This window comes from Cataglyphis hispanica, chromosome 8 (assembly GCF_021464435.1).
Source record: "Cataglyphis hispanica isolate Lineage 1 chromosome 8, ULB_Chis1_1.0, whole genome shotgun sequence".
Taxonomy (NCBI): Eukaryota; Metazoa; Arthropoda; class Insecta; order Hymenoptera; family Formicidae; genus Cataglyphis; species Cataglyphis hispanica.
This window is the reverse complement of record NC_065961.1, coordinates 1,935,986-2,160,925: the sequence shown is the minus strand read 5'-3', so window position 1 is coordinate 2,160,925 and position 224,940 is coordinate 1,935,986. Positions and strand designations below refer to the sequence as shown.

The 224,940-nt window shown below is 32.9% G+C and overlaps 3 protein-coding genes across 8 annotated transcripts; 1 reads left to right on the top strand and 2 right to left on the bottom strand.

The window, feature by feature from the left end:
• The first annotated feature begins 7,550 nt into the window (after nt 1–7,550).
• LOC126851402 (alkaline phosphatase-like) lies at nt 7,551–159,163 on the top strand. The gene is made up of 9 exons (XM_050595338.1): nt 7,551–7,680; nt 27,741–27,988; nt 114,212–114,386; nt 120,074–120,252; nt 121,684–121,891; nt 122,716–122,856; nt 133,958–134,152; nt 151,132–151,253; nt 157,770–159,163. Exons 1-9 carry the CDS (start codon nt 7,584–7,586, stop codon nt 158,187–158,189), a joined length of 1,785 nt encoding a protein of 594 aa, XP_050451295.1. The 5' UTR covers nt 7,551–7,583; the 3' UTR covers nt 158,190–159,163.
• On the bottom strand, nt 80,220–122,549 carry LOC126851426 (caspase-1-like). Its single transcript, XM_050595393.1, has 6 exons — nt 122,532–122,549; nt 111,535–111,708; nt 107,198–107,454; nt 92,441–92,616; nt 88,419–88,539; nt 80,220–81,473 (listed from the first exon to the last, which is right to left on the bottom strand). Exons 2-6 carry the CDS (start codon nt 111,645–111,647, stop codon nt 81,166–81,168), a joined length of 975 nt encoding a protein of 324 aa, XP_050451350.1. The 5' UTR covers nt 111,648–111,708; nt 122,532–122,549; the 3' UTR covers nt 80,220–81,165.
• Nucleotides 159,164–183,281: 24,118 nt separating the features above from the next.
• On the bottom strand, nt 183,282–224,647 carry LOC126851383 (calcium-transporting ATPase sarcoplasmic/endoplasmic reticulum type). Of its 6 annotated transcripts, none has more exons than XM_050595301.1 (14): nt 224,363–224,647; nt 215,946–216,137; nt 202,762–202,779; nt 198,438–198,520; nt 197,217–197,603; nt 196,518–197,005; nt 195,433–196,438; nt 195,046–195,266; nt 194,836–194,971; nt 194,601–194,753; nt 194,331–194,464; nt 194,129–194,246; nt 193,888–194,005; nt 183,282–187,050 (listed from the first exon to the last, which is right to left on the bottom strand). In XM_050595301.1, the coding sequence occupies exons 2-14, from the start codon at nt 216,061–216,063 to the stop codon at nt 187,025–187,027; spliced, it is 3,006 nt and encodes a 1,001-aa protein (XP_050451258.1). In that variant the 5' UTR covers nt 216,064–216,137; nt 224,363–224,647; the 3' UTR covers nt 183,282–187,024. The 6 variants fall into 6 exon arrangements, with proteins under 6 accessions (XP_050451258.1, XP_050451257.1, XP_050451253.1 ...); XM_050595300.1 differs by having other exon boundaries at nt 183,282–186,168; XM_050595296.1 differs by lacking the exon at nt 183,282–187,050 and having other exon boundaries at nt 188,695–194,005.
• Between the last annotated feature and the right edge of the window lie 293 nt (nt 224,648–224,940).

Below are 224,940 nucleotides of genomic sequence, written 5' to 3'. Positions count from 1 at the left end.
ATTATACTTGTTACATATTGATTTTATTTTTGTATATTATTTTATCTAAATTCTTTCATATAATTAACTACTACAGTTTGATTGGAGAAAGAAAATAATTGCAAATTTACATTGATTAAAAACTTATGCATAACAATGCAATTTATCACAATATTCGAGAGATTTCGTATCTCAAATTATTTTTTAGGATGGTTTCATCTGAATTTCAGATCAAATAGTGGTATTAAAAAATTCCGTGAATGATAGAATATGATAGGATAGGATAGGATGTGACGGTTGCCATTGATTATAAAAAATATCTCGCAGATTTTTTTCCATTTCATTGTTCCTTCTCAAATTCAGATGAAATTTGTCTCGATAGGCAGCTGTCGCTCGATAAGGGAATAATGCTTATTACGATTAATACTCTCTTTCAAAGTCTATTCAATTAAATCGAGTCAAATTAATAGAATCTGCAATTTAAATATAAAATAATATATAAAAATTATTTAACAATTCTATGCAATTACTGTACAAATATATTTGTTTAAATCAATCATAATTTGAAAAAATTACATTTATTTATGTAGAGAACAATTTATATAAAACATGCAAAATATATAATATATATTTGATATTCTTGATTTATCGACATTGATATTCATACTTGCTGACATATCACACTTTATATTCCATTTTGATATATCGCTCTTTAATATCATAGAAGCGTGGCGCGCGCATGCGCGCTTTTGGAGTGTCATGTTGAAACTTCACTCGCATCACGTTAAAGTGCAATCATTCGTATATTTGTCACGATTTTTTGTTTGTAGCAAATTGATTTCCGTGTGTAATAATAGGACAATCAAATGAATAATAGGGTGAATTAAGCAAGGAATAATGAAAATGTACGAGGGTTATTAATGTATGTAATTTATCTGCATATTTATATGCGTCGACTTTTCTCATGACGTTATTTTGTCCATCGCATTATTATTTCTATGCCGGGCGATTTAACTCGTATCATGAAAGATATCGTAACATGATCGACACATTAATATTTGTATCGCATTTTATCAAGTCATTAAAATCACATTATTACGCATGTATACTTTTCGATGAGCACATGTGCGCGCGCATCCACTTGGTGCGCGAGAATACGCTCGTCGCGCCAGGCGCCATGTTGGAATTTCATTCGTTTCGCGCGTCGCATTGTAACGCGATCGTTCCGATATTTCTCGCGATTTTTATTTATCCAGAGAGATCCGCGAGTATAATAAATAGTGTCATATCGAGCGAGAGACATGCGACGTCGAGTATTATTATCGTGCGCGATAGTAGGTGTTGATTGAGACTTAATAATCGTATTTTAGTCCGTTTCCGCGTTGAAATGCAGTCATTCGTATTCATCGTAATTTTTGTTTGCAGCAGACTGATTTCCGTATAGCAATGGACAGCCCAACGCAGATAATGGGCCGAATCAGATGAAGAATAATAAAGGATCAATGAGAATGTACGTGCGTTATTAATGTAAGTAAATTATCTGCAACTGTGCGCGTCGATTTTTCTCATGATTTTTTTCTATTTTGTGCATCACATCATTTTTTCTATGTCGTTCGATTTAGATCGTATTATAAGAAAGATGCCGTAACATGATTGACATGCGTATTGATATTCGTATCGCGATTTTATTCAGCTATCAAAATTGCAATGCACGCATGTACTTTTCGATGTATATGTGTGCATCTTCCTATGTGCGCGCATGCGCTTGTCGGTACGCGGGAAAGCGCTCACCGCGCCGCGCGCCTTGCGCCATGTTGAATATTCATTCGTTTCGCGCGTCGCATTGTAACGCAATCGACGCAATGGTTCCGGTATTTCTTACGGTTTTTATTCGTTCAGAGTGATTGGCGAGTATAATAAATCATGTCATATTTAACAAGGGGCAAGCAACATCGAGATTATTATTATCGTGTGCGATAGCAGGTGCTAATCAAGGCTTAATATTTATATTTTTGTACAGCGTCGTATTTTAGCCCGTTTGCGACGCGTGGAAGTGAAAATGCAGTCGTTTATATTCATCGCAATTTTTATTTACAGTAAACTGATTGCCGTGTGAATTAAAGGGACAGCCAAACAGATAATGGACTGAATCAGACGAGGAACAATGAAGTACCAAATATACCGAGTGTTATTAATGTAAGTAATTTATCTGCATCATTCTCTCTCTCTCTCTCTGTGTGCGCGCGCGTATATGTATATGTGTGTGCGACTTTTGTCATGATGTTATTTTATGCATTTGAAATTGTTTTGTACTTTTCACGTTCCTATCAATATTGTGAACTGACGTTGATAATATTATTTTAATCGAGGAATAATCATTTCTCATCGTATTATTAATATATATGTATAATATATATGTATATACATGTATAATATTATATATATATATATATATATATATATATATATATATAATCAAATTTTAATAAGATAATGAGCAGATAACTTGGATTTTATAATCTATTCATAAATTTTTTTATTTATAAATTTTTTTACAAAATTATTTTCAAATATTTATGATTTTTGAGATACTTGCTATGATGTGATAAAAATATTTCAAATAAGGCCTTGTCTATTTTGAACGAGAAACAAGTTTTTTTATTGCAATTGATTTTATAAAAAAAAAAAAAAATAAAATTTTTACGCGATTCTAATTCATCTTTGTTTCTTAGATTTTTATCTTGGATTATTATAACGTACATTTTATACAAGAACATTGCCCTAGTAGACTTATTTTTTTTTATTTTTTCATGGAGCAAATCATTATTGTTTTTCAAATCAAATGCAATAAAGGTTCAAACTATAACAAAATAAAAAAGGAAATAATTTATTATTTGAATAAAAAAATAAAAAATCACGAACGTATCTCAATTTACAATGGATATCGGATTGCAAACGCAGTTGCGGCATGTTTTTTTTTTATATTTTATGTTTTTTTCCACCACAATGCGCTTCGGTAGTAACTATGTGTGGTGAACAGGCCGACCGAATTAGTGGTCGAGCTCTTGTGAAAGGTAGTTCCTCGTTTGAGAGGTGAGAGAAAAGAGGATAATTAAATGTCTATCGGAAATTCGTCGGTACGGCCAACGGTCTAACTATCGAAAGATGATTGAACTATTCGGTTTATTCGTTCTCTCTTTCCCGCTCTTTTGCTTGCCGTTCAGAGTCACAGGTGTCTGGAAACGGCAGATCTATTCTATCATCGCGTGGCCGAAGTGCTTCTCCGAGTATTCCGAGACTCATCGTCTCGTGTACTTAATTAATCACGTGGCGTCACTGATATCCAACGTTAAATTCCGCTCGCCGCTTCGCTATGCTTTTTTTAAACGCGTCCAGCGCAAAATGCAAATCTGTTCTTGACTTTGTCATCGGCATGCGCTGTTGGCCGTACTTATCAAGATTCTTCCGGAAAAAAAAGTGATAGCTTTTATAATTAAATTTTGCGGAGAGATAATATTTACTTATATCTTCTTGTGGAACTGAAGCATGTGTATAAATTACAATATCTTAAACAAGCAATTCATATTTAGGTAACACTGTGTCAAATAATGAATATATAATAATTTTCCGGAATTATTAATTTGTTTTTTAAAATGACAGATAAAAAAAAAGAGTTATTTTTTAAATATTTTTTGTCTTTGTGTTTTGAAATACAGATTCAAGAAATGTAATAAATACTTAAATATTAAGCTCTATTATTCTATTCTTAAAATATATTTTAAAATTTACAAAATTGAAATATTTTTATAATTTTTGCGTGAAACAAAAAAAAATATAGTAAATTTTTCTTGTATAAGAGAAATATTGTATAAGAGAAAATATTATTTTAGTAACAATTCGCAAGAAATATTGATATCATAAAAATATTTTAGTATAGTGAGAGTTTAATTATTATGTGTAATGACATTGATTCTCCATTCGTGCATCATTTATCTAAAATATCAGAATAGTCAAGATTTTTCTACGTCGATAAGGTTGAACTGTGGCGAATAGTCGACGAGGAAAAATCGTGACATCCCAAGGGATAGTAAGTTCCTTCCAATCTTTCGAGAGATCTAAGACCAGCGGTCCCAACATCGAAAGGTTTGCGAAAAGTTCTATATCTCATCTTTAGTATTGGCAAGCGACGTTTCGCAAGTAGAGGATGACGCAGTCGGGACGCGCATTGCTCAGATTTTCTTCATTCGTATACAAAATTTCCCGAGAGATTTTTCTTTTCAGATATAAAATCCTTGAGTTTTAAACATTAAAAATTCTAGCTTTTAATACTTAAAATATGGTTGGTTTTTTTATTTCGAATGAAACTAAAAAGACAAAACGATGAAATTCTGTTTAATTAATTCTTAGTTAATTGTGTTGAATTCTCGTAATGTATTAATTATTGCATCAAATCATTGTGCATGTATATGTTGAGTTACATTATAATTGCTAAATTGAAAATAATAATCTGGTTTTTAAGTTAATTTCACCGTAATAAACAATTAATTCTGCAATTAAATTACTGACAAAAAAATATTGTAATATCTTATATAAGAAATTTTTGTACTGCATTTAAAATGACACGATTATTATAATTCCACGGAATTAATTAAGAATTAAATAAAAAAAATGTTTCTGATAGTTATAAAATGTAACACAAAGCGAGAGATTGTGATATAAAAATTATGAATTTTATACAACATATATGTATATATATATTTTATACAATATATATATATATATATATATATATATATATATATGTGTATGTGTATGTGTGTGTGTGTGATGTGTGTGTGTGTGTGTGTGTGTGTGTGTGTGTGTGTGTGTGTGTGTGTGTAATATGGACGAGAGGATAAAATTCGAGGGTAATAAAAGCTTTTCAGTTGGGAAAAATTTTGATTACTTTTTTGTAATTTAATCATCCATTTATAATTGATAATCGGAGAGAAAATATATATCGTGAGCAATTTCGTTGCATCATCATTAGAATTATTTGACTGAATTCATATCGATTATTGAACTTTTATTTAATTTTGCATACTCTCTACGATATCATGATGGAAAATGGAGAGTTTACTTTGGAATCTTTCCAATTCCTTCGAAAAACAATTTCCAAAGTTACTATCTTGGAATGCTTGATAGATATACAGAGTGTCCCAAGTGCCATTACTGTGTTCATTAGATATTGGAGATTAAATGAAGAAAAATGACACTTTTCGCAATGTTGGATTAATAATTTTGAAATTATAAACGATTGAGACTTAGAAGAATTCGGCAAATATATATAATGTTTTTAAAAAATAAATATATAATAAAAGCTTACAATTTATTTAATTTTGAAAAAGCTTTAAGAATCTTAAATTTTTGATGCGTCTATATTTAATTTTGAAGATTGATTAAAATTATCTTAATATATATTTGTGAGAAAAATATATATATTAGAATGATAGAACGTACGCTCTATCAAGAGAATTTTTCTATATTTTGGATTATTTAAAAATAAGTCTCAACAAGGATTAGCTCAATATTTATTAGCTTAATATATCTCGGAATATCGCTAACATGAGCTATCATCTTTAAACTACTACCTTCTTGCTTTTTTTTCTCGAAAAGAAATAGACAAGAGTTTTTTCGCATCGTGATGATGACGGTCGCAGTCGGATGGCCAGGCAGCGGGTGGTGATCACTCGGGCTCGCACGGCTGGTGTCGTCGGCGCTCGGTCGTCGCGCCGAAAGCGACGAGGAACGGCGGGCCCATCGGTACGCTCGCGCCACTGCGCCCGCGTCCGCCCGTCCGTACGCGCGCCAGTATTCCTGCCGGTCCTGCGTTACGTCGGATTCACTCATCCTCATTCCGCTCCTCGTAGAGATCGGACGCGGTTGCGCATGGGACGAGTATCTACGTGCAACAATGACAAATAGGCATCGTGATGAGTGTTATCGCGGCTGCGACGAGAAGCGGAAGGTGGTAGTGATCCGCATCGGATGCAATAACGATATCTCGTGAACGGTGCGATATCCGATTTGTGTTGATCCAAGTAGATGATGACAATCTTCGAATCTCTCGATATTGGAAAAAAAGACGATTATACACTTTTGCGATAGGTCTCGTTGTGATTGAACAGCGAAGAAAATTAAAAAAAAAAAGATTTAAAAAAATGTGCACGGTTCGAGGGAAGAGTGAATGCAAAACGTAAAGGAGATCTTTTCGTGCCGTTCTCGAAAGATTCGGAGTGCTTTGCAATAAGACACAAAGTGTTGCGAAAGTTCTCGTGATATACTTCGTTTAATGATGAATCATAATTCGCTTCATAGAGCAGCGTGATTACCTCATCGTTTGCGTGTTCTTTATGGTACACGTGCATTCACGTTCGTTAGGCACAATGAAGAATTGTCGGCGGCTTTGAAGTTCTCGAGCCGTAAGCTTCCTGCCGGGATAACGAATTTTTGGTAAACGGTCGCCCTTCTTTCGCTTTGAGGGAGTTCTGCTTAGATGAAGGTACAACAAAGTCGATGATTTATGGTGGAAAAAAGATCGGACAACTCTTCGAGGATGCAAAAAGAACGGAAATTAGATATGCTCCACTCGTGTACAATCATGTAATCACTATTGAATCCGTGGCACGTTAGTTGAAAGAATGTTAGCGAAATCAAAACGCACTTATTTAACTTTCTCAACGTCAGCGCGTATAATGAGACATGAAGTTTTGTTTATCTGCATCGATTATTTTTTATAAGAAGCAAAATATTATCATAATCAGAGGCTAAACTCTTTTCTTCTAAGTCTTTTTTATTTTCGAGTCAGTGAATATATACTGTTTGCATTATATTTCTACAAAACAGAAAGAAAATTATTTGATTAATCAAATATTACGCTATAAATATAATCTTTATTTTCAAAAAACTTGAAGTGATTATCGAAATGAACGTATGTAAACAATTAAAGAAATCTGTATTGAATTTTGCTATATATTTAGGTGTCAAATCAATCTTGTCAATAATTCGTGACATATTGATGGGATTGGGTAACAACCGATTGGCGTGTCTATCCGCACCATGTCCGGTTCGCCGATTGATCGTGCATCATCCTCACAGCAACGAGCGATCGCATCGAGTCGTCGCGATTCCGCCGAGATAATTTCTCACCGCGTGATAATTCACGTCGACGCGCCGGAAGTGTTCGCCAGGTCGGCGCTTCTTGTTCCTTCCTTCGATGTGTGCCGTTCGCTGTATCGGGTAGACAACCGGAAGAGCGGCGCTAATCTCCGGTAACCGGCGTTGCACGGGAATAGAGGACGTAAGATACATGGCGAGTTTCGGGACGCGGTCCGAGGAGAGTGACGGCAACGAAATGACGAGTGAGACGCGACGGTGAAATACTGGACGCAACTTAAGGAGGATAGTACACAGTGAGATAAGGGTACTCGTGATACGCCGTTCCACACGAATTGATAATCTTTACGGTGAATTCGATTCGAGAAGGACCACATGTAAAGGGGTATGAGGAAGGAGAGTACGGAGGATAGCACGTAGCGCGAACGGCCCGTTCTCGTTTTGGAGAGATGCGGCGCTATCCATTGCATATCAACGTAGCCCTCACCGTCGTTCTATCGGCGATTTGTGCAACCGTCGTCGTCGTCGTGCGTGCCGGAAAACAAGGTAACGATCATCGATATTCCTTATTCCGTAACATCGGATTGTATTGTACTCGCGATTGTAACGGTAACATTATAAAAGTACAATAAAGCATATAGTACACAGACAAAATGAGTAAAGCATGCGAAAAAATGGGAGAGAAAATTGAAAAATTGATTACATTTGGTCTTTTCTTTCTGTAGCAAAAGGAAGCATGAGTATCTTTTTTTTGTTTATATATTATTCTGCGAAAATACTTCTTTTTAAATGGTTAAGAGAAAGAAAGAGAGAGAGCATAATTTTATTCACCAAATATTCAGTAATAATTATTATACAATTTATACTTTTATAAGCTTCGTGCATTTTTATTTAAACTCTTTCATGCACTTTTTTGCATATATGTATATAGTTTTATTTATATATCTTTAATAATTACGATATATTGAGATACCATTTTTATTGTATAATTTTATATATAAAAGGAGATTACAATATTAAGAAAAAAGAAGGAAATAAAAATGTTTAGATACGATAAATTAAATGTTTGGCTACAGAAAGCTTTTAAACTGAAAAATACGAGCATATAAATAAATCTTCGAATGTGAATCGTAGTCTCTGATCAGATATATCACAGCTTGAATTTCATTATTATTATGCAATGGAATAGTAGGTTCATATCACGATCAGGAAAACAATTTCGCCAGCGGAAGGTATCTTTCAACAGAAAACGTCTTTTCATGGTCTGCAGGTGAATACAGTTCCGCGATTCTTGGCAGACACAATGGACGCGTATTGTATGTATCGCCGATTCGTTATCCTTACATTTCCGATTGAGATGGTTTTTGGTATGCTTGCCAGATCGTGCAGAATTTTTCTCCCCTTGCACGGAACCTTCGTAATGACTCAGTCCGCGGTGGAACGTGGAAGTAGACGATAGCCAAACTGTCACATAAATATCTTATTGTGCGAGTTTTGCTATTTTAAAAACTGATATCGATATTTTGAACCTTATATACACGGGGGGCATTGAATAATTCAAATGAAGCATAATAAAGATGAGAAAAAAAACGACCACAATTTTTTTTTTTTTTGGATAAATTTTGATAAATTTGACTGCTACAGAAAGAAATAGAGAGTAATAAACCGCGCTTATAATGATATCACACAGTCAGTCAATATATATTAAATACAATAAATAATTATTACAATAGGTAATCCTAAATTCACGTTGAAGCCATTGTTGCTGGACTGACACAATATTCCATCCTTCATAGGATGTAATAAACGCAAACAAAGATACTCTATTAGATCGAACGAGTAATTGCAATAATTCTAATAAATGTTTCAATTAAAAGTCTATATGATTAGATTTGTTTTGATATCTACACAAATTTAACTAATAATGTAACTGTCGGAACTGTAATGTTGTTTTATCATATTTACATAATAATTAGCAGAACAATATCACATTTATCTCTATTCATTATATTTAATTGTTTAAATTATTTTCCAACACAATAAAAGAGTTGTCTAAATTATAGATGTTAAAAACTAATCATAATAATAAAAATGAGTATAATTAAAAAAATATGGATTATTAAAATTGAAGACTTTAAATTTAAAGTTTAATAAATTTTAATAAATTTTAATAAATTACTTTAATAAATTATTTTAAGTAGAAATTTTTCTTTCTTGTTAATAATTGTGGAGAGGCATATAATTAAAGAAATATAATTAGCTAAATAGTGTATATTTGTTTTTTTGCAAGAAACAGTTTTTGCCATTAATTAAGATTAATTAACGTATAATAAAAAATATAATGATAAAAATATAATATAGATATACTAATTCAGAAAATATATTTAAATTTATATACAAAGAATGACCATTGCTATAGTAATTGCAAAAGTAATATGCAAAAACGTTCTTACATGTGTTCAAATACCATTTTGCTTATTAATCAGTGATAACATCCCGTTAGACTGCTCTGTCAATTAATTGTTGCAACTGTAGATTTAATGAACGTCAGTTCGTCATCTTCGCATCCTATGCCATCGTTTAGACGATCCAGCTTAGCTTAGCATATAATTTATGCATTCTGTGCTATATAATACGCTTGCAACTTGTGATTGAGCTTACGTCTAATTGCCGTTAATAATACAACTAAGTACGCATAATTTGTTGCTTGATGTAATTGGATAAATAATTTATATTTTATTGTTTATTTGTTGAGATTATTTTGTTCACAAGTATAAAATTTTGACAGTGCACAAAGATACAAACGAGAATTGAAATTCAATAGTAACAAACACTTTTTACTTTGAAATTATTTTAAAAAATTTTATACAGACTTATAATAAGTATTGTAACTATTGTATTATGACTATAGACTTGGCGCGAGATAGAAAAAGTTTGCCGGATTAAAATTAAATGAAAAGTTTGCGTATTTGTTCGGACAGAATTATTCATGAGCATAAAATGAAGCACCAATATGGTTCATTAATAGCAAAAGATTAAAATTTTCGGATATGTGTTTCTATAGATGTGTACAGAGAAGAAAAGAAGAAAAGTATTGTTATACAAGATATGTGTTTAAATTTTGTAAATATTCTTAAGCCCGGCATCTTGCACGACGGCAGCCAAGTTTGATATCTAATAACAGTTTTCTTCGGGGATTCCCGAGTTTCTAGTGCAGCCAAAAGTTTTCACGTATCGGGAGCACTTAATAAGTTGGATGATAGCACCGGAGATACCTGATTTGCAATTTAATACTCGGTCAATATGCAGCAATATACAATGCACACACATCAAAAATTTTTATTAATAAAATAGTACCGCAAAATTTTAAAGTAATATTATTATTATGGACAATCACGCATTATATGCATAATGCATTGTGAAATTCCCAACAAAAATAATTTGTTTATACAGATTTATTGAATAATTTTAATCAATTACTGCCTGTTATTTTTAACAGAATGATATATGTGTACAAAATATATATATCAAATCGAGAAGATTATTATTTGTTTTGATTTAAAAAAATTATCAATAACTTTTAATTTATGGACGAATAAACTAAAAACTTGTGCGAAATAATATTCCATATATTATATAATTTACAATTATTATTTCTGCCTGCAGAAATTTTCTAAATATGTTTTTTTTTTGTTTGTCATCATATTTGAATATATGTCGAGTTGTGTGCTATTTATTCCTCAGTAATGATAGGCATTGATATAGTCATATTTCAGATTAAAAACAAAGAGCGCGAGTTTATTGAACTTGATAAGTCAATGATTTATACTAACGCTACATTAATGTACCAACAATGCATTGTTTGAGCGGAGTACATTGTGTGTGAGCTTCTATTTTCCCATTCAATGCCACAATAAATAAAAGCAAACATTTCCACTTAGCTTGAGTGCTATGGCAAACGTTTAATTACGTGCAATTGCAGGGGTTAGCTGCGAAAACACATTATTTGACTTTTTCGCTATAATATATATATGTATATTATACAAATTAGAAACATTAATTGTTTTTTAAAAACTGTAAGAGATATATTTTTATCAAATCGAATTTAGGTGTAAATTTTTCTTTATTACAAATATATAAAAAAAAGATTTAAACTAACATTTATTTAATATTGTATCTTTTCTTATAAAAATAGATGGAAAATTGATGTTAAATTGATTTATTTTTTATAATTTTATTACGTCAATTTACGTGTAATTAGCATGTGATAGCAGCAAGTAAAGATAATGGGAAAAGCAATAATATTTTTATATATAGTTATTTATTTCAAGTTGTCACAATTATTGCTATAACTCTCGTGACAAAACGAGTTTGTCATCGTAGCAGATGTCGCGTCTGCTTTTATTAAATGGAATGCAATTAACTTTTTAACAATGACATGGTTTCGTACGACATACATTTATGTGACACTTTACCTTTCATGTGTAGACATCATGAAAGTACATATGCATATATGTGCATATAGTGTGATAATTTCGTTTTATTATGAGTGGCGCGTACACGAGGGCTTATTAAATAGCGTTCTTTGTTAAAAAAAAATGCCACGCGGTCGTGTCACATGTTGCGTTTCTCAAGTTTCAGATATAAAAATACGCCGGTATATAAATTTGCATCGTATTTTAAACATAATTCTTAGAAAATGTACATTGATTAGACTTTAAAATGAGCTTGCTTTAATCTTATTTTAAAATGCGTAAAAAATATTTTATATAAAATTAATTTATATAAAAACGAGATAGAAACAGTGCATAATATTATGTATGATTTTGTAAATAATTTGTGAACTTTAGTATTTAAAGTGAGATCCCTGTGCATTACTTTTTAAATACTGAACTTTAAATTGAGTTCTTTCTCTTTGACATAAAAAGAATTTAATTATTTGCTAACATTCATTCTTTAATTTACTCCTAATTTATGATCTTAAATAAATTTGCATTTACTAATCGTCAAATAGCTTTACAAAAATTGTTTAACAATCTATAATTTTGAAAGAACAATCTTTCAGTAAGTTTTTGAAATATTTTGCATAAGAAGCACGTGAAGATAACTATATAATAGATTATTTCAGGTATTTTCGAAAACAAAATACACAACACACACACACATAATTAGTATTCGTCTTTTTTCTACCTTTTATTCAAATTTTAATACCTTTTGTATATACCAAATTTTCTTTTCTTTTATTAATACTACTAAACTTCTTGATATGTTTTATGTTCGCTTAATCTCGTGAACTTGTGCGTTGTCGAGATTGCAATCGCAATCTACGCAGTTACGCTAGTAATAATAATGTCTGTAATCGTGGCAGCTGGCGAACATAGTTGCGCTACGTAAAATGTTGCGTTACATCGGCTATGCGTGGCATGCATACGATTTGTGCATTAGTTGCACGCGCAGGTTGGGTGGATGTACCAAGTTGCAAGATCTCCTTAATAACCTGCAGTTGATTATAATATCATGCAAGAGTGTATAAGGTATGGATCTCATAGCTCCCTTGCAGATTTATAACATGTATTTTGTGTAATATAATATTAGTTTGTAAATTTATAGTTTACGCTCTTTAGATTCAAATGCAAATGTTTAAATATTAGATAATATTCGCAATTTATACTACTGTTTTTATATTAAATTTTAAGCGTGAATTTCTACGTAATTAAAATTTCTCTATTAATACTGGTTTTAAAGATTTCCTCTTGGATTAAAATTCTATTCAAAGGTATGAAAAGTTGATTTAGAATAAAGTCGATTATGAGATTTTGACTACTTGCGGTTCTCCAATTTAACTGGCTAAAATATTTTAATATTTCAACGTAACATTGCGGTAATGAGAGCGGCCGCAAAATTTTTGCGAAGCAAAAGTCCATTTATGCATATAATATAAAATGTTTAGACGAACGAAAATTTAAAATTAATTAATCATCATAAAGTACATCTTTGAAAAGAGATGGATTTGCGAAAAATGTCTTTTAATATTTTAGATATGCGGAAATTCTGACAGCATATTTTTTCTAATTGCAACTCGTGAATTCCTTTATCTTTATACGTCTCTCCTCTTCCGTTATTGGCAGTGCGGAAATCTCAGTTAAATATATCTTTATATTTTTCATAATTTTTACTTTTCTTTCTCACACATTCATGATATATGTAACTATTGTTCGGATCAAAAAGATATTATTACCAATAATAAGGGGTGATGTCTCAGTCGCTTTCTGTCGATGAGAAGCTCAAGTTCTATCCAAGAAATTCCTAGTATAGTTGTAGGATTTGAGGAACGTCGCAGCACACAATACCCGTACGGGATAATTACACGGGGATGTCAGCCATTCGCGTAATCGTGCATCACATGCGTCTGCTCCATCCTCTGCCGACGTTCGTATTATCGGTGGAAATGTCTGTAGATTCGCTAACAAATTGACTTATCCATTAGATGCATAATGCATCGTATTCAATGTATCGTCAGTATGCGAACTCCGATACTTCATGACGTTTCTCTCGCGAAGTATTCCGCAAAATCATATCCGTGGTATATTCATTGTGAAGAAACGATAAAAAAAAATAATCTTGAATCGATCTACCTCTACATTTCAATGCTCTATCACGCATGTTTGCTATCTGTGTCACTTCGTTTACACAGATGGTATAATTTGCGTTTTGTACCATCTCTATGTATCGTATACATTATATCTCTGTGCGGTGAGTGCACTTAATTGATACGTATCAGAATCGGCGGACGCTTCGAGCAAGTTGAATACTAACTAGTTTTGAATTACGTAACGGCTTGCTCGAAGTGTGTGGCCATTTGAGCTTATATTAGTTCACCAGACGCTCGACGTCAGTGATAGACAATGTAAGTGGAAAGCGCCGTTTCGTACGGGGTTGTACCGTTAAACACGATCAGCCATAACGGCTGTCGTATCCATGCGGCGTATCGCTGCATGACTGCAGACGCTTAAATCTAGCCCGTCCTTTGCGCCCGTAATCCTGGATATCCAAATCATTCTGGAAACGATATCGCAACTCACGATCATAAAGGCTCAATCCTTAATAAGGTAGAGTCGCTCAAAGTTTATTACCATGTGAATTTTGTTTTTTTATCTCTCTTTTGTTTGTACAAAAAAAAAAAAAAATAGTTAAAGATTCTTTATTTGCCAGCTATGTCGAATTTGTATACCTCATCAATTAAAATTTAATATCATAGATATTTTTGAAATTACACAATGAAGAAAAAAAAGTTTTACACGATAAATCTATTAAAATTAATACGAATATTGAATTTGCAAGAATCTTGTTGTATAGAAAAATGCAAATCATGAATCAATAAGTCAATAAGAAAAGAATTATTGATATTTTTTAATATTGGAAGGAAAATTGAAGTGCAAAAAATCTTTATTGGAAATAAAGTATTAGAATATCGATATTGCCATTTATTATGGATAATAAACTAAATTTTAATTACTTTGTGCGTTCCTTTGTGATCTGGAGTTCCTCAACAAAATAGGTTGGTTATTACTAATTACAATGGTTATTAATTATTACTAATTACAATGGTATTTAACGTTTAATTTTAATTATCACATTGCTTTACATACGAGGGATCATAGCTGTTCGTTAGGCGTAATCATCAATTTGTCTATATATTGTACAAACGCGATGCTAATGGAGCGATATGACGGTCGATATGATGGTCTATTTTCGTAGCGCATTCAAGTGACCATATAAAAGCGTATATCCTAGATCGAATGGAACACTAATAAAGGTTTGAGTATAAATGCGTGATTAAAAGAATCTCTCTTTGAACGATGAAATTTTTTTAGTCAGTAATTTTTTTTCTCTTTGAAATATTCTGAAAAATAAATTTTTATTGCAGAGGCATTACATGTATATTTTTCAGATACGCGTTTTTACATTTTCATTTTAATTTTTTATTTTCTAAATGACACGAAAATATATGCTCGTACTTTTACGAAAGAAGAAATAATACAAGAGTGCAGAAATGTCATCTAAAAAGAAAGAACTATTGTCACGTGCGCAATTTATGGGCACCTGTCCCCGGTACATTATCCATCATGTCCGGGGCTTAGTGGTGGCTGGGCGCTATCCGCGCTTTTATGCATCCGACAAATGGAGTATAACACCGTACGGTCGGTAAATCAAAGAGAAATTACAATTGGAATTTTATATCGCACACACGAGTAACGAATATGAATTATTTCTTGAAAATAACTACGTGATTTTGAAAAAGGTGCGTTGCCATGGAAAGCATAAACGGTCGTTCCCGTGCGTTAAATATTAAAATAATAATTTACATTGGGGCGCGCGTGACCAAGTGAAATTTTGTAATGTCATCCGAAAAATGCGAGTTTTTCGTTTGCGCGCAATGCAACGCGTTGTTTCGTGTATTGCGTATAATAATTGGATCGATTTTGGAAAAATGATTTATTTTTTTGATGACGTACTAACGGATATTTTTTTTGCATGAACTGTTGTTAGGAGAAGCACTGTATATTTTTCAATAAAGATAACAATAAGATAGAAATACTACATAACAACATAATTGTTTTATTTTTAACATAATATTTACAACTCTTTTCTAGAAGACCGCTATTTACGTGGAGCTATTCGTGTCGAATTTAGATTTAACACGCTGTAGGCTCTAAATCCTAAAAGTTACATATAAATCCGGTGCAACACGCGACAATCTCGTGTAATATATTCGGTCACGTTCGGAGTTTAGCGGACCTTTTCCACCACTGTACAGCTTATCAGACTTGGCGGTTTATACGTTAGTATTGGTACCAGGATGAAAAGACGTGCCACGGTAAGACACGGAAGTAATGTTACGTAAATCGTCCTGTTGGATGGAATAAGTTCCACTTATCTTACGTCGCTTAAAGTTTCCTTTAGAGTGCTTTTGTAACACACATTAAAATTCGAGTTCCGCGATTATACAGAATCTTTTGACGTTGTCTTCCGCAACTTGAAAAATTATAATGTTGTTGCGTGATAATTTCTCAAATAAGAAGCTCCGATAAGTGAAAATATACTAATATAATATATAAAATATAAATATATATATATATATATATATATATATATATATATATTTACTTTATTGTTGTCATATATAATTTAATTAATCTTTCGAAAATATACGAAAGATATACTTATATCTTTTTGTACTATTTTTTAAAATTGCTACAATATTAAAATGTTACATTTATAATGTAAAATTTTCTCCAGGTATAACATTTTTTTCTCAAAATATGTTTTGTATATTTTGCAGTGAGAGATGAAAAACGTGGATTTAGAAAGTTTTTAGCGCTTTTAAGCTACGTTTTTTTTATTAAAAATTATGCGACTTTTTATAAGCCTATGTATTTTTTTGAATTTTCGATATAATAAATATAGGTAGGTGCGCAGTTAAATCGACTATTATATTATAAACCATATCTTATGGTCGGTATTTTTCCGTCACAATGGGGTCTTTCTTTATTTCGCCGCAGGGAAGGGCAGCAAAGCGCGAAAAGCGTGAGATTATTCTCATGACGCCGACCATAGGTCCACGTTTTTACTTTATGATTGCACGCGGCATTTTCCGGAACGGCTTATCGGGTGTCGTAAAGTGCTAAAAAAATAGCGAGAAAGGAAATAATGAAGATGCTAATGGTCGTGTTTATACAAAGAGAAATATTTTATATAGAATATAATGCGTGTGCGCATTTTTTTAATAATTTTTTTACGCGTATTTCGCGCTGCTATCTTGGTAAAATTAACAATGCAACACGCGTTTATTTAGCTAATATAGAGTTGATTAAAAAAAAAGAATTATTGAATTCTGTATACTTTATGCAGCCTATATTTTAGATGATGTTATTTTGAACGTGAGAACGTCGAAAAACGTGATGAAAATTCGAAAGGTGAGATTTTATGCAATATGATAAACAAATGTCTAAAGAATATAGAAATTCACACATTCTATTTAAATAGATTGAATTCCTTTCCACATTTTGCGTTCCTGATTTCTCTAAAGCTTTGCATGACGCATTTGTGATAGTAATCAATAATCGAATTTCTAGTTTGAGTGGCATCCCAATGGAACTAAATAAACTCGGTTACATTCTCGTTGATATGATCGCCAGAAAAGGTTGGAAAACTGACGGAATTTTGCTCAGTTATTTCGAATTGTAATCTCAATTATCTCACCTTAATCAATTAAATTTGTATAATTGGAAAATTATAAATATTATTCAAATTTTGTTATTCACTAATTATTGAATTCGCGAAATTCATTACAGAGATTTCCGTATCTTACGTGTTTAAATCATGTTTTGAATTGATCATCTCTCTCATATGGCTCGTAATACGAGAAATAACTCCATTTGTATGCGCTGTAATTCTATTGCTACCAATAAATTATATCACCTACCGTTATGGCTTTGCTGGCAAATATTGGATTATTTTCCTCGGCTAATTTTATTTTATGTTTGTATAGTAGCTTTGTGTGGCGATTAGTTGTTTAATAACGCAGTTATAACACAAGTATCGTCAAATGTCTAAATGAATTACGTTATAAATAAATAGCTTAGCTAAAGCATTCGACTCTCTCTTTTTTCTTCTTTCTTGTTCTCACATTTCTTGTATGTAAATAAATTAAGATATACGTCGAATATCTTAGATAGCTATACAGACTTTTTGAAATTTTGATATACATACAATTCTCTAAAAGTCACATATACATTAAATTATTAAATCCTGAAGAAAAATAAAACTTTATGTTTATGCTATTTTATGATATAATAATGTATCTGATAATTTTTAAAATTAAAAATTCAGATTATCCGACAATTCAAGAAATTTAAATTAGAAATAATGGATTCAGAAAATAAGAAGTAACGAACAAATGTGATTGAATGTACGAAACGCGAGTATATTATGTACATAGAGATGTACAGTTTGAAACGGAATTGTTCATTTCAAGCTTCATTGATTCGTTCCTCTATATGTTGCATACAGTTGGCAGTTTAAATAGATTTGGTAAATTTTGGTCGATTTTCTAATTTTACTATTTGTTTTTTCATTTCGATAGATTCAAATAGTTATGATTATCAGTTGATTTCTTCTATGCATATAGATCGCTCGATTGCTGGAGTACGATTTTGGTTCCGCTTAATTTTCTTTGTTTCTTTTCTTTTCTCATTCCTGCGCTATTTCCTATTTTAATCTTTTCTTTTTTCTTTTATTGTTTTCCTCCTTGCTTTCTTTATTCCCGAATTCTTCTGTTGGATTTTTCTATATATTTCTCGCTCTATGTCAGAGCAGCCGTAATGTCGTTACAACCTTCATAAAACTTTGCGGCCGTGTGAAGTTTCTACAAAGTTCGAAATTTATTCGCACTAGTTTTATCGGCATCGCGCGAAAGATCGGCAATCGTAAACGTTATAGCGCGATAGCCGCCATTCGATTCTACGATATTACAAGGAAATGAATCTTTCGGGCGGATCAACGCCATCCAATTCGAAATACTGATACGACTTTAATATCAGCGTGCTCGGATTAAACGCGTCGCGAGATAGACTTTGATAGGACAAAATATTGTAAAAAACGGAGTTTTAAATATATGATCTATCGCGCTCTAAATTTTTCGAAGCAGCTGTGAAACAGGTAGGATAAGTAAAAACGAGCAGCTTCCATTCAAGAAATATAATACAATTTTTACAATTTCATTCTATAAAAAATTCTATTGTCCGAAATGGGAGAAATATATACCAGGTATGTTAATATGAAACCGGAATTTTTGTATAGAAAATACACGTTAAATCTATTCGAATTATAACTATATTTTATGATCATGAGCTTACGTTTATTTTTATTTACGCTGATGATTATTTGCGTACTGAGAATACTCGCGTCAGTAACATGCTGCATAAAAGATACCATACCTCGAGTAAGCCGAAAAACTTTATTGTCGCACTTTTATTCTGTTCTGTGATAGTCGTTCTACGATCACGTAAATATTTTCTCGCGTATATTACAAATCCGGATGAAGTGCGTGAATATTTCACGGAATGAAATGGACGGATTTAAATAATAACTGCATCTGTTGGTCGTAATCGCTAGATCTATGGATAAATCGCATTGATGTTTGTTTTTGCTTTGGATTGGATAAGTCCTCTGAAATTTACTACCAAATATATCATAAAAAAAAGAAGTAACCAAACATAATATTATCAATGCATAAATAATATTACAGCTTGACTGTTAAATAATAATTTATTTGTAAGGATTAATGGTAATTTTTTTTTATTTAACACAAAATTTTTATAAAAATGTGCATTTTTGGCGAGAAATTCTTCTTCTCTTGTTTTTTTTTACTATATTTATGAATATTATTGAAAAGCTTATAAATCAAATTTTACACACACACATATACATAATGTTTTATTTTTTATTTAGCTTGAAATAATAAACCTTATTTTACAGAATTTCAAATAATAATTACAGAGATATTTAATCTCGAATATTAAAAAGTTGCGAAGAGTGAGGCGGGATGCGATCAAACTTTTATTAAAGGAGAGAGAGAGAGAGAAAGTTGGTTTCACACAAATTACTTAAAGAATCTATCGATGCAGGAGTGCGGAGAACTTGAGAAAAGATCTTTCTCGTAAAGATGGTTAATGACTCCATCGACTTAATGTCAAATAATAATGCCCCATAAAGATGTCCCGTTATAAAAACTTTATCCAACAAACTTTGTTTGCAGAACGAAAAAAAAATGACTTGTTTATTCTAATACGATAAGTATGATATAAAAATATGTTTCCGTGAGCATAAAATGTTTTCAAGAATCATATCTATAGCGCTTATATAATTACCATTTATATTCTACTGCGAGTGTGCTCACGCGATATATTCCAAAAGCATATAACTTTACGAAAAGTATGGTCTTTTAACCGAAGCAATTAACCTGCCATAGATAGCGGAGCAATCAATGCGCAAACTAATTTCTCACGCAGTGCGCGAAATCCTTCGGGGTCGATATTTTTATTGCGAGCCTTTGACGTGCGATACCTTCGCAAAATTGATTTTGCTACATAGTGGCAACTCGATCCAGTTCGAATTTACTATATAACGGCGCGAGACTCGCAGCTGCCCAACTCGATTGTATTTGGAGTTTATTCGGCGAATGCGTTCTAAGCGGAAAATGGTAATGGCTCGTTAAAAGTGAGCAGACCGAATGTACGTGCCCGCGATCTTAAAAGCGCGAAACTGGTCAACCGGCGCAGCTCTGCATTGTAAATGGCAATCGCGTGCGATGCTGCATCTGACGGGAGGCGAAACCGTCGATCCCCTTTGGGGGACGTAGTGAGAAAATCTGCGTGGTTACCCGCAACTTTTCCCTTAGTTGTGCAGACATCTGCATCGCAGATGCGGCCGGTTAAAAGCTCTCCGCAGCTTTCTGCTGCCGCCACAGAGGCGTTGATTATAATAAAGCTCGTCGATCGATTATAAATATTTAATATTTATCGCGTCTCTCGATCGTTTATAGGCAATTACTTTGGCCACGAATTTGTTAAATTAGAGAACATATATTTTTTAGAGATTTATATATATATATATATATATTTTATTTTTTAAATTTAATTTCAAGAGTCATATTTTTAAAAATAGCACATTATTTTACATAAAATGAATGATCAAATCTTTTAATATAAGAATTTATATAAAGAAAAGAATAGTTTACTTTTATTAAAAATCAAGTAAATTTAATTTTTACTATTTCTGTTTTATATTTGATTTTCATTCTTTATATACATATGTAAATAAAAATGAATGTATCTATATCTCAATTTTCTTGAAACATTAAAATATTCTAACTACATTTAATCTCTCTGGCATTATTATTATATAACGTGAAGTAAATTATCCGTAAATTAGGTAGCTTACATAGCGATTTATAAAATCAAATATATATATATGCGTAAAGTGCTGTGGGAAAATTTTTGCATCGATATTTTACAAAATAAAATATATGAATGATTTTTTATGATTTTTTTATCAAAAGCTTCAAGACATATTTATTTCTATTCACTGTAACTCAACATGCGATATAATGGTGAAAATAGGAACGTTGATGTATATTTTGCTTGCCGAGTGATATTTGTAGCTATTGGCTGGGCGATGCAAACCCTTCGCACTCGAGTTTTCAAGATGAAAAGTTTGAATGCTATATCGGTGCTATGCAGGACACTCGCATAATTCTAAATCGCGCAGGAGTTGTAATTCCCCCGGAGACGCCCTCGGGATATTTATTTCTTAAATATTTCTGACCACGTTTCTCGGAAATTCAATCGATATTTCATATTTTTGTCGCTGCATCCGTATATCTGCTTGCATAATAATCATCGTACATTGTGTGTACGTGTATTTATTTCCTCATATACGCATGTGTATGAATCGTTAATGTGTATGAATAGTTAATTCCTGCTGCAAACGAGAAGTTATAATTGAATAATTAATAGATACGATATATACAACAGAGAGAGAGAGAGAGAGAGAGAGAGAGAGAATAACATTTGGTTAACCGCCTGCATTGCATTATTCTCTACCTTTATTATACAATAATATCACGAGCAGTGATCTGAGCAAGCGATAATTACGGTATTCTCGATTACACACGCTGAGTAAATTATACGAAGATCTGTCATTTTCTCGCCGATAATTTTTCCCTTGATTACGAATTTGCGGGATTGAATCGCACGTTTCTTGCATGTAAAACGCCACCGTATAAACTTCTGTTACAATTGTTTGCCTTGCACGTATACGGATCGATTTTGCGTTACTCTTGTAAACGTGACTTCCGCGCTTCAAATTCATGAAATAAAACGAAGCTGAGTGCGCCGCGATAATCCTGAGGGGGGCAATAAAGTTCTTTCGTTTAAGTTGTATACTATACCCAGAGAGAACCTTCCGACAGAAACGCAGCAACAATGGTAAATTAAAGATGCAATCTGCGATTGCGTCCAAGACGTAGAGTACGAGTGTAATAGTTTGTCACGGCGAAAAATCAATGAGAAATGCTTCTCGTGCTCATCCGACATCATCGTTTACGATTGTACGGGTACATCTACTCACGGAATAAATCTCACGTTGCACGATTATTTAATATATATAGTCATTTCCAATCCACTGTTTAACAAAAAAAAAGAAGAAGCAAAACATTCGCGAGCTATGTTTCTTCAATTTTCATGACTTTGTCATATATCTTTTCGCAAAAAAAAGAAATACATATTTCCTTTTTTTGTTATTATTTGCGCAGATTTAGGAAAAATACGTCGAAGCTAATCTGACTTTTGCTTCTATCATAATCATCAGAAATATGAAAAATTATTTGAAATAAGAATATAGTTAAGTATTAGAAGATTATTTTTACTTGCTTTTGTTTGTAGAAGATGAAAAATTGTTATATATTTTACAAGATTCAAGTAATTGTTAAAGAAAGCTGCACTTGCTCATAATACTATTTTCATAATATGTAAACTGTTCCCATCGGGATTAAAGTAGAATGCGTGCCAGAAGCTATTTGAAATGAAACTCGTGCAACTTAAAGTCTCTCGGGGATCTTAGCCCGGCTTGTATTATTAATTGCGAGAAGGGCCAATAAGCTATAAATACTTATGCTTTTGCAATTTATATATGCCTCGAGGTCGAGAATTAATTCGACTCTGAGTTCAAAGTCCATTTTACAATTCCTGACGTATACTTAGTGAAATTACGTATGTATTATTTTAGAAACGATATGAAACGATTACGAAAGAAAAATTTGCGGGTTTATTTAGTATATATCGCATATTTTCTGCGAATTATTGTATTAAAAATTGTGTTTTTACTCTCTCTCTCTCTCTCTCTCTCTCTCTCTTCTAAATGAAATAAAATATATTTTAATTGTAACGTAAATACAATTTTAAATATTCTGACTTATTACATGCCAAATAAATTATCAAAACACGATTACATCCCAAAACGATTAAATTTAATTTTGTTGGATACATAAAATAAATTCGTGTTTCTGTAAAAACATTTTTTCTTTACATTATTTTATGTGCGCTGAACATTAATTTGCATAACTTTCACGTAAAATTTAGGATAAATGTCATCAAAAAATGTGAAGTTACTTGATTTTACTTTTTCTTATTTTTACGACGGAATTTTTGCGCGCTATAATATTTAAAGAGAAAAAGCGACTTTTTATTAATAAAAGCATTATCTCGTTCGACAAAAATTATAATTTGATCTCTTTTACATACTTAACACATTTTTGTACTTTTCCTTCCCGTCAAACGAACATTGTGCCGCTTCCATCATAGAATTTTGCTATTCAAAGACTGAAAAGACTTTAATCTTGAATGCTAATTGCAATTAAAAAAACCATATGCAAATCACTAGGCCTTTCTCAGAGTCTTCAAAGGAGTTTGAAGCAGCAGCACCAGCAGCAAGCAATATATACTCGCGGCAACTTTCGTTTGATCATGGAGGCTACGCTGTGACTGCCGATGAAATCCACATTTTTTCTCTTTGCATTTTTTTTGACACGCAACTTATTCTTTATTTTATGTCAAAATTTTAGTCATTTTTATCATAGATGCCCTTCATATCCTTCTTAGTGATAAGAATTTAGATTATAGAGAAAATACGAAAAAAAACTTTTCTAAGAATATCTAGCAAAGTTTGTCCTTTGACTGGAATGTTCTACTTTAAATTTTCATTGGTCGATTGTAGAGTGAGAGAAAAATCATTTTTTATAAAATTGATTAAGCATTATGGGTTGTCATAAGAGTTGTTGGTTTTTTTAAATTTTTCTTAGAAATGTTATGATAAATTACCAATAATTAAGAAAAATTAAAAAATTTTAATTCTTATATTTTATTTTGAAAAATATTGGATCTAGAGGAGAATTTTTGCTTCAAAATTTATTCCTTTTGTAAAATTTAAAAAAGAGTTTTAGTTTCATTATTTATTATTTATTATAGTTAAAATTTCGTAACTTTCTTGTATTATGTTTCTCAAGGAGTCCGTGATTATTGAAATCTTTATTAAAGTCTTTTATATCTGATTTGTAAGAGATTCTCTCGTGGGATAAGTATGTCGCTTTTCTTAAAGTTCTTCGGGATTCTCAGTTTTTTAACAATTCTCTTTCATTTCTTTATCTTTCTTTCATTTTTTTATTCTTCTTATTGTCAGTGCTATTCCCGACTTTGCTAAATATCTTCTATACTATCGTATGCACTTAACAATCGTATGCACTTATATTTCGTGTAAGAGAACACTAGTGTAATCCATGTGCGGTGAATTCTTAAGCTGAAATTTTACTGCAGTTTTTGTAGGGGCGCCATCATTTAACATCTCCAGTAAAGGTTCCACTGTGAGAAATAAAACATCGTCGCCTCGGAACTTTGTTAGATCTCGTGCACACACTCACACACACACACACACACACACACACACAGAATGAATAATACAATATTACGTTGATAATAATTAATAGAAAAGAGAGAGAGAGAGATTAAAAGATTATTTAATAGAATAATTATAATATATAATTTCTCTCCAAAAATTATCTAAATAAAACCACCAAATAAATGCAAATACACGCACTCTATTAATCAAAAATAATACACAAATAAAAAATAATACATCTAAGATTATTTTGTCGTTATTCGATGCCTAAGAAATATGATGTTAGATATACATATTTTAATACAAGAAATGTATGCACGAATAAAAGAAATAATTATCGCTTGAACAGAAATTTATAATTCCCATCTTTTCTATCGTTTTGATTTCTACGTAACAACGAATAAAAATAATTTTGTGAGTTATTCATTTTTCTAAATAGATGCCAATTTAATACGATTATGAATCTTTAATAGCGAAATTAATTAAGCGTGCGATTCATAATGTTGATTATTTGTAGAGTATGATCGCATTAGGTACGGTACAATGGCGCGGTTCGTGCTTCGCTTTATTCACCGTTAGAATAATATTATTTCGCACACGGAACATATTATTAATCAAACTTTGTGATGGAGTTAAAAATTCACGAGCTACTTCTGTGTCGTTCGTTTTGAAATATGCAAACGCAAGCTCGTCACGTTCAGAATGCATAGAAATGTTGTGCTATTCCTGTGCTGCCGAGCGAATCCTGACTACGTTTTCCGTCCGACACGCAGCGCGAGTCTCTCGAAACCTCTTCTCGCAGAAAACCCATCAGACTTTCGCGGGTTTAACGATTCGTAAGAATCAGTGGAAGTGCGAGTCGACGGATAAAACGTGCGCGAATTGTGCGCCTCGTGCATATATTTTCGCGCTCTGCCGGGAACATTTAAATTTTCCACGAATTCGATCGAATAGTAAGTGCGGAGAATTTTTATTTCTTCGTGTACTCTGGTTTGAGTTTCGGATGAGTTAGCTCAACACGAAAGTCTACAAAAACGCCATTTTCTCATGTTTCTTCGACAGGAAAGACAGACAGATAAATGCACAGAAAGATAGAGGATAGGTTTCACTAGAAATAGAAGATGGGTTTCACACTCAGAATCTTCGATCGTTCTTGGGATTGCACGAAAAAATATAGGTAGACACCCTGTAAATCGCTCGTGTAAAAACATCGTCGAGGATGATTTTATCACGTATGATTTATCAGTTATTCGAGCCAGAAAAAGAGATTCTTTTATCAGGCATCTAATTTTAGTCTATGCTTTTTCCGAAAATTTATTATTGCATTAACTTATGATCCTTTATAGATCGTCACGTTGAGATGCTTCAACTTATCCATTATCGAGTCGTAACAGAGAGTAAGAGCGGCAGAGAATCGGAGAAACCGCAACCGCACGAAACAGGGTTTCGTTCGCTGCGGTTCGTTGAAACAGCCGTTTCTCTCTGAACCTATTGCTTCCGGCAATATCGCCATTGAGCTTGGAACGAAATCGTTCGGCCTTAAAACTTTCTTGACACGCGATCCTACTTTAGACTCCCGCATACATTCCAGCTCGTTTTATCCTTTTGCTATAAATTGGTTGCACGCATCTGGCTGGGTTTTTGAAATCCCTTGTTGAATTTTATTAATTGCGTATATTTTATCCTTCTATCAACTAATTGTAAGATATTCGTGTAATGAATGTACTAGTGATAGTAAAACATTTGTTGAGCATCTAATAATTTAAGGAAACAGAATTATTTCCTTATTATTGCTTTTTTATTTTAAGAGATCAGTTTTTCTTCCATTTTCTTTTTTTTTATAAAAAGAGATACGATAATTAGTATGAAAATAAAATATATTACTCGTTATTTCCTGATGGAACTATTGAGAAGTAAGCAATTAGGATCATTTGCTCGGTATTAAAATGAAAGATTTAGTATATAAGTTTTCACTGATTGGAAAGGAAAAACGATAAGAAAGAAAATAAAAGAAATAAATCTTTTTTGTGTTATTATATACTTTCCATTTATTATTCATTCCAATGTGATAAAAATAAATGCGGTGTCTATCTAAAATCAACTTTATAATATTATATACTTATTAAATTTTATCTTTGATATGATCAGAAGATGTTTTCGAATAGATACACGAGATACATAATTGATATTTTAAGTGAACATATCAATCAATTTGTTTTCCATTATATGATCGTATTTTTTTTTTTTTAAAGTATCTAAATCGATTTTTTTCTCGATATATTCTGCATTAAGGAAGAGTTAATACTTTATTCACTATTTACTATGACAAAATTAATTTTCTAGTCTTTCTAACTAAAATACTTCAGTTATGGGTAAGTTATTTCTACAACTTAGTTTTGATCTATACATTTCTATACATTTTTAATGAAACTAATATGTCTATCATTTTTGGCATGAAAAATTCTACATATTTTTTAAATAAAATCAATTAAGGTATCTTTCTATCATATATTTTGCACTTTAAAATTGTTATATAAAGCATCAAAGAGATTTCTTCTTTTTCGGGATTAGCGGTTTACATTTAATAAAAAACCAAAAAAAAAAATTTTAATGAAAAAATTTTAATGCAAAAAATTAACGATAATATAGGTGTCTTCGTTTCGTTAGTGCTGGTTGAGATTTAAAAAATAAAAGTTGACTTAAGTTAGAACTTTTTAAAACAGCAGCAACATTATATCTCTCTCTTTCTCTTTTCTCTTCAAGCTTACGATGAACGTTTTACTTCACTATTGTATCAATGTTGATATAATACGACTATATCATATATTATATATGATCGAGAGTCTTAATATCATCTGTATGTGGTCAACTTATATTGAACAGTCAAATCTATCTGTAACATTTAAGAAACTTGTGCCTTTTTCATATAGTTTTATAACTCGACAATATCATTATGCGAAAGAGTGGCACAAATTACACGTCACAAAGTCTCTCTGTCATTGCAATCGTGTCGAAATAATGTTTTTAATATATTGTTTTTAATATAATATTTTTGATTATACATCATAATAACAAAGCTATTTTGTTTGCAGAAAGAGAAGTCTGGTATGAAGCGGCGACGCGGGCGATCGAGGCACGGATTAGGACGGCAGCGAGTTCCAGCGTGAGCGGCACGACACCACCGACCGGGGTAGCTCGCGGCGTCGTCCTTTTCGTCGGCGACGGCATGGGGATGAGCACCCTGACCGCGGCGAGGATTCTTTCAGGTCAGCGTCGCGGGAATCCGGGCGAGGAGACGCAGCTCGCGTGGGATAGTTTTCCGGCGGTGGCATTGGCGCGGGTAAGTACCAACGAAAAAGTACAGATTTTTTTCCCTCTTTCTTTTGGAGAGAGAAAAAGACGCGGCACGTAAAATCGACGTTTCACGTGCATCAAATTCGCAGTAAATTTGAGTCGGCTCGCAAATCTGTCAGATTTCTGCATGTAAGATCGACGTTTTATGGATACTCCAAGTTCGCGATAAATTTGGAATTGACATATGTCGTGGAACAAGGAAAAAACTGTTTAGCGTTTTGTAAAATGAGTCTAACTCAGTAAAGCCTGGATTTTCAATATTTCATATTTTACAAACAACAGTTTAACGTTTTTGCCCTGTTGCAGAACAGATATTATACGATTATTTAATACAATAGTATAATAAAAGAACGATTATATCTTAAATATTAATTTTCTTTGACGATCAAAATCTTTATTTGAAATCAAAGCTTCATTGTTATTATATTTTTATTTGATTTTTGTTTGTTTGAAAATTTGATTGCGGATAAACAATGACAGATATTATTTCTAATTTAACTTTAATATTTGATGTTTTGTCGTATGTATAATCTGCTTTGTAGACTCAAAAAACTATGTAGAATGAGAGATATTATTTTTCAGAATATTATTTTTTACAAAAAATAATAGATAATTACGTGTATAAAATTAAAATTTTATTAAAATTCACAAGTCCACATGAAATAAAATAAAGAATGAGAGTTTATTATCTGCTCGCATTGAATGGAATCAAACTTGGATCAATAGTTTTTAATTAAGAAGCTTTTGCTGTCTTGACGTTTTTCTTGATTAGGCGTGCAGCTCTTTTTTATAGTCGGAAATAATTATGGTACTTATACGACACTCTATACGATATTCGTATGCGAATTATATCGCTGAAAACTATTATGCAAACGTGTCTTTTTTCTGATCACGACGCAGATAACATCGAGAAAATCGCTGATACTCGTTTATAATAAGCGGTGCGCGAGAAGGAAAAATCCAATGTGCTGAATTCACTTCGTTAAGGTAGCAATAGGATATTTGCATGTAAATTTAATCAAAACGCGCGTATGTACACACATTTCTACGTGGCATTACAGATTGCGTATTCGTATTTTAATTAAGCTTACGGTCAAACGCTCGCGTTTGTTTTTTTTTGTTTGCAGGTCCTGCTTTGCACATTACAAAGTAAAATATTAAATAAATGTTGTTAATTGGTGCTTTCAACGTAAAATCTATTAATTCTGTTACATCAACGATCTCACTCAAATTCGATTTTTTTTCGATTGATTCTCATCCCATAGCGTTTATTACGCTTCTTGTTGTTAATTCTCTTACGAATTTCTCTTTATTTTCTCCGGAAAGCATGGCGGAAGAAGAAGAACTTTTGTCAAAGACCCTTTGGGATCGAGGGAACCGTCTTTATATTGCTTGGAAATTTACTTATTATGGCATCCTTCGTCATCGTAACAAAATTGAAGGTTTACAACTTTCTCTGTCAATTTTCATAATTCTAATTAGTTTGATAAAGTGAAGATTGCCCGGGAAAGACAAAGAGTAAATATTCAGATATTTTCTTTGATCTTACAAGTGACAAAGAGAAACATATAAAAAAAAGAGTCACTGTATTTTTGTATATTATTATTCTTATTTATTATTGTGGATTTTTGTAACAATAATAAATAAAACTGAGATCTTGATAGGTATTAAAAATAGTTAATTTTGTAGGATTTTATATAATAGATATAGTGTGTGTGTGCTTCTATCTAATTTCTTGATTATATAAAACATTTATTTCTCTAAACACAAGACAGACATTTATTTTAATGTATTTTATTATGTTATGACTATAGTTTATAGTAATGTATTAAAGAAGCTTTATTGTAATCAAATAAGTTGTGGATGTATGTATGTTAGAGGACTTTTCGAAAAAAAATTTACCAATTATATTGTTAATAAAATATTGCTGTAAAGTCTATTATAAAAGTTGCGAATAAGTTCTTTTGAGGGCTAAAAGACTTAACAACATAATCTTTATTGCAACAAAATTCTTCCAACATGTCATATTTGATAGCTATAACATAATAATATGCATTAAAATATTTCATTTTTTAAGTTTAATTAAAAATTTCTAAAAATTAGCTGACTGCTGATGGGAGCATTTTGATAGTCGGAATCGTATTTAGCGTAAAAAAATTACAGGAAATTGTTATTTTCTTTTATTAATCTGTGTTATTATAGTATTAAAAAAATTATTTCTATTAAAAATATTTAACAATCTCGCAGTAAAATATTACAGCCGGGAGATAAAGGTACATTTTTATACTTGAAATTATATGTACCGATACAGAAGCAATCCGCTGTCAAGACTCGTTTTCTGTAAGGGGATTCAAAACATCTATCACGGATGATATTGGTGTTTGCGCACGAATTTACGTACCATCGTATGTATATGTATATATATATATATATATATATATATATATATATATATATGTGTGTATGTATTATCCCTCGCGCGTCCATTTATTCCCCGTGCATCGTTCTGTTTTCCATCTACCGCATTTCAGACACGATTCTTTCATACTTTCGAACCTGCCGTACCTTTCATTCTTCCTCCGAGAACGAGGAAGATGCGTCTCGAAGCTATTGAGAATATGAAGTACAAAACTTTTCGAGTAAAATCTCCGTGGATTTCGTGCACTCGCTCTGCACTGATTACAGACTTGCTTATTATCCGTTTGATATAATCTCGATTTTTATTTTCTCAAGTTGAAACTCGGAGAAGTCAATGTAAGCGTTTGAATCCGTAAGATCTTCAGAATAAAGGCTCGCTATAATGACGTTTGGATGTCGCCGAAACTTTTCCCTTATTATTTAACTCGGTCGCCTCTCTTTCTCTTTTTGTGATCAATTTATAAAAAATAGAAAGAAAAAAAAAATATACTGCAAACAATATATAAACTTTTGACGATCTCTTCAAACTTATGTTATTTTGACGGTAATTTAATTTACAAAGATATCGATTATTTTACCGCCGCATTATCTTTTAGAAGCCTAAATATTATTTTTGCGAATTGAAGGGAACAATTTGCGTGGTTCCATAATACGCGCGCACGCGAATCATTTTCTTTTCCTCATAATTTTTCTTGCCTTTTGTCAAGTGGTATTACAGTTTCCCGTTCCTCTCAACCGCTTTCTCCAATGCTCTTCCCCCCTATATGACACACACCTGAGAAAGGTTGTTGGTTGGGAACAAAGTTCCCTGAGTAGTCCCTTGAGAACTTTCTCATGAGACTAGACCGGCGGACCGGCGTTGATAAGGGACTTGTTTATTTTCGTGTGGACATAAAGCAGGACAGCGTGTATATATATATATATATATACATATTTACATAATGCGATTTGTACTTTGTTGTTGTTAATAAACCGCTGCATATATATATATGTATATATATATATATATATATATATATATATATATATATATATATGCAGCGGTTTATTAACAAAAACAAAGTACAAGTCGCATTATGTAAATATGGATTTTAGGAAGCCATATTTAGTTTGTTTGAAGGAGTTTATTTACCGTTAAACTATTGAGTATAAACTTACGTATAACATATAATATGAGATTTGTTTTATTCTAATAAATAAAATATTCTAATTTAATAGGAATTAGAAGGCAACTGTTTTTCGTTTTGATAATAAATTTTTGATCTTCTGAATGTTCATAACGTGTATATCGTGTTCAAAAAATTGTCTTCAATTTTAAGCGGGCGTCAAGCGATTATTAAATTACACGACACTTGTACGATTAGATATAGACTTCAACGATCGCGTGCTTATTATCGCAAATATAATGATTTATTCTCGAAACATTTAGCATGTGACATTTATCAGGATAATAATTAATTGTGGGTTACGCAGGCGCGGATGACTAATAGTTAAGCTGCCTCGACGTATCGAATCGACATCAATCATTCATGTATTTGCTGCCTTTAAAATCCTTGCAAAATATAAATTGTTATCCCGCTATTTTGAAAGCAAAGCTTATTGTTAGATTGCTGCGGATAGAACATTAACAGGCATGTGAATTATTTAAATTGCTATAGCATAAAGTATTTGAAATATTCTATAAAGATTTTTGTTGATATACTTTGATTAAGTTGTTCTTTCCTGATTAAGTATTATCAGGTCTCATTAAATGTTTGATATTTCTTTTTTTACACCTAGTGTGAAAGAAGTACAAAGAATCGAGCACTGACAATGAGATAAAAAGCGAAAGCTTTAAAATGGCGAGCTTCCCTCTCCAGTGTACAAACATAAAAATAATTCTACTCTCAAAATACTCGTTGACACGTTTTTCATCGCAAATTGCGTCAATTTAATCAAGGCACGGTCCGCTAAATATCGGACAAATTGCGCGAAATTTACAATCATGCATTTCATTTTGCATCGCTTTTACCATAAAGTTTGCCCCTGACATATTTTCAAATAATACATTTAAGAGGGAACTGTTTCAAACAATATTAAAACGCAGAAGTATATATTTTTGAGAGAAATGCGGATAATTTATTTAAGATTCATAAATATGTTTTAAATTCAATTTTGATATATAGAGGCATAAAGTGTACATGAAATAAATGTGTACATGAATAAATAGGTATATGAGTAAAAAATGCTAAGTATTATTAGCTTTTAAGACTTCAATCATTTTTTATGACAGAAGTTGGAGATTTATTCACGCAGTAATAGCATCTCCATAGTTTGACGCTGGGAATATTTTAAGGGAACATCTTTAATTTTGAATTCAAATATATTGCGGCTCTTGCTTCCATCAATGCGATTACAATTGTTAAACTTAAAGTCTAAGATAAAAAGGAACAATTATTCATGGAATTATCAATTCGTACGAAAAAGCTACGGAAAATAGCTAATCAAATATTAAGAGCGCCTTTTAGTTCCGAATTTAGCACGCTCTAATTTTTCACATTTTATACATATACAACAAGAAGATGATTATTTATAATATTAAATGTAACATTTAAATACATATTTAACTCGGATAATTGATATCTCCGAAATTTACGACATACCCTCTTTTCGACTCAGATTTTCTACTTTGGAACATTATTCAGGCGAGGTTAATCTCGACGTAAGTAAAAACACAATAAATCTGGCAAAAGAGTTGACGCTTCCGACGCGATGGAGCATAGCGCCGAGATTTTCTCTCTTCCTGTCTATGTGTATGCATAACACGTTTCGTGCATATTGCGATTCTGCGAGATGTTTCCATCCAGCAGTCGCGATCTCCCCGAACGGCCGAAAAGCGAAAATACATTGTAACAAACGACTCGTTTCCGGTGACCGAGGCGGGCACGTATCGTAAACAAATGAAGGGTCGGGGACAAACTAATGAAACTTGCAAATCGATCACGTAGCAGAGGCCAACGAGAAATTCGCAGTTTGATGGCATCGCGGCTTCGATCAGCGTTTTGTGAAACAATAATCCGGCTCGTCGAAACAAATTAGTTGTAATATTTCACGCGAAGAAAATACAATTAAACACGACAGCTCTCTGAATTTACGTCTCAAACAGATGAAATGCATTCGCGCGAGCGTTACGTTTCATATTGATAATATTATATTAATGCGATATATAATCAAATTGCGGTAAAACGCAATTTACAGATGTCTAATATAAGCTTGCGTTTGTACAGTTTGTTAACAACGAGAACTTTCGCTTATCGAAGGTTTTAATGATTCATATGATTTTCTTGTTATCGAAGCAAATAAAATTAGCGTGTAAAAGAAAAATAATTTTATATTCTTGCAACATTTTTTTGGCAACTTTTCATAAAAGTTTATAACTTTTAATTGTAAATATCTATTTATATTCTTTCACGCACTTATATATTTCTCATTTTTTATTTATTCTTTTAGAGAACTGGACACAACGATTCCTTTAACAATGCAAATGTTTGAAACGATATTTTTATGCAACATTAATCCTCATGAAATACCATGGAAGTTCTTTTTCTCCCTTGACATGAAGCTAACATTTGTATTACTTGCTTCAATGAATATTTATTTACGCACAGCCGCGCATTGAATAAATAAAACTTTATTTCATAACATTTTTTGACACGTGACAATATGTACATAGCTCTCTTTAATTATTTAAATTCTTGATAACATATTATATTTATTACTCTCTTAAATTCTTTTTATTTTATCTGTAAATTAAAATTAAAACTCACCTTATTTTATCAATTGAATCATTTATTATTTCTTTATTAGATGTCAGTTGAATATTACGTCAGACATAGTACTTGTATTGAAATAAATAGAATAACAGATAGCTGCAATATCACTCTCATAAATCATGCAGGAATGTGTTTCACGCATATTCCGCTTAAGATAGATTTATATTTATAGCTTTTGTGATCTTAACGCATGTAAACTAGATTGAATAGAATATTTGAATAATCGAAAATGTATGGATGGTGTATACGTAGTAATAATTGATGTTGGCGAAATCACATCGAAAAAATATAAACATTATTTCAGCTTTATATTAATTTTCATAGTTTTATGATAAAAACACATAACTATCTAAAAAGTACTCATATTTATTTAATTTTTCTGAAAACAAGGAATTTCGAGTTTCCTTTTTACTTTATTTAATTGCCGCTTATCTTGCGTATGTGCCGAGGACGTCTATTTGCGAAGAAATTGGATTTAAGAGGCACGCGTTTCATAATCTTTTTTTTTTTTTTTTTTGACTATGCGCTCGGCTATGCTCGGAAAATCGCATCTTTCGGAAGTTGTTTGAAAATGTCCTTTATTGAAGTTCTTCTGTTTGCATTTTCATGTTTGATCGTTGCTACTTTTATGGATTTGCTATCTACTTGCATATCTTTAAAGCTTTGCCTCTGCTAAGCATTTCATATTTTTGCATGAGTAGTTTTAGGGTAAGCGTAAAGCCAGATAATAGAAATTGCAAATTTCTTGGTAAACCTCTTAAGAAAAAAAGAATAATTACACACACATATATATATATATATAGAAATTTTATCAGCTAACAATTTTTAAGCAGATTTAGATTATTAAGACCAACAATAAAACCAGAAGTAATTAAATGCATTAACATATGATTTGATATTTACTCGACATTTTAGAGCATTTGATAACATCTTTCAAAGCCACTACATATACGCTTGTAGGATGCCATCCTTCCTTCCTTACCTGAATTCATTGTCTTATAATAATAATTCTCTTCAACGGAATATTATCAAGGAATATTATTAAGGCATTATTCCCGCTAATGACATATTATATCGCGATATATGACAATAATGTGCTTTCAAATATAATAGCTATAACGTAATGGAGGAAATTGCCAGTTTTTAGCTTAAAAGCTAAATATGCAATGAACTAAATCCAGAAAAAAAAAATAAATAAATTACCAAAATAAAATCACGTATTTGTTTCATTATTATAGTATTAAAAAAGAAAACTAATAAAAATAAAAAATTAGTAAACACCAGTATTAATTAATAATTATAATTTTGGTAAGAGAGTAAATTTATAAAAAGATGGATAACAATAACACACTGATATCATTAATATCGATTTCTTAAAGTAGATAAAATAAAATAGGAATATCTGTTAAACGGCGGACTAGTAGTATAAATATTATTTTCATCAGACGTCGATATCACGTCAACGCTGCAAAAAATGATTCGACTCTTTCTTATTTGTTATTCTAATATTAATTTTGTATTAATACGTCTATGTCTTTCTCTCCAGTATAATAAAATATTTTGTCTAATTCGCGTATATATTATATTTGAAACTTTTATTAATTTTTACACGCTTGTTTGGCTATAACTTTATTATAAATAAAAAAATACATCCATTTGCCGCATATATATATATATATATATATATATATATATATATATATATATATTGTAAGATATTTTGTTTAATGAAAAAAATCAATCTTTGCTATAAAATCGGAATTATTTCTTCCCTTCTATTGTACCATTACATTCCATTCTATCGCGCGACTAGCGTACTATCAATTAAAGTACGCGGACGCGATTTGCATATGCACGTGTTATCGTTACGTTAGTGGATGTAAACTTCGGATTGCCGAGCAGCCGGTATTTCCTGCGACGAAAATTTTGCATCAGATTTTGCCTCTATTTCAGCGGTTAATACGATAGATTTCCGAAGGATCGGCTAATTGTATGCATCAAATTAGTAAGCGTGTTAATGAAGATAAGATAATGGAGACGAGAAGGGATAATGAGAAAAGAAAGATGAAATGCCAAGAGAAAATGCCAGAAGAAAATATTAAGGATCAGTGATTTTGAAAATGCGGCATCGTAGGCGACAAAATGAGCGAAAAAGTTTTCTGCAACTTACATTCGAACTGATGACTTTTTGTCAATAAAAGTAGATCATAGTTTGTAACAGACTTAGAGAACATGTCAGAAGCTATATTGGGAAAGGAACGAGTTGAAAAGTCAGTAACCGAACTTCAGTCAATTGAAGTTGTAACTGTCAAAACAGCGGCAAATTATAAAAAAAAATATATCGCACTTGTGTAAAATATTTTACGTAACGAAAATCTTTTGAATCAATCGTACAATCTCTCATACATTTTGTAATTTTTTTTATTGAATTACGATAGTTTTATTTAAAAAAATTATTGGCTCAGTCAATGAAAAAATAACTTTGAAAGTGAGTATTATTTTATTCTTTTAAATCAACATATCATATAAAATTACATATATATATATATATATTTCTGATTTAAAAAATCTTTTGTTATTATGAATATCAATCGTTTTAACTTTCCATTAATTCTGTACATCGTAAGATATCAAACATGAAACAGTAATAAATATATAAAATGTGAATACGCGCATAAAATGATTTAGAAATTAATATTTGCATAAAAAAATATTGGTAATAATATATTTTTATAAAAAAATGAATCTAAAAAAATATCAAATTTAGGAATATCAAAATGAGAGAAATTTTAATTTAGCTCGCAGCTTATGTTACGATTGCATGGTATTTTATTGTATCAGGAAGATCGATTTTCTCATTTCACATATATTTTATAGCGAAGGAGTCGGTGTGTACATATCGACTTTAATACGTCGACACTCATAAAACAGTACGCTTCTGCTTTGTATTCATGAATTCATCACCTAGGCTGATTTCTGCCGTCAAAGTTTCTATCGGTCCCCGCGGCGGATATTAAAATGATAACGACCCGACTAATGCGGGAATAGGAAAATTTACGGTTAACCATTTCATCCGTTTCTCGGTTCTGTTTAATGAACCCGTGGCTTTAAACGATCCGCGTCACGTGCTGTCGCGCGGTTTAAGAATGGAATATGAATCCGTAATAACAAATCAAAAAGAATATAAAAATAAAAAACTTTCTTTCTTTTTCTCTCACATTCTTCCAAATTTTTTGATATTGATATAGGAGCATCAGTTACGCTTGTAAAGCAAAAGTAGCGCATTTAGCAATCTTAATTCAATTTTGAAATAAAAAACGCATCAAAAGTTAAGCCTCTCAAATCTGCATATATAAGAGATTTTTTAATCTCATAAAAAATCTTGAAAAAGAAGAATATCAATTTTGTTTTTTATTTCATATCTTTTTTTCAACAAGTGTCATTTAGTTAAAATATGGCAACATTATGGTATCAATAATTTTATCAAATATTATAATGAATATAATTATAATGAATAAATATATTTTATTTTCTATATTGAGAACTTTTCTCTTCCAGAAATTATTACAAATTTTACGAGTTTTATTATTACATTTATGCTAATAAAATGATGATTGATTATGCGTTAATTATCAGTCACTGCATTCGAATTTATGTATTTTTGATATATATATATATATATGTAAATTAAATTAATAACTTTGTCACATAAAATAGCAATTTAATGTGAATGACAGATTGCCGAATTTATTATTCTTTTTTGCAAAGTTTAATATTGATCGTGATTTAAACATTACAGAGAGCTGTCAACTGCAATATTTCTATTTTTCATTACAATATTCTCAATATCTGCGGTAAATTTAACGGCTTGCTGGAATTAGATGTGCAAGATGCATCTCATTGCAATACTTTTCAGATTATCGCGCCGGTTTTAGCACGCTCAGCGTTGGTAATACTCGCGTTAACCCACGCTCATTAAATGAAGCATTAACGACGATAATTAACTTCATTTGTTATGTTAAGCTTCGATAAGTCTACCGATGCACCGACCAGTCGCGTACACACGATTTTTCGAAACTAAATCGCTGCAATTAGTGTATGTATATGCATAAGGATTAAAAATATTCGTTGAAAAGCTCAATTATGCAAAAAGATTTTTAAGTGTAAAAATTCTAACACAGATGTTATATTATATTAATATAAGAGAAATAATGGTTAATATATATACACAAACTTTAACATTAGAGAAATTTCAGCATAAAAAGTTTTTTTATTTTATATTATTTCTATCTTTATAAAATATTTAAAATTTAATAATATATATATAAAATTAAAAAAATTGGTTTCTTACTGTAAAATGTAAAGATTTTTTATAACATAAATTATATATATTTTTTACTTAGTTTAAAAAAAATAGATTTAGTGTTCATAGAAACAGAGATCCATACATATTTAATTTTTTCAGAATTATTTAAAGATATTTTAAGCCTGAAATTTTTTATGCCAATTTAATAGCTCGTTTAATAGCATACATTAGCGAGGCGCAATAAATATTCTTATCTCTTTAGAGGCGTAAATCCTTTGTTAACTCCCGCTAGGTACTAGAGTCTTCTAAACGGGACAATAGATTGTCTTGGAAATCCCACTGCGACCTATCATGGCTCACCGACGAGATCAATCTTTCTTTCTTAAAACCTTTGAACCTCGATCGATCGATTGATAACATAAGACGATGCATCGCATCGCATTAAAGTGGAATTTTGCATGTGGAATATAATGTTCCAAAACGTAATTCTCGTTTGAATAATTATTTTTATTACTTTAATATTTGAATTTGGCAAAAATAACAATGCCCTGTTTTTATTAAATTTTAATTAAAAATCGGGGAAGCGTTTTTTAAATATTAAAGTGTTAAATAGAAAAGTTTTTTATTTTGATATACCGAATTCACCACATTAATTTAAACACGCAGATTTGAAATATTACATAATAGTAATCTGTTACTATGTGAACTAAATTTTGCTGCGTTGAAATTAAAAGCGACGTAAGAGAAGTCAGTCTCTGCGCTGAGAGAATAATTAACATATACGAACTCTATAAGATTATCAAAGAGGGAGAGAGAGAGAGAGAGAGAGAAAAGCGTAAGTAGATTAGTCGGCGAAAAGCCCAGACAGTTTCACTTACGGATTCAATAGCCGTGTAATCCACGCTTCGGGACAAGAAGACTGATGTGAATAGCTCCCTAGTGGCAAGGATGAACTGTACATCGAAGATGGAAAGCGAGAGAGAGAGAGAGAGAGAGAGAGAGAGAGAGAGAGAGAGAGAGAGAGAGAGAGAGAGTGCGTGAGTGTGTACGTATGTGTATGTACGTATGTGTGTATAGAGGAAGACAAAGATAATTTCGCTTAATGACTAATCGCGCTCTTTGACCAAATTTCTCTTCTTGTCCGTAAGCACAAACTAATAGCGTTCGCTCGTCTGAAAACCATTTCTGCATTTAAATCAGGAACGTTCCTGTGAACGTTTTCCGAGAGCCATGCATTTCTCATCGACATTGGCCATCGGACAGATATTAGTTTCGGTGAATTACACGAAATGTAAGCCTTTCAACAATTACGGATCTCTTATAATTTCAAACAAATATAATGTCTAATTGAAATTAATTCCATTTATATGTTCTTTTTTTTTTTTTTTTTTTTTTTTTTTTTTTTTAGAGAATAAACATAGTTTCTTATCTTGATATAACTGAATAATTGTACTTATCCAATCAAAACGCTATTATTAAAATGCTATTGCAAGAGACAGAAAATAAATATAAGAATATGATGGAAATATAATCGATATTACAAATGCGACGGTGATTACAGGATGATTGTTAATTAGAATCATTAATCAATGTTAATACGTGATATGATTTGGTAATGTGATGAATTATGTCGTGCTCGACCGATATTACTCTCTGCCTGATGAGATGTTACGCGAAGGAATTGCAAGCATTTCCCAACTGGGAATAGGGAAATTTCGGGAATTGAGGGCAATTCTATCAACTACGTCGCGATTGTCATATGCCGAATTAATCTTTGATATAGAAATTGCTTGGATGATTATTGATATTATATTTTGAAGAGTTTTTTTATCTTTAATTTAAAATGTGCAAATATGTAAATTCTTTTTTTACGCTTTATAAATTGGCAAGAAAATTGTAACGGGTAAGTCTATTTTTTCTCGTGCATCGTTTTATGATCAGAGATGTGGTCAGAGATAAGACCAAAAATGCAATCAAAAATCGTTTTTTTTTCCTTTGCGGTATAGTTAGTATCATTTTATGATATAATTAATATCATTTTTCCCGTTACTGTTTTTGATAGTGTTACATGAGGGTATATTTGATAAGATTGTATTTTCTGAAACATTTAATGCGAAATTTTTAGATTTGAGCTTTTAAACATAAGAATCATAAGTAAAATTATGCTTGTAAATCTCATTTTTCCTACAAGATAAATTTTTTCTAAAATTGTATTGTAAATAGAGTGTTTTTTTTTTTTATTTTATGATATATGAATATTTGAATATGATATAAAGGATATTACTTTCTCATTTTAAACGCGTTCAATAATTTATTATCATCAATCCTAATTTTAATAATAGCAATTTGATGACACAAATGTGTAAAAGTGATTTCACGATGTTCTACTCGACGTTACTCATCTGAAGTTAATGCCTACATCATTAAGTGCATGGTATCAAAATGGAAATACGTATAACAATGACGTGCGGTTATATCCGAACAGAATATAATTATGCGGAAACATTCTGCCATTTGTTTTCCAAATAACGCTTTCGCTGTTTTCCTGGTGAAATACGGTCGTTGAAATTGTAATTAATAGACGGCGTGGTGCGCGTATATAACCGCGACGATATACAAAGCGGCGAGTCCCGGAGGGGTACACGTGAGAGAACACCTGGCAGAGATCCAGGATAATGTTTGGTACAATTTCTCGACACCGTTCCATCATTTCGAGCATTGCGAGATCGACACTCAAATAAGACGACGAGGTCGACGACGACAAAAAATTCTTCGCTGTGCGGTGAAAATTTTTTTCTCTTATGTATACAGAAATTTCTTCAAAGAATACTAAAATAGCTAGCGTCTTGTATCGTCTTCTCTCCCATCTTCTGTCTCCATCTTAATAAATTTTCAATTATTTTTCTCTTAGGAAGAATTATGCATTAATTGCAATATTTTATTTGCACACATTTTGTAAATATTTAAACTATTAACCAGATATCTTTTTTAAATTCAAATTTTTCTAGAAAGAAAATTTTATTAAATAAAGTCAATTTTTTTAAATAACTTTTTTTTCTGCGATTTGATTGATACCTTATTTTCGAATTTCGTGATTTCCAATTATCGGTCGCGATGCTTTGCCACAAGGGAAACGGGAATCTCCCATTATCTAATGGCTGCACGACTCGTAAATAACGTTCGTCTGGTCATTCTGGACGAAAGTAATATTTCCGATATCGTAGCTTATACGATTTTCCCTAACCGGCGATATTGGCTGAAAATTTACGAATTATCGAATCGCCTTTGACCGACGTTTTTCTGTAGCGGTTTAAAACGAAAGCAGCAAATTTATCGGCGAAATATCCCTTGCGCAAACCGCTTTCTCTTGCCGCGTAAATTTTTATTCGTGAATTATCTATTAACGCAACTGCCGACTATTATTTTTCGAATTTTTTGCGAGAGATTTGCGAAAATAATGCAGAGAATGTCTAAAAAATATTATATAAGTGCGTTATTTGTCGTACGCTTAAAAAGAAAAATGCGTATCCGTAATAAGCATGGAATAAATAGTCCTAGAATGGATAAAATATGCGTAACGTGAGTGTTTTATGAACGATTATTATATTTTCAAAATATATAATATATGTAGCAACATTCACGGAGAAAATTTTACAGTACAAATGAAGAATATATTCTCTTTTATGATATTTATTGTAAAGCTAGAATATAACGACATTTAAAAAAATTTATTATTATAAAAATTGTAAATTATGCATTTATTTTATTATTTGTTAAAAATCATATATTTGTTTGCGCATCAAAACATTTGAATAATTAATCTTTTATAAAATATAATACATATATAATATTATTAAATAAAAGAAAAACATGATTTTTCTTATATATTAGTATGTTTCACGATTATAGAAATTATATTAAATTTTTACTATAATATTTTCTCCGTATGTATTTGTGAATTGTTATTTATGAAACAACGTCAAAAAATTGCCTCGATAGTACCTGCAACTTACACAAATCAAGATTGCATTACTATTATATAACAAAATACATACTAAAAATGCTGTCCTGCCCTAAATGCTTGCATAAAATAGATTAAATGCTAATGAAGCTAATAGATAAATAAATAAAAGATTCTTTTAATGTTCTGAGAAAATTATGCCGACGAGAATGACGCTAACGCTTTTTTTTGCAAATACTTCCGGAAAAAAAGAATTTTTTTTTCTACGAAAAAAAAGAGAAATATGAATGTAGAAATTCAAGAATCACGCGAGAGGAGTATGTTTTTTCCGTGTATGTGTGAAGAGAAAACAGACATTCTCTACCAGATTTTAAAAACTTTAAAATATTCCACCAAAAATGCAATTTTACATTTTCGGGATTGGTACACAAGAGAGACGTATTTTTCTCGAAGCGAGACGTGTTCGACCGCTACCGTTAACGCGTGGCAGTAACTGCGGATGCTTTTGCTCTTGCATCTCTTTCGCCCCGTCTGTCTCTCTGTGTGTGGTCGAGCTTTGGCATTTCGACGTAACTCGAGCGCGCGGAATAATCGGAATAGTTTCCGAGTGTGTGCGGTCCTCGGAAACACGCGAACAAGCGCTCAATTCCATTGGCCTCTTCCCGAAGCAACGATGCTTTCGTCTACTTAGCAGCTGCATGTGCAAACGCAGCGTATAGCGTCTGCAATTCGCGTAGTAACGTCCAATTTCGGCATACGCGATTGATATTATTCGCCCTCCGGTGCTGACCTGCAAATTTCCAAAGTATGGCTCGAGATTGAGCCTTGGAACATTCTTGGGATAATTACATAAATATAGCGATCTCAGGAATTACCACATCTCGAATAACGGAATTAAAAACTCAATATTTCGAATCAAATATGATTTTCGGCCTTATAATCCCGACCGAATTCGATTACGTTACCGAAATATAATAATTAAGATTTAATGTTAGTAGTCAGATGTACGTGAGCTCATAACATCAGTTTATTGATAATTACGTTTCTATTAATGCTCTTGAAAATATAATAGATATACATATACACCGTTGAGTATTCATTTGTTGATTTATGCTATCAGCTGCGAATTAGTGTGGCGGATGAATGGTGTCGGGTAGCCAGTCTCGTACGTAAATTTGGCTAGAACTTGCACATGACTGACTAATTGAGATTAAACGCGGTAATAATGCCGATATAAATCTTTGCCTTGCCCCCCTCTGATACTCGTATTCGCTCCAATTACGCAGGGAGTTTCAGGTACTACGTAATCTCCTATGACAGACTTGCTGATAAATTTTCGAGTGATTTCTCTCCCCTTACGAAGAATTTTATGAATAGCTTTTTTTTGTACTTTTCATCTCTTGATCTTACCAAATTCTCAAGAGTTAGAATGATTAAATAAAGAATGATATACGTGATGATTTGTTTTGTCTATTTCAAGATAAACACAATATTTTTGTTTTAATTTGATTTCAATGCGCAAAGAGAAGGAAAACGATATTTGCCACGCGGTATAATTGCCTTTTGGCGCACTTGTTCTATGTCTTTATCGATTCTAATTGAATATACAAATATAATCCTCAAATAAATCATGAAAAACTTCAAAAATGACATGGTAATGGACAAGAATTTTCTTTTAAAAAATTATTAAAAAAATTTTTTTTCTCGGGTCTGAACCAAAACGGGAACATAAGAATCCAGCGGAAAATTCAATTTCGGATTTCATGATGATATCTATCTTTCGGTAAAACGTGCAACGCTTATACTTTTGTTCGTATGTCTTCTGATGTACTTGCGGTGTCATGCTCGTTACAATGATGTTCGAAGAAATGCGTTAGCAAGTGGCTACGTGCCGGTACTACTGCGAGCTGTTCTTCTCGGTCGAACAAGTTTTTCACTTCGCGTGCTCGAATGCTTTCGATTTCCCTCTCTCTTTCTCTTCTTCTTTCTCTCTTTGGGATCTCTTTTCGATATCCGCTTCGCGGTTTCCTGTCGCGAAATCTTCCTCTGAAGTTCGACGCGAAAGCAAACTTGGCTTTTACCCCGCATAATATACATTATTATTGTCAGGCCAACGAGGCTGATATTTTTATATTCGTCTTTAAAGTTGTCCTATAAATACCATATCGAAGTCTTATATTTCCGTAAAGAGCAGATTTTTATTCTAAGAGCGCCTAAGATTTACTCATGCTGAAAATAATTATTCTATTTGCGTCTATCCAACATAAAAATCAAGCTTCTGATGACAACAAAGGAAAATTTGTGCAACATTGAATATATGAATATTTAATTAGCTCTCTCAAGATTTATTTTTTTTTCTAAATTTAATTAGAAAATTTTTAGCTTCTTTTCAACTTTTTAATGCTCGATATGCTGAATCATTTACAAAGGTATAAATTAAAATCGCATTGAAAAAAAATATTTTGTTATATACTTTGACAGCACCAAAATTTGCGCTGTATTTTTTGTTATCAATAATTTGCAACTCAATAATTAATATATATCAACTTGTTTTTCCAGAAAAAAAAAGTTTTAAAAATTTCCCGATAATTCTAAAGAAACCTTGTGTATAATATATATAATCTGGATAATATATTGCCTCGAGGCTCAAATAAAATTCCTTATCGTATATATTATACGATAAAGAGCGCATGCGGTTGTTTGCTTTCATATATTAGGATTTAATTCTTTCACATCACGAATTAACGAATTAATATATGAAACTGTTAATTATACTAATATGTCTATCAGCAAATTTATCGAAATGATATATCTAAATGTTTAACTGTTTTTTTTTTAACTTTATTTAACTTTATTTATAACGCAATATTATGAGAGTTTATTCTTCAACTGCGATATTGTAAATTTTAATGTTTAATATCTGAACGGTCAAGCTTTTTAAATTAATTTATTCGGAATAAAGTCCAACAAATATTATTTCGTGAGAGTTTATCTTCAGCCGCGACGTTGTAATTTTCAGTATTTAATATCTGTATTTAACATCGAGTCTTCAGCTGATGTATTTGGAATAAAGTCTAATAAAAATCAATTAAAAAGCCCATTGAAAAGATTTTACAATTAATTTACGTTTAAAATTTAATTACTCAAAATTGTTTGTGTGATGTTTGATGTCACATAATTTTAACTTATAAACTTTCAAGTAGCCTTCAAATTTAAAACAGTGTAAAATCTATAGAAATTTGAGTTATTTAACAACGTTAATTACAAATAATTAAATTAGTGGAATATATTGGAACAATGCCTCTTTCGGTGGATGCATCAATATTTGAGTTACACCGCATTCCGTAACGTGGATGTAGACCGCGTATACCGCGTGTCATCAAACGAAATTGCAATAAAGTATTTCGATAGAGAGTGAGGGATCGCAAATTGCTACCGTACTCGTAAATCAAATTTCACTGAAAGGCATTTTACGGGATGCTGGGTATTGGAACTTTTGATTATCTCCCGTAAAGACTAATCGACATAAAAGGCTTTTGTACCTCGTTCGTGTGATTTATTCGCGAGATGATACATACCTTGCCGAGAATTAAACTGACATCAGAGTCACGCAACTTATAGCCGATAAATCTCTCTTTAAGTACAATACATCCACATGTATGCGAATGTCGACGTAGATATGCATATTATATTGACTCGTAAAGCGTGCATATGATGTTTTCGATTACCTTATGGCTATAGTTTCATTGCGCATTTCAGGTCGGATAGTTTAGGAATATTTCTACACGCGCACGTGTGCTGGAGATCTCTACGCTTTTATAATTTAATAATATTTTGAAAAAACCTGGGAGCTAAAAAAACCGGTAACTTTTTAGAGGCAATTTATATAAAATCCGGTTGTGCAATGTTGTGAAGAATTTTAAAGGCAATTCTACAAAAATTGCATACATGTGGAAGAACTGAACTTTATATGCAAAAATAAATTCTATTTATTCGTATGACAATAATTTTATTTCAATTTACAATTATGCATATATCGGAAAAGAAATACATATATTATTTCAGCATATTCCATGAAAAGGAAAAATACTAAATGGAATCGTGTGAATTCTCACGAGTAATATTAATCGAATACGTACTTATATTAATATAATTATATTTTAGTAGTTTTTTTTTTTGTAAAATATGATACGTCGTGAAAAGGTACTTATATATTGTATATATATATATAAATTAGGAGTGACGATTACACAAAGATTCTTTACTTATATTTTACGAGCAATCTTTTACCCGATGTAATCGCGAGTAACTTAATCGTGGGGCGGTTAAACTCTGCGGTAAATGTGTAACAACGTTTATTATATACATACGCAGAGCTCGGAAATGGTGACAGTGCGGTAACGCGCGTATAAATTCTTAAGCATGCAATAAGGCAACGCGTTTTTTTGCGACGCAAAAATTGCGAGTGGTATACTAAATGTTACTTCTGGACCGCGGCAATTGGGCACATGAAAAAAATGGCTAAAATTATCAAAGAAGAAGATCTAAAATCCCCTAAAATTTATCACAAAGGAGTTTTTGAGGTGTATTTTTGGGGTGTTTAAAAAAAAGAGGGATTTTCACATGATTTTAACTCTTTTTTGATAAATTATAGTGGACTTTAGATCTTTTCTTTGGTTCTATTCTAGCCATTTTTTTGTGCTCAATTTTCGGTGGCCTATAATTATTGGAGTATTTTCTGGGGTGGTCGAAATAGAGAGATTTTTTTGCATGATTTTAACTCCTTTTTGATAAATTTTAGTGGATTTTAAATCTTTTCTTTGATAATTTTAGCCATTTTTTTCATGTGTCCAATTGCCGTGGTCCAGAAGTTCAACATTTCGTATACTACTATTGCGTTTAAGTGGGCGAAAAACCACCGCTCTAAAGCCCGACCTAAAGCTATGACATCCGGTGTTGTTGGATCGTAAATTGTGTCGGGAACCGTCAACGGCTACAAATTGCAAGTCGTATTTTGCCCTCTCTTTCTCTTTCTTACCTCCGGAAAATTGTACGTTGCTCCGCGCTCGTGTGTCTTTCATGTATCACTCGAGCGGACAAGAGGAACATGAGATGATATGCGTTTTTTTTTTTTTTTTCTTTACTAACAGCACGCGCCGCGAAAATTATTCAAAAAGTCGGCGACCTCGTTATTACGATGTCGATGCCGCCGTGAGATGAGCGGTGCTAAAGCACGTTCTTTCCTCGGAAAAACTGAAGAAAAGTACGTTACCAAGAGACTCACGATGAAAGTGTAAATCGCTCTTGTCGCTGATATCTCGAGTTTTGCGCACGTGCATGAACCTCTTTGGGCGAAACAGCTGCTTGTCGCGTATTTCTGTCGAGCGTTATCCTACTTTTGTTACTTTATTTTGGTACTTTAAAGACATCGCTTATGGTAGAAGAACAAAACAGATACAAGAGTGTCGTAAAATCGTGATAGCGCATATTGCATGATATCGTGTATGTGTGTATATGCGCGGAGGATTATATTTTTTAATAGAAAGTTTTGATCGATCAATTAAAAGCTAGAATTTGTGCTCTAAATTTATATCTGGGCGGGTTATGTTATAAAGCGAGAAGCTTTATTTCATTTCAAGACTTTATTCTTTTAGTGGAATTGTATTCAATTTCCGAAGTATTGATTATGAATATGACAGTTGAGTTTAAATCAGCTAAAGCATCTCTATAGTTCTGATATTTTTCTGCATACATTTCCAAAAATCTCTAAAAGTTTTAAAAGAAATCACAAGAATTATTAACGTGAATGTTAAATCGTAAACTTGTTCGAGGCTTTATCAGAGAACATAATGCGATAAGGCGAGGGAATTTTATTATCCAACGTTCTTCATGCAAGCTTTAAGAGGCTTTTACTTTATCAGAATCACAATTTTAATGACTTTGAATCAAGAAGAGGTCTTAAATTAACGTTTTGGAGAGAATGGAGGAGAAATCAGGATTGATCAAAGCAAGATGAAACCTGCTGGCGCGAATGAATACGGTAAACTGAGTATGCGGTTCCTCGGGAGTCTCTAATAACGGATATGTCAACGGCTCGCTCGATAGCTCGAGATTCGAGTTTATAACGGCCCGGGGTTACGACAGTATATGTTTCGAGGGTATGTCTGTGACGATATTAGATGAACTTCGATTAAGTACGACCTTCGGTGCCATATCGTCATCTCTTCTTCTCCATCCCGACTCGTAATGCATTAAATGACACCTTTGGTGCATGAACGGGTGTACTGATTCATGACTGCAACAATTGCAGCCGACGTGTTTCCCGTCAAACATAAATCGTCCGTGTGAACGTGGGTGTTATGTGCGTAAATTATGCAGGGACGAAAAGAACTCGATGGAATGTGTTTTCATTTTCATCAAATATTTGCGACATCAATGTGCTATGTGTGTTATGTAACGCTAACATCAAATAGAAGCTGTGCATCGAACATGTTTAGATCTGTGCGAATTGGAATATGATTTAAAGTGTAACTCGAACTTGTTTAAAAGGTTTTCCGCTATTTCAAACGGAAATACATCTGCCGTTTCGTTTTTTCAAATTGAAGAATTCCATATAAAACAAATATATATATATATATATATATATATATATATATCTCCGTAAAATTTACTTTAAATATGAAATTAGATTTAAAATTGTTTTTTATATATTTATTCTTGCGTTGATTTTTTTTTATTAATAGATTATTACGCTTATTACATCAATTGTAACTATCAATTGCAATCATCAGCATTTAATAATAAAATATATGTCGCGATTGACATTTATCTTATCTGATTTTAAGTAATTATTATTGACTTCTTGAAACGTTAAATATGTTGTATGAACAGATAATTAATTCTAAAAGTTCATCATTACAAACTTTGGAAATTGATCAGAGATATCTTGTAGATATTCATTGATTATAATTTAGATATTCAGAGATTAAATAGAAAAGATAAAGAGAGAAAGAGAGAGAGAGAAAGAAACAGAATACAGCGGAAAGAGTATTTCATTTACATTTTCTGTTAACCGAGAAATCGGATAAAGAATACTACAAGAGTTTGCGAGCCGCTTGGCGATTCCTTTCAATTTATGAATCGATCTCGAGACGACTTTATGTATCGTATCACATCCTGCGGTTTCATGACCGAGAATTTAATAAAGCGCTTCCTCGTTTGATAACTTGCTGCAATCACATTTTTAAAGTTATTTGCGTTATCATGTCAACTCTGTTGCTCTTCTGTTCGTATCGCTAGTCTATCGATGACTGCATTAAATTTAATGTCGAGATAGCGGGATAAAATTTTCACAATTTTACATTTACAACTTTTTCAAACACTAATAATGTTTTTATTAGACATTTTATATTACACGCGAATTTTACGATCCATTTTTACATTTCAGCATGAAAATATAGATTTCTAAAATTCCGAAAAGAGTAAATAACAAGGAAATTTTAAAAAGTTAACAAAATATCTCTTGTTAGAATGTTTCATTAAATTAATTGTCTGCTGGGAAACAGAAGATCTCGCATGATTGAAACATTCATCGAATATGTGTAGTATATATTTTAATGATAAAATATTGACCAATATGTCAAAACAGATTTGCAAAATTTAATAAATTGCACAATCTTTTGGTTATTTTATTTTGTGAATATTATATGGAACTAAATATTTAGCGATTTTTTTTTCAAATCTCGCAACGTATAAATTCAGATTAGAAAAGAATCTTTTGTGCCCAAACTCGTATATATACGTTTTTTGTATGGCTGTCTTTCTCCACGCACTATTGCCTGTAAAAAAGAATACCATACGACTACATTTCTATGAAACGGAACTTGAAAAGGCAGAATAGTTTGGTAGCTATCAGGGTAAATATCGAAAGGCAGTATTGAAACGAAACTGTTTGATGCATAGCTTGTGAAAAACTTATTTACAAGGAGTGCAATTCACTTTTACGAGGATCAGAGAAAAATTTAATGTACCGTATATATTTGCATTGTTATATAGTATTATGTTTATATATATATATATATATATATATATATATATATAAACATAATACATATACACTCACAAACGAAGCATTAATTAATATAGAATAAAATTTACGCTCTATTAATTTTCTACTAATTAACAATATCAATGAATTCGACGAGTGTTAAATTTTAATTACGCAATCGAACAAAATGTTTTTAAAATACGGTCGACCACGAGTGCTGCTAAATTGCAAGAAATCCGTTAACAAATTTTTTTATTAATTAAAATTATACTAATGAAATAGCGTATTTATTATTCATATTTTGGTATCTAATTATACTTTGTAAATTTAGTGGATAATTTATTTCCCGTAGCTATAAGCGAAATGAAATCGCATTTACGTTCTCGTGTAAAATAATCAGTATATTGGAGGGAGCCACGAGGCATAAGAATGTATTTCAAATTTTTAGTTATTAATGATAAAATCTTTCATAAAATCTTTCAATATAATATAATACGTATATTCTCATATTTCTTAAATTTAAGCAATTCAGAAATTTCCCTTTGACTGGATTGAACTTTTAAAATTTTTTTATTTTACTTTTATTGGTTACTTTTTGCCATACAAATAAAGAAGATGTTCATCGGCATAAAGGAATTGGAGATGTAGCAGTTTAATTCCCGCTTGCGTAGTTAAGGTTACTTGACGTTCGTCCACGTCGATTCATCGGGCAAGCTGTCGTGTTCCTTTGAATAGGAACTTTATTCAGGCACAACGAGACTCTATTCGCGATCAGTCATGGCATTACGACGCCAGGGTCAGATTATTCAGCTTAGCTAGCTATACGTACCTATATAGAGAAGCATCCCGTCTTCGTTCGGTAAGTCTCCGGTGAGCTCTAGATCTTAATAGGACAGAAAACGTTAAATTGCTCCGCTATAAAGAAGATTTCGAGGGCAGTCTCTTCGCGCGGGATTCTTTCTCTCGAGGGTCATCATGATGGATAAAGTTAAAAGAACGCTGGGAATCCGCTTAATGATGTTTTACGACTTTTTAACGATCGCGAAGCCGACGGAATATTTAACAGATTATAACTCCTACGACGAGCCTTCTTTTCGCGGCTAGTATGCAAAAGAGAGAGCCCAAGCGACAATAACATTAGCAGATATAAAAATATTCTCGGAAGTTGAAGATGCGACCGAGTAAGAAATATGAATGTGGAAAAGAATATTCTCGACGCGTCCGCGAATACGTTTCGCGGAAATATTCTCGCGGAATTGTATAATAACTGAATAAGGGAAAACCTGGACGGGACGCTCCAGCATTTCTCTCTCAGTTCTAGAAAAATGGAAAATTTTTTTATAAAAGTGTGAAAGAATGGTCCGCTAATTGAGTTTTGTTTAACGAATTTTTTTTTTTCCGAATCGCCAACGTATTTCGCTGACATAATGAGGATCGTATACATATTAAAGAAGAAATGGATAAAGCGATGGTGAGTTAAATAACTCATCGTCAGTGAAATTGGTTTTCATGGGACAATTTAAAATGTTATTTTTTGGAGGACAAATTCCTATCTTTTTTTCAGAACGAATCAAGGAAAATTAGAAATTTATTTAAGTTATCTCGTTGTTTCATGATATTTTTACAGCTGACCATATGATGACAATGTTATGATAATGACTGGTATATGAGTAGAAATAAATTGAAACTTACATTTTTTGAAAGCATAAAAAAGAGAATTTGACTATGTGCTATAAATTTCATTAATACATATTGGAAATATCAACTAGCTACTTATCTATATAGCTCTTATTTATATAATTAGCCGATATTTGAAAATTTGTATCATTATCATATTTTAATAGCTTTTAGAAGCTCAAATGTCTTGATAATGCAAACTAAAATTCTGTTAAAGCAATGTTCGACAAACCAAACTGATCCACAAATAACTATTATTTGCATTTCTAAAGACAATTGTTGATGTTTAAAAGAATGCGAGATATTGCGTATAATTAAATTCTATTATTTAATATTTGAAAGAATTTCTTTGGCAAATTGCTTTTTTGAGCAGCATCGCTTATATAATCGATTGATGATATTTGTCGGCAAGCAAATATATTATAAAACGCGAGTGAATTAAAATGTTATTTTAATAATAAATTGGTATTGGTCAACTTTGAAATTGGTCAACTGGAAATAAAGTTATATCAATCATGTTTACATTGTTGTCAATTATGATGAGTAATAATTAATCTACACATTTATATGCACGAGTTTGATTTTGTGGACGTGTTAACGATAGATAATTCAATGTACACATCATCCAACGATGTATCTCCCTTTCAGCGGTGCGAACGACGAATCGTGCTTAAACACTCGTCTCATTATCGTACGCGCTTGAAACCGTAATCGTACGGTAATAATAGCCGGAAGGCTGACGTGTCACTTTATACGATGCTCCTTGTTAACGTCCGGTCTACACTGTTGTTGATTTTGTCTCAGTGCGGTTTATCTCTTGCTCGCTGTGTAATTAAGCCGCGTTGACGTTATCGACGATTAGTAGTATATATGTATATAGCAGTTTATTTCATGGCTTCAAAAAGAATTTTATTATATAAACATTCATTTTTTGACATTTTTTTAAATAGTAAATATGATAGTGAAATATGATTTTATAAATATTTCTATATAAAATGTTATACGTACATAATATTATTGAATAAAAATATCGCATCATTTCTTTTATATATTAATACGTTTCACGATTACAAAAATTATGTTGTAATTTTTGTTGCCATTCCCTGAATCTTTTCCTTTTCTACGTGTAAAATCACGATTGCCGCATTAATCTCTCGAGCAGTTTACATTACACGCAATAATGTAATGGTGTAATAAGAGACTGAATAAATTAATGAATAATGTTATTATTCAACGGGCTACCAAGTTTTTATGCGAACGAATTTTTACGAAACCATTAAATTAAGCTTCTTTTCCGTTTTCGTTCAGCTTAACTGTGCTGCAATGCACTCGATTTATTTTCTGTTGTATTTACATGCTCATCACTGTACACGGGCAAAAATTTTATACATTACAAATTACATGAAAAATCCTTTTCACAATATTTATTGTAAAGATTATTGTAAAGATGGAATATAACGACATCAAGATTTTTATTATTATTAAAATTTTATACATTTGTTCTAATATTTGTTAACGATTATGGATTTATTCGTGGATCAAAATATTTGAATAAACTATTTAAAATATTTCTATATAAAATGTTATACGTACATAATATTATTGAATAAAAATATCGCATCATTTCTTTTATATATTAATACGTTTCACGATTACAAAAATTATGTTGTAATTTTTTTTCTTTCTATTTGTTAGTATATAAAAAAGAAATAGTTTTAGTCAAAATAACAGTACTGAAAAAATTACAAAAAATGGACTGTTTTTTTCCCGATAAATTTGCATTACACGCATACCGTAAAAATTCTTCAATTCGTACACAATTTTTTACATGCCTAGATTTTTTCTATATACCTAAGATATTTCAACATTACGTTCAATTATATTCAGCTTATTCGGCTACAAGCAAGGATATAAAGTATATGTGTATAAATAATTTATTCATGTAGTATAATAAGACATAAGCATATAATAACAGTCACATTATTATATTGTATAATGAAGCGATAATTATAACGAAATCAAGCGAGATTGCCTCTCGCATATTATGATCCATATTGTATGCATTTATTTATGAACATTAATATGTAAAACAATACTCGTCTGCAATAGTATATTTTTTCTTGTTCAATTAATTATTCCGCAGTAGTACATTTTTTCTTGTTCAATTAATTATTCCGGTTTCGCATTCCACGCTTCTGGCATTTATTTCTCTTCCTTTTTCGCCGAAAGCGAATAGTACAAAGAGGAGAGAGAAATTTCAAATGAAATCGAGAGACGCAGAAAATGTGTCGTTCAACAGTGGCACAAAAACTTCTCTCCTCAGACTTGTCTCGTGACGTATGTGCAGTTTATATGTGCAGTTTTTGTAAAGAGAGAAGCAATACACAAGCTTTGTATTATTTGTCTTTTATACTTTACCGATTGTATTTGTTAATTGTTACAATTAATAGAAAGCCGTCGGCGATATAATTAAACATTATAGGTCCTTAATAATAATTTTTACTTCAGCGTGACAAATGTTCCTTATAAATTATAGACTAAGAAAAGAAATTCTAGATATCTAATTTTTGTCCTAAAACATTTGGCGATATTTCATCGGGACGGAAATGAGATCAATGCACAGTACATAGATACAAATTTAATATAGCACATTTATATATGTATATATAATGCACGTGATAAATTGTCTCTAAAAAGATCGTTTAAGCGCGGCACGTTTCGCAATACGTATAACCGATGTTTCGTTTTAATATAAACGATATATACATAGAATTTCTAGTATCATTGAGACATATAACGAAGTAGATGGGAATTTATTGATAAAGCCAGAAAATAATTCCCAACCTACGTGTCTATATCGTTCTAAACCATTAACGATTCCGCGCTTTATTGAGCCAATATAGAATTAGTTAAATTGCGACTACAACGTAGCATTAATTTTAGATTTTGCTAACTAACGAAATGCGGATAAAACGGATTACGCTATTACGTGCTAATGCAACACGTGGTGTGCGTTAATATATATAATCCGACATAATGTTATTAACGCAATTAATATTTACCTGATTTTATCATATTCCCACATGTATCGGAACAAAATTATGTATTACTATAATGTACTATGTTACTCTATAATGTATGTGGAACGAAAATGAATATTATTCAAATGGAAATTAATACTGCTCATTTTCATGATAGTTGAAAGATTAACATCTTTTGTCGAAATCTGTATGTGATGGATAGCAATCAGCGCTATTTAATTATTCAAGAAGCATTAAATAAACGCCATGAATAACTTTCATATTTATTTTAATAATAAATAATTGTATCCCGCTTTTCCCGGGATTATGATTTTTCATTTATCGTATCGTATTCGATTTATCATATCGTGTTTCTTTCTGCGCAATATAGCAAAGGTATATACGAGGAAGAAAAAGAGAGAATAACTTCCCGTATGTAATTTTCGCCATCCCTTATCGTTTTTCCAACTGCCTTATCCAGTTCGTGGGAGAGCTTTTCTCGCGAGGCGTGCAACACGGAATCAACGCAACGGCGATAAATTTCACTGCAAACGTGCGCGAGCGCAACGAACCGGCCAGCGGAGATTCCGTATACACCGGAAGTGCACAAGTAGGCTTGTTGGGTCGCGAACATCGGAAGTGGACCGATTCGCGCGCACAGATGTTTGCGCGAGACGGCTATTGTCGCGTCGTCCTCCTCGCGTTTCCCCATTCGCATGTTCAAGTTTGCGCAATCCGGTATGCTCGCTTTCGCCCTCCGAATTGCCTTCCCGTGTTGCTCCCGAAATTAGAGCGCGGCGACTCCGCACCCTGTATATAACTTAGAGAGTTACAGTATTCGTAACAAGTATAGTTAGCGGGCACCGGCCCTTTCATCGCGTCTTGCCGAGAGAATGCGTGTAATTATTTCCAGAGGCATAATTTTGATAATTTAGCGTTTTCTTCTCTCTCTTTCTCTATTCTCCCTTTTCTGTCCTCCCTTCGATAAACTTGGAGATTCGGAGCTGTTTTTGCACGCGGTCGATTAACGATACTTGGCAAGCGGCAAAGTTGGATAATTCTCGGCAAAGCTGTACTGTAGAAACGTGTCCCAAATTCTTTATGAATTTTCTGTGATTACGTAATTATTCTTTTAATTATATATATAGCTCTAGTCTGCATAATAGTTCTTCTTTCGATAATTATTTTGATACATTTTTTAGCTTTGAATAATATTGATTAATGATTTTTAATTTTTTTTTTTTTATTAGCGAAGATGACTAGTTTTTCTTTTAATTTTATTGAAAGGCAAGATAATTTTTAAGAGCATTTTTCGACATGTGAGAGTCTGTGTCTATAATACTTCAGTTTATAAAACATTAAAATAATAATTATTTAATTCAGAATTACTATTTTTACATTAGAATATATCGCAATGTCTCTAAATTATCTTAAGTCTGTTTTTTTTTATAAATAACATGAATTTTTGTAGATTTTTTGAGGGAAATAAAAATGTTATTTTTTTTAATTACAAATTTTTTCAAATACAAATATTAATACATTCAAACGAGATTTCTGAATTATATTATATTGTAAAGAAACATCTGATGATGATCTTTCATTTAATCGATGGTCTTTCAATAAACCGATTCAGTTTTTTAAGCTTTGCTACGATAGTTATGGCCGCTTGCATCTGGAATCCTAAATTAGAATCATTTACGATCCGCAATTTCTAGAATACGTGTTCCAGCAGCATAAACCGGTATGCATTACCATAATCGCGCGCGCGCGCACTTAAAGGAACAAACGGGAATAACGTTTCGCGATCACGAAGGCAAATGCGGTCGCGGCGATGCAACTCGTTCGTATCCGCCAAAGCGAATTTCAAGAAAGGTACGGGACGTCGTTCATCACATTCAGTGCTTTCCTTCCTTTTATCGAGATAGCTGCGACTCCCGTTCCCTCCCTTCTTTCTGCACGGTCGAGACCAGGAGAATCAACGATGAGGCTGTCTTTGTCTCTCTAATCCAATTCGTGGCGCTCTTTCGAGCAGCTGCGCGATGAATCAAGATTTTCTTGAATATTATCAAGAATATCCAATGGTCCCGCCATCTTATCGAGACAAACTTTTAACGTGGAAGAGGAGGTTCTTTTTAACTAAAAAAGAATTTTCTTTCGTAAACACGCGCGAGTATATCGAGTATATGAGTATATCCGCGTTAATTAATACCCATTCGATATTTACTTATAAGTATTTCGAGTACAGGCGATGTTTGACGCTTTTGTGCGAAATTAAATTACTTGAAAATGAGCTGGATTTCGCGAGATATTTGCGAGGTAGCGCATTAATTTCATTAATTACGCAACCGGAGATATGTTCCGAGTTTCGAATTTGAATCTTTGTTCCTTCCAGCGTTGAATTAAAGTGAATTTCGACACAGTTCATGTATTTCAATGAAGCTTGCCTTGTTTTAATGTTATATATATATATATATATGTATATTGGTCTCTCTCTCTCTCTCTCTCTCTCTATTTACATATACATTTTCTCCTCTTTTTTCGATTAACATACATAAATTCTATTTGAAAAATAATTTTATGCTTACATTACTGTAGTCGTATCCGAAACTCATTGATAGAATGTAATTTTGTTTGAATTAATTATACAGATTCAACTTTGAAAATTGAAGTTTCCACGAATTAGAGGATGTAATCAAATGATTTAATGCGATTGAAAAGGCGCCTGTAAACACACTATGCTGCGCGAATTATATTAAGACGTGAAATAATTCCATGTTGAGGGGAACCCACACTCTTACGTAGTTAAGTGGTTACAAAGGCTTCAAGGAAGCGGTGCAAAGTTAATTGTTTTTGCGGAAGTGAGGTGCAAGCAGCAGGTTTCCCGCGACATGCGAGCTTCCACGCGAAAGTTTCATCGTTGCATATAGTATTCTTTATGTGCAACAACCAAAAAGACGATTCAGTCGACGTTGCTTGTGTATCTGCGCCGTGAAGTTTTATACAGGACACTGCATAAAATTATTTTCGACGAATAATAGCATAACATTAATCAAATTGTTATTCGACTGTACAAGTAAATTAGTTTCCGATGTATTAATTAGCTCTATATGAAGGGAATGTGTTTAATTAATGCAAGAATATTTAAAAATAAGGGCAAAAATGCATACTAATTATAATATTGATATTTTTTTATCTTTTTCTTTCTCTTTAAATTACATAATTTTTTATTTTCTTTATTGATATAATTGGAAATTTGTAATTTATATTTTTATATTGTATTATATTTTTATATTGTATTATACTATATTTTATATCCAGATTTTTATGTAAATATTTTTGCATTTATATTAAATCTCTGATTGATAATACATGCTCATATTTAATATTTTTAATATTACATTAAGATTTTTACAGATTTCGATTGAATATGATTAAAATAATTTTCCATGAAAAAAATCCTGTTAAAGATTTCTACACGATATATCGTACATGTAATCTATAAATATCTAATTTAATAATAATAATTTTCCCTCTCCCTTTTTCGATAGGGAAATTCAGAAACTTATAGCATTATTAGAGAAGCAAAATGATATTCTCTTTAAAGGAATTTAAATCCACTGTTAATAACGTTATTGTTTTAATCTAAGTACATGTTGCTTCGCCGCACATGCATATAAGTGATAGATTCGTGCGCGCGCAAATGTATATATGTATATATCTTCACCAAAAAAAAAAAAAATAATAATAATATCAACGCTAGAAGATGAAGCACGATAATGAGATCTGATGTTATATGCTGCGAAACATAATCGCATGAATATTTTTAATGCAATATTAATCAGATTTATCGGAAACTGGTTTAACGTCTATCCAAGCTAGTATCAAGTAAAATATTGGTTCGAGATATGCATTAGAGACGCGTCTTTGTTATGTAAATTTTGTTTAATAATATATTTGACGCGACATTAAGACTTGCACATTTTTATTTTATGCAAGTATAATATTTTTTATGCACGATGTCAGTTTCGTATCTTCATTACTGATGCGATGAAGTATTTGTACATTGTCAAGCTAGATATATACAAACTTTTAGAGCAATGTTACGGCGAATGCGGAATTCTTGGTTTATTTTTAGTTACAGCAATTGTTGCAGTTTAGTTTTTTGTGTGTTACATAAGCAACGCTTATTTACACGACGAGAAATAAACTGTAAAATAAATATCAGACTATTATAACATGCATGCATTGCATTATACTTTTCCTTATCTCTCTAATGAAATCTAGAGATGAATCGACTCTTTTATATAAAATTCTAATGAACAGGTATTTCTCATTTTATATACCGCAGCAATGATATTTGTTAGTAATCAGAGAATTTTATATAAAGCGACAAAAATAGAAAAAATATTTTCTTTTTATAATTAGCAATTAAATTGAAAGTTTTATGTTCTTAAGAGTAATTTTATTGCGATGCTAGATTCTTGCATTATATATAAAATTTACGTAAACAAATTGTGGAGAACAGAGATTTTCTTTTTATCATTTGTTTTTACAAGGAGAAAGATAAAATTGATGATACACGCGTAATCTCGAAAGTATCTTTTGTGTAACTTCAGATTCGTCGAGCAATAATGCTCTTATTAACATAAGAGGTTTTTTTCATATTTCGGCCGAGTGCGGATTAATCGAGTAATGTGTTTCTTCAGGATAAGCACAAGAAAGACAAAAGTTTTAGTAAGCTTCTCTCTGCCGACGTTAAAGTGACGCTTTAATCTGCATAAACAAGTTATAAAAACTAGCTTTTTGGATTGTTTGTCTTGCATTTCTTATAAAACAAGCCGATGTTTATTCGCCAGATTGTTTATTTACAGTGATAAATCTTATTTCGGTATATATTTTGCTCTTTTCTGAGCAATAAAATATGTTTTTATTATTAGATAATTCAAACGCGTGAAACATACATATATATTTCTATTAATATACGCGTATTTATAATGGAATGTGTTTATTTTTTATCTTTATTTTTATTTTAATTAAAAATAGAATATCAAGTTTGTTTTCATTAAAATAATTGCTGTATTATCGATAAATTAATTCTTTTAGAGAACATTTCAAGCAATTTATAAAAATAATTTGCTGTATGTGTGAATTGATAGATATATTTTTAATAACGATATGTATAATATAATAACGATATGTATAATAACGAATAAATGTGAATAAAAATTGAAATAATATTGACGATAAGTATAAATGTGTGTATTTGTGTTTTATAATATTTGTCGAGTACTTTTTGCGTATCTATGTACTAAGCAACGCTTTAGTACGCGTATCTTTATATCGCATATCAGCGTGTTTTATTAAGGTGTTCTTTCTTCTCACGAGTTTAAGATGAGCTCATCTTTTGTCATATTTGATGGTTTCTTTTCTTTCTTTTCACTGAACGATACGACATGATTACCCACTTATAGCTTCAACGTTCTCATCGCCTAATGTGTTTCGACATTAGTAGTTTAATAATAACAGAGCAGTTTACTTCAACACGTTGGCATTAAGATCTACTAAGCAGGTTTCCAGCATTTGCAAAGGGCATGGTATAAATATACGATAATTAACGATAATATTAAAACAAATTTACGATTGCGTAATGTTACCAAGTTTTACGGTAGAGTTATGAATGTTATGTTTATGTTAGATTACGAATATAATGTAAAGGCGGATTTTATTTCTAATGGAAAACAATTTGCGTTTAAGTCTTGTAAATTTGAAACTGATGTGTGTGACTAAAGTCTTGCTAAATATATTCGATTATTACATATTCACATTTATAAATAATCATTATCTCGTGTTATTAATTATTTAATTTTATTGACTTCCTTTTTAATCGCCTCATTACCTATGTATTATTTAACTACATTTTTAATTAGTGCAAGTTGCATTTGTATTAAATAAATTAATCGAAGGATTTATATTATATACAATCAATTAGGAAAGAATAAGTTAACAAAATTGATATAATTGTGTATATATGAAAACGTTACATTGCTTTTCTCTTCAAAGGTAAAAATTTTGGAATATTTTATATTATTTTTTCGTTCTAGAAATTTATATATTATAATAGAATTTTGCATTCCCGATGTAAATACGCATAGGAACATGCACTCTTTACGCTCGTCGGAGCACAAAATTTCTCTGGAGAATCATTTTTTTTCAGCTAGAATAAGCGCAAGTACTTTATAAAAATGATCTGTCAAGTTTTATTTTATTCTTCACATATACGATATTTTTTAATTATTGTTATCGGAATACTAACATTTTTTTTTCAAAATCGATTTTTTTTCACAAATATTTTTTAATTTTTTGTAACGTAAATTGTCTGGAAAAAGCCATTTTTTTATATGCGATTTTTTGGTCATAATAATTTAATTTTTGTTTGACTAATTGTTGTGAATTTTAGACAAGTTTTTTTATCACGTATTACAGAATATTATCATCAATTTTTTTTGTGTGATCACACTTATTTATTACCGCGCTTAGATGTTTAATTAATGTTTAACAACGGAAGTAATCTCAATATTTTTTGAATTACGATAATACTGAATAACTTTAAACTTTGTGTTTATAAGCAGAACAAACATAAGTGATGGAGAAGAGAGGAGGGGGAAGGGGCGAAAGGGTTAATTCGACGGAACAGCAGAAGTTTTGGGAAGAACGTATCGCGCGCAAAAGACATCAAAAACTTTCCGTGGCGCGTGACGGAAAGCGACCCACACGAGTTTGTAACAAAAGTTTGCCGCCAAGGTACCCAAATGGAAATTATATCCGCAGTGATAGTCGTATCGATCGGCGTTTGTGGTGGGAACTAAGCCGAAATAATTCGGTTAAAATGGGATTAAGGATGTCTTAAAGGAATCCTCGAACTGGACTTTGTCCAATCCTTTGCAATTCTTTGGTAATTAGTGCCAGTCAGTCAGAGCAAATGTCTTTTTGTCTGGCAGTTAGCGAGATAGAGAACGAAAAAAGATAATTATTCCATGATAATACGATCTCATGTTTTTATACACGATATTTATATTTCGCATTTACGTGAGGAGTTTTTTTTTATTTAATAATGAGTGTTTTTATTAAATAATATAGGAAATTTTATTTATACCTAAGAAGGAGATCTTTTGTTATTTCCATTCAAAATTTCTCTCTCTTTTGTTTTGTAATATTATTTTATAAAATATTAATTGTGTGAATTTTTTATTTGTTTTTGCTTCTTTGAAGAAAGAAAAAATTGATTCAATCTAGATGATAATAAAAGCATATTTGATTTTATTGAATCATTATTTAATAAATTATCGTTTATGAGAAAGATATATATATATATATAAACGCAACAATAATTTGATACAAGGCAATCATCTAAATATACATACGTTTATAATATAGCTACGAATAATTTCTCCGGTTCCATTATTTGTAATTAATACGTTTATTGATTACAATTTCAAAATATGAATATAATTATTAATAATATTTTTAGTGCAATTATGTAATTATTAAAAAGCCTTTATTTATAGAAATACTATATATACATATAATCACATTTATATACACATACATATTTGAAAAAAGCAAAATATCGAAATTTCTCATTATTTTATTGCGTGGCTCGATTAAAAAAAATTTGTCATTTTTAACGATCTTCAAAATATAGAAATGAATGTATGATCCTTCGCGCGTTAGATGACATGATAATCAGAGTTTGATATACTCCATCATCCATAAACGGAAAATTGTATTTTTCGTTATAACGATAGATTCGAAGAACGTGCCGATCTTTCACAACGTTTCATTTCATACTGTTATAGATAAATCGCAACAAAGTTTCTCGACGTGCGAATTATTTCAGACGGAAAACAATGTTTCTTAAATTCACTGATGCTAATCTTCCTGCGGTCGTTGTAGACGGGTAATAACCTTTCTTAAGCTAGATAATCTTTGTAATAAGTTCCTGGTTTCTTGCTAGTATCTGCTACAATTAGAAAAGGAAGTAATTCAGGGGATACTTTTGTTTAGCGATAGAGAAGTTAAATTTTTTTCTATTGAGCAAAAAAATATTAAACAATAATGTACTTGACTTTAGTTCCAGCAACTTGTGAATTTCATCGATATCCAATCACTTGATTGCGTAAATTGAAGTATAAAAATTTAAGCATAAAAATTTAAATTAATGGATTTTTTGTAATTAGTCTGAATATACATTGTCATTTAATATCTTTTTGTCGCTGTTTATCATGCATTACAATCCTCGCATTTGTTGTTTCCATCAAATACAGAATCTGATATATTATATTATTGAAATATTATATTCTTTTTAATATTGATATTCATATAAAACATTTTGGACATTTTTGTTCATATTTTCATGACACACTTTTAAGATTAAATTGGATTATCTGATTCTGATTTTGTATGAAAAAAATATTGAATTCAGCATTTTTTCAAATAAAAATAAAACTCGAAAACAGAGACGGATATATTTAGCGTTAAGTATAGCGTGAAAATAATGTATTCTCTTTCGGTGCAATAAAAAGAGCAATTTTTTACGCGAACTCGCATAGGTAAAATTAAATTTACGTCGGTATTACGAAGTCTCATCATTCCATCGTAATGTCAGTGCTCGAAAAGTGAGAAAGGAACAGGCAATAGCACGAGTAAAATTACGAAAACTCTAAAAGTTGGTCGAGAAACCAAACAGCGTTGAACTCGAGGAAAGCCTCGCCCCGATAAAATAACGGAAATGTCCTCTCTTTCCTTTCTCTACCTTCTTCCCTTTCTCGCTTTTTTTTCTCACCCTCTGTGTCACCTCTTGCATTTCCGTTTTACGAGAGACCGTTTTTCTTCATTCATGTTTTCTCTCTATCATCCCGTCGAATTCTCTTACCCCTGTCGCTCCATCTCTGTCTCGTCGGTCCGATATCGAGAGAGAATTTTAGAACTAAACGCAAACACTTCGATTTTCGACGAGACGACGGGAGACAAAGAAAACTCGTTGACTCACACTGATGTCGACAACCCCGCGACCGGAGCGAATCTACACACGTCGATATTGACCAACTTTTCGCTCGCCGCGCGGCGGCGGTTTCGGCTTCCTTCCCTCGCGCCTCGCGCATTGGAACGGATTTATGCGGGAACGACGACGGTTTTCCCTGGGTCGGCTGGATTATTTCGGGATCTCATTGAAATACGGTACGTTCGTTGCGGAAAAATTTGCGGTGCGAATTTGCGCGATCGTCCGATCGTCTAGCGATGTAGTTGCCTTTTAAATGCACGGGCGATTTTTAATTTTTCAATTATCTCGTGAGGTTTCGCACAAGTAATTTTTTTTTATGTCGTTTTGATTAAAATTTATCTGTTGATTTATTTGATTAAAAGCTTCTGTTTGAATTATATAACATATATTGACTTTTATAAATTCCCACATTTTTTATTTATAATAAAGAATTAACGAATATGGAAAAAATTTTTTTCTCGAATATATACATTTATTAAAAAAATTAAAATGTCAATAAGTAACAGAATCTTGTTTAACTTTGAATAGATGTTTCCAATGTTTGTCTATCGAGATATATTGATTCTCTTTTCATACATTACTTATTCATATATTAATATTTATGTGTAGAACATATACTATTACAACTGTTGGAATATGGTTTTATCTTGGTTTTAAAAAGTCAAATTTTCTGGTTCGAGAGAATCTTGTCTGTATCGCAAATTCCGTTTTTTTCATACATTTGATGTTTTTACCGGAGCCGCCATCAGTTTCCACGATTTACCCTTCATCAATCTCGGCGCTACACACAACGGACCTGAGTTGCAGATATGGTGATCTCGACATTGCTGCGCGCGCGAATGCGGGACGCGATCCAAGAATCGCGGCCGCGTGTCTCACATACGTGACTTCTTCCGTTCTGCTAAGCATCAGCAGATACACGGGAACAAGTTGAAAGCCGGGAAACTTCGGATATGAGGAGTTTCGCAGGCTGGGATTTCCGAGCGATACGTTGCTACGTGTGAAAATGTGTCATGTCTGATTTTCGCGAATGTACCGACCTCGATGATGCTCTTTAGGCGTATATTTTGATAAATACCGGGTACAGTGACATCCATGCGCGATGTCTAACGGAAAGGTTGCGCTTTTTCACTTTTACGGGCGAAGGCAACATATGCACCTGCCGTCAAATTAAAATTCTTTCCTGAATCCCTGTTCTATGAGAAATGAGTGAATCGAAAAAAAATTGATAGATTGAGAGAGATAGAGAAAGCAAAGTTCTAATCTTCTAATCTTTGATATCATAGATGATGTTAAAATCTATTTTTTTTTTATTTTCTTTTATTTCTCTACGTTCACCTTAATACGTTCTTTTAATGGAACGGAATAATTTTGGTTTTCCACAGTAAATATTTTTTCCTCTGCAAGAGAATTAGGAAAATTCGCAATGAATTATAATGTCAGAATTGAGGAAATTCAGACAAACGATTTTCATGCAACCTTACGTATAAATGACTTTTATTGAAATAAAATTCCTCTATTGCGATAAAACAAGCTTCTACAGTTTATATATCCACATATCAAATAAAAAAATTTATATTTTTCTAGATTTGTGAAACGTTTCACGACTGCATATCTGCGAAATTCGTGCCAACAGCAGAATTTATGATATATTTTAAATGTTTACTGTGTTAGATTTAACACAATTTTGTTTGCGAAAAACTATTTGTATGAATGTGTGAAATCACAGATTTAGTCTGCACGAATTTTCCCTCGCTTCTGACTGTTGTAATCCAAGATCACTGAAACTGGAACAGTCATCTCTTAATACGACATATGAAGCGTTGAAACATGTACCATTTTAAAATCTTACACAAAAATATATTCTAAAAAATATATATATAATAATAATAATATAATAAGGAGACTAATTAGTGTGTCGTATTGAACTTGTTTGATGGATTGATTTTGAACGCGATGAAAATGTCACATATTAGGTGTCATTGTAAATTTTTTAAATTATTATATATTAATTCAGTGTCGCTATAGTATTTGCAATATTTGCAATTTTATTCCCGCAAAATTAACTTGTTGGCAAGGCAATCAAAAGTTGCTTATAAAGTTTTTGTGGTGGCGGAACGGACACGATTGAGCGTTCAACCCAGTCAAAAAGAAGTCGCTAATACCGAGGAACAAAAGGAAGTTAAATGAGGATGGGATCACTCCGAGAGTAGCACCATTGAGGTTCTTATGGAAACTGCAGTGCCATTTAGGCGGGGTGGAGAAAATCGTTTCTTGGATAAGGATGTGGACACAAGATAAATAAAGGAGGTCACGTAAAATGGGGAAAATCTCGGGGAAGAATAGATACATCGAGAGAAAAAAGAGAAAGAACTCATTACACAAAACTGTCCCAGCATCGTCGTAAAAATATCATATGTTGATTGTAAAACACGAGTGACAAGGATTTTTTTTTAAGCAGCGTTACGATGAATTACAAAGCTGATTTTTTTCCAACGAGAAATATTGCGTGATATAAATAAAATACTATTAAAAGTTAAATTTTAAAGCTAATTGAACTAACAGAGAGCGATATGTCGTATTATTAATATTTTTATAAAGAAAATTCAAACTTCTATTTAGTATTATATGTTATCGAAAATCCGCTTTTAATCCTTCGAAAAAACCAATTTAATTATTGTACATTTTAATACCCCTGTGGAACGCAATTTGCTACTTGTTATAACAACAATATTATACGCGATGGTATAAATTCGCAAAATTTCGCGAAAATTTTTTATCAACTTCAGTTCTAATTTGCAGTGGCATGTTATACATTCCACGTTATTCAGAATGTTCCCATTTACGATATTCGTCAGTTATTGATGGCGTATGCAAGACTCGTGTTACATGTCCGTCATTTGCTGGCTCTCTAGATTACATTGGAATATTGTAGCTCCTATTGAGCAAAACCAAATAACATATTACATTTCATTTATCAAATATGGGAAACACACAATACCGCGATAAATGAAATTTTTTTCTTCAATAACGGTGTCTAAATAATTCTCTTGATGCATTTGTTGCAATTATATTTTTTTTTTTTACATCCTTCTTTTTTCATTTTTCTAGAATTTATAAAAGCATTTTCTCTTAGACATATAATGCAAATAAATAAGTAATTTTACTCAAGTAAATAATAAAAAAGAAGTTTTAGAATTTTTTTTACTATAATTACAATTGTTAAAATGATATTACAAAACAATAAGTTATCAATGCTGCATCAAAATCTGAAATCAAATCTGAATCAAATTATTAAGATTATCATTAACGATTCTATTTTCGCGCAAATTTCTCTACATTTATAATCCTGATGTATGTGTTATTATTTCAATTAAGAGTCCTTCTCTTTCGTAGGGGCTCACTCAAGGTCGATTGATGTGTTTATCGGATATATGTTTAGTATATTCGTGTTCTAGAGATTATATTTGCGTGGCAACGTCACGCTTTAAAGCAACATCCGCCACCGCAAGCTCGACTGTTTTGAAGCTGCTAATCCGGCCGCGCCGCTGGATGCCGACAATGCACTGAAACTGAAGTATAAATCGTGTATTTATATCCAGCGCTGTTATCAAACGTATATCTAACCACCGTGCGTGCAGATGTTATCAGAGGGTTGAAAGGACGGTGTGGATATCGCGCGAGCGGACCGGATAGAGCTACATATTCGTTCCCAATCCATGGCGCTAATTACGCATCTATCTTCCGGTGCTTTATCGGCCGCATTGATCGCACTATGTCGGCCTATTTTAGCGCGGTATGGCATTTTGATTGCGACTCTGTTGACGTTCGTCCGTTCGGAAGACCGATTTCGATCGATCTAGTTGTACACGCCGCGAAAATTTACTCGCAAAGTTATCTTTCCGCCTCATCTCTCACTTCGGCAATTAATCCGTTAAAACGCGATAGGCTACCTCAATTACGCGATCGTATCGCGCGCGACTCATTTTGTCCTTGAATCGTGTAGATTTGGGTCTTAGAATACGCGATTAACCCTCCAGTGTCTCTTTACTAATACCGGTATTCTCTACTAATACCTACTCCGCTCTCTCTCTCTCTCTCTCTCTCTCTCTAATCTCTTTAGTTGTTTCTTGTTATTATTATGTCAAAGCACGCGGCGAATCGTATGTGCCATGTATGATAAATGTAATGCACGTGATTGTAATTATGCCGTGCAAAATGTCAGGACATAAATGCTAATGTAGTTGTTAATTCAGCTAATGCGTGTTGATAATCCGCTGCCATTGCCGCTACGAAGAATTAAAGATTTTGAAATTTTGTTCCAAGAAAGGATACGGACTTAAAAGTACAATCTCTTATTATACTCCTTTACAATTCTCACGAGAGCTGTTACATTTCATTTATAATTCTTCCTTTGACTCGACAAGCGTTTTCGCTCTTTTCTCGTAACTTTCTCGATTGTTTCAACAAAGTTTCGCGTCTTGTAACATTTAATACTGTTCACGTAAGACGTTGCGACATTAAGAAAATCGTTTATGCTAGTGCAAATTATAAGAGAAATTGCAATTTCTGCTCGTATTCCGAATAATAATATATTAATATTATATAAATAACATATATAATATTTGATATAAAATATTAATTATAATGTGTGTAAAATATTTATTTAATATTCTTATATACACACAAATATAATTTTCTGAATACAATTTCTTTTATACTTGCAATATGTGATTACTATAAATTTTTAATTTATAAGAATATCTCTGGAAATGCAATATCGTCAAAATATCTTGTCACTGCTGGCAGAAATTGATATACGATTAAATATATTTGTATTTACGCATAATCTCCCTTCTAAATAACGAAAATAAGTGATAAATTGTTTTCAAACTTTTAATTTTTATATCCAAGAAAAGCGTAGCATTCAAACTAAATTATTCGAAGTATATTAGTGACATTACGCCATAAAACTTAATGTCGTTTCCGTAAGATGCAAACGGATCGTTTCTTGCAGACGGCGACCGTTCCTTCGAATCGATCCCTGTCTCTCTTGTTCGACCGACACCGCCCTGCAAATTAGACTTTGGAGAAGAGTAATAAGTACGCTTGCACGTCACGTACTTTCGTTTGGGAGAGATTTGCTTTTCGTGCCCGCATGGGACGACTTGCACCAAAGTCGATATCCTCTTTTCTCAACGTCTTTCGCAGTGGTTGTCCGTTGCATCGATAAACTGCCACTTCTTCAGCATACTTGAGACTTTTAGACATTTGCCACTTTTTATATATGTACATTTACAGATAATAAAGTTATTATATATGAGAAATGTCTATATTTTTCATGGTTAAATTTGGATGATACGTTCTATGTTAATGTAAACAATATTTTATTCATCGATTATTCAATTTTATGTTTGCCAAAAGTTTTTTAAGAGACTGCTATATATATCTGTGCAAAAGAAAATATTTCTTTGCAAGATTAATATAAAATTTTATCAAGATTAATTGCTTAATAGAATACATTGTATAAACAATTATATACTTGATAAAATTTTTTAAAGGGGTTCAGCGTCTACAGAAATTAACTTTATAATAATTTACCTGCTGAAAGAGTCGAATTGATTTGCGGATCAATAAAACCTTACGGCAGATAAATTTTCAGGCTAAGGGAGAAACCGAGGGAGCTCTTATTTATTACGCATTCTGCACATAAAACAAAAGATTTATTCTCGACGATACGAACGTACGAGCCATCTATAAAATGTCCGACATGCCCACATAAAATGCAAGCATTATCTATGGATAACCAAATCGAGTCTACATCAAGCCCGCGTACACGAATAACATCTCATTCATTAACGAAATGTTTAGAATTGTGGTTTGCGTAATAACGAGATAACATCGATGTGTATAGATTTATCACGGTGGTTTGATATTGATATAGGCAATCAGAGGGCTATTATCAGATTAATGCAAGCTTTTCCAATTAAAGGCTGCAATATACATATATAATAATATTGTCTCTTTTGAAAAAAAAAAATGGTTGCTTAACAAAGAATACGAATATTTTCATCAAAATCGCGCTCTCTTCGCTCATCTAATTAAATTAACGCAAATTTTGGAATAATTGTTAGCTATATTTGATAACGCAAAACGAATTTATGATGAATGATTACTTGGAGCATAGTAGAAATTTGTCAGTTTTATTGTTTTTTGCCGGCAAGGATGAGAAACTGATGTCGCGACAAAAACTTGAAAGCGTTTGTCTTATGCAATCCGAGAAACAAAGAAAATCGCGTCGACGGCGGGAAACTAGATATATCGCGGACTAGATTCGAGAAAAATGCACGGAAAGATTTTTAACTGCCAGGTTACAGGGGTGACGTTTTTTAGAATCGCTGCGAGGGACTGCGGAGGGTATACTCGCGTCGAAAGAAGATTACGTGACGAGAATATAGCGCGAAATCCTTGAAAATTGCCGCCGCGGCTTACGCACGACGCGAAATCTTTAAATTTCACAGCGTTCTCTTCAGCTCCATTTCGATGATGAAAGAAATAAAAAGAGAAAGAAAAAAAAATATCGCGATAAACCGCATTTCGATTTCTCACTCTTCCTAAGGCTCGCGGAGATGTCTAATATTTGCCGAAATGCTACGGCAAAAATTCAGTAGTACGTTTTTCCTGTATCCAAAAAGACGAGTCTTTTATATGCAAATGTACATTTGAGAGCTTCTTCTTATATTATTTGCAAATATTATTGATAATATCAGAATATATATATATTTTGCGAAATTTTTTTATCGATAAATCTACTTACGATTGCCAAGTATATTTTGTATTTTTTATTTTATACTTAACTTTTGAATTTTCCCTATTCCTTTCTTATTCTTCTGTTAAAGATTTTTCTTTCAAACATGCTATTAATTTGTATAACTCTTAATATTACACTTTATAGTAATAAAGTATAATATATAATAGAAGTCATTGTATTTTTTACATTTATTTCGTATATTCTGCTTTTATAATTTTTGTGTTTTTTTTTTTCTGTATACAAAGGGAAATAAATTACGCAAAAACCTTAAACACGTTAAACAATAATTGAGGTTGAAAGGTACGAATCTCATTTATATGAATCAATAAGGAAATGTTTTTACCAAATGAATCAGTTGTATACGACGACTTCGATTTTCACTTGTATGTAGTTTTTGCCGAGAATTAAGTGCAAGCGTAATTTACTTTGCATTCCGTTTGTGGCGAACCGTATAGCAGCCTCTAACGCGGATATTTTACGAATGGCGTTGGCCGAGTAAATGCGGGTATCGCTTCCTCTTTTTGCGTACGCGCACCACCGTCGACGTTAAGCGAAATCTCAGTAATTGGCTCGGTTGCGTTTCGAAAACGTCGAGCGACACAACGGAAGATACATTTCCGCCATAAATAAAACCCGCTTAGCCGCGCGCGCGGAACGCGGGGTCGAGTTCCATTGAAGCTAGCTGTCTCTCTTCTTCCAAAATCCGAATTTTTATCCCAATATCGCTAATTCAAAACGTTCGCGAAGCATTTTGATGTTTCGACGGAACGTTTATTACGCTGTTGGATATTTGATTTCTTCATATTTTCACTGAATCGTTACTGGCAGCCAAGTTTTTTCATGTTTGCGCATTTCGAAAATATGCAGTTTTACATTTTTTTAAAATTATATTAAATTTAATCATATTAAACATAATATATTTAATTATATTAAGCATTTCTGGACATAATTTTTTTTTTAAATGATATGAAAATTACATATAAAAAAGGTAATGAAAATACACATGTGCAAGTGTAATATAAAAATACAAATATATTCAAATTGTGAAACAATGTCTAAAATAATTAATATTTAAAAATATTATTATTAAGTGCAATGAGATCTTTTTTATTTATTTTTAAAACGGATATTTAATCAAATAGATTGTATAAGAAACAAATATTTTCTTTAATATAAATTTTTATGAAATGATTAATAAAAAATCTAAATAATTTATACATAAATATTCTAAATAATTATAAATTTTAAATACTATATTGAAATATTCCACATGTATTTACATATTAATTTTTGTAACATAAATATTATAAATATATATTTGTATATAAATATTATATTTGTTAACATAAATATTTTATTAGACATATTTTTTAATTTTTTGAATTGATTTATAGATTTATTATATAAAATATTATATTTATATATAATGCACATAATATACATTATGTAATATATATAATTTAAAATGCATCATTAATAATAATAAATAAAATAAATAGAGAAATTTATTTTGCAAAAAATAATAAATTCAGAAAGTAATATAAATCACTCACATCACGGTTCACGGTTGTTACCCGATGATGCCATCTCGGGTTTGCTCCTCCTCTGTTGTTCATTTTTCATTGCTTCTTCATGACATCCTTTGCGAAAACATAGTTAATTACGATCACGCGCACTAATCAGTAGAATATAATAATCGTGCAACATTTTGACGCACAATGTTATGTTCGAAAATTGAATAACTCGAGTTGATTTAATAATTATTTAAAAGATACTTTATACTTTATGAAAATATATAATTGAAATTTATTATACATGCTATATCTTAAACACAAAAATCTCGCGAAATATATGTATTATTAATAAACAGTTACGGTTATTAATCGATCCAAATAATTTGTGTATTATTTTATCTATCACGTAATAAGAGCGAAACGTAAACAATAGCGTGCTACGACTGTGGAATAAAAATGTAAACAATAGCGCGCTGTGTGAAGGCCACGAGCACGGTATAATAATTTGGAATAATCTATTCTTTAAATTTGAAATTGATTATTGATTAGGAGTGTATCACGACTTTCGTTATTGACTTATTTGATTCCGCGATTCGTGTGTGTGTGTTACTGCTCGTGTTTTCAAAATAATCGATAACAAAAATCGACTAAAAGTTTAGAGTATAATGTGATATAGCACATTAAATTTCGTTAAAGGAACTATAATTGTCCTGTGTAAATCGCTTTAATTCTTAGTTAAAATCCGATTTATAATTCGACGATCTATAATTCGTAAAAATTTATGACATTTTTTATTTATAATTTTATGTGCCACATGTTTTACAATACATATATTTTAATATGTATTTTTTTATATGTGCATGTTTTATTCTTCACATGCTTTCTGTATTTTTTTTTTACATGACATAAAATTCTATTCCAAATTTTATCGCGAATTACAGATCATTTAAAGTGGATTTTATGTTTCGTAATATGTTGAATATTTCGTGATGACGTCAAGTATGTTATTGTATTGTGTACAATGTTGTAAACAATGGCCTTGACATACGAAGTATATATTGTATACATATCTATAACCTTGCTATCAGTCGTTCGCCGACACCCGAACGAAAAAGTACCTGCGTGAGAGACGCTCCGTGTATCGTCGTATTACACTTTTACCTAATTAAAAATGTGATTATTTTATAGCGGTTATAAGTTTACGTAATTAAATAACTTTACGCGATTAATGATTGTAGAAGCATTGCGATAATGGTTATTTATCGAAGTCTATATTACGCATATTATATTAATTTTAAATAGAGAGAGAGAGATCAAAGCAAGATCAATACAAGTTATTTGCTGTGATATTTACGAGTGATAATTACTTCTTTAAATATTTCGTTTTAAATATATTTTATCTCGCTTTTTTATATAAACTTTCGATTTTATAACAATAATTTATATGTTATTTTCGAATCAAAAGCATAGACTGCTACATAAATTATTCGCATTGCCGATTAATTTCAATAATAAAGGACCGTAATTAATATATATATAACATATTTATTGTTTATTAATAATATGTATATTTGTTTCACAGGATATTTTTGTGTTTAAATTTTTATTGCGCATGTAATATTGAATTTCAATATCATATTTTCGGACGTCTTTTAACAAGCTATTGATCCGAGTTACGTGATTTTCGAGCACTAAAGCTGCGACTATAATTTTTATGCTCCTTTTATTGTAATATAACAAAGTGCGCATCGCGCGCGGGTGAGTGTGATTGACATCGCAAGTGCAAAGTGATTATCGTGTTCTACTAATTAGTGCGTACACGATCGTAATTATAATTTTGCGAGTGAATGTCTTGAAGAATTGTGATGAAGTAGCAAAGAAAAATAAACAACAGAGAAAGAGCGAATCCAGGAATGTCGGGCAACAACGAAACAATTGTGGGTAAGCAATTTATGTTACTTATTAAATTTATTATTTTATTTGTAAAAATAATTAATTTCTCGTTTATCTCTTTGTTTATTATTAGTAAAATTATTTTAAATTATATTTTAATTATCTATTTTATATAATATTGAGTAAAATAAATAATTAAATTATATTTAATTATTTATTTTACACATTATGCATATATACAAAATTTTGCGTTGTAAATCTACGAATCAATATTTTTGAATAATTAAAAATATGTTTAATGAAATATTTATATCAATGAATATTTACATATACATACATATAATCTTTAAAATTTGTATACATAAAGTTTATATACAATTTTATATACATATATATATATATATATATATATATATATATATATATATACAGTCTTTAAAATTTATAATTATATAAGATATTTAAGTTTTTTTATTTTAATCATGTTCTATAAAAATTTATTTCAATCAATTCTAAAAAGTTCTTTTTTGTTTTTTATGCAATTTTCTCTATTAAATATCTATTTAGAGGACAAATTAAAAATGTCATTGTACACAATAATTATATTTTTTTTAAGTATTATTTTTTGTAGACATCGTTTTATATATAATTTAGGTAATTTAAATTTTACAGATTACACAACATTAATCAACTCTGCTATTGCGCGTCATATTGGTGAGTGATTAAGTAATTTTTTGTTTTATGAGTTTAAGATAATGGAATAACGAAAATTATTACAAGATATATTTTATATATACATATATATATATATATATATATATATATATATATATATATATAGGTATTTTTCCATTAACTTAATTTGTAGTCCTAGAGATATAATTTTGACAATTTACAGATTGAAAATATTTATTAATTAAAATACATAGTACACATACAGTTTTCATTTATATATATCAAGAAATAAGTAAAATAAATATATCAAGAAAAAGAAGCTAATAAGAGCCAGGCGCAATAATAATAAGACAGTTTTCAAATATTATTTTTGTAAAAATGTAAATATGATGAACGTTTCAGCCACATTTTCGAATTATTTTTAACAAACAAAGCATAAGGAAAAGTTTCATACACATAGTACAGTTATATCTATAATGCATAGCTCATATACAATATGACAGTGTTTTATTGTCACGAGGATACAGTGGAAGAGAGATCATTTTGTAGAAATATCTCCGAAGCGTATTATATCCCATTTGTCGTTTGACATCGAGCTGCAAGTGAAGAACGATGTAATCAACGATATATCGTAAAGCATGGCAAAAATGAAAATGGATGAATCGGAATCCCGAAATTTTATTTTTCATAAATATACAAAGTAGACGCGGACGGTTAATGACTGGGATGAGGGATAAAACGGGAGATGATTCTCAGCATTGTGTTGTGATAACACTTTGGCGATCTTAATGCTTGATGCTGCGCCAAAAAAAAAGACGACACATTTACACGCTGACAGTTGGAACGCAAAGGATATCCTGTCGGTTCCCGGAATTATGGTTTGAGTACCGAAAGAGGGTCGTGCAAAAAAGATTACGTGGTCGTCGGCGCGGTACGTGGCGAAAGTGCTGACCGGGTCGCCGACTGAGGGTGAAATGATGATGCCCCGTGAATCGCGTCAAAACTTTCCAGCCAGTGGTCCATAGCGATCCGCCGCTATCGCGATCTACCGAGAGGCATTCGCGGATCAAAATGGATTATATCCCGATGTCGAACGGCACGGAGACACACCGTCCCGATCGTTCGCGATAATTTGCGTGACCTCCGCTGTCCTCTTTCGCCCCTTTTGTTCGGTCATCACTCTCGGGGCTATTTCCGTGAGAGCCGCGATGTGTTTTAGTGGCGAGTTGACGGTCGGCTAGAATTAGCGGTGGTCAATAACATTGTAATGGTCAATCGTGACAGAATTCCATAGTCAGCGTTAATCTGTAACATGCTGATCGTCGCTCATTACGAGAAATTGGCATAATTTACTTTGACACTTAACGAATCTTTTCATTGTATTTCGAACGATTGTTAACGAGCAAATTGAAAGCAGGTGTCGAAAAATGTGATTATACCTCTCTCTCTCTTTTTTTTAAATTTACATTATTCGTAAATTATTAAAAATTAAATATTATGAAAAGAAGATTATCTTGAATTATTTCTCATCAATCACTATGTTGATAAAAAACATAAGAATTGTTCCTTATTTTGAGACTACTGCGTTTAGACATATTTTACGTTTGTTTAACGGTTTAACGAACGGAGAAAAATTTCTTCGAAATTCCAACGCGACGACAGGTGCTTCTCGCGTTGCGTGTCGATGCACGGGCGTGTTAATGAGGTCGAGCGATTTCTAAAAGCGGGGGCTGCTCTTACCGTCTTATTCTTAGCGTGGTATTTCACGAGCGCGATGGCATCGCGTCTCCGCGTAGAACTCGAGACAGATGACATTCTCGATCGCAACAAAACCGAAATAGTAATATCCTGCGAACGGAATAGAATTTAGCGCATCCACACGGAGCTTTGTAAATAGGATTAAGATGAATGGTATCTTAGTTTATCGCTGTCTCGGGATGCTCCGTCGCGTTGCTTTCATTTTCTCGGAATTACACCGGAGGTACACTGCACATTGCGACGCGGCGCAAAGGGTGATTAGCTGTAAGAACATGGCGCAGTGTCTCGATCACGATTTCTCGATTTTCTCGGGGATCGGATTAACTCCCTTGTATCGCGAGAGTTTCTGAAATTATGTCGTCAACAGCCGCGCGTGTTGTATACATAGCGCAACATCTTGTAACTTATCTTTTCATGTAATATATATCGACAATATAACTGCCCATCTGTGTGCGTATATATATATATATATATATATATATATATATATATATATATATAGGATTGATTTATTACTTTTAACCGAGTAAATGGATTTGAAATTCGTTTCGAAGATGAAGTATTATACCACTTGCAACATTGCACCGTTACGTTTCTTCTTGTTCGTGAAAAATCGTTTATAAAATTGATAATTAATTATATATAAATAACTTTTATCTGTAGAAATCTTGTGATAATTTTATCTATTTGAATCTCGTATTACATATATATGATATTTCATTCAAATCGGATATTTTAGTCTTGCTAATATTCTGTTCTTTTTAAATATCTAAGAATTATTTGTTGGAGTTTGATTAAAAGAAGCAAATTTAAACAAATATATATATATATATATATATATATATATATATATTATCCATAAAATACATTTTCAGACATAGCTCGCGCGATTTATTTTATAAGATTAAAAAATACACCGGTTGGCAAAAAAAAAAAGGTTAAAAAATATATGTCAAAACGTTGTTTGCGGTAAGGGAAAGTCGACATTTCGCGTGCGAAAAAACAAGAGGGAGGGTTGACGTTTGGCGATATATACGAGAGAAAGCTTAATATCGCTCGACAGTGAATAAGTTGTGAAATATCGAACATTGGGAATATAAAAAAACGATATTACTGTTTGCATGTAAAGTTGTATTCCGCGCACAAAGCGCAACCCTCGGACGCATCCATATTGATCGTAACGACACGATCGTCGAGAGTATGATGCGGCACACCTCTACTTCACATAGTGTACTTCACAAGCGTCGGTAAAGAGATGAGAGAGATGCTTTCACGAAAACTGAAATCCTTTGATCGTGTTTGAGACAAGCCATCCGCGCCAGTTTCGAGCGCTCGTATCTTCGAGAGGCCACTTAGCAACCTGAGGAGAGATACGTACGATTCGCAATCGCTCAAACTGCCTGTTCGGAAAGTCAAAACGGCTCGAAAAATTCCTTCGACAACTGAACCCCTTTCTCGCGTCAGTGATTGAATCATCTTCTTATCGTTTGCGCTTCGCTTCACGATGCTCTTATGCTCATACGTGGAATGCGTTCCGATCGAAAGTTTGAAATTGCGAGCAATATTTTCTAGATCCGTGACAAATTATATTTTGGAGATACGTCGAAATATATTCTACATTTTCGGAGAAATAAAAAGATTAATTTGTTTCGCGCGTGTGAATTTTTTTTTTATTATATAGCATTAATAGTTCTTTTTTAAAGGGTAATATTTTATTAAATTCTTTTATACATATGGTGTAAAATTTTTTATTTTAAATTTTAATTGAAAGGGGAAAAAACAGACAGCAATTTTATTTTGTATCGAGTATCAAAAATATTTTACGATTAGTTATGTAAAAATTAGAGTCACGCGATTATTTTTCGGTCTGTTATTTCAGATTTCAGGAAAGCGATTGAATCTATATGTATAAAGTATATAACAAAAATACGATATGCCATTGAAAATATTGCGTACCAATAAAAATGATATGGAAAAACAAATAAATTAGATGATTATGCATTATATTTTTTAGTTAGGAAATAATTTCTGCGAGTTAACATGATTCGATTTGATAATCTTTCCTAATATCTCGCAGTTAAAGAATATAATCTTTTTTCTTTTTGAGCTTATTTTTATTTTCTTCTTTTTTACGTCTATAATACTGTTAGTTGCTGATAATAGTAGAAATTTATGTTTTATTAAAAAAGTTATACCAAAAATAAGGCAAGAGATTTTACCGTTTTTTCACATTATTTGCAGCTAATATATCGAAACGTTATGAATTTTATTGAACTGCAAATAAATCGACGCATAAACTTTTGCAATATTTTTAAAACTCTTTTCTCATATCACGTTTTTAAAATGAACGAAACACGAGATGTTATATGAAAATTTAATGTTAAAAATGTATAATCCGAAGAAACAAAAATATTTTAATTTTATAAAAAAAAAAGATCATGATCATGTGTGCGTGCATTTCACCGTATATTTACGGCTATTTATACTCATTATTACTTGCCATTTTTATTTATTTACTGTTTACGGCGTTATACACGTCACATGTATAACAACGAGATTAAGCGATACCGAGAATATGGAGCTGTTCGTATCATCATTGTAGATCGATCTACTCGTGCACGAAGGAGATTGCAATTCGCGATAATTCGCATCTGGTTAACGGCATAATTCGTGCAGTCTCCACTTCGCGTCTTCCTAGACAAAGGTTAATAGCGTCTATACGTACATCTAACTCCTTTGATCGCAAGCATCTAATCCGACATTGAACATGCCATTGCAATCGCACGCAATTGCGTTTAATAGACTTACCATCTATGCACCAACGGTGCATGGGAATACAATTAATCCTCGCTGATTTCTCTCAGAAAATGTTCCAGCGATTGTTTAGGGCGATTTCGAAAAATTTTCCTCTCGCGTAATCCATCTTACAGTGGAGAAAATTTAGAGAACGCGCACACACAATATTATGCGATAAATTGAAAATTTAATTTGGAATCAAATTTTGATCAACCTCTTGTGTTGAAACGAAATTAGCGTTATTGTCTCAGCCGGTTATATCATTCAGTCGATATATCATTGGAACAAATTTACTTATACATCAGAACGTTGCAATAACATTGCGACAATGTTCTGTGCTGTATGGGTAGTAAATAGTGAAACTGGGAGAAACGTCAATCATTATTATTCTTGGTCGTTATGATAACAGCCTTTACCGCTCCCGGGAGGCCACATGTAATTAACATACTAATTTGGAATAATATAGTGAACTTGATTATAATATAATAATTCGTGATATTGCTTAATATATACTGGTGATTTATTTTACTTTGTCGGGCATTATCAACATTATGCTCTTTACGTGATATTCCATAATTTATTTGCCAAATTAATTGTACAATAAACGTATTAAGCATTAAATAAACATTATTTATATAATAGGTAATCTTGCAATCCTTATTGCTGTTCAATTTTCTATTATGGTTTAACAATAATAATTATAATAAATAGAATATTTTAACAATGCACATTTTTTTTATATCATACAAACAGAAAGGTATTGAGAAAAATGAATCGTAAAGTCGAATTTTGAACAAAATAATTTCACTGAATAGTGTTTGATTAAATATGGTGGCAGTGTAAATAATATTTAAAGATATTTGCCGCTTTATCTGACAATAAAATAACAATAGAAAGGTAGAAAACTATCTATATTATTTATTTAAATGAATAATTAATTCGTTTATGCATACTATCTTGTTGAAATCTGAATTAAAATTTTTCTTTTATTTTTGATCTCAATTTTTAATGTAATATTTATTTCGATGTTGATTTTAAATAACCAGATCACTCTCTTTTGAAATTATTTAATATTTAATCTATATTTATGCCGAAAGCTCTTTTTTTAAGTCGCTACGTTCAAAATTGTTTGTTGGTTATTTGAAGTCTAAAACAGAAATCTAATTTTTATAAACGTATCGAAAATCTTTTAGAAACCATAAGTGTGAAAAAAATGAGATTGAAAATACGAGCAAAATTTCATCTCGGGTATATACGTTTGATCGCAACAAAATCTAAATGTATTTGATGAGTCACGTGGATCTCTATGATCGTTTTTCAAATTTGATGCCTGAAAATAATCGAAATCAATTTGTCAGTTTCTGACGGAAAATCCATCATTTTTCTTCGTGAAACGCAAACGTTCTTTCGCGTTTTACGTTACTTTTTCGCAAACCTGCGGCTTCTTTTCTTCCGTTACATCGTCGAAATCGTCCGCTATTGATGCGCACTTATCGGGAAAGTACACGAGTCGGGTCAGCATCGAGACAATCGATGGGATTTGCTTCTTTCCATGGAATTTCTCGTTCTGCGGCACGTACGATTGATATTCTATGGCGACGCGACGGTTCACGGAGGTCATTAGGCTGAGTAGATCGTGTTTTCGTCCGTGAAGATCTAGCTCCTCGCAGAGCGCTTGTATGAACCAAGAGCCCACGTCCGGATTACGCCACGAGTAAAAACCTGAAAGTAACGCGCGGTTTACTCATGGATTGTAGGTAGTGAATTACTATCGGCTTCCAGTACATAATGAGATACACTTCGCGAGATGCAGACGATATTTCTTTGGTGGTCGAGCTCTCGATAAGGTGGATGCACCAGCGAATGACCCATGACCCGTGTAAAGGAGACGGAAGGGTAGTAATATGAGACAAGCGAGAAATTTAATACCTTGGAGATAAAATATCCTGTATAAGTTAATTAAATACACAAGATGGTATTAACGTATTGATTTTATTTATAAATTTCCTGTGTTAAAATATCAAAGTGCAATTTTCAACAATAACGTTCGATTTTTTCCCTCTCGTTTTTGTCGGAAAAGGATATAAAATCTTGCAATGCGTGACAATACAATTACACATATAGCAATCTTATATATCTTAAGAATGTGCGCTTAGAAAGCTTTCCAAAACTTAGTAATTTCGTATGAATTAATTGAGGTTTATAGTGTCAGATAGTTCGCGTCGCAGATTCGTTACGACTTTCGTGTTTGTTAACGAGTTAACCCTGTCCCTAATAAAAAGTTGCGACCTTCCAAGGCAATAAGTTTAGATTAATTTCAACTTTCGCGCATATACACGAGCAACAGCATACTCCGTGCTAATTGTGTTGCACGAAACACAGGTATATTTTAACTTGAAATTACGAAGTTACTCCAATGTAGCACTTAAACTTCTTTAGGAAAGCCGCGTATCCTACATTTAGATGGCATCCTTTAGCCTAATGGACGCAGAATTAAATGAAGTAACATAGCAGAGATAGAGATGAACGTAGAATGTGATATTTTATTAGGGAATATTTAATTAATACTCGTGAAAAAAGATTATTAAAAGATTGAAATTAATATTTTATTATATTAAACAATTTTTACGCTTCCTCCCCTCCCCCTTCATTTATTCGACGATCTTGTTTATTCGTATGTATTTTTTATGTATGTATATATTTTTCATCCTTTGAAAAGTTATTTAATTAATACTTGTAAAAGAAATATTATTAAAAAACAGAAATTAATATTTTATTATATATATTTGTTATGCTACCACTCCTCTATTTATTATTCGACGATCTCGTTTATGTGAACATAATTTTAATTGTTTGAAAGTGCGTACGAAATTAATATATCTATATCGCTTTAAATAGCGGTTTCGATAACGATGTAGAATCGCCAGCGGAATGAACACAATTATAGACTTCAAACTTTCAGCACAAATTGTAATCCAAGCGGAATAAACGCGCGGCGAACAAAATGGGTCATGAGGAATAATAATTTTTGACGATATCGCTTACTTGCTCGCTCTATCTTTAGATCTGCTCGCATCGCCACTGATTAGTGCTCAATGTTTATTAGTTTAGGATCAGATTATTCTCCTTCTCTCCACTTGTATTACAGATAGAATTGCAACGCCTGCGATTCCCTGATCCAGGATTACTTTGCATACACTATAGGTACACACGCGGATCTTGCTGTGTCGAAAACTGTTCAATTATTTCGTTTCTTCTTTCATTATTATTCTGCTTTTAGTCCGATGAGAGGTATTATCATCAATTTTAAGCGTACTTTAATCGACTTGATTTTCTCGCAAAAATGTCGAAAGCTATTTTAGTCGCATTTTATTATCGATTCTTCGATCAAAAGCGTTCTTAAATTGACACGATATACACTATATATTATATAAACTCCGATATATCTTGCATTGTCCTTATAAATCATAATAATTGGACAGTTACAAGCAGGATTAAGTATTGCAACGATTCCACAATTCGTTGTGCGTGTAAAGGCAATTGCATTGTAGGATCAAAGTGTCTTATAAGAAGAATACGTTGTTAGAATAGGTAAAAACTATATTTGCATCTGCTTACCATTCGAGAATATGTAAGAGAAATCGATTTCTTGATATATTCTGACAACGTGTTCTCCGTAAATGGCGTATAACAACATGCGCTAGATTCTTGCCATGTTAGCTATTTTCACCTTGTGAATTTTATTATTAATACACATGAAGTCGATTCTCTTTCTCAACGTGTAAATTTAACTGACAATTATTTTTAAAATTTAAGTATATTAAGTAGATAAAAATAAATCTTAATTAATTTTCAGATATGTAATTAGATAAGAAAATCTTACTTTTCATTCAATAACAAGCCGATATTTTATTTTAACAGTCACTTAATTAAAAGTTTGTAAATTCCAAAAATACATATCAAATGTCAAAATTGTTCAACCAAAAAAGATGTAAACTTCTCATATCTTAATAATGTATTGACGTGATAATTTTTAACATAATCACTTAGAAATTAATTATCGATTACTTCGATAGTTTTAGCGAAACTCTTGAACGCAATGTAATGTGAAACCGTCGGTGTTAACCGGATGTACATGATGATATATTAACCATATGTTCCTGTATAGTATATAGAAGTGTTAAATGTCCTCCTTTCATTATCGGTATGTTAACTATGCCCTTATCTCCTACATGGCATATTAACGATGCCTTTAGTATCGGACTAGGTATTATTCGCGAACTCTGTCTTAGCCACATTATTAATATATCTATATATCTATATATACATTATCAATATATCTATTTCTTGTTAGACAACACATATATACATGCACATATATATATATATATATATATATATATATATATATATATATATATGTATGTATGTATGTATGTATATCTCGCAACTATTATCAGTGAATTTATTTTTCGTAAAGATTTTTTTAAAACAAATTTTAAGAAATTGTTTATTGATTTGCCAAAAGTTATTAATATTTAGAAAAAAAGAGATAGATATATACATAGATCTGCCATGTAACAGCAGCGCACATCTTTATCCTCAATAATCGTTAGACTCTGAAATAAATATATATATTTGAAAATTATTTGGATTACGTATTTTATTTACTCGTACTCAATTAATCTGGAAATTAATCGGCTAAACACGCTCGATTGCACTACGGTTAAAAATGCTATAATTAATCGTTATATCAGATATGCATGTATCTTCCATATATCATAAATCCTGTTTGTCAGGCGTTAATATGATGGAGAAAATATATCCGCAAATATCATTCCGTGGAATATACGCGTATTATACAAAGTGTTTACATTTCTTAATCGATGTAGGTAGATATCACGAGGGAAGTTACCAGGGGTAAATTTTGCGGTTTACTTTCATAAGCAAACTATTTGTGGCTATATTAAATCCGATTGCAAAGCAAAAAATTCTAATGTATGAATATGTAATAATGATTCTTTTACATATTTTTCATTAAATTTAGTTAGATAAAATAAAGATGTTTTTCTAGCTCTTATTTATGCGCGTGTTACATGACATATATATAATAAAAAAGAGTATATTACATAATAAGAATGTGTAACAGGTTTCAAATTTATTTAAATGAGATACTATCGCTTTGATATCAATGTGGTAATTTTGACGGAAGCAGTTCGCTGACAATCGACAGGTATTTTTCATTAATCCTATTCCGCGCGATTGACATGGCGTGGTATGCTTTGTCACTATGCGCAATTCTCCGTCCAGCAACCTGCTAATCTGCGTTTGCTGGCTCGCCGAGTTCCTGTATTTTTTCTCATGTTTCTTTTTTTTTTGCGAATTGCCGGTCTGCTGCTCGCAATAAATCAACGAAACTGCAATCGCGTAACAAAGTTCGCGCCATTCGAATTTAGGCGAATTTCAGTCAAGAGTTTGCAATATTTCTCTTTCGTAATCTTTCGCGTATACTCATCCATATTGTTAGTGCATCTGCGCCAGATTTGCAAAGCTTGCGCAGTTAGCGCGTTATTTGTCAAAGTTGCTTTTAAGACGATCATTTCTCAAGACGTATGCTTATTTTTGTCTAAAAATTATAATATAATTATGTATTATACATGTGACCTTATGCTTTTTGAGTCACTGAATATAATGGTAGTCTTTTTATTTGCCCAAAATCACCAATTATCCAATGACATCAATAATAATGACTATGATAGTAAATTTTGAAGGAACCGGAAGAATGTTTTTATTTCCATAAAAATGCCGATGTTTCGTGTTGCTATCTCAGATAGCTCATTTTTATTTAAATGCGTCTTTATTTCCGCTGAAGACTATAATAATAATAAAGCAGCATAAATTTTCAATATCAATATATGTATATATATATATATATATATATATATATATATATATATATATATACCATTTTACATCTCAGTGCAATATTTAAAAAAAAAAAACCTGGAAATTCTTTTCCATCGAAACGTATATCATAAATATGCTTGTGATGCAATTCATGATTTATTTTTGATTTATTGCACAATGTTCTCTACATGTTTTATATAGCAACTACTGCGTGGTTTCTCGGACGCAATCGCTGAGAAATTTCATTGCTTCAAATATATCAAGAATTTATTTCTTGTAGAATCACTTGTAGTTTTGTTTTAAATTTATATAGATTTTCTCTCAATACAAAAATATTAGAAAACAAATAAAAAGAAACATTATATAGTTTCACGAAATATTACATATGTCTTATTTCAACTCAAACTCTACTTTGATACAGCGTTAAAATACAATTTAAATTTTTTTAAATTTGAAAAGATAGAGAAATTTTTTTTTGAAAATTACTACATATATTGAAACAATGTTCGCGCGCATGATAATATTTTCATGCGAGTGAAAAATACTCGATTCTACAATAATGAGACAAGGAAATTTTAAATAAAATTTTGAGAAGTGGTTTGTAGTCATTTGGATTACATGTACACACACACACACACACACACACACACAAAATTAGATGTAGCTCGATTCTCTGGTAGTATTACGCACATGTATCGATTTATCAGCTGACTGATTGACGTTCTCGCACTGGAGAACATCGCGTTGTTGTGCTATCGACGTACACCACTGTCAACACAAATTCTCGCACTCCATTAGCAAGTACAGGTCAAATGTTTACACGCAAGTGGAAATCGCATGAAAATATATGCGTTGCATTATGCGCTGTTATTTTTGTCGATACTCGTGTAACAATTCGCGTTTGATGCTCTTTTAGCATTTGATTTCGAATGTAGCCGTCTTCAATTTTAAATTTAAATTTGAGATTGTCTTTCTTTTTGTACCAAATTGTAAATCGAAAATTTGTATGTAGAAATTCCGGATTTGCGTTCGACAAATTATAAACTATGCGAAGCGGCAATCAAGCACACTATGGGGGAGGGAAGCGCGCACGATAATTGGTATAATAATTGGAAATTTTAAAGTGCAGCTGGCTCATATCGGATTGGCATTGAGTTGCAAATAATATTGGTTTACATTCATTAACGAGTTTTAGTCGGGGGCGCAGAAGGAGATGGAGAATGGGGTGTAATTTGACTATATAGATTACCTATGCATCACGCATCTACGTTCGCATAATCTGTGTTATTCAGAAATAAGCAGCTTATGACGTTACAGGAATTCATAGAAACGGACTTGTACAAGAAGAACCGCTTAATTCGCATTTGCCATATCCGTTTATTGTTCAGTAATCGAGTATACGTTTCGTTAATATACCTTGTACACGTGATACCTTACGCTCGACGGAGTATGAAAACTGGATTGAAACGCGTTTCAATGCAATTATCGGGGTTTCTAAAGCTGTCAGCCGTTTCGGGAACGCATCGCAGCGAATATAAAGCGCGATAAGAAATACAGACGTGAGGACGATACGTAACAGACATGCATAATACATATCTTCATAATGTAACGCATAAAATTTAAAAATAGATTTCTTGGGGAATCTGCGCCTTAACTAAGATGGAGTCATTGGTCATTTTATAACTTTTTATATTTAAACATTAAAATTCAATTATTTGAACCTTGAACACTTTTGTATATCTTTTTATATCTTTTTATGAGAAATTGTTAATTCTTTTTTAATAAAGCTGATAGACTCTTAAAGCAAGATTTTGTCAGAAAGACAAAAGATTTCTTTGTTAGTTCTAATCACGAACTGGACAGGCTAAATTATTTTCTATCCTACACGTGTATGAGTTTGACGGAATTGTTTGATTCATCGCGCAGCCTTGCAAATGCAGATCTGTGTTATACGTGCTAACGATGGTTACCTAAAAGCTTGAAATCTGAGTAAACATTCTCATTAGCGAGTACCCACTACATGCGAAGCTCTTCGTTATTTGTATACCATCATTGAAGCGATAATCATTCCGTTATTCTTTTCAATCGCGTACTCTTGATTATGCAATACCATCGAAATACTTCTACTTGACTCCAACTATGATTCGTACAAGAAATCAATTATTTCACAACAAGAATAGCTGTTATAAAATATTGATGATTAATTTTAATTAATTGTTGTCTAATCTCTATAGCTTTTGCTTAGTCTGAGAATTTTTATATTTTAATTTTAATGTTGTTTTTTAAAACTTCTCTTATTTTGATAAATTAAATGAAAAATCATGTTGAATAAAATACAGGCGCCAATCAAATTATCCATACGCGAATAATCAAGAGTGCTGTCATATATCCGACATTCCTATAACTCTGCGTCACTATTCTCAGAGAAACTTCCCCGATCCCTTTCATTCAGATTCCTTGCATTATCTCTCGCGTCGTCTCGAATAAAGGGGCTTACGAGCGCACTTGTACGCGACAACATCTAGCTCACAAGTACCTACAGAGTGATTCAGAATGATCGCCATAATGTCTAGATACATGCAAATAAATGAATAAAGAAACCATGTAAAAAAGGAGAATATTCAAGAAAATAATATGGTACGATAATCCTTAAAAAATTTCAAGTAAATTGAAAATTGCTTCAGACTTTGATTTCAATCAAAAGTTATTTTGATACCTCCTGTACACTCTTGTATTTATGTATTACATGCATATACATACCGTCATAAGTGGAATACGCGACCATGATATCCGCATAGGTGGGAATGCTGTATATGGTACTCTTGCTATCCGTCTCATGAATAATTTTCACCCCTTTGTCCAGTTGCGACCCGCGGCATGCCTGCGGGAAAGAAAAAACGCGCGCGTGAGCGACGATACTAGATTTTTCCGGCGTGTAAAAGATGCATGGGATTCGTGACTGTGCTAGATTTCCTCCGCGAGAACGTACAGCGATTTGTTTAAAATGCTTCAAAGGTTTTTTTCGCGTAATCGATTTGGAGCATTATTGAAACATTGGCAAAACGTGTAAAATGTGCAAAACTTTGCATCGTAGCCGCGATGAACAAGTCAATATTCGAGAGATTCTAAATGCGTTTTAACGAATTTTTCCAAAACTTATTTTCACGTAATTCGTAATGAAATCAAGTGGTTATTTATATGCTTAATAAATTCTTGTAATATCAAAAATCGATATGTGCTAACCATTACCAGCTTATTCATATTTCACATTTACGTAAATATAAAATTTAATTATTACAATTGTTTAACTTTGCTCGATATTTACCCGGTAATATTCAATCCATGTGTAATTATAAATATAATTAGCAAACATGTAGAAACATAACAAATTTCTCGATTTATTCATTTTACTATTTTTGAGTCTGATATATATTATTCTTCATCACATATATCGCAACATTAATTAATCCTAATTCGCGCAATTTATTTTGTAACGTAGATGGACAAATGTTGCCAATGAAAACTGTAGTTTTTATTTCTGCATAATATTTTCAAACATAAATTCATAGAGTTGTATCTGATTATTTTACATTGCAGATTTAATTCAATACGTTTTATATTATTATATAATTAATAATTCATGCTACTAATAATGATAATAAAAAAACAAAATTTTTTAAGTGACTAGATCCAATGAGTCTCGCCTTGATAAGGCTTAGAGATTGAGAGAATTGTTTCCATTTTTATAGGGAGAACGCGCAAAGATTATTTGATTGAAAGATTAAATTTAATGGCCAACAAGAGTCGCGCTACGATCATTTTTCTTTCGAAACTAGTCGTAGAACATACGAGACAATTACACGCAGATCTATCGATGTTTACAGCGTCGTTAACGAAAGACGAGACCGGAGACTTGAGCGGAAGAGCGACAAGAAATATATGGGGCACTTACTTGAGGCTATCGTGGCTGCACGCAGCTTTTAAGAGGCCAGAAATTGGTATCGATTTCGATACAACGCGGCCGAAATTTGCATCCGTTCAATTTACATCGCTTGCAAATCACGATAACCTCGCATTCATAATTTGCATGATAACATTTCACATGGGTATCGAATATATCATTAATATATAATTAACCTTCTTCATTAAATATAACAGCTTTTATCTAGACATAAATTAATAAAGTGTGTTTGGATATTGCGAGAGGACATATATATATATTTTTTTTGCATTTTAGATAATTGATTCAATATTTTCGCTCGATTTTCTAACAGATGCACGATCGAGTTGTGTGAATTATTATCTCTTTGGAATTTCCTATTTTTTTTTGTCGCTCTTAAAAACGCGAGATTAAATTACTAATCATATCGATCGTTAGGAACGCTAACTTTATCGTGCTCGTTTATCTTTGTCGCACTTTATCTTCGAGATCACCGATTCTCTGACTCTATTTGAGACGAAAGCGGTAATTTCGAAAGGGTATCTGGCTGGTTGGTTGCCTTTTTCCGATCCTTTTTCTTTCGTGGAGAGTAAATTACAATCCTTGTCGGAATGGTTGCTATCTCTGCAATTGCTCGATATATCGATCGGAGATTTTTAACGATCTAAAGCTACTGACGTAGTTTTAAGTCTAAATTTTCAATTCTTTCTCTCTCTCTCTCTCTCTCTAATTTTAAAAACAACGAATAATTTTTTCTCTGATAATGTACGAAATAATTTTATCGCGGTCATTTTTCATCTCTATTGCGGTAGTTAAGAATTAAATCGTTTCGTGTGTATAATTCTCATTGCAAAATTGTAAATGTAACGATCGGTAATAAATTGGCTAGGAAATATGAGACTGTATAAAATTATATTTCATGTACCGTAGCGAAATTACATGAAATTGCTTGCATCTTCTCCTACTACTCTTGAATATGGATGCGGGCATACAATTTTCTCGCGCGCGATAATGACGTATCTACAGGAACGCGTGTTTTCCAAATGTGTCCGATTAAAACGTTCGCGCATATACAGTCGGCCGACTATATAAATGTACTCGCGCAGCGCGGAAAAAGAGCGTGATGGAAATATAATCGCGGATGAAAAAAAAAAAAAAAATACAAAGGAAGGAAATGAAACATAAAACAAAAATACGTAGAATATTGCGCGATGCGAATTGTCGCCCGGCATTTTTTAATTCGTTCCGGTGGCGAAATCCTCGAAACGATGCACTGCGTGCATTACTTTGGGAATTATGCAAATAACAGTTTTCGTCGTCGTTCCCTTTCGACCGGTTGCGTGACGCGGGAACGCGGGGGAGTAATCTTAATTACTGCGGCGTCCTAGAGCGCGCGAACAGGTTCCATTACATTGCAGAATGCACATATTTCATTGGCCGCGGTTGCTAAAAACCCGACGGTGCACTAATGTGCAGGAGTCCGCAAATCCCTCGGAGATCGTCGTGAGGCAGATAAATGGGGGAATGTCTCTAAATGGAAAACGATCTCCGGAGGCAGGATTATATGCCCGAGAAAGAATTAGATCTGACCTGGCATTGTTACCGAAATTATGTGCACAACTACAAGTCGACTTAATCGTTTCTTTTTCATACACAGATTACAGATTGCTGCAATTATGCTATTCAAGTTATGACGCGGCGAACAGGAAGTGAGTGTTGTATTTATAGTTAACTTCTTTCTCTATTGCCATCATCTATTTTAGTATCATCTATTTCACAACATCATCTATTCCCATCTCACGTAATTATAGAAATTTAGAAGAAAAATTTGCCGCTTGCAGAAATTGGAAAATACGTGGACATGGAAATAATTGATTTATAAACTATCACAGCAATTACAGACAAAGAAAATGCAATCTAAACTTATCGAAATATCAATATTTTTAAATAACAAGTGTTCATATTTTTTTTAAAAATTTACATTTTATTTAGAATTGTTTGGATAGCGATAGTGTCACTCTATACGTTAAATTTCATAAAACAGAATATAATCCTGTTTGTTTTTTCAATCAGGACAACCGACATGCATATTTCTCTTACCGTTACATTTTAAGCATGCGGGATCTGCAATCACATTTCTGGCTAACTGAATTTATTATATCTCTCGCGCAAGAATATCGTATATCAAAATTTCCAGCCGGAAAATATAATAATTTTTTTTTTCTCTCCCTCTTCCGTCTCGCTCGTTTCTCTAGTGGCAATGTTGCTAAAATATTACCGGAATTTCGCGAAATGTAAACGCAAACAATGCAAGAATTATAAAAATCAGTTTATACAATTCCGCTTCCTTCAAAGTAGATAAACGACTTTAAGTCACATGAAAATATTCAAGTTTCTTGGCAAACATCATAAACCCGAATATAATAATACAGATAAAAATCATTTTTGTTAAACATAAATATAAAGAAAGATATTTACAAGGTTGAAATGCTTTTAAGAAACACTGTAATATCGTCAGAAGCAAACTATCGAGAGGAGATCCGCGTCTATTTGAAAGGCACGATTAACTTCAACAAACACCAGCTTGTACAATAGCTTATATTAACTCATAAATCATCCCCCACGCGATCTGTATAAATCTCCCTCGAATTACTCAGCACGTAACACCGCTTGGACGATTCACTTTGAGATGATCCATCACCGGATGAGATCGTGCGGGATGAACGAAAGCGGAGAGTTGCTTCTCTTTGAACGCGCGGTTCATCATTGTTCGTACGTTTTGCACGATTCATGTACACCTACGGCACGCATACATATATCCGTTAGGGACGTGTAGATTTACCTGAATGAAGAACAACTTGGGTTTCCCGGCCAGAGTGGAGCATTGATCGCTGGTGAAGGGAGTCCACAGCATATCGACTGGATACAGGCTATCGGTGGAATGCAATAGACCCGACTCGCCGTGTGACATTGCGACCACGATCAGGCAGTCGGCATCCGTGTGGTCTTCCGCAGCGGCTTTAATGAAAGGATTAATTAATTCCTCGCGGTGGCCGCTAATAGTCGTCGGACGGTCTAGCCTAATAGTCTATGCACAAACAAACACTGAGTTGCCGGGTTGAGATCGTACTCCGATATTGTTGGTTGCCTCGCGTGAGAATTTCCATGGCGAGGAAATCGAAATACAGTGCGAGCAGCTGTACTTCCGGGGGCTTACGCCAGATAGTATTAAGGAATTAAATGAAGTTTCCGTTGAGTAAAATCGCACGAAGCGATTTATTATTAAGGTTCTAAACCGGCTGTAACCGTGAGTTACGGACAAGTAATATTATATGTAATTTTCTTTTACGGTATTAAAAGGGATAAATATATATATATATATCAGTTCCTCTGTATTTTTATATAAGAAGTTTTAAATTCGAAGACATTTACACAAAGTGCATTTTCCTCGCATAATTATGCCATGGAAATATAATTATTTCATTTCTTTAATAAAATGTAAAATGCTCTATGGGACAAAGAAAAATTAAGAAAATGTCAAGAATATAAAAAGAACAAATTTAAAATAACAAGATTTTTGTAAAATGAAAAGAAAAAGAGTTGTACTTGCGACCATAATGATTATTACATTTTTACTAGAAAAATAAAAAAAAAATATCAAACGACCTAAATGGATAGTCTAGGAGTGTTTGAGACAGAGAATGCGTGTTAAAATAGACGCGCACGCAAAAACAATATGAACAAAATTCTTTCTGCGATTATGACTCAAATTATTCTAATTAAACAAAATATGAATAACTTTGCTTTTAAAAAATGTAAAAATAATGTGTTTTTTCTCTCCTTTTTTTTCTTTGTATGTATAATTTTAAATTAACTTCTTTTTGAAGCGTGTTTCAGGCACTTGTTTGTTTCAAAGTGAGAAACTAATTACAAATATATAAACGTGCAATTTGTGAACGCTTGCAGTTATTTTGTCGGTTGAATAAAGTAAAAATTTTCATTACGCGAGATTAACTATGTATTATTCGTGATAGCTTTATAACTTTTGAAAAATTTTAATAAAGTGCAGAGATATTGCATTCTTTTCAGAACGCCGTTAACGGAATACGTGGATTTTCGAGATAGCTTTAACAGAAAAGATTGATTTAATTCCGCGATAACAATGAGGCTATTTACCGTAATACATTGCGTATATTTACGTTACAAAATGAAATAACGTTAAATCGTATATAAATCGTATAAAAAACAGGAAGCAATGTTATTTTTTTTCTCTTCTTTTTTCCAGAAAACACGAAAAAAGAATTACAAAATTATAATATGAACGCGGTGGATATGTATAAAAACTTTTTATTATGTTGTCACATACGTGTATACATATACATATATACCGTAATTATGCATTGTCTGAATATGCAATATTTTCAAGTATTTTTTATGTTACGTTTTCTTTTTTCATTTTTTTCCAATCTCGTTTATTGCAGCGATCGTATTTTCGCAGTATTGTATTTACATGGTTTTTCGAACTCCCTTCTCTCTTGTCACACGTCGAATCTCTTATGCGTAACTTTACCGTACCGTATCTTAAATCTGAATTTTTATAGCAAATTTATCTCGAATATGCGAATAAAAATTCAACGGGAAACATTTTTACCCGTCTCTTTGAAAATCGTAGCGAGTTTTCGTAGGCGACAAGATTATTGGATACTTTGATCGTGACTTTTTCCTCGACTTTAGCGCAATTGCGCTAGTATATCGAGCTCCCAAAAGAACCCTTCTTACGAGAAACATCGAATCTGTTTCCGTGCAAAAGCATTACACTCAAGGACGATCGATAATCCAATTAATCCGCACTGCCTCGGTCCGGTGCACGGGTGTAATTAAGGAACTAGATATAAATCGTATAAAAAAGAAAACTGGACAGCGGTTGGAAAATCGGCGCGATATTCAGCTTGTGAGTTATACACGATGTGTGCGATCAGGAAAAATGTTTCGCGAAAAAGCTCGTGTGATTACGTGAAACGACGTCTCCGTTAACGCTGTGTTCCTTGCAAGAGAGCGGTTTTCCTCTGAGAGTTCACCTTGGAAACCGTAATGGAAATCTACTCTAGCTTTACACAATCTCACTTGAGGGAGCGGGAAGCGGAAGGAGGGAATCTCTATTTCGTGAAAAAAATCATCTTAATGTGGTCTTGTAGTGATTTTTTAATTACTACTGGTATATCGCGCGCGTTATCGTATATAAAAATAATTAAGAAAGACAATACCTTCTTAGGTCAGTTAATTATCTGATATTATCTCGCGATTGAGTTATTTTTCCTCGTTTTTGTTAACCCGTTCTCTTTTATCGCTTATTTTCTTTTACATAAAGGCAGAGTCTGTTCCAAACTGATCGATCGATCTCATTATGTATAACACAATTTATGTTTTCTCTTTATTCTTTTTTACTCTCTTTATTTTCTTTCATCAAATATCTTAAGCAATTTTAATCATTTTATTTCGAATTGGCGATAGATGCATTAGCAATTAAAAATCGCGATATATGATGTCAGAATTACGTTGGAAAGAATACATACAAAAATTGCTCACATATAATGCATAAATATATAAATAAAATCTGTTCAAAATTTTATCATTACTGAATTTATATATCTCGTGAAACATAAAATACTCTTTTAAAGTACAGTATATTTTGTTTAGCTTGATAATATTTTGATAATATTTTATCAGATACATTGTACTGATTTCAGAGTTTCCTTCACTTGTTTCGTTTCAAAATATTTTATAAAGATTAATTTGTGTATAGAATATTTATAAAATTTACATTAAAATACGTAATATATAGAAGTAATAAATCTTTTACAAAATGTTTAATTAAATAATTAGTTATAACAATAATTTAAAAAAAAAAAAAAAAAAAAATTATAATGAATAATAATAGTTTGGTCGCTTCGTTAGACCTTAATAACGTCATCTACCAGATATCGTGTCATAAACGAACATAAAAGTACGAACAACATATTCTCTATCTTGGCTCTGTCATAATTCAAAGCGGTCGACGTGCAGGTATCGCCGTCGTTCGAGCGCCAAAGTATAAATCGCCCAAAGTGCAGTCTCGGCGCGCCGTAAATTCGAGTCGCCGGTGAATACTGCAGCGATACACACACACGTACATATATATATATATATATATATATATATATATATATATATATATACGGGTAGTTAACAATCTGATAAAAGAGAAACTCTTGCTAATAATATTCTAGCGAGATATTCTCTTTCAGTAAAGGTGCGGACGATTGTCCCTAGCGTCCAATCGATATCCGGGACACGCACACTATAAATTGGAGAGTTTAATATCGACATTGGCTGTGATAGTTTTCAGCGAGTGAAACATCCTCTCCAATCCCCCCTAGCGACAATGTACTGGGTAAAATGGACGTCGCGTATCTTCTCTCGACTGCGAAATACCAGAGATGGAATCGGGAAGAGTATCATTCGTTTTGATGTCGAGAAACACGGGCAGTATCCGAGTGAATGGTCGATAGAGTACAGGATTATTTCTCTCTCTTTTTTTCTCCGCCGTTCTCATAAAGTCGCTGATAAAGTCTTGTAATCTTGCGGACGTTATATGTGTACGAGTTAACAGCTCACTAAAGTTTACTCAAGGCTCACCGAGACATTTAACGGCGACAAGTAAAGAGAGACGTGAAAAGACATCCACATATATATAGGATATTTCAAGATTAAATGTTCTAATTTAGAATCTCTTGAATTTAGGATCGAAAAATGAGAAAGTTTCTTTTGCGAGCATATCTCTACAGGAATTTTCTTACTTATTTTTTGATCCTGAATTCATATTTTAAATTAAAACGTTTAATCGCAAAATATTATGTACATATACACATGCGTATTAAGACTTTTAATGAGGAAAATTCACTATTCGGTATTCGGGTAATCTGTATTCTAGAGAAGATTCGCGACCCTCGGCGTACATTCTGTATATCTTGGAGAAGATTGGCGAGAATAGGCGGTGAAGTAGATGTGAATACTCGCGCGGAATACGCGAGCAGCAACGATATCATTCCTCGAGATTGTGAAAGAGAGTAAATTATGTGAATTAAGAAATGCAAATAATTGCGACGTGTTCGTGAGCCACGATTATTCGCGAAACGCAATGGAATCGCGAAGCCGTGCTCTCTTGGCGTATCGCCAATTTCTGCGTTTCGATTTTTGGCGAAGGAATAAGAACGGTCTTGCCGATCGCTGTGCTTACGATTTGTCCGCGACTCGTGGATTTTATAAATGGAATTTCAAACGCGCGCGAATCGAGAAATGAAAATGTTTCATCTGCCCAGTTGCTTCTACGAATCGATATAGGTAAGGAGCGTTCCACATTGCTATCATAGTTCTCTACTCCCAAATTCTTTTATGGATTCAATAATTGATTTGTCAAAGTTGAAGTTAATTATTCTTTTTTTTTTTTTTGGAAAATTACGCTTATTAGAGCTATGGGATCCAATTCTTATCTCTTTATTTAACGCATTATTTAACACATTCTTCTAATAATGAATTCATATTTTTTGAAAATGTCTTAATGTATATTTTACATCCGCGTACTATAATCAAGTTTTTTATAGAATCGTATCTTATTATATACGGATTTTTAGATTTTATCAACGGTCGTATTTTTCATTTCATATTATATTCATTGGCAGACATATATTTAGCTTTTTATATAAAAAAATATGTTTTCATTTATGACACAAATTATCTGTAATGTATCTACATTTTTTCTACTATAATTCTGCATAATTCGGAAAATTCAAGATATATTTTCAAATTATGATATGTAGAGACAAAATTAAAAGCATATTATAATATAAACAATATAATATAATATAATATAAACAATATAACGTAAAAACAAAATATTTTATTAAAATTGACATTATCTTAATAGAAAATTTAAATATATATTTATTACAAATTTGCTTTACAAAGTAAAAGATTAAATATACGCGAAAATTTTTAAGCAAAGCCTTTTAATGATTTGAGCAGACATTCAGGCTAAAATTATAAAGGACTAATTAGGTTATCAACGAGATATCGTGGTTAAATAAATGAAATCTGTGGATATAAAACGAGTAATATTATATATATATATATATCGCATTTCGGTAGATTATGCTAAGCAAATGCAAATAGTTACATTGAGTTTTAAACTCGTTACACTTAAACAGGCATAAGACAGCTTCAGAATTACTTTACTTTACAACGTCGTTTTATCTCTTGTCTAATTATCCATTTAATTATTCATGTTAATATCAAAATTGTTCACAAAAAATGGAAAAGTTCTTTATATTTAGACTTACGGTTATGCATTGAAAATGAAACAAACGTTTTCAAATAAAAAAATTAACGTTATTAAATATCAGAAATAAAAATTAATATTTAAAAATATCGGTTTATATATATCGATATCTTTTCCAATTTTATCACCAATAATCGAAAAATCGAAAAACCAATAAAATAAAACTAATAAAATAAAAATAATTGTTTTATACTCTAAAATTTTCAATTACAGAAATACAGAATTGCGTGAACATTGCTGTACTGACTGTTAAATCCATTCTTTATATATCTTGTTTTTTTATTATAAATAAATAGACAAAAACATTGCAAATTTTGCCGAGATTTCGTATCGTTTATTTTTATGCATGAACGAAAATACGATGAATATCATTTTATGGGAAAAATATGTAGAGGATAATACATATATAGAATCAATAATAAATTAATATTCCATATGCTCGTGTTTTACGATGCAGCGGCGAACATGCTCTCGAATTTCAGATGAATTCTCGGGCAAGAAAGAAAAATGGATAGCATAGACAATGTAAACAATGTAAATGTTCGCGAAAATATCCCCATTGAACGATGGCACAATCCTATATTTTGCTTCAATTCGGTTGATGGCTTATTCCGAGCGATTTCTTACAAAGATCTCGTTTCGTGCTCTGAAAGGACATACGAATTGAAGTTATATTTTTATAAATTATACGGAGTTAGATTCGCAACTAGATGATTACATGTATTAATATATCGAGAGCTTGCAAACGGAGAGGAGATAAAGATATTTTGACTCCTAAGGATGGTAAAATAAATCTTTCATTTTAATATTCGAAATTTAGATTCTTTAATTAATTATTTCTTCTATGACTGTACATTATTATTTGTACTAATTATTTTTTTAAATACAGAATATTACGGCATGCCAAATAAAAATTCTTCTTTATCTGAAGAATGGATTTTTATTCGCGTTAAAAATCATTGAATATTAAATTGTTTTTATTAAATGTCAAATAGATTTAACATTTTATATCTTTGCGGATCTAGTTTTTCTTATTGTTAGAAACAGATGAGAAATTTTACTATCTATTTATCCGCCTGTGATATATTTTCCGAAGATGAGAGAGCCCATAATTCGATATTGTGCTTCCCGTAGATAGATGAGTACGACGAAACCTGTGATAGCACAGTTGTCAAAATAATTCAAAAAGGGAAAAAAACCAACGTGTTTTTCCGCTTGTCATGATAGGGAGTTGACAGTAGAATTTGTGGCAAGTTTTACGATCTTGCTTTACTGAAGCAAAGAGAACGGTTTTTGTTGACAAAGAGTAACTCGCGTAGATATAAGTTACAAGAGTTGTTTGCGTATATTTCCGCGTTTCTCACGTTATGATTCAATACAGTTTATGCGGATATTGACGGTTCTTTAAAGAGAATAAGCAGCCACCACTGTAACCGAATAAGAGCCAAGCTATTATATAATTGAGTTTCGTATCGCGCGTTGCATGTAACGTGGAAAAGTAGTTTACATATCTCCTTTCTTTTCTTTCGCTTTATACTCCGAGGGAGAGGATGCAGGTGGGGAATAATACATTAAGCGAAAATTCAATACGGTACTGGTACTTTTGTTATTTTTCTCTTGAATATCATCCTGGCTATTTTTTTAATCTGTTGCGCGTTAAAGCATTATAATTTCGCGCGGTGAGGTAGCGTTATTTATATCGAAACAGATTTTGTAAAACGTTTCTTTTCCCGCTCGTATAATAACGCTCGTGTTTCTGTGAATAAAATATAAGAAACGGAGGTCGCGTTCTTTATCATCGATATATGATTATTTGATAATTAATATTATATTTATAATACGAATTCAAAGGTTAAGCTTAATAATGTTTTTCATGTTCTGCATTTTTCATTGAATTTTATTGCTGGTCATATCGTATACACGGTAAATTATTACTGTATCATTGCGATCGTACTTTCCGTGAATAAATTTAATAAATTTTGTCAATGTGAAATATTTTTTTGTGATAATATTGCTGAAATACAAGTGACCATACGATGCACTCGAAAAACATTGATATTTTCATTAGTATATAAACTTCTCGTTATTCAAAATTATTTCAATATTTCAGTAATGTTGCAATGAAAGAAAAAGAAAATAGCAAATTTTCAATATTTTTAGCTAATAATTTTTTATATCATCGAGGACACTTTTATTTCTTTTTTCGTATTTTCTATATTAAAATTCCTAGATTCAAAGAATTCAGTCTTTTCAGTAATTTTTTCAATATTAACAATTACATCTTTCAGATATACTGTTAACCTCGTTTTAGTGATTTGTATAATTTTATAATGAAAATCATGGAAAAATGAGATTAAAAAAAAATAAATTTCGATTACACATATAATTATCTTTTATACAGAATAAATTGTTTAATTATTTTTTGTAAAATTTATGTATATCTAAAATTTAATTTTACACTACCATCTATTTTTGCTATATTTTTAAAATTTATAATAACATATCATGACGAAGTTTTCAAGAAAGAGAGAAGCAAATTTTCAGAGACAAGTTTTCAATAATTTTTTACTTTGATATGTGTTTCCGGGAAATGCTAATTTTTTTATCATTGAGACAAGTTTTTCCTCAAAGGTTTCACATAAATAGAATGATCATCCTTTCAAAATACGTGACGTTTGCAACAAATGGCAAAGGAAACGTGCCGCAGCCTGTAACTATAATGAATTCTTGTAACTAGGATGCAACTACGATGAAACAAACGCGTATGGAATTATTAAATCACATCGCATGTTGTTATGCAAGCCGTGGTTGATTGGTATCCGTCGTGTCCGCCGATATCCATGGTGTTTGCAATCGCGGGCTTCACTGCTGTATCTGGATCATTGCGTCGTGTCGCATTGTCGACTGTGAATATCGACTGTAATCAACCACGCGCGTTGCACTCGGAATTTCGAAATACATATACCGAGCAATTCGCATGTGTTTGCTTTCTCTTCTTGTTTTTTTGCCTTTGCTTTTGCTTTTTTGCGGTCTCGACGTTTATGACACTACTGTGGCCGCGCTTCGGTAAAACTGGGAAATGTCACCGGTCGGCTTGCGAAGTAACGGGTTGCATTTTTACAACCCGCGGTCTCTACTTGTCACTTCTACGTAAAATGACACAGTGACACGGTAGCAAACTTTTCAAATATAGTTTGCACGAAACTTATTATAATATTTATTTATATACAACTAATAATGCTTCTCTTATCCTTTTTTTAATTTACTGATGCTTTGAGTTATTTTAGCATCTAAATCGAATGTTTGTTGAGTCAAATACAATATGACATGGCAGAAAATGCGGGCTTGAATACAAAATTGCCTGTAATTCCGGAACTGCATTATCATATACGGTAGTGCTGTGCAATTTTGTTGCAGGATATAGAAGTACTTTAAAGTTGTATAATGCTCTGAATGGAGCTAAAAGTTGTACGATATTGGCTTTGTATGAGATATTAGAAATAATTCAGAATTCTGCAAGGAAATAAAACTTGTGTAAATAGCAGAGAGAGTTTAACAAAGGGATTTGGAAACGAAAATAGAAACGGTCCATTATGTTATATAATGCAATTGATGAACGAGAATAGATGCAACGGTGCGTTTATATATGCAACATTGTGACCGGATTATAATATTTGTATCACGAAAGCGCGTGCGATGTGAAAATCGACCGAACGCGAAATACTGCGAGTGTAACACATTTTTACCGGAAGTGTAATATTCTCATTTCAAGGCGTCTGCGTTTGACACATTGACACAGGAAACACATGCTTCGAGCACAAGTTTCGTACTGATACGCCAATACCAAGTTATCGACTCCGTGTCAAAATATAGCTATTTTAACGAATTTGTCAAGAGGAACGTACAGCATATCAAATAAAAATGAATTCTATATATTTTTGAACGTACGTTTGAGTTACGACATTGGGAGAAGAAAAGATTATTCTTCCCATAATAGCTTCTTACTTAAAGTAGATAGTATAGTATATTTCTTTTGATAGGATAGTATTTCTTTTGAGCAATTAAATGTGTATATGTCAGGAAGTATACGTCATAGTCGTGCAACGATATATTTTGTATCATTGCGGTATTCTTTCAAACAAGAAAATATAATGTGAAAGACTCTAGAATCCACACGTTTCAAATGTAAATAGCGTACGCTGTTACCCAAGGTTTGCTAAAGTCGTATGATGAGCTCGTCAAGAGACAGTATCAAGCTTTCGATGCAAAAAGAAAACAGAGAAACAGAATGGAAAAGAAAAAGAAAAAAGATTACATTTAAATAATGACAAATGACATATTTGAAATGATTAAAACTGATATTGAAATGTGAGATAAAAATAAATTTATCCATGCTACATTTTAATTAAATACAATTATAAATAAATAAAACTAATTAAAACAATTTTTGTATATAAAATTCAGTTATTTTGTGTCCACAAAAATTGTCATAACGAAATTTTTTATTTACAGAAAATGAGTATTTATATTATTCACAATATTGTACATAATTACTCCATTTGCATTGTCATAATAAAGCTCCATAATAGTTATTTGCATTTTTGAAATATCTAAATCTGAGTAAGTGACTACGTTGTAAAAATATCGAGATTTTTTTATACATATAATAAAATTACTTATAAATTGTTTGAGCTATGGGGGACAGTGATTTTTTACAAATTTCTCATAAGAAAATTAACGATAATACAAATATTTTTTAACATTAAACATGTAGTATTCTTTTAAACACGATAGATGATTATAGTATAAAAGATTCTAGAGCCTCAGGCTTTGGATGCGAATTGCGTACGTTGTTGTCGCAGCTGCGGATTCTGTCAGCTGCACTTCGATAAAGCGGCTGCCAAAGCCGCGTGACGAGCTCATCAAGAGACGCTATCGCACTTTCGGTGGGAAATGTTGGCAAACACTCTACGTGTAGTACTTTAGGTACGTGCTGGCGCATCATTGCACGCGCTCGCGTGCTGCGTTATCGCACAAATGTTGCTGCCATATATCTATATATACATATATGTATAAATTTAAACAATAAAAAAAATTATTTTTTATATCAGTTTACTACGAATGAAAGCGATAAAACTGATATTATGCGGTTGTGATCAGCTTTTTTTGCAGATGGAAATATAAGACAGAAAAAAAAACATTTTTTTTAAATGGCATGCTTTTTTATTTTTAAAGTGGAAATAAGATTAATAACTTATTAGTTAAAAATGATTTAAGGTTATGGATGGGTATAAATTAATAAGATTCTTTTACGTTTACCAATATGTTTAATTTGAAATAATTATAATTATTAATTTGTGACATTTGGCTTTTCATGCTTGATTTCTTTTTAAATTCTGAGCTTCATTTATATTTATTAATTTTTCATTTGCTCGCTTGTTTAATTAATTAAGATTGATGATTAAAGATTAAATATAAACAAATTATTGCGAAAATTTAAATACAGTGAATTCAACATTGCGAAACGACGTTCAGTTTGTGCAAAATGTCCTTTATTATTAAAGAAAAAATGTAATTAATTTTTATTACTTTTATGAGATGATGGATATAATGTCGTAAAATTGTCAGTAAAATTAATAATATATTACAGTATTCTATTTGACCAAAACTGACAATGTTGCTTTTCACAATAATGAATTTATATTTCTTTTCTACTCATCAATCTTAATTGAAGCAAACGTAAATATGTCAATAAATGTAAACAAAATTCCAAAGACAAAATAAAGTCAAACATAAAAAGTCACACGGAAAAACTACTAAATTATAATTATTAAGTAACTGAATATTAAAAAATATTACTAAACATTATTAAACTTTGAACTAAATATATTGGTAATCGGAATATATATATATATATATTCCAATTGGGAGACGCATATGAAGAAGACGAAGCGACGACAGAGTAAGGTGTGTCATATATGAGTCGTTACTTTTCACGAAGACGTAACATCTGTCACACTGACACACCCGACTTTACGCGGAAAAACTTGTTTTTCTCTGCTTTTGGTGGCGCGGCGGAAAAATTTGTTGGGCAGAAAAAACACAAACACTCGAATGGCCTGGATGCGTCGATTTCGTTGATTGTCCTACATGTAGGAAAGAGGGCGCGGCTCTATATATTCTCCACTTTATTAAACGCTGTCCGAAATGTAGTACACGCTGTGCATTGTTCGATAAAATTCAAGAATCATGAAGTGATTCCCAGCGCTGGCAATTTTATACAAATAAAATTAGCACATCCGATAATAGTATTTCTGTTTATTGGATATTATCAAGCGAATAAAGTTTACGTAAGCAGCTTCATAGCTTATGAATAGTTTGTAATAATTAATAGCTTTAAGAGAGCTGTCAGATTTTTTTGAAGATAATTTAAAATAATTTTTATAAAGAAAATTGTATTTTAAAATAGTTTCTCTATATATCTCTCTTTCTCTTTTTGTCTCTAATTAATGAAATTTTAAAACTTCTGTATCAAATGAATATTTGTTTGGCGAAATCAATACACTATAAAGCAATCAATTTATATCAGCCAATTGAATATGTTTAGTGTCCGGTGATTCATTAATTACTTTTACAGCCATTGTTGTATAGAATTTGAAAGATATATATTTTCTTTGTGTGAAAGAAACTTAATATAGATGCAAAATTTAATTTATATTTCCTTATTATTTTCATTTTTAACAAGATTAAATTAATAAGTATTTTTTAAAAATGGATCATGTGCTTTTAAGCAATTATGTTTTCTTTAATTTTATAAATTTTATTATACAAAAGAAATAAAACTACATTTCTTTTATCTCTAGCAACATAATTTGCAGCCAAATTTGATATTAATTTAAGTAACAATTTTTAACGCATCTCTTAAAAAAACTTCAGATTTAATAAAGAATCTCTGTTTGCGCGCAACAGCACGTTTATCGGATATTCTCTGGCAGTTTGGATGAGGAATAAGAGTCGCTGCTACCAGTGAAAGAGGAAAATGGTGTGGGCGCAACGTGTATTGTTAGTTGATCAATGGAGGAGAAAGAGAAAGAAAAGAAAAAAAAGAAAGAAAGAGAAAAGGAAAAATAAAAGATAAAACGGGCACTACAACAACACGCGAGTCTTTCCGATTGAAAAGTTTGGCCCCTCGTTCGGTAGTCGATACGCGTCTGTGGAACTCGCGGATCCAGGGAAAGCTCCCGCTCGTCCTCGGCTTACTCGAAACTCCGCCAGACAAAATTAAAGCATTGAGAGTGGCGGAAAGGTAGCCGCGCAAAATACGAAGCCGGACGGGTTTATTTATGTGACAGCGTAGTTATAACACACCCGTTTGGGTCGGCCGTGATTCTCCAAAGTAAACGGACGGTCTTTCGATACTTTCGATTCGGTAATCGAATACGTGTAAAGTCTAGCAGCGAGAGAATGAATCTGACGGGATTTTCCTGACTCCGATGTGCTCTGCCGTTGTTTTCCTCGTATCAACAGAAAGTGATGAGAAGTCCGCTTAAATACGTTCTCTCCAGAGGCAAATAGTGAACAATAATTCGCAATTTTTATGCAGCCAACTGTTGGCGCGTTCTCTATTCTTATTTTCCAAAGTTTATCCAACTCGTCGAAGAGATTTGGCTTATTATATTTGTATAATATTGGATAAATATAATCTAGAAATAATGTAATATATTTTCTGAAAATATAATTTGTAAAAGTCACTTATTATTATGATATAAATAAAAAAAATAGAGCTAAGCAAAATTTTTTGCATATAAAATTCAGTTCTTTTACATATAAAATTGTCACAATTATCGAAGAAATGCTCTTTGTATTCTCTATAAGATTATCGATTTTATATTTTATAAAAACGTCCCAATAGTTGTCAGATTTTTCGAGCTTTCACAATATGCCTACATTATAAAACTTGCCGAAGATCTCCCATATCTTCTTAAACTTCCTTCATGCAAAACTATATCTGTATTAATATCTTTTATTTTGTTGGGACATTTGTCACTTTGAGGGCGTATGTAATGCACGAAGCAAGAGTAAAAAGCGAGCGGCAACTGAGTATGGCATCTTGATGGAGCGCATCGTGTCGCGCTGAAGCGAAGAAGGCGCGAGAACTTTTCTTATCCAGCGTCAAGTTCCGTAATCATCGGGCTTTCCGCCTCACTTTCCGCGGCACCTGCCGCAGCCGTATTCACGAGATTGCTTTGTTAGTTATTTGTTGAAGAACTCGGTTCACTGCGACGTGAATAGACATTTAATGAGCTCGTTCCCTCGTAAAATGTTTCTATAACTTCTCGCCGCGCATCATTATCCTTCGCGTTATTCCTTAATATTTGCATGCCTGCCTACGCGAGGATCTTCACAAACAATTCATCGATCATTATCAATTTGTTTGAGAAGCTCTTGTAAATGGACTGCTATTAAATGTATTTATATGAAGGTAAAAATGTTTGGGTTCGATGCAATCATGTTATGGACGTTGTCATCGACGCTTTCTTTCGCTTATATATTTTTATTTATCTTTTCCGGACATATTTTCAACCATTTGTTAAATTAAGCAATTGAGACTGAAATATTTTGTATTTATCGAATGTACCACGCGAACCGTCATATTGCATCTTATGTTATATATTCAGAAGGAATTTTGCTTATACTGGAATTTTATTTTAAAATTTAATTACGGTAATATTAAAGTCGCGCCGCGTGACAAGTGTTGCGTAAAATATTCTTTCATAAACTCTTTTCCTTTTCAAAGAATAATTAAATATAAATTCCTTATGCGATTCAAGGTGAGAGGGACATTCCGTCTTGAGAAAACTCTATCGCTTTCTTATATTTTATTCAATGAGAGGTGAGATGAAAGAGTGCGCTCATCATGGAAAGATAAGAAACAATGGTATACAAAGAGCTAACAAAACGGTTGCGTTACGGTCTGCAATGTTACAAATTGATGGAAATAATGATATCCCTGTCTCTTTGTTTCTATCTTCTTTTTTTTTTTAAATGTTAGCGGAAGCACTTTGCATTTCATTATTTCAGTTAGACATACATATATTGTAGTAACATTCAATTCACACACACATCCATCGTTTGATCTGTCATCTGAGACAGATCGTACGTAACGAAGCAATACGGTTATAACTGCACAGAGAGGGTTATCAGGAAGTGTAGTATGATACTTACTCGACTGTAAGGTCGCGGCTATAACTTTGACCGTTGGATCGGTGTAAATCCGGACGTCGAATCCGAGCTTGCTTAATGATACCTTCAGATCTAGGGAGTCCTTTACGGAGCCTTTCCTCGTGCTCATGCTCTCGAAGTGAACATGGTTTAGTATGAGCGCTACTCCTCTTCTCTTATGGTTCATGTCGTATTCCTCGGCAAATGGATCGAGAACGATTTTCACGGCCTTTTGGACATCGATAGATTGCCTATGTGAACTATCATGAGGAATACATTAAGCGAGCATTCGGATTAAATTGTTGAGATAATTAGGAATAATAGAGTTTCCGCGAAGAATGTATTAGAAAAAAAAGTACTATGTTATTATTCGAAATTGATGCATTGATACGATATCACGCTTCGCGGCTTAACTACAGAATGTAAGCTGCAATTTTGCAAGTTGTAATTAAGTTTGTAATGACTCTAACGTTACACTCCGTCGTGTTATCTTATCATAGAAAGTTTGTAAAATATTATTTCGAAGATTTATTTTATTTTGAAGTACGAAAGTGATGTTTAACTTTTTGGTCGATCGTTTCTTTAATTAATGTTGAAAATGACATTTTATGTATATATTATTTTGAAAGATGTTGAAGTGCTTAAAGCTTTGAGAGGTTTTGATATGATTTCGACGAGATAGCGTAAATAATGAAATTTACCGCAGTACGTTTTGCGAAAAACAAATAATCCCGCAATTCCATCATTAATAACACAACGCGGAATGAAACTGGATGGAATTCGATATACTTATTTATATGTTCCCGCGTTTAATCGGGTACTTTTATTTTCTCTCCGCGAAGACGTTTTTATATCTGTGCGAGAAAAGAATTTTATTACATTAACATTAATATTTTCTTCTTTTGTTGAAATTCCGCTGCAAATTAAAGTGCTTGATATCTCCGGGAACTCCGTTAAGGAAAAGTCAACACGGTATTAATGAAGGAATTCGTGATAATTTGCTGGAATATTTTACGTAAAAAGCGGAAAAAAGTTTCCGGCTAAAAAGACGAATCTCTCTCTCTCTCTCTCTCTCTTACTCGATTAATTATTGAGCTCGAACTGTGCGCATCTGTTTATGAGAAAATATGGAAACGGCAACTTTCTTTCTTTTTATCCAATATCTATCTTTTTTTACGAAAGTATCGCGCATCAATCTCGCCGCGCACAAACATAAATACGACATCGCGAATGGAATAAATGCTACCAGCATTTAGTAGCAACGTCTTCGTACAGTCGGCGTAATTAGGCGGTAGCTAGCTGCTGAATCCCGACTTGAAGACAGTCGCCGGTGGCGATGAATGGTCCAATGCGATGCGAAAAGAAAAATAAAAGAAGAGGACAATACGGCGAGTGAAAAAGAAAGAGAGAGAGAGAAAAACGAGTGTTTCCGGTACGTTTTGCCTCTTTGCAGTCGCTATGCGGGAAAAATATCAAGACATTTCTCTTCTTAAAGCGAAGGGAGCGGCAAAGAGGGATCTTTCCTCGGAAAAGCGCAATCCCCGGTCCGTTTCCTACTTGCTGCTCACGTGCGCTTACGCAGACGGATGTTTAGCGGAGATCATACTTTGGTCAATTTAATTTCAACTTAGATCGTGATCGAGAGAGATGAACGTTCGTCAATCCGCGATTCCACGACGCTTTATCGCGCGAGATGCGGCTTTTCGCAAATCTCGCACACGTACGCGCGCTTGAATCCAACTTTCATCGAGTTGCCGCGATTATATGGCCTCATCGGAAAATAAACCAGCGTTATTGTAGAGAATGACGCGAGGTGAGGATGCGGAGGCAGAGCTGCCTTTAATCGAATGGGTCGTAAATTCTGGACTTTTAAACTGGCACGGAATTTTAAGCGCGTGCTCTTAAAAGTTCGGAATGGCCGGAATTTAATTACAAGCATATATATATGAATGGTATCGATAATTAAATTTATATTTCTTGATGAGATTGAGAAAATAAAAGTATAGATAAGATACACAAGATTATTTATTCTTCACAATCACTCTTTCTATGTAAGAAGAAAGTAATGCTTTGCCGAAGCGAGCTCAAAACACAATTAATCGTAGATTAAATAAATTACAAGTACTGTAATATTCTTTCCGGGAGCTGAAATAATTACGCTGCCTTTTATTCATGAACTGTTAGTCCAGTTTTCTTGTTTGAGAGAAAAATTATTCTTTACTCTGGCGAATCGATTTACTCTACGACAGGAAGCTATTCACTTCTCGAATAGACCGAGAATTACCAAATACTCTGTATACCGTATATGTGTGCCATTAGTCAGAACACATACCGGAATGACAAAGCAGTACTCGCGACGTTTTGTCCGCGACAAGTAACATACGTGTAACAATGAATACGCGCATCTATGTGCACATATACAGAATCCCCGTCCCAAATATACGTCACATCATTTCAGTGTGTGCTCTATCCTATATATAAATGTAGCTTGCTATATATATTATCATAGGTTTTGTCGAAACGCTTTTATTTTATTGCTGCTAGATTGATGATGCAGAAATTTTTTATTTTCCATAGCATTGCATCTCGCTATATTTTCTATCCGAATGAATATAATAGATATATAATATAATATAATAATAGATATAGATATATAATATAATAAGAATATAACAGAACTTAGATCATCAGGGCGCTTTAATAATTTCTTTTGTGTTTATATAAAAAAATCTACAGAAATAATTAAATGTTAATGATTATAAATATACTAAAGGAAATAATTTAATTATTTTCTAATAAAAAACTTATGAAAAGAATCTTATATAGAAGTTCACGACTCTATTGTTATGCGCTAATATTTGTACGTAGAATTAATCCTGCTAACAATCATCGTATCATCAAAAAAAGTACGAGCAAATTGATGAAAACTTGAGGATTGGAGGGGAGCAAATAGAAGTAAAAAGAACAACATAAGAGTCAAACGAGTGGTTCTCATAGATGGATACAATGACGAATATGAGGAGACTGACACACGCACGACCACACACAATCGCCACAAGCACTCGAAATATGCCGGGGACAGGAGTAGTTGGGAGAGAAGGGAAAACAGAACGGATGTGACAAAACCACGGTTGGGCGCTTACGAACTAGTCATAAACGTGGTGAGCCGGTTGGCCATTACGAGACAAATGTTCGTCGTGGGAGAAGTGAGTTACCGGCATTATACTACGTGGACTATACTCGGCGGCGTTTACTTTGACCTCTAAAACATTTTGCGCCTAACACACGCAGCGACTGCCATCCCACTCCAACGGGTATTATGAATATAATTTCACTCCTTCTCTCCCGCGCAGCCTCCGCTCTCCTCTCGGTATCCGACAATTACATCGACCGTGCGTTATGCGCGGCTGCAAGAATAATCGCGTCAGAGAACCACCAAATCGCTTTTACGTGTGTACGAAGAGATTTCGATAAAAGGAAGAACGCATAAATAATACTTCAATATCTTTTAGATACGTGTGTACGAGGAGATTGCGATAAGAAAAAGAAAAAAATAATGCACTAAGAGTAGATAAAGAGGCTTTGTAATCGCGTGTGCGATAAGCTCGATTGAAATGTCAGTCATTATCGAAAAGTGATCTTTGTTTAAAATTGATGCGAAAAGCGACAATCAATTATGATGAATATGAGAACAATATCGCGATAATTTTATATTAAAAATTGACACTTTTGTTTTGAAAAAAATAATATAGAGATGGAAAAATAAATATTACGAACCATATGTTATACAATGTGCGCATGTTATACATGTGAATAATATATATAAAATATATATTCATATGAATGCGTAATAGTAATATTTATTTTACGATGAATAAAGGATGAATTAAAATAAAACAAAACTTGCATTTATATTTAATAATAAAACATACATACATGAAAATATGTAAATAATAAAGCGAAAGCTTGCAACGAGTTTTTAAACATCAAAGCATCCGGATTGTCCAGTTAACCAATTACATTTTTCCATCTCTGATGTAAAAAAGCAAACAAAGAAGCGCAATTATCTCTTCAAGAATATTTTATCAGACAAAGAAATTGATTAATAGAATAAAGTAAATATATTCAAAATGCGGATGCAACGTGAGGAAAATTCTTGCAATTTTTAAAAAAATTATAAATTTATATTTGCTTTAGCGACAAAAGAGGAAACAAAAAAAAAAAAAAACAAGCGTAAATGGTTCTGAAAGGTCTTTAGCACCATTCGCATGCTTATTCTTTCAACACCACGATATTTTAAAGCTTCTATCGGTCATGACGTGATCGAGTGATGCGCTTACGTTGCTTTCCTGAACGGCCATCCGTCCGGTACACTCCATTGCGACGTGTCCGGCGACGAAACATTTTGCTGCTTCCGCTCCATGATGCCCTCTGCATTGTCCCTGTCCTCCATGTTGCCTCCGGATATCTCCTAACGATTCCACGATCTGCGTTTTGCCACTGCTCGTTCTCACCTGCGGTTCGAGAGAGAGAGAGGATGCGCTTCGTACTCCAAATTTATCTTATCGATACGACGTGCCCGTCGCGGAAATGCCCGATAAAAGCGTCGCCGGCGATAATACTAGCACGATAATCTATAGCAACTCCGTGCCTATCGAGAACGTTTAACTCTGCCCTCATATCACTGCGTACCGCTGCACGGATTTCGGATATTCCCGTGATATCGGGCGCTTTTTGCGACGTCGCGCCTCTCGGATACGGTAATTGCTCCAGTCACGTGTATAGCGAATGGCAAATGCGTGATACAAGATGAAAATTTTGTTACGTTACTCCCCGATGGAGTTTTTAATACCAATTACATGTGACGTATTAGTGTCTGTCGTATTCGGTACGTAAGCGAATTTAGGAATATCTCGACATGCTAAATAAATGATAATTCAGATTTTATTTTTATTTTATTTAAACAAAAAGTGAAAAGATGATATAAATAACATTTTTACTGCATAATAGTCCGGAAACAAATGTCGATTGAGTAAAAATTTTTAAGGTTTTAGCTTCTCATTAAAAAAAAAAAGAATGTGTATCATTTGTATGATCATTAATACCACTGCCATTTTGTTACGATTTTTTTTTATGTTAGGAAATGTTACGATTTTATCCATTATTATATATATTTTCTCTTACCATCGAAATAGCAATCGTCGATTTAATCTCGAATATGCGCGATGTCGAAAAAACAAACTGTAAAATTTCAGACGAAATATCTTTTGGCGGCGATTTTTTTCTTTCCTTTTTGAGATATCACGTACATATCTTCCGCTTTTCAATTTTATCGTCAAATATCAATAATCGTCGTCAAATATGAATAACCGCGTTTTTAATCCATCCCTCTCGCAGTTTTATACTGTTATGAGAATATCGGATGAATGCAACGTGTTTGCCCGGCATATACGATAGTGTCCTATGCTTCGGGCGTTCTACTTTACTGCCACTTGGCGATCGACCGTGTCATACGGTTCTGCAGTTAATTCACAATGGTATTTGAATTGACGATGCATGGCTTTCAATATGATAATGACGAGTGTGCTTTATGGGTGTTCTTGCGCTAGCGAGAATCGGCATTTCCCAGCCGATGGTTATTGGAAATCGTCTGGTTTCGAACGCACACTTGAACGAATCAATACAAATACACGCTTGTCGAATAAGAAGAAAATTATCGGAAATCAGCAATATTTTACGAGGAGCAGCGCCGTTTTAGAATAGTAGGGATTTTGCGCACGAGTATGTGTTCCGTCTGTCATTTACGAGCGCAAATTTGGGTCGGTTATTACGACGCTTAATCGATCCGTCATAAATGAAGAACTTAATAAAATTTGGTGCGATCGTAAAGTTCGTATAAACAGCGATATATTAATCTGGCGAGGAAAATTAAGAATTAAGATAAAAGTTTGTTATCTTCTGCGTGGATAATATTTCTTTTATCGATAAAAATTTATATTAAAATATCACTCGCGTCAAATCGACACTTTCGTTAATTCTCTGCAAAATGAGATTCGCGATTTTCATTTATAGTCAGTAGTATTAGAATACAGCTGTCGTTTCCGCCGGGGTTTGAGGTTCAAAATGAGTTCGAAGTGAGCGAGCTGAAAGACGGAAAATGTCCATTTGCTCTCGTTGCAGTGCTTACCCTAGAGAAACGTGCGGTTTCTAGCGGTGACGCTCTTTGAACCTTACGTCGCGTCATCCTGTTACCCGAAGAAATTCGCCAGTCATGACATGTTGAGGCGATGCCACTTACGTGAGAATTTCTCTTTACCTCGCATCTTATCATTCCTTCCTCGATGTTCCTGACGTCGCGGCACTTGATGTATGGCATTGCCTTATTTACGTGACCGTGGTTAGATTAACCGCGAGTAAGCTACGGAATTGCGGCGCTCTCACTGATATAGAGCGTGTGATATCGCGGCTAAAATCCGTTTGAATTCAGAAGGAGATGTGCCGGATCTTCTCATTAATAGTCACGAATAAATTGAATGAAAAATTCAGCGTCGCGTGAAAGACTTGACAATTAGATTTCTATGAACTATAGTAAACTTTTCTCCCTTTCTTCCCGTTATTCTTTTTTTTTTTTTTAGGTTTAATATACTCGCAATGAATCATAATGAATATGACAAAATATAATTTTAAAATGTCCTAAAAGCTTTTGTTAAAAGCGATTAAAATTCCAAAGTACTTACTCGAGTTTCATGAATGTAAACAGAAATAACAAAACCGTACTTTTATTTTACATGGATTTTAAGTTAGCAAAATTTCTTGCGAAAAAGATTGACTAAAGAATCTGATGAAAGAGGATGTGCAGATAATTTGCGTTACACGTTAAGATATAATTAATTGAAAAATTTTCATTTCTTATTTGCAAAAGTAAAGATGTTTCTTAAGTCACGAATCTGTATTAAATAGTCGTAATTCGATTCGACGCGAAAATACGCAATTAATTGTCGTTATCTTGTTTTCCAGACGTACAACACGGATGCTCAAGTTGGCGAATCGTCGGCATGCGCGACGGCACTACTCTGTGGAGTTAAAGCCAATTACGAGACTGTTGGTCTGGATTCGTCGGCGCGTTTCGAGGATTGTTACTCCAGTTTCGAAGCGCGCGTTCCTTCGCTTATTAATTGGGCCCAGGATCAAGGTGAGTCTTTTCACCCGATACGGGATAAGGGATTAATGTTTATAGCACTGCGCTAGAAAAAAAGGGAGTATTTAGAAATATACTTTATTGAATTACATTGTTGTAATTTTGAGCTAGATATGTATTGTTAATTTCTTGATGAATCTGGGAATTTAATTAATAATGACAGACGTATTTTTTTATCAGCAAATGGAATTGAAACACAAGGCATGAAAGACCATTGATTGATTTGCCGTAAATGGAAGAAAGGTTGATGAATTCAGATTAATCTTTTTGATCGGATCGTTACTTCCTGCTGAATTTCATTGCGCGACGTTTACGGTCCCGCGACCTCGTCATTATAAGCAAACGTAATTAATCCACGCATACATCCAATTTGCCCGGGGACGGGCGTTAAAACGATTATATTGCCCAAACAGGGTGCACGATTAAATGCCCACCGTATAAATTGAATTCGCGCACCGCGCTGCACATGCGGTGCACATCGTATTCTTGGCGCGCGATGCTTGACCGGAAGCCGATATCTAATTTACAACCAGCGCTAATTGCACAAGCTAGCGCAATTCGCCTAATGGGAGATTTCATGTGCTGTTTATTAACTCGCCTCGTACATGCGAGAATATTCCGGGCGAGGTAGATGTCGAACTTTCGCAGTTTCATGCTTCACGCTTCGAAGCTTTGAGTGCTATAAAACTTGCGTGTTTACGATTCTGTGCGCGCATACACGCGAAAATCGTGTACTAATTAGTATATTTCCGTGAAATAGAAATATTGAAAGAATTAATTAATTAATTAAAGCTCCATTATTGTGTAATCTATATCGATGCATCGATATACTTAAATGAATCACCAAGTTTAATTAAACCAGGTTTATTTAAACGATTCGTTTAAATAAAGGGTTTTTTTATAATAAGAACATTTGATCACTATATGATTATACTTTTTATCAAAATTATCATAAAATAATTTTTTCAAAAAAGTTTAATTAGACCATCATCTATCACGTTATAATTTTTAAAATATTAATATTAAATATGTTTATGAGAAAGTATGTGCATTTCAAATGAAGATTTTGTTAAAATTAATTGAATTATTTATCCAAAATTTTTTTACATTTTTAAACAATTTATTTTAGAAATTAAAATAGGTATATTATTCATAATACATGATTAAATTTCTTTCTGAAAATTAATAATTTCTTTAAATATATTTGAAAGAGAGATTAAATATCTTTTATATTTGCCATCACACTTTTAATATTAGAAAGAGTGCATATTAAATGAAGATGCTGTTAATCTTAAAATTATACTTAGATGACAAGATGATAAGATTTTGTTTCATCACTTTGAAAGTGATTCATTAAAACTTTATTTCTTAAATTGGTCGTAGCTAGACATTTTTTGTTATAAATAAAAATCTTTTTAACTTGAAAACCCTTCCTCTTTCCGAAATCTTAAAAAATCCACAATCTAAAATATTCAAAATTGTTGTCAAAGAGATACAAATTAGCACACATTAAAACATCGATTCTCGTACGAATATGCGATGCTTTATACACGCGTATCTAATAAAAGAATAATCTTATCCTATGTAATCACTCTACGTGTGATATGATCAAGAAATTCGAAATTGCGCATCTTGTTGAAAGGAGACGGATACGGGCGCATTGTATATCAAAGACGGATAATCGACGGAGCCTCGTCGACGACGAAGATAGAAAATGCAATTAGAGAAGAGCATCATGACAGAACATCGGACGATAAAGCACCGTCGCCGTTAAACAATGCCTTTCGTGAATTGGATAAAACGTACAATTACATAACGAGGGCTATATAACGGGGGCCGGTTTTATTACATCGCTAAAACGTAACATCGTAAAACTGAAACTGTTGCGACTGGTATATAGGATACATCTCGGAGGTCTATCGTAGAGCGGGTCCGTCGCAGAGGTAATTATCGGCGATGCCGTTGTAATTGCTTTTACCGCGAAATCGTAAGTTTATGAGCGGTCGTGCAGGCGATGGCGGCGAATTAACGATACATCCCGAGAGCTCCGCTCCTGCGAGTCATTAGTAATTGCTTATGGTTGTTTACGATGGTCGGTCACTGCAAAAAGCGATGCGCGCGAGCGAGCACGGTTGTAATCTGGTTGTAACGTAATTTCTTGCTCCCGCGCACACGAGACGGAATATTCCTGGAAATTCCTCTGTCTCCTTGAATAAGTAATAAATACTATGATACACAGAGAGAAATATGCTGAATACATTATAAATTCGAAATGACAAGCGTCTCGTTAATAACGTGATATACAGATCTCTACTTCGTTCTCATAATTCAAAAAATTATCCTTTTTAAGAAAATATAAACGTTTCTTCTCACTACTCGCCAATTCTCGAAAAATGCTTTATTGAAATATTTAATCGAGATCGTGTGATCGCACGATTTTTTTTATCATTTACGAACGTCACCTAGCGTTTCATTGGATTATCGAGACTAATAAGCGAATTTCGAGATTTCTTTCTTACAATGTCGCGACAAGGTTGCCTCGCTCCGTATCTACGGTAACAAGCAACGGCATTGTGTTTTTGAATAGTTGACACATTGCCAAGACCGACCAGCGCAGCCTGGCATGTGTATATACGCTCCTGACACTTGTGCTGCGCCCGTGTTTATATGTATATGTATATGTGTATGTGTACAGGCGCGCGGCATGAAAGGACGAGCTTGCTTTGCCGCGATCATTAAGATGAATGGGCCCGGCTGATTAATCGCGCGCCGTTTGCCGTTGACACTCTTGGCTTTCCGCGCGGCCGCGCCTCATGGCTTTTTCGTCCTCTCCGCGTCGGCGGTTTGTCACATTCTTCAACGCGGCATCGCGACGCAAGATGATACACGGCGCGCGCTGGAAATTCGATGTGAAACGAACGAGAAGAAGTAGGGAATTAAAAATCGATGAGGAAAAATGATGGCGCGATAATAGCCGAGCTACTGTGCAGGATAATCGAGAGTGAACGACAGGATTATCTATCACTCAAGGAGTAGTGAAATAAAAAGTGCGAGATTATGAAATAAAAATTAAACAAGCGAAAACCAGTAGGGGAATTAAAAATAAATAATGATGAAAAATAATGATAGATTAATACAGACTGTTGCAGAATAGTTAAAATAAACGATATGTATAATTATTTTTCATTTGAAGAATAATTTTTTTTTTTTTTAAATAAAGAAAAATACGGAATCATTAAATAAACATTAGGAAAAGAATAAATTATGAGATAAATGAGAGTGTAATAAACATAATTTTATATACAGTTCCTCTTTCATATATTTTGTTTTATTTATTGTGCTTATTGACATTAATAATTTATTAAAATTAATTGCAAAATGATTAATACACGTAATTACGAGCAATAGAGTATAATAGAATAACGTAAAGTAGCAATGTTAATATCATTGGATCTATATCGGATTCTGGATCGAATTAATAAAAACATCTATATCTTTTTAAGCCGAAAGATTTGAAACATATCCCCTTTACCGATGCCGCGATCCAAAAGATTCAGAAGTTCGCGCTTTAAAGAGGGTCCTCGGCTCACAAAAGGAGTAAATTTGGGATGAGTAGCGACTGTCTTCGCGACTTACTACGGTCCATTTCGTACATCTCGAGGAGCGAATCAAGAGTTGCGCCAGTTCTCACTCCGAGAACTTCGAAACTCCTTGAATTATTATCTCGAATCGTGCGCGACCTACGAAATCGGACGTTTCGCCCACGGGAAAGGGATGAGAAACGAATTGGAAGCGGACCGCCAAAGGATCACCGGCGAATGATCCCGCAGGAATATTTACGAACCTCTCGCGATCCTAATATAGGACGTCTTCAGTGAAATTTATAGGCACGCATGAAGAAGATCGATCGCGCGGACCTTTTTCGCTGCCCTAACGTTAAAAGAATGAGCCGGGGATTGTTGTTCGGGTTTTTTACATTCTTCGGATATCAGTCAAGGATCAATTTTCAAAACTTTTATTACAAAAAATCGACCGAAACGCCATATGTTTTCACAACTTTTCAATTTGAAACTTTGGATAACTTGGTAGCTAAGCCTCAAATTAAATTCCTCTTAAAGCAAAGTCACTGAAAGTTAACGAAGGAACAAAGTTCTGCAATAGCTTTATGTCATTATTAAAAGCTCAACGTGCCAAAATGTTTTAATTTTACGAAAGAACAAGACGCAAGTATAATTTTAAATATTTATTCTTTATAATAATTTTTTTACTACAAAAGAATTGGCGTTGAATCTTTAAAAATTCTAAAAAAAAAAAATGCGGCGATAAAATTTTTGTAACTTTTGTATATATTGATATAAGTTGTATTAGTTTATTTTTATGCAAATAATCTTGTAATATATATTTTATCGAGTTAAATTTTATAATACAATGAGATAAAATTTTATTTTCTTTTTTCAACAATTCTTTTCTAATTTTTTAAATATGTATAGAATTTTTTGCTCTAAAGTATAAAAATAATAAATCAAACTAGAAATATGATGATAATTTCAAGTCGAGATATCCAGAACAAAGGATCCTTTGGTGTATCTTTAATGAAGGATTACGCATCATTATACTTAGCCGATTAGCATCAATCCACCCGCACTAGAACCACTCTCGTAATTACTAACTCTCGGCAACGCGTTGCGCACATTGCCAAGGCAAATTCTGCGTGCCAACTTAATTCCTTAGCCCGTTAGCGGGCTAAGTGAAATCCTCGAGACGGCTGTCAAGATCATTGCAAATGCTCCTGTAATTAAAATGCGATCTCATGAGTCGGATGGAGATGCACTTCAATGCTTCGATTTAATTGTCAAACATTATGTGATTTTAGATTATTAATTTCTAGTTCTGTTACACATATAATCTTACACCCGTGAATCTCGAAATAATTTTAAGAATGTTTAAAAAATTTGAATAAATAAAAATGCTTGCTTTGGTGAAATTTAATTTAGTCAAGAATTCAGTTTTTGGAGATATAATATTTGTATATTCCGTACATTTCATACAATTTAATTTGATTTAAGTCTCTAAAAAAGGAGAATTTATTTTTAATCATAAAACTGAGAATATTAATATTTTGAACACTTTGCACGTAATAAACGCAACGGAAAGGAATTTCGGAAGAGACACCGTCCTTGAATCTTGAAAGATTCAAATCTTCGTGGAGAGTTTACATTTGAGATCGAGTAACCGCACCGCAACCGCATTCTAGTTAAACGCGGTACACTCGCTCTCGATTCGACGAGATTCCCTTGAATAATACACATCGGTCGACTTCGCCGGCAATAATCCCCGCGCGCCCGAGCTTTGAGGCTAGTTCGACATTCTAAAATCCACTTCGCCCCCAATGAAGGATAAATCGTACTGATTCGCCTCGGGGAGATCGCTACTCGGGGAAATTTGTCTTCTACGTCAATGTGGCGGTGCACGCGCTCGGTTCCCGCTTAAATGCGATAAAGTCGGACGCGGACGACCGCGAGAATCCAAAGGGGTGATTTACGAAAGCACGTAGTCGGGAACTTTGCCAATAGGAAACAAAGAGAAAGGGAAAGAGAGAGGGAGGGAGGGAGGGAGAGGATAAAGAAAGAGAGTGAGAAGTTAACCGTGAAAAGACAATAATTCGATCTTTCTACTCGCAGGCAAATCGACAGGGTTGGTTACTACCACCAGGGTCACACACGCGACACCGGCGGCTCTTTATGCGCATGCAGCCAGCCGTTACTGGGAGGACGATGGAAAGGTGCCACCTGCTGCACGTACCTCCTGCAAAGACATCGCGCGTCAGCTGCTCGAGGACGAGCCCGGCCGTAACATCACCGTACGTAATAATAATATCTTCGTGTGTGGCGAAAATGTATGGCGGTATTTTTTGCGCTTTATGCAGATTCGATGGCTATATTTTCTTGAGTGCAGTCACGAAATTTTACCGAATATTTCAGAGGCGGTCGATATGTATACATATGTTTCATTTTGATATCTACGTCTTTTTGTTTGTTTCACGTCTTTTTCAATGCATGCTTCAATTCTCAATATTCAATAAATTTTATATGAAATTTTACAAGATTCTCTAACAACCCTCGAAAATGTATTCAAATGTCTTAAATTTTTATAAAAATCGATATACAAACCGATATCATTTTATAATTTGAATCTATTATTTATATATGAGAGTTACAAAACTTTAATTGATAAACAACAATATCGGATGACAGAGTAATTTGTAAATAAACAGGTTTCTTTCGAGGCAGTGAAAGAAATGTGTTTAAAAACGAAATATTTAGGAATATCGTGTTGCTCCTTCAAGTCCATTTCATAAGAAATTGAAAAATGCGAACGGTCGAAGATAAGTAAAGCCTGTCCGATATGGTTACATTCATGCCGGATGACGAACAGGGATTTTTACAGTTATGATTCCTTCCTGCATACGAGTAGACATAAAATTTCTATCGCGGCTCGTTTATCTCCTTTTTATAACGTTTTATTACGCCTTCTATCTTATATCGATAGACATAAAATATACGTGTCGCGGTTTTATCCACGCCTTTTGTCACGCTACACTTCTTCCGCATTATTTTCTGCCGATCAAAGCGCAGAGAAATAGAGCCTAGAACATATTTTCATTTATTTAAATCTATGTTACTATTTATTTAGAAGAAAGATTTGCATTTTTTACAATTTAAAGTTTTTTTAAATCTAAAACTATTTTCTCGCAGAATTTTTTAGTCGACCAGTTTTAAATTCAAACAGTTATCGATTATATAACTTGAGTAGGAAGCTGCTTACAATACACTTTATGTTTTAAATTAAATATTGAATAACTTTTAGTTTGTAAATATTGTATGATAAACGAAAATAAAATGCAACGTAACGGACAGATTAAGAGCGGATAAATTAGCTACTTTTACCTTTTGGAATGACTCACGTGACGCTATTTTAAAAAAGAAGTTCTTGTTTTAAAGTTTGAACGAAGCAAAGAACTCCGCAGGCGATTTCATTGAAGCGTTGCATCTCCGGCAAAGTTAAGGCGAAACTTTCTTTCTCATTAAAGTCGGTTCCGCGTGCCTCGTCCAGACGTTACGAAATTAGAAGTCGATGATTATATGTCGTTTGTAATAAATTTTTCCATTTAACGGAGAGAATCTTCGAATTTCATTCGCCGAATTTTTTTTGAATTTTCTTAAATTAAGAATTAAATTTCGCGGATAAATATATACGCAAATAAAGTAGTATCATTTCTGCCCAAATACAGGTTGTGCTCGGTGGCGGCAGACGTCATTTCGTACCGAAGGTGACTTTAGATCCCGAAGAGCCAGATAAGGAAGGCAGACGATTGGACGGTCGAAATCTCATCGAGGAGTGGTCAAGGAATCATCGTCGAAAGAATATACCCGCAAAGTACGTCTTTAACAAGGAGCAATTTGAGAATGTGGATCCGCGGAAAGTGAACCGTCTTTTAGGTAAATTTCAATGTATTTTTATATCTACGATTTGAAGATTTAATGGTTACACTGAGGATTTTTTTATTACTGTTACGGATTATCCGATTTTGATTTTTTTTTTTTTTTTTATTGCGTGACATAGCGTGTTCGCATTGAAATCTGATCGGAAGAAACTGTAGTAATTGTACGTTCGATAGTTGTTTTGGCTTTAAATTGACGAACGATGTATGATTTTTGATTAACGATTTAATTTGCACGAAAAATTTATTCGCTAAATTGTGGAATTCGCGGAATATGTGAGTATGCGGCGGTTTGCAAGAATTTAATTTCGACATTTGCGTTGTAAATTAATGCGATTTGTTATCGTGTCATATTAATTGTGCGCTGTTGATAATCCATAATCAGTGTATTTATTAAATATTCAATGTTTGATGAGTGTTTGTTAGATTATGTCATGCCTATCGATCGCTTTTGATGATATCTTTATGTAAATACCTTTAATAATTTAGAGTGGTAACTATCGATGAAGTGAAATTTTGAGTTATTAATTTGACTTTTGAAATATTAATACGTTGCGTACAATTAATTAATAATTTGTTAAAATTGTAAGTAATGAAAATACTTCATTGTCAAAATAATCAGTTACGAAAAATCTTACGTGTTTTACGTATTATCTAGATCTTCTTAATGTTCTTTTTTCTTGAATTTCCTTTTTAATGAAGTCCTGATTTTTCTATTTGTCTCTCTCTTCTTTATTTGTCAATACGTTGACAAACTTGTTTCCGTGTAACTCGATCCAATTATTTGCCGGAGCTTACTCTTTTTTTTTTTCTTTGCCGCAGGTCTCTTCGCCTATTCTCACATGGACTTCGATGTCGACCGAAACACGAACGACACTGGCGATCCTTCTCTAGCCGAGATGACGATTAAGGCGCTTCGGATACTTGCGAACAATCCTGAGGGATACTTCCTCTTCGTGGAAGGTAAGTCAGAAGTTAGAACACTAGAGAAAGAGCCACTTACAACTTTGTGTGAAAGGAGTAAAGATACACCACCTTCTAGCGAAATGACATCAACACCAAAAGCTGTATTGAGACATTACTCTGAGAAACGGGAGTCTCGGGATTCTTGTGACAATTTATTATCGATACAATAGTTCCTTAAATTTTAAGCCCGCATTTCTCGAGAAGAAATTTCGCAACAACAATTTCGCACTAAAGAACAGAATCTTTTTATTTTGTTTCTTTAACAATGCTATGGATTATGCGATTATATCGATACAGCCACTTTTTATAATAGTTCCGAAACAAACTACTTTTGACTGCCATTCCTTTTCGCGAACTGGAAATGAAGATTTCTTAGGAGTTAACCGCTTCCTCGATGCGGTTATGGTTTCCGTTAAGCGTACTTTAAAGAAGATTACTTTCCGTTCACATAAACAGGATACAGCTAATCGCATTTGATTAATCAATCAAAAAATATACCGTGACACATTTTAAATCACTGATAAATTATAAAACTATTTTTGCGATAAATAATACGTACATAAAAATATTATTTTATATCAAATTTGATATCAAAATTTTATTTTATATAAAAAAAAGATGCAATGTCTTTTATTACACGAATAATGCGCAATTGATATACTAGTACAGAAAATAGTTATGTATGTATATATATATATATATAAAGAATTAATTAATTTTCGATCTTCGCGCAGAGAAAATAAATAGTTTATTCAAATGAGCATGAATAATGATGATCGATGAACGCGCGGTAGCATCAAAATTCATAATGATATCAGCCGCAGATTGTTTCATCGATCTATCGTGCGAGTGGTGTGCGGGTTGCCTCGAAATAACGGAGAGAGAAAAAAAGCACTCGTACACGCGCATACGCATGCGAACGCACACATAAATGACGTGCAGGAGAAAAAAGACGCATTTGCAATTCAATGAGGCTGTTCGACATGTAAAAACGACGCGCTTTTTATGCATATTTGCACGTCCAAATTTCGATTTAGTCAGCAATGCAATAAAGGACGATTATGAACAATGCAAGTGTGCATTATAGATAAATTTATTTTCCACCCATACACATTCGCGGATCATTCGATTCTGTAAATCGAGAACATGCACGATCATCGAGTTCGAAGATTTTGAAAAACTGCCCAACGTCCAGAAAATGACAAATAGCGGACAATTTATAATAGAAATAAATCACTCATTAATACAAACGCACGACGGATATTAATCGTCGTACGAAAGACTTTTATTTATATACAACGCCCGAGAATTATGGCCATTTACAAATATTTTGTATGGCTTGTAGAATTTTTATCGAAAATTAAAACAAACTTTATCTCTATTTACGTAGAACTTAAATTTACTAAATTTAATTTCAAATTAAAACTGATTATATATGCTACATTATTTTTTTGCTCGAATCTAATGCGACATTTAACTCACAAAGTCTTTAATAAAATGTGAATAATAATTTTCAGCGATTATAATTAGGGAATCTGATGTTTTACCGTCATATGAAAATATCTCGAGAATCTTCGTGACAATTTTTTTTTTTTAAACTGAACATGTTTTCGAAAATGTATCCTCGGTTGGGAGATTGGAACTCTCCGTCCTGCACATTTTCTCTCTCCTGCGTATACATATAAATGAAGTTGAGAAACTCTCCGCACGCTGAAGTTATTTACGTGAAGTAGCTATTCGCATACACTTGCAGATTACAACAATTTGATTAACACTTTTCGGTTAGAGGATACGCGAGAGTGTGTTATCATTCAGGTGGACTGACGCGCAGCGCTACAAGCTTACCGCATATTTGTAAAACTTCATACGGATCGCATTGCGGAAAATACATTACTCACTATTGAAAAAATATCAGAGAGTGAAAAAGAAAAATGTTTTAAACAAATTAAAATTGCCACATACGCTCCATGCTGTCCAACACATGAAACTGGATGCGTTATTAAAAAAATTCATGGAAAAAAATGTCATACAATAGTTATTTTTAATCTTTATATTTATTTTCTATGTCTCTCGAATTAATTCCAGAAAAAAGTATCAAAAAAACATTTTATTTTACTTGTTTTTATCAAATTGCTATTCTACATGATAAAATATATTTAAAACGAATAAATTTTTTATTATCACATTACATTTTGAATTTTTTTTTTTTTTATTTTAATTAATAAATGCGAGATGAATTTCGTGAGTATATATGATGTTTCTTGAAGAATTCATCATACTATTTTATAAGAAAATCTATATAAGTAAAAGTAATCATACGTTTATATTATAATATACAAACATAAATAATTTTATACTTTTATAACTAAAGTGTGTATATGTAACTTTTTTATTTTAACAAATCTTGAAAGAGTTATGCGAAAATAATTAATACGCGAGGGCACAAAATGATAAATAAAATAAATTTACACGATATGCTTTTTATTGTAAATAATTTTTTTAATGGACATAGAAAGTTCGTCACACTCGTAAAATAAAATTGTGAGCGACTGAAAGAAGAAATTACTAAATTGAAAAATTTTCTTACGTATATTTTACTGGAGTGAAGTCTGTTGACTTGATAAGTACATAGTATAAATTATTATGCTATGCCTTCAACTTTGTAACAGTTCTATATACTCGACAAAATCGATATGCTTTTGAAGCAAAAAATTATTTATCTTATTTCATTTAAATTTTTTTAAAACTTTTTTATTTACTAATTATTACTCTTTCTCTTCCTTTCCCTTCTTTCTTGCAAAGCAATTCAGATCAACAAAAGAAAAAAGAAACAATATTGAATTATGTTATATATTGCTTTAGTGTTAGCATTTTGAATAAATGAAATGCATAATATATATATATATATATATATATATATATATATATATATATATATATATAATATGCAACATTTCAAAGAAAACAATTTTATTGAAACTTTTATTTACATTTTTAACGTATTACAACACAATGCAATATATTTTTCATGAACGCGCTTTTCACTTATTGGAAAAATAATGGAGGATTAATTACATAATGTAAAATAAACATATAAGTAAAACAAATTATTTGTTTGCAAATGGAAGGATTTAATAATTAAAACAGAAATGAACGCAAAAAAAAGCAAAAACAGACCATATGATATAGTTATTCTTACTCTGTAAAACAATACATTTAGCAATCATCTGTTAATATAAACTGTTTCTGAAATAGTTTGTTTAACTCTGAAAGCAATTTTTCTCGCTCTGAAAATAAAATATTCATAAAATATAAAATATTCATACGATATATAATGGTGCAAAAAACTACTATGAATATATTTGATTGTTTTTTTGATAATTATATATATATATATATATATATATATATATATATATATAATTATCAAAATAACTTTAAATTATATTTTACATAACACACGAATATTTTTAATGCATTACAAATTTCATGTATACATATATTCATATGTTGCAAATGTAGTAAAGCTATTGCGGGAAGCTTGTTATTTAGCTTCCATATATAGTTTTCGCTCATTTCTGAAATTGGAGCACCAAGTTTCCGGAATATTGGCGTATGTCAGACAGAGCCAATGTTGCCGCAAATATATCTCGGGATTAGCGTGGTGCAATCTAAACACGCGTCCGCGGCATGCGTTAAAATACCGTACATCGTGCGGTAAATGCGGGCGAATTGCCGAGTTTAGAGACCGACGTGCTAGACTTCCGGATAGGGAACTTCATCAGAGGACCGTCCCCATTTCGCACAGTCTCGTTTCCCCGCTGTTTGCAATCGGCATTGAGATCTCGACGCCGCGGCCAAAGTTTCGCACAACTGTTGCTCTACCAGTTATTGACGCTCATTGCGCGCTAATATATTTTGATGCGACTTATACGCATTCATCAGAATCATTCATAACACCGCGACCGCAGCAAGTCTTTTTAATCTGATGTATGGATTCTGACAAAGTTTCCATCTTCCTCTCTGTCGCTTTTAAATTTAAATTTTGTCGAAACTTTATATAGCTATTCGCTACAAATAAAAGAGTATACATATATATTGCTTTAGAAGAAAATACCTTTTCTTTGTAAGGAAAAATAATTAAATGGATTAACGGCATTTCAAGCTCTTTCGTTTTAAAAACATCGCATCCATACTTTTTCAGCTTGGCATTGATTATTCGAGAAGAAATAGCACATCTGGGCCGGAAGTCATATTTTCTTGTCAGTCCGCAAAGATAAATGCATAACGTCCGAACTTCCTGTTAAGCTCTTATCCGAGATAAACCTCAAGCTGGCTTGAGGCTCGTTTGCACGTCGGGCCGCTGTCGGCTGAGTTTCAGTAGCCGATGGATGTGTTTACACGTCACGTTCTCTGATGTATAGTTACGCGGTCAGGTTTTGGGTAGGACGAGCATGTCAAGAGAAAGAGAGACAGAGAGAGAGAGAAAGAGAGCTCGGAAACTAAATGGCTCATCTGAATATTAATTTCGAATGTTGCATACAATGATATGTTTTAACTGCATCAGTTATTTATAAAGGCTCGCGTTCTCAAATTCAAATTATTCTAAAATTTGACAAGTCGATAATATTGATATTTATTAATAAAAAAAAAAAAAAACACGTAATATAATTACGTTTTAAATAATTTACTTCTAGTATTATTTATAAAAAGATGCAACGCATTATAAATATCGCTTTATTTTAATATTTAATATTAGCGTTTTTTTAAATTTATACAGTACAGATTTATCTCAACGTGTGCTCCGAATATATTTATTTTCTAGAATTAAAATGAAATTTTAAATTGTATTGATGAAATAATTTGTCCCTTTTTTCTAACTAGATACGAATAATATATGCGATAAGATGCTTTCTATTTATTGTATTTCCCCCCATGAATACACATGTATGCGATATCGCGACGCACAAAATATGTTTCTCGATTCTGCGCTGCGTGATACACAGTATATGCATACTCTCGTGTATTCCCGCATAGAATTTATCGCGGAAAAACGAAACCCGCTTACGATGCTTAGTCGACGCGTTATTCCACCACGTAATCTCTTTCATCCTCGAGGCTTTGCGTCATTGAGCAAGCAAGAACATGTATTATTACCGGGCGATAAAGTATCTTTATTGCCTCTTAAAACCATACTTTCACGCTCCAAACGGGCTGTCCGTAAATTTCTCGCGAAAGAAACGACGAGGTTAGCGCACTTACTGCAAGTACCAGATGTTAATTCTATTTGTTACTCGTATACAAAAATGTCATCCCGTCCATCTGACGCGCTCCGCGCAAGTTCCGCGAGGACGGAAACTTTTTCCGCAATGCCTACATGTGTGTGTTAACGCGTCTCTTCCAGAGGATAATATAATTACATTAGAGCGATTTGTCCGCAGCAGACTTTAATCCCGAGAGGATAATTTCAATTTTTGTCACGATATTACTTTTATATATAAAAATCTCTTAATGTATGACACGATAATGAAAGCTATTCACGTGATATTAAATTGGGACGGGAAAACTGCGAAAAATAATTTCATGATCTTTCTTAATAATGAAAATGGTGCCGTAATAGATCGTCATTTCTTTGACGAATTAATGGTTGGCCCAAGTCGCTCGTAAAAAGAGCGATAATATACGGTGCTGCAGTTAATATCTTATCTCATTGTCCCTAATCCGACGAGAGAGAGAGAGAATCCACTTCCGGCAGCACATTTAGCAGCGGTAACGTAATTTTGTAACTTTAAAAATAAAAGGACACGACTCTGAACGATGATTAGATAAAAAATAGCTTTCTGTCTAACAATAAGTCTAATTTTTTATGTCTCTTTTCATAATATATAACATATATTATTTGAAAGAAACAAATGCAAATGAATATATCGCAAAAATTATATATATATATATATATATATATATATATATATATATATATATGATATATAATATATATCGAGCATATTGATAACATATATGTGTCGTATTAATTACTAAAAATCATACAATACTGCTCCGCGCACAGTTTGCCAGTTTCATCGTTTTCCATTTATCGCACACATGTGTAGATAATATTTTAATTTAATTACGTAATACGGTAATAATTACTAACGGCCATACGATATTGCTCCAAATCCAAATCATTTATATATTATCATTTATATTCTCTCGAATATTCGTTATTTAATCCTCTTATACGTTTATCCCGCTGAAAACAGTGAAATATTGATTTCAGCAGTAAGTGTCGTTTTAGACATCGTGGTATTTACTTTGAGTTGTAGTTTAGAAATCGGCAAAATGCAGAGTCGCCTAAAGTAACGAGGATTCGACAGTCCCTATAAAACGGCTTCCTAAAATTAACGGCACGAATTGTAATTTGTTGGATTAAAATCTAAAGCTCGCAAGCGGGTTACGCGACCGAAGATGCCCCAGCTGGGAACTCGCTACGGGACTTTTCTGCAAATCTTTGAGCGCGACAGTTTCGATTCCCTGTGGCCTCTTAAATACTTCCGAGAAGCAAGTCAATATTCGAAACACTGTTAATTTCGCAATCGACAATCTAACGAGCCAATCGTTAAAATTAAGAAAATAAAGAAGTTACATTATGCAAATACGTATTAATATTCCGTCGAAATGTAAGATTAAAATTAGAGGATATTTTATCGTTTGCACACACTTTGAAGAGGAAATTACTTTATATATTTTCTAAAAAAAGTATTTTTTTAATTTGTTACGCCACATAAAAATTTATATTACTTGGCTTTATAATACTAATGCGTAAATATTAAATAGGTAAAATGTACAAGTAAAATCTATAACTAAAATAGCAATATATTCGCATTTTAAATTAATTTTAGAGAGAAAAATTTATTTGTTTATTATTTAAACAAATAATAATTACTCTGAGAAAGACATTTGAAATAAAGACATCTTTCATTAATTGTCAATTTATAATGACACAAAAATAAATTTTCTATAGAAACGAAATAATACATAAATAAAGAATTGCATAAATAAATTTCATAAATAAATACAAAAAGAAATTTAAAAAAAATATAAATTAATTTATTTCTCTGATTTTCATATACGAATAATTATTTGGCATATAAATACAAATTTATGTTTTACATTTCAATGATTGTTCGATTGGCTCCAGGGTATCGTAAATCCCGTTTTCATTGCTTTCAATTCTAAGTAGCCATTACCGGAAACTAGCACAATTCGAGATAGAAGCAAGCGAGCTGGCGGTCGTAATAATTGAAGTGCTGCGACTGTTTGCCGGACCGTTCGCCGACTGTCATCACTAAGATAGTGTCGCGTTGCGTCGTATCGAATAGCAGCAATAGAGGTTGAATCCTAGAATAATCAAGATCCTCTGACACTAACATGAAATAACAGAATTCTCTAAACCCACAATCATTGTGTTAGAAATAATATAAGTTTTGTTTGCATCTAAAATATCGGGTCCAATCTGTTTCAGTAAAAATTAGTTTAATGAAATAAAGCATTAATTATGATTTTTTTGCTAGAATTTTTGCAGTCTTTGTTTTTCTTGACGAAAAGCTTATCCCGGAAAATATTGTTTTTTATTTTGGCAGAAAACATCTGATTGTGTATTCCTACGGGATAGAATAAAAATACGTCGTAAAATACGCGTCATCGATAACAAGAAAAAGTAGATATATACTGAGACCCTTAAAGTCCGCAAACTTTCGATCGTTTTCCGCATGATTAAGATCCGTTTTCACTTTAGCCTGGTGATGTTGAAACGCGCTATCGATTGTTTGCGCATTAAATCGCGCTTCGCAAACGGTCCGGCAAACCGTTTCGCGAAGACTATATTCCGCATCGATTGCCTTCTTTACAGGTCGCAAATCGACGAATTCTCTTTTCGGTGACTTTTTATTTCCCCGGTGACATTTCAATATTTTTCATTTCACGACGACTTTGTTGTTTGCTACACGGAATAGACGATCCTGCGAGAGCAAGAATTTGCAACGTATGGTGATCGAGCATCTAGGGCACTTGACATTCTCGAGAGCTGTTTTCGATTTCTTTGCATGTACTGAGGTTACTTTGTTATATATATATGCCAGAGAATGCCGTATGTATGTTGAAAACGTATCTCGTAAAATACAATTTTGCAAGATATGGACACTAGATTCAAGATTCGAATTTAATAATTGCAATTATTGCAATTGACATAAAAAGAGATTACAACTATAATAATTAAAATCTGCAGATGATAAAATAAAAATTTTAAATTTTTAAATAGAAACTGTAAACCGAATTATTATGCAATATACACACTGAAATTATTAAAAAAATTGGACTATGAATTATCCTGAAATAACATTCTCTCTTTTATTCTATATTTTATATATAAAAAGAAATCACATAAAAATGTCATATATATATATATATAATTATAAAATATGTCCATGTATGTTTTTTTTTCATTCATATACTTTTTATTCAGTTACATAGGAAAAATGATAAAAATAATTGAAAAATAAATTGGAAGAATAATTTTTGCATTATTTTTTATAAAAAGAATAAAGTTCATAATTAGACCGAGAAACCGAGAAAAAATAATGTTTATATGTAATTATAATATATAAATATATAATTATATGTAAATATTATATAATTATATATAAATATATGATTATAATTATATTTTTAAAATATTACATAATTAATTACAAACTTTATTTTCTTTAAAAAAAATTTAAAAAAGGCAACGTGGAAATTATTCTTTTAATTATTTTTATTATTATTTTTCCTGCATAAACGGATAGAGATTATATAAGAGAGAGAAAGAGAGAGAATATATATAGACATATATTCTGTGTATAATTATATATTTATGTTCAACTATATGTTGAGAATAATTTTTCCGAGTAAATTTTCTCGTTTCAAATCAGTCTTCAGAAAACTCGGAAAAATCTTTTTCTAACAATTTCCCTATATGTATAGTGTAACAGTACTGCAACACACAGATTTGCATTTCTTCCGCGTCGCGTTTGTTGTGCGGTACTTTAAATGCTTCACGAAACGAGTTCTCTCTGCGCACACTAAAAGCTCATATATATATTACTTCAGAGTCAAGTAGATTTGAACGAGACTCGGATGCAGCGAAGGGTTAAACGCAACAGTTAAGTTTATCTACGTTGCACCGTATGGCGCCGACTAAACCCTGTATAGGAGGATATCTAAAATCTTGGTTCTCTCTCTCTCTCTCTCTCTGTCTCTCTCGTTCTTGCATAGCGCGCAGCAATCGGATAAAGGCGGTCGAACGAAGGTCCGTTGTGTCGCATGTGCACGACACGGCGCGTAACGAGAGGATCGATGCAGCTACGTGCAGACGATGCAGTTCTTCTAAGCGTCATATTCCCACGCCAGCATTTATCCCCGTAGCTTCTTTACAGCCACTTTTATCGATACGGCACGGCACTCAAAGATCGTACAACCAATGACATATTTGCCTGCCGATAAATTTGCTCTTCGAATGCATGTCGCAATCGGTCGCGAGTGTATACGATATCCGCGCGAACAAATAGTCCAATTTATTTATTTATTTAAGGTTTTATATTTATTATTTATTTATTGCAGGTAAATATTTCTCTTCGACGCGGTAAAGCAATTACGAAACATTTTCAAATACTGATTAAAGTTATTTTATTTTTAAATAACAAAACTGCAAGATATAAAAATTGAGATAACTTTTATTAAATTAACTAAATTGATAAGTTAGGGAGCGACTGTCTGTTCCCCCTACTTCAGAAGATATCCATGCAAAAATATGTAAGCGTTATTATTATTCACAATATTTACAAATAATTACAAATAAAACTATATTTTATGAGATAGTTATATAAAATATATGTTTTGTAACGTTTTAAAAAATGGTAAATCTCTAATATTTTTTATCAGCGACGTTATTTGACATATGAACAGCTGGAGCAATTATGTTCCATATAATGGTTGACACAACCGCAAGCACAATGTACTCGACGCACTGACCCGCACGTTTATGTGAATTGAAACACGGTCGGCTAAATCTGTGTGTACGTGACTTTGTTGATAACTCGGATTACCAATAAACTGCGAAGAGCGGCTGTTGTATAACATAGTTCCCTTATTTCGTTCATATTTTTGTAGAAAAATCGTTTCTTCCTTCTATCTTTTTCTATTACATTTGATACGATTCTGATGAATGAACAGAGTAAAAAATTGTGTTATATTACATTGTCTATAACTGTAACGTACTGAAACTCTCTACGTGAAAATCTGTCGATTGCTTTGTTTTATTAAATAATTAGTGCCATTACGCTCACATGTGATATGCCACAATTTTGCCGTGATAAAGTTATATCACGATGATTGAGTTAAGTTTATACGTGTAATTTTGTTAATGCAATAACGAGAACCGCTGTTCTCATGCCAACCGTAACTATGTGGGCAAACGAGCAACATCTCGCCCATGATTGACACCGTTGATTAAAATCCAATTGAGAACTATTAATGAAGCCCCGAAGTGACAAACATTACACAAGCGTTCGCGGATGTGGACACTGGTAGACAAAGCAGAAACTCGAATACAATAACGGTCCTTGCAAACAAAATATTTTGAACGCTGAAATAAAAGATAGAATATTTAATGAAAGTCAATATTTTTCACTATTATAAACATAAGATTAATAAAATTTAAATTTAATTTTTGACAATGCTGCGGACTAAAAAAACTTGACAAAAAAAATTTTAAAGGACACATAGCTGAAAAAGTTTATTAATTAATTTACCTAAATTAATTTATCTAAATTTTTTTTTTCATATTATTTTTGATACAAAGAATATGTTATTTTTTTTTTAATAAGATTGATATATATTATGTGTGAGCAGAAGGATTTAGTCCAAGAGTACCAATACCCAGGAATTGTGAAGGTCTTAAAATGGATCTGAACTGCGACGTTGCGTTATGAAGTAGTCGAAGATAACATTAATAAATGGCGGCATCTCATGAGCGCGTCTCACAGAGCGAGATCTGTTTCAGGTGGAAGAATCGACCATGCTCACCATTACAACAACGCTTATCGCGCGCTGGATGAGACCCTGGCATTGGAGGAAGCTGTCCAAGCAGTTATGAAGGAGGTCGATCTCACGGAAACGCTTCTTGTGGTAACGGCGGATCACTCACACGTATTAACCCTCGGCGGACTGGCGACACATCGCGGGAACCCCATATTCGGTGAGCCAACCTCTATATATTTCTGTCTTCAGTACGTTATATCCGAAATAAATGGGACATTTTCGCTTCCGGGGATAGACGTACTAACGAACAAACGATTAGATAATAAAACTTCTTTGTTAAAGGAAAACACTATATTCATTCCTTTAGGTATTTAAATTTTCGAACGAGGCAAAGTCAAATTTATATAAAAATGTACTCTTCAAAATTAGAAGCGAGGAAATAATGATTGAATAATTGCTTTATTTTATAATTTTATAACAATTACAAATCAGTAATAGTACATATCTTCATTTTTGAAATATGTATATAGTTATATTGCATCAAGTTAAAGTAGTGCATTGAAATAAATGTGAGTTTAGCCATTACATTCTCATTGATAAATAATGATTTATTATATAATAATTTATTATTATATGTGTTCTATTTTATTTTATAATTAAATCGTATTATATACAGTTAATGATTCAACAAATAGAAATGGGTTAGTGCGATTCTGTTGCATTTTTTCTTTGATTAAACACGGAATATCTCGACTTTTCATAACTTCGCTCATCTCGGCACCTATTTCTCTCATTCGGATTTTTAATCATGCACACGTCGGCGTAAATATGGTATATGTCTGTGTGCGTGTGTATGTGTGTTAATAAACTCCGTCCGGACGACCGATTCCAACTGCCGTAATTCTCTTCGCCGTCGAGAAAAAAAAGCATTCTTTTCATTGTTGCACGGTTCCCGCTTTCAATATCCGGAAAGAATGCGCCGACAACCGACTGCTGTCCCAAAAGACAGCCTTCGTAGAAAACATTATTGCATCACACGCTCAAATTAATGAGTTGCCAGTATCGGGTATACATATCAACTGCTTTATGCGCGTAATAGCTTAATACGACGTTTTTTTTTTCATCAGCAAATCGAGCTAAAGCCACGGCTAAAGCTTCCCAATCAGATTCGCGTTCACCGAATCTCTGGTAACTTGATTAAAAAAGTTGCGGGGTCTCGCGGTAATTGCGCGCTTCTCTGTGGAATCGAGAAAGTAGGTCAGAAATAAACAGGAAACAAATACAAACTAGGTCGTCATTTTAGCGGTACGATTTATTATATTTGAATAAAATATATGACGTTTAAAAATATAGCATGCCATAATTGCGAAAATTAAGATTTTGTTGATATAAAAAGTGTATTTTCTTCTTCTTTTGCTTGTCGTCTTAAATTCCGAAAAATATTAAATTTCTTTTTTTTGGAAACAATTTTTGTCGAGAAACATTGGATTATTAATAAGATTGTGCATTTGAGATTTTTATTGATCAAGTCAAAACATTTTCACTTTGCAAGATGTTTTAAATTTACTATATATGTATGTATAAAACATGTAACATATATGTTACAAGTTTTAGCATAAAGAAAATGATACACAAGTTGTGCAACTAGTAATTTTATCAATTAATAAACAGTTTATTAAAACTTACATTTTGACGGTTTATATTGTGCCATCATTGGCTGCAATCGATTTTTATAAAATACCTCGATAAGGAAACAAAAATGTTTTGCAAAAATACACAAGTACTTTACCAGATCTTTGCTCTAATATTTGTACTACATTCGTGACATATTTTTCAACCAACTTGCCATTTGTCGACAAACGAGAGCGTCGTGTAAACCGCGTTTTATGGAGACGGTCTCTGGGGACGTTTCTTGAACGTCTCCCTTCGATCTCTCGTTTACGCCGTTTTTCCCGGCCCGTTATCCACGAAGGGAACGAACGACGCACTGATCCGCGACGAACGTTCAATTGTCGGCAATCAAAAGCGGACTCTTTGCCCGATTGCGCCCAACTTTTTCGAGGCAAAGTTTAACGCGGCCGTTGTCTCTCGTTCCGCCGAGGTGCCGGCAGATGTTGACTCGAGATTCGTAACTGCCCTCGCTTCCCGTTGTCGCGATCCAATACCCGACGTGATGGTAGCACGCTGTTTTATATAGGGACGCAAAGTCGTCTCCATCAAGTGGAGGAAGGACGATCCTCTCTCTTCCGGCAGGACAGTTCTGGATTCAATAAGATCCAATCTACTTCGACAACTTCGTGAGCGGCCGTCGACCGTTCGCTCGGTCGCGGTTAAATTGAATCGTCGGAGAACGTAAAGGATGGCTTTTCGGCTCTGGGGTGTACGTGCAGTCGCAAAAAGCCGGCCCGTTTCGTTTGTCCGATAGCAGTCGATCGAAAAAAAATAATCCGAAACGGAGGCGCATATTGAGAGAGAGAAAGAGAAAGAAAGGGAGATGTTGCTGAAAGTTTTGGCTAGCCCGATTTTCCGAAATCGACTATCTTATCGCTCGTACGTCGTTTCGTACGTCGTTTTCGCGGAATTATTGGAGATCTTATTATTCCATTGAAAAGTTAATCCGTTTACGTCCACGATCGGCTGACAGTCGGCTTGCACGAGTTTGCAAATTTTAAGCTTTCGAGCACAGAGTTTCATTGTTGTGTACGATATATGAAACTTGATATTTTTTTATTTACCGCTTTTCGGCTCTTTTTTTTTTTTCAAATGAGAGAAAACAAATTGCATCATTTCAAACAGAAACTGACGGAATTCAACAACATAATTTTTGAGAGAATATAAATTAATGTTTCAATTCCTTTAAAATTATTTATAAAAGAACTTGAACAAGTTTTTGCTATTTTTAGAAATAGACATAAGAATATATTTATTATTGACAACAAAATTTTATTTACCACACTTTTATCTTTCAATTTCTTTATTAATTGATTGATATTTTTTGAAGCATGATTAGTAATGAAACTAATAGTGTTAGTTCTTAATCACAAATTTTTAATTAAATCTAAATATGAAGCGATTTGAAAAACGCATGGCTTACAATGCAAATTGTTTTTTGTAAAATAATTTTCAGAAACAGGGAGAGACATTTGCTTATATGCAATGAGTGCAATAATTCTCCAATTTTTAAATCAATTTTATTGACACTGCAAGCTTGCGTAAATTTTCGCAATTCGAGATAAATTTACTGGAATTACTCGAGCGGAAGATATCCAGTAATGCAATCCCTCATTATAATTATATTCAATAACATTCCGCATGATTTAATAGAAATGTATATATATATACTTGATAGTAGACATAATTCAAGCGAGATAGCTTTGTTAATTAAACAGTTTGCACACCACGCAAATCAGAGCTTTAATTTGACGAAGCTATTTTATAATCGATTAGAATAAATTGTTTAAGACAAGTTGAAAAAATTTCCAAGAATATTTTCTTGTTCTATTTTATCATATATATCAGAAATTAATAGTACAGGTAACTGATAAATTATATGATTAATTAATTAAAAGGAGCATATAAATAGCATTCACTAAATTATTTTTATTATTAAACAAAAAAAATGTACGCTTGAATAATCAAGCTAGTATGGATCAATTATTTCGAGAAGTAATTTTTTCCTCCTCTATGCAGCTAGGTGATAGAGCTCGCGAAAAGGTTTGTACCCGTTCTCCAGCTTTTCCTATTCACGTGTTGATTGCCATCAATAAATAGCGGTTGTCGAGCCGGCGAATCATGCAATTTGCTCGCTGCGTCGAAAACGCGGGGTATCGGGCGCTTTTAATTTTTGCTTCGTCAAATTTTGTTTGCATTTGTAATTGAAAAAAAAAATGGGTAACGACGAACGTATCGATGTCACTCAATTTTGGACGCACCAGCACTTGGTTCGAATCAGATTCGATATCGTGCGATATGCCACTTTCAGATTGATACCGCTGGTAATTTCGTATTCTCGAATCGAATAGAACAATCAGAGATTGCGTTGCTCAGTTGTACACTTGATATCGTATGCACGGGGTGACTGTAGAGGGTTTCGTGTCACGTGAGAAAATTCATGGCGTAAGGAAAAATTTAAATTTATCGACTAATCTGAATAAAGGATCAGCGTTGAAAGGCTTAACTACTCTGTCGTGATACAAACCCCGTCATTGCGATCTATATGCAAGTCAAGCAGCACTCACGACACTTGAGTCGCCTTGGTGAAACGCGTCGTTTGTCGCATCGAAATTCCGAAACGAGGTCGCCGCAAGAGTCTCGCGCATAATAAAAGTAACGGACATAAGCAGCGGCGTTAAATCACGCGCGGCTGACGTTGCTACGCGTGAAATACGGTCTGGAGAAGAAAGACTGATATGGCGTTTTTGTTACGACGTTTTGCGACGATTTGAATCGCGGCGGGTAAACCAAAATGAATATGCAGTCGTTCTCCTGTGTATTTGCACGATTATAATCGCTCGGTGAATGGAAACGAATATTCCAGGTAAGTCCCGAGAAGATTTAAAGCCCGAATAACGCGAGACGGACAGCCCCATTTCAGACAAATCAGAAGATTTTGCCGCGACCACGCAAACGAAATTACGCGGATATTAATGCAAATGAAATGATGTTTCGTTTCATCAAAGTGTTAGATGATTAAAAAATGCAGGGCACGAATATCTATTTAATAAATTTAAGTTGTTAATAACAAAAGTGTCATGCAGATGTGAAATTTTTCATTAGAACAAAATTATTTTTGCCGTGTTTAATAATTGAAGATAGATTTTTCTTTTACTAAATCGAAGGCATACAAAATTTCGAGATACTGATGATTTTTGGATTATAAATGATTGATTGAAAATGTGGACAGCCATTAGCTGAATTTTCGCAAAGTAAATTGCGTCGCAAACGCTACACAAAATTGAAATTTATCGAATATTTATACGATGTTTATAGAATATTGTAGATGAACTTATTACCTGGACAAATTAAAATTAATTAAATTTTATAGAGTAACTAGATGATTAATATACCCGTCATATATGAATATATAATGTATCGTTATTGTCCTTGCCCCTTCATTTTGACGCAAACACATTACGAGTTTATAATGAATGATATTCGAACAATTATGTTAATATAAATTAACAAATACATATCGTTATATTCGAAAATGCGATCAATTATCGCATATCATCTGTGTAATTTAATCTTGTTTGTAACCTAATTACACTACTAATTCAGACATTTTGTAACCACATAACAGCAATCAAGATATATTTTGGATATAGTTTATCACAAAATGATGTTTCACAAACATGGTCATTGCCTGTAGCGGTAATCTTGTTTGTGTGTAAGTGTTCGAGATATAAAAAAAAACCGATTAAACCGACTTGAATGACGCGTTTGAAGGACATATTGGTCACCGTTGCACGATATCATGCATTTCGTTTTTTTTTTTCAAGCATCCACATATTTCAGTGAAATCGCGTTACACAGGCGCGTTGCACATATTTTCAGAGACGTTTGATAAAAGAAATATAGAAAATATGACAAATTATACAAAATACGAAAAAATAAAGTAACATAGAAATAGAGATCTACAAAATTTCGATTTGTAAAGTATTCCAAATAAATATTCTAAAATAAAAATAAATAGTCTAAATAAGAATAGAGAGATGAATTTAAAAAATCAGAAAATAAAATAGCACATGAATAAATTGGAGATCTATGCAAAACTAATTGTAATTTTATTATAAACTTCTTACGCAATAATAGTGCATGCTTCGCTTTCTTTAGCAATACGCGATTTATCTGTGAAATGAAACAGATTTATGATCGATTTCTTCTTTGCATTCAAGGTTGTCATGAAAAGATAATGAGGTATATGAAATAGACTTCTTTGAATTCTATTAAAATAGATCCGATATAATTAGAGGCATTATAAATCCGATAGAAAGTGCTGTGTGATTGATTTTGTTGAGAGATTAAAATGATTTCATATGACGCTTGAAATAACAATATTGATTAAAAAGTACGATGAAGACACTCGATACAATTGAAATGTTGGGACTGACTGATTTTTATTAATAAAATTGATTTATATTTGATTCCTGCATCTCAACATTTGCAATTATGTATCCACAATTAGATGAGATATCAGGATACTAAAAAGATATCCCTCAATATATATATATATATATATATATATATAATAAGAATTTTAATGCAATTTTTGTCACTAAGTTTAAATTGTAACGAATATTTTGCAAACATTTATACAGAGACTCATTTAAAATCATAAAGCGCACTGTAGAATGTATTTCGTATGAAAAGACGTGGTGTACAATATGCATGATCGAAAAAGTTATTTTATCATCGTATTTTTTTTTTAAATTTATGGAACAAAAGTTTGGAAGGAAATGAGAAAAATGTGTGAGCGATTTACGCGACACAGCACTCGTAACGGCTTTTATTGCTTGCCGTTCATTAAGTCGGGTTACTTTACTCAAGCAAGCGTATTGGATGAAGCAATTAAAGCACGCGCCGGTTCGAGATATAATTTATTTGCCGTAGAGTTACGTAAAGTTACGCGCCCACTCTTCGGGGCCACCTTCATTAAGAATTTAATTGCATTTACGCCACGTTGAGACTGGCCGATATATCGATGCAAACTGCCTTAAAGCCCGTGATCTTTCTATGGGATTAAGCATCGCTCAAATTATTTACGTTATTCATCCATAAAATATACGTATTGTATGTGTAGTTTTATGGACTATTATTAACGGAATAGTGCTTGGATCTAGTAGTCCTTTATTGATAAAATAACATTTATCTCCCAAGAATTATGTTTCGGTATCAAAACTGTTAGATATCGGGCAGACGATCGAAATTCGCTCGAGAAATGGGGAAGATAATTCTGTCTCTCTTTTAAAGAAATCTATTTGTTAACAAGGAAATATTGTATTTTCTATTAAAATTCTCTGGAATATATAAAATTGTATGATGAAATGCTAGTTATTTTCAAGAGACTGCTTGTTTTTTATTAAAACAGCAGATTCATGCGAACCTATTTTTTTTTCCCGTCTCATTATCAGAAATATATACAAGTTTAAAATAAATAAGTTAAAGTTAAGATCATGGATGACGAACGGTTTGACAGAAACCTAAGTACATGCTCTGAAAGACGCAATTGTGTTTTTGTGAGCAGTCTAATTACATTCTTTGTTGATGCCATTATTTGCCTGATATGGATCACTATGCCGGAATAATTTGGAATTCTACAAATAAGTTAATTAGTTCTTTACATAGTCGAGAAACCATTAGAAGAGAGGATTTGCCATTTCTTTTTTTCTGTTCATTTATTGGCATTTACAACTCCATGTAAAGTGATAAGAACTCTTGGCTTTTATTCTGCGAATAATTATTTTGCGAATTAACTGCGTATGTAGAGCGAGAAACTCTCTTGAAAAAAATTTTCGACGACTTCCACGTATTTCATATTTACATATACATTCACCGTAGGCTTTTTCTCGATAAGAGATTCGATTGTTAAAAAAAAGTTACAATTTATAATTTCAAATTCTTATCCGCCAATCTATTTAATATAGACAAAAGATTTTAATTTTTTATCAAATTATGAAACAAATATCTGACGCATATATCGATAATAAATTCTTACTGAAATTTAATCATTTCCATGGGCGTGTCGGGTATATCTAAATTTAATTTCAAATTAGTATACGATTGAAAGAGACACTTGATTGAAACATACACATTTCACGCTTAATTGAATAAAAACTTTATCGCAAATTTCACTTCTCTGCGTGTTCTCAAAATTGCGCGTGTTTTGAAGCGAATTTCTAACATTATGACAGCGCTTTTAAGCGTGCCTTTTAGGCGCGGACGCGATTTTGCTTTTGTTGAGAAAAGTTTCGAGGAGTTTTGCCTCCCGGCGTAGAAACGTTTAGAGATTTTATCTCATTCACCCTGATATCTTCACGTGCGAGGCTACACGGCGGCAGTACATGGCGTCTCGGTATTTTGCCGCAGTATGCAAAACAAGTTCTTTCGCGTTTTCCGACGGGATATAATCGCGATCGTTAATAAAGCAAAGGATATCTCGCTCCAAGCGCTTTTCTTCGGAATGTTTTTTCTTTGCAGCCATACTCGTAATTGATAAAACGCGAGAGCAAAATTGAATTATTCGCGCAAACCGTCTTATTTTACATAAAGACGCGCGGGAAAGTTTATATTATATAACAGTTGTGAAAAAATATAATTGTTAGAAAACTCAAAATTCTTTCCGTCGTTATTAAAAATCATATTTTACTTTCAAGTGTATTTACGGAGGAAAATTGTTGGAGAACCGTTCTTTCTTTTTTAACTGCTTCTTGAGATGGCGAAGAAACGATCTATCGTAAAGAAAGAAATTTTCGCTCGGATTTTTTACGTTGATGTAGAAGATGGGATGGATGATTTTACATCGGAAATTTTCTAGTCGTGTATATGTTCCTGGCATCGCAATCGCACGTATACTCTGACAGCGCATCCGAAATCAACGCGCGATCGAATCGCGCGTTATTCATCCGTGGATAATGTTTTCCGCTACTATAAAAACAAACGATTTCCACAAAATTATGCAGAACTGCTATTGAATGCAGTGCAGTAAGTACACATCAGTGCGTGTGCGCATAGCAGCTAGAATAACACCGCTTTTTATACCAGTGGCTGCGACTGTAAAGAGATTCATCGCGCGATTAGAGTTCGCTATTTTCAACAATACCAGCGCCTCCATTACGGTCGGATAAATTCATATAAAGACTGATACTTTTAACTGGCCAATTTTCTGCACGCAAACAAGCGCAACATTCCGATCTACAATATCAACAATTTCGCCGAATAATTGAAACGCGTCCACTCTTGTCATCGAAATGGCGTACGTGTTCGTTCTGTTGAAAAATTTGACAATTTTATTCATCAATAGTGAGAAAAACATATTTAGAAACGAAAACCATTATTATATTTTTGGATAAAAATACAATTCAGTGAAAATTGATAAATTTGGAAAAAATAATGTTCAAATGTTTTTATATCCTTTGATTATATTATATCATATACTTGTATGTTAAAAATATCGCGTGCACAGAAACTCTTTATTTAAGTAATTGGACTCTATATGCATATATTGATATTATATTTAATCTATACTAAATCTATCTGTGAAAAGTTCATATTTAATTAATCGCAAAAATATCTGATAAAATAATTTTATTAGTCAATTTAATTTAAATTTTTAATATTTTTTTTTTTATTCAGAAAGACTTTAAATAAATTCAAAATTGTGATAAAATACAGACTCGCAATTATCCGATACCAACCGAATTCATGATCACGGAATGACTTGATTTCCATCGATTTATCATTTATCATTCACAGCATTACAAAATCCGAGACATAACGAAACGGAGTGTGGTTAGGGGAAGAAAGGTCTCCTTCTTAATATCTCACTTTAATTTACTTATAAATCTTCTCTCTGAGGAAAAGTTGTGCAGATTTAATCCTACGGTTTTGCATAAAGTCATAAAATTAGATCCAAAATCAGTAATTGTGTAATCAAATAAGTTAAATCACAGAAATTTAGAAATTTTAATTGAGCATTTAAAATGTCATGATCGGTTCTCACATGAAAAAATTAAAAAGGTGAATACATCAATTTTGAAAAAACCCGCAGACTAAAAGAAATGGTTTTAGATATGAAATATTCTGTATTGTTTGCAATTATTCTTCTCTCTCTCTCTCTCTCTCTCTCTCTCTCTCTCTCTTTTTCTCTTTCTCTTTCTCTTTTTTGCACATGTAACATTTCAAACTAAATTTAAATTAAATAATTTCTATTCGGTTTTTTGTTTTAGAAAATTGGGACTAAATTTAATTGATTGATGCAACGATTATACATTTTTTTCTCATATGTTTTTATAGAATCTGTCAGATAGAAAAAATGCTCTCTGGCTATCTTCTGTAACAAATATCTAAAACAAATATCGTGTCATGTTTTATGACGTACCTTTATCTAACTTTTTTTTATTTGTCAGGAATACACAATAGCACAATCGTCTACTTTTGATATATATATAAACTCATTTATAATTTTTTAAATATTTTGTGCGCGCAGCATTTTCACACAGCATTTTTGATTTTACTGAATAATCGCGTAGAAAACACTGTTCAAGTTGAATAAGAATTGCAGTCAAGCAAGTAATCAGACAGATGAGGTGCTCGGCGGAAGAGTGGCTGATGTGCCCAATGTATTCAGAAACAGGAAATAAAGCCGAGTTCTTAGAGACTTGCAAAACTTGCCCGCAGCGTATCCGCGCTCGGTGAGATGGTTAAGCTCGTTTATGTGAGACATCAAATGGAGCAAGAACATTTTTAGTTACTCGCTTTTCATTCCTGCAAGCGAAGCAATTCTCATTCAAATTGGGACACACCGAAATTATTTGTAGCTCTCTATATTAATTTATCCGAAGAAAACTATATAAGATTAATTACTCATATTTCTTACAAAATTGTAAAATTAACGTTTATAATGACATAAATATTTTTTAGATAAAAGAATATATAGATATATGTAAAATCGCGAAAATGGTATAATTGAGACAACGCAATAATTTTTCAATCATAGAATCGATATAGATGCAATATGTCAACTATTTTTTGGTAATATTTAAATGAAATTTTTTTATTTCCACTTTTTAATGATTTTTTTTAAAGCGATAGAGAGATTGTAAGTTTTATAATTACATTTTGCTAGGATTTGTCTAATAGCATATAATTATCTTGTTTAATTTGCCTAAAATTAATGAAACAAAAATGGAATAATTTTAAAATTCTGATGTATATCTCTCCATCGTCAAATTAATATTATGATAAAATAAATTAATTTATCCTAATATTTTATATATTTTATTTTTATATCTAAAGAAAATCTTTTATATTGAAAGACGTTATTGTCAAGCCACCTCGTGAGAAAGTATAAGCTTGAGATGTCTCCAATGCGGTTTGAATGAAACGAGTAGGGTCATCCGAAGTTCAACAAAAGCATCGCCACTTGCGTATGTATCACCGGTTTTAGAGTCCCCTACAGAGAAGATGGCCATATGATGCTGCATTTCTTCCTGCTGGTGAATCCTATAGAATATCTCGGAAAAAGATTTATGATCTTATCTTTGCACACATCGATCAATTAAACTACAACTTTTCAGAACGAAAAAGCGCACGGGAATTATATTTTATTCAAATTCAATTTAAAATATCGTATAAATTTAATTAAAAATATGATACGAGAGAATAGCTGCATACAATACAGGTATCTCGCGTTTAAAGTCATTCCTTTCACCTGCTCATCTTTTCAGCGATACAGAATCCGTGTATTCGCATTAATGATTTGCAGCGCGATGTTTGACCGCAGTAATTTCCGTATGATTTTTTAACGAAGCTTGTAATCCGTCTGCCCTTTAATCCGCATGTTTGAACACGTGTTGCGTACATTTGCCCAAAGATGTTCGCAACTCCAATCTATGCATTGCAGCTGGCGTTGCATTAAAAGTATTCTCATTAAAACTTAATAAGTATCATAAAACACAAAAACGGAGCCAATTATTCCATTGAATCCTTTATGAACGTTACTCTTAAGTCTTTTAATAAATAAAGTTCTTGATAACGTATGAGAATAAATAAAATGTTAAAGATATACTTTTATGTATGAAAAGATGATGTAATCAGCGACGCGCAAAATTTTTAAAAGCGCGAAACTGAAAACCTTTTGAAATCTTAATTGCTCTTAGATCTGAGAATATAAAAGATTCTAGATATGTTATTTTGAAATTTATTATGTGAAATGAGAGTAAAGAGAAAAAAGTAAGATTTAAAAAAGTACATAAAAATATGTTTCTTTCCAATTTTCAGTCTTGTTAAAAAAAAATCGCAAAGACATCGAAATAAACATGCAAGCGTGCAATTTGCACGAAAATGCAAACAACGGTTGAAGTATTTTCTTCGCAGAGCTCTTGGCGAAATAGTTAACATCTTAATGCTTTCACGGAGAGTATCGTGAAGCTTCTAATGAGCACATAAAGTATATAAAGGTGAATTTATTTACGGTCTGCCTTGCCATGCAGTCATTGAAAATCACGAGTACAAAAACACAAAAACAACATGAAAGCAAAAGGCAGTACAGCAGCGTCAGCTGCGCTCGGTTAACGATCTTAGAATAACATTTGACTGATTACAACTGACTGTGCACCCAGCACGGTACATAATTATGATAAGAGCCATAATGTTCTCTATATTGTTCCCCATTATAAATAATATTATTAATCAAAATGGAAATGTGTATGTACTTATAACTCAAATCTAGCTATTACATAATTGTTATAGACAAAGGAGATGTTAAAAACAAAAACAATCTAAAATAATATTCCCATTCCGTTGATAGTTTATTAATAAATCGCTAAAATTTTTCTCATGTTATTTCATGTGAGAATTATCTTCGTGTTTTCGCAGATCGATCTCTCAATACATTTTTATCATAAAAAAAAAGAAAAATTAAATTTGAAATGGTCCAATCTGTCTTTCAAACTTGGCCGCAATAATGATGCGATTCTTTTTATAATGTTTGCATTTGCGTGATTATAAATTCATTATATTTAGAAAAATGTTGCGCAAATGAAACTGCGGGGGTAGATTTACTCGAAAGCAGATGAAACTTGTGCCGCGATTAATTCGCTAAGAGCTACGAGGTGGCTCGCTTGCCACCTCGAGCGGAAGAGTGCTTCTTTCTTATGCCAATCGGCCATTGACTGCTGGTATTCCTTTGGAGAAATGGGTCAGACCGAAGAGCAACGGCCGGCAATCCGGGGAGTGCGTTTATCTTTATCGCGACAATTTATCACCATAAATTCAGTAGGGTGCGAGGAAATAGCGTGACGTTTTTTTTTTTTTGCGAGAACGGAGTAACGCGCGTTACTCTAAATGGCACGGAATTCAGTTAAGCGAATCGTGAACTTCTTGGAATACTTCGAATTAGTCGCCCGGCACGTCAGGCCCACATCGACACGCAGGACATTGAAATGGAACATTATATATCGCGTTGCTTGACGAGCGATACGATCGGCATGCGATATTTGTTGGACGAAATTAACCGGGAATTTGAATTGCATGTCGAAATTTTCAAAAATTTAACGATATTCATTTAGAGAAATGTTTTTATTTCCACGAAAGGAATATCTCGAGAGCATGATCTTAGTTCTTAGAATTTAAAATTATTTATTAGAATTTAAAATATCATTTATTAAAGTATAAGGAGGGGAATTTTTATTAAACTCCAAATCTGAGAATCCCGTTTGTGTGTGTGTGTGTGTGTTTGGCTATAAATTTTTTTAAATTCTCCAATAATTGTCTTAAATATATCTGAAAACTTATTAAATCTGGAGAAATAATAATTAAAAAATGATTGATAGTTTAATAATTCTCGCACTTTTGTTTATCAGCAAAATTGTGAAATGTGCTTATAATCGGAATTAATCGAATCGGAACGGGAATATGTTGGGAGGTCCTTCATTGGAATTCGCGAAATGTTCGTAAATCAACTCGGCTATGTCCTGTCGGATCTATCGTGCCAGGACGACGGGAGGTTCGCGGCACGCCACGCGGGATAGGCATGATCTATTAACTCAGAAATATATAAGATCACGGAAGCATATCAGAGTTGCGGAAAGTTATGCGATAGCGGCCGCTCACGAAGGTGCATATGGTTATTTCAGAGTGAAGTTAAATTACACAGTGGATCTCCTTTTACGTCGGCGATGGTGGCGGCGGGGTGAGGGGAGGGGGAGGGCTATGAGAATTCTTTTATGTGTGAATTATATGAGACTCGGCGATATCGCCGCCCGCTTTTACGTGATCACGTGAATTGAACGTGAATAGAGATTCCTATCGGGCACTTGATTTCTTGTGTAACGTTCGTTATAGACATTTTTATAAATGCAGACTGCTTAGCTAAGATATGGCGCATTCATTTCTTTGCTGCGAAACGAGAGTAAAATATTTCTTACGAACGCGATCGGATTATGAACGATTTGCAATTTATAGAAAAGCTAAATTAATTCGATTTCGCCCATTATTATTTATTGATATACTTCCTTATTTAAATAAACCATATAAAGAATTTATTATTCGCATGAAATTAGACTTTTTTTATTGATGGGCTTAAACAAACAATTAAAATAATGATAATTCAGTGTAAACAATAATGTATTAAATGATATACATACATTAAAGATTTATTATATTGATAACGCGAATATATTATCTTTATTATAAATATATATACAATAGTATTTTACAATATTTTTTACATATGTCTGCACCGAGTTATTCTTATTTTAATTAAGTGTTTAAACATAATTACAAAATACAGTTTTGATGACAAATTCTTCTTCATCTGCATTAGAAGTTCATTTATCATTATACATTTCATATTTCTGAAGCTCTACTTACTGAATTAGATTGAATCGAGTATATTATTATACACAAATACGTTTCTCTTTTTTTTTTGTGCCGAATATCGTGCCGTAACACCGCTATTATCGACGTGCAATTTAGTTCGTACGATCCATCACCTCTCGGGCTTGAATTTACTTTGGAATAGCCCTCTACGATAGCATAATACTTCAGGGGACTAATTAATACTTAATGGCACAATATCGTCGCATAATCGGCTCAGCTATATTGCATAAGGCATTACCGTAACAGCGTGGCCTAAAACCGCGATTCGATATCGCTAGGCATAGTTGATGGATCGCGATGCGCCCGATATTTCTTCATCTGATAAAAAGTTTATTCTTGATTGCTCGTCATACGCTATTACGCTTGACGAGCGTGCATTTCATAGCCGTCGTCTTTAACTTTACATCACGTAACTTTATGTAACATGATGTCGAATATGAAGCTCATTATTCATAGGATTCTCAAGTACCGAGAGTACTTGCCATGTAAACGAGCCGAATAAAGATATATTTTTCATCGAGCAAAACTCCATTGCGATATCATGTCTTGTTGCTATTTTTTATTAAACGTTTAAATAAAACGACTTTGAGTCTGAGGTTTTTTTCAAGTTTGATTAATTTGCGGTTGAAGATTTTTTTTGCGCGAAAAATTTACTTACGCTTCCTTTTTTCTCAGACAGAATATGCTATTCTCTGTCTATTTTGATCATGTTAAGTATAAATTGTACATAAATTGTAGCATATTATTTTAAAATTGATAAAGACAACGCATTGATTAATACACGTAAATATTTTACTTTGTTTACTTAAAATACGTAGCATCACGCTGAGATAAGCACGGACTTGTTACGGACGTAACAAAACTGTTTTGTTAACTTAACTGTTTCATCAAACAGTCTTGCATAAATAAACGTCGATTTTGCGAGTGCGTTGCGTATCGATTCGATAAATACAGTTCGTTTTTATTTACGCAATAGCCATTCTACATCATGTGTTCTTCGCCTGCTGCCACGAGAACTTTGCGGGACTTATCTGTATCGACGAAATCGTTTGGCGCATCTTGAAGTCACGCTTGCACGTACACCCACTTATCCCGGTCCGAGTTTACCATACCAGGTCTCTAGAGGTAGACTACGGGATATTACTTTGCCGACTTCGTGATCCTATATCTCCCCCTTCCAATATAATTCGCGAGTTGTAGCCCGAAAGGAACGCAAAGCTTCATCTCGTTCCGGACGCGCTGTCAGGGCGGACTAAAGTAGCGGCGCATTTTGCTATCCTGACGTCGGGCATTACATGTCAGGTCGGACGTTACAGATGGGTAATTAAAGTGTTACAACCTACCCGCCGTGAAGTGCTTAGCACTGGTGGAATGCACCGTTGTTTACTGTAACGAGGGTCATCTTTTCTTCTCACGCATAATTCAAGGGTCAACGAGCTACTTGAATCGATGTTAGAGCAAAATTAAATATTCAAGATCCTAATTATAAGAATTTCCCAGATCCACTTTTATCTTTATAAATTAAAAATTAGATTTCTGTTGCGTGGTTTAAAATCAAATTTTGTAAAATACTCTTCTTTTGTGATGTATACTTTTTAAATATTATCTTTGCAGATATTGTAATAGTAAATACAATCATCTTGTTTAAATGCTTACACAAAATTAACAAATAGATTGACAGATGAATAATTTCCTTCGTTCGCAGAGTTATTTCTGATTATGGAGGATATTAAACGGTACGCAAAATGGTAGGTGTATGCGCATCAGTCAAGAATCATGACGTGCAGCGGCAACAAGCGTGCAATTACTCGAAGAAACAAGGAGGTGTATTTCGGTCTATCGGGCGTAAAATACGAGGGCAAGTTTAAAGAGAAGCGGCAGCGACCGTCTCGATTAGAGTGAAACGCCGCGCAAATAAACGGTTGAATTATACATTGTTAAACGACAGACAGACCTGAAATGGTTGTGGCGGTGGTGGTCTATTTTTTGAAGGTAGCTCTCTTACAGAGAGGAAGAAAGAGCACCTTGAATAAAACATATTTACCGGCGGGCATGCCCGGAGTCTCTCGACTCATCCCTTCACCTCATAGTCTCTTTCTCTCTATATCTTCTTCTCTCTTTGCTTTCTCTTTTTTTTATCTGCCCTGATATTCTGCTGACGTTAAAAAAATCCATTTATTTTTAGCAGATCATATGGAACGCGTCATATAGAAGGATAGGATCCATAATATGTTAGCGATAATAAGGTAAACGCGTTGCGAGAAACTTCTCTAATGAAGTTTACTTCGTCGCGAGAGAGGAAGCCAAGTGCCTGAAAGTGTCATAGTCGCCAAGAGATTATCGTGCCGCATCCTTAACGCAATTTGATTTTCTTTATAAGCAGAAAAACACTCGAACTTTCTCCAACGTGAAATTTAATTAAACCATCAAAATGTTCCGATATAATATACATTTATAAATCGATAAATCAATTAAATGTCGATTGATAAATTTAGACTCGTCGCTCTTTCCCATCAAACCGTATATTTGTCGGAACAATTCGTCGCTGACAATAAAATCATAACCCGATTAATTTCTTTTCTCTCTTTTTTCCCTCAGGTTCTGACAGCAAGTTGTCGGACATTGACGGACAGCCCTATACAACGTTGCTGTACAGCAACGGCCCGGGATACACACAGCCGCGGACTATCCTGCGGGAGGCTGGCAAGGATTCCATTCAGGTAAGGGAGGTCCATTCTCATTTCCGTACGCGCGGAAGGAAGGTAGTACGCCAGTGTTTATTGGATCGGAGAATGATCGAGTGGCAAAATCGAGGCCGCGCTCGAAAATCCATCACGTACTATCGCTGTACGATCGTGAAATATTCCACCAAACACTTCCGACTGCTCCGTACCATCGATTCCCTCGAGGATCCTAAAATACCGCGGTTAGATGGTGCGCTGGCAATTTTTAATCTCATCGTAAAATTAAAAGACAGAGTATACATTGTAGGGTATTTCAGTTAAATTTAATTTATAACATGAATTTTAAAAGATATATAGAAAATGTGTAAAGATATATATATATATATATATATATATATATATATAACTTTTTCGAATGCAAAATTTAAATGAAATGAATAATCTATGAAGAGAAATTGTGCAAGCGAAATACGGGACGTTTTTACGAAAAAAAATTAATATGCCATTTGGTTTATTTATTTTTAAGTGCTCTATTTTATTTCTAACTTGAACATATATTTTTTATCCATATTTATGTCTATACCTGACAATTCTACCTGCACATTCCCATCGTTATTGATTTAATCTTTTTCACTGAAAATAGCTTTATGCGGATTTGTATTTATTCTTTCGATTGTACCATGTCACGCAGACGTGTTCTGCGCAAGTATTTTCGTACATCACATATTTACATAAAGATTTAAATTTATATTAATCTGTAAACGAAAATATTTCGCCGCGTATTTTAACAGCTATCCGCAATTTCAAGCATATAGTTTTATTCCATTTTGTATTTACAATCTGTCCGAGTGGCAGAGGTATATTTATACTACGGATATCATTTGACATCACTGACAATGAGTTACATCGCGAAACGCGGGGTAGATTCGGTGCTTTTATTCGCGCATCGCTTTACATTATCACGCTGAACACGTATGTGCGATAATTTAGTCTCCGACATATGGATTCAAATAAATTTAACGCGCAAACCCTATGCGCGCTGTATATAATTATGGTACTTTACATATACTTAAACATAATATGCCATATGCATCACTACAAGATTAATATAAATTAATCTTGATTAATAGAATATATCATGTGACATATAATACGAAATGTACAAAATATGTCAAAAGCACAAATTCCCTTTTTCATAGTGGACTTTATTTTACAGATATTTAACATTAGTAGATAAAAAAAATTATGAATAAATTGCTAAATCTTATTTCTTAATTTAATTTGTAATAATTTTGCTAAAAATTTAATTATCAAGATATTTGGAATGGATTTTTATTTTTTTTATTAACATTATCAAAGTATTTGTAATTAAACGTATCATACATTTCTTATATATTTTTTTGTACACACATGCAAGTTTATTATCTATTATTATAATATCCGTGATATTAAAAATCCGTCTCATCGGGATCACAAAGTAACAATTCGCGTAATCTTCTCGGTCACGGTGCTCGAAATGCATAGAGAAAATTCTGAAGTTATAAGAATATCATCTGTGGTGGTGGCTCTGGAGCATGATTTTATTCAATTTCTCGAAATGTTCCGTCAGAGTGAATCGTCATAAGCGGTAAGTGGCCGGGGAAGAAACTGATTAAAATCTGGATGGCTTAGGACGATAAATTACGTCGACCTTCCTCTCGGTTCTCCCACCTACCATCGTTATAGATATATAGATTACAAGTGTGGAGCGCAGGATATTTCGTCCCTTTATGTGAAATTGAAGCTCGGTAGTTGTAATACTCAGGCATTACAAAAGCTCCAAGAATTATATATTTTTATGACGGAAAAAGTTTTGAAAATATCAAAAATGGCCTAAATTAGGTTGCCAAATTTTATTGAAAATTGTGCTGCAACACGTAATTTTACGTGTATCGTATTTGGGAAATAAGTTTCTATAAACTGCTTGCCTTGCCGAATTGTTCTTACAGTTGTTACGTAATGTAAGAATTCGATTCGTAGTTTGGACTAGAGAGATGCTTAGGGTTATATCGTATAATACTGCTACGACAGCTCCTGTCTCCCATTCGGTTGCATTTCACCGAACTATTATGTAAAGGCAAATTCTATCTCGCATAAATCGATATCTCGCGAAACAAGAACCGACCGTATTTTAGATTGGGAGATTGCTTTCATTTTACGAGAATGTGATTTACACGGTGAATGTCAGATATGCGTTAAAGCCCATAAATCTGGATCTACGGAGTGGTATTAGCAGCGAATCTCATGACCACAATATGAAGTAAACATGATAAACATACACGCGACGATGGTAAACAGCGACCTAATTTTAAATTGAAATTGTTTATCTCGAGAATATACTAAATAGCTCGACATCACTGTTTATTTCTGTAAACTTTACTTAAACGAATTGATGACAAAACAATTTTAAATGAGAGAACATATAAGATAGTTTAATCGTAATAATAATATTTGTAAGAGTTTAATTTGTGTATGTGTGAAATTTGTTCTAATTTGAGAGCCAAAGAAATTTGATCAAAGAAGCAAAAAGTCAAGCAATTTAATATAATTCGTGAGATGCTCCAAAATCGGCAGAATTAACGACTCGATATATTTTTATCGACGAAAAAGATTTCGAAAGATTTGCAAAAGATCAATGCGACGTATCTACTCTAATTCCGGGGCAATAATGTGCACTATGTGCAGTGTAAATCAGAATATATTTACTTTACAAGAGCTCTTGAAAAATTTCAATGGAACATTTTATATGTACCGACATGGTACAATAAAAAAACAGATAAAGCACGTTATTACCCACCTCGATGATTTATGTTCGCAATTACATGCTAGGAGTTGATGCTTGAGATATCCGGGACGAATTAAATATCGTGCCGAGCTGATATCGAGTTATTTAGTCGATTTTTTCCATTCGCGCAAATTAATGAGAATTCAGCTTCAGCTTCAATAATTTGCCAGTTCGCATTTTTTTCTCCCTCGCATTATATTATTATGTATCCTTGAAAATAATACAAATCTGTTCGATTGCGCGTCGCCGACTTTGCTCGATTCTGTATGAAATATTCGTCTTTTGCAGATATCTTAAAGCAAACTTCTTCACGTATATTGATGGGAATTTTTGCTTTCTTATTTTTTATCTTTTTTACCAACATTCAAGATGTGATCCTCATCTTGTGATAAAGAAAAGAAACGTAAGATAAAACGGAAATGTAAGATTCTGAAGAACATTATTTGAACATTTTTTTTTTTCGAAAAATATAAAAGTTATAAATTTTATACACCCTGGTTTGTATTATTATTAAATTAGTGTTTATATCCTCAAAAAAGCAAAAATAATCGATATCAAAAATCTAAATCTAATCTAAGCCGTAAAAATTTCCTATAAAGCTAACTCGTAGGCATGTGTGTGTATATTGCCCCCTTCTTTTGTATGTGAATAAAATAAATACGTGCGAGATAATGGCAAATAAGGAACCAGTAATAATTTACCGTGACATTAAACGTTCCGTGAGAATAAGTCCAACGACTATCATTATTATTGCTTTTATATCTTGATTTATATCTATGATTTTCTCTTGTTTGTTTCAGTATATGAATGAGCATTTGGTATCCGTAGATTTTGTTGCCGGAAATAAAGTTGCACGAGGAACGTCTCGCTTCTCGCGATATCTCGAGCTTTCGTGTTATCCGACAGAAACACCGAGCTTACGATATACCACGATGGGAGATAACGCTAACCTCTTACGATATTTAACGCTCCTCTCCGACGGGGATTGTAATTCCTTAAGACACCATCTCCCAGTTACGTCTTGTCCCGATGTAACCTACGTAAGGATGTTGCCTTACGCAATCATTGCCGCTGGCGGGATCTCTCTCAGGGGGATGCGTGGCGAACGCGCCAGAACGGCAACATTCGGGGGGGATACAAGGACGTGGGCGGGATTTTTATTTGCTTATTTGGAACACGACTATTCGCCGTGTTTTAGTATTATTGCCTTGCAACTATCTCGCGGAAAAGATTCTCTTGGCAAAGAGAGAGAGAGAGAGAGAAAAGAAGGGAGAGAGAAAGTCGCTTTTTTTATTTTTATATCTGTGTTATTTGTGTTTTATATACCCATGTATTTATATCTTTACAAGTAGTAACTATAAATAGGCAACATAACTTGACTCTACGCTATTCTCTTGAAAATTCAGTGAGTGTAGTGCATTTCTTTGCGAGAGTCTTCTTGTCGAAAAATATCGAGAGACCTAACGATACTTGTAGAATTTATATTTATTATTAGTGAACATTTTTCATATATAATATAAAATATAGTATAAAATTTAAACAATTTTTTTTTTTTAATAATTTGCTTCCAATCAGCTGAATTTCGCGATATCAAAAAAGAAATAATATATTAAATAATGATATACTTAAATCATGATTTATTATATTGTTATTTTAACTAAATATAAAAACTTTAAAAATTATTGCATTGATTAATATCATATTATCAATATTATCATTGTTTCTATATTTTTTCATTCTTTTTAGAAAGAAAAAGATATTGAATTTATTTTACTAAATATTTGACCTGAGATCTGAAGGTAAAGCTAATTCTAAAGTTTTCTATTCGCAATGCTTATAGATGCAGTTGTAGATTGATTTTAATCAAACTTGACTATACCTGACTAAAATATACTGACAGAAATTTTGCTCGCGTACTTCGAGTATTTATAAGTTCGTAGAGAGAAAATAAATAAGAAAAAGTTATAGTGTATTTTTTTATCACTACCAACTTTAACCGCGTTCTCTTCATTCGGTCTCTCCTAAAGGCATAGAACTCATCGTTCCTACCCTCATTGCGCCAAACTACTTCTTCCTTTCGGGTCGACCGCACCACGAGACGTACCGTGGCCTTTCATTCGATTGTCGAAGTGAGATCGCGGCCAAGGATTTACGGTGTCCCCGACGAAAAGGGAAATATTGTGAGAGAATTCTGCTGCAGCAGCAGCGTGTCTCATTTGACCCACGCAACGGAGCCAGCCGCAGGTTAAATAAAATGCGAAAAAGATCTGCGATGGCGTAGTCGAAGCTCTCGGTGCTCTCTCACGAAACGGCTATTTTAATTTTATTCTCGTTTTAATTTTATCCTTCTTTAATTCTAAATGAGCCGTTTCCGTTAGAAGCGGTACAATTTTAAAGCAATACGCGTTTCGATGAGGTGAGAAAAAAAAAACAGTATTTATCGCAGTCTTTACTTATTCCTAAACAACTGCGTGAAAGAAACATAAAAGCGTTATAAATATAGTGAAAATATAAAATTAAATTAAAGTAGATGAATAATCTAATTCAGCAAGCGATGATGAATCTCAATTAGCGATACACTATTTTTAATTAAACTATTTATTACGTATCGTGTATTACTCGTGTTGTAAATTATGCAAAAAACAAATTTTCTGTTGAGGAAACAATTTTTAATATCTATTTAAACACTAAATATGAAAACTTCATTTCAAAAAATTCTTCTTATACAAACGATTTAAAAAATTTAAAAACACAGTTAATCAAGGCTTTTCTCGTATGTTTTTTTTTTTTTTTTAATTGCTAATCATGCACAATGGGATATTTAATCAAAGGCTTTTGTCATATATTTGTTTTTTTAATTTCAATCATTTACGCGCCATGGGACGATCTTTATTGATTTTAATATACGATTCTGGTAGATTTTTTATTTTAATTTACGAGTTAAAAGGTGTTACTTTTATATGCGCGAGTTATATGTATCAATGTGACATTTCTCGCTATAAAGATTACTTGGTTCAATATAAATGTAAAATACTATAATAAGTAGAAAATACTACCGTTTTATTATCGCCATATTCTGTAGGTACATCTGCAGTTATAAAAGGCTCGATTCATTAAAAAATAATGCTCCACTACCCAGCAATCTATGGAATAGTACTCCCGGGCGAAAAGAAGAACGTCTTTAACACTCCTTTAAGACATTTAAGACAACATTTTTTCCCGCAAGTTATTGCGCACATTTAGATATATAGATGCGTTTATGTCTTTAACGAATGTTTTGCTCTCATTAAAATAAAAATTCAAAAATTTTCACGCACATTTTTCTCATTTTTCTGTAATCTTAATTTAATATAAATTTAATATCAATATAAATATAATATAAATATTAAAATAAATTAATTAATATTTAATATAATGTTTTGTTTTATTATATATATTATTGTATTTATTATATATCCATGCTTTTACGCAAGAAAAAAATATCGTTTTCTCAATAAATTAAAAATGATTTGTTTTAATTTAGTAATTGATTGTCCAAGTTGTTATACATCATTTCCATCTATTAAGTATCAACACGACTTTTATCAGTCATCGCGTGACGTCTATTACAGTCTATTTTTAAGCTTATGTCTTCCGCAAGTAGAAGATACGCCCCGGAAATCTCGTACAATCTGCCCCGACTTTCGATTTAGGTACAATAATCACACCTTACGACTATATAATTACAGACGGCGGGTGTGCCGAGGGCGTGGGCGACGCACGGGGGCGAGGACGTGCCGGTGTTTGCCGTTGGGCCCCTAGCAAGCATCCTGTTCTCCGGCAGCATCGACCAGAGCTACATTCCGCACGCGATCGCCTACGCTGCCTGCCTGGCCCATCATGCTAGCCGTTGCTCACGGGATCCTGCGGGCGGTAATGCCAGCGACACAATGAGCTCCGCACCGATAAGCTGTCCCTCGGCGGAGCCCAACAGCGCGGCGATATCAAGCGACGTGATGAACGGCCACCAGGCGCGAAATCAACCCACGAAATCCGCTAGTCCTCGCTGTTCGTCGATCGCTCCCTTGTTACCGCTGCTACTGCTGCTGATGCTGATGATGCCCCCCGTTCTGCCGATTCTCCGGTGTCCCTTGGAAAGGACGAGTTAATGCGATCTAATGCTCTACCGCGTGTCCGAGAGTGATCGTCCGTGTGACGTCGACGATACACGATAGTGGAGAAGCCACCGAAATACTCGCGACCTGGGCACCACGCTAATAAACGGTCGATTGAGCGACCGCAATGTAAATTTGACGGGACGGCAACGGCGATGAGAGTGGCCGTTTTGAGAGCGAGCAGTGCAATATCGTCTCGCGCTGGTAAACCGTTAAACGGATCGTTTGCGCCGGCAACCATCACGCTACAGAAAATCGCCGAGTGCTGGTGCAAGCGGCAGGATATAACGCGTATGAGTTTTTCGTAAGGTGGGAGCGGAGACCTAATAGACGAAATTCCTGACGACGATCTTCTCGTTGTAAAAAGAACGAAAGGAATGCATCTGCATTCCTCGTAAGACTCAAATCGGTTGACAAATCGACGATGGATCGGGTGTTCGGAACGGATCGATACACGACGAGAGCTAAAACGTCATGTGGTGGACGTATCATTCCTAAATTCTCTCGTGTATTTTTAGCCTCGGTATCTCGAAACACGAAAAACGCGACTATTTGCATTATATATTTCACGCAAGTTTAATTGGTACACATTCTTGTTTGAGGTCATCACCTAAAGATTCTACAAATTTTCCGCTAATAGCTGAAGCTTTTTCAATGAAGAGCTTTAATAAGGAGATTGGAAGTGGAGCTTCTTGCTCACTCACATTATCTCAGGATTTTAAAAGAATTTATATTTTTGATTTATATTTTTTACATAATTTATACATTTCCATTTTATATTAATTTTATTAGTTATATTTGAAGAAATATTTCTCGTTGTTATTTTTTCTAAAAATTGTAATTCTTGCGTAATTCATGAGAAGATTATTAATCACCAATCGACTTTGTGAAATATTTCAAAATTATCATTACTTTTTGTAATTATGATTTTTTTAAATCAATTTAAAAATTTATATTTTTTAATAAAAATCAAGTTTTTGTAAGAGAAAATTTACTTGAAATTAAATGCATCTCCTATTAGAAAAATAATTATATTATGAAATTTATAACATTACTTGAGATACTTGTCAAATTAAATGATACATTAATTGATAGAATGACCACTTTTGGCGGTCTTTGCTAAAAGAAGTAAAGCTGATTTCAATATATAATTAATTAAAGAATCTGGAAATTAAAAATTATTTCGTATATTTTTTTTTAACTATCTCTGGAAGGTTTGGATTATGTAATTTTTGAAAAATATTTTGCCATGCGGTAGCATTTGTTACAATACGCATAGTCGAGTAATAACCGCGATTTTGCCGATCCAATAAACCGATTGATAAGCCGTAATGCATAAAATAACTCTCGAATATTTTGGGAGTTTAAAGTAAATCATAAATAAAAATGTAAATACATTAGAAGTAAAGCAGGCAATGTGTATAAATATCTTGACACATACGTTTCTTCGCATCGAATTATTAAATTACATATAACATTTGACCACTGAATCGAGATGGACTCTTTGCCCCAACGCACATTTACATCCCAAATTCTCGACACGTCTATTTCATTTTTGCACATTGTACGCAGGGTCATTTCGAATCGGACCAGAAAGTGGTGTTCATAACGTAATTAACGATTTTTGGCAAATTTTATTTTTGCACCGAGCGATTGAAAGGAAAAAAAAATAACGTCAATGAGTTTGTCTTGTCATTTATGTATATCGCGCTATGCTTGACTTATACCACTTTCGTTTCGAGTCTCACGTAACGCAGATTAGTTTCTAGGAGCAACTTTGTCGCGCGAGGATTTGAAACGGGAATTAGAGAGTCGCGCACTGTTTAACTCAATTAGTCAAAACAAACTGTCGCGAATCTCTCAGATTTGTCCGATTTCGGGCGAATGTATAATTGAACAATCGTCCCCGCTTGTCTTTCGAAGCACATTCGTTATGTACAGCGCTATGCGAGAAAATCGAGATTCGCCGGGATTTCGGCGCGGAGCTCTCATGTATTTGTGACTAGCGCCGAGGGAATTGCAGTTGCAAGTTGGGAGAGAGAGAGAGTCTCTCTGCCATTCAATCCTCCAGAATTCGTTATCGCAAGAAGCGTTCCCAAGTCCGAGTTTCGTCTCTACTTTTAATGAGGCGATACGATAATTTTATAGAGCGCTTCGTGCGTGTTTGCGAGCACGAACGCTATTTGCCTTTTTACGTGCTTAATCGTAGCTTTGATTCACGGCTCCTCTGTAAATTTGCGAGCTAATTGCGCCAAAGGATTGCTTTGTTTTAATTCTCTTCCAGCTGGCGAACGTTAATGAAGTAAATAAATCATGCATGAAAAAAATGAAAACACGTACCATTTATCTTCAATGCGAAAGATATCTTGCAAACGGATAGTCAAAAAATAATATTTAAAATTTTTCTACACTTAATTATATAGTTTTTTTACACTATATTATAGGCATCTCTATAGTAGAATTCGGCAAAGACACATGCAGAATAACGCAACTTGTTGCAATGTTATTTTGCAATTTTCGTTTCTTCAACAAGCGTATGTCGGTGGGAAATAGCCAAAATTTTATGGCAAAAATAGCGAGCAATATATCTTCGAGCAATCACGGAATTTCTTATTTATACATGTCCGTCGTCAATCTTGAAATGTTGAAATTAGTTTCAAACGTTATAAAAAAATGAAGGTAATATGTTAATAAATGGCGGTATCGAGATGGCGAAAGGTTTTTTAAACGTCGATAGATATTTTGGCAGCGTAAATTTGTTGTACATCTTTTCGGAATGAGATGTCGTTCTTATATATAGCGCATAAAAACGACGCGACGTAAATCTTTCCGCGCGCGCATCGCCGCGGTTTATAGATGAACACCACAACATAAAAAAGTTATACCGTTTAATAGCAATGAATGGCCGAGAACGTGGCCTAGAGAACGAACGGAATTCACATTCGGGACAACCGACTTGTTATCCTTGCCGCGAACGACGAGAGATCCGCGCGACGATTACGCTTTTCATGGCTCAGCCATGAGCTTTAATTGCAAACGCGAACGTGCGCGAAATAAGAAACTATAAGGGACGATATTAAATCAGAAGTTGTGCGTCGTTTATCCAACGAGATCGGCAAACCGACTCCATCGGAATACGAATTGCTGCATTGTTATAAATCATATTTCATAAAACCGATTTGATAAGAGATAGGATGTCATTTTTCAGTGTGAAATAATTTTCTCATAAAATGTCGAGACATACACAGTTTAGAAACTCTTAATCTTTAGAAATAGGACATCAAGAATGCTAGTAACAAAACCTTATTTTTCAGTTAATTATGAATGAAATTTTACGAGAGAATCTTAATTCGTGGCATTTTTTAAGATACTTAATTTTAGAATTTTAAAAAGATTATAAACAAAATGTAATAAAATGTAACGTTCAATTATAGTTCGATAAAAGAAAAACGATCTTAATTCTTGTTTTCAAAAAATTCGATATTTTATAAAAAATATTAAGACATTTTGTAAAAAGGCTGATTTTGCAAAAATTCTGTAACATATATGTAAATATTTGAGCTGTTAAAAAACTGTCAAAAAAATATAAAAATTGCACTATCTATTTACTATTCGTCATCAGAGCACTCTGCTCACTTGTTGTATATATTTCACGAATCTAAATTCTAATTACGAATAAAAAAATGAATAGAATAATTATGTTATGTTTGTACATTCTCGACATCTTGAACTATTCAACCGCTATCCGAATGCAAGATAGAGTAACGAGAGTAACGAGAATTTATCGATATAAAAATTGAATGCGCAAATATTACGAAGTGATTGTAATGAGCATGAAAAAACAAAATGTTCCAGCAGCAGAATATGTTAAGTGGAGCGAAAGTACTTGCGAAACACGTTGCATCTTGTTAAATGCTTCGTACAATTCGACGCTAAATACCTCTGACTCGCATTTGCACCGTTTAAAACTGAAGTAGAAGTTTAATCTAGGAAATTGCTAACAGGTGCGTATTTTAGTTGCCCTTAGTTGCCTCTAGGTAGTGAATTGCGAATTACGAATAATTTAAACTTTAAATCGAGGCAGTGCAGAACCGCACTTACTGCAAAATCGTCATAATGCACTACTGTTTTACAAGCTTTTTAACTTATGTATGGAATTATAAAAGATTACAACTGTGTCCGACAACAAAAATATATTATAATGCATACAGAGAGTTAATCTTTATGGAATGTAAAAATTATTAAATATTTTTTATTTATTTTTGTCTTGCATAAAAATTAAAATAATATTTTATTAATATTTAAATGCACACGATATAATAATGACGTTGTCAAATTTATCACGATTGCAATGTTAAACGTCTTAACTTAAAATATGAATTTTAGATTCTAAAAAATAAGTAAGAATAAGTTCCTCTAGAGATATGTTCCAAAACATTTTGTTTAAAAAGTACTGACCTCTAAACACTTTGGATATAATTATTGAAATTATTATAATAAATAAATTAATAGCACGTTTTAACTATTTTATTATTAAAAAAAAAAATTTTTAATAATTATAAATTTTCTTCAATGTGATGGTCTGTAATACGGAGATAATTTTGACATCTATTTTTTGACAGAAGAACAGCTGGAGAGCTGTATTAATTATTTCACATACTTGAACGATTCTTCTCGTAAATAATTAAACAGCAAGAATATTTCAGTTATATCTTATTTGCATTTTCGGACATATCTCTAGAGAAACTTATTTTGAAGTTCTAAGTTAATATTTTAAGTTAAGTTTATTTTATATTTTAATTTTAAAACATATAATTACAGCATATAAATTTAATTTTTTGATTATATAACGCTCTTATTGCTAATCATCAGCGAGTTTTGATTAATCGGAACGAAAAGTAAACGAAAATATATCGATGCAACACATAATCCGAAACGTTTATCACAAATAATACGTAATACGTGATTCAGCATCCAGACCGAGCTTACACTTTGCTTAGAGTTTTAACGATTGCGATGAATCATGTTAGACCAAATCACGACAAGGAAACGAAAGATACACGTCTTCACTAATCTATATATTTCTGTAAAAAAATGTCAAACACGAATTATTACGAATGTAATTTACTATAGATATCTGTATACTATTGTTTTATATAAAAAAGGAGAAACCAAACATAGTGGTTGTTTCATGAGCCTCTTTCTTTTTACACAAATCCCACTTTCTTTTCTTGCGTTTTAATTCTAATAAGAAATAAAGACAAATAAATTTAATTTATGAAATTCACAAAATGCAAATTAATGAAAACAACATACTTATTAACACTAATCAATGAATTTAATTAACGAATGATCGTATTATTTAATTATGTAGAATAGAAGTAGAAGAAATTACATCGTATTATATATATATATATATATATATATATATATATATATAATAATAAAAATAAAATGTAGCATTGTCTAATACATAATAAATTTTTTTTTAATTGAGATAATAGTTTAAGTAATAAAATACATTTTTTTCTATATGACTTTATGATTGTGTGAGAGGTCAAAAAATGTAACGTAAGTTTGCTTCAAGATGCAATAAATTTTACGATATCGTATTATGACCACACGCGTGCGAGCATTATATTCTGTAAGTGTAACTACATAACTCATTTGCTCTCAAACATTCCATGAGCGCTCGTAGATCTTTCGTGGTCTTCCGCTAATGCGGCCTAGGTGTTGTTGGAAGCATTCTATAGATACCTATCTGCAAAGTTTTAGCATTGACAGTGCAATGGATAGAACGACCACACCCAAGAGTCCCTTCTCGCAGGCGAGTGATAAAAACATTGCGAGTTGATTTAGCTCCGTTTGCACTGCTCCTATTGCGAATTCTCTAATTAACTCGGATGTTTTTATCAAAGGAAAAATTTTATATAAAATTTTTTATAATAAAAGCAATGAATTGGAATTTTATACACACACACACACACACATACATGTAAAAAAAATTTTATTTATATTTGATAACACATTTTTGTTGCATTGCTACAATTATAAATTATTTTTATTGAAAATTAAAGATGCATAATTTATTATAAAATTCTATTTTACCTTTTGCGTTTTTAATTATAGTGATTTTGCTAAAATGTCATTTCGAAATTGGTTACTTATGTTTTCAGAATATAATTTATTGTTGCAAAAACATTTTATAATATAAATTATGTTAATTACTTTGTGTAAAAGAGGATAATAATGAAATGTAAAATAAATACTAATGTTCAAAATTAACATCAGAGAGAAATATAATGAGGGTTTTTATTTATCTAGTTTGTTGTAAATAATATCAAAAAATAGCATAAATGAAAAATATCAATAAATGCAATTACGCTTATTTTGTTTAAATGTAATGAATTCCTCATAATTTTCCATAATTCAACTCATAATTGCCACTTCCATAATTAGTTCTACAATCAATTTGTTTATTATTATGTCACTATATAATTAACGCGTGCAAAAAAGAATATAATGCTCTTGATTTATTAGGAAATGAGTGTTTTCAATAACAATATTAAATAACAAATTAACAAAGTAATAAATTTGGATTGCATTATCAATTGCAACATATATTATCTCATGATTCTTTCTCCTTTCTTAGTAATTCATTATTTCAGAAAAATTATATTTCATTGCTGTCTTTACATCCTGATTAAAAACCAATTTTTCGTTTTTAATTTTGACGTGAATGCAACAATACGACGTAACAATGCATCGAGTTTGACAAGGGATGCTAATCATTGCGACTACTGAATAGCGTAATAGTAACAGTCTTCGCGGAGGACTTTGAATGAAAACTGCAATGGCAATGGAAGTGAGTCATCTTGGAGTAACAATCTTCTTAGCGTAACAATCTTCAAATAACGACGTGATACATTAAATCGTAGCGTACTAGCTCGGAAACTTTAGGAATGGCACGTTGGAGAGAAACTCGCGTACCTCACGAGAAATTGCATCCCGTTACATGTCCGCGGCAGAACTTTACGCGACTGTAAGCGCGTTAGGCGATTAAACTGCCTTGCGTACGCTCTAGTCAAGAAACGTTTGTTATCCGAGAAAGACTTTATCTATCTAGGATGACCAAAAGACATTATCTACTTAGAGATTATCAAATGTCCCAATTTTTCGAGATTTCACTCTCGTCTTTGATCGATTACACCTGAGAAAATTACTATCTCTTTTACTTCTATATTATTTAAAAATATTGATATAATAAATATGTAATAATTATGATATCTCTCTTAGTCTGACTCTTCTCCTCCGACGATGGGTGACTCTACCGGTAATTATTAGCGTTTTCAAGTGAAGCAGATTTGAGCGATTAAATCCAATTTGCCATGAATATATGTTCGATAAAAAATAGATTTTGAGAGAATTTGATTAATATAAATATAATACATTAATAATAATATGTATAAATAATATAAAGTTTACGCTCTATTTATGACGCTATTTTGGCTTCAACGCACAAGATTTTTTTGCCCTGATTTATCATCAAATGCTTACTCGAAATATTTCATTGATTAATCTAATAATTCAAATACTTTTAATAATTGAAACAGAATATATGATGTCGTTAATCGGTCAAACTTGCTTTATTCAAGAATGTTATATGTATACCGCCGGCATAGTTCTTATGTTCATTAGAGTACTCAAACCCTCTCACTCGGCAAATGCGTTAAGATGGAGATACTATCGAGGAGGAAAAATATGTGAGAATAGGTTTTTTCCTCTTTCTCACGATAGGTTTTATTTTGTTTTTATTTTTATTCTAATATAAAAAAAATTATAATATACAAAATAAATTTAATATACAAAATGTAATACAAAATATAACCTAGTATGATTTCCCTTCAAATTACAATTAAATCGCCTCTTACAAAACATAATTTAAAATTTAATACAAAATAATTTATTATATAGAATTACATGAAAATATTCAAAATATGCGTATAATAAAAAAATTACTAGAAATTTTTAAAATAGACAAGACTTTTTAGCAACAATTTATGACGCAATATTCGTTGAACGTTAAAGCCGCTGCGAGAAGGAAACGAATTCCGCATCTTCCGGATTGCTCCCGATAACAATGATTTCGGTAATGAATTAATGACAGTTATCATTTATCTTCATTTCACGAGATTGAAAATTACGCGAGAAAACATGTTCTTCTATTAGTAAGAAACTTTATTGAAAAATGAATGAATATAACAATTTTTTTATGAAAATGTGGTTACGAATGACTATATTTATGGATAATAAAACATGTATCTTTATTATAGCTAGAAATCTGTTAAATGCGAGTATAAATAATTTTCGGATATCAAATGTTCGAGATGAATCGAACCCAATAACAGCAAAATTTAAAATATTTTAATTCAAATACTTTGCAAGATAAATCGATATAATTTCAAGTAATTAATTCTAAGCTATTTTTCTGTAGCATTTAAATAAATAAATTTGTCGATTTTTTAGTGATATCAGGGTACCCATTTGATTTGTCTCAAAGTTTTTAAATATCCGCACATTTTACGTTATATTTATATACATGTATAATTTCGTATATAATATAATAATTAAAAAATATAAAATTTTTTAGGATGATATGTTGATTTGCACATGTATTTTATTATATATATATATATATATATATATATATATATATATATATATAATAATAATAATAATACATGTATCTAAAAGCTCTAATCTAGAACTGATTTTTAATGTCTTATATATATATAACCCTAACAATTCTGCTTGGCTGAACCAGGAGATTTGAAATACATATCGCTATAATCGCGTGCCCTAACTGTGTGTCCTAATTACGTGCCCTAATCGCGTGCCCTAACCGCGTGCCCTAACCGTGTGTCCTACTCGCGTATCGCAATCGTACCTTATGTGTCTCTCGCTAAGCATTTTGATCAATATAAGCCCCCTATTTTGCATAGCCTATATCTATTTTTCAGGCCAGGTGGAACTATCTTTCGTTGCTCCTGGCTTTCTGGATCAATCTCTAACCAGAGGTCAAAAAAAGAGATACATTCCTTTCATAGCCGGCTATTTGTTGTTGCTGACGAATAAGCGCAAAATTTATCTTGCGCTGATAAGGAGATAAACTCCTTCTTTTGCCGAGCAATTATTGTTGCCGGCAGACGAGCGTAAATGTTTCACGCTCTTTGACGATCGTGTGACTTTACGATCGTTTGTTAGACGTTTATAACTTTATTTTGACTAAGACAAAGCCAAATTATCAATTAAAATTTTGATTAAAAAAATTATGATAAATTATGATAAATATATAAATTTGATTAAAATTATATATATAAAATATTGATATATAATTTATATAATAATATATATAATAATAATATAAAATGTTAATTTATGTAATAATATATAATAATATATAATTTATAATCAAATAAGATTATTTTACACAACATATATGCCATTTATTTTCATATAGGTAATTTAATTGATTGATTATTTGGCTTTATATCAATTAAAACAAAATTTAAGAATAGTATCTAGAAACAGATTCTACGATATGAATGAGCTATAAGAAATTAGATTAAGATTGGTGATTATAAAAATAAATTACATCACGTATATAATTGATATTGAAATAATTGATGAAAATGAATAATTGATGAAATAAAAATTACTAGCGTTCTTATTTATTTAATAAATCAAATAAAATCTACATCTATTAGAAAAAAATGTTTTCAGTAATCTTCCTTCATTTAGAGTTTACTTTTGCAATGTATATCAAAAGAATTTATTAAAAGTTATTCTGTTTTAGCTCATCCATTTAAAAGTAACGGATTTATCTCCAATCTACAATTGACAATGTACATCTACAATCTATAAATCCGTTACCTTAAAATTAAATAAAATTTTGTCACTCACCGGCACTGATGCGCAACACAGCGGAGATTTGGTCTTGAGGCTACGTTGTCTGCAACACACAAATATAAAATCCAAATTATAGCAACGCTTGAAATAATTAATATTTCAAGAAATTATTATTGTACACACCGAATTTTATATCCGATGCGTATAATAATAAAAAAGTATATAAATATGGAATAATTTTATAAATTCTAAAATAAGAAAACTATTTTTTTTTTTAAATAAAAATTTTTATAGTATGATTCTCTCTTGTTTAAATTATTCAAATTATGATCGAATTAATGCATGTACGGGATTTATAATAATTAATATACAAATAATTACTTACCTTTGGGTTGCTCCGCCGATGCAGGATGCCTCTCCTAGGCCTCCTCCTCCTCCTCTCAGGTTGTTAGAGTCGTAATAGAAATTATTTATCACACATAAATAACTCTGCTCCATCGTCGAATGCTTATCTCCTTTTCTTCTCTTATTGTTTTCTCATGACATTCACATTCACTCGCAAAAACACAATTAATTATTATTTGTCAAATATATGATACTCGCATACTTTACACCGGCATTTGTGATCGCGGAACAATTGCACAAAACATACGCTTCATTATATCGTAAAAGAGAAAATGAACAACATTTTTAATGTTTTTAATACACAATGCCAAAATCATGCGCCACTCGTAAGAGTACGCTATCTCTGTTATTAAATTATTATTTTTATTTCTTATTTTTAAAAGTTAATTAATCGTTAATTATAATAATTATATTATAATCATAATTATTATATTATAATTATTATATTATAATAATTATAGCGATATATTTTAATATCTATCGCGATCGCGTTTAGAAAAGAAATTTGACGAACCGTCTCGCACCATTACTTTACTGCTCGAGCGTCGCTGTATGAATGATAACAAAGCTGTAAGTCATAACACTTTGGCAATAGCGCGCTAATGTTTACTCCGTCAAGGCCGAACCATGTTATTGATATTTTGCAACCGAAAATATATACCATGACGTATATATATAAGCGGAATAATAAATTATACAAATATTTTAAATTATAGATCAATTATTTAATAAACGATTAATGTATCACGAAGCTTATCGTAATGTTAATTTGACTTTGACCTGCGATCCGACTATTTTATTATGCGTTCTCAATGCAATCCAAATCATATTTAAATGATCGAAAAGTCAAAAAAGGCCGGACTAAATATAATTAAACTTTAAGTATTTTTAAAGAAATAATTATTGCTTATAAAAAAGAAGAAAAATCGCGATGAACCAATTATTTATAATTTTGATTTCTGTCACTTCTTGATTATATCACACGAAATACGCATCTCGAGATTTATTTATATTACGATATAATGATGTATTATTTAAGATGTTATGTAAAAGATAATTAATATTTATCATATCAAATTATTTTTTAATATTTGTCGCAATCGTATTTAGAAAAGAAATTTGACGAAGTGCTCGCGCTTTATTACTTTACTGCTCGAGTATCGCCGTGCGAATGACAACACGTAAGAAAGGAATTTGAGCGTCTCACCCCACTACAGTTTTATTCAAGTATCTCCGAATGAATAATAACAAGGCCGTGATACATAAACAATAGCGCGCCAATGTTTATATCGCCAAGGCCGAATACCATGCTATTGATAATTCATATTTTCAAAACTTTATTGAATATTTTCCGTACTGTGACGTATATACAAACGGAATATAAATTACATAGGAATTTTTAATTATAGGTCAATTATTAAAACAACGATTAATATATCACGTAATGCATGAACATTGCGTTACTAATACATGAATTCCTTTTATAAGAGAATCGTGCGAACCAGAAAATTCTGATTAGCGCCGAGTTTCACGGTTCTACCATAATTTGCGATTAAACTTGCGATTAATAATAAAAAAAATATATTTATAATCTAATCTATTATAGATTTTTTTATCTAAAAATTGAATTGATTTTTGTTAAAAATATTTTATAATTTTTTTTCTCATGGCAACTTTATGAGTAAATACTCAGAATGAGATAAAAATTATTTAAGAAAATTTCTATTTAAATAATTTCTGTAATGTTAAACGCATAATGTATGTACACTGTGGCCATGTTTTTTTTCCTGCATGTTTAAAAATGCTGGCATTGTGTAATATTTTTTTATTATGTATTCGCGGTTTTATACATCTTAATTTGCTTTTCTGATAATAATAATTATTATTTTTAATTTACAATAAGATTGAGAAAAACTATTTATGTGAAAGATGATAGAAAAATAGGTGATAGAATATTAGGATTAATGGACAATTTCGTTGAGATCGCAATTAATCTAAAAGATAGCTATTCACCGTTTTATACGCGATCAGTATTTTCTATTTCGTGCTGTCTTTCGAAAAAGTAGAAGAATATAACGCATCTCAAGGAAGTACGAATCGATAAAAAGTTATTTATCAAGCCGGAGATACAAATGAGCGATCTTTTTCACTTCGAGTGTAGCTATACATATATAAGATATCGCTTGACAATAGACAGTTTTTGTTGCTCGCGCTATGTTACTTATTTAATATAATAAAAGAAAAATTATTAAATTATTAGAGGTTTCTCTTTTCAAAATTATTGCTTCTCTCGATGCGCATCCAATACATCTATCTAATGCACACACCATTGCATCGGATCACCTAGTAATTTTTCTTGAATGCATCGCAGCGCTTCTGCAAGTAAATCATAAATTTTCGTGAAATGAATTCTGTTTGACGTATCCGTTAGAGCAATCTAATATCGATTATTCGCCAATTGCCTAGATTCCATTCGGCGTAAAAATGAAATTTGTTGTCATGCAACAAGTAGTTAACGTTTTAACAATTATCGGCTCTGACAAAGCGTAGTAAATAAGAGAAGTAGAGTTTGGTAATAAAAGTTTCGCATTAAAAGCTTTTTGCAACGTCAAGAGTTATTACACTTTGTAAAACTTTTGATCAGTTTGGATTATTTCCGGTGATTGCTTTTCGTTTTTCCTCTTGGCAAACTACTTAGATGCATAACATCATGTAGCCTGAATATTTGATCGTAAAACTATGGCAGTATGCGATAGCAAAATATGTAACAATTAAATAAAAATCTTATCACAAACGAGATTTTTCAGATTTAAAAACAAGTTTAACATCGATTTTTTTGATCCAGATACTTTTCGATTATTTCAAAATCTTGTGCTTGTAGATCTATTAAGATACATCTAAGACATATGTGTTGCATTTACGAAAACTTTTTACCAAATAAGTTGCAAGAGTAAAAAAAAAATTAATCAAGATTAATCAGGAATTTAAATCCGGATTCACAGAAGCAATAACATTATATATGCTTTTTCTCATACAAGTTCAATACAAGTTTCGGTGCTTTAATCTGACGGCTTAGGGACAATTTGTCATCCCGCTGATCGATAAGATCGTAATCGTATTCCTATCAGTAAATGGCATGTATATCGCTGGAGATAAACAGCTGCCTAATAACATCGATCATCGCAACGTCGAAAAATCGCGTTTGCGTTCGTGCGTACGAGATTTATTCGTTGCTCGAGCGGAATCTGTCATGAAAATTCTCGATAAAAACGGCAAAGAACATCAACGTGGAAATAGCGAAGCTACCCCGTTGGGAAAATTCGACATTCTTCTACTGGAACTGGCTTACGACAGGTTGTTTAGATTCCTTTGGGGCGGAGGATGTGAAAAGGGTTGGGAGAAATAGGTGGAGCAAGAGGCAGTCGTGTATTTGCATAAGTTTATTGAAAATACAAGGCGCCGTGTTCACGGGGGATACGTCGCTCTTATAAAGTATGCGACTTGTAGCCGTCATATGTGAGAAGGCATAGATGTGACCTAAAGAATTGTGCTGTAAAAAGTATTGATTGACAAATTGAAATTTTTTTCTCACGTCAAAAACAAAAGTAGAAGAATTTTGTTCCTTAATCCTTTTCACTTTAAATATTATGTCGATCTAAGATTTTTATTTGGCTCGCGAAATAATAAAAAACTATGATATGTAATTAATTATAACGCTTCAAGAAATTTTTACGCAGATTCATATCTGGTTTTCACATCGAACCTTTCAAACAGATACAGTCAAAAATGTTCCATGAATGTCTGAATTGTATATAAGCTCGCAGACGCAATTCATGAAAGATTCAAATCTTTCTCTTCATAAATAAGAACTTAGGGCAGATGAATAAGCGATTCGAGAGTTTAATAAAATTTAAATATCTCGGCGTGAATTAATGTATAATATATTTCCATCGAGCTTCTCTCTCGACAAGACTCATTTGCTTTTCTGCTCGTCTTTTGCTCGGAGATTTATTGACAAATAATCTTTCACTGAAGATTCTGCTCGAACGGATACGACGAGAGACTGAAAACTCTTCTTGCAACTTAAAACTTGGTAGGTAGGTAGACACATAAATACGCAGACAGGTGAAAGTCACCGGCACTCGTGTATCCGACGTAAAGTACGATGGGAAAGATGTACGGGATGTTCCAGAACTGTCGTCGTTTCTTTCATCAATGGATTCTGCAAGCAATTTGAAGTCGATTTTCGCTGAAACGACGATTCGATCAAACGTAAAGCTTCTTGTGGACGACGACTCTTCAATCCTCACCGTTAAACCTTTGTGAATCGCTGAAAAAATTTATAGATTAAAATACGTCATTAGATTTGCGATCTTTCCATATAGAAGCGTACATTCGACGAGAGATTCAGAATTTGCACGACAAAATTGAATAATTCGTTTGCTTATATACATCAACAAATGAATTTTTAATAGTACTTTATTTATGTGTCTCTTGCATTTTATTTATTTAAAGACCGAAATAGTACGTCAGTTTCCGATTGATGATATCCTGTCTTAACCATTAAACATTGATCAACATTGATGTGAGCGCGAGTCGGATTTCCGGATATACGTGCGATTACATTAGTACAAGTCGTTCGATCTCATACCACTCCGATCTGAACTCGCATGTGTCGTGGCGATATCGATTTCGAATTTCAAGCAAACACTGTCTTAGACCTGACAAGCTCGAAACTCACCGTCCACAAACGAGAAGAGACAATAACTGCATGATATCCCGAACGGCAAAAATAGTGGAGATAGAGATTACTTGTATCTTGAATTTTACACGTTAAATGAACGCATAAAAATTTATGAAAGAGAAAACAATTTACGTAAAATATATGAAACTATACATATAAATATGTAATTACATAAAGTTGCTTATTAAAGTACGACAAGAGAAAAAATTTGCAAAACACAGTAATATAATAAATGTTAGCGATAAAATATTATTGCAATATGTTTAAAAAATAGACTTTTTATTTTTCGACTTTTATCTGTTTATAAATGATATAATTGCGGTAGATAATATGCAACTGCACGTAATAACGTATGTGCAATAAATTTTGATGATAAATTTTTCGCGAGAAAGAATTTTTCGAGTTTTGGGTCTAATTATTTTCGCATTCCGAGTTGTCATAATTCACACTTAGCGTAACGTCGCAAATTTTTAAACAATGGATATATTATGAATAACACAAATTGTTTAAAAACAACGTTTTCAATTTTCTAAATTGTATATTATGTATAAATAAATGTAAATAGTGTAATTGTGCAATTATATATTTTGTGAGCATAATAATAAAAGTAAAAAAATCCTAGGAAATTATAAACATAAATTTTAGAGGAAAAAAGTTGTTTTTAACAAATTGTCTTATTTTAAAAATTTTTTATTCCAATCGTAATACGATAAAATTAAATTGAAAAGATATTATCGCGTTGTTACGTACAACGCGTGTCTATCGCACAATGAATTTTAATGAAAAAATTTATTAAAATAAATAATGATTTTTCAAATTTCTTCGCTTAATCGTGGATTTGCGTAAAAACGGTGTTCCCTTAAACGAGAATGTCTCATAGTCGTGAATGATAAATGCGATCGAACGCGCGGCCGTCTAGGAGAATAAATTAATTTCCGCTGGCGCGCGACGGAAAAGATATTAGTCGCGCGGCTGAGTGCATCGGCTGCAGCGCCGCGCGCTGATGATCCTTTTCAAGGCGAGCACTCGAAAGATGATATTTACGAGAGAGGGTAATGGGCCGTGATGAACGGAACCAAACGGAAGCGATCGGCATGGATGCGAGGCGCGAAAACGATCTGTGAAAAGCGCTGCGATGAAGTTACAAATTATTAGAATTACGAGCCGCGGCCAATATAAGAAAGCGGAGCGGCTTTAATCTAGAAATTGAAATATTAAAGAGAGCATCGAGTATTTATAATGATAAAAAAAAAAAGGGGAAAACTCTGATAATAGAAAATGTGGAATACGTGTTCCTCATCGTTAGGTAAATTACTTATGTTAAGAAAATTAAAAGTTAGCCCAAGTAATATTTGCCGTATCTTAATCTTATTCTTGAAAGATCAAATAAAAAAACCAAAATTGATGTATTAGTTTTATTTTTTTGTTAAATTATATCCCTGAAAAACACTATGTTTTATTTTTAATCTTTTCTTTTTCTTTTTGATTAACATTTATATCTATCGTAACTTGTTAGCAGTTCATCTTTTTGTAATTTTTAGACATGTTTGATAAGAAATTTTCATGCCGCGTTTTTTTAAAAAATAATCGATGCGGGAAAATATCATTTCTCGAGATTTAAGGCAGACAGATAGATATAAAGAATCGGAAGGTTGCCTCGCGACAGAGACGCGAAAGTTTGTCCGGATTAGCATCTAACGTTCTTTGATCTTTGCGACGCGAACACTTGCGCTATTGATTAATCAATGTATGAATAGCTGTGCTTTCCGCAGATCCGCTGTCAACACAGATTCTCATCCCCCTTTTTAATACTCTTCTCTCTACGCGCGCGCCGATTGCCGCGCTTCGGAGCTCTTTGTATCGATCAAATTTTGAGTGGTCCGTCAATGGTCCTTCATCCGAGATTGCGGACGAAAAATTAAATGGAAATTTGAATAGACACCTGATAGAGAAGACGCGAGAGAAACTTGAAAATATATAAAATACATCGCGATCGTAAATATTAATTGAATTAATTTATTCATTATTCGTGACGCAAGCAATGAAGATTACGCGCATCTCGGTTACACATGTCTAATTGAAAAGTTTGAAATTAATTTCCTTGCAATTGTATTTTTTTTTCAATGTGCAAAAATTTAATTCGAATAGAATAAAACATGAAGATGATCAAGCAATCAAGTAAATAAAAACTTCAATTATTCAAAGTTCGCATTTCCGTTGCGACGGATGTGAAATTCTGTCAAGTCAGGTGGATAATTGGCTAAAAGCAGATTGAAGCTTGAATATATCATAAAGAGCTTTTGAGATCGAGGATTGTGCAACGAGACAATGGCATAATTGAAAGTTTTAAGCTCTCAGTCGATTTAATCCCAAATCTTTTACTCTTTCGTATTCTTAAATACATAGATTATCATTGCATAGATTATCATCATCATATAATGTACATATATATATATATATATATATATATATATATATATATATATATATATCTCAGAAAATACTCCAATGTTTAAATTATATAATAATTTTTAAAATAAATAATATCAAGAGATAATCGTAATAAATCAAATTAAAGATTATTAATCTAAACTATAAATCTTGCTTTTACAATTATTTTTTCTTTAATTCCAATTCTGCATGTTGCCTAACGCATAGCTAAACGTATATGTGCTCAACGAGAAATATGAAAAGATGACAGGATACTCTCTTTGTTAGATTTTTTTCTAGATGTCTCTTTCTTTGTGCAAGCAATTTTTAATCAAAGCTTGATAAAAATTTATTTGATGTGAATAATATTGACACTTTATTTAAAATATTAAAATTAACTCCCCTCAAATTGAATTTCAAAAAAATATGTATCATTAGTATAAAAATAGTTTAGTAAATTTTAAATAAGGTATACTATACCGTTCTCTTTTCATCCGTTTTGTTTTGCGTTCTATGGCACATTGAAAAACATAATTTGATCTCAAAAATTTGATTCACTTATTTGAATATTGTGCATAACACGTATTCTATTTAAACGTATCCATTCGCATATCAAACATTTACAGCGACAATAATAATGCATGTAATTAAATATTAATCAATGTCGTAAACATAACAAAATATAGATATATATACATGGTGCATTGTATTCCCGAATATAATCAATAACAGTCATTTATATCAAGCGATCAAAGTACATCTATATTAAAGATATTTTGCAAAAATAAAAGATAAACATATAATAACACAATATAATCAGAAAAATAACTTAAATATTAAAATTAATTAAATAATATATAATATGTATATACATACACACACACACACACATATGTATATATATACATAAGTATAAACTTTAATAGATAAGGGAAAAAAATAATAACAAATAATTTATTAAATATAATAGCTAATAATATTTTTTTCGAATTTTTTTATTTTATTCGAAAATATTCTTCATCTTTTTTGTACTCTCGGGATGAAACATCGCGTTATTCTAGCGGGAATGCAAATGGGAAGATTTCCAGAAACGTCAATGCATTATGAAATAAACCGACTGCTACCTGTCAATTACACGTCGAATTATCGTGTCGATATTGCATATATACCGGTGATAATCTACATTCAGAGGACCAAAAGACATCACAAACATAATACTCGAATAGAGTTAAATATAACAAATAATTCGGTTCTTTAATTGCAAATAAATTTTTTTTCTTTCCTATTTCATTTCTTATTTTCACTTCTTGATATAAAGTTTCTAAAAGCAAAGAAAGAATTTTTGCAGAGTTTAATGCAGAGAGAATTAAGAGATATAATCATTAGCAAAAGAAAACTCTTGATTTAACGGTGACTGACGTAACTGTAATATGACGCAATCACATGATATTTAAAATTTCGCGATCGTGCAATCAATTCAATCGCATCCATCGAGTTAGCCGACGCAGATAGATGATTCCACTATACGGCATGCTCGAACGGAAACACGGTGGATTAAGATATCCTTCAACGTTAACTCTAGCGTGCAAAATCTAATTAATTCCGAGTAGCCTTCGAGGTATTTACCTCGGCTATGTCTACGGCCGTCGTTCGACCAATGATTAATTAATGCCGTTAAAGTACCGCTCCGAATGATACGATACCGTAAACGATAGAAATTAACTGGCTTTAAGCAATCGGCTCTTAGGGTATATGAACTATTACGTGCCGCATTAAGCTACTTTATGATGCATGATTTTCCAATACAACATTATTACACGATATTATTCACATATATATGATTTGTTGTCACGTTTAATCCACAAACATAAAAAAATATAAAGAATAAAATTGTCTACTGTATCTTTTTAAATAATAAAATTATATTTTTTTTTCCTCAAGAATACTTTATTTCAATATCACAATCAATTTCTTGTTTATTATATATCATATAATTTTTTTTTTTTTAATATCATTAGTTATATATTATTTTGGAAGAAAAAATGTAGTTTTTGATAAAGTAATTAGAATAGAAAAAAAATTAAGCAACAACCTAACTAAATAAATTTTAAACTTAATAAATTTTAAATAAAAATTCAAGAAAAAAATGTGTAATAAATGCATAAAATCTATAGATAATTTGATAAATAAGTATATCTGAAAAAGCACGACTGGAATAATGCTTTAGCTGGTTTTTCCTCCCAACCATATCTTCCGACATATGTGAAGAATCACAGATCAGGAAGATCGAATCGTAGCAAGAAATCGCTGGAGTTGCTCGCAGAAATGCGTTTCGCGGAGGAGGAAAACCACCCGGGTGAACTCACCGGGAGTAATCGTAATGAAGGATCACGCGAAGAAGCGATATTAATGTCGGAAGACGATGCGGAGGAGGCGGATGTGAGATCCAGAATCGCACGAGAGAAAATCAAAGTACTTTCCCCTTTCTCCTCTCCTCTCTTTTTCTTGCCGCTCGACAAAACGACCATCTGTCGGAGACATTCGCCAGAGTATCGACTAATGGCATACGAGAGCATGAACGAAAAGCTCCGCGTCGAGAATGACGACTCCTCGGCGTTCGGGTTTCGGCACATATTCGCGGTACCTTCCGCTCTAAATCCCGCTGGATTTCGATGAATTATTCGTGCTGTCCCACGGATCGCGTCTTTCTACCCGCTTCATCGGATCCGACTTTGCGCACCGCAGATTTTCGCCCTTTACATCACCTCCGGGGAAGAGCGTATCAAGCAAAAGATCGCGCGACTTCGACGAGGAGCCTACGAGGGTGAAATCCAATTGATACCGAGAGATACCGAGCGTTTTTATACAGAACATTCCGCTTATTTGTGGAATTTTACCTGTGAATTTTTCTACGTTGTTTTTTGCCTACGGATTTTTTAATCAATTTTCAACAAACATTTTCAATAGATATATTCGAAATATTAGTAGTTTTGGGATTACAAATGATCGAAAACGCAATTGTAAATAAGCTCAACATGATACATATCGTTTATATAGTATATATTGCAATATTATATTTATAATTTTATTGTTCATTATTTAGATTAATAAATTTTTTTTTAATAAACTTGCGAAATTCTGTGGAAAACACATTTTGATAAAAATCTTGAAAACAGTTTATCTTTAGTAAGTTTGTAAAGTTATAATTGCGGAAATTTATCGGATCAATAATTTTCAGCCAATTTTTGTTCGTTAACAAATATACAAAGGCGTGCTAAAATTCCAATAATTATGCATTAAATTTTCAATTTTATAAAGTTATTATTTGATCAAATACAACTTGCTCTGACAGAAACATTTTTATAGTCTAACAATTTTGCAATAGACTTACCATGTATTATAATACGCTCCAATTATATTAATGTCATTCGTTTTGTTACTAATACCTTTGTCGTCTCATATAATTATGATTTCGAGTCGAGCAAGCAATGTCAAGCCTGCATTTCACGCATACAAAACTATGCGTGTACATTTGTATTGATCGTGTTTTAACTGTAAAGCTGCATCCACACGGATAGATCGTAAAATTTCATCGATTCGTTATTAAATACATATAAAATTAAATTTTAAACTTTTTCGATATTTAAAAAAGCTATGAGAGAAAGAAAAAGATAAATTGAAATTAAAACAAAAACGGACGCGTTTCAATATGTACAATAAAATATAGTATTTTTACAAAATTGCATAAAAATTTTTATATATTTTTTTTTAAAAAAAGAATTTATAAATTTGAATATCAGGAACAAAAATGTTTCAAAAACAAATAAAAATTAAATATATTGATACAATATCCCTCGAGAATTTCCGCTAATTATCTGAAGAATTTTCTCTCACGCAAAGGATTGTTTATCTAAGTTATTTTGTCAGCGGACAATATATTACTCGCTTTGATGTGCGCACTACCTAAAGGTAAGCCGACATATGAAGATATAGGATGTAATTCGGTATGGGCGAGAGACAACTTCTCCACACGCGCTTAGCGTTGTCATATATCACGATTAACTTGACTTAATGCTCCAGCAATGCGCCCGGTGCGTGAACCTAAGGTAATGTTATTCACTGCAAAGGAATTAGTCTCGGTGGAATCAATTTCATAGAGTCAATGACAGCGCCAATTAAATTATATTCGATAGTTTTGGAAAAGCACGTAAAAAAACTTTAGACGATTTATATTATATATAATTCGAATGATAAAAATGATATACAGAGTGTAAAAAAATTAGACCGACAAACTTGAAAAGAAATAAAAGATTTGAAAATAACAAATTTTTTTGTTAATAATATTTCAATTGTTAATAAAAATTCAATTAATTAAAGTTTATTATAATGCTAAAGCTCCAGTATAATTTCGAGACTTTCGTTTTGAACTAAGCCTTTATTAAAATCAAACGTCGTGTTAATCGTCTAATGAAAAGCGGTCGTTAATTAACAAATAGAAATAATACGCAAACCTTTATAGAAATCGATATTGAATGCAGCGACTCTCTGACTATCCATCTATGTATATGATAGTTATGCCCACACGCAGTTATGTCCACTCAGCGTGAGGATGTATTACTGCGTCTGGAAATACGTAGATATGTATTACTGCGTCAGAAGATCATGCATGCAACGAATGCAGCTAATTTATATGTAAAGAAGTAAAAATTCTATACGTGCAAGATGATTAATTGAATCCGTATAACTAAGGAAGCAATTTCCGAAAGTGTTCTCTCTGTGAAGAAAGAAATCAATATATTTGAAAATTTTTTAACTTGCTTTAATAATTTCTTCAAATCAGAATCAGAGAAACTAGTACTATCAGAGAAACAGGTACTAATTGTTTTTCAATTGTTTATAAGTTTTGATTTAATCGAACATTTTGAGATATTGCTACGAAAGATTTGCGGCTCATAAATTTTAGACAATAATAATAATAATAAATAAAATAATAAAGAAAATATGTATTCTTGGTATAAGAAATGTTAGCGGTAAAACAATTTGTTAAATTGTAAATAAAAAACAACCGCGTGTAAATTTCAAATACAAAAAATTTGCGACACAAATATATTTTGTGATGAAACTGAAATATATACGGCGTGGAAAATGTACATCATATTTCGTCTTCAAAGTTCATACCATTCCGTGATTGCTGAAAACAATTTGAATTTATAATGTAGAATCTATCTTGTGATGAATCGCGCACAAACTATATCATTTTGATATTTTTCTTGAGACAAGAAATATTTTCCCCTATTGTCGTGAAAATATATACATGGATTTGCACACGGAATAATCCGCGATTTCGCTATGCTGATGATATCTGATGTAGAACAAATACAATAATAATTTCTCGAATGTATTAAAATAAGAAAATTAGTGCAATTCCAATTAAATAAAATAAATAAGATTTATCGAACGAAAAGTGTAAAACAAAAAAATTTTCAAAAAAGATTAAGAGACAAAAAAAAATTCTTTCTCGTTTCTCAAGAATTCGACTCTCAAAAATAGGCTTAAAGTTTTCGAATTTTAAAATTTTCATGAAAATTATAAATATTTTATATTACAGATCCTCGCTCCCTAAGAGGTAAGTACGCAGTTGCAAATATCGAAGTTTTAAGATGCAAATTTGAGAAAATGTAATATATAAATTTGATCATATGAAAGCAATGCACTCAGAGTTTCTTTAAATAAATAAAAAGAATTATATAATTATATTAATTCAATAAGCATTGTAAAATATAAATCGTTTTTCGAAGAGGAGATCACGTAAGATAGAATGGATGCAAGACTCGGCAGGACTCGATTATTTCCAAACCTTTATTTGTACAGAGCTGTCGGCGTACATTAGAAATGTGCAAGGTTTGTCACTGTTTTTCGAAGAAAATAATGAAATTCGTTCTTATGAGTATACTCCAACGTGGACAATTCGAGCGAGAACGATTGGAGCGTTAGCGCGGGCGATCGCCTCTTTTAATACGATTATTACACTCCATAATAAGTTTCATGTACATTAAAAATGATAGACTTTAATTACAGGATGGACGATTGATTTACGTATTCTGTATGTACATATCGATCACCGTATCCTCGATCGAATATCCGTACCAATACGTACGCGCATCTTACGTAGATCGATTAGGATGATGATGCGAGCAATGTATATGCATGGAGCAATTTCTTTTTTTTTTTTGAGTGCAAAAAAATGCTCTCTTTTTTATACATACATATATACATATATATATATATATATATATATATATATATATATATATATATATATATATATGTACATAATATGTAACAGATATATAAAGTACAGAATAATATACATACATACATACATATATATACACATCATATATATATATATATATATACACTACACATATATATATATATATATATATATATATATATACATACATATATACATACACACACATATATATATATATATATACATATATATATATACACAACGGCAATATTATCTATCGGGATTCGTCACATATGACTTTTACTACTTATCTTAGTTTCGAGAGTGCCGAGAGACAAAGTCGACAAGAAATCTCGCAATTTCGGACGGCGATTCCTTAAACTTTGCATCGCGGATCGTTGACTCTTAATTATTAATTGCTAATTGTACGTATCGAGAATAGAGCGAGAGATGATAGTCGGCGACGTGACAAATGTGTCATAGACCGCGACGAGATAAAAGAACAGCAGTAAGGGAGAAGTAGAAGAGACGGGAGTGTGGAAACGGGCGGGAGAATGGAGCGTAAAGAGAAATAGAAAAAATTGGGGAAGGCATGTAGAAGTGTCAACACACGATAATAATACCGGGAGCGAACCGTAATATGAAAGTAGCTAACGCGCGCCTCGATAATTCCGTTTGACGAAGCTCCGTTGATATCGCGATTCCTTCTCGCGGGTACAAGAGTGAATCCCGGGATCTGATTAATTACGTGATACCGAATGACGTTACGGCATATCTTTCCCGAGACAGGTTTAAGATCGATTTTTAAAGATGAGAAGCTGAAAACGAGATTTCGCGGAAAGAGAAGAGGCTACGCTAACGATACTCGGTCGTCCAGTTCGGTGTCCACGATCAGATATTAATTATCCTATATCGCTACGAGAACTCTCGTCAGTCTTAGCCGAGAAAAAGCCGAGGAGAGTTGCAGTCGAACCAAATGAACAGAAATGGCTGTCTCTCTTTCTCTCTCTCCCTTTTTCTCTCTCTAAGTAACAATCAGAACGCCGCGAGGTGGCTAATTCCTCCTCTAATCTCATCACGAAGAATGGTCAATCGTGTAAATAAATAAGGAAACAGAAAAAAAAAACCCACACGAACCTCGGCAGTTCGAATCCTTCTCGCTCGAAGAGCCCGGATCTCAAAAAAGGTCGCGCCATATACGATAATATACAAGTACATCACTTAATAAGTGACGCGTTTTTATGATAACAGTAATACTAATAATATAGTAGCGATGATGATAATAATAATAATAATAATTATAATAATTATAATTATAATAATAGTAATAGTAATAAGATAGTATCAATAACAATAATTTATTATCATCCGCAGCGACGACGCGTCCATCTGTGTGCGTTTTCTTACGAACAAAAAAAAAATATATATATATATATAATGTATATATGTATAATTATATATATTTTTCTCTTTATAATATCTCTCCTCCGTTATATCGCCGCGTGTGCACGACAGATATATTTACAATAATTACTTAACTCGTGATTATACTGGACTCCACGGTGGCGTAAGTTTCATGCGTGTCCGGAGGCGAACCTTCACTCCGATAGACGATTCTTCCCGCACGAGCCGGCACTTTTCGCGATCTTTTTTCCCATCCATCGAGGATTTCCGAAAATCATCTTCTCCGGGATGATGCCGCAGAATGCTCTTTCAAAGATGGTATGTACCATCATCGGTGCGGGACGGCTCGTGTGAGAGAAACATTTTCAACGATGGCGCAGCGCGTTTGCGATCGTAGATCGCAGGCATGTTTGCTGTGCCATCACTGCACGAAGGACGAAGTTACTCGCGCGAAACGCATCATCCCTACGTGGCAGCCTCCAGTCGCGAAAGTTACGTCACTGCTCGAAACCGTGTCGTTTCGCGGAGTCATCACTCTCGATCCCCTCATCGATCCGTTCCGAGAAGTACGAACGGCTCTTCCGGTCGACATTCTTCCCTATCGTCCAGCATCCGGCTGTATAGCACCTTCACCGTGCACCTTCACATGACCGCGAATATATGCAGCGATGCGGCGCGTTGCAGCATCCCTTGAAAGACCCTTGGAGATCTTGAAAGATGTGCGAGTAGGTTTCTTCGTTCTTCGAGCGATAGGAATAGACACACACACACACTCTCTCTCTCTCTCTCTCGTTTTTTATTTTTTGTTGAATAGGATTGCTGAGATTCTCTCTTCCTTTCTCTCTTTCTCTCTCTCGCGACTGTTCGCTAGATAAACGCGAGCGCGCGCGGACGGACTGTGACATCATTGAGCGTTCCAGGTACGGGTGACGGTCTTTTTTTCATCGTCGAACCAAACGTTTGCAGCTACGAAAGATTATTCCGTCGTTCGTGGCTGACAGGGGAGAGATTGAGTATCTAATCTCTCTGCGTGTGCGATTAGATACCTAATCTAACGCTTATTCATCGGTATACGGCGTCTCGGAAATTAAAGGAGGAAGGAGAGAAAAGGATTCCTGATAGGTGGCCGCATTCGTTTTTTTTCGGAGAGGAATTATGTCTTCTGATGAGACAATTCACACCTTTATAAAAGATGTACCGGAAAATTTGCAATCTTCACAATCAAATAACAGTTGACTAATTTCGTCACTAATATGACATTTATATCTTTCATATTTTTAAACAGACCAAAACTGGCTTTGCACTTGTGTTATTAAGAAGCAAAGATTGTTTTAATACAGTTAGCTTTGATTGAAAATATAGATTGTTGCCCTTTATCCATTTGTATAACCAAGGACACGCGACAGCCAAGTTTGTTAGGGGAAATGTATCGCTTACCGAAAAGTTCATATCAAAAAGATTATAGACAAAATAAAAGAAAAGAAAAATGTAAAAACAGGAAAAAAGAAAAATAAAAAAAAGTAGATAGAGCTTCACATTAATAAAGTGACGTGAAAGCAAGCGCGAAGTGGCGAGAGAAAAAAAGCGCATCTAAAAAAAAAAATAGAGAAGGAATAATGAGATTTAATTAAATCGAAAGCATAAACGAAAAGCGAACACGATTCTATCCGCTACATTAATAAGGTTTTAAGAAAATCGGGTTATCATTTCATTGAGAGATACAATTTTACTTTAAGGATCTCGCTCAAAGATTTTGGATAAGCCGTCATCTCAAAAATACAAATGATCAATTGACAGTTATTTGGACAAAAAAATATTATATGTGTTAACACGGGACGTCAAGGGCTAAAGGAGTATAAGGCAATGCTCCTCTACTTTTTCACAATCAGCTATATCACATTCTCATTCCTCGCTCGAAACTAAGGCTGAATTGCACCGATGAATAAAATCAGCCAATCTTTCACTCACATTTTATCTAATATACAAAGTGTCGAATCAAAAAAAGAATGCTATATAATAAAGAATCAATTAATAATTTTTTAATGAAGAAAATCTTTCTATTAATCCAGTCATTTTAATTATTATATTTCGAGTTTCGATTGGCATCTGTTTTTTTTTTTTTTAGAAAAAATATATATCGCGTGATATAAATATTAATATCAAAAATAACTGTGCGGCTCAGAATAAAGAACCGATCAAATTTGTCTTTTCAAAATTTCGCAAGTCGCAGTACTTTGCAACCTCAAGTTTTCAACGTTCACTTTGTATAGAGACAGAGAAAAGATTAGCGTCAATATTGATGCAAACGGCTCTAAGAAGGCACAGTCGTTGAGTTAAGAACGTTAATGCGACTCTAGACACCGAAACGATGAAGAGTCATCCCAAGCTGTTCGCTCGCTTCGCTTTCGCCGCGAGACGACGAATTCGATTCGAACGATCTTTCGCGCAGCAATCTTGCGGAAAGGGAGAAGAGAAGATTGAAATGAAAAAAAAGCAGCGGCGGCGAGGCGATGTAGCGATTGATCGGGGAGAGTCCCGAATTAAAGAAGGTCGCGATAGGTAGCTGGTTATCGAGTACGTTGCTGCTGCTGCTCTGTTTCTCTTGTTATTATAGCGATGCTCTACTGCGATGCTTGCGATGCAAACGCAAGCGCGCCGGTTATTTCGTTCGTTTGGCTGTTTTCTTTTTTTTTATTTTCGGGCTGAGCTTGCTCTTTTTTTGCGCGCGCTCGGTGGGGCGGCGACGACGGAGTATGTGGGATTCATGCCTGTCGACGACCCACTCATTTAATGGGTCCACTTGTCGACGACCACCTCATTTACTGCAACATAACACACACGAGAACTATTAACGAGCGGCGATGACCTAAAGAAAAAAAGAATGGAGAACTAAAGTGGAAAAGATTCGCAGCGTGCAAGGCTAGCTATTTTATAGCGCGCTCCTGCATCCTCCTCTCGACATCGGCGATCTGAAACGATCGGTCTTCGGATTAATCGAATGAGATTAATTGGACGAGATTTGCTCGAATGAACGAATGTACGGATCCTTGCGAAAAGGAAAGATCACAAAATCGTTGCAGTTTTGCATGAAAAAAAAACTTCCTTTTGATAAAAAAAAAAAAAAGAAATTATTGTATCTCGACGATGCGTTCTCCTTTCGATACAATAGTGACAAATGAAATAAAGTACGAGTTTTGATTCAAGTAAAATCAATATCCTTATTTGCTTATCATCACAATCATGGTATAATTAGAAACCTACTGGCGCGTACAATATAATATATGAATAAAAGTATCAGTTAAAGATGGACAAAGACTGCGACAATACTCTAATCATTCTAAGCTAGTCGTACATTCGTTCTCTTCCTTCTTTTCCGTCATCTTTCGATCGGAAGATCTTGGACGTCCAATTGTCACGCAGACGAACGTGCAACGCGGGGAGTGCGTGCGCGTGTTTATGTGATGCGATGCGTGTGTTGGAGGGGAATGAGGGATGCTTTAGTTTCGCATTCTTGGGGGGAATTTTTTTTTTCTGTTATAAAAGATGTCTCCGATCCCTCTTCTGAGAGCAGCTCGAGAGTGTAGTGTGAGTGCTGAGTCGCCGAGATTTCTCGGCTGCGGCCGATTATAGGTGTCTCGCTCTCTCTTTCTCAAGATTCGCCCTACGCCCACTCCGTCTTTATTTTGGCGTCACTGGCGGTGCCACTGCAATCATACGAGGGTAACATCGATTATTTCACCACATGCCAAGCCACTCTCGCTGGCTCAGCTACGGCAAGCCATGCGCCTCGTCCACTACGGAGCGGAATGCAGCTGCTAATCGATGCAAGCCTGGTGACAGTTAGTGCGGTGGTGTGAATGATCGTGTGATTAATCGTGAAGAGATTATATATCTAGAATTTTGTAAAATGTACATGTGTATTTACATATATAATACGAATGTATTACAATAAATCCTCTTGAACTTAAAATTTATACAAATTATCATCATATGCTGGTGATAAGGAATGTATAAAATATACAGAAATATCTCTGTATATTACATCTTCTAAATTGTGGAAATACATCATGGAACAAAAAAATATCACAGAATCTTAATACCTTCTTTGAAAAATGTATAATTAAATATTATATAATTAAAGAAAATTAAAAATTAAGAATTATATACATTATACATATAAAAAACGAAGAAAAATGCGATTTGATCGGATGTACATATGGCTACCCTGTAAGTAGCTCGTTTTCGAAATGTAGTGACATGTTTTCGTTAGAGCGTATAGCTAAAAATTAGTCTCTTAAAATTTAAAAATTATAGTCTTAAAATTTCGATATTACCTGTTTCATCCACGCGCCTATAGCTGTTCTCGAAGACTGCTCTTCCTTGTGACTGTACAGTTTGGCACACCAGCAGGCAGGGGGTTAATAAAAAGAGGTGTCGAGATCGCGCTTTGTATCAAGGGTGTGATGTTTTTCAATTTCCTCGATTTTAGGACACAGGTCATTCCGGATTGACAGTTATTATTACATCGGTCCATTCTTCCAGTGAACGCATGCAAAAACTCCAAACACAACTGTCTGTAGGAAAAAGATCCGAAGACGCGGGGGTATGGGACACATAGTAGCCGTGATAATGGAAAGATTCGAGGACTTGTTATATCGAAAAAAATTGTATTTCGGCATCACCGTTAAAGGTGTTTTATCTTCCGAAATCTTGCCTTCACATAAGCAAACTGTTCACAAGATGGTCCCCACCAAGAAGTCCTTGCGAACCTTTCGAGATTTATTATATCAGGAAGTTTCTAATATTACATAAATATGTAAGCAAAGGCTGCCTTAATCATTGGATGAGCGGACCGTAGTCCTAATATTTTGAAATTATCGAGCAATCTGTGTGATTTTAATTTTGAACTTAATAACTCTATAAAATATATAATCTTTTCATGTAATTTTAAAAATATTTGATAAAAAATTTTAGTTTTACTTTTTTTATTCGTAAAAATACGAATAAAAAAATAGGGATTTAATTTTCATTCTAAAACTTTAACTTTATATTCACAATCAGTAGCTTCGTACACTTCGTAACTTTGGCCCACGCTTGAATGTCTTAAGCCAGCTATAGTTACAATGAGCATTCAGAATCTGGTGAAAGGAAATAACAGAGAAAGAGAAAAAGGCAAAAAGTTAGAGTGGGGCTTTTAGGCATACTTGGGGATACAGACTAAACACTTATTACGGTCAGCGGTATATTAAGTGTTCCGTTTAGAAAAATACGCGAGCGGCAATTGTCAAACTTAAGCGAAAGTCATCGGCGGATCAATAGATCAATCATTGAAAATCGACACACGCACATTAGTAACACATGATTCTTTTTATTATAACAAGTAATGCATTCTAAATTGTTCCATATCGCCAATATGTATATATATATATATTTATATATATACTCTCACTTGTTATAATATCGTCCTATACGAGCTCGAATTGAATACATAAAAGAATAGACAAAAAGACGAATCAGATGATAAATAAAGAAATTGCGATCGCCAACACAAAAAATGGCGACACAAATAATTACATGACCTAATTATATTTATCTTATATAGACTGGATTTCATAATCCGCGCAACAATCGGATTCGTGTTATATAATATTTTTCTCTTTATTTATTTATTTATTTTTATCTTTTTCTCATCTCTACGCGAATCTGATTACACCCAGGATCATAATTGCCGGGTATCGTTCACTGCGAAACGCATTCGCGGCGAATATGTATACTTCAAATCACTCAATGTTATAGTATTCCATAAGTTAATAATATTAATATTTATTTTATTATCGTTAAAGAAATGTAGGTACTTCTTGCAGAAAATGTCGCGATTGTAGTCTCATCGTCGCTGGACACTGCGTTTAGTTGCCTCGACGTTATACAAAAATCGATGACAAATATTCAACAATATCAGCCACAAGTATTTAACTTTTGTCGGACAAAAAAAAGTATAATTTATTGTTTTTAAATTATAATTAATAAATTATATATGACATGATAAATGTGTAAAGAGACACAAGTATAAATATAGATCTCAATTTCTTTTCAAATTCAGCATCAAAAACTAATCGAAATATGCATACTCGCAATTTATAGATTGCAATTTTTATTAAATAAACTCATCAATAATTGCATGACGTCACGCAGCGCTCTTTCGTCGAGATGGCACTACTTCGTCATTCTCGATCAACGTAAAATACAATACACACTCAAGTACTTACAGATACATCGTGGACGAAGCGAAGACTCGGACGCAAAGGAGTAACGAGCGACGAATCCCGAGGAAAATAAAAACACTCTTTTCTTCCGCGAAATTTTCATCTCTCTACTATTTTACTAAATCTCCAGACTTTTAAAGTTTTAATGATTTTATAAAGCTACTTTTTGGAGCTTTCTCGAGATTCGTCGTATGCATTATCTCGCACATCCAGATTCCCCGATTAATTTCGCCGAATTTATTGAGCGTCACGAAATTCTATTATCTCCGTACCGGCATTGATCTCCGCACGCGTATCTGTGCTAATTAACGTGCTAACTGTCATCTCTCCGAATAAGTGTTCAAGATTCTGCGCCTTCATAATTAGATATGATAAAGATCGGAAGATACTTTAGAAGATTTCAGAATTCTTTTCTTCAAAAAAAATTTGATATTAATTAAATCTTAATAAAGATCGGAAGATACTTTAGAAGATTTCAGAATTCTTTTCTTCAAAAAAATTTGATATTAATTAAATCTTAATAAATTTTCTTGTTTATATAAAAACGAGCCAAATCTCGAAGAGAATCTCTTACATAAATAATTAAATGTTGCATTGTACGTTCTTCGGTATAATTTTTATCATCATCTTGTTGTAAGGCGCAAAATAGCATTTACTAACGATTTCATAACACAGGTTCGTTGGCTGAGAGATACAAACGCCGGTTTATCTTTTGCTTTAAAAATTAATTCCATTTTACTCGGAACAAAACATTATTCGAGACACAAGTTTGTTAGTGCGTAGCAGCGCTAACTCGTTCGGTCTGATTAAGTTTTAATTATGCCCATACCAAAGTATCACGCCTTAACCGTTGCTAATTAATTAATTATATTACACTATCGTGTCTACGGCACGATTCCTGAAAGGCGCCTGCTAGGGCGCAATTAAATTATTATGCGTCGCGCGCGGAAAACGCAGCGGATGCGTCCGCTCCTCTGCGGAACACATCGTCAGTCTTGTCGCGTTTGCAATATCCGAGGAGCGGAGCATGTTGCGTCTCGCACGCTGGATCGCGGCCGTCTTACGGCAATTTCTACGAAGATCCGGATGCACCTTGGACCGTACACTGTCGGTGAAAGTGTAAAAGCCATTCTCGAAACAATTTATTGTCGTGTCTCACGGTATAACATTGTTCTTGTGCTGATTATCTTCTCTCGGATCAAACGTAACGAAGAAACTAAGCTTCAAAAATATTGTGAAAAATGAAGATTCTTGCTAAACATGTTTCTAATAAATGGAAAGAGAAAAAAGTCGAGATTAAGACAAGCGCTTTAAATTTAAAGTCGAGATTAAGACAAGCACGTTAAATTTACCGTTTAACGCATGTATTTAAGACGCGAATTATACTCTTGCACCGACAGAATACGCTCTAAGGAGTGAACTGATTAAGCGGTCAGATGCATCAGAAGGCCCACGTACTCGTTACGACACCGATTATTCATTTCATGTGTGACGCTAAGGCAGTGACCGAACTCGTTTGTTCACTTCAATCGAAAAATATTTTCAATAATAATCAGAGACTGTCTTTCCCAATGCAAAAGTTCTGAGGATCGGCAATGTCTGCGTATTGGTAATTTAAAATTGTGATGTCATAAGCGAGAAAATAAACGGGAAGCTCCGTAATTTAAACTTCAACAAATAAATTTTCGCCAATGAAACTATATCACAGTTCAATAAAGCAGACTTATTGATAATCCTTAATAAAATTTTCTAAACATATAGAGAAGGGAATCATTAGAAAAACATTAATTTTTTCCAAAAATTTTCAAAAAATAGCTTTAATAAGTAATCATTGCTGAATCTTCTTCAGGAGCAATAAAAAATTTCTTCTATATTGAGCCAGTTTGTCCAATTAAATTGTATGTATCAAATTGAATATATTATTTTAACATTTTTAAATAATTTATAATCTAATTTATTATATATTATATATAAGAGAAAACAATAATTATTTCGGCCTCCTCTATATATTCATAAAATTTCATTAAAATCAAAATTTTGCGATTTGGGATATATATGCACATGCTTAAAATAAAAATTGAATGCACAAAATTTTTTAGGAATAGAGACGATAAACAATGATATATGCGTCTAGCTAATTATTTCATTATCAATGATGAATATATTTAAAAAAATTTACGTCATTTTATTATTTCTACGAGCAATGTAACGATATCACTATTAATGAAAATGTATAGTCGATCCCCATGTTGAATATGTTCGTGTTCGGAACACTGCTCTGATAATGTATATGAACAAATGCAATAGAAAATCTATGGACTGTCTATGTTTTGAAAAAAAATAATGAGATTAATTATATTATTCCTCTGCTTGACGGTTGCCTTATTCTACACTTACGAATCTCTACAGTTCATATCCGGAAATTAGTGAATCTATGTTGTACTGCATAAATCTATCAAATACATAAATCACACACGCATGTATATATATATATATATATATATATATATATATATATATATATATATAATATGTGTATAATACATTATACACATAAGAGACAGACGCTGTCGCAAACCAGGATGAGAAATTAAAAGAAATCCTACTGTGCCGATTACGATCGATTATAAATGTGAATATTTACAAAATTTTATTTCACTATTTGTTGCGCTTGTAAAAAGCAAATTAGCACAACATACAACTTGATGGATCTTGATTGGAAGTTAATTCATAAAGATATTGAAAGTTTTCTGTTCTCTATTTAAATGAATTAACATTATATATATTGTGCGCGCGTATTCTCTACAAGATGCGCAAAATTCAATCGTTCATTAATCGCATGGCACAACAGGATACATAATAATTAAAAAGAATAGATTACAACAAGAGAGGGTCTTACAAACGTGCTGTTAGTATCGTGCATGGATTATCTCTATGGGAAGGAAGACACGGTATGCAGAACACAAAATGAGATCCGTTAGTGCGAAGTTCTTGTATTCCTTTGAAATTTCGGTAAACGCTCAGACATCTTCGGTTCTGATTTCGGGGTTGAAACAGGAACACCAGACACTAAGAACCCATCAATAAATGTGATTTAAAACAAGCAACATCAAAAGCAACGTAAAAGAAATGTAAGCGGAAAATTTATGAAATGTGTATGTTAATCGCGTAAACCAAATATTATGCTAATTTACTGCATGCGTGGTGCATTAAATTGAATCTGAAAATAAAAAGGATGAAAAGGAAGTCAAATATAATATAGCCACTACTATAGGAATTGTTCATTCCATCCGCGTTTCTGCCAAGTGTTTTATTGTCTTCGTTATGTAAACGCGCCTATTATATGTAATAACTCTTGACGTTACAATATTACTTTAATAGGAATGCTTCTGCTCATGTCACGAATGTATATCATCTGCACTATAAACCGAAGTTATTATTCCCGATACGATTATAACAAGCTGTATTTTGTACTTTCCAAATCGATCAAGATTAATTATACACTCCGCGAATATGCACAGATATAAAAATTTGTTATAACATTATTAATATCGGCAAAAAACGCAGATGGAGAAATACGTGCAATAAATCAACATAAGTTTTCACTGCATTATAGAACTGATGCCACAATTTATCCGTTGCTAACTAAAGAGTGCATAATCCCCCCCAAAAAAAATACTCCAAAGAAAAAAAGGTACAAAAATAATAATACACAGAACAAGGATTGGGACGTTTCAAACACATCTATCGGAAAGAACATCTACGAACAATTTCGTATTGGTTGCAGAGGAAATTCAATGTTCAAAAGGCACTCGTAGAAAATAATTTAACGATCACAATCTTTGATTTACGCTGGGGCTCTTTCTTTATAGATCACTCGATGCCACTCGAAACCCGTGATCGTTGAACGACGTCAGGATACGGTGTGTGATGCGGGCATGGTGGGCCTTGGTGGCGTATCTCATATATATATATATATATATGGTTGTACTAACACCATGCACAACAGTCAAATTTGTTAAAATCTCACTTGAACGCACTCTGTTAATAACTTATCTCGCGCCTTCCCGCGTCACGGTGGGAAGAGCTTCGGTTAAATGCAATTGTGAGTCCAAAAATTTATAATCGCGGATGCTTTTCCATAGGAAAAAAACATCATCTGCTAGATTAACATTATTATTATTTCGCGGACGTTCTATATGGGACAGATATGCAACAGTCCAAAGAACACAGCCCACATTAGAACGATCCAATGCACGGTGTAAATTGGATTCTCACCGTCTGTGATCTTTCTGGCAATGAACTTCAAGGTTTCGTCGAGAAGTACCACTGGAATGGAAAACTTCATAACGGTAAGCCATTCTTCACCCGTCAACGGGGTCACTTGGAATACGGACTGAAACAATAGAGTTAACAATTTTTCGAATTCTTGGAGTATATGTGCAAAATCTACGCATTCTGAATTTGGAAGATTAAGATTTTTCAGCTATGCGTTGTTGCAGTCTTGATATGTACTTACCGAAAGAACATCGACATACAAGATGACGAAATGGAGTGTGAAAGAAAGAGCCATGGAGGCGATGAGCCACAAGTTGGACCAAGGTGGCATAGTGATAAGCGATTGATTCTCAGATAAGCTATAAAGGAATATAGAGTTTATTATAAAACATGATTCTTATTATTATGCAAATTAACAAGCAATGTAACAAGTTCTTTCTCACCTATTCATGGCGTTTAACATTTCAATAGTGACCAACACAGAGAGAGCCATAGTCATGGGGTGAGGATCGGAGAAGATCTTGCAGTTAATACCCTTGAATTCTTCTCCACCACTAATGCATGCCAAGTGATGAGTCTATATTTTGTGTAAATAAGTAAAATTACATTAAATTTGTGTAAATAAGTAAAATTATATTAAATTTGAAAGAAACTTGATTCCGATAATTAATGAATATAATTATAGTAGAAAATAAATTTTAGTCGAAACTTACTACTTGATAATAGTTCAATTGAGGACCATTCGGACTATACATAAACCACCAAGCAGCCGAGCCGACAGTGGCAGCGCCTACATATCCACCAATAGCCAAATAGCGGAAAAACAGCCATCCAGAAATCAGTGATTCATCGGCCTTGCGAGGGGGCTACAAGAAACGCATAATATTAGATCTAGCGTTCGATAATACGGCGGCGCATATCATTTATTATAGCACTTTTTGACTTTACCTTGCTCATAATGTCCAAATCAGGTGGATTGAAGCCGAGAGCGGTAGCTGGAAGACCATCAGTGACCAAATTGACCCATAAAAGTTGAACCGGAATTAAAGCTTCGGGAAGACCAAGGGCAGCAGTCAAGAATATACTGCAAAATAATGTAAAAATATTAAATAAATTCGATTTTCATTGTAATCTTTCTCATTGTACACTCGTAAGTACCTAACAACTTCACCGATATTGGAAGAAATGAGATAACGGATAAATTGTTTCATGTTATTGTAAATAGCACGTCCCTCTTCTACGGCGGCTACAATGGAGGAGAAGTTGTCGTCCGCCAACACCATCTCCGCAGCAGATTTCGCGACCGCAGTGCCAGAACCCATAGCGATACCAATCTCAGCTTTTTTTAAGGCGGGAGCATCGTTTACACCATCACCAGTCTGCGAAATGATACAAAATTATTTTGCAATCAGTTAAAAAAACATTTTATTAAATGATAAAAATATTGTCTAAAGATATAAAAATGTAGATTTACATTATTAATTTAATAATAACAATCCACATCGAAATAATTAGGATAAGATTTCCTAAGACTTCAAGACTTACCATGGCAGAGATCTCGTTCATGCTTTGTAGGTATTCAACGATCTTGGACTTGTGAGCCGGTTCTACACGAGAGAAGAGACGAGCTCTAGCACAAGCAGCTTTCTGCTCCGCTATCGGCAAATCGTCAAATTCACGTCCGGAGTATGATTTGCCAGTAGTGTCTTCATCCTCGCCAAAAACTCCGATACGTCGGCAAATAGCTTCAGCAGTGGCCTTATTGTCGCCGGTGATGACAATTACGCGAATGCCGGCGGCACGGCACCTAGCGATCGAATCGAATACTTCCTTGCGAGGCGGATCGAGCATACCTACTACGCCGACAAACGTGAGATCCTTTTCGTATGTATAGAACTTAGTGGAATCGCCGAGATCCATCTCGTCAGGCTTCATCGGATGATCAGCAGTGGCGAGAGCAAGACAGCGTAGGGTATCTCTACCAGTTCCGTATTGCCGGGTCAGTTCCAGAATGCGATTTTTCAGAGTTGAAGTAAGTGGCACCTTCTGACCGCCGACACGGCAGTGTGTGCACCTATCTAGCACACCCTCTGGCGCACCCTTGACGAATAGCTTCGGTCCGGTTCCCAGTTTCGTTGGTTTCAGAGGTACACAGTACGATGACATGGATTTGCGATCGCGTGAGAATTCTAGTGTGAATTCTTTCTTCCATTTCGTCTCGATATCTTGCCTGACGACAATGGCACCAGTTCGGCGATCCAGACCACTCTTCGATACACCGTATGGATTGATCTTCTCGGCGAGAACGATTAGGGCGGTCTCTGTAGCCTCGCCAACCTTCTCGAATGCTTGTTTGAACTCGTTAAAATCGATAGCAGAGTCATTGCACATGATGCAAATGGTACTGATCTCGTGCAAGGTCTCATAATCCTGTCCCTTGATTTTCTGTCCTCTCAAGAAAATTTCGCCAATGGGTTCGTAAGTCGAGCCGGTGATCTCAAATTCGTGGAAGCTGCTGTCATTACCATCGATCTTCTCAAAGATAAACATTCTGCAAATATATAAAAAATTATATGTTAACTAGCTAATATTTTGTATTTAAGTAACAGAAAAAATAGAAATCATCTTACCGGCTAACAGACATCTGGTTAGTCGTCAGAGTGCCAGTTTTGTCAGAGCAAATGACAGATGTACAACCCAAAGTTTCTACAGACGGCAAGGATCGTACAATAGCGTTCTTCTTGGCCATACGCCTAGTACCCAAAGCCAAGCAAGTTGTGATAACAGCGGGCAAACCCTCAGGAATAGCGGCTACAGCGAGAGCGACGGCGATCTTGAAATAATAGATGGCACCCTTGATCCAGGATCCACCGTGAGCCGGGTCGTTAAAATGGCCGATGTTGATGGCCCACACAGCGACGCAAATCACTGAGATGACTTTCGACAACTGTTCGCCAAACTCATCCAATTTTTGCTGCAACGGCGTCTTGATCTCTTCGGTCTCCGACATCTCTGTACGAATCTTACCGATGGCCGTGTTCAAGCCAGTTCCAATGACGATACCGCGAGCCTTGCCAGCGGCAACATTAGTACCAGAGAACAAGATGTTCTTTTTGTCCTAGAAAAAAAAACATGAAAAAAAAAATTTAATAAAAATTCTAAGGGATTTACCATAATTCAAATTAAATGTACAATCGAGTAATCATGATGCAAATATCACAAATAAAACTTTTGAAATTTTTCATGAATATTGATATAAATGCCGTATAGTACTTTTAATTTTAGTGATAATATTTATATAAATAAATATTTATATAAATATTATTAACCTGATTGACGGCGCGTGGATCGGGCACGGGATCGGTATGCTTAATAACAGACACCGATTCGCCGGTCAGAATAGATTGATCAATCCTAAGAGTGGTCGAGAAGATTTTAGTGAGACGGATGTCCGCCGGGATCTTGTCACCGACCGACACTTCCACGATGTCACCGGGCACGATCTCTTTGGCCCGGATCCTCTGGACGCCGGCTTTGTCCATTCGTACAACTTTACCCATTTCCGGTTCATACTCCTTAAGCGCCTCTATCGCAGATTCGGCATTCCGTTCCTGCCAGACGCCGACTATGGCATTGGCAATGAGAATGAGCAGGATAACGAAGGGTTCGACGAAGGCCGTGAACGCATCCTCGTGCTCTTCAAATAAAGCTAATACCTAAGGAACAATAGATAACCAATAGCAAATTAGAATGGTTTCAAAGAAAAAAAGACAGACAGAAATTATATATTTATTAAATTTGCGTTATTCAGCTAGCTATTGAACGATCCTTTTCGAAATAAAGTTTAAACCTCGTGGAAAATTAATAAATTCCAAAAATTTATAAAAAGATGTAAGTAATTCGATCTCACCATATTTACTTTATAGTAATATCAGTTAATACATCTTAGAAAATAAAAACAAGAATTATATATTTCATATAATTAATATATTACATATAAAATTTTAAGGATCAGTTTTCCTAAAACGTACGTTTTGCTAAAATTATTTTCTCAAATTTATTATAGCGATAAACTGATTTACACGTACTTTAGTTTTACAATTTACAAATTAGATTCCATAATAAATATTGTACATTTCTCTTATGCGCCAAGAGAAAATCAGATCACCACGGCTACTTGAAATCAATATGCTATTTTTTCACTTCTCGTAGGAGATATATTTAGCCTCATTTACCCTTGAACCCCGATAAACATATAATTACAATGTTTTTAGCAAAACGGCATACACCAAAAAATTTGACAAAGAAAATCTCTAATTTATTTTATGTTATCACAGATTTCAAAAAAAATTAAATCGTCTATGACTTTTGCCCAATAATCCATAATAACAATGATGACCATATTTATTCAATCTTTTTAAACTAAATATACTTTATATTTTTTATTTCTTTGTGAAAGATATATTTGTTTTTTAAATTACTTAAATCTTATACTGTAAGAAATATATTTATTTTATATATTAGCACACTCTATTGCATTTTATACTTACAAAAGAAATAATAGCGGCTAAAAGAAGAATCTTAACTAGAAGATCATCGAACTGTTCCAGAACAAGTTGCCAGATGGATTTTCCTATAAGCAAAGAATTAATAAAATATTATTAATAATCTCGCGTAATGCGCAGGAGAATAAAATTTTAGTAAAATTTAAAGAAAGTATATAACAAAATACGTAAAATTTATTTTCATAAATTTTGGTATTATTTTATCACACAAATATTTGTTTTAAATATATTGATAAAAAATATTGTTTTGCAACAAATTGGCATTGAATCTGCATAAAAATTGTAAAATATAAAACAATCATCGAATTGCATCTATTGTAACACACAACGATGAAAACAATGTCGAATATTATTGACATTTAATATGTGCAAAAAAAAAATATTTTCTTTCGAATAATAATAATAAAGCTATAGAGAAACATTGCACGAGAAAAATTGTTAGTTCCTTTTTTCATCTGTTTTTCTTTGTCCATATTTTATAACAATTCGATAGAATATAATGTAAATATTTAACATACATGTTGTCTTTTTAAGCGCTACGCTCAGATCAGAAATTATTTTACCTTTACTCGGCAATATTATTAGATTATCTACTTTTAAATCCGATTCTTTAGAGTATAATTGAGAAATTAAATAAACTACAATTATTACATAACGCGAGCTATCTGTCACTCTATAGGTATTATATTAATCTAAAATGACGCTTTGTGACGTGGACACAGAAGTTAATTTGGTATTACGAGGAAGGGCCCTCGTAAAAGCAGACGCAATCTCATTTCGACACGTCCAACGTCAGCAAGCGTTGAAAGAAAATAGTTTACATGTGTGTCGAGAAAGAATAAGATATAGTAGTCAGGGGCAAATCCTTGACGAGTAGTATCTTTTGCTTGCAGGCGATTGACGTCATGTCATCGTTTTATGATTGACGATTCTATTAATTATACTTTAACTTAGCAGCGGCAAAAAATGAGAGGAACAAAATTAATGATTGGGGCAATTGCGAGAAAGTAGAGATCTTTCTTTTCATTTCTTCGCATTTTTTTCATTGTGTATGTGTATATATATGTGAGCTAAATACTATTCATTTTTTTTCTTCGTAATATTATCAATTTTTAAGTTTAAGAATTATAAATAATAAATCAAAAGTTTCAAAGATAAGATAAATCTTCTTACAACTGTTCTTAATTAATTAACTCGTCAGCTACATAATTTTCCTATAATTTTACATATATTTTCTGCAAACAATTCATAAAATATGTTAAGGTCATCTCTCCCGCGTCTTAATGCATACGTTTCGACGGTGCAAATATGTAACATACATATTTCGTTACATAAATTGCACGTAACGTCTCGCGGTACACATTCTACCGCGTCTTGGAAATTAATATCGTGGTATGATGTGCTGCAGCGATATACATTTCTCTTCGTCCTCCTCTCTCTCTCTCTCTCTTTATCTATCTATTTATCTATCTATCTCTCTTTCTCTCTCTCCTTATTCTCTCACCTATATGCATATATGGCAACATGCTTCATTACCGGATTCAATGTGTGACAATAGACATTGTCATACGGTCGATAGAACATATATATACAGAAACACGCACATACATGATGAACAGGACGGGACGATGATAGTTGCACTTCGATAACCGGTTGCGCGATTAATTAATGACAGGAATCTCATTAATACGACCTCAATCGTTCTCCGAAGACGAATCTCAAGATTTCGTCAGATTACATTAAAAAAAAGCAAAAAAAAAAAAATAATATCCACACGATAAACACAATGTCTCTGACTGTGCGCTCTTTTAAATCCTGATAATCCATATCTGTCAGCATATTCTTCACTCTTATATCAAGCAATTTTTTGCTGCAAAAATAAAGCACAGTTCAAAAATACTGTTAACGATTTGTCAATCGAAAATGTTGAATGCTAATTTTCTTACAAACCGAATCTTCCGAATAATACTAATTACGTTGAGATTAAAAAATCGTTGATTCGAATAAGCGCAATTTCACACAATTACGAAAGAACAAAATATATATGCCTTCAATTTATCTTTTTCAATTTATCGCTCTTGAGTTTTGCGAAAAATCGCATTTAAAGTTCGATAAAATGTTTCCGTCTTTTGAAAACTTTATTCCTGCGTTATCGAAAGAGATTTGTAAGAACTTGCGCCAGAATATTCAATTATGTTCAAACGATGTCAATTGAATTACACGCTGTAGTCTATCTTATCATTCATTTACCTTTGACAGATCCAAAAATATTTAATGTCGAATAGACTGTGTCTCTCACGGATCATCGAAATATTACATCTCTAACATAACACATATAATCAATAACACATAATAGTGCCAATAAACAATCTAATTTTTACGCAATTACTTGTATGAGCAAAGAGAGAAAATTAATGTAGTATAACATACAATATACAAGTTTATTAAATTTAACGATCAATCTAATAAAGTCAATCAGCTGTTTGGTTCTTAACAAAAGTGTGAGATTTAATTTTAATTTAATCTTTAGTTAGTCCTTGCAATTTAATTAAAATATGAACAGATAATGACAAACTTGCATTCTATATGAAACAAACTTGTAATAAAATACGTAATTATCAAAACAAATAATAGTAAATATAAGTTGAGAAAGAGAGAGAGAGAGAGAGAGAGAGAGAGAGAGAGAGAAGATAAATAAACTATATATTTTAAACAAATATATGCCCCGGAAACTAAACTGAGATACAAGCTGATTAACAAAAAAAATTCCGTTTTAAAATATAAAGAATAAAATGAAAGAACTTTACTATATATAATAAAACAATTACTTTACTATAATTAAATTTTGATGAGATGCATTATATATTAACACTGTTCTGTTATTTATTTTCGCAATGTGAAAGATTCGTGCGAAGTCCTCTTAATCACTGCTTTGCGAAAGACAATGGCTATATATAATTAATGAGACAAAAAATTGTAAATCGGATTTAAATTCAAAGAATCTTTCATCGAGAAGAGATAGTGATTAGACATATGTACATCTCTATATAACTAATATATTTAATGAAAATGTAAAAATTTTTATCGTGAAAGATCACTCAATTTTTTGCTCCATATACATGATAACTCTACAATACCAAGTGAATAGCGGGAGCCTTAACTATAACGGGTCGATCCATTGCCGAAGGTCGAGAGAAAGATAGCCTGAGCCTCCGCGCGGGTCGAGTGCAATGCCGATGCAATTACGGCCGAGTCGAAGGCGACATTATGCATGGTATCTTTTGATACGAGTAAATGAGGCAAGTGACATCTGCATTCGAGCAGCCTTTTATCCCCATTATGGAGAATGCGACAAAAATTTATATTATATCTTTTTTTATATTTACGCGTTTTTAGAGAATTAATCTTTACCGTAATCTTTGTTTAATTTCTTTGGTGAAGCAAAAGAACTTATTTCTCAGAGTAGAATTAATAAACTTACTTGGTGTATATATATATATATATATATATATATATATATATATATATATATATATCTTTTATGTTAGATTATATTGATTATAGATTCTCGAATATATGAAAGATAAAGGAGTAAGAAAGATATATTTATTGAAGGAATTAAAATATAATCAGAAAATGATGAAAAAAATGTAATAGGATCTTGAGTAAATAAAAATATATATTATAAAAAATTTTAAGCATTTTTTAATACATTAATGTTCTCTCTCTCTCTCTTTTATTTTCAATATATTAAAAAAGATACATTCCTTTTCCATGAATCTATTTTTTCTTTTCCTGTTTCGATTGACTAATATTGTAGAGTTCCTAAGTAATTTTGAAGAGTTTCCGTGAAGTTGTGAGGAAACGATCTTGCCATCCTTGAGCAGTAGTCTGATACGCTGCTCTTACTTATGCATATATAAGTGGATTCAATATAGCACATGTAGCGCTAATTCTTGAAGCTTACGGAGCTCCAGGCTGGCCTATATTGATAGCAGACGCATTCACATGGCTCCTAAGTCTTTTCACCCCCCAGAATGAAATAAAGATAAACATTCGTCAAGATGAAGCAAAAATTTTGAAAATTCACACACACATTTAAGGTTCTTAAGACTCTGCACAAGTTGATGGCTCAATATAAAAAGCAAATTGTAATTATAAGTAAAAAAAAAAAATTTTTTGTATTTCCGATTTACGAGCTTGTTTTGTTCCATCCAGAATAATTTGTATTATTATGCACGTCAATTTGTCGCAAGACCTCACCTATTTTCTACGTCACGACATGAAACCGATAGTCATCAATACTCACCTTCCTCAGCTGGCAATTCTGTAACAAAAAAGAAGGAACACAAGAATTATTAAGGAACATTAGAACGCAAGAAAATATAGCTATCTTATTAAATAAAATTCATGAAAAATTAAATCAGTATGATATCAATCAACAATTGTTATCGTAAAATATATTTTTACCTTACTAATTAAAAAAAAATTAATTTTTAATAATTATATATATATATATGCAATTGTATGAATAAATTTTTTAAATCATTAAAAGTTGAATAGTAAATGTTTTACACGTAGTGCGAAAAAATGATTTATATCTCCAATTCAAGATGTTTGAATGACTTTGAGGGATCCACTTTAAGGCGTCCTAGTTCAAATTAAATAGAAGCACCGAGAATCCAGAATCCCATAATTTCCATAACGCGAACAAATTGGAGGAAAACGCGCCAACGAATTTCGCGGAGAATAGATGGAATGTGCAAGTGACAGTTTGTGAAGCATTAAATCTTCGGTAGATTTATACATAGACAGATAATACGATTCGATATGACATGAGGTAGAGTGAATTTTTACAAAAAGTTGTTTGATATTATTGAATTTTGCTAATAATTTTGCAAACGTTCAACATGCATCTTTCCAAACATTGCAATTAGAAGAATGCGATAAATAATTATTTTGAGAAAATTGTTTATAAAACGTTGTGAAATTATTAGCGTAACGTATGTGTGTAGATTAAATTCTCTTATATTATTAATTATATATTCAATATATTCAATATTCAACAAATACATAGTAATTTGAAAACGATGGACTTTTTATATGATATTGTAACAACATTTACATCACTTTAACATATCTACAAATTGATTACGTCTATAATTTTCCAAATAATGTCATATGTTTCAATGAAATGAGAAAGCCGAGAAAGATCAGAGATGCATATCTTTATCATCAACGAGAGAATCTCCATTCTAATTTAATCTACGAGGTCGATTACTCCTTGAGCGTTCATTAACGTCTCGAAATTGGATGCGTGGGTGTTCGCTCGCCGTATTTCTGCATGTTGGTTCCAGTGAAACCGTCATATAAATATTTATACATCGCGAAAATCCAGATCCTCCTGTAAAATGAGCTTTTTGTTGGACAAGAAAATAGGGTAAGAACACCCCATTGTTATCATATAATCGTATATATACAGGATGTTTTAGATTCTTCGCGTTTCCGATCAACTTCGAGTTTCTCGATCTATTCAGATCTTTCGTTGAAGATAAGATTTCTAGGCGTTATCATTTGTTTCGAAATTAAATGTCGCAGTATAATTAGCTCGTCTCTCTTGAACTCAAATTCCTTTGGAACTTCATTTGGAAATAAATGATGATTAACATTTTGTTGAGACGGATTGAGGACGGATGCGCTTGGGGAATATCGTTCGCGATGAAAAAGCAACTGTCTATCGACGCGAGTGGTCTGTTCGCGATACCCGCCGAGTGACACGTGAGGAAAAACAGAGACACGTGGGAGTCATTGATTCGTATACTGGATCCGCATAGATTTCCCTTGAATGGCCGTCACGCGATTGACGTGTTCAACAGAGAAAACACGTCGTTTCTCGTGAAACGCACATCAGCGCTAGATTCTGATGAAAGACCGCGCGTAATTCTTGAAGTCGCGACAAAGGCAGACGCGAAAGCGTGTTTGTTGCGTGAATAATAGCCTCAATTTCGTATCGATTTGCACCGTGGCAAGTTCGTTAATTGGCACGCAAGCATTATATCTGCCTAATATAGGTGTATCGAGACGTATATATGATTAGCACTTATTGTTAGAATTGATACAAGTATTAAGAAAAAGTATCGATAATATTTTTCGTATTAAAAAGGGATTTTTTTATGATTACAGCGAAGCCATTTTCCGATCGAGAGAAGATAGAGAATAGAATTATTTTTAACAATTATCTTCGATAAAACGTACAGCCATATTGTGCTATCATGCTTTAAAAGAGGAATAAAGAGCCATTCCTTTGCACACAACGTATTTTAATAATATCAAGTCTATAATCAATGTTGTGCAATATTGGCAAAAAATGTCCAGCGTCAAGATATCGAAATTTCTATAGAACTTTCTTTCGACACCAATATCTCTGAGATCAAACGTAATACGATTCTATGGAAGATGGCTATCCTTGCTCACTCAATGGTGTCGTACGACATAGTATTCCTGAACGCGATCCTTCCGGCGCGAATGGCATCAATCGCATTCTACGCATATATTAGAAGTTAGTTATTGAATGTGTCATCATGCTGGGACGGAAGCAAATACGGCGGGCACGATCGAGGACGGGCGCTGGGAAAAGATGCGAGGAAAAAGCCGGAGAGTTCCCCCTCCGCACCGTGCGAGAGCGTCACGGGACTATAGATTTATCACGCGACAGTGAACGGCCGCACAAAGCCGATAGATACGTGTGACAAACAAATCCGTCGTCGTGCATTGAACGACACGCCGCCGGCTCTATGCACGTGCTAACTTTAGCCCGCGAAGTTACATCGAGAGAAGGGGGTGATCAGGTTACGTGAGGTGGCAAGTAAGTTCCGGTTCAAGTACGCGCCCGAATCTCGGTGAACCTGAGAAACGCCTTGGGCGAAACGCGCAAATGTCCGATTTATGTGACTAAAATTTAAAATCTTTCATAATGTGATTAAATTGTAAAAGTATCGAGATGTTTCTGCTTTGATGTTTACTCGCATATTTAAAAATTTTTCTCTGAAAATATATCTCGTATATAATATGTAATATGATTACATTATCTTTTTTTTTTTTTATTAGTACACGCGCTTAATTTTACTTCTAAATAAACTAAATTTTCTTCCTTCAACCTTCTGACGATGACTTGTATTAACTCGCAAAAGCTCACGTGAAATCAATTAATATGCATGACGATCGTTTTCATTAGAATGCTACGAATTACTTTGGTCATTCGAGCAAAAATAAGCGCGTGTACGCAATCGTAATTTATTCAAAAGATAAATATGTGGAAAAATCCATGGAAAAAGAAATGTGTGAATATTTCAACAGATTTGAAAAAGATATTCTGCGCAAAAATTAATAGCGATTCATAAATTATATTGTTGTAAGAAAGTGACTTTCTCCTTTCGCTCGTCCCATTTGTCATCCTCATGACAATTTGACGTATAGACTCATTATCAAGAATAATACGCTTGACAAATGGAAGCTAAGCACGGAGCTAGAAAATAAATTCCGTGACATACGTGAAAAATATGTATATGCGCGATGCGTTTTCTCGTCTAAGGTCATCCGTGAAACTAATCTGCAACTGCGGTTGCAGATGAAACGTCAGTTCGCTCATACATGAGCGAATGACATTAACACACCGAGTGCTTATTTCTATGTCATGCGAAGGTAACACTGTGCAAAGAAAATAACACAAGCATTATTTAAGCATCTCGACTCAATCATTTATATTACGCGAAAAACTCTCGATTCTTTCGCGCTCAGATGCAATCGTAACATAATACATATACGTATAATAATACTAAATTCATAAATACACGAATATATCTCGCTTAATACGCTAAAAAATGTTTCATACATTCGTAATACTTATTTATATCACATGTCATTTATATTAAAATTTAAAAAATCTTTTATTATGCTCTCATTATTTTCGACGTTAAACACGCGTGTTGTGTACTCACAATCATTAAATAAAAACAAATTTCTTGAATTTTGCATAATGTTTATTTCTGACATATACGAGTATATAGCTGACATTACAAGAAATTAATTTTTAAAAATAATATAATATTGTAAAATAAAAATGTTATAAATTTATCGATAAAAACTGCAATTTTAATTATCTACTTGATGGAAAAAATATTAAATGGAAAAAATTTTAATCTCGAAACATATTAAAGTGCCTAATATATATATATATATATATATATATATATATATATATATATATATATATGTAAACTTATGTCAATATACGATAAATTTTTTAAAACACATTTACTCGATGTTTAATTTCTGCATTTTCCCACCAAGAAAATTCTACATTACCCGTAATTCTACATTATCCGTTGTGTTTCCTATTAGAAAATATACAAGTAAAAGTTAGTATCGATTGATTACGCTACTTGGCGATAAGTGTTCAACGAGACCAGAGTAAACTTGCTAGTATTTGCAAATTTCCACTAACAGTTTTTGCTGAAGCTCCTTTAGTTATCTAATAGACGCGCCCACACTTATTCTTCTTTGTTAATTTCATTTGCAACTCTTCTACACAAGTTTTCCTCTTCATAGTTATTTTTAGATAAACAGTTATTTTGAAACAAACAACACGTTTTATGTATGCATCTCCGCGAGTTGTATTCAAATTTAACTATATATTTAATTACAAATTAAAATCTGTTAGACATGAAATCCTATCTTAAGAGAGTCTTAAAGTGTTTTTATAAAAGACCACGATTCTTTTTATACTACTTGTTTCGAAATTTTAGTGCCATCCCAAAATTTAAATCAAATAAAATTTTTTGTTTGTTCCATATGTATATTTTAATCAAAATTAATTGTTTTCAGCGGCATTACGAATTGAAAAACTTTCGCAGCACGAAAACGCTATTTAAATCAGAATCACATCGTTTTAATCAACGTAACATATCAAAATGCCTTCGTAATATACTTTAATAAGGTTTTCAGGATTTTGACGTTTTAACTGTTTTAATGTTAAAGATTAATTAACTAAGTATTCTCTAATTAAATCATAAGTTCAAAGAAGTTTCACGACTTCCTTACATTCAAACAACACGTATCACGCGATATTCGGCGAATCGTCATGATATAACAAAAAAAGCACTACACTGAGAAATAATAACAATCATAACTCCCTCGAATTATATAAAAGAATTATTAAGATCGATCGAATAAATTAATTAAATGGATAATCGTGTGAAGCGATATTTAAATCGGGTACAACGCGCCCAAGCGCGCTAAATATCACGCTGCGACTTTGAAGAGCGACTTTAAAATGAATTAACCTCACTCAATCGCGTCAACTCCTAATGCAATTTCACCACACATGCGCGATTTATTAAGCACTGAGCAATTTTTGCAGCCGCCTGCCTGCTTGTCTCGCGACTATTTATGTAGCTCAAGTAAAGCAGAACGGGATTCATTACGTAATCTAAGATTGCTCTTTTATCGCAAATTATATAAATTCGTTTCTGTTTTATAATTTTTTTATTGGCATTTGTAATATTTGTGTGCAATAACAATATGTATAAATGTGCTAATTGAAAATGAAAAGAATTGTGAGCGAGATAAAAAAATTTGACAATTAAAATGATAATTCATTTAGAGCGTGAGTATCTAGATGATATGAGTATCAAAATTTACTTTTGGCTGTATATATTTATAATTTCTTCATACTAATTCTTCTTTATGTAAAATAAACTTAAAGTGTTCATTATCATCTGTGAAATATTAAAATACTAATTAACCTAGAATTTTGTTCGCAGGTGTCGAGATATTCCTAAATTACTTCGTCATAACGTATGTTTCAGGTTTCCTATACGAACTCGCGTGATTACAAAGCGAAGAAGAAGGCGCTGACGAAACCGTCTCTTCGCGGCCAGCTCATTAATAATGGATCGGCCAACGACGTTGGTCTGACGTGGTTGCTTACGCTGAAAGTTGCCCACGTCAGATGTCTCGTGTACGAGACTTGCAAAGCACGACACGTCGAAACAAAGAATTTAAAGTGATGTTAAAAAATGCAATTATATTGCAAAATGCAAGCGCAAGCTGGATAGTTTTGTCCGCAAAACGGATTAAAGCTAAGTCAGATATAGTTCTCAAACGCGTTGAGCTTTTAGTCAGATCACAGGACGTCATTCGCTTCTTTTTTCCGTTGCTTTTATTATTATATTTGTTTTTTTTTTTATTATTAAAATATAATTGCTTATATTACAAAAGTTTAATTTTTAATTCAATTTATTGATTGCTCTATCCCTGTTTATATCTCATTTATGAATTATTTTTTTTATAGTTCTGATCATTTTAATTATAAATATAATTTATTTTTTCAAATTTATCTTTTAACTACAAAAGATTTAATATAAAAAGGTTGAAAAAGATTGTTCAATTTATAAAAAATAATAAAATTCTGATATACACAAAATAAATCTATACGTGCAATTTTTTTTCATTACAAATATTCGTTATTGTGCTGAATTGACAATTAATTCATGACCTACAAAGATAAAGAATCGTACTCTGCAAATTCCGATATTACCAGATTTTGATTACGATATTAAAACGTTTTCTGTCGTTTTCTGCATCGCTCTCAAGGTATATTTTTGAATTTAATTCGCGCAAATTCATGATTTAATATATTTTGAGAGTAATTTATTTAAAAAAACAGGCATTAATTTTTTTATATACTTTTCTCTTGTATAGCAAACTGATACATCTACACTTTTCGATCATTTTTTTGTTATCAATGAGTAATAATTATTATTATAATTATATAATTAAAAATTAACTTCATCCCTATATCAAATAATTTGAGAAGTAAAAATCAAAAAAGCAATTAATTGCGTTAACACAGTTTAATTTTGTAACAATAAATTCGAGAGTAATAAATTAACAATTATTTATATCCAAAGTCAATTTCTTATGATGAATTAAGGTTAACGGAAATATCATGAACGTATCTCGTTGGATCTAAATCCTTTAAATCCGTATAAATTCGAGAATAATCGTGGCTACTAGTAATATATTTGATAAATTTTAATCCATGTCTATAAATTCGATGCAATGACTAAGCTTTTTGATGTTTGTACAATTAGGTTGATATGTTAAGCTTATTAAATAGTGATAATAATACAATAGGATTTAGAGCCGTCAAAATATTTCAATCCCGTTTACACTATTTAAAATAGATCATTCTTAGTTTTTTATATAATAAATACTATAATTACGTTCTTAAAATAAATTAACTTAATAATTATCCAATTTTACATTTTTAATAAGAATACGTTTTTCATTTTACAATTGATTGAACATTTAAATATTATAAACGGAAAAATAAATTGTTAAGACAATAATTGAATTGTTAAGACATAAAAAACTAATTATTTATGTTGTACACTTGTATATACACTCGAATATATAATTCGAAATATCCGCGAATATTAGTGTGAATAAAATATATGGAAATTTTTGCACGGCAGTTTATCCTTGGTATTTATTATACGATCACAGTGACGACTGCATCGCGGTCGAGTTCTTGGACTCGAGAAGCCGGGAAGCCTCTCAAGTCCGTTAATATAATGTTAATTCATGTGGGCGACATTTTACCTCTTCCTGCGTACGCAATTACTCGTCGAGAAATTCTCGGTCGCATCTTGATAAAAGTGAATTAGAGAGATCGCTGTGTAAACACCTAGAATTTGTTTATCTTTGAACGGGTGCAAATATAAGTATCGTGATACACGCACCTTCAATGATAACGAATAACGCTTATCATTCCACATGCTAACGGTCATATTTTTTTTGCGCTTTTCCTTTGCGAAATCCAAATCCGATACGCGAATTGATATCACCGATACGAATCTCTGAAGATGTGAATCAGGCTTCAATCGCGTATGTATAATATTTACACAGATAACAATTATTTTCTTTGAATCGCGATTTGAAATTCAATTGTAGATTCCTCGCCTACGGCAAAGTGGATTAAGACTGACGTATGTTAAATCGATATGTGTCCTTGGACGGAAACATAAAAAAATATAATACAAGATTATAATTTTCTCATAGCGCGGTCGCTCAATTTAATCAGACAATTTAAATTTCTAAGCATATTTCTCTTCATAGAGTTTGATAGAGTCGCTCTTGTAATAAATAAATTTTCCATAAACTGTGATGTGATGAATTGACAAAACACAAGGTAAGAAAAAACAAGAAAAAAATGTTCAAATAGCGTAGAGATCAATTACAATTTAAATGGCTTTTTATAATGGCAATACCAATAATGAAGATCATTGAAGCATAAATCGAACTTATGCAATCATCTTGGAAGTAGAAAATTATATTAGTTCCGACAAATTATAAGAAAAAAGGTTTCTGATAAACAATATATATAATACTATCATTCTTAATTTTCCGTAATTTCTTCCTTTTTCTATATTTACTCATAATTAACATTTCGAAAGATATGGAGCAGTAATGTTAAAAAATCATCGATAAATAATTTTTTTATTCCTCCGTAACAAATATAAAACACATGCCAGACTAATTAATCATATTTGTCTGTAATAAATAAAGTGTGCATTTCGTACGTATTATATACATCATAAAACATTCCTGCAAATAACGATGTTGGAAAATATAGAAAATCTATAAACGTAACATTCTTCTTGCTATTTAACTAGCACATTTTTGATCAAATACTTGTCAACTGATTTCTAATTTTATCTTTCAAGCAAGAAATAGACAACCTACTATTTTTTTTTTTTTTTTTTAATCTATAATCTAAAATTCAATCGGCAAAATTTTCGAGATTTTTTATCACAGAGATCTACAGAAATTTCTTTCTTTCTCTAATTTTTTTGTTCCTCAATACATTTCAATTGAATTCTTTTATTAAACATATAATAATTCTTCTATTAAACATAAATATTATACACATCACAAAAGGTTAGACTCATTTTATACATAATATATACAATAATGATCGATTATACGAGAAGACGAGAGTTTATTTTTTACGTAATAAAATCTTGTAACACTTGGATTTGCCAACTTTGCATTTGATTTGCACCAAACTGACGCTTCAAAATTCTCGATTAGGGGAAGCCGACTTTGCTTGCGAATCGAATTTGTCCCAAATAAGATTACATTTTTTTCTTCTGTGGACGCAATTAGTGCCAATCATCAGGTTGCTGCATGTAGTCTGCCAGATGCAACGCTTGGCCACGTGCAATCGAATTACGATATCCATCAAACTCGCAACACGGCGGTACAGCCGCATTTACCAGATCGATCCGAACCTTAAAGCGTTACGTGCGCCTATCGCTTTCGCAATTTTCTACAACTAATTCTCAAGGCTAAACTTAAATGAGTCCAACATCCGGCATCATATTTCCAGTTCGTTAATACGGTTAATTTTACACTACGTATGAAAATATCGCTTTTCACTTTTTTCATACACATTTTGCATGCAATATATTTTCTATATGGAACACCTTTTGTACATTGAATTAAGAAGATCAATTGAAGAACAATGCTTGTAAAACTTTATAGCGTTCTTTGCGTTCAAAATGGAGCGTTCAAAATGTAAAACGAATAGTAATAGCGTTAAATTAATGTTAACTATTCACAATATTATAGAAAAAACTTGATTCTATCAGAAAAGAAATTTTATTGCATTATATTATGTAAATAACGAAGGCCATTCAATCACGTTAGATACTGCGTATGAAAATGTTTGCTGCTAGTCAATAATCGTCATCGTTTGATTATTGAACAAACTTTGCAGAATGCATACGCACGAGAAAAAGAAGGTGATTATAGACTACCTATATTACGACGTTTCATCTTAAATTAATCCTGAATTATCTAGAAAAATTATTTTTCCTTAACATAACATGCATTTTTTTCATTTTGTAAATCCAACTAAGAAAAACTATCATCATATAGTATTGTATGTTACAAAATCTACCAATTTTTCAAATAAAATTTTCCGTATGTTTAATCTAAAGAAAACAGAACTTTCACAATTTTTAAATACAAAGTAAACCATCAAAATACTTAAAGTTTATAATACTTAAAAATTTATACGACCAAATTCGTGTTTTCAATCGCATTTAAACCGAGAAAAATTCTTAGCAGTGAAAAGCGATGCTATAATTTTCAGCGACAACTCTCTCATGTTATTTAAAAACAATTGTATTACGTCGCAATGACGGAGAAGCGTCAAAATAGCGACGAAACACGCCAGATAATGTCTAACTATAAAATTCGACTCCACCGACATATTCTCCTCTCTCTCTCTCTCTCTCTCTCTTTTGTTGACTGTATTTTATTTTCGTAAACGAAAGACGATACTTTGCCGCGCACTCGCCTATTTTGTAGCTCTGCCGTAATCTTTGCATAATGTTTACTTGCGAATATACACGCAAATAGCACCGAAATTATCGTGTATGCGAGCATGCAAACAATAATGTATTTTCGCAAAACTAATGATAATGAGCGTGAATCATTGTAATGATCGCATTTCATACATATGTTTGATAGTTTTCAGAAAGTCTCTGTTTACAAACATGCCATGTTTTATATTTGAATATTGACGAAATATTGAAAAAAGAAGCAAGAAACTTTATTAAAAAGAATAACATTTTTAATAAACAAGAGATAATTTTGTATCAATTAATTTTAAGACTGACTTGATAATTTTCTTCGCAAAAATTATTTTGCACAAATAATAATTTTAAATAAATTCTTATTAAATACAATTTTTATATATATATTTGTATAAAATACGGAAAAAATTACTCTATTCTATAATATAATTACTATCATAAGAGTCTCTAATTAAAATTCTGCAATAATATTTTTAATTTAATTTTGTGATATATATTCCTAGTTTTATTTAATTTTATCTTTCTTTTAATTTCGTTTGAAGATAGTGTATTTAATAGTAGAACTCTTAAAAACATTACGATTAATATCATAAAAACATTAGCACAATAAGCATCTTTTTAAATTCACTTCATTTTATTAATATACTTTAATAATTATTTTTATGATCAAATTGCGAGAGGAAGATTTGAATTTTTTTACGGAAATCTTTAAGAAGCAGATAAAGCATATCGCAGTCATAAGTCACGCCGATTATTTATCGGACGTTCTAGATGCTCAATCTTCGAAACTTGGGAGAGGGAAAACGTCCGATATTTCGAGAGGCGCAAACTAGCGACGCGTTATGCAAAAATAAACCATTCGAGACACGTGCTTCGTCCTCCGCACGATTGCCGGACAGAATTGAAAGGAAAACTTTGCAGCCGACACAAAGTTACAAAGTTAAACGAAAAATGTAATGATACGTATCGAAATGTCATCGAATTGTTCAATCAACTGTACAGCATTGTGTAATGTTTCCTAATTTTTTAATTTCAACAAAGCAACCTATAAATATCTGATAAAAATATTCTTTAACGCAGGACTTCTAACTTTATACAGGCCTAAAAAATCAATCTCGAGACAAAATTGCAATTTAAAGTTTATATTAAATTATAATAATATACAAAGCGAAATACAAAACTTGTGAATCCCGAGTTATCTGTGATCCGTACTGTAAACCTAATAAAAGTGTAAGACAACTTCCATAAAATTTATAATTGTTATTTTATTTTTACTTTTAAGTTATTTTTATCTAACTTATACACTGATATTTTGAAAAGAAAGAAGAGACAATAAAAAATATTTAAATATCTCGTATAGTCTGTGGCTCATAACGTTTTGCATAATTGTTATCATACATGTCGCACATTAACATAAAACTCCGATTATCATTCCAAGTCATTTTTATAAAGTGAAAAATTGTACAACGACAAATTAAAAGTCTCATGTATTAGAATATAGTTGTCATCATGTTAATTGTAAACGTTAATTAATCTTCAATATCGTTATCAAAAAAGATTAAGATAGTCCCGGATAGTATTGCAAAAAAATTATTACTCGGCAAATTTCAAACGCAGTTGAATTTTCGTCAGCACAATTCGAGAGATTTCCCGAAATATATATGTATATACAGTATTGCGATTCGATCGAGTGGTTCGTGTCGACGACGGAAATTGGAATGTCGATGATTTAAACGTCCTGATTACGTTATTGTAAAGCATAGACAGATACGCATGTCATACACAAGCAGTCCTTACGAAACGATGTGATTTATAGAGAGATGCATCAGACGGTTAAATCAATCCCACAAAATATTGATAGTTGACTGACCACCAAACAAAAAAAAAAAAAGAAACTTTGACAGATTATTATCTGATAATGAGATGTATCTCGTGATAAATTTATTCCCAGAATTTTCAAACAATATTTTTTTTTTTAACTGTCTAATTGAATCTATGTGAATTTAAAGCCGACTTCTGATTAAACGCAAACGATTGAAAGCCGAGTCAAAAGCTAATCGATAATAAAAACGTAGAGATTATGAATAGATATTTTTACACACATGGATTGTGGCGTTCACATGTGTATATTCGCGACGAAATGTTGAAAAACAATCCTATACAACCGGATCTTACAAACACGACACATACGTAATGAATATTAAAAGTACAGACTCTTCTCGAACACGTGTACGAGGAAGTAGCAGGCGGTCGCGCCAAACGTGGTGGGGATGAGGCAACACACGCGTGGCATATACACGGCGACATATATATTATACATACCAGGCTGATAAAGCGACTTTTACCATCGACTCTCCTCGACCCCGGTAGCGAACAGAACGCGCGATTATGTATTTTCATGAGCGCCACGTAATTATCGTACCCGCGCGTACTACGCATATGATGTAAAATTAATATCTACATATACAAAATGCATCTCCCGTATAAGTAACATTGTGTCTTTCATCCGTGGATTTTGTGTGAATTTAAAGTCATTTCAAAGTTTCTTTCATTAAACGCAAATAATTCTAAATCGAATTAAGAATGCTAATCGATAGTAATAAATTTTATCTGTGAATGTCGATCTTTAATAATAACGGAGTGATTAATTGTGAATGAAACAGTTTGTCGATTGAATTGCACCAATGCAATTGAGGAAACCTCGGCGTGAAATATAATTTTAAAGAATTCTCAGACACGTGATGTACGCTTCGTGAGGACTATACGTTAAATATCAATAAATGTTTCTTTCCATAAAAGACGCAGTGAAAATAATCAAAAAAGTTTTTTTTTTACTTCTTAATTTTGTTTAAACCAATCTAGATCAAATGCTACGAGAGTAATTGACGAATGGTTAATAGACTGATAATTTATATGATATTACAAAAGGAGCTATGCAATCCTTTTGTGAACAGATCCTTCAATTGTATGAGATACAGGTGAATGAATCCGTGAATCTATCAAATGCTCCAAAAGATCAAAGTGTAGAAAAAAGAAAATTACTCACCGTTGAGACCATACTTCTCCTGGTTTCTTTTGACTTGATCGGGAGACAGTCCTTTGTCAGAATCGACGTTGAAGTAATTTACTACTTCTTCCACAGTTTTACAATGGGCGTCTTCCATGATTACTGTTTCGTAGGTGCTTCACTAATGTTATCCTTTTAGTGATCGTATATGTTCATTCACACTAATAGTCTCTGAAAATGGATAAAATTATTTATTAAATAAAATGTTTAATATCGATATGCATTAAATAGAGAGCTAGGTATAGAGCAAAATAGATCTAAATTGTAAAGGAATTATTTCAATTTAAACAAATCTTAAGTAGATATAAAAAATATGTATGAATTGCATATTTAATAAGAGCCTGCTATCAATTCAATGGAATGATAATTTTAATCAGTTCTCAATAGAATTATTATCTACTAAAATCTAAAATATATTGCAATCAAACTATGCTCAAAACTGAGACAGTTCGATTAAATGTTCGATATAAAATTTACTCTATACTCTTTATCTTTTTTTTTTCAAAATGCCAAAAAAAAAAAAGAATATTTTTTTATATATTCACAAAAAAAGATTATATAAATTCTTATTTATAACCATCAACAATTATTTATATATAACCTTTTTTTGCTTTCTGTTGTTAGTATTAATATTTGACGGTCCCAACATATATAAATATATACAAAATTGAATTGTATTTTTATACTTTAAATTAATTTTATACCTTTTGCTGTAATTATATGTTTTTAATTACTTGATTATAGCCTTCAACATAAGAAAAATATTTTATCTAAATTAAGTTTTTTTTTTCTTATATGTATTAAACATATATTATAGAAAGTAAATATCAATAAATATATGTAAGTTTAAAAAAAAATGTGTAACATGATCGAAAATTTCTCGATTTACGAGACTTTCGGTCTGAGGTACATAATTAATCCTTAACCAAACGTCGCTATCTCTTTCTAGATTACACTCTTAGCAATGATGTAATCAGCTGAAAAAACATGAGGAAGTTTAACACGCTAACAGGTACACTGAACCTTAACGGAAAATTCTCGAAATTTAAGATTTCCCTAGAGAAAATTCACTAAGAATTCGTCACATAAATACATCGCGTATTACGGAAACGGACGCAACACGAAGAGAGAGAGAGAGAGAGAGAGAGAGAGAGAAAAAATAAACTTCAACCATACCGAGGATGTTGTCGAGACGCAGGAAATTGTCCCACGGCGTTCCACCTCCTTGCGAAATTCCGAAACGCGACGGTGGGTCGGCGTGACGAGTTGCCGCCGCCACCGACGACGAGGAGGACGAGAACGAAAACGAGGACAACGGAAGAAGCGCGGCGCGCACTTGGTCGCGATTTAGAATCACTGTTCGGAGCGCGACGTGTCCTCGCGACATGCACTCGCAGCCCACTAAGATATCCTCGGCGGTATTTCTGACTCGCGTTGTCAGTACGTAGAGCGAGGAAGTCCGCCGCGTTAACGCGCGACAGACACGGCTATCGTTGATGACGACGTGTCAATAGAGTGAGAGAGATGGAGAAGGAGAAAAAGAGAGAAAAAGTCTGGGAGGGAGAGACAGGAGAGGGAGATTGAGGCAGGGAGAGAAAGAGAGACGAGAGAAAATTACGTTACGGCCGCCGAATATTTAGGTTAGCCGCGTTAGCGACGGCGATGACGGCGGCGGCGCGTGTACTTATCCCGCGACAAACTTCACTACGGACCACGACGAGCGGCGCCGTTTCCCCGTCTTCTTTCGCAACGAAAGGAAAAGGAGAAAGAAACAAGCGCCAAGGCGAGATGCTACTGCTGCTCCGAATTACACGCGGAAGCTATCACGAGGCGCGAATGCACGAGACGCACGTCATTTTTACCATAACGAAGTAACCAACACGACCAACTGCTAACCTGACCTCCGCTTCCGCGAGACTGACATGACTGGCGAATCGGGCGAATCATGGCGTGAGCGTCAGCGCCGCCAACCGGCCCGCGCAGGCAGCAACAACGACTCACGCCGTCGCGCACTGCGCGAAATAAATAATTGTCTCCTCTCGTCGAAACCGACGACTCTGCCGGATCGATCGATAATTAATTCGCGCCGAGATGCATTCCGCGATCATTTCCGGAATATACGAAATTTCTCCAGAGAGATTCAATCGCGTAGCGTCATGCGTCCGTGACACGTCCCGCTAACGCGCGTCTCTCGCGCGGATAGCGAGCATGTGGAGCGACGCCATTGGCCGAGCGAACTGACGTGTATGGCTATTTTCAGGTTTCTGCTAGGCTATTTCCTTGGCGCGTATTTTAAGACTCCCGGCGGGACGAATCTCGCGGCGTGTTGTCGTGTTACGTAACCGCGACGTCGCTGTAATAAGTCGTCCGCCTTCAAGGTGTTGACCGACAAAATACGACGGCGAGTGCGACCCGACTTCGAACCTTAATTCTTTCGGGAATTTATGCGGCGTTCAAACTCGTAACGTTTTGCCGATGCAAAAAAAAACGCGAATGCGCCCGGGATCGTCGTTTGGAATGCTCGAGAAAATTCCGAAAATAAATTTTTGCCGTTTCTTGTCTATTTCGAATCTCTTACGTACGGCATCATCCAGCTGGCAATGAAGAAGAAGACTGATCGTTTAAATATTTCATTGTCCAAATGACATGTTCATTCAATCCGCGTAAAAGGTATGTGATATGTATTATTAGTACCGTGTATGACATATGAGATAAGATTAAACGAATTATATCGATAAAAGCAATATTCGCGACTAATTAATCTTTGGCAGAATTATAAATGTATGTATTGCATGTGACTAAAAGAAGATGACAATGGAAACAGAAAAAATACGAAAATTAATATTTTCAATAGCAAAATACAAGTATATCTCTTTAACATCAATATTGAATTTCAAATTTTTCCACCCGATTCAAGGTTAACGTGGCACAATTTTAAAATCGAGTCAAGTTCATATTAAGCAAAAAGATTACTATATTTCGTTTAAATAGCTCAATTTTATCTAGAGTCAATGGAAGGAAGAGATGGCGGAGATTAAAATTGATTTACACGCGATTTATAAAATAATCTTATTCGACGAGTTTTGCCAGCCTTATGTAAGCCCGCGAAACGAAGCAGCTTCCGCGAAATTTCTTTGTCTCGGATATTCATATCGTTCTTGGTAACACACGCTGATGAATGATTAAATACACACGTCTATCACTTTCCTGACGTCCCTTCCATTATTCCATAATTATTGGATATTACCTCCCCATGTTGACTTACAAATTTGCGGCAACATGAAGGTTTGAAATAAAGAGCGCTTGAAAATCTGGCTAACACGCTGGCAAAACTCCAAAAAATGTCCAAAAAGTGTATCTCAAATTTGCCGGATATTTCGGACATTGTTTAGAGATGTATTTTATATATTTCTTGAATCTTTATCTTTGAAATTTAGATAAAGATCTGAAGGATATCTATTTGTTCGATTTAGAACACAAGCAATATATATTGAATGCTGCAATATCTCTTCTTTTTATTTTAAATATTTCTTCGAAAATCTTGAAGCATAAAATTAATAACTTAAAAATATTGTAACATTCATTTTTTTATAATTGAGGTAAAACGTATCTAATTAAATGTTCTGTTATTAACACGTTGTTAATTACACACATTTATAATTTTTTACAAAATGGTAATTTTCCATTATAATTTCTGTCAATTAAAAATATTAAGGCAACGCAATAATTAATTATTTACAACGGAATCCCACGGTAACATTTTTCTCTCAATGATTGAATCTCAACTATTTTTTTGCGATATTAATTAAAATGGCTTGTATATTTAACAACGCAAATAATGCCGCGAAAAACCTATTAATTAATTTTACGATTATTTATTTTACAAAAATTAATTTTACGATCCTAATAATTTTTTTGTGGACATATTGTAGATATCAACTTTTTGTGTTATTTAAATTTATAAAATCGTAAGCACGCACACAATCGTAATCAGAATCAGAATTAAAAATTTGACTATATACAAGAATAAGAAATAATTACTGGTATATATTATTGTCATTATTGTCAATGGTATATATTATTATCTCTTATTTATTAGACACTTATCTTTATTTATCAGACACAATAAGTTAATCATCCATGCTACTTTTTAAATTTATGATGATACGTTGAAAATGGATAGCCCGCCAAAACGCGCTGACAAGTTTAAGATTAATTAAACACGTCGTATTTAATTCCCATGATACGCTTTTTAATCAACGGACGTCAACTTCCCGCGATAGCTGGAAAAGTCGAGGCAAAACGCGGTCGGAGTAAATCAGTTTCTGCTAAAATAATGACAAGTGGTTAATTACACACGTCACATATGACTCCCATAGGATCCCATATATATTCACAATCAAGGCTAGCGCACAAATCTAAAGCAACTTAATCAAAACGAAACACACTCAATCCTCAACCACAAGATTCGTACAATCTAAATTTTAAACAGAGACATTTTTCTTGCCAATCAAAATACGATATATGCTTATATATATTTAATTCTTAATATAATAATAAAAAAGACCTATACTTTCAAGATATATTTTATCGTGATTAAATTGATTTTTCACGAAGCTATTTTCCATCCAACATAAACGTAATCAATCGTAATTTTAACAAAAATTCGTGTATTTACTAACTTTTTTTAATGTCCTGTCATTAGCACTTGTGACAAATCAATAAAGATTTTGCCGATCCCTCTCCCTTTCCCCTTGCTTCACGCGCGATTGAGGATTGAGAAATCGCGAATGGCAAGACTAACCGTCTCCAAAGCTGGCGCGGCTGACTATCCCCTGCGACGGAGCGACAATCGCTCACATCAGTTTGGTCCTTGAAGGACAGACACGCCGCGACAGGTATAAAGATACGAATTCGGCGACCGGTCGCGTGGTACTGCGGTACCACGGTTCTCCGCTGAGGACTGCTCTCCCGAGGATTCTGTCCGGACAACCAGCTCGCTCGAGCGCCCGGGACGCGACTAGCCGGCCAAATCGCGCCCGCGCGCGCTCGAGCGGACGTTTTTAGCACATCTTCGACGACTTCCTAATTATTTTGGCAGAGATCAGTTCGCTCTCCCGATCTCCGGCATCGCCTCCTTCCTCTCCGCGCATCGCCCGCCGCCACCGCGCGTCCTGTCTCCGAGGACGATGAGGGGGTGGTTTCTTAATTTTCGATATTGTGGAATTTAGATCGGGGTCTGGGAAACTGCCGAATATGCTCTGCATCTATTCTGTATTTTTTATCAGCAAATTCTTTAATTAATGTTATGAAATATTTATTTCATACCATTTTGTGGTCTCTTCGAAACAATACGACAAAATTGATTATTAAGACTGAAAAAGTTCTTGAATTTATTTTCTTTTCTTGCTGAGATTACGTTATATGAAGTATCGTATAATTGCCAACAAACACACTGTGTTGCGTAAATAATAGGGAGAGCTTCCTTGCGTATCTACGGATGTTTTAAATTTTAATAAAAAATATCAAACATCTTGTAAATCATTACTTGATATTATTCAATTACTAAGTTATAGAGATTAATGAAAAATTCTTGTATAATATGAACGAATAATCGCAATACAAAATTAAATCCTTAACAAATATATACCATTTAAATAATTAAAATGTTTTTAAAGTTGATGAGACATTTTGCAGCATCAAGGAGACAATAGAAGAAAGATATTTTACTAATTGAGAAATTTAAATATTAAGTAAATTATATTTATTTAAGGAAGATCTCTCTATTGTAATATGCAGGCATTCTTAAGCTATATCTTCTAATAAAACATAAGCGTACATTTGTTCCATTTTAAGCACAGAAAATACAAAAAGTGCAGTTTTGAGAGAGAAGCAGATCCGTAGTCATGAAGTATGTGTGAGTGCACCGACACGACGTGGGGATTAGTGGAATCTATTTGAAGACGAGATGCAACATGTTGAACGGGCCATAAGGATAAGAAACGTAGCGCGTTTATTGGCAAACAAGTAGAGGTTGCGTTTGTATATGACGAATGTTTCACATAGATATGAGGTAATCCCGCTGCTTTGGATCATCCTCGAGAAAAATTAACTCTCTCATGTATAAAATCGCGTATAAAATATACAACTATGCCAAATGATTCGCTCATGTTAATAAATTATCATTCTCCACCACGGTTAAATACGAGTGAATTTTCAGGATGAGCTAAATCTTTCGAAGTGTATTAAAATTATAGGCGATGCATATTAATGTTAAATCAATTTTATTTTCTCTAAAGAATTAATTTTTTTTATTTATTCGGATTGATTGCGCATATATTACGCGCTAATGTAATTAACTATGAAACTACTATTATATTTTAGCAGTTTTAAGATATTGCATTTGTAAATTTGCTACAAATTTATCCAAATTCAATATCGTTTGATGTAATTGCTTTTCGAATTGAAAGACAGCAACTGTGTTTCACAAAGAGATTTATGCTTGTATTGACTTGATCTTTTCATAAATCGAGAGATAATCTTCTCTAATATTGATCTCTATGTTATGCTATTGTGACATGATGCTATCTGCTAATATTGGCGTGTATAAACGCGTGTCTCAATTTCCGCTCGTTGCGGACAGTGTACACATTAACACATTCCTTTCTACGATATGAAATCATCCATCACATATTTCTGCCCAACGCCAAAGATAACAAAATACCTTTGAAATTTTTAAAAATATCATCGTATGACAAGCAAAAATTATTCGAGGTACGAAAAATATGAAAAAGAAGAGAAGATATCTGTCCGCGTAATTCCATCAAAAATTTAACGTTAATTTTGCTGTGAAATAACGTTATTAGTTTATTAAATTTGGATAACGAGCTTAATGATGCCGTGTACTTTTTTCTCGCAACTGCGCATTATCTTTTATTAACAGGTGTAGATTTTATTTTCATTAAGTATCCTCTTCATCGCGTAATATACTACGGATGGTGTTTTATAACGGCGTTTAATTATAGTTTTGGATTGCACAAATTATGTGACGTCGAGTCGAGGTAATTTCTCAGTCCGCGAAAATTGTTTTACGCACGCGCCAACGCAGCGGTGACCTACAAAAACTAAAATGAATTCTTGGCTCTAGTTATTATAGGTCGCGTAATACGCGCGACGAGTGTTATAATTTAACAAAGTTTTATAAGATTTCGCGCATGATCGGCCATTTGCAGATTTCGCCGTGATTTTATCAGTTTTTTCGATGCCTTACCGCGAGCTTATTATACGCACAAAATATCCGAGCGTTTAACGGCACGTCAAAATATTGTATTTTCCATGGAACAACACACTTTTGATAGATGTGTTTTGCTTCGTAATCGCTTATTATGCAACTGCATCCTTTATCGCACTACATCGAAACAACGCTTATACTAATGCAACAAAACTGTTGCTTCATTTATATCGTTTGTTTTTAGTTCTTTTCTTATAATTAAGAAATGATTTTATTTTATTCGTTTAAAATAAAATTTAATAATGTTCCTATAAATATATTCGCTAGATTTTTTGAAAGTGTTTCTTTAAATAACAATGGATGCAATATTATTTATAAGTTATCCATTGAAATTTTTTTATCAATTTGAAAATGAAATGTATCTACTTCAAATATAAAAAAAAATTATTCGTAATTATCGGATCGTGCTTTGTTCTCATATTTTTATACGTTCGTTTAAATTCTCATATTTTCCTAGAAGAAACGTTCGCTTTGGAAATAAATTCTCTAGCGTGTCATTTAATAATGTTAATAAAGCCATTAAGGAGGAACTGAACATTCTGAAGCGACAGAAGTGTTACTCTATTCACACGCGCGCACAATTTCAGGATTTCTGAATTTTGCACGGCAAAGAAAGCATGTGACATTCTACAAATAGGCGACCTGGGCTTCACTATGCAGCGAGCTAATATCTTTAGAGACACTTCCTGTCTGTGATAAACTATTCAAAAGTAATTAAAAGCCATCATATACTCTAAACTGACAAGAGGGACTTTCTATTAACAATCACTACCGAGTTTCCGAATTTCTGAATTTTCGAATATATCCCAATATATCAACGAGCGAAATTTTGCAATCGACTTGCGAGCCGAATTTCACTCTTCAACGCAACTCGATCCTTTGACGGTGAATCGACATTAATCACAATGAATTAAAGAAATCACAATAATGATATAGTAATCCTTCACGTTAATCCTTCTTGACTTTTTCCTCACTACACTTGCGATTTTCCTCCTTTCCTGCGTTCTCCACTCCTCCAGACGGAGGAGCGATTCGTCACTGCGCGCGGTCACACGAAGAACACTATGCAACTGCATCCCATCGGTTGCGCGGCAAGTGGACTTACCAATGCTTCTGTCTTCAACTTTTTTCACTTGGACGTATTGCGGGGGGGTGTGGACCACCCCCGTTAAACCTTACACACTGTTCTCTCTCTTTTGCTTTTTCTTTCTTCTTCTCTTTCGACCCACTATTCCTCGATGAGCATCGTCGTTTGTCGACGTGCCGCTTTCGACTGGGCCCTTCTACGATGTGTAGGAGAGTCGTTTACGCGACGGGAAAAGAGGGAAGCGAAACAAACAAACATTCAAAAGGGGGCAACGTCTGCGCTGCTGACAAAACGAAGCACCGAGAGGCTGCGAAATTCGTTTAAATAGTCCGTAGACGTCGCTACCTGGTGGCGAGACGACGAACAAAGAAAAACCTATCTCTGGCCGGAAGCCAGTGGTCCCGGCGGCTGCTGCGAATGTCGTCGTCGTTTTTTCGCGTTTAACCTTCGAATCCGAAGAGCCGAGAAACGACGAGAAAAATAAGAAGAGAAGAGACGACATCCAACCGCTCGATCCAAGCGCTGCATGAAAATCCTCTATTTCGATTATCGAGAACTCGACGGGGGTTGATTTATACAGAAGAATAGTTTCAGGA

Excerpts from the sequence above, each read along its gene's own strand:
- LOC126851402 (XM_050595338.1), top strand. The coding sequence starts at position 7,584 with ATGCGGCGCTATCCATTGCATATCAACGTAGCCCTCACCGTCGTTCTA. Across the intron at positions 7,681-27,740 it reads CGTGCGTGCCGGAAAACAAG|AAAGAGAAGTCTGGTATGAA; the intron begins GTAACGATCATC and ends TTTTGTTTGCAG. Across the intron at positions 120,253-121,683 it reads AGCCCGGCCGTAACATCACC|GTTGTGCTCGGTGGCGGCAG; the intron begins GTACGTAATAAT and ends GCCCAAATACAG.
- LOC126851426 (XM_050595393.1), bottom strand. The coding sequence starts at position 111,647 with ATGGAGGACAGGGACAATGCAGAGGGCATCATGGAGCGGAAGCAGCAA. Across the intron at positions 92,617-107,197 it reads AGCCGCGACCTTACAGTCGA|CCGCTGCGGAAGACCACACG; the intron begins GTAAGTATCATA and ends CTTTCATTAAAG. Across the intron at positions 81,474-88,418 it reads CGCGTATTCCACTTATGACG|GTTTTTACTCGTGGCGTAAT; the intron begins GTATGTATATGC and ends CGTTACTTTCAG.
- LOC126851383 (XM_050595296.1), bottom strand. The coding sequence starts at position 216,063 with ATGGAAGACGCCCATTGTAAAACTGTGGAAGAAGTAGTAAATTACTTC. Across the intron at positions 197,006-197,216 it reads ATCCACGCGCCGTCAATCAG|GACAAAAAGAACATCTTGTT; the intron begins GTTAATAATATT and ends TTTTTTTTCTAG. Across the intron at positions 195,267-195,432 it reads TGAACGAGATCTCTGCCATG|ACTGGTGATGGTGTAAACGA; the intron begins GTAAGTCTTGAA and ends ATCATTTCGCAG.